Here is a 255,269-nt window from a genome sequence, read left to right as displayed (position 1 = left end):
TTTTTCTCTAATTTTTGAATTTTTTGTGAAATATTTTCAAAAGAAATGGATGCAAAAAGCCAAAAAAGTTTGGAACAACTGCTCTAGACGTCTTAAAAACTTTTCCTTTTCAATCAAACGTAGCGTAATTTTAATCTGGCATCTTTTAACTTCCATATAACCCAAATCAGCACTCACCTTGCTGCTGAAGACAGTGAAATTACTTTACAGTTTCTGCTCTGCAAATGACTCCTGACCTTAGACCTGTAGCAGTGGGTGTGGGAGAGAAGATAATAACTCTTGGGATCCGTAAATTACCTCACTGTTGCAAATAATTAGCGGTAGTACTGTTGGGATGTTGTCCAAACAACATTTTGTTAAGTGTCTTTGCAGGATGCACAACTCGTGACTCCAGCTGGTTGGTTAATTAAGTTGCAGGGGTTTAAATGGTTTTCATTTGCAGCATCCTGCAGAGTGAGCTCTTGCTCATATCTTAGCACTGTCATAATCCTCAACTTTTTACGAGATGACGAATAAACAAGCACCGGGTTGAAAGACCATAAGTCAGCTCGCACAGTGTGGGATCATGTCATATCAAATCATCTCAATAATTGAGGACATCTAAATCAAATGCAGCATTTTTTTTTTTTTTTTAAAGAAATAAACTCATCTGCTGATCATCATGAGCAGATTAATAGATGTAGCAAGTTCTAGACGACACAGATCTAATCAGCGCCGGGTTCCTGGTGACTCACCAATTTTCAGTTATCAGATCCAACAACAGTTTCACACCCAAAGGCAATTAACATACAACACAGTCATACATTTTAGAGTAGTCATATGATTTTGTTGGCTTGGCTCTGTACCGCTGTATATCCGTTTGAGACATTTTTATGAGGTTGAAGTGCAGATTTTTAGCTTTAAGGGTGTTGGATGGTGTTCATATCAATACTGGGTGAAATGTTTAGGACTTTTTTTTTTATGGTCAAGCTGTAAACTGGCCTCAATCCAAATGATCATGTGTTCTATCTTCTGAATCAGAGGCAAAAATCCCCTGAAACAAGGAAGCTGGCTGGCTGTAGTAGAAGCCTTTTAAAGCGTCACCAGGGTGAGTACCAAGTGTCTGCTGACGTCTGATGGCAGACTTGACAGTTAAAAAGGATTCGCAACCCAATAACAACTATGATGACTTTCTTTTTTGGGGGGTTTTGTATAAAAATAGTGGCATTTCCAACAGTGTTCAACTGATGTGGATGTAAACACTGTCAATTCAGCACTTCAACCTCGTTTTAACGAGTTCGTCCTCCCAAGAAAAACAACACAATAGGTCGTAACATCAGTCGCCCAAAAGCAGCGTTTCAGTGACAGATGCCCCAGCAGTTCAGATGACAATGATATATATTTTCCTCATTTGGAAGAGGAGGGGTGGACGGAGGCGTGAACCCAACAGTGGGCTTTAGCACAGATAAGTGTGCCAGATTAGAAAATGCTCCAATGTGTCGTTCTGGAGGACTTATTGCTTTTAATGCAAATCCAGTGAGCTGGTGTACAGAGCTAATGTCTCAAAAAAAAATGTGTACCTGTCATTTCTGACTACACTGCACTGTTTCCAAATTACATGGAAACTCGTACAAAAAAAAGAGAACAAAGATAAACTCCACACAGAAATTTCCCAGAAGGGTCGTGTTCAAATCCAGGACCTTTTTGTGGAGCTACTGAGCTGCTCAAAGAAAAACAAAAGAGTACACCAAGGTGATCAAATTAAGAAGAAAAACTACAGTAAAAAATGCATTTAAAATAAAACCAACTGTAGTTTTGTGCCCGTGTGTTACAGAGATTGCATGTACTGACATTTGAAACTATGAGTTAGCGGTCTGCTGTGAATCCAACATGAGGCTAATATCATCCATTACATTCTTGAAGAAGAAAACAACACAGCCAACAACACTGTGTAACTTGGCAGTGTGTATAATTGAATAACGCCGGTGTTTCATCTGTATGTTTGTCTTGTAAGTGGCTCTGTACAAAAATACACACACACACACACAAGTGGTTTTGGACAAAAGTGCCTTTTGAACTCCAGATCAGTTTCTTTTACAGTTTGTAGCAATACAGTAGAACTTGCCAGACCACAAGTTTGGACACATTGTCCATCATTTGCTCTTCGTTAGACCTGAAGAAAGATACTGGGCAGTTACCGTTAAGAGCTCTGAGATCTCGTACAAATCTGCTCTCGCAGTCGTTTCCACCTGTGCTCTGTTTTTATTCTCCTATCCAAGATTCATGCTGTGTTTATATTTTGAAAATACTGCGGCTTTCTGAACATAATTATATATTTCCAGGGAATATCAATAGCCTTGTTTTAGTTTGAAAGACCGATGTATCTTAAAACAAAAGTCTCTCTTGCCCAGGCTTTTTGTAGAGGATGGAAAATTACAACCAACCAGCAAATGTTAAGATGCTGTAAAAATGTAGCTGTAACAGAGAATTAGTGGTTTATCTACCATGGCTAAGAAGTTAATTTGTTGGAAGGCAGATTATAGTTTTAGTTTTAGGAGTCACATCTACATTGGGAGTTAAATCTTAATTATCCTATTTAGGTTAGTTAGTAAGCTGTCTCCTGAGCTTCTAACATCACAAATATCATCTTTATGAATGGATGAAAAGACTATAATTTCTGTTTATATTTTAAATTACAGTTCCTGCTGTTTCATTCCACTTTATCGTAAAATTTTTCTTTCAGTGTCTCCTGCAGGTGTAACCGAACCAATGAAATGATTTCTCCGTAGCATATCTAGCAAACATCTGTAGCTTATAAAATACTTGCTTTTTGGAAGTTGCTTTCACCCCTAAAAAAGTGAAATTTATGGTTTTTAAAAATGCAGGAAAATGGCTTAGTCGCCCCCCTGCATCTGTTCTCAGTGTAAATATGGCATGACATCATGTTGCTGGCATCGAAAACGGATCAACATATCGACTCATCGGGACCAGATTGCTGACATCCGCCGACTACAATGTGTTCCCGCTTGTATCTGAGCATGACACAATGAAAAAACATGTTTGTAGCGGTGTAATCATGCTTGGCAAACTCATCAAATGACTCGACTGAAAGAGGATAAATGCAGTCCAGACCTCCAGTCCCTCTAAAACGTTCAGAATAAACTATTACTAAACTTGCGGGGACCCTAACTATCCCTTTGAATTCAGGCTTCAACTATAAATATACCCCTAAAAGAAGTGAGGACAGGCTAATTGTCCACAATTTGCGCTTTGCATCTCGTTTAAACTGAAACACAATAAGTCATAAGTCAAAAACACAATGAGTGGGGACATTTATCGCAGATGCAGTTACAACGCACAGACACGCATACCGAGGCCTTTTTTTTTTTGTTGCTGCTGTTTTTCTTTTACGTTGACGTCATTACTGCAGTTTTCTACTTTTAGACACTTGTGTAAATAGAGCACCAGCGTCTTGCTCAAAGGCACATCATGTACTATTTAGTTCACCTTCGCCTGCCAACCTTTTTCCCAGCCGTCCCAGGGATTTGAACTAGCAACCTTCTGCTCACAATAAAAATTATAACTTAATTTATTTCCTCACCAACATTAGACGTTATGTTTTGACCTCGATGACACCGACTCTCAGTGTGTGTGTTTGTGAGAGTAGAGAAGAAAAGGAAAGAGAGAGAAAAGCGGCAGATATGTAAACACACCCCAACACTAAAAGCAATACAGCCGTTATATTATAGCCTGGATAACATTTTTTCCAGATCTTTGTACATTTTTCCATGTCTCTGTCTAAAACACACACACACACACACACCACTCCCTCAAAGCACTGCCTATGAATTTAGATATTGTTCAACACATATAGCATCTTTTCCTTCTCTTAAAACCTAATTTGATACCACTTGAGGAATGTATGTACATGTAAAAGTCTTCTGTTGATTGTCCGGTGCTTTTTAAAGTGAAATAATGCTCCTTTGTGTTATTTTGTGCTCCAATAAAATGTCTATTCTCAGACTGGGATGTCCGTGTCGAAGCATTTATTTCTTTCCAAATGAAATCTAAAAGGAGATACGTAGCTTGTATTGAATGGTTCACTTGTTTCAGATTAGGAAGACAGATAAACACATTAAGTTATCACTGAACCACATTTAAAGGGGGACATGCTTTTTGTGATTTCCTGTCATTTTTATACTGTTATGACGTCGGATGTCTATATTAAAGATGGTCAAAGATCCAAAACAAGAGGTGAAAGCTTTGTTTACAAAGCTTCCTCTACTTGTAGTGTCCTTGTGATAACGTCAGATCGTTGGCGCATGCCACAAATGGCCGTCCCTTCTGTAGCCTTTGTTGCTAATGTTGTTCCACAGGTTGTTCACGTCATTCACTCGCAATTCTCAGATTGGATTTCAGCTCAAATGTTGACATTTTAAGTAAAGACAAAGAAAAAGAAGCAAAATCTTACCATTACTGTTACAGTGGGCTCATCAGGAGGGGGGCCTTAAAGAGACAGGAGCTAAAACAGCCTGTTTCAGACAGAGGCTGAACTGAGGGGCTGCAAAAAGGGCAACTATAAGATAAATAAAGAGATTTTTAAATTGTAAATCATGCACAGATATTCCAGTAGAGCCCTAGAATATAAATACAGACCTGGAAATGTGCATGATACGTCTCCTTTAAACATAAAAAGTTTCATTAGCTTGGGGAGATGTTAGCTAAATGCTCTTTTTACACTACTTATACTATAAGAGGCTGTAAAATGATACATTTCAAAGTACATTTTTTATTGTTGACATGCAGGGAGATATATGTTTTTGTGAATTAAGATGGAACCATTCACTCTATGGCATCTTTCCAAAAATACCATGATTAATTGACTAATGCTGCTCCATAACAGCACTAAAAACATTCATTCACATGGGACCCAATTTCCCAAAACCATCCAGGTAGCAGCTGTGATTGACTACAGATACTGTCTCGACTTAAATTTTTGGCACCATAATCAAACACCAACACATGTACGTTATGTGTATAATTTTCCTGTAGCTACAACTACTCCCTCAAGCTTTTATAATAACAAATGTGCTTTTAATCAATTTCCCTGTTTAAAAAAGGTTAATCTAGAACTGAGGCTCACCTTTGCACTGTGCCACATCCACACTGGAATCACATCATCTGGGGACATTCAGTGATTTGTGATAATTGCAGAGACCGTCTGTAATTTTGACCCTGTGTGAATCTACCATGTCTGTAATTTGTCGAGTAAAAATTCCAGCGCAAATTGCCTGCTATAATTTCGTTAAGATGGAGGTCTCCTGATAATACCGATCCCATGCAAACTGAGCTCTCAGTAACTGCGGCCGTAATTTGGCTTTTGGCAGAGTATCTCTATCTACATCCAGTGTGATATGGATATACTGTAGTAGTGAAATCAACAAAGGGATGTTTTGTTTTACGTTAAAGTGCTCTGCAACTGTGTAACCTCAACATGGAGACCGATGTAGGTAGCAAGAACAAACTAATAAACTGAGTAAAAGGTGGATTAGCATGCAAGTAAAAGAAAGAAAGTATTTTATTCTTTGTTATTTACTTGTCCCCATTAGCATAAGTGGATTCTAGTCTTCCTGGGGTTCACACAGCATGAACAACAATAAAACAAACAGCAATTTAAGCTCAAATTGATCAATAAAAACAACAAAAAGCTAAACAAGCCACATATAAAGATCAGAGAAAGTACTAACCATTTGTTTTTACTGTTTTGTACCTTTGGAAGTAGCTTTATCCCGTTTGATCAAGCTGCCAAACGGTCAGTGGGTAATTCATCTTTCACATCGTAAATATCTCATGCAAATAGGTCTTAATCCTTTCAACCCTTGGTTTAGATAAAAACAAAATATAAAGAGTTTTGTGCAAACTGAAATTGTTGGGTTTTTACTCATTACTTTTCTACAGAAAACAGGCTGTAAATGGATAAATGAGTGTCAACCTTAGCATTGTTTTGACAACACTACCTACCGCTATGCTAGCAGCTCCGTGAGGCTAAATGCTAATGTCAGCCTGCCAACATGCTGATGTTTAGCAGATTTACCATCTTTTCCATCAGAGTTTAGCATGTTAGCATGTTAGCATGTTAGCAAGTTAGTGCTAAACACAAAGTGCAGCTGAGGTTGATGGGAATGTCATTAGTTTTGCAGATATTTGCTCAAAACACACAAAGTTTTGGACAAATTGAATCTCTGACCTGGTGGTGGTGCCAAATGAAAAGTTGAGGGATCATCTCAGTTGTCTCAATTCATCCAGAGGGAGACATGAACATCTGCACCAGATTTCTTGGCAAAACATCCAATAGCTGTCAAAACAATTCACCCCAAAATGATAAACTTTTCATTGAGAGTACGTGGTATTTTTCTCATTTGAAACTTAACTAAAATCACCCCTTCTCTGAAGATTTGTATCTTTATTTAAAGTTTAAAAGAAAATTGTTTGAAAGAAGAACAGCATGAAGCAGCAGAGGCAGAAATTATTGGTTTGGAGGCAATAACAGTTTAGATATCTTTCTGTCAAACTCAATACTCAAATATCCAGAAGATCTGATTCTTTATTGTCAGACAAAGTTCAAACCAGCAGCTGTGTTTCTTTGGTTCAACGCCACGAACACATGTCCAGTGATCTTAGTAACATCAGTGTGTTCTTAGATGTGTCAGTCCGGCTGTGTGTGTGTGTCTGCGTGGACGGAGCGACTTGGCAACACATCAAAAGCGGAAGCATCTGCAAGTGCTTTGCCACTAATCTCTCACCCTCAGTAAAGGTGCAAGCTCCTCACAATCTATGACTTATAAAAACTGAAAATCACCTCTTTTGGATTCAAGTTCAGAGCAGATGTTGTTATCAATTAACCCAAAGTTCAACCCTGTGACACCCGTTCTGCTAAATCCTCTCATTGGCTTTGAGTCGGAACAAACTGCCGAGTTAGTCGAGTCTTAAAATCAGGCATATTTTGACCACTAGATGATTTTTATTCGAAACCATGGATACGCCACAAAATCAAAACAAAACAGCTGAAAGCTGCATAAAGCCGCATAAGGGACTGTTGATTCTCAGTGGGAGCAGCAGGACTACTGTTATGACTTCTGCTGCTTCTGCTGCACGTTCATTGTTGTGCTTTTGAGCCATTTTCTCTTCTCTGCATGTTTTAAATATTGTTATATTACCTTTACATTTTAGAAATGTTTCCATTCAAATATAGAGTTACATTTATAACAATCAGCATAGTTTTTTTAACTCCAAGAATCAACTTGATAAAAGAAAGAAAACACAAGGAGGAGAAATAGAAGCTGTGAGGGTAAGACACACAAAAAATATGGAAGGTAACTTGAATACTTTGCAGCTTAAGAGGCAAAGAAAAAGAAGGACTTAAACTGAAAAACAGCAGGGGCTTTTTTCCCCTGTGTGAGATATGTTTTTCATTGGATGCAGACACTGTACGTTAAAGTGACAGTTGGAGATATAAATTAACAGGGGGGCCCTTTACCCGCCGTTACACCTGTTACCAATACATCATCAGCTTATATGACCCACCCAGGCACTGGTATTCAGACCTTTGATGGGTTCTCAAAAAAAGTCAAATGAGCCCATTAAAATGACAGATGGGAGGTCTGAGAGAAAACGCTGGCAGGCTGATGATGAAATTGTCCGTCAACTTCGATTACCTTTCCTGTCTATGCCTCTTATCTTCCTCGCTCGCTCCATAAATAAAGAAACCCGGTCCTGAATCCAAAATACACAGTCGGGGTCAAGCGAGGACTTTTATGCTGATATGGTTTATTTGAGGCAGTAACTGCAGCAACAGACGATGAGATTAACACTCAGTTTACACCAGCTTTGACTTAATTTAATGTCTCGCTGATGTTTGAACGGGTATTAAACACAAACCAGAAGCGTGACTTTAGCAGACCAAGAAACACTAAAAGGGAAAGCCACATGAAAAATAAAACAATTACAGTGACTTCTAACACTAAGAGAAACTTTTTTTTGTGTGTGTGTGTGTGTGTGTGTCTTGCTCAGCGGATACACAGCAATCAATACCAGGACGAAAATAAAATAAAGAAGCGTGGTTCGTAAAGATGCTGTGTAAGTCATGCTAATTCCCTCGTGACTCGGTCGACAAAGGGACAGTGTGTGTGTCTTGATAAGTATGGAGGAATGTTCGGTTTCCTTACCCTGTGCGCAGAGGAATGTGTGTAATTCAAGCACATGTGTGTCCCTCTCCGCTGCATGGACAGCGTGCAGATTGAACCACGATAACATCAGGCTTCCAGACTAATTAAACATGTGTGTGTGGTATTACCAGGATTAGGGAGTGTGAGACATGGATTACTCAGAATGTGTTTTACATAGCCATAAACACTTTTAACTATTACTACAATTCATAAATAAGATTTGCACTAGTTGAATAAGTGACTGCGGACATAAATTATGAATGTAGGGTGAATTACACTTTTCTCTTGTGGCGAGGGATTTGACTCGTCAACTGCCGTTACGTCACATCAACACTGCAGTAGCCAGTCTTTGTTATATACCTAATATCTATTATTAAATACCTACTTATGTAATCATGTCTATGTTATCTAAAAGTGATGGTCAAGTCAGTTTCATTGGTTTAGCCCAATATCACAAATCACAACTTTACCTCAGGGGGTTTTAGCAATACAACATCCTCCATCATTGGACCAGTGATCCCCCTAAAAAAAAAACTCCTTTACAGGGATAAAAATGGAGGAAAGCATCCCTCTCCAAGCAGATGTTGTGTGTACAGAGTGGAGCAAAAACCAAAATAATTGAGGTTTGCTCACAAAATCACGAAATGCAAATTTTGGGGTGGCCGGTCGCCAAGTGATTAAAGATGAATACCATGCAAAGGCAACATCTGTGGTTGGATTCCAGTAAACCTTTGTTACTAGTCATCTCTTTCTCTTTATCTCCCAGTGTTTCCCGCTAGAAACTGACATGGAGAAACTATCGGACGCACAGCGGCTGCTGTTGCAGTAGTTTAATTTGTGGTAAGTTAAATCCAAAGATTTAATTATATTTCTACAGAACTCAGTGGTGCAACAGCTAAAATTATAGCCATTTCAGATTCCCCAAGTTTTTTTTTCCCATTCCCTCAAAGATTAGTCGGCTGTCAATCAACATAAAAAAAGCTCCGTTCAAAGCGAATCAACAGATGAAAGCGATTCTGCTGAAAAAGAGAGATAACAGTCAGAGTTTCACTGAGCTCAAAAAGAAGCCTTTCTTTAACCGACTGGCACTGGGAGAACGAAGGAGAAAGCACAAAGCGGCTCAATCAAAGCTCTTGCGATGGTATTTTTCACCAACAAAAAAAAAACAAAAAAACAGCATTGTAAACGCATGCGACCGTCACCAAGATTAATACAAGCAACCTCAAGTCTTAAAAATAGTCTTAATATTAAAACACATCTGGTTCGATTTTGCAGGGAATCTCTTCTGCCATCAGTTGTCAATGACAGTAAGAAAGTAAACTGAGTTTGAAATGTTTTCCTTCGATCGCTCCGACTTTCATGCACAGATTTTGTCGCTTTATGTGTAAAACTGCACCTATAAAGACATTTAAAGGCTTAAAGAAAACCGTGTAAAAGCATCTGGAAGTACACCTCGGTCGTCTGGACGTATGCGTGCGTGCGTGCGAGCAGAAACCATCATGTTTATGCGGTAATTCTGACGAATGTTGAGTGAAGTTTTCTCTGGTTTCCCAGATAAACAAATCAAATCATTGAGGGTGACGTGCAAAGTGTGGATTCATTTGTCTTCTGTGTGAGACTAAATTAGCGTGGGCACGGCAAAAATGCACATATGCAAACACACACACACACACACACACATGCACATTATATAAAACTGTTTTACTGGCTTCAGCTGTCAAACACATTTGTTCAAACTTATAAACCAATGTCACATTGCACATGTATAAAAAAAAAACAAAAAAAAAACCAACAGAAAATGTGCTGATTTGTTTTTCAAACGCTAGAAATCTTTGACTGTGAGAACCCTCTGCTGAGGCCCGTCATCACTCTGGGACACGTCGCGCTGGCTTTTTAGTGTTATCTGTCAAAATGAGTATAAAGTGATGGGAACAATAAAAATCTGTTTTTGGCATGACACTCAATACGTCAGCGGTTACCAAACAGGGAGGATGGGGACCACCCAAAGGATTAATCTGATGGGAAAGAATTGCAAAGTTTATTTTTCAGACTTCTCTGTAATCAGTCTTATAAACACAGTGTGTGAAATACTGGATAGTTTTACCCATTTAGACATTTAAAAACTTATTCAAATTAATACAATGAGACAAATCGTAATAAACCAATATGACAAGGGGGTCACAAGAAGACGTCGCTTTGTTTATAAAAGAGCAAAAGTTGTGTTTTAACAACCGTTTTAGTTATTTTTGCCATCGTTCCAGTCAGTTTTTTTTTTTTTTTTTTGAGTGAAATCTGGTGATGAGCAACATAAACGAGCCACCGATTTAGCGAGATTATCTACACCGCTGTATCTGAGGGGGCGACACCAAAGTGTCGGTTATAATCCGCTTCACAGAGAGACACAGCTAAGGTAAGTAAGGAGGGTCAAACTTGGACCAAGATGTCAGTTTGCAAAATCCAGTTTACAGATACATCCTATGAACTTTATATCCAGACTTGAGTAAATGTGTGTTTACAAGCTATGTGATGGTCTGTCTGCTCTTGTTTGTTGTTGTGTTTGAATCTGTTGTAGGAATTATTGCAGGCATGGAAAAAAAACATGGTGCCGCACAGCCAAGATGGCTCTCTAATGATATTGGCTTTAACATGAGACAATATTTTACTCGTCACAACATCAGATATTCTCTCTGAATAGAAACAGTGTCACGTTGTGGGTTCTTTGTAGCCTATTACTTTTATTCTCTTGTTTTAACTCTTATTCCCATTTTAGCTTCTTTTTTTATTTCCAAATGTAACACTTTTTAATTGTTTTTATATGTCTTTTTACTTGTGTTGCTTTTATATTCTGTTTAAATGCCTTTCATGCTCTATTTAAAGCACTTTGAGTTGCCTTGTTGTTGAAATGTGCTATAAAAATAAACTTGCATCGCCGTATGGTTGCTAAGCTAGTGATTGAAAAGTGTTTTGGAAGTTCGGTTTAACCCACATGAGAGTCCGGCGGCTCGTGTATCACATTTTTTTCTGCCACAGAGGAAATAAACTCCACTGGTGAGTGATGAAGAGATGTCGACTGCAGAGACACATCAGGGACCGAAAGCCATCTGTCAGAGAAAATGATTTCGACTGCCTCCAACAGCCTGACAGGAGTCTGAGTGTTTGACTGATGGACAAACTTCACAAATGTGCAAGTATTTCATGGGACAATACAGTAGATTTCTTCTCTGTGCAACTACTTGACTCGTGATATAACAATATTTATTTTAAAAGCTGGGAAAAGGGAATGCAGGCCTGGGGAAGCCTGGGCAGGTAGCTGGGAAACTGGGGCTGAAAACTGGGGCTGATGTTTGGACTGGAAGCTGGAAAGAACAGAGGGGGGGGGGGGGGGGGGTCCAGGGCAGAGAAGCAGGGCTGATGAGATGAGACGAGAGGCTGGAGACAGAGCAGAGGAGACTGCGGGGAAACAGGAATTAGGGTTTGGCAAGGGGGGAAACAGGCAAGAAGAAGAAGAAGAAGAAGAAGAAGAAGGAAACTGGTGATGCGTAACAACGTCTTGAAGCATCGACTGATTGGTGCAGATGCTACGATCTAATAGATTGGAAGAGGCAGGGCTGAGTATTTGTAGAGGTCTTGATTATTCAGATGAGGTGCAGCTGGTGTGGCTTTGCTCTGCTCTGGATCCAGCACACCTGTCTCCACTCACACAATCAGAAACACACACACACACACACATACACACACACACGGGAAGAGACAGGAAGAGAGTGGCAGCAGGTCAGGGAGACACAGGATCAAGACAGGATGCAGCAGATATTTGGCATGACACAGAAATTGAAATAAAACTGAAACTAAACGAGTTTATTAGACATGACTACTGGATTTGTGTCAATATCCCTATTATGAGCATCTTTAAACGAGTAAAGCATGAAAAAACTAAATAAAAAAGCTACAATAGACCAACATAAATAGCAACTATAAGTGTATAAAAGTAGTCACAAAGGAATATAATGCAAAAATGTGACGTGAAACACCATCATTGTGCAGCTTTAACTCCAGCACCCAGGGGGACTTTTTGATTAATGACATCAGTGGTTAATATTTAACACTTTATCTACGTTTTCCTGACCCGCCGTGTTTTTATAAGAGTGTTAACAAAAGACCTTTTTTTTTTTTTTTAACCTGCTCCCTTAAAGCAGCACCACCCATCCTGACACACACGCCACCCAGTCACCTACACGGAGCAGTTATCTCCATATCAGCATTCTCCTCATACTGCACCCGCTTTTCCCTCCCGTCTCCCTTTCACACACACACACACACACACACACACACACACACACACACACATTAACGCAACACATCCATCACAGCGCTGCCACCCACCCTTCACATCAACAGTGCTGCCGTTCTCTCCGCGTCTCCTGTATTATTACCCAACATACTCTGTGTTTTCCTAACGGCCAGCCAGGAAATTAGTTTTATAAAAGCTGGAAAGTATACACACACACACACACTTATGCATGCACACACACACACACACACACACACACATACAGAAAACCCAAAACATCCTGAAGAGACTAAGTGGGGCCAGGCAAGCGCTCAACCTGACACACACACATACTTTTTTTTGGAGAACAATACTACTGTTTCAACCCTGCTGCCCCGACTACCGGCCATTGGGAATGGGAAATTCAGAATCAGTGGGAGCGGTGCGATCAGAATACCTTGCAGGGCACCTAAACAATGCAGTTATTCCTGCAATAAAGCAACAAACATTATTAAGCCTTTGATAAGGTCTTTAAAGCAGCTCTCCTTGGCACACAAAGGGTTTTTTCGCAGGAAGCTGAAGGAAACAGCCCGTGGAGAATGAGAAAATGGAGAGCCGTGTGGCTCAATGCCATTGCTTTTTCACACACACAGATGAGGAGGCATGTCGCCGAAATGAAATGTCACATGACCGACGTGAAAGCGGAGACACCCAACCTTATCGTATGAAAGATGAGAACCAATTACGGAGAGCAAAAACAGATCCTCTAATCGCAATTACTGGAAACAGAAACATTCGAAAAAAACAAATATTCCTAAGAAAAATGTTCGTCTCCATTAACAGGATGCTTTCTAGTCCAAGGACACCACTAAGAGTTGAAAATCTATTAATCAGGATGACTGGTTGTTTGGATAAAAGGAGGTAGAGAAAAAGCCAAGAACAACTAAAAGACTATCAAGACGAGTGTGAACAAGAAGCAGAGGAAGATAAAATAAGAGATATGAGATAAAGAACTTGACCACTTAATCCGGACAGTATCAGCTTACTGCAGATGGACGTGTCAGCAGATAAAGAAATACTGAGTATTGACATGCCAAAGATATATTAGAGGTAATTTAGAAAACAGTGTTGCAATTACACAGTTTGTCCATCAGAGAGCGACAATAAAGTTTACTTTTCTATTGTAAAATGTACTTCCCAGTATCATGGTCACTTCTTAAATGATAAAATGAATAATAAATGAGTAAATTAATCATTTATGAGATGTTTTTATGATATTTAACTATCCTTTGAAGCTGCACTAATCAGTATTTTTACATTAACAATGGATTAAATGACTGTATGTTATGTGAAAGTGGCAGTTCCCATCAGCTCTACAGAGCGTTTCAGCCTCAACCTCATTTCCACCAGCAGCATTTAGTAGTTCGGTTAAATCAAGAAGTAAATATTGATACAACTTACAAAATCTATAACTGAGAACCCTGTTTACAGCTTTGCCTTTGCCTTTAATGTACGTATTTGTCCGCAGGGAGGTTGTAGCGACGGGACGTTTAATGTTTTAAGGAGGATATTGCAGTGACTGACTGAAACTTTCTGCTAAAGGTGAAGATCCACTGAAAGCAGCACAAAGCGAAGTTGACCTCTATTCATTTTCTATGCGACACAAACAAATTGTTTCGCAAAGCATTGTGGGATTCTGGGCGATGCATGACTGACCAGCTGCGTGAAATTCCCATAACTATGGGGCGATGTCCGTGGAGGAGAAAACAATTGGAATTGGAGTTTCAGGATTTCCACTTTTATCCAACCCTTCCTGACCAGATTACAAGGAAAAGGATTAAGAAATGTGTCACAAAGTAGAGCAAACTGTGCAAGACAGCAGTGAGTTGTTTATTTACACAGTGCTTGCTAAGAAGCGTCCTTGTCAGCCGGTGTCGGCATAGCGATGACGAATGATGGAAGTGATGTTGCGCCATTTGTTCGCATCAAGAGAGTCTTCACCATAATGCGGCTCCACGTCTGTGAGATGTGTAAATAAGCAAAAGTTTGCTGACTGACATCTGCCGTAACAACGTCATAAGTTAATAATAATACAAGTTAAATGTTTCCAATGTTAATATTGGTGTCAGCCTCAAAAATCCAGTATCAGGTGGCCTTTAATGACCAGCAACGTCAATTGATAAAACTGTTAAAAAACAGACGTGCTTTGTGTTGGTACGTTGTAAAGATGGGAACCTTATTGCTGCCAACATGTAGCACAAGAATAAAAACAACTTTCTAATGTTAACAAAAGCCTAAAATACTCTACAATGCATCAGACGTGCCATACGAGGACAGAAACAGTGACGCGTTTTGCTGAAAATCAAACATCAAATGAGTGAAACGAAATAATGGAAACGGCTTGGAATGAAGATATGAGTCCATTGAACTCCGGTTAACCAGCCGTACTGTTCGACCTCCAATAAATCCATGACGAGTATAATAATCATCAAATATCAAACTCAAGTTACTAAAACACACATCTGCGGAGAGTTTTTGGAAAGGCAAAATATTGTCCAGGTGTGGAATGGAATCAATATATGGGGTGCATGTAGTATGGCGTCGGGTATGAAAATAAACTTGACTGGAGGTTGCGGTGATAGAAATCTGGGAGACGTTATGGAAAGTTTAAGAAAATTGAGTCAAAAAATACGTTAAATATGCAACAAGCAGAAAACGTCTACAGAGCAGACTTTCAGCTGCGTTGGAACAAATCAAGAATTATTACAGCTTTTGTCAATACTTTGATGGACAGTTATTATAACATGAATGGGTTCAAAACTGCTGTGGATGTGGAAAAACATGCTGAGAGCAGCGCCGTGCCACAGAGTATTCAAATGGATCGGTCACGGTGGCACAATTCATCCACTGAGTGACAGGCGTGACCGATTCTGCTACAAATAAAGTCCGCTTGTTGCTTTTGTAACCGAAATCCAGAGTAAATTCAAAACAGTTTAACAGTGTTTGAACTAAGATGCAAACAGGCGATACAGAAGGGAGTATTAAATTGAGTTGGAGTAGCGAGCCGGTCAGTATTAGTGGTAGAATACAATTATTTCTCGCCATAAATAAACTCTACTGATGGTTATTGTGACAAAGCTTTGAGATCTTGTTCAAGACGCTTACAAAGATGTTTTGATAGAAATATTGTATGTGTGATATTGGGAGGATTTTACAGTGAATAAAAACTTTCTTGCATTAGATAAAATTAAGTGCTGAAGATAATAACGTCTAATTGGTACATAATGGAAAACTACCACACAATAACTACGATTACATGTACAGCTAAGCAGTGGTGGAAACAGTATTCACTTAAGTAAAAGTACATAAGTATTATGTAGTTAAAGTATTGCAGTAAAAGTAGTGGTTTGGTCCCTCTGACATCATTAGATTATTAATACTGAAGCATCAGTGTTAGAGCAGCATGTTACTGTTGTAACTGCTGGAGGTGGAGCTAGTTTCAACTACTTTATATACAGTTAGCTAGTTTAGTCCAGTGGTTCCCAAGCTAGGGGTCGGGCCCCTCCAAAGGGTCACCAGATAAATCTGAGAGGTCATGAGATGATTAACGGGAGAGGAAAGAAGAAAAAACAAAGTTCTGATATACAAATCTGTTGATTTTTGGTGAAATATTGGATGTTTTGAACATTTATTGAAATGAAAGCATGTGAGAAGTTTAGAGGGGAAAAATCACTATTTGGTGGAGCTGTTAACAACTCATAGACATCTGAAATGTGACCCCGACTACACACTGCTTTTTGTAAGACGTCAAAAGCTTCAAAAAGGTTGGAAACCACTGGTTTCATCTTTAACAATGTGTTGTATTTTAAAAGCTTGTTATATTATCCATTGTGTCAAATCTTCATCTGGAAAGTAACTAAAGCTGTTAAATAAATGTAGTGGAGTAGAAAGTATAAAGTAGCATCACATGGAAATACTCAAGTAAAGTACATGTACCTCATAATTGTACTTAAGTACAGTACTTGAGTAAATGGACTTAGTTAGTTTCCATCACTGCAGCTAACTAATGTAAGTAGGAAAATTATGCAAAGAGCATAAACCTTCAACTTTAAATGTACGTGTGATTTATTGTGATTTTTTTAAGGGTCTTACAGTTAAACCCAAACAACCGGCTCCAATTACTTTTTATAGATCACCCCATAAAAACCGCAACCGTCCATAAAACAGTTCAGTTCAGTTTTCTGGGCTGAAAAAAGCAAATGAGAGATTTGTTTTAATTAGTAATATACAGTTCTCACATATGAACACAATTACCAAATACCAGACAGGCTCCCCAGTAAATACAGAGACCATTATTACTTTTGAGGACTTGTACACAGACACATTTTTAATACATTAACTTCTTAGTGCGTTGTGTCGTTTCACCTCATGCAGTGAAAATATCACCAACCAGTCAGCTAACATTAATGTGAGGTAAATTAACTGTATTCATGATGCATCATTATAAGCTAATACAAAAGTTACAGTAAAAGCTGAATCAGCACTTTTATGGCAGTCAATAAAAATTTGATGGTTTAAGTTTTGCAAAAAGTATGTGGAGCTCATTGCTGCATTGTTTTACTGGATCGCATTACACCAAGCATGTTTCTGTTTTTCAGTGTGTATAATATCTGGGGTTTATATTCGGCCAACATATGATCAAATCATGTTTGCATCATATCATCCTGGCAAAACTTACAGCAAAAACCTTTTTATTTTTATCATATAACAGGAATAAGATGTCCCCTTTATGTTTCAGTTGTGTTGCTGCTGTTTTTGCTTTGCAATAACAAAATGTAAAACACATCAGTGTAGGATGATCCGTGAGAATATCGTAGAGTCACGCAATACTCAGCAGCCATCAGTGTCATTTTTACCAGTGAAAAAAATGCCATCCAAAGTTTAATTCTCAAACTAGTAATCCTTCACAAAATATATCCCTGTAACAGTACGACTGGAAGAGTTACTGACATAGATAACAGTTGTACTTTTTGCAAGGAAGAAGAGTCATTAATACATTTATTCTATAACTGTGAATTTTTCCCTCAAGTTTTGGAAAGATTTGGAGAAATATTTCTATAGTTACAGTATACAACTAAAACATATAGATATTGTTGCTTACCATCCATCCATTTTCTTTACTGCTTATCCTCTAGAGGGTCGCCAGGGGAGCTGGAGCCAATCTCAGCTGACATTGGGTGAGAGTCGGGGTACACCCTGGACAGATCACCAGTCAATTAAAGGGCTAACATATAGTATATAGAGATGGGCATTTTAGAGTCACCAGTTAACCTAACCCCCCAGGGTTTTTGGTCTGTGGTGGGAAGCTGGAGTTCCCACAGAAAACCAATGCAGGCTTGGGGAGAACACGCAAACCCAACACAGAGAGACAACCGATAGGTTTGAACCCTCTTGCTGTCAGGCAACAGTGTTAGCCATCTCACCACCACTTTGATTGTAATTCCTTCTTCCAAAAGATATTATTATATTAGTTATATTATTGGCAAATTTCACATACATAAATCCAAATTTTCTAAATCTACCCAAACATTTACCCCCAAGTTGTTGTTGTTGTTCTAATTGTTCTTAATCATCTTTATTTATGATAGCCAATGTCTCCTTATTGTATTTATTTATTTTGATAAATTAAATACATTTGTCTGACGTTAAAAGTAACTGCTTAAAAATAGTTTTACTTAACACATAACATGTTTAATTAACCCAAGACGATACAAATATCTCCAAGATATATACCCTTTAAGCTAGTAGTTAGCTAGCAGCTAACAGTTTTGGATCTGCAGTTGCTTGTAGCTAACATTAAAATTGGCAAACAGAAGTTTGTGGCTGTTTATGCTATTTTCTATGTAAATAGTTGTTTTCTAAAGCTAACACAAGCTAACGTTTTTAAGCTAGTTAAAGTCACATACATTTTTTTAAGTCTGTCTTAAAACAATAGTCAGGTGCCCAAATGAACATTGAATGAACACACACAGTCCTCCGTCTGTGCAAAAAATGTATTTAAAAGTTTATCTGAAGCTAATATGCAGCTTCAGCTGTCCAAATGAGTCAAACAAGTAGATATCTTTCAACGTTACAGTCTTTTTAGAGCCAAAGTCCCTTTTTTTGTTACTATACTCCCACCGCAACTCAACAGGGAAACACTAAGAGGGAATGTGATGGCAGATATCCACTTGATATGACTAACAGACTGCTGAATCCTTCAGATAAACTCTTACACATATTTTTGCACTAAATGACTGTGTGGACACACTGTGGATTTTGGCCTCCATCACTTACATTGAAAGCACATTAGAGGAAGATCTTTTAATAGCCAACATGAACATGAGGAATGATTACAGCGAGGAAAACCTTCATTTGGGCACGAGACTGTTGTTTTAAGACAGACTTGAAAAACTGAATCTATCCTTTAAGTTAACATTTAATGACCAAGTCACAATTTGCTCACCAGATGTTGACATGTTGTGCGTTTGGCGTACACATGTTTTTCATGCAAGACATTAAACATATGACAGTAGGAAAAGCATAGTTGTAGTTAAATTAATTTAATGATTGCTCTGTTTCGGGGTCACAGTATTGTTCATGTTGGCTTAATGTCACGCTGTCATGGCTTACTAGGACACTTGAACACAACACAGCCATCGTTCATGTTATTAGTAACACCTGTGCTTTCCCTAAGTGAAAATATCTGCCGTGAAAAAGGATCATTGGTTTCCAGACTTGTCCAAGCTAGGGTCGTGGTACGCAAGATATTTGTCATGCTCCTCCACATCTATCCAAGATTGGCCAAATGGCATGCAAACACTGGAATTTAGGGATATCTCTGCGAAATAGAGACCTCTCATGCAATAAGTTCATGATGTGCTCATTTTTTTTATTTGTACAGCCAAGTTTTGAATCATGTTTTGTAGTTTGTAAATTCTCAGTGTCTTGACAGGACTGTATTTCATATGCTGATTACTGATTCTTAGACAATAATTGTAACTAATTTCTTCTTCTGGTTGCTTATTAGAGAAGGGCATTTGTTTATATGCTAACCAATATTCAATGTGGTGCAATTAGCTTCAAATGTAGGATTTTACTTACACTTTATGTCTTGGTTGACCTCATTATAACCCTCAGACATTTGGACGGCTGACAAATTCTACAGTGAGATTATCTGGTGGCTCTGTTATACTGTGGGGGGCGTTCTGCTGACAAGGTTTGGGTCCTTGTGTCCTGTTAGAGGGAAGGGTCACTGCAAATCAATACAAAGTTGTTCTGAGTCATCACCTTTATGTTATGATGACACATTTCTATCCTGATGGGAGTAGTCTCTTCCAGGATGACACGAGGGGTCACTGAATGGTTTGATGAGTATAAAAATGATGTGACTCATTTGCTATGACCTCCACAGTCACCAGATCTCGACCCAGTTAAACACTTATGGGAGATTTTGGGCTGACATGTTAGACAGCGCTCTCCACCACCATCATTAAAACACCAAATGAGGGAAAATCTTTTGGAAGAATGGTGTTCATCCCTCCAGAAGAGTTCAGTGACTTTTAGAATCGATGCACTGAAGCTGTTCTGGCAGAACATGGTGGACCAACACCTTCTAAGACACTTTATGTTGGTTTTTCCTTTAATTTGTCACCCGTCTGTATGCAACCTTTTGTTGGATTCATTCAAACTTTTGGGTTCAGATTACCTCAGATCAAAGTGAGGTTTGACTCATGGCCTTATGAGCACTGAAACACATATTTAGTACCTTTGAATTTGACTATTTTCATGCCACAAAAACTATTAGGGTTACCCAGTTCCCATCAAACAAGCTGCCCACTGAAGTCCAATCTGATGATGAGGTTGTTTTGCAGATCTTTACAGTGTGGTGACCAACCAACTGTACGAAATAAAACACTAAATAAAATTTACAAATAACCCATCATCATACTGGACATGGACAACATGATTAGCAACTATTCCGTGTTTTTAGAAAGGCCAATATTAGCTCTTTAAATGGGTTTGGCAAGTGTTAGAAAAACTCTTTAACAATATGAACCCCTGTGGGGGTAAGACAAAGGCTTTTTGTGAAAGAATGGATGCATTCAAGTGTGTTAAATATCTGGCATGTGTTCCACGAAGTTACAAAAAGTGCCGGTTCTGTTCAGAAACGGGGTTATATTGCAGCTTGGGGACATAAATGTAAACCGGCTCCGTCACACTTCATGACCTCAAACAAGTGTCCATAGAGGAAAATTACAACATGCTGTTCAGCAGTGGAACAACATGTTCGATGAAAACCAATCAGACTGCAACCATAGATTGGATTTTTTTTTACTTTGTAGTTGAGGTCAGTGACTGTTGTCATCGCTAGGAGATGGTCCGATCCCAGCATCCAACACTCAAGAACCCAATATCCCTTTAGGGCTAAACCAAAACCATCACAGAAAGTGTAAATTCATATGGCATTGGTATATTTTAGATTGCTTCCAGAGTGTGTTTTGGCCCTATATTAGTTTTCTTTCCATCTCCCACCTCTCTGGATTTAATCACACTTTTTCCACCTCTTTAAGCTGCGATTTTGATCAAGAGTTTGCGGTCTTTGTCCCCTGTGAACTCCTAAAAATGAAGCAATGCATGCTGGTGTCACCCCATCAGAGGCTGAATTTGCAGTCCAACCAAGTAATGACTCTTCATCTTCAGGTCGTTTCATTTGATTAATTACCAGCAGAGAGACCCGCAGGCTGAAAGACCTTCGATATATCACTAGAAGAAACTGTAATGCAACTTTATGGTAGCAATTCCATGAGTTGCCAGCACCACATGGGGTTAAAGGTACAAGTTGTGTTGTTGCTACATACCATGTGACCTGTTTAAAATATTAGCAGTTCGGCTCATAATTTTGGTGTTTCCCCTGTGTTTAGCAATCACTAAAGCTTCTGAAGAAGTTTCAGTTCCAGGAGGGCATAAATAGTCTGTCAGCTCTTCTTGACTCTCACCTAAAACACACTGACACACTGAGTTCAGGAAGGGTTCACACTATTTGATTACCATTTAGGTGTGGGCCAACTGGGAGAGATCAATTCCAGGAAAGTTCTCTGAAATTCCTTGTATGAAACGTAGACAGTCCAGTGTTTTGAGTCCTCAAGTGCTATTATTTTGTCAACAGATGTTAACGCTGCACTGATCAACATTTCTGTATCAACAAAGGATCAAATGACTGCGTGTAATGTGAAAGGGGTCACTCAAAGTGACAATCCCACACAGGATTATCACTCGACTCTGAGGTTCCCCCCTCAGCTTTGCGGAACATTTTCACATCTATGAGCTCAATGTTTTTGGTTATACAACCCACAACCTTCCTGTTTTGGTTCATTCTCATGAGCGTTGTTTCTAGCCGCAGCAAAGATGCCCTGATGAACCCACTGTACCGTGTTATAGCTGCCCAGCGCTAGAAAAAAAGACAAACATATAGCAAGTAGCTGGTGAACATAGTGGAGCATCTAACAACTATAGAGCCAGATATTTCAGGACCAAACACTGGTAAACACAGCTAAAAGGAGAGTGAATGTTGGACTTCATCAGGTGCAAAGAAACACTTCTTCAAATGAATGCTATGAATGTTGCTCACTGACTGCTGGATGTTGAAAACTTAAAGACCCTCTAAGTAGTTGGCTGGTCAATTTTTTCTGGTACGTACATTTTGTTTAGCATTAGCATTATCACAGTTCACCATAGACTGTAAATACATTGTGCTAACCAAGCTAGCAGCTAGCAGCTAGTGTTAGGGTCAGCTCCACTTTTCCGTCCAAATATGGTTACTTCTGGCTACAATAATCCAAGATGGCGACAGTCAAAATGCAAACTCAAGGCTTCAAACCGTTCCTCAATCCAGTGGGTGACGTCATGGAGGTTACATCCATTTTTTTTTAAAAGTCTGTGGTGATAATATGTCAGTATTGGGTGTACAGAGTTTTGTGCTGCCCCCAAGTGGCCAAAATATGAATTATTGCAAATATAATGTATTTTTAGTAATGCTTTGTTGCATGTTAATCTCATCTCAATCTGATGTTGGCTTTTCTGTAAAGGCTAATATTGCACCTACAGTCAAACATGCCTCTTAAGCTTCCTCATTAAAACAAAGCTAATTTTTTCACATTGTATGATAATCTAAATGTTTACGATGGCTAAATATCAAAGCTGTTGCTTTGTCGACAGAAATGTTTTGGCAGTAAATCAGACTTTTTGCTGCAGCACAGATCAGCTAACAAAGTTAAAAGTTGGCTGTTTATTCAGGGTCCCCGAGCCATGAAAACACAGTGTTTTGGAGTAGAGAAAGGGCTGAAAATACAGTAGTTTAAAGTGTCACAATATGCTAAATTAATTCAATCTAATCTCTTATTGGATATTACATGTGTAGAAGGGTCATTTTAAATCAAAAATCCTAATTTGTCTTGATTTCCCAGTTGAGAAAAAATCATCTTCAGCCTGTAACTGGCTTCATGTCGGTTCACATGTGTGGCAGTGAAAGGTCAGTGTGATCATTCTGTGTTACATGAGCAGCGGCAGCGACAGTGAGCTGCGACTGAAGCTGTGGGAACCTCCACCTTATAACCTCAGGTGACACCAAGAGGGCAGAGATGCAACACTGTAGAGCAGATTGGATTACATACCTCGAAACACACACACACACACACACACACTTGTGCTTGCTCCCAAATATTTGCTCGCTCTGTCCAGCCCTCGGGGAAACTCACATGAACGCACACGTCATCTTTTTTTTTTGCATGTTTTCTCGGTTGCTGTCCCCCACACATAAAGGTACGGCGAGAGAAGAGATTTGACACTCAGGGGTGTAGGATGACACCTTGAATTGGCTTATTACCACATCGAAATGTTTTCGCTGCTTTGTAATGTGCACCCAGACAATGGCAGGCCTGGGAACGGGATGACTGATATGAGAGAGAAAGCAAATGAGGTAAGGCAAGGAGGAAAATTGACAAGTAAGAGGTGCAACACCAGAAAGAAACAGAACATTGTTTAAAAAAAAAACAAAACAACAAGTTACAGAAAGGAATAAAAGAAAGCAAGCCAAATACAATATGTGGAAATGCAACCTGTGTGTGTGTGTATGTGTGTGTGTGTATGTTTGAGGTGTGAGAATGCAGAAGCCACGAGCAGGAAAGTAACTCGAGCCCCATGTGAAGTCTCAGCTACAGGAACTGAGCTCAAGAATACACTGAGTCATTACAAGCCGGCTACAATGCATTCCCTAACACACACACACACACACACACATACACACACACTTTACCCAAACTCGCACATCAAGTCTGAAAAATCCATATGCAAACACTACACGCACACACACACACATACACACTTCCTTCTCCATGTTCACCGCTCTGAATTCCTTCTCACAGAGATTATGTAGCCAGAAACAAGTTCTGACTAGACGACGGAAACGGTGAGTCAAGAATGGCCGCATGACACCTTTAACCCCGAGGGTCTACGATATGAACACACACACACACACACACAATCACTGATGGTTTATATAGGACCCCCCCCCAACATGGACAGATTATGAGACAATGGGCCCCTTGACACAGACATGTAAAAGGCTACTTCTTGTACCTAGTAGCAGCATATCTACGCTCTCCCATAAATATTCCCAAAGATACTACAGGGAGCCGTATAAAATCCTGTATAAAGAAATTGGTTTTGCAGGTTATATTCTCTAAAAAAAGATATTCTTCATGTAATAAATATAACATAGTGATGTGTTTTAACTTACTGTAAGCTACATGTGCAGCAAAAGTGTAGTAAAAATAAATATTAGACCAGACTTTAATACTTCTGAGTCGTATTCGAAGAAAATATGCGCTCAAGACATCTTAACTTTTGACCGAACCCTTTGACTTTGAAACAAGAAATGTTAAAACTGTAACACTCACTTCAAACATTTTCTTTATTCCCCGCATAGTTCCTAAATCTTTTTGACTTGCGAGTTGAAATCACTTCAGTCGAAGAGGGATTTTCGCTAAAGAACGATTTAATACGAGTCAGTTTTAGTTGCTTGAAGAGAGAAAACTAGCCAGTTACGACGAGAAAAGAGCAGTTTTAGTCTTCTTGCATCCTCTCAGATTCACCTGGAGACCCTGTGTGGATCACTGATCAACACTCACCTTCAACTCCGTCCTCAAAATTGACTGCAGCCCAACAGCTGATGATGCAAGAGAATCAACTGTGTTTGTAATAAATAAATAAATCAGTGTGAAAGCTGTAAAATGCCAAGATTTTCCTATAAATGTTTCCTTCTATCCATTTCCAGTTGAAGCCACACAAAGTTAAAAGTCTTGTGGAAAAAAAAAGCTTCTTGGATCCAGTCACTTATGTCCCTTAATGATTTTTGTATTAAATCAATTAGTTGTTTCTACTGAGTTTTACCTTGATGTGGTGATTATTATTCACTCTGGTTTGAAACAAACTGGATCTAACCATCAGTGACCGTCGAGGCAAACGATCTTTAATAAATCAATAAAACTTTAAAAGGATTATTCCTCTTGCAGTGACTTTATATTATAACTCACGATGAAAGCTGAAACTAATTCGGGGGTTTTGTCTCGCAGCACATGTCAACTGGAAACAGATGCGTCCATAAAGACATAAAGACAAAAACGCTGGCGAGCGCTGTACCAAAAAAACAAAGTCCACGACTCGGATAGGCGTCTGAGAGTGTTACATGCAATAAAATCGTATTAATCAGGGTTTTCTGAGTTTTACTGCTACATTTGGACTTGACTGTAATCATAAATTATGGATCAGAATGATTTGCTGCAATAGACAAGCAATAGAAAAATAAACCTCATCCCCTCATACGAGTTTACCTCTAGTATGGAAGTAAAACAGTGCCAAAATTTGATATACAGTTTGCTCTTTACTTACTGTTTTGTTTCTGCATAAAGATTTAATTTAATTTGGATTTATAGGGAGTTTTCCCTTGCTCCGTCCTTTTCTTTTTGTTTATTATGTGCTGCTGTAACACTTTTAATTTCCCTCCAGGGATCAATAAATTGTCTTATCTTTACACGTACAGTAAAATGGGAGGTGATACAAGTACATGATGATGACAAACTGAGGAAATAGTGTGAGTTATTTCATATTTTCATGCTACTGACTCAAAGCGCCGCACATTAAAATCCGCTAAAACACCTCAGCGCCGTCGCTCTGACCATCAGCGTCAGTTTTTAAGAGCTGATCGATCGCAGAAGAGCCGCCACATAAAAACAAAGACTACTTTCGGGGACTGTGTTTGCTGGACATTTAATCTTAAGTTTTAGTGGTATTCATGTAGCAGCACAGTGCTGGCTAATGCTAATGCTAACGCTAGGGTCATTTAATCCTGCAATAACAGATTTCTGATCACTAGAGGGCAGCAGAAATAAGCTGGCATATTATCACCTGATAAGCAGTATTGATAATGAATGAAAACCGTAAAGATATCGGCTGAAACATCAAAACAAAGAGCCAAAAACACTACAAGCAAGCGTACAATTACTATAAAAAGACTGATTATAGCAGCGGTAAGTCATCAACATACAGTATTTTCGTCAAGCGCTTCTTCCCAGGACACATGACCTTTCTGTGTCCGAACTGAGGGTCACTGAAAGCGTCTCTAAAATCAAATAAATTCTCCAATTTCAACATGTTTTTACTGGCTACACAGAGCAGCATCCAGATGTGATGAAGAGAGAGGAGAAAAAAAAAATCAATTCAGCGGATAAATAAAGAGAACGAGGTGAAACTTTATGAGTCCCAGGTTGAAAAAAATTTAAGAGCCTCCCTGGTGGCACACAAAGCCGAAGCAAGTCCACCCGCTGAACCTTCAAAGTGTTAAAAATAGTCCAGAATAATATTATTCAGCTCATGATAGAGGATCAGCGAAGGACCGGGAGGCGATATAATATCTGAAATACCATAAACTGGCTTTCTGTGTTCAGACGTTGAAGACACTGAATCTCTTGACAGCCTGACATTATATATAAAAAATGAGCCAAGGGAAACAACACTGACAGAATAAATTTTAGACATCATACGGTTGATAGCAGCTCTAAATCTTCTCGACTTAAATCTGCTCTATTTAGATCTAGCTTCTTAGCTAAATGTATCAATAACTTTAAGAGTGTTTAAGAAGAAAAAACTCAAAGTTTTAATGATAAAGTTACTTATTTTCTATGTATCTAATGCTAATTAATAAAAATAAAAGACTTGATAAGAGATTTGTTGGATTTAGAGCTTCATGAAAACAGGTATTTCACAAACTTGGAACCTAATCTATTATTTTGATCGTTGATAACTCTTTTTGAGTAATTTTCTAAAGGAAAAATGCCAAAAATCTTTGATTCCAGCTTCTTAAATGTGAATACTGTAACCAATATCTGTTTTCTTTAATCTTTTATGACAATAAACTAAATATCTTTGGGTTGTGGACTGTTTATCAGGACAAGATTTAGCTTTTTAGCTAAATGTATAAATAACTTTAAGAGTGTTTAAGAACAAAAAGCTCAAAGTTTTAATGATAAGGTTACTTATTTTCTATGTATCTAATGCTAATTAATAATAAAAAAAAGAGGAGATAAAAGATTTGATAAGAGATTTGTTGGATTTGGAGCTTCATGAAAACAGGTATTTCACAAACTTGGACCCTAATCCATTATTTTGATGATCAATCACTCATTTTGAGTAATTTTTTAAAGAAAAAATGCCAAAATTCTCTGATTCCAGCTTCTTAAATGTGAATATTTTCTGTTTCTTTAGTCTTTTATGACAGAAAACTAAATATCTTTGGGTTGTGAACTGTTTATCAGGACAAAACAAGATATTAAAAGTTGCATCTCAAGCTTCAGGAAACAGTGATCGACATTTTTCAGACACCTTCATCAAACCAAACAACTGATCTATCGACAGATCAATCAATCAATGAAAATAACTGTTAGCTGCAGCCTTAATGGAAACAAAACATTAATTCACAGAAAAACAGACACCAACACCAGTTTATCAGTGAAATAATTTAGTGGGACAAACAATTATACATTTACATAAATTATGTGTCATGATTCTCTCGTTGTTTTGTATTGTAGCCCTTCCACAGCAGCCCAGAAACACCTGAACTCTTTCATAAGGCATGACATGGTTTTTTGCAGCATCGTCTATGTGTGTATGATTTTTTTATACATATATATATTAGTCATACAGCCAATCGGAGGAGTCCGTACGGACCAGACGAGACAACATCTCTTAGTTTCCCAGGCTGGCTGGAGTCTCACACATCTCATGAGTCCATATGACAAAAAAAAAAAAAAAAAAAGACATTTATGGAGAGTTCACAGGCTGTCATGAAGTCTTAATGGAGTGTTAAGTGTGTGTGTGTGTTTAGTAGATCCTCTTCTCACACTTGCTTATCCTTTGCCCCCCCCCCCCAGGCTACAGGAAACCTCACAGAGGGAGGGGAAGAGGGGGGGGGGGAGTGGGTGACTGCGCATCCATCAGCCCGGCTCAGAGAGCTGTGTCTGGGCTTGTGCTCGCTCCGACAGCCGGAGGGGACAGGCACGGAGCTCCCCGGACTTTCTATTTATCTTTCCTGATGTCTTTAAATTCTCTTCCTCCTTGTATTAACAGCGGATTATCTGTTCCCGTCTTCTTTCTCTCTGCAGCGTAGTAGAGGAGCAAGACGGCGAAGCTTGCTCCTCTGAGTTACAGATTTCTCCTTTCTTCCAAACTCGTTAAAAAAAGAAAGAAAAGAGAGTGAAAAATGAGCAGATTTGATGTTTTTTTTTCCCCGTCGACTGTCCTACATCCTTCTGGGTTGAACATGAAATGAAGGGGGCAGCAGTGTCAGTAAAGATGAGTCACTGTTTCTGAGAGAAAAACCTTCATTCTACCAAAAAAACCCCCCACAAAAACAAAAAAAAAATCCACTGTCCTCGAGTCCTCTGTGCAAACGGAGCACGACTTAGTTGGCTTTGTTTTTTTTTAATCTTAGAAGAAGAGGTAAAGGTGCGTTTCATTTCAAAAAAGTGTACAAGCTGGTGTCTTCTTTAAGAGTCTCCCCCTGGTCTACAGAGGCGAGGGACGGAGTGATGATGATGATGATGATGATGATGATAAGGAGGAGGAGGAGGAGGAAGAGAGGACGGAGGGGTTTCAGTTGAAGAGGATCGAGTCGGGGTCTCTGTTGGCTATCTGCGCCATGTGTTTCAGTATGTCCTTTTTAGTGATGATTCCCAGCAGCCTCCTAATGACACAGCGAGAGAAAAGGAGAGAAGAAGAGAAGCAAAGTCAGAGGAAAAAGCAGATTACTTCACATCATACTTTGTTTGCTTCGTCATGGGAAGTCAAGAGGTGTGACAGAAAGCAGAATCACACAAGTTAAGCAGCGGTTCTGGTCTTGTATCTCGACACTGGAGGCTCAGCTAGGGGGGGGGTGGTTTGTTTTACGGTCCCAGAGGGGAGGAAACTGGCTCGTAGTGGGAGATCAGAGTGTGCAAACACTAAGGCCAAAACACGCTAACGGCTAATTACAGCTGACACTTGAGTGCTAAATATGTGAACTAAAGCAAAGAAACCATACAGATCTGGACGCTGGTGTGTTCATGAATGTCCGGAGAAACTGGCGTGAGCACGAGCAGCCATTAATTGTGCAACACTCCCTGAATGTTTCATCCCACTTGAGATTTAAGGGGCTCATTGTTCAACACGGGTCGACCCCCCCCCCCCCTCCCCTCCGCACCCCCGGGAGGAAACTATTGAGAAAAAAGGTTTGTACGCATGATGGTTAATTCCGAGAAATTCAGAAACGATTGTATTTATATTTCGAAACGCAAAAGATTTCGGGGTTTTTTGAGGGGAAGCGAACGGAGCGGCGGGACTCGTTTCGAACATGTGAGATTTGGACAGTAGATTTAAAAATAACTCCTGTTAAGACATTTCCAGGAAGTGATGTTGTGGGTTTTTTTTTTTTTTTTGTGGTCTCTTGCATCATTTTGTGTCATATTCCTCAACAGAGCTCTTGCGAACGCGCTCGGTTTGCCAAAAGAATGTATGAAGAGTAAAAAAAGAAGCTCACAGAAGAAGAGAAGAAACCTCAAGGGAGGTATTTTTTTAAAACGATGACTGTCAGCTAGATATTTATGACTCCAGCCTTCCTGTGATTAAAAGACCTTGAAGTAAAGATACCAACTCAACTAAAGATAGTCTGCGGTTATTCTGTGAGGTGTTCATTTCGGCGCTCTGACTAGCAACAATAGTATTTTCCCAGAGATCATACACAACACTTCAAGGTCTTGGTTTTCTGTGTGTCACTCCCAGACAGCGACTGATCTGTCGGCTCTCGTGAAAAAGACAAATCCTCCTCTGATGGAGCGGGACAGACAGCAGATTTCTTTTTACGGCCGTATTCAATCCCTTCTTTCCTTCTCGCCCCGGAGCCCCTTCTTTCCCTTTCATGTGCCGTAAAGAATGTGTAAATACATTTTTCATGTCACACGTGGATCCACTCTGGTTCAGATCGGTTCCCGTGTGTGTGCAGCAGCCGTCGTCGAGGCCGAAACAGTGAGCGAGCCCTTTTAAATGACTCCTTCCTAAAGACGTTTAGGTGGAGAGTAAACACAGTACGGTAGACTCGCTTCTGAGGGGTTTTCGTCAAGAGCAGCTGATGCTTCTCTAAGATTTGGTTTGAATTAACAGGCTTCACCTTCAGGCTAGACTCTTTAAAAGCTGCGCCGGGAGACGTTACGCTTCGGTTTCAACTGTGCAGCAGTTGAAGGGATCTTAAAAGGGGCCACTCCACTGATTTTAAACTTCAAAACTATGTTTATAGGATGTGTAAATTGTTGTATATTATATCTTCAAGGGCTCTGGAGGGAGAGGAGTTTGGATAAATAACCCTGATGATGAGGTAGAGATGCTATCAGGGGATCACGGTACCTCAGTTTGGATACTTAAGAGTTTAACAGGAAGCCTGCGTGTTACAAAAGAAATAAAAGATACTAACAAGTGTAGCCTCCAGAGTTTTTTGGGAACTTTTTTGGAACCATATTTCAGACTAAAAGTCGGGGCCTTTATGAAGAGGCTTTCATAAATTAACTGAAGACTCTTAATTGCACGCAGCATGTTCACCAACGTGACTGTTGTGTGATTATTGAACGCCGAAGGGACAAAAAAGGAAAAAAATCGGAGCCTTTATTATCTGTCAAGAGGCGATAAATCTTTGAAATGGCTTAAAGGAACACATACAGTAGAAAAAAAAACACAGATTGAGGAAGGATAAAAGGCTCTGACGCTGCTGTTTAGGAACTCAAACCCAATAAATTAACTTGAGTATAGAATTTGAATCGATAACATCTGAATTAGCGAGGAGGAGTCATGAGTTTTTACATCCTTCCTCTAACATTTCTTTTCTTTCTCTCACTGAAAACTCATTTAAATCAAAAGGTTTTCTTATAATAACTTATTTATGTTGGTTTTTCATGATACATACATGTGGGAATGAGCGTGTGCACGGGTATTTTATTCTCGTCTTTCCTTTTACATTGTTCTTTTATGTTTGCCTTGGAAAGCGATTGCTATATAAATCAACTTTATCATTATCATTATTATTACATCCTCTCTTATCTCTTGTCTTTCTACAACGCCGTCTACGTATCCACCCATGATGACCTCATCCTTAACGGCTGCTGAGACTAAAGACAAAAGCGATTTAGACAAAGACAGTGTGAGGAATGTGACGAGCTACATAGTTGCGTGTGTGTGTGTGTGTGTGTGTGAGCTACAAGCTACTACAGTGTTTGTTGACAGCGTTGGTAACATACATTAATATATAAGCTGTGTTTGAACGTGTCACATCACCTTAAACAACTTGTATCTGTGTGTGTGTGTGTGTGTGTGTGTGTGTGTGTGTGTGTGTGTGTATGAGACGCTGCAGGGGAACGAATCAAACAGTGATTTATTCGTGTTTATTCTCACTGGGGAGCATCTTCTGTTCTGATCTGTCTGAATGTGATTCATCACCCGGAGCAGAAATGTCCTTTTGTCATTACAAACACAGTTATTAACTCTGACAACTGCTTTATGTGTGATGGGGGCTTAATGGAGCTGGAGGGTTTTTTTTTTTTTTTTTTCGTGGATGGAAACGATTTCAAAGTCAAAAATACTTTTATTAAAGGGGAAACTTTGGTATTTTTTTTTTTTCAAATCTGGAGCCGATTTTCTCATCAGTTCGTGTCAAAGTGTCTGATGAGGACAACGGTTTTGAGTGAGAACGCCGCAGCCCCGAAAAAGAGGCTGAGAAGTAATCCGACGGGATGTACGTCCGGTAAACAGGCTCAGACTGTTATCAGGGCGAAGTCTCGTTCTGAGATCTCGTGAGAGTTGAGTTGTCATGGAATCAGCTAAATGTTCAGGTCATGACAGAGTTGGAGAGAAGAGTGCAGGAAGGAGGAAGATGTGTTGGAGTAAAGTAGTTTAGTGTTATATAAAAGATTTTCCAAGTCATGGCTGAATATTTAGCTGATTCAACGCCAACTCAACTCTCATGAGATTTCAGAACGAGACTTCTCCTTGAGCGAGATCTGGTTGGACACAATAAGAAAGGTAAAGAAAAACGTTAAATCTCTCTGTATGGATCCTTTTTATAATGTTGTCAGACACTTTTATTGCCCAATCAGATTACACTGCAGCCTGTTTAGCGGCTGCCGGCTGAAGCTCTCTCTCTCAATACTGGACCGGTTTCAAAACCTGTTGTCTCTATTAGTCACTTAGAAACAAAAAGATGGGAAAATCAGGTCCAGGTTGGAAAACACCGAAGTTTCCCTTTAAATGTTGAACCCTGTTTTCCATCCACGTGCTGATCTCTGTTCCGTCTGTAGGTATTTGTTTGTCTACTCATCCATCTGACACATTTATGGCCTACACAAAATAATAAAAAACATAGTTGGATACTGGTCTGACGCCAGAGTCTTCTTCCTCTTGCGACTGAATCTTAACATCTCCATCAGTTTTCCATTATGGAGACCTCAGTCAGATGAACCCAGCAATTTTATAGATACCTTGTATGAAAGGGGCTTTAAAATAATCCTCGTGGTTCACGGTAATGGGGTCAGTGCTAGTACGGATTTATGAGCAAATGCACCTTGAGAACTTCCTGTACCATGTCTCACAGTTCCTCCATACATTATTCCATACCGTCTTAAGTCTCCCTCCCTAACTTCTCTGCCTCTTTGGAATGACATGAGACTCTCCCACACATCCATCTGTCACTCCTGTCGTCCCCTCTGCGAGCGAAATCTACTAAAGATATATCACTTAAATGTGTGTAGGAGTGGAGAGAGTAGTCACTTTATGTATGCGTTCATTTCCTTCCTATTTATCAGTTCCTTCCTCCGTTTTTTTCTTGTCGAGGATTCTCTACTCTCGCTAGTTTAGGGATATTTTTGTTTGTTCTCACCCGTTATGTGTAACCAGACACTGGCGTAGCCCCAGCTTCCTGAAAATATCCACGGTGATGTCCATGGGTGTGTGGTCCGTGACCGTGAAGGGACTCAGATCCATGATGCCTCTGAGGCGGAGGGGAGGCGGGGCGTCTGCAGCCTGGGCCGGAGCGTGCTCGGTAAAAACCACCTGAGATGCGCTGACGACGCCCTCCTGACGCTTCCGGGCGTTGTCTGAAATGACAAGAAGGAAGGGGGGAGTGAGGGGACGAGCGCTCACGTACTATAAGCTTTTATATCTGATGCTCTTTCCCGTTATGATAAGACAGCAGGTGCGTGCGTGTACAGTTCTGACCTATTGATATGAGCAGATCTCTTCTGAGTACAAATCCCACGAGCCTCTGGGACTCCTGGGAGACGACCACGGGGAAGCCGCTGTAGTGAGTGCTCTCCACCAAGGCCTGGGGACACAAACAGATAAGACTCAATAATAACAAACAAAAGCTGCTTTTAGAGTCCATGTTTTATTTTGAAATCCATCCTGAGATAAGTTGTGGACACCCAGAGAGACGGTTACTGTCAAATTGTGACAGTTAATACATTTATCAGCCTATTTATACATGTTTACCTCTTTCTTATCACATGTACTTTCCATATTACTGTGTGTTTTCATGCTTTCTCTGCTCAGCGTTTTCAGTTTGTGTGTCCGTACCTCCACCTCCCCTACGGTCATGCCCTCCTGTGTGAGCACAGCCAGCGCAGGGTCCGACCTCCTGGGCCTCATCACGTCCACCGCCAGGCTGCTGTGCCCGAACTCCTCTTTAGGCTCCAGGAACGGGTAGCCGTTCAACCTGATGTGAGCCTGTAGATGTAAAATAACGTGCGTCGTATGAGTGTGTGTATGTTTTCAAAAGTGAGAGTGTATTTACTCAACATCAGGCTTAAATCAAACCTTCCGTCTTCATACGGCGAAACACGAAAATACCCAATTTTACAGTTTTGACAAGCACGCACACACCTCGTAGATTCCCTCTCTTCCGAAAGCATCTGCTACCCATTTGCTGGTCATGGTCGCGGCCATGAGGGGGACGATGTACTCCAGACCGCCAGTCAGTTCAAACATGATGACGACCAGCGAGACCGTCATACGAGTCACTCCACCTTGAGAGAGAGAGAGAGAAGAGGAGGTAAGAGGTTAGAATACTCGCAGGTGACTCGGCGTGTGATGCGTCTAAATTGAGAATAAAGCAGCGATTACGATGTGAAATCTAAGCGAGACTGAAACCGAACCCCGAACTCTTGACATTTCTTTACCTCAACGTTTAAGCTCTTTATTTTTTCCTTCATATTTATGTGGAGAACTCGTAGTTTATTTCAATGGTTTCGCTCTGAACCCAATTACAATCATCATCCTCAGTTGCGGCCAGAAACCGAGGCTACGCTTTCAACTCCACGCCGCAGCTCTTTACTGTGGCCTGCTTCCTCTAAACAACTGGCTTATGTCAGCTCAACGTGAAAGAGTTTCATTGTAAACACTATATATCCATTACAGAAGAGGAGGAGGGGGGGACAAAAAAAAAAAAAACCCAAAGTCTCTTTTGTTAGTCGTCCAGTATTTCAAAAATGCAAAAATGGAGATGATTATATGCTCTCAAGACTGTTCCCTGAAGCTCATTGTTGTAGAGTTTAGAAATATTTCTCATCATTACATCCACATGGGTTTTTCAGTAAGAGATTTAAGATTACTGGTAGATATTGTCTAAATACAGTAAGTCAAACAAGAGTTGTGTCTTCTTTTAGATTAGATGTTTGTCATGTAAAACAGCAACTAAAAGAAAAATGTACAGAAGAAGCAGTGAATTCAATTACAGCCTGTTTAAATGTTTTCCATTTATCTTTATTATGGCTAGAAACTGTTTCCCCCCCCCCCCCACATTTAAATGAAAAATCATCAGCAACTTTCACCACAATCTAATCTGTACTCCCATTAAAGGTTTAGAGGCTGATGCAGCATTCACACTGCCACAACTACAGTTTATATGTTTCTGGTTGGTGTTTGGTGGGATTTTCTCCAACAGTCCAGAGACATGAGAGCTCACACCAGTGATAGTGTTTAAAAAATAAAAAAAAAAGGCACTTAAGGAGGAATTTAAAAATAGAGGGACAAATTATAGCAGCAGGAATAAAAATCTTTGGCTTTAATCAGATGAGTTCTGCTCACTGCTGGAAGTGATTCTTGGCCACTCTTGTTATTCGCAAGAGCCAATTGAAAAGAAGTACTAAGAGAGTGTAATTAAATTGGTACGTATTTCAGAAACAAAGAAACCTCTCTCTAAACTTTGCCCCTCATCTACTGGCCAGACTAATCTGGCTTCTTACCCTCTGAATAGTAGGAACCGTCTCCTCATGGTTAGAATTAATACCCATCTGTTTTGATACAAAAACATTTCCTGAGTGTGAGCGAAGGCACCGGCTATCTGTTTACTCAAGGCTTTGACAAAAGGAATGAGGAGTTTAAAGCGAAACGCTTCATTCTGGTCATTCATTAACACTTTTGGTATTTACGGCCCGTAATAGGAAACAGTGACAGTTAATATGGGAAACGTGTATGTAAACATGTGGTACTTGGTTTGGCAATGTGGTAACAGTAAGTTAAAGCAATGCGTTCCTAATGATGTGCACACTTTTTCAAATGTAATGTCTAACCTGACTGGTTTCATTAGAGCCCGACTGATACTGGGATTTTTTGGTTGCCAATGCCGATACTGATATCAGGAAGTAAATAAATTCAATATCAATACATCAGCTGATATTCTTTATATACATTTTTACAGTTTAACAATAAATGTGTTGTCCAAAATGACATCAGTGCACTGAGACAGTTCACTTCACTGGGAATTTAATACTTATAAATAACTAGAAATAAAAAACACAAATAGAAAACTTGAATTAATAAAAAAGGATAAAATGTACTAAAGTATGATATAAAATGCTGCCTATATAACTTAAAAAAATCAAAAAAATCAGCACATATCAGACAACGTGTATATCAATATCGATATATATCTGTGAGAGGCCGATATTGGCTGATAATCGATTGGGCTCAAGATTTAATAAGTATTTATTTTCAATAACTGATGGATTCAGTAATAACCTAAATTTGAAGGAATGAGATATTTCACTTTGCTAAACCAGAAAAGACGTGTTAATCCACAAATATCATTTTTACACTGCAGGTCACCATCTATCAGGTAATATTTGACTATAATTAAGTGCTAATATCTTTATTTTCTTAAAATAATGAGAATATTTCAATAGAAATGAACTTGTTTCAATCATTTTCTAGAGTTGAGTCTCTGTATCTGGGAACAAGATGGAATAAAGAAGGTTTCTGACATAAATTACTTGAAAATTGTTAATTTGCAGGATCAAATATTCTGACAGCAACACATTTTTTCACTTGTATCCAGAAAATAAGACTTTAGGGACTCGAAACCACTTGAAGGTCTCCCTCCGTCCTTCAGTTAACTGGGTCTGGAGAGCAAATGTCCGTCTCCCCCGCCCACATCCACCTGCTCCCCAAGCATCCCAAGAAATTCCTAAGTCAGACTGAACATGAAATCTTTATCCCTCTGTTGTGTTCCCAGTTGTACGTGCTCGGAATACCATCGTAGGGAGGCATGCGGAAAACATCCTGATCAAATACCCCAACGACCGTCTGGTTCCTTTCATCTATTCCAAGCTGGCTCTGGATATCTGAGCTCCTCGTCCTGCCCCCCCCCCCCCCCCCTCCCGCCCCCCCATCGGTGAGGCCACACACCCCGTTTTGACTGTTTGTGTCTGAGATGTTTTCCGTTGCTACACGAACTTCCAGGACCCGAAAAACTTCAGCTCCAGGCTACGTACCGCATCGATCCGTCTGTCTATCTCCGTTTTACCTGAAAACGATCGACCATAACACACATCTCACCTAAACACGCGGCGGCTCCCACCATAGCGTAGAGCCCCGGGGTGATGCAGTCCGCTCCTGGCGAGCACCACCCTTTAAAGATCAACCAGTCGTGGTTATAATAGGCCAGCTGCTCCATGCAGACACCCAGCAGTCTGCCGGCGATGGCTCCGACCGCCATGCTGGGGATGAAGAGCCCTGAAGGAACCTGGATGGATGGATGGATGGATGGATGGAGGAAGAGGAGAAAACAAACAAACTTTAAATATCTTTGAGAGGGTTTGACTCATTACAAAGACGATGACACCCTCATCAAGTTGATTGATGATTGGTAACACAGCGATCATGACCTCATCTGGACAACAATCAACATTTACACCCTTAGACTTCTTTCCAAACAACTTGATCCTCCAAGGAAACCACATGATAATGAATCATGTCGCTCTGACTCAGTGTATAAAACATGCGAAAACCATCCAAAGGCTCAATTAGTCTTCATTTGAACTGTAACATGGGCAACATGAGTAATGTCGGTGGAAGAAAACTAGGACACCGATTCAAAAATTGGGTTCCAAACGTATTAAAGACAGCTGCCTGTGTGGGATTTTTCACACGCTATGTTACAAAGAGTTCACAGAGGATGACATTAGAAGAAAATCACCCCAAAAAATCCCCGTCAGCCTGCTCGGAAACACCTCAGAAGATGACGACAGGAAAAAAAAACTATCTGTATGTTTAAGTGTGTGTGTGTGTGTGTGTGTCTTCGCTAACCTTCATGCCGAAGGTAATCACAGTGATCATCATCTTGAAGACTAAAGCCAGAGACAGCTGCCACAGAGCCGTGTAGAGGCCTTCTCCTGCCGGCCGGTCCGCTAGGCTGTTACCCACACCTGTTTCTGATATGTTGGTTGGCTGGAAGGTGTGTGTGTGGGAGAAATCAACGGAGACGTTAAGAGACGACGGGAGGATAAAAGAGGAGAAGACAGACACAGAGATGGACAGAGACAGTCAGTAATTTCAGTAAAATAGATAATCTTCCATAATGTGATCAGTCTCTAACTCTAAGTTCAACATTTGGTTACATTTGTGGGACTGACGATGACAAACCACATAAACTTGTTGACTTATTCTCTCACACTACATAAATCTATCAACGCCTTTCCACCACACATTTCAATCTCTATAAACAAACACGCTCTGACTAAACCTCCTACTTTAAAACACACACACACACACACACACACGAAGCGGCACAGCTGACCTGCTTGTAGCCGCACAGCTGAGACGAGTCGAGCAGGGAGCAGTCGTTGAAAAGCTCGGAGATGAGCTCGGCTCCGCTCATCCTGGTGTAGCTGTTTGGGTAGGCGAGCAGGGCGGTTAACGCGGCGACCACCAGCACCTCGATGACGGGGTAGTGGCCGAGACGGGTGGATTTACCTGGAAGGGAGAGAGAGAGAGAGAAAAAATCAAACCATTTAAGAGTGATTGCATCCGTTTAACCGACACACATTCACCATTAAAACCAGTACTCACGTCTCCTGCACCAGGCGATGTTGGCCTTGATGAACAGCGCCCCCCAGAGGCCTCCGAATATCCCCAGCAGTATAAAGGGACCCAGCTCCACTAGGTGCCACGGAGCGTGAAACTCCACGTAAAACAGCACCAGGCGGCTGTTTCCGAACGGGTTGATGGAGCGAAGAGTGAAGGCTGCGACCAGGGCGGCGAAGAAGGAACGCCACAGGGTCTTCAGAGGGAAGTAGTAACTCACCTGGGAGGAGAGAGGAAGACGGCGTTAGACTGACGGAGAAGATACATCACATGAGATGATTGTTGTTGTTGTTAGTGAAGACAAACCTGATTTTATGGACATTTATATGAAAGATAAACATGAAATAACATCAAAAATCTGAATATTTACCTCATAAATAATAATAATTATTATATCATCATTATCTCAGAGCAATAAAAACAAAAATAATTGGATTAACTGTACAATATTATCACTTCGAACACAAATAAATCAACAAATTAGTGCTCAGTTTTCCCATTTTTTGAGCAGCACTCTGAAGGTTTCATCTCAAACTAACTGAAAAGCTCCTCGGGGGTTTTATTGCATTTAACGCTGCCAAGACACATTTACTTCCCCAAACTATCTACGCAAACACTTCTTCATGGTTTGTTATGTCCCGGATAGGTGCCAGGCGCTGTGTGGTGAGCGGCGCGGAAGATTTAAACAAGAACTGAAAAGAATTCAGCTGAGTTTTTTTTTTTTTTTTCTATTTTTAATCTGGTACTGATAGGATCACTGGCGCTTACAGTGTTGTTCTGATGCAGAAAACGCTAGATGATTGGGGTTTTATTTGATCCTGCTTTGCGTGTTTCACAGTCATAAAGTCGAGTGCGTGTCATTTAATTTCGTTCCAGTTTCATGTTACTTCAAATATCCTCAGATGTCGATGATCTGAGATTTCAACAACGGCCAAAATAAATGCAGATGTTGAATTACCTGACAAATGACTAAAAATTGCTTCTTTCTTTTTTTAATTTAAATCAGTAAAGAAGTGTACTCACCTCCTCCAGGCTGAACAGGACTCCTCCTATGGGAGCGCCGAACGCCACCGACACACCGACCGCTGCCGCTGCCGACAGCACCTACGCGCAAGACACAAAAAATAAAGTGTATTTGCATTACAGTACAATTGAGACCTTACACGAGGTCATACGGGAATGATTATATACAACAGGAGTTCTTTATTATATTTCACTGTCAGTCAAAAGCAAAAACTTTCATCTTTCTTCAAAGGAGTATTTACAGTCTCATACTATCCATTTAGAAAAGGGGAAATACTTATAAATGCATGTTGTCTTTATGGTTTTATCAGTCACATTTCATCTGTGTGGTTTGCTTATTTTGTTTGTGTTTGATCTTGTTTTAGGCTGCATCTTTGCATGAAAAGTGCTATAAAAATTAAGTTTTTATTACTATTATTATAATAATTGATTTATGAATATTTGGAGATTGTTTTTTTTGCAGCTAAAGCCTTGAGGGTTAGACTGAAAGCACACCTCTTTTTTGGTTCAATATATAATTAATATCTAACATTAAACCTTCCACAAAGGCTACAGAGTCTTTTGGATGTCTTTTAGCTGAAGGACTCTATTTCTCCGGTATCTGTCTTGCACAATTGTCCAAAAATAGAGCACTGAATCCACAATTAGCAAATACAATCCCTCATTATCTATCACTCCAGCCTCAATTCGCCTCGAAGCTTACCTCTCGCCTCTTGGCCTCGTTTTTACGGTATTTGGTGAAGAGATGACACAGTATGTTAGCGCAGCAGCAGGCTACGTGGACCAGAGGGCCTTCCTTCCCTAAACTGAGTCCAGAGGAGACGGCTAACACCAGGGTGATGGTCTTGATGATGAGGGTCCATTTCCCCAAGTAGCCGCGGATGATGAAGCCGCTCAGGATGGTTTTAATCTAGACATAGAGAGAAAGAGAGACGATGAGTATGTTTGTTCTTATATACGTCTGTTTACGTTGGGGAGGGGGGGATCCGTTTAGATATGCGTGTGTGAGCGGAGAGGAGGAGGGTGTTAACACCGATGGAGAGAAAGCGGAGTTTATGTTCTGGTTATTTGTCTTTTAAATAAGCGGTTAATCTCGTCTGTCGACCGGCGTCTCACCTTTTAGCGACGAGACCGTTCGGAGGAAACAATTTCGGTTCCAGAAAATTAAAGATGGACTTCATTAGAGGAGAGCGGGGGTGAGAAAGAAAGTGTTTGTATATGCAGGAAATGCTTGTGTTTGTGTGTTTTGGTCTGTATATATGAACAATGTAAATCAGCGTGGATGTGTTTGTACTGATTCAGGCTTTCCACTTGTATGTCCAGAGTGTAAGCAGCTTTTCACTTCCTCATAAAAAAAAAGAGAAAGTAAACAGTGACAGACGGATATTAGAGAAGAGGGAAAGCAGTCGGAGTTTCACATCAAGTTTTGCTCGGTTACAAATGTGAAGTATTGATCAAAATATACCATTAAATATTATTAATGTTTTAATGTGGATGTAAATATACTGTAAGGAAGAGTAAACAAGAATAAACAAGTAGCAGAATATAAATAAAACATATACATGTAGACTATATGAGAGAGGAGCAGCATTATTGTCCAAACACTTCACTAAAAGCAAACACGTCCAAATGCTTCCTATTTGTTTGTAGCTTCAATTTAAAGACGTAAACAGAACAAAATAAAAGCTGCATAAATAATTACATGTAATTCTGTACGTCCACAAATCCTGACTATGAATAAATATGAAATACCAAAGCAAACAATGTCGTCAGTGATTGAAAACATAAGAATGAATAAAATAAACAAAGAGATAGTCTATGGAAAGGCATCAGTTCTGACAGTATGTGATCATTTTGTCAGTGCAGTCTCACCTCTGGGATACCGGAGCCGCAAGCGTACGGAGCGAAGGCTCTGACCAGCGTGACGGCCAGGAAAGCGAAGAGCAGAGCCCAGACGATATACATCAGGTAGTTCACTATGTAGGCAAACACACCCTGCAGCAGAAACACAAACATGTAAATGAGAAGCAGATATGTATAATGTCTCTGTTTTTAATTGATGAATGAGGGGAAAAAGTATAGAAAATGTGCCCTATTTCTTTTATTTAGCATGCAGGCTCAGCAGAGCTGATTCTGTGTAATGACGGCTTACAGCCAGTAGATGGAACCAAAATACAACTACAACTCATGATTAATGGCATGAGGGAGGTGTTGTGAGGAGTGTGAGCATGAGTCAAACTCTCAAAAAAGACGCATCAGTTCATAGAGATGATGAGTTGTTTTTTTTTTTTTTTTACAGTGTAGGAAAGACTCTTCTTCTACCTCCGAGGTGCCTGTTATGAGCTCGGCCCAGCTCTGCCACTGCGGACACTGGTCCCTGTCCTGAAAGGTTGTCTCGTTGGACGTCCAGCAGCAGTGCTCGTGGTTGAACCAGAAGCCGGCGAGACACACCCCGCCCTTCATGTCCGTCAGCCAATGGGCTGCGATGTCGATGCCGCCGGCAAGAGCACCTGGAGGACAGAAAGGGAGAGAGAGAGAGAGAGAGAGAGAGAGAGAGAGAGAAGAGGTCAAGACAAAAAAGAACAAAGAGAAACATTTGTGATGAGCAGGTTTAACGTCTAAATTCCACACAAGCTGATCTCATGGGTCGTGCCTGGTTGTGGTTAAAGGTGTGTTAATGTGTACTGAGCAAACACGCCTCATCAAATATCAAGTGCATCCTTCTGTTCTGTGCCATTTTTTTACCTGCAAGGACACTACCCAAAATAATAGCTATTCATTTTCTATAGAACAATGTCACCCGGCCTATTTTCTGCACTATGTTGGTTCTATTTTGTGGCTTTACAGCTGCCGTCTGTCACCACATGGGAATTAACTTCCAGCTGACGCAGGCGGCACAGAAACAAGAGGAAAGGTATGAACAAGCACAAGCACTGACACTTTGTGTTTTTAGTGTGTGCATGTACGTTAACTTGATTTATAAAGATTATTTGTTTTAAATTCTGTAACTACATACTATACTCTTAACTGCATGCAGAATACTCTATAACACCTACATTCGGAGTAAGAAAGGTGCAGATGTGAAGTAACGTGAGTCTGAAAGTTACATCACAGTTCATCTAGAGGGAAGTTGTACCATTTCATGACATTATACAATGAATTATTGTCACATGAAGTGCACAGCGAGTATCAGTATACGTCATGGCGTCATTAAGACTCAAATTACTGACACAAAAACACAAGTAGTATTCAGCAATGCAAATACAGCAGTTTGCATTTTATTTGCGTAGGTTTTGAGATATCGGTTGCTGAAACATGCCACCACACTAGAAATGTAGTGAAATTATTCAAATATTTCCCTTAAAAAAAAAAAAACCTCAGCAGTGGTATGTTGCAGAAATAAACTGTCAGCTTTACACTCAAACATGATCAAACTACATGTGCGTGTTTGTCTCACACGTTCCAGTCAGCAAGGAAACAAATATTCACCCAGACTAGACGGTGTATATGTTTACAGGTGTGTGTGCGTACCTGACATGAGTCCCACCAGCAGCATGAGCAGCCATCCAGAGAACGCATCGCTGATGCTGAGCAGCAGAGCCACGGTCGACTGTTTGCTCTTATTGGTGATCTGGAAGGAGGGAGAGACGACGGGAAGTTATTACAACGCTTAGATGCTTTTTTTCTATATGCATCAGTTCACTTAAGTCACTGTTATTTTGCTCAAGCACATTATGGATTTACTTTTACATATATGTCCGTTAATCTCAGGTTTTCTGTCCACAACTTTTTAAAATCTTAGTTTTATTAGGTCGCTTTTTTCACTACTTTGATCTGCTTCTATTTCTTATAATTTCCAGCCGTGAGATCCATGAAGCGCTATCTAGTCTAACCTCATAACCTCAATTCTCCAGTTTCCATGTGAGAATCTCTGGAGCCACAAATATAAAAGCTGAGCAGTGTGTTAAGAGCAAGATGTCCCTCTCTGCATGAATAGACTTTATACTGCACACGGTGCTTATTTTTGTTATGATGACAACAAACTTGCCATATTTCTAACCACATCTGTATATAAAAGACTTTTATTGTGTTGATTATCGCTTTAATTGCCCGGAAGAGATTCTTTATCTTGATTCCAGGTATGTCAGCGAGGTCTACAGGTCTTTGCACTGAATATCTATGATCTAGATAAGGTCCCTCATAAAACCACAGGACGTCTCTCTCCGTACCTCTCTGTGTCTGTCCCGGTCCTTGCTTTTCTCCCTGACCCAGTCGATAGTGTTGAAGTCTTCGTAGGTGCCCACTCCAGGAAGTGGGTCCTCCAGGGGGTCCACCAGCTTACTGGGTCCGTCACCGTTCATACCGGCTGCTCTGGCGGCGCCACCGCTGCTGCTGTACTTCTCGTAACCTCCTGGGGAGGGAGGGACAGGGAGAGAGAGGGAAAGAGAGAGAGAGAGAGAAGTGTTTGTGTTGTTCTTCTTGTCATTTCATGTTTTTTGTTCTCTACCATTTTTGCTGTTTCTTAAATTCCATTATTCAAATCACTTACGGTGGACTTGTTTTGTTTGGTTTTTTTTATTTTCTTATGGTCAGAACAAAAGGTTAAAAGTGCAGATTGTTTTAGAGAAGCATAGCTGTGCATCTGAAGAACAATTGAGTAAGACGTGGATGTGATTTCTTCACTCACAGTGAGGTTTCACACTCCGACAGTGTTTCCCACACATACATTGTACTGGTCTTTACCCACAACAGTACCAGACAGGCCCAGTATAAACTAATGTCAGCATATTTCAACACACACTCCAAATATGTGAATATCTAGTCTAATATTTAGTATTGTTAGTTGAGCGATCAACAGGAAATTAATCAGCAACTGTTTTGATAATTTAATCATCATTTCAGTCGTTTTTTAAATTAAAAATCCTAAATATTTGCTGGTTTCAGCTGCTCAAATGTGATAATTTAATGCTTTTCTTTGTCATACATGACAGTAAACTGAATATCTTTGGGTTTGTGACAGTTGGACAGACAAAATAAGACATTTAAAGACGTCATCTTTGACGCTGGTAAATTTTAACAGGCGTTTCTCACTATTTTCTGACATTTTATGGACAAAACAATGAATCCAGAGAATAATCAGCAGATTAATTGACAATGAATATAATCATTAGTTGCAGCTGTAATTGTCACAATTGTAGGAAAGGTCATTATGAGCAAAAAAAAAAAATCACCATTTCTTCAAGACTAGAAGACTAAATCACATCTTAAAATCAGCTTCAGAGCTCACCAGCCTTTAGAAAGCAGCAACCCTCACTATTATTTCTAACTATTGTTGCAGCTATAATAGGCAGAAAAGAGAACAAAAGACACAACAGAAAACGTGCATTGTAACATACTGTTGTAATACTGATAAAACTATTCTAAACAATACGGTATTGATGAGCGTTCCTGGCAAAAAAGCACATAAAAGCTATGGGATCAAGTCCAGCCACATTCTCTCAAGTGGCCCAAAACAAAAGAGCTTGTGTACGTGGCAGAGTCTGAGCCGCAGTCTGCAACAATTACCGAAACAACAGCGACCAATCAAAAAACAGCTCCCGGCGGAAAGAGGAAACGACACAGGAAGTCATGCCTGTTTAGATTTAAGCTCGGCGCGAGGAACAAACAACAGAGCGTGGATAGAGAGGAGACCAGTTCATTACAAGGAGTCAGACGATCATCTGAGCCCAAATGAAATGTGTTTTCATTTGAGTATTAATGGAACGACATGATATGAATGGAAATAATGGTGAAGGCAGGGGGGGCGGGGGGGGGGGGGTGTTTCCTGTCTGTGAGGAGAGACACGGGTTTAATGACATTGCTCCCAGCAGTAACTGAGAGGAGAAATCAATCATTTTACCAAATATTTCATCTCATACTTCAGAGAGAAATATGATTATAGAGAGAAAGTTTGCAGCAGGACAATAACATTTACAAAACAGCCAGTATCCATATCTTTACAAAATGCATTTTTATCATCTTCACTTGCCGCATTTCCAACATGAGAGTGAGGGTGGAGAAAGTTGCTATGCATGAAAAACGAAAGGAGGATTAAGACACTTGAGCGGACAAGTTAGACAGGTTGAAATTACCTCCAAGAATTTCCTGGATGAACAAACAAGACGAGCTCTGCCTTTGTCACCGAGACACCGACGCACAAGAAAAAAAACACTCTTATAATAGAAGCATACGTGATACAAATGGATTAAAATGATGAAAAGAAGTATAAAAACAGCTACTGGGGATAAATGTGAACTTTTCATACTTAATCTTGGTGCTGTTTTTTGTTTTTAATCCTTCAGATGACTGGAAAAACAAACATGTGACGCAAATAAGATAGAAATCTGGCATAAATCATTAATGTTTTTTGTGCAAGTTAGGTTGATTTAAGGATTTTTGTGTGTGAATTCAGAGTAAGCAGTACATCAGCTCTCTGCACCGTCAGAGAAAGTTGGTACACTGACTCACTGAGAGCGTCTGGTGGGAGTCGAGGTGACAAAACATGTTTATTTCCTCTGCTAAGTCATTCAGGCTTTATGTTACAAAACTTCACTTACGCAACACGTCGTCCTGTGGAGGGTTACAACTTAAGAGTCAGCTGATAGTAATAAAGTCTATAATGTAATGAGAGCCAGGTCTTTGTGAAAACACACAGTGAAAAGCGTTGTGACACGAGGGTTTAAAGTTAAAAGGGGGAGCTGAACTATTTCCTGCCCCGCTGGCACATTAACGCTGTTATCTACCCGCACCTTCTTAATCGATTTAGACTTGTTATAAATGTAATGTGTGCTGGTGTTAAACTGCAGCGCACTACTTCCTCATGACTCTGTACAGGAATGAGTATGAAGAATAGATGGAAGGAATATGACTGATATCCTTAACATTTACCAGCCATACTTTAGATTTCTTAGATTATCTCTGTTTTCCAGCTTTGGGTAAGAGTAGTACAAGTAAGAATTAATAGAGTAAAACCACCAGATGATGTCTCCTGCTCCCAAACTGATTTCTGGTTCTCATGTAAAGCTGGTTCAAATATGCTTGCACAACCCCCTAGTTGTTTTTTTTCCTGAATTAGGAATGATAATGTGATATTTCATGCAGACCGTACTGAAAAAGACTGAAGTCGTTGCTCTCATGTGAGTCCTTGTGTGTCCTTTTTCTATATATGGAGGATTTTCCACATTTAAAAACACAACAAAGTGTGACTGACCGTCGCACCTCATTCACCGTAGCCAAAACACAAGACTCGGTCGGGCCTTGAGGAAATGCAATCACATAAAACCCAAACACACTTAAAGGCATCTTAAAAAGACAAAAATATACCCTTGCTCTGTATAAACTGAAATATAAAGCAAAGAAAACACAAGAAAAACAAGTAGTGAGGATCTGAATTTGACCTCAGTTGACCAAAAACGGCGTCTGTAACCTCAAACGTGCACGATGTAGGAAACACATGGACGCACACTCACAGATAAGATTGTTTGAGATTAGTCCTGAATCTGTTGCTGGAGACCAAACACACTTTAAGACATCTTATAAAGGCATAAATATAGCCTGCTCTGTATAAACCAAAATATTAAGCAAAGACAACACAAGAAAAACAAGTGGTACAGGTCTGAGTGTGACCTCAGTTGTAATGACAAGACCAACTACGGCGTTTGTACCCCCAAACACGCACGACTTAGGAAACACATTGACACACACTCACAGATAAGACTGTTTGGGATTCATCTTGAATCTATTGAAGGTGACCACACACTTAAAAACATCTTAAAAGACATAAATATACCCTGCTCTGTATAAACTGAAATATTAAGCAAAGACAACACAAGAAAAACAAGTGGTACAGGTCTGAGTGTGACCTCAGTTGTATTGACAAGACCAAATACGGCGTTTGTACCCCCAAAACACGCACGACTTAGGAAACACATCGACACACACTCACAGATAAGACTGTTTGGGATTCATCCTGAATCTGTTGCTAGTGACCTCTGTGTCGAATACATTGATTTACACAGCTGTATCCACAAAAATCACTGATGCAAGCTGCAGTAAAGAAACATCAACCACATGACTCAGTGCCTGATGGGTTGTAAACGGTCTTAATGATTAAACTGTGCCGTGTTAAAGTTTAAAGGTATCAGGGAAAAACATAATAAAGCCACATTCGATTGTAAAACTTGACCCATTTTTACTCAATTTAAACCCACATGAAAGAAGATAGAGGAACATGCGTGTCCACACAACAACAACAACAACACAAAGTTGAAGACATACTTGTTACTCAAGCATGATCCGTGTCAGCGTTCTAACAAGTGATGATGACAGCGGTCTGCGAGTCACAGCTGTATTTTAATCTCACCTATGACAACTCCTTTTTTATGGCCGCATGAGAGCAGAGTGCACATTTTTATCAGTCGAACCAACAAACAAAAACATACCAAAGACAATCGAAGCTCGCCTAAAAACTCTTTCCCCGGTCACAAACTCACCATCTTCTTCCACCAGTTCCTCCTCATCCAGCTGTTTACTCCAGAACTCCCAGCCCATCTCTAAGTAAGTATCCACAGTCAGTGTTCAAACTCAAACTGGAAATCTCTTCCCTCCTCTGAACTCTTCTAGGAAGTAAACTCCAACAGAGCACTCCCCCCATTGGCCTGAAAGCTCTGGAAAATGAGTAATGATTGGCTCATCTGTCTGGGAAGTAGATGATGATTTGCTGAGCTGGTGGGAACCGTTCCTTATAGGCCCCGAGGCGGGTCACTGCGTACAAATGAGGTCATGTGTGTTTATTAGGTCTTTGACCCTTTTTTTTGAATCCTTTGGGACTACGATGTCTGTCGGGACAAGAGTCTCTACTTTATATGTGACACGCTGCACTTTGTGACAGGGTCAGGGGTTGAGGGTATAAGTCCTTTACATATCAAAAACTGAAAAGCTGATAAAGACTGGCTTATGCAAAAGGGCAGAGGAGGAAATTTGAAAAGGTCGGAGTCAAAATGAGATATAATATTTCAGAATGACAAAGTTTTAACAAATTAAACTTCACTTTATGTGACATGAAGATCTGTAAACAGTCTGGGTCCTTGATGAAAACACACTTCACATTCTCAGACTGAACTTAAAATGACGCTAACCCCGCTGTGACCTCATATGAACTGTTACCTTACTGGCAGTCACACAAAAGACTAGACTCCTGTGAGATATACAGTACTCTGTATTTAAAGTAGATACAGCAAAGCCACAGTCATTAGATTCTTTTCTCTGTGGTGACTGTTCAAATTTAAAGGTTTGGTCTGGACTGTGGCAATTATTTTACTCCTTACTTTTTGTCTGATGGCTTTGATTTCTTGGATAATTAGAAAAGTTGTACAGTGCAAATGGCATTTCTGCAAATAAAGACGGATGTTGTTTGACTTGAAATATGAAAAACATGGTCAAATCTTCTATTCTTGGGTTCTTTGAGTTGATCTTAGATAGTAGACTGGGGCAGGTCTGGCACAACTTCACCTATTTGTAAATGAATCATTTCTCCTGTTTATTCCTGCCATCAAGAGATCTGTTCATAATGAACTTTCAATGTAAGTGATGGGGGATAAAATCCACAGTCCTCCTTCGGTGCAAAAATGTATTTAAAAGATTATTTGAAACTAATATGAGGCTTCAACCGTCCAAATTAGTCAAATTAAGTCAATATCTTTCAAAGTTACTGTCCTTTTTTGTGCCAAATTCCCTCTTTTTGTTACAATCCTTCCTACTGCACCTGATCAGGAAAACACTGTCCAACAAGACACAAAGATTTTAATACATTTTTGCTCAAAACGAAGAGATTCTGTGTCCCATCACTTACATTTGTAAGTGCATTTGGAGATCTTCTAACGGTCAGTATGAACAAGAGGAATGATTACAGCAAGCAAAATCTGTTTCAATGTTCATATGGTCACTATTGTTTTAAGACAGACTTGAACAATTGAACCCGTCCTTTAAACCTGACGTGTGGAACTTTTACATATAAATGAACGTCTGTTGTATGAATTCACACAATGCTGATTGAGCCTGTCACCACCAGATAAAAATCTCTGTATTTCACAGTATACATAGTGCACCCAGAGGCTAACCTCCGTCTAGCCCTATGCTAACTTGAACGTGCATAAAATAACTGAATCATCTTCTTGACTTTCCAAATGTTATCAGACGGAATGGATCAAATCCTGACAGTGAAACGAGCTATTTCTCAGGGGTTGCGTGACACTCAAAACAATTTATCCACAACAGTAGCAACGGAGTAGGCTACTGCGGAGTCTATGACGTTAGCATGTGTCAACAATGTTTTCGTAATTACTCTCACTGCCAGAAGGGGGAGACAACAAAAGTCCCGCAGTGCAGCTTTAAGAGCAACATGTTTTGGCAGGCGGCCTTGGATGACACCAGTGAAGCCCAGAGGCTATGAAGTTGTGCTTAATACTTAAAAATAGGAAGTGGTAAGCTGCTTGCACAACACAGAGTTAATCATCGATATAAAAAAAAAAAAATCCTTATTCCCTTTAATAAGCATCCATCCAACTTTCTATACACTCTCCAGTGCAGAGAGCTGAAGCTTATCCTTGCATCCAGATAGAGAGAGAGAGAGAGAGAGAGAGAGAGAGAGAGATAGATAGATAGAGAGAGAGAGAGAGAGAGAGAGAGAGAGAGGCAAGGTAAACCCTGGATATACACTGTGCAAACTGATCCGGTGCTAGCAATTCTGAGAAAGTGGGTCAGCAACACAGAGTCCCTGCAGCAACACTGCTTGTTTCCAGCAAAGGGATGTCATGCTGAGCTCAGCACTCGCTGAGTTGTGTGTGTGTGTGTGTGTGTGTGTGTGTGTGTGTGTGAGTGCATCCTGAGGGGACAGAACAGACTATAATCTTACATTTTCATAGAATATCAACACACTCTCCTCCTTAAATACTTACAGAAAAACTCCTGGAAAATTTAACACGCACTCCTTGTCATATGACCACGTCACCATCTGCCAAAACTTACACAGTATGTTTTCTATTACGGAATCATCTGCACGCACACACACACACACACACACACATACACACACACACACACACCACACACAGACACCCAAAAAAATGTCTGTCAGAAAGACAGTCACAGACACACACAGTCTCCAAAGAGGGTTTGAACCTTGAACTCTTGGTCTGGTTGCCATGGGAACCGTCAGCACATGTGACCCCTGTGACGCTTGGCGACCGCAGACAAGCATCTCTGGAACATGTTAACATCGTGTACCGTCATTACTTTGCTGAGGTCTTTAAAAAATTATTTATTTTTTTTTTTACTGGGTCAGAGGAAATTGAATAAAGACGGAATGTGCGTCTGCGAGTTGATTTGATTAATTTTCACGTCACAAGATAAAATCTCTACGAGCTGGAAAGAAAAAGCTTTAATATGAGGATATGATGCAACTGTCCGGCTGGAAAACTACACTGAGCGCCTTCACAGAAACCTGGAAGGAAGCACCGAGGAGGAATTTTAACAAGTCAGGATTTCTCGCCATTGATGTTTTGTTGAACGGAGACCACACCGCAGCCAGGAAAAAAGTTCAAAACAGCTTTAAGAACTGTTTTAGCAACATATTTTCACTATGACTCCTGGGCTGAGTAGTGAACCTCAGGACTCTGTGGGTACTGACTGAAATGTGAGCACAGGATTAAACATCTAAAAGCGTCAAGTACTGACAGACGTCATCAGATGATTGGTCAGATTCTGTCAGATGTGTGTTTTGATCAGATGTTTTATTTTACAGGTCCTTTAATTATATACTAATCAATGTGACGGTTCATTATAAAGACGTTTCACAAAGAAAAAACAGAAAAAAATACATATCAGCATATTCTTTTGTTTCTTAAAAACTCAGTCATGAGTCATGAGAACATTTCCTGTATACTACCATATTACATAACCTTTCAAAGTAATGTTCAAGAATTAACAGTTATACAACAGCTACTTTTAAGAAAATATTGACAAAACCTTATATGTTAATATATCGTTTGACACACAAAACTACACACTGAAAACCAAGTATTTTGTGTCAGACAATTGTTAAGAGTCTAAATTATTAAGAATTTGTGCAGATTAACAACTAAGTATGAATCATATGAATGGGTATTTACCAACTAAACCACCTTAACACTTTTTTCTTATAATTTGTACCAAGTTGCACCACCTTCTCTATAAAATATCCTAAAAATGAACCATTAAATGCCATCAAATGACTCTAAAAATGTCCAGGAAATGAGTATAAAATTAAGGGACCTGTAAAGTACAGCACTGGGTTAAAATGGCTTAAAACTTTTCAAATTAAAGCGTCCTTATTATCACCTGTATCTTAACTTTTCAAACTAAACCCAACTCTCCATGACTCAGTGAAAATATTAAAGTTTCTCCAGACTGGGATCAACTACGTCTCACCTCAACCTGACCATTAATACCAGTAAAAAAAGGCTCATGCGTTATATTTGATCTCAAACAAAAGCTCACAGGTATAAGACAGGATTAAAACGATCACCAGTGCTCGAGGCTTCTTTCCAGTGGTTGAGTCACACCTTTTTTAAAAAGGTCAGGTGAGCTGTTTACAGCGTGACCTCACGGCTGCAGCTCGCCTGTATGAGTCCTGGCGAGCTGTCGCTACGAATTAACGAGCACTTAACCTCTAGCACGCCTGTGGAGCATCTGGGGAGTTTACCAGTAAGACTGTGTTTGTACTGGGTAGCTCCCAGCTTCCATCTGTTTGAATATCCCTTATTCCTTACACGGATGAAATAGGAATTTTTTACAACTACAGAGGCAAATCCGTGACTTATTGACAGCTGTTATAAAATTCACGGCTTTCAAAACGTCCCTGGATGACCTTTAGTCTGCCCGCTTTTCCCCCTCGCAGACGCGTGTGTTGTAAGATTCTTCCTTTTACAGCTTGTTGGGCGTCTCTTTTAAAAGCTCCCAAAAAAAAAAATCTGTTGATCACACATTCATCAGAAACAGCTGCCCTTCCACTGGATTCACGCATCCTTTCTCTCTTCATCTTTCCTCCCCACGTTTTCCTGTTTCGCAGGGCGGACACATGCAACCTTGTCAAGTAAACATCATGATATTTAAAAAAAAAGAAGAAAGAAAAGAGCTCCACATATTCAGACTTGCCATTCCCCCCCCCCAAAAAAAAGCTGTGAGTCACTCCCTGGCAATCATTATAAAAGTGAGGGCGTTGACAGCCTGACGAAGAACAAACACCGCCAAGCACAGCAGCACCCAGAGGATGTAATGTCAATATAAGCGGCCGTAAAAACATTACTGCAGACGATAAGGTGAAACCAACAAATTACAACAGATTCAATACCTGGTAATAAAAAATAAAAAAAGAAGCAATGCAAGCAAATCAGAAGCACCTCGTAAAAGCAGGAAAAGTAAATAAACTGCGCCCTAAAAAGGAAATGTACTTCAAATCCCAGAGTGCATTTGGCTTCTGCCCCCTTCAAAGTATTATCTGCGGGTGTTTTTACATTAAACACGGTCGGTTTAAAACATACACTTGGAAGTTCTGGGTGGTCTTTGCTTTGCTTTTTTTTGCTTCATCATCTTGGTAGGGAATTCCCTTTCTGAATATCCTAAAAATGTTCTTCCTGATGTGGTAATTGTGGGACTCCTCTTCCTCCTCCTCCTCCTCCTCCTCATGATCGGAGGAGGCTGAGTTTAACTTCCTGATGCATGTTCTGAGAGTATAAAAGCTATAAAAATGAAAATAAATCTCTATCCTCCTCACATATTTGAGTACAGTTTTGATACGGAGGCTGCAGCTCTTCAGCCGTCTTCCTCTCTCTGCTTTCACTCCTTCATAATATATGACTTCAAAAGAGTCAAGTGGTGTCAAGCATCAACACTTGACCGCTTCAAACTGCTTTTTAAAGTGATGGAGGAACATTAACACTGGAGAAAACCAGCTAGGACGGCTGCAGCTAATGATTATTGTCATTATTGGTTATTTTCAAAATTAACTGATCGGTTGTTTGGTTTATAAAATGTCAGGAAATGGTGAAAAATGTTCATCAGTGTCTCTTAAAGCTGAGAAATATTCAATGTACTGTCATAGAAGACTAAAAAAAACAGAAAATATGCACATTTAAGAAGCTGAAACCACAGATTTTGGCTCCCCCCCCCCCTTAAAAACGATTAATCGAGTAATCCTTGCAGCTTTATAATAAATATCATTAACTAAAGTAAATAAAAGCTTGTTTTGCTGTGTTGGAATTCCAAGGTTAAGCCACTACCTGCACAATGTTAGCGCCAAGTCTCGTCTGAATGCATTTTTGCTGTTATCAAGCTCTGTTATCACCTTGTCTGCATGCTTTTGCCCCTTCAAAAACAAAAACAAACACAACACAGAGAGCAAAGAAAGAAAGACAGACAGACAGGCAGGAACATGTTCACTGCTTTTAAGGAGGAGGGGATTTCATGGAAGAGGTGGTCTCTCCCATAATAAACACAGACACGGTAAAATGGATGGATTGAATTACGAGTAATGAAAAGTGAAAACGTCAAAAGAGTGGTCATGTTGTGACTAGCAGGTGTCAGTCTTTATTCATGCAGATACACTGCTAGCGAGGCAGGTGGAGGTTAAAGTGCCTTGCTCGAGGGACACCTTCTTTGTTGACAGAAGGTTAATCACAAGCAGGTATTCGGACCAGCAACCTAAACTCTCCTCTCTAAACATGGCAGGCTAATGAGTCCCTGAGCAGCAACAGGTTACACGAGGCTAAACCATTACCACTGCACTAAGAACGGCTTCCAGTCCCTCTTGGCAACCAGTTCGAGTGCGCGCTAATGAGCAGTTTAGGGAACTCGACATCACTTTTCACTCCCTCGAGAGGGAAAAAAAAAAAAAGAGGAAGGAGTGTGAGTTAAAGTGCTAAAAAGGCAGGAAGTAAAATGCAAGCTGAGACTTTGTTACAGAAAGCTGTTTATACGACATTTTTTGGGTTATATTCAAGCTTTTAGCATGAACCAACATCTGCTGTCAGAGATAAAAACCCACTGCTTAGTTTCTCTGTCATCCCTGACTTTAATGAGGAGGACGAGGAGGAGGAGGAGGAGGAAGAGGGTGAAACGAAGACGGCCTCGCGACCAAAAAACTCCTGATTTCCCCAGAGCCCGACACACAATTATACAATCAGACCATGAAGCAAACTATTACAGTCGGATGGAAACCTTGTGACTGCAATTTTGCTGATTCTCCGTCTTCTACTCGAACTGAATCACTCGCGCACACACACACACACACACACACACACACACACACACACACATGCTCTCTGGCTTATGATCTCGCGCCGTCTCGCACTGTCATTTTAAAAATATGTAGCTGTCAGTGTGAAAACAGAGGAAACACGTGGTTCCAACCCCCAACGGCAGCAGCAGCTTTAACCATTCAGAGAAAATCTCTCAGTGTCTCCAGACTTCCTTCCTGTTGGCACAGTTTTGTCTCTACGTTTCGACCAGCGTGGAGGACATGACGTCTGTGATGTCACTGTGACATCAGTAGTAACCAGGCAGTGATATAACTGTCTGACAATGCTTTTTTTTTTCACCCCCCGAGGGAATCTAAATACTTTTTTTTCAGATTTTTAATGCACTGAATTGAAAAGTCAGAGGTGATGCTTTTATTTTGACAAACTTTGTTCTGCTTTAACTGACACTTTAATTACCTTTAATGTGGTGTAATAGGTTATAATGTCTTGTCGCTGTCAGCGGAGGGAATCAGGAAGAGTCTTCAAGTTACATTAGTGCAGAGAAAGCACTACTGTGTTTATTATCTTTACACTGTTACTGGTAACAGCTGAAGCCGTTGTGTACTTTAAGTACCTGTTTAGACGTTCAGGATGCTCAGAGAAACTATTAGAAGAACGCTCTGTTCCAGGGTTTGGTCACAGCGTATCTTTCTGTTTAAACCAGGGAAGGAAGAAACATCCAAATAAGGTGATGATATCAGTCAGCTCAGATCTCCAGCTGTAGGAATGAACTTTGTCACAATATTTATTGTTAGGTTAATATGCTCTTCCTCAATCTCGCCTGCAGGAAAAATTTCCCACCATGTAAAAAGAGTCTGAATCCCTCAGAGGGAAACTAAAGTATCCGCAGCACAGTTTGCTAATCAATACTTATGAGTCAGCAATAATCTTGCCAGCAGCTTCTGGCTTTAAAAAAAAAAAAAAAAAAAGGTTAAAAGCTCTTTTCTCCTGCCAAAATAGCAGATGAGTAAACAGCCTCTATCTCAGTAGTTGAGATGCTTACTCTTACTAGATGCTTCTGCAGGATCTCCACTCTAACGAGCTGACTCAAGAACTGCAGGGGTCTTCCAACCATGTAATGATGACATAAGCAGAGCAGTCATCATTTATAACTGGCGAGCAGTATCGCCGCGAGTTATATCCTGCTATTAGGACTTTGTCGTATTAGAGGAAAAGTCAGTGAGTGGTTGGATGACGTCATCAGTAACCGGGCAGCCCTGTCGCAGCAGACACAGCAGATTAGCAGGAGTCACTCTGTTGCTCCCACAGTCACCGTTAACACTATAACTCACTTTAATGCTTGTTTTTATGTGCTGATTATACACAGAGAACCAAAATATAGTAAATCAAGTTGATACAGCATGTTTCCATGTTTGGGAGACGGAGACAGAGAGAAAACTGAGTAACTGATTGCTCAGACGTAGGACCGTGACTTACTCAGAGCATGTGACACACACACACACACACACACACACACACACACACAAACACACAGTGCCCTGCGATTACAGATATATCTTATCAGCAGGCAATTACTTCAGCGCCCTTTTAGGACACACACACACTGGACTGTGGAAATGAGCTCTTCTCACATACTGTCACACACAACAACATTTCTGCCATGTCCGTCAATAAAAGAATCAATGAGTTAACTCTTCCTGTCCCACAGCTTCCAGTTACTTTTTTTCACTTGTTTTTAGTCTGTAAAACATTAAAAAAACTGTGAAAAATGATCAACATAATTTCCTAGAGCCCAAGTTGATGTCATCAACTGTCTTATAGTGTCCGACCACGTGTCAAAAACTCACAGATATTCAGTTTACTATATACAAGATGAGGAAAAGCAGCAAAATTTCAAATTAAAAGAGTCTGAAACCACTTTTGCTAAAAAAAAAAAGACAGATTCTTAACAGAGTGTCTGCAGGTTTTACAGGAAGTGGATTTCAGGATGTTTCAGGAAACCTCTAACACTACTTAGAATTGAATTTAATACCGATCCAGACATTACTGAATGACCGCTGTGGAATTTAAAATAGGCAACATAAGACAGGGGGACAAGTTACTGTTTACACATATCATATCTAATCCTGTTATGCAACAATTTATAAGAGGATATACTGCACTGCTGCAAACAAGTCTGTCACTGCAAGACTACCGAGATGAGACCTCTGGGATATGATGAAAACCCCTCCACAGGATGCTCCAGATTAGACCTTTAAATAGCTTAATTCATTTAATTTCATGACTGCTACACATCCAAACTAGGTTACAGGTTAGTTTCACACTGGTGCAAACATTTCTATAAGATCTAAAAGCCCATTTTTGTTCTCAACTTGTGAAAGAGCAAGAATATTTTTATTTCTACAGCTGCAAACACTCCAAAAGCTTCCTTTGACCCCATTATACGTTTCAGCTGTGAACGGACTTTGACTTTTAAACAGTTACCTGAGCTGAGAGGAGGGACGTCGTCCGTGCTGGAGAAGTCGAGTGTGGCTCCTGCAATGTCCACCATCTCGTCATCATCATCGTCGCTGGGGTGATGAAGGGCGTCAAAGCTCCCGGTACGGTATCCGGGGTTTTCCATCCCTTCAGATCCTGCACACAACACACAACAGAGAGGAAACGCTTTATGAGAAGAAGAAAAAAAACGCGTCTGGGTGGGTTTTAAAAAGCGGGAGATGGAAGATGGTTATCCGCTTTACCATCAAAGCTGCCGACTGCATATTTTCTGTACAAGCTCGCCCAAAACTTAGACATTTATGACACCCGAAAGAAAGCAAATGACTGCAATGGACAGTCTGCTTTTATCTCCCTCCCCTGACTGTATTTTATACAACTATTTCTGGGACGTGTTTGTGAAATATCCGACTGCTGCTGCTGCTGCTGGCTCATCACAGTCAGTAATGACAGCACATCTCCAGTTACAGAGAAGTTTTTTCGCAACCGTTTCCGCTCTTTTTTTTTTTTTTTTTTTTACACTTCTCTGTTTCCTATAACACTGTGGTTTAGAGCTGCAGCCAGCAAAGGAGGGAGAAAAAAAACAACAACTCAGTGGAAAACATATTGCGGCAGACGAAAAGCAGATTATTAGCCTAGCTCGAGCGTTTAGCTGGTAGCTTTTCTTGTGACGACGACTAAGCTGTCAAACCAACTGACGAATTCTGACCGTTGAACTAACTTCGTTAACCGTTACCGCGGCGGCGGCGCTTGAAGCGGCGGCGGTTACGTTTAGTTTTGTTGATAAAAAAACAGACAGAAAATGTTAACTAAAAGGCCTGATTGTTACCTGTAAGGAATGAGAGCAGCCGTCTGGCTCAGTGAAGAAGTCTTGTGACTCGGATTTGCCCCGCCGTCGTCTCCTCTACTGTAGGCTGCTTATGTCAACAGCAGCCAATGTAAACTTCAAGCTCCGCGGCGACCCGCTTCGAGAAAATCCTGCGTCATTCTCCGTCTTCCAAAAACGGCCTTTTTACAACGCAGGAGGTGTCCTAAAGGAAGCCATGACAGGCATTGTGTCTCTTTAGACACCCCAAAATAATGAATTGTTTGAAATTGTCTGCAGTACGGGTTGTTTTGCCACTTAAACTGCAAACGCCTAGCGTCAAGTTAGCTAACGTTAGATACGACTTCCGCCGCATTAAAGGCTGATTTATGGTAGGTCGCTCGACACTTTTGGTAAGTGTCGCTCGACAGAAATGACGTATTTTCGATAGAAATGTCGCGCATGTGGAGAATTTTGTTATGTCGCGGACACCGTCCTATTTTGTCGCGCAGTGTGATTGGGTAGTGTTACTAACGTCGCCATGGAGACCACTGTAGTTTTGACTGAACTTCCTTGTTGATATTTTGGTCTGTAAGTTTTAGATAACTTGTAACGTCGAGATGATATATAATGTAATTAAACAAGCTAACTGGAGGATATAGTTTACCACGGTTACCATGGAGACGACCGAAACCTTTCGCTGAAGCATGAATGAAGCATAATGACAACGTCGCGCGACTCTTTTCTGTTGAGCGACATTAAAAGTGTCGAGCGACCTGCCATAAATCAGCCTTATTAGACCGTTGGCAAAGCTAATCTGGGACAAAGTCCTGCTCCGATTGAGTAGATAAGGGATCACAAGGGGGACATTTCCTGTTTTGTACCAAACAAAAATCCAAAAACTCATCCCTTCGAAGAAATATAACGTTATTTATTTATTCCTGAAGAAAACCCAAGACACAAGTACAGTAGACATGATGTCAAGCAAGTTCAAAAATCAAAAATTTAAATGCTATCGATTGTCTGCAGTAATAAGCTTAATTCTTAGTGATTTAATTTCAATATTGATTTAAACACTGTGGCATTTCCTATTTATTGCTGCGTTATTATGGTGCGTCAATTTTGAAGAAATTTGTCGACTTCCGGTGTCACTCCTGCGCTCTTGACGGCAGCATATGTGCGGCAGGAAAAGCAGTCGAGCTAAAGGCTAACTGGGTCAGTGGAGCAGATCGACTAATCGGTCATCAATATTCTTACTATAAACATTTTCTACATTCTGCAGCAATATTTTCCACTTTTTCCTCACTTGTGCATATTATTCATAAAAGCTGCTCACTATTGCAGTGTTATTAGTATAATTAAGTGGGTTTTATTTTCCATCCTTTGTTACATTAATGTTTTTAACGTGTTTTTATGTTCATTTTATGTATTTTTTCATGTGAAACACTCAGTACTTGTAATTTATTTGTTTTGAAGCACTTTGAGCTGCATTTCTTGTATGAAAGGTGCTTTACAAATAAAGTTATTGTTACAGCTGATGTTGTTTAGCAGCAGAAGCATTTGCATGTCTCAGTGGCGCCACAGGAGCATCTGTTTGGGGGAAAAAACTGATTCAAAAAAGATGCTTTAAACATTTCTTTAATATTTTAGACAGAGTCACACAGTCTGAGTCTGAAATGTCTTTGTAAAGTGCTATATCAGTAGTTTAAGCATACTTGCTGCTATTTAAAAAAAAAAATTATATGTTTATGATTTCATGTATGTATTAGTTAATTTTAGTGCATTTAATACGCTGTTGCACATCTTTATATGTAAGCCTGCACCTTATCTACCTGCTGTATGTATTGTAACATTAGTATTTGTCCTGTTTAATGTAAACTGTTGCATTAAAGGAACACAACTCTGTTCCCCTGAATACTGAGAGCCTCACACAGGGATAATTATAATATTTAATAATTTTGCCATGACTTTAACTCAGCTTTACTATAATAGCTTTAGCTAAATTACTACTACAATGATCTATTATCTTCTCTGTGAGCTGTGAATACATTTTTCTAAAGTAAAGACTCAATATTTTGTCACTTCAGAACAATCCTTGCAGCTTTACAATGTGCAAAAATGCAGATCAACAATCAACTATATAAAAAAAGGATAAAAAATTAAATAAATTTGGTCAAGTTAATCAACAGGACTGACAAGTGCAGTGTCTTACTTGTGGAAACAGTAAAAATTTAAGTAATTTCTAGTCTCTTTTTTGTCAGTACAGAACATTTTTAAGGTTTTAAAACCAACTTTTGCAATGTGAATGTGAGTAGAACGAACAACTATAGTTAAAAATGAAAATATAATCAATTAATGCATAAATAAAAATGAATCAATAGGCAATCTGCTCAGTACAGTGTCCTTTTGTGGAAGAAATTAATATGAAAAAACAGGACACTGGATTTAATAATTAAATTACAAACAAAAAAATGAAGTGAGGACTTTATTTACTTGTTTGTGGTGTCAGAGAGACTGAAAACCATCTTTATATTTGTTCACTGACATTATAATAAGGTATCACAATTCATTAAAAAACTCTACAGGCCGTTTATGTTTACAAATTATGCATTTAACTCTCTTAAATGTTTACTGTCACTCTTAAAAAATACAAAATCCTCATGTTTGCACACCTTGGATAACATTGACACTACAAACAGCTGACAGGCGACACCTTGTGGTCACACGTGGAAATGAATGAAGGCTACCAGGTTTTCAGTGTGTGTGTGTGTGTGTGTGTGTGTGTGTGACAGCATGGTATTGTAAGATCTCGGTTAATGGCTGCAGGTTTGATTAATCACAGCAACCTCTTTCCCTCTTCGCCCCCCCCCCCCCCCCCCCTCTTCCTTCCCATGCTGCCTTTGCTGGACTCAGCACACCTCCCACTCATTCATCTTCCTCTTTTCTCTCTGTCTCTCGGCTTCTCGCAGCCCAACATAAACACGTCTCCACCCTGCCTCCCACGGTGATTCTTGTTTTAGTGGGCCTGTTTCTCCTCACTTCCTGTCTTTCCTGAATGTTAACGCGTTCACTTAAAGCCATTAAATCTTTCTGTTTCTTCTTCATTTCCTCCTAGATTTCCACTCATTCTTCTTCTTCCCCACTTAGTTTAACTTTATTTCTCATGTTCTTACATGTGGGTCACTTCGCCCCCTTGCAGTCATTCAGCCCCCCCATGTTTTGTGATTCCCATCAGTCCTCTTGTTCTTCAATCTGGGTCAGACAGAAGAATGCTCTCCCTCGCCCCCCCCCTCTCAAAAAAACCCCCCAAAAAACGCAGATTCTTCACTTTTACGACAGCTGTTTTCTTTATTATATCCACAGACCACCACTACAACCTCTCTCTGTCTCTGTGAGGCCAAACCCGAGCACCTTAAAACACTGTTGTCTCTTTTTATTAATGGCTCCAGCTCTAAAACGGCTCTATAAGTACCACTCGGTTATAAAAATCCACATAAATTATCATCTGAAATAACATAATGCAGCTCCTTCCCTCCCCTGGAGGAGGATGTGAAATGACTTCAGGATGAGATGTGATAAAACAAAAACACATTTCTCAAACAGGCTTATCATGTCTTTGATTCTGAGAAAGTCAGTTTCTTGTTAAGGCTTAAGTTCCTCCCAATAATTAATTAATCATATTTTCCTGGCTTCATATATTACGGAAGACAATTTACGCCCCAAAAAAGAAAAAAAACTAATGAAAAAGTAAGACTGATAAAAATAAAAATGCTCTATTCCAGCACATATATCTGCACTCTGCAACTGCAAAGAGGTCGCAGAGCAAAGCTGGGACGAGGCTGGAGATTTAAATATTAGTCTTATTGTCATTAAATCCAACCGAAAACAAATTGATCTACTTACAAGTATTTTGTGTGTATCTGATGTCTGATAAATCTTAGTTCTTTGTGTTGTTGACCTCTGTTGTTGTCCAAAAAACTATGAAAAACACGTCAATGAGTGTTGAATAAACAGAATACTTTCTGTCTTTATATTTGCTGCATGATAATATGATTAAACACAATCATTTATGCAACATACAAAGACAAAACTGAAATAATGAAGGTTTTAAAACTAGATTTAGACACAGTGAAGTCTTGTCAATATTAGGTCATGAAACAGGACTCACCTTAAAACGCTTACCGTGTCATTTATTGTGTGTTAATGGTGCGTATACCTGAACAAATTTACAGTTAAATTAGCACAAACTAAGTTACTCTAAGTGGTCATTTGGTGTTTTCAGTGAAGTAATGTGACTCCTGAGTTATAGGCAGATATAATATATCATTAGCTGGTTATAAGTCACAACTGGTCATTGTTTGCTTTAAGTAAAATGAAAAAAATATTATTAAATCTATGTAAGAACAACACAAAACATAAAATTAATTTATTGGTTAAACGGGTCATAACAGACTGTTATGAATAAAGCTGAATGATGGACATTTACGTTTCACTAATGTAAAGTTTCTCCAAAAAAACTCACTATAAACACTCAAATTATAGATAAAACCTGAAGCAATTTCTACTTTACCTGTAGTTGTATATTTAACTATTATGTAAACGTTTGATCCTCAAAAGTGACTTCTTAATAAAACAAGTGCAAACAATGCACTGGTGTTAAGTCTCAACCTTTAAAGGGACATTTCACTTTAGTAGAACTTCTCAAAAATCAGTAGTTTTCTCTCTGAAGTCGTCTACAAATAAACAAATAGCGACCGCTACTGTCCCCGTCACCCGCTGACATCATCACCAGTCCTCCCAGCTGACAGGCTCCTCATTCACTTCCAGTCATACATATGAGGACCAAGTCTAAACATAACACACTATGATCCTTGCTAAAAAATGCCAGTAAGTGACCAGCAATTATGAAATATTATGATCTTATAAGTCATAATAAAATTCTTTATGTGTTATGATTATTGTTATAAAGCATTACGAGTGCTTATATCTATAATTATAGTGCTATAAGCAGATTATAACACATTATAAGTATCTTAATTATAGACATGAGCGTCATAGAAAGTTAACAAATTTTCACTTACCAACTTTTTTATTTTCCGGGCAGGAATGAGCTTCCATACAAATGACAAACAGTGTTTTTTAGTCTACAGGACGGCAAGTTTCTGAACTAATTAAACTGGCTTGACTTTAGTTGTACTTGGCTTTGTGTATTTGTACTTTTAAATGAACCTAATGAAGTTTTTGCTGACATGGCGCACTTTGCTACATCTAAAATTACATCCATTAAAGAGAACAGATTAGTGTTGGCGCTCAATAAGCAGCAAAATGAAATATTTGTAGATCAGTTCAAGGTAAATTGTAGTTCAGCTAATATAAAAAATTTAAAAAGTGCTGTAATTTCCACTTTTTCCAATAAAAAGAGACATTTTTCCTGCTGTAGCACCTCCTCAAACATCCTCAATCAACCACTTCTGTTTTATTGATTTTCAGTTAATGGTTTGGGGTTTTTTAAATGACTCTCAGGCCTCCTGCAGCTCCGTCGCCGCACCGCAGGAACATCAATATGTTTTAATGAGCTCGACTAAAACATTTTGAAGAGAACTCCCACCCTGCACAGCGTCAGCGTTAATGACACCAGCTCTAACTTCACCTCCGTCTCCCGCAGAGCGTTGCCAAATGAGTCCAGTTTTAAGTCACTTCACTCGTCATCTGTCGGTCGTGTTTACTTTACCGTCCCGCCACATTCAAACAACAGTTTCCCGCCTCCCCCGCCCGCAGAAGGGAATAACTGCAGCAGCATAAAGAGACCGTTCACCCAGGAGAGCATAAATCACAACAGGAGACGTGAAGGTAGTTTAAAATACTATTATTATTATTTATGGTACTTTTTCCTCACATGAGTTTTTTCGCAGTTACAAAAAAAAAAAAAAAAAACTCCAACAAAAAACGCTTTTGTAATGAAATTCACAAAAGAAGGTTTGGTGATAAATCAAAATTACATAAGAAAACATGAACAGAAAGAATAAACTCTCTTACTGGTCCATCCTCCTCTCTCTTGTCAAGTCAGTAAGTTTCCAGTCAGTTGAGAAAATGGCTGTTATAGTACAAGATACACATAATATATACAAAACAAGTATATGTGGACATCTTGGTTTGAAGTTCGGGGATGTTTGGTATTAAAAATAAAAACATCTGAAGAGAACAAGTGTGAAACGTTTGTCGTAGAACAAGTTTATCAAGAGTTAACCAGTGAAACCAGTAAAGTATAAAGTGTGATAAAGTGATATATGTGTTTTTTTTTCCAGATAAACTGCTTTTTCACTTAACTTCAGCGACATTCAACAGCCAAAATATACACATTTCCTCGTCCAAATCTTTTGTTGAGCTGCAGTGTTTTTTAAGCTTGATTTATTCAGACAGGGAGCGCTGAGCTCCTACTCTGTCCTGTCAGAGGTTTAGGATGGCGGTTAAAGCTTGGGAGACTTTGTTGGCGAGATGGAAAAAATCACAGGACGTCAAGGCAGAGAAGAGCAGAGGGCAGATAGTGGCTGTTTAAAGGTTAATGGAAGGGATGATGGTGGATAATTAACCTGAATAACAGAAATCTGCTCCGCTGTTGCACTTCAGTGTCTTCTAACAGTTCATGTTTCAGGAACTGACGATAACAAATGTGAGTTTCCTGTGTTTATCTGTGTTTTTTGGGTGATTTAAACTACGAAAAACTAGTTTAATCAAGTTTTAAAGGAACAGTTTGATATTTTGTTGTATTTTTTGCTACAGCCAGCGACTGGTTAGCTTAGCTTAGCTTAGCATGGCATAAAGACTGGAAAAAGCAGAAACAGCTAGCCTGGCTCTGTCAAAAGGTAACAAAATCTGCACACTAGCACCTCTAAAGCTCACTAATTAGCACTTTATATCTTGTTTGTTTAGTCTACACAAACAATAAACTAGCTAACTGGCTAGCCTGTGTCGCTTCTTACACATTTTTGTTGGTTTTGCACGCATTAAAAAAACAGGATATAACGTGTTAATTACTGAGCTTTAGAGGTGGTGCTAGCTGGATTTTGTCACCTTCTGACTGTGCCATGCTAGCTGTTTCCCACTGTTTCCAGTATTTGTGCTAAGCTAAGCTAAGCTAAGCTAACCTAGCTGCACAAATGTCCAACTATTTCTTTTTAAACTATCCTTACATTGCGAGGCAGCTGGATTCACAAGATCACAGGCTTCAAGTTCCAAGTAGGTCTATCTGCGGACACCCACTTTACTACACGACACACCCACTTTACCAAACGACACACCCACTTTACTACATGACAATCCCACTTGGTTAGGGGTTTGGGGGGTGGCGTGTTGTCTACAAGACTGCAGATAGACCTTTTTCTCAAGTTATGTGCTTGTGTCCAAACCACCGATGGTTCAGACCAATCAGCGTCCTATGAGGATCTGACAAATCCAGCTGCCTCGCAAGGTAAGACAGTCATAGGCGATGATTGACAGATGGTTCGTCTAATCATCTAGCGAGTATTTTTTGAAAGTGCCTGCCCTTTTCCAAACAGTTCCCAAGGACGACTTAAAAAACAATTAAGGGCATACTGATTGAAAAGTATCAAATGGGACTAGCAGAAGACAGTCAGGAGCAGTCGACATTTTCTAACCACATTTTGAAAACTTCACTTGACACTTGAACAAGCTCACTGACAAAAACTGCAGCTCTGGTTTCGAGACGAACCAAACGCTCCTCCAAAATATACAGTAAACTCTTCCTGATCTTTTCTCTGAGCATCTTTTACAAACCATTCCAGTCATTCATTTTTTTTTTTTTTAAAATCACTATATACACACACATCGTATACATTATAAACACAAGTGTCTTCTGTACATAACGGTCATTTACGTGACAGTATAACGAGTCGGTGGAGTCTCAAACTCACACGCAGTAAAACATGTTACAGCTGCAGACGTTATAGTAACGGGAATACAAAGTGATATGACGATATTATGGTGGATAATAAACTATATGTATTGCTGAACGCAGGTGTCAGCCAGCAACAAAGAAGAGAAGTAATATGCTCAGCTAACATCCCAGTGGCAGTTAATAACGCTGCAAAACGGCATCTCACGATATCGACTTTAGTGATGTTAATGGAAACACAGTTTCATAAAGTGTAAAGCACCGAAAAACAAAACAAAAAAAGTCTCCTTCGATTCTCTGAACCAGGAGATTTAAATACGAAAAAGGAAAAAAAACGACAAGCAGCGTCTGTGTGACACATTCATGAAGCGATAATGTCTTTGGCAAACGTAGTGTGATACTGTTTAAAATAGAAGAAAAAGGGTAGTGTCATGTTTTACAGTACATGTTTCAGGCACATAATGTGTAAAAGTAGTCCTTACTGTCGCCACAGCGGCTGAAATGTAGTAACACGGCTTGAATTTTTAATATTTTTTTTAATTGTTAGCTCTCTGAAAAGTGAATCTTGAAGCTCCTGTTTCAGTCTTTTACTTGTAGTTCCCAAATCTTGGATGTTCACAGCCAAAAGTTTCAGTTATATCCGAATCCAATCACGTATTCTGTGGGTCCATGCTTCACTTTCTTCTTCTTCTTTATCCTTTTTTTTTTTTTACCAGTGCTGTAGTACTCAAGTCCAGGACTCGTGCTTCTTGTTTTGATCTGAGCCGTCAGTGCGTGTTTGGAGTCAAAATTTTCCTTCCTAACTTATAACTTTCAGTCTGTTTCAAGCTGTTTGTTTTCGTCCAGGAACTTTCAGATCTACAAATCTTTACAAATCCTTAAAAGAAATAATTTGACATTTTGGGGATGCAGAACATGAAGCTACGACCGGAAGACTGGAAACTCCCGGTGTCTCCGCTGGATTCATGTCAACCTCTGAAGATACTGAAGAACTGAGTCTTGCCAAGAAGTTGTCTGGCACGTAACGCCACGTAAAACCACAAATTATCACTGTTACACTTTAGTTTTTATACGTATCTTTAAAAAAAAGATATAAAAAGTTAATCAATGAGTTTTAGAGGTGATCTGAGCTGGTGGTTCTTCTTATCTAACTCTCGGTTAGAAAGAGAACAAGCGCATTTCCCAAAATGTCAAACTATTCCTTTACACACATGTACTCTGCATGTTCACAACCTCTCAACCCCCTTTGTTCCTCGTCTTGAATTTGACTTGGACTGAATACTGTAGGACTACTGCACAACCCTTCTTCTTCTTCTTCTTCTTCATCTCTTTAAAAGTTTTTCTTAATAGTGTCCGTATCCCATTGACATTCCCATTCCCATCCCCATCCCAAGTCCCAGGCTCTCCCTCAGCCCCCTCAGCTGCTCCTCTCCCAGCCGGATCTTGTCCTCCAGCTGCCTCTGCTCCACCAGCAGGGCGGCCTTCATCTTCACAAAGTGGCTGCGGAGAAGAAAAACAAAAGATAAACAATTTTAACATCTGTTAAAAAAAAAAAAATGTAGCAGCTTTAGGGTGTGTGAGGCTATTTGACTCTTCAATGATGAATCTTTTGTTTTCAGCATATCTTTTATATTTAAGGTATTTTATGAATTTAAATGCTGGTTTTATTAGTATCATTACTATGAGTTCACTGAGGAAACTCCTCATATCTTCTAAATTATGTGGTCTATAATACATTTGCTTCTTTGTTGATGTCTTAGTGGTGAAATGTCTCTATAACTGCGAACTTTTTCTATATCTATAAACACCAATTTCACATATTAGAGCTCAAAATGAACATAAAATGATGATTTATGGAATTATACATATAAATTTGTCTTAGAGGTGAACTCTGAGACAAATTTCCGCTATGATGGATAATAAAGTTTTACTGTTTTGTACCTGTAGTCTCTGTGGTGTTCGGGGGAGAGGCAGCGGGCCAGCACCCGGCTGACGGCCTGCTCTCTGCGGTCGACGTGGTCCTTCAGGTCCTGGGCCTCTGACAGCTGCCTCATGAGCTGACGCTTCTTCTCCAGCAGGGGGAGCTAGAGGGCAGAGAGAGAGAGAGTTTTATATACATGTGCACTTTACACCTTCCTCATCTCTTCTTTGCAGAGTTTTTAAATGTTTTTTTTTCCTTCTTTAAATAATCTTAACCCACCAATATGAATCCCATGAAGCAAATATATACAACTTTTAACTTTTTTTTTACTTCTTCACAATATGATTTTCTTTCAAAACAGAAACAAATGTACCAAAAAGTTACAATGATTATCTCACTCCTTAAAAACATCACGCTGCTCCACAGAAACTGAGCGTGAAGCAAATATTTTCATCCCCCATGTAACGTTTACACGACGTTTAAATACCCCTACGTTCAACCGATTACACCCTCCTTCTCTCTCCTCACCCTCTCGTGGTGCTCCGCCTCGGGGTCCAGTGTATCCAGCGTGGTCTCCACTCTCAGCAGCCTCCCCGACAGCGACAGCAGCAGGCTGACAACCTTGTCCAGATCGCCGATGAACATGCGGAACTTGTCCACCTCGTTGGGCTTACACACCGCCACCACCATGCTCTCCACCTGACGGCAAACACACACACAGAGAAGTTGAAGATGACTGATGTGTTCCTAAATGTAGTTACAGTTTGATTTGGAGCATAAAAAGGTAAAACTACAAGCGAATAAATAATTATAATGAATGTGGGTGAAACAAAATGCTGCAAAGGTTAAGATGAGCAGATTGGAAAAGCGTCTCTCCACCTCCTCTCCCAGCTGTGCGTTGGCTCTGATGTCGTCCTGCAGTCCCCTCTGAGCTTCTCTCAGCACTCCCAGCTTCTTACGGAGGCTCTCCATCAGCTGTTTCTGCACGACAGAGGGACAATTGTTTCAACATAACAGGCCACACACACGTCTGTCAGCCTCAAGACATAATATCAGACACTTTTACCGCAGATAAGATGTCTGGAAGGTGGAGCGAAAGTTCAAAAATGTTAACAAGACGGCAGCTGCGCGTGCTACCTTGTAGGTCAGCTCGTCGTCGTCCCTCTCTCTGTTATCGGTGAAGTCCTTCATCTGCGACAGGAGCTGCGCCTTGGCTGCTGACGTGCTATAATAGGACGAACAGCTGGAGCTCGCACCGGACCGCCTGAGGGGGTCGGAGGGGGGAGGGGGGGAGGAGAGGCACCGAGAGGAGAGAGAGAGAGAGAGCGAGTTTATTTTATTTACACAGAGATAAAACACAAGAGGCAGAGCGATAAAACAGACACACGGTCATAAAATACAGTGATTTAAAAAGTACATAAATAAGAAAGGCAATCAATTACGTGGGATAAGTGAGACAAAGGAAAAACAAAGAGGCATATGGAAAACATCTCAGCCTCCAAACAAGCAAATACAGCAGAAGCCAGGATGAAACCGAAGAAGCTGACAGAGCAGCTGGCACCAGAGACGACAGATTAAGATGACAGCGAACAGAAAACAAATCAATAAAATGACAAAAGATATGAGATAATTCAAATCTATCTGATAGAAAAAGGAAAAGGAAAGACGAGAAGTGACAAACATCAGTGATGAAGTATGATGGGATTCTTGTGTTGTTTTAAAGAAAAGCTTGACTGTTTTATTTATATTTATGCATTTTATCGTCTTCACACATATATTTTACATACTCTATTGAACATGTGTTGTTATGTTTGTATAATTCGCCTAATTTGTAACTATTGTTTTATGAAGGAGTGACAGGTTTCATGGTAAGATCACACGCTAACACAGATGATGATTTAGAGGACACTTTCTATCACTACGGCATCGACTGATTCAGTTTTTATCATTTAACTGACATTTCGACTTTAATTTGTGCTTTCAGAGCTTATATAATTCTATCATCCTATTTTTTCATGCTGTATTTCAGTAATTTTGCTATCTGGTCTGTTTTGTGCACACACAACATCTATCGCACATCTGTCCGTCTTGGAGGAAGGATCCCTCCCTCCTCTGTTGCTTTTCCTGAGGTTTCTTACATTTTTTCCCTGTTAAAGGGGTTTTTCTTTTTGGGAGGAGTTTTTCCTTCCTATCCGAGTCGAGGGGTCTAAAAATAGAGTTTTGTATTGCTGTACAGACTACAGATAAAGCCCCCTGAGGCAAATCTGTGACTTGTGATGTCGGGCTGTATAAATAAAGATCAACTGCCTCCGGGGTTTAAACTTTAAACTTTTCAGTGCTTCAACATCAACTGCAGCTCCCATGAAATTATTTAAATGCTAAAAAAAAAATATGTATATCAGAAAAACTTCTCTCGTATTGTGATATTAATTTCAATCATATCCCTTAGCCTTAGTAGAAAAAAAGAAGTGATATGGATATGGCTCTCTACACTTACATATCATCAGAAAAGTCGTCTAAATTAATTTTCCGATACATATTCTTGTGATCGTGTAAACTCTTTGTCTTTATTACCAGTCTGGCACCTGCAGCGGCAAAAACGAACCCTTTGTAAATGCAACGGATGGAGAAAAAAGAAAGTACGGTGTTCTGGAAAGGTTGTGGGAAAGAGGGAATGAGCTTAGTGACAAGAACAGTTAGGTCTTGTACAAATCAATTGATGTGTGTAATTAATGCGCGGCGCACACACACACACACATCGTCACATTCCTCTCGTCTTACCTATCCAAGCTGTCGGTGTTGTGCTCCGTGGTTTGGTAGGCTCCTCTCCAGTTCTCCGTGCCCGACTCTCCCTCGTTGCTTTGGGGGAAGAGCTCCTCCAGGCTGCTCTCCCCGACCTCCAGCTCCTCCTCCAGCGACCCGCTCTCCGCCCTCGTCCTACTCGACGGCGACGCCTCTGAATCCGCCAGGGTGTCGATGTCCGTCTCCAGGACCGTGACTGGCAGCGCGAAGCAGGGGAGCTCGCTGGTGATCGGCTCGTTTTCTACCAGGAGTCTCTCCTCTTCCTGGAAGTCATCGATGTCCGTTTCCATGGGGACGTCCAGCTCCGCCTCCAGGCTGTGCACGGGGCTCGGGCTGAGGGTCGTCTCCGATTCGGCTCCTGGTTCGGGGATCCTCTGCGGTTCGACACTCTGGAAACCTCGGTTCACACAGACCTGCTGCTGCTGCTGCTCGTAGTCCCAGACCCCACCGACGCCTCCATTCTCTAAAACAGGTGGACGCGCCGTGTCGCTATGAACTCTGGGAGACGGAGCTCGCTCCCACTCGGCTCCGGGTCTCACGCTGGGCTGTTGTTTGTGAGGTCTCGCTGCTGTTCTGTCCTGGTCTGGGCTGCGGCTGGTGTCCATCTCATATAAACTACAGAGACACAGATAATCAGAAAAGTTGAGAAAATAATAAAATAATAATAATAACAGCGCAAAAATGACCAGTGAAAACAAACATACTGTTGGAATTACTGGTTACTGGTTGGTTGGTTGTTCAGTGGCATTCAAACACTTGAAATTAGCACATTTTTCACTACAAAAACACATCAATTTTCCTTACTTGTCTTGGCTTACTTCTGAAGTTTAACCCACCAGTTCTGGACTACACTGTGAGCTGATTGGCTGCTTAAACTTCTGGCTAGACTACAGCGGTGTTGTTTAATTATAGGAGATTCAAACATTGTATTTGTTATATAAGCAAATGTATGTCAGTGAGAGATCCATAATGTTGACAGTTTGATAAATCTGGTTAATGTCCAGCCTCGGTAGGTTTAATGAGTCCCGGTGGAGTTTTATTGTAAGCAAACAAATGTTTACATTCACTGGTTCTCACGATTACTCACTGAGTGTGTCCCCGAGGGCTAAAAAAATGAGTCAAATCCGTTTCCTTCCTCGTAAAACATTTGCGAAGCCGAGTTTTCCTAAAGTATTTACATCCATGTGACTCATGTGCATGAGAAACAAAACGGGGAGCCACTCATAAAAAAAACCTCCTGCTCCATAGCGCTAGTAGAGTACAAAAAAAATACATAGGGTACCTTTAAGTTGTCACCTCGCTGCAGTGATGTAGAAGTGTACTCCAGGGTGTGGTCAGTACACTGTGACATCACTGCTGGGTGTGGTTACCGGAGGCGGTCAGTAAAACAAAAGCTTTTCAGCTCAGTTACTATTGATTTTCTGCAGTATTAAAGCTAAATATCGTCACAAAAAGTTCAAAAACTATCTGTGCATTATTACAGTTTACTGTAATAAAATGTATTATTATTATTATTTTAACTGACCACAAATGGTTTTTGAGCTCCATGTGAATCCTGTGTTTGCACAGATGAGATATATTTTATTCACTGTGAATTTGAAAATTGAACTTTCAGGTCTCTAGCGTGGTTTTGAAAGCAGGATTAAACCACTACAACCACTTTCGAAGGATGTAGTTATGATGGAGTAACCATATAAACATTATAGCCCGACTCACCTGTTCACACTGTTCGGTGCTGCAGGTGGAGGTCGAGCAGATAAAACATCCGCCCTCTCCTGCTGTCCGCCATGCATGTTCCTCAAGTTCCCATCCCTCTCTCTGTGGGGCGGAGCCACCGGCCTGAAGGCCCGTCTGGAGAACATAGGACTGGGCGGAGCGATTGAAAAGGGGCGTTCCTGATATTGAGCCTGATTCTGATTGGACGTAGCGTGGGGAAAGGGCTGTTCGTGTAACGGTGGTTGATTCTGATTGGATGGGGCTTGAGAATATGTGCGTTCTTGGGTTTGGTTGCAGCTGCAGTGCGAGCAGCTCTCCGTGACTTCCTGCCTCTGCGGAGGAAGACTGTAGGACCTCTGCCTGGACGTTTCAGGTGGAGGGACGTAAGGAAGGTTTCCCTCTGCGGGGTCGAGGGAGGGAGGGATGGAGTGATGATGCGGAGGAACAGCAGAGGAAGGAGAGGGGGGGAACATGGTGTGATGAGACGCACGCCTGCGGTGAAACTGCTCCCACTTCGGGGGCGGTGGTCTCGGGGGAGGTGGCGTCTTCTTCCTGTTTAGCCTAGCAGCGCTCGCCGCATCTCCTCCCCTGACACCGGCCGCTCCTTCCTCCACCTCGCTCAGGGTCTGGCTGGTCGCCGAGAAAATAGACGGCGACCAGCGGTGGCTGCTGTCAAAGCGGAGGTCGTTTTCGGACATGGCTCGTCCCCGGAGTGAGAGAGGGGCTGGCGGGGGAGCGTATGCGTATCCGTTGCGGTCATCGCTGCTCCCGTCGAGCTGTCTGGGGGCCCAACGACCCTGTTGGGGGTGCTGATAATGCTGATTGATGCCGTCTGGAGGTCTGGACTCCCGTCTCCAGCTTGGGTAGTCCCTGTGATGTGGAGAAAACAGAAGATGACTGATATTAATTGATATTTCTTTGTCAATAAACCAATATAGGATCAAAGAGGATGTAAGAGAAGGCATGAAATAACCTAAAAACTTTGTTCCGTTACTTTCATTACACTATTTTGGGAAATTTGTGAAGTGTGGAGCTTAAAGTACATTCGATACAGAGCTGGAGCCAGAACATGGTTAGCTTAGCTTAGGATAAAGCCCGGATGCTCTAAAACAACAATTTGTGGTTTAAGGGGAGTTTGTGTTGAAACTGGTTCTTGACAAACAGCAGACGAGCAGCTTTCTGGAGCCTTGTCATTACAGTGAGGTTGCCAGGTTTGGTACCAAAATGACTGGCAACCCACAGTATAACCAAGTATGGCCCAATTTAATGTTTGTACATTTCTGTTTGTCTATGGATTAAAAAGATAAAGCTTGTTGTTAAATAACACACTTTAGAGGTATTGGTGGGCGTACTCTTGAACTTTGTAGCATTTCCTCTTGCTTCTCGTCTTTATGCTACGCCAAGCTAACCACATCCTGAGTCCAACTCTACACTTGACCCACTTAACACAACATGAGAATGACATCAACCTTTTCATTTCACTATCAGTAAGAAAGAGAATAGTAACATTTTCCTAAAATGATGAACTATTCATTTAAACATTAATAACTGGATAAGGAACAATCAAAGATAAAGTTGAGAAAAAAAACATCTTGAAGTAATATTTATTAAGGGTTTTAGCTCTAAAAACTCAGCTAATCTGCTTTATCAGGACTGTGTGGGTGTAGTTTGATTAGATTTGATTGATAGTGGCAGCTCCTCCAAAGGTTTTTAACCCGACAACTGACTTTTTAAACTCACTTAAATCCAGTGAGAGGAGCACAAGAGGAAGGAAGACGGATATAGAGGACTGTCATGTAAAATAAACAAAACTGTTTCAACTTTGGCAGAAAACAGAGAGTTCATGTTGGACCGCGTCGCTCATTGTGAGAAGCTGATTGAGAAAACAGGATTTCAGGAAGGTAAAAGAGGTAAATTTTTTGGAGAGAAATTTTTCTTGAGAAATACACATTACAAAAAAACCCCAAAAAACAGACAGAGAAAGTGGTTAAATTACAGTAAACGTTTCCTTTTTGCATTCCAGACTTAATGAACTGTTTCTGTCTCAGGTCAAATATGAGTAGAGGCCCTTTTTACAAGCCATGCGTGTCCTACATGCCCCCCTTAACGTACAGGAATCATCGTCCCAACCACATATCATTATGGTCACATTTTAAGCATGGATGATTGCGCCGCACACTTAGAGCTCATTATAGTCAAATCACAGCCAGGCATGACTGAGTGGGATTTCCGTCTCTTGGCGCACAATGGGCCGACCCCACCTAAAGTCTCCCGAGACTCACTTATTTAAGGTGAATCAGAAGTTGAGCAAGTGTGTGTCTTGCGTTGCCATGTCAGAAAGGCAGAATCATAAATATAGAAGATAATTAAGCAAAAAAAAAAAGAGAAGAGAAATACTGCTTGTTCACATGTTTGTATGGTTGCTAAAGGAAGTGGCTCACCTCTCAGTCAGGCTGTACTTCCTGTTGAGCTTGGTCGTTTCCTGTTGCCGGGCGGGATACGTCTGTGGAAGACATTTAAAGCCGGTTAATAACACCGAAGGAATGACGGAAGGCTTCAATCTAGCGCTACAGTAAGTGTTGGTCAGCGGACATCCATGCTGAAAGGAAGTGGGTGTGTTAACTCCACCCGGTCATATACCTCAGTAGTCATAATGATGAAGGGGTAGAGGCTTAAATTTGACTATTTTTGGTCATAAAACTGTCTCTCTAACAGTAAAAATCTCTTTTAAAAACATAATTTTACTTTATTACATTATAAATTGTCTTCTTTTAAACTGTTTTATATGCCGTGCGTCTCTCTTTAAGGCTACAACAAACTATTTCATCGTTTTTATTTTATTTTCTCAATTAGTTTCTGTATTAATTGTTTTGTCTATCACATATCAGACACTTTTTAGCCCCAAATATTCAACTAACTATCATAGCGGACAAAGGAATTTGGCAAATATCAGTAACTTTTTGGCATTTTTGCTTAAAATAAATCTGTCAAAACTGTTGCAAACAAATTTTCTGTCGACTCATGGATGAATTGTTTCAGCTCTGTCTCTCTCTGTGCTGTTGTTGCATTCATAGTTTTAATTTTATTCATTATTTCATTGTCTGATTTGATTCTATTAATCAGTTATGAGGTATGTGTTTTTATGGTTTTGTCCTTTTGTGAAGCTCTTTGTAACTTGACTCAAAGTCCACTTGATAGCTTTTTTTTCTCCAGAGCTTTCTCACAGTCTTCACTGGTTGTAAATGAGTTAAGATTATTATGTCACACAACTATTTCCAAGATCAGAAAAATGAACTTTCACTCGAGTTTATATGCAACAAGCTCGGAGTTTGTTTTTGAAAAGAAATCAAAATAAGTCTGACAGAATCCCCCTTTCAGAGGCGTATATGTGTAAAGGTTGTGATAACGCTGTTTGTCGGCTCATTATGGCTTCAAGTACAGGATACGTCTGTAAAATGCATTCAACCTGAGCTATTACCCCAACGGTGGAATGCTGAATGAACTCATTGCACTCCTATTACTGGTCATAGAGATACAGCAGCCACTAGATACACACGGGGAGGTAGGGATAAGCTATACAAACACACCGGTGGGGTACGCACACACGGATTCCTGTGAGGAAATATTTTCTGACCGTCTGCGATGCAAATCTGAACATTCAGTTGGTATTTTTGTTGGACTGGTGGTGGTGAATTTAACATATTTGGCCGTCACTTGCTGTCAACAGCGCATAAAACAGCAACTGATAACTTTGTGATAATAAGGCCTATCACACGAGCACCTGGATGGCTCTTCTCCATTTGAATCTCTTGGGCTTTAAAGGGGCATTAAGTGATTTCTGACTTCTTTTGGCTTATGTTAACTGATGTTTTGGCAGGCAGCAGTGACTTTTTGGAGTCTTGTCTTTACTGTGAGGTAAACCAGTGGACCCTCCAGTGTTAATTAGTGAGCTTTGGCAGGTTTGTTACCTCTGGATAGAGCCAAGCTAGCTGTTTCCAATCTTTATGCTAAGCTAAATGATCCGACTGCTGGCTGTAGCTTCATATTAAGTATACAAACATGAAAAGTGGCAGAGCTACAACGATTAGATTAGAAAATTAATCTGCAACTATTGTGATATTTGGATAATCGTTTTAGTCATGCCAAAAATGTATTGGTTTCAGCTTCCCAGATGCGGTGATTGTATGTTTTTCTTTGTCAAACATGATAGTAAACTGAATATATTTGGATTTTGGGCTGTTAAACATGACATTTGAAGACATCGATTTGGGCTCTATGAAATGATAACAGGCATTTCTCATTATTTTCTTTTTTTTTCATTTTAAAGACAAATAGATCAATCAAGAAAATAATCACCAATGAAAATCAAATTAGTTGCAGCCCTAGAAAGTGGTATAAGCATATTTCCCAAAATGTCAAGCTGTTTCTTGAAGAATACATCCAAAAGAAACACCTAGTAAAGAGGTAAATACACTGTATCATCATGCAAAATACTGGAGTTTTTTTTCTGTTTTTTGTCATTTGGTTCTTGTCTGAAAACAAGGCCTATTAGCATCTGTAGTTGACATATTGCTATACTGGTTGTTTTTTCATTGCACAACCCTCCATTTGACCTCAACATTAAACAGATAACAGAGCGATGAAAGCCTGAAATTTCAGCATCTGGACAATTAAGTTATCAGTGTGAAGCAACAATCCTCTCAACCCTCCACAGAGAGTCTTACCCTATTTAAATGTTTATTCATTAAGTAATACGAACATTGTACTTTTGCTTATGGTGGGAATAAGTTTAAGCTAAATTCAAAGATTCTTCTCCAGTTTCAACAAAAAAACCTACTAAAATCTTAAAATAAATATCCAAACTGGCAAAACACACTGTATTTCATGTATGAATTGATTTAATAACAATGAGTGATTATTGTGAATGTGTTTCATTTTCTGCTTTCAATGTTTTCTACACTGACCTTTACAAAATTACTGAAGTTTGGCCAAAAGATGAACCGTATCAAAATGTAGATATAATATTAACATAACAGGATAGGATGTTAATGTTTCCTTTGAGGCTGATTTTAAAAATACTTTGGTTTAATTTTGCCAAAAACAATTCTCATATGATCACAGACAATAATAATACCAGACAGTGACATTTTTACATTTCCTTTGTACGTTTAACACACACACACAGGAACACAAAAGCACAAACCGTAACGAAATTTCCTTTTAAAACAGGAAACGTGATGCTTACATGTGAGCATGAAGAGATAGTGGACATATGTATGTGCATATTAACATGCATGTGTAGTGTTTTCCCCTTGCAAGTGTGTGTGTGTGTGTGTGTGTGTGTATGTGTGTGCCTCTGGAAAATATCTTATCACAGCCTTGTAGTCCATCCAGCACATCTGTTACCATTAAAGATATTGGAAGTTTTCAGCGGCAGATATAAAACAAGAATTTGATGCATGGGGTTATCGCTGTGGCATCAAACCAGCAACCTTTCATTTGAAAAGGATCCCAAACTACAGGGTTCAAGGCTCCCCCGAGGCCTAAGCACAGCGAAACCACACGAAAACAACAAAACTGTGTCAGCTTGATCCAAATATCTGCTGCACTGAAGATACATTTAGTCCAAAGTAAATGTCAGTTTGGCTTTGTTCAGTGTTAAATGATAAGGTTACTAATAGGCTGAAGTTCACAGGAGTTTCAAAAGTTCAGAAGAAGGGCTGCACCCCCTGCCAAGAGACTTGAATCAATTTGTGGTAGAGATGTAACCCAACGCTGCTATTATCGCTGACACAAGCGTCCACCATTGTTGCACAATCTCCCTCGGTTCCATGAACTATTTCAGTGATCCGCCGAATTTTCAATGAGAATTTCAGACTTTGACCACATGCAGGATGCGAGGTTCAACTTCAAACCAACCGTTCAACCACGAAGCACTTGGACCGAGTGGCCACTTAGCGCCAACATCCAAGTCTGGCCACTCGATCCCTTTTCTGGTGCTGGTTTTAAAGAACCAAGATAGTTTTTCGGTCTCCAGTGTTCACTTAAGTTCGGTCCAAAAACCGCAGTCTGATTTCAGTGAGCTGAAAAGTTTTTCTTTCGCTCTTAAAGACTTGGTTTCAGTGTTGGGACACTTGGGCTATTACTTAGCTTAGGAAGCCCACTCTGGGGAATCGGTATTGAGGTCAGCAGTGTTGTAAACATACTTGTTAATGGATGCAATAAGAACCACTACTGTGTTTATTTCTTAACGGGATTGATGCTTTGAAAAAACGTTGGCTGAATATAGAAGTTTATTCATCAATAAAGGGCCAGTTATCAGTTCTGACAATTGGTAGCAAAAGTTACATGTAAGATTAGAAATTTTAAAGAAGGGGGAGTCCTGGTGGCTTTGAGGTTTAGGTGCTGACATGAACCGCAACGTTCTGGAAATATTGGGAAGTAAAGTTTCAGAAAGTTTTAAAAGCTGTTCAACCATCTGACGAGCACTTCCCAACATCTATACACTGCTCCAATTATCAGCAGGATTGGCCATTTCTCTTAGAAACACAACGTTGTTCCATCCGAATAAATATGCTATAAACAAAAGCGGATTTAATAGAAATAAAGATGTTTTGATTTAGTCCATGTATCACATAGTGTGATGATAAGTATCTGGCGTGCTTCTCCTGCTCAGCCCTACATCTCCAAGAACATACTGTGCATCAAACTCAAATGGCACTGACCCATACCTCAACTTGCTCCAGATCACTAACACTCACTCTTTCAGCCCACATTTCACTCTTTGTCTCTTTTTGTCTATAAACCTGACAAAGTAAAAGTTTATAACACAGATCCAAGAACAACAGACTCCTACTGAAAGCTAACCTGGCAACCTCCTGGCTCCTTCGTGAACTTTATAAACGCAACATGTCTTTCATCAATCATGAAACCATAACGTGTGTGTTTAAAGTGCGTGTCCATGGATGTGTTTTGATGCATTTGAGTGCAGAGGCTCTTACTTCTGTAGGCGTGTAGCTCCTCGCTGTGTAGCCCTGGTGCAAAGGTTGCTGTTTCTCCAGAGGCTGCGAAGGGGTGTTGACTGGGTAAAAAGCAGATCGTGGGACTTGATTCTGGCCGTGGGAGAACGCCTGAGGCTTGGGATGGAAGTTGTGGAAGTTGTCCTTGTGTATGAAGTCTTGATGTGATGCGAGCTGGGCATTTTCCTCCATTTCCTTCTCTCTTTCTCTCTCGAGCTCTTTCTCTCTTTCTTTTTTGAGACGTTCCTTCTCCTTTGCCCTCTCCATCTCTTTTTCTCTCTCCAGCTCAAGCTCCCTCTCTCTTTCCCTTTCCCACTGTCTCGCCCTCTCTTCTCGTTCCCTCTCCCGCTGAATCTCCCTCAGCCTTGCCCTTTCCAGTTCTATTTCTCTCTCCTGTCTTTCCTTCTCCTGCTGCCTCTCCCTTTCCCTCAACCTTTCTTCCCTCTCTCGTTCCCTTGCCCTCTCCTCCATTTCTCTCGCTTGTTCCCTCTCCTTCTCTTTCTGCCTCTCTCTGCTGGTACTAACAGACTGCCTCCTGGCTTCCATAGCGTTTGGAAGCAGAGTACTTTCCTGCTGAAGTCCTCCCTGGTAGGAGTATCTCCTTTGGCTTGGGTACTGACCACGCTCCCCTCCTTGGTGCTCCAGATTGTGGGGCGGCTTCTTCTGCCTGCGACTTGACAGATTTGAGACATCTGGCCCAGACATACCCTCAAAAAACTTCATTCTATCTGCAAACGGAAGAATATCTGACTCCTCTATCCGAGAACAGGACGAGGAGCGACCGTAGGGGGAGGTGGTGGACGAGGAGGTGAAGGCACAAACTCCATGCCTTGACCTTGTGACACCTAACACCTTCTCACCCAAGACTCCACACCGTCTGTCTGGTTCGGGCTCTGGTTGGAGTTTATGCTCAGGAGTCCAACGCCAGCGACGGGCTTTGCCAGCTGGAGCTGGTTCCTCCACAACTCGGATGCCAACACCAAAATTGGGCACGCCTGGGTCCAGAATCTGAACAGACCTGGATATGTTGTTTTGACTGTAGCTTGTGGACTGGAGTTGAGTCTGTGAGACATCATGGTTTTGTTCATTTGATGTGTTAGATTTTTCAACTGGTGCTGTGGTCCGGGCATCTGGGGGACTAACAGGTGAGGCAAATGCAACTTTGGTACTTCTTTCCTGGGCTTGCAGGTCTGGTTCTTCCCCATCCTCATGGAGGTCTGGACCCTCCTCCTCCTGGACAGTCTCACCACTACAAAGCAACCCTCCTGGGCCCCGGCTCCTCTGAAGCTGGGCCTTCTTCCTCTGAATCTCATTGCGGAGGTTAGTAGCAAAACGCTCACTGCGACGACGGTTTCTTCTATGGTTCCTGGCCGCGTCTGACTTCTTCATCACTACCTCTCCTTCTACATTCTCCTCTTTTTTCCCTCCTCTCATCCCTCTGTCCACTGCTCTCTGCTCCTCCAGTAATGTGTCCATACTTGCAGCAGCACTAAGAGGCTCAAAATCTCTCTCCAGTATCTGGTCAGGGCCCAACCTTCCCTGGGTTGATGATCCAGTGGGGTCCCCTGGTACACTCACAGAGCGGCCCCAGGGGTGGTGATGCTGAATCGGGGAGAGGGAATTGCCATTCACACCCATCCCATCCACCCTGTCACTTGAATCTTCTTCACCGCCATCCCCTTCCAAGAATACAGATCCTGGGGTTGAGCATCGGCTGCCTCCCCACTTGCTTGATGGGGCCAGGTGATTGTGAGAAGCTTCTTGGTTCTCCGTTGTAGGCTGTAGTGGCGAATGGGACCACTGGCTGCTACAAGGAGACAAAGAGGGATCTGCGGGGTACGACGTATTGTAAGGCTCCAATGACGAGCTGTCACTGTTAAACTGCAATAACTGAAGTTGTGTAGCGAGGAGCTTGTCGGGGGCACTGTGCCGGTGAAGCCCCGTAGAGGAGTGCGTGGTGTCGGAGTGCATGGTATGAGAGTGCTCTTGAACCTCCATTGGGGATTCTGCAGGTAAGGAACCAGGACCAGGTGAGGAGTTGGCCCTCACTGTGTCAGAGAGGTGATCTGAGTTTGTCTCTGAATTGTAGTCTCTTTTACCACTAGTATCACATCTGATTGGTCCAAGTTCTTTAGTCTGAGTTTGGATATAGTAGGATTCTATGGTGTTTGCTTTGAAATTCACAGTTTTGTCACCTTCTGCTGGTACAGTGAAGCCATTATGAACTCCTGATTCAACATTTAGAGAGGTCTTGTTTTCATCATAGTAGACACTGGAAATTTCAATTGGAGCAGAGGCGCAACGTTTGTTGGCAGCATTAGGGCGACTCCGGGTTGCCTTGAAACTGTCCTTCCTGGTTGGAGGTTGAGGAGGGTTCATCTTTCTTCCTGTTCCCCTTTCTCCATTTCTTAAGATATCAAAGTCTCCTCCCCTCCTTTCTGCCTCATAGCAGCAGGAGGACGGCCTCTCTTTTAACTCGACAGGCCTCGGTCTCGGCCTAGTCAGCGACCTGGACTTGAGTACGATCAGGTGTGCCTCATCCTGGGCCTCGCCAGATGAACTCCCAAGGGTTGAGGCATCACCACCAGGGTAGCCTCGACAAGCTGGCCCAAGGCTTTGGAGGAGGTTATCCATGGAGCAGGCTTCACCAGGCCTCAGCGGCACCGTGGCGTAGTCGGATGTGTTTGAGCTGGCAGAGAAGGAGCTGTAGGCGGAATCTCTCTTGTTGTTGAAGAGGACTGGGTCGACAGGTGAATTGTGGGAGTCGGAGTATGGCTGTGTGGTGGGCGTGGGTGTGTCCAAGCTCTCCATGGAGCCCAGGGAACTGCTTCGGTCGGTGGACGAGTAAGGTCTGGACAGCTGACCCCACTGCATGGACAAGTCACTGCAGAGAGACGGAGATAGAGAAGATCAAGGTAAGTGTTTGAGATTTTATACTGTTCTTCAGACAATATAAGCAAAATAAAGATGTCACCTTGGTCTCCAGGAACCTGAAGTAGGCATTTGTCATTGTTTTTGGACATTTTATATTCTATAATCATATAAATGATAAATGATTTAATAGTGCATGCAAGTATTTAAATAAAGTCACGACTATGCTTACAATACAGTAGCAAAGAATGGAAATATGCTAATTCATATAAGTAAACTTCAATATCTCCCAAGGGAAGTTCAAGTGGTTCCTTTCTAAACATTATGATGTTACTCCATCATTGACGAAAACGCATTTGGAGACTACATCCATCTTTAATTTTCAAGTGGCAAGTCGTAATTTTCCCCTGAGACATATACAGTATATTCTTCTGGAATACAACTTTTGAACTCTACAGCTGGGCAATCTGTTTTCTATCAATGCTGAGCTGAAGATCCACGGCAGCCCCATGTGTTTTTAAAGACCCTCGGAGGAAGCCTCTTTAGGCGGAGAGGGATTTCCTCCTCATCAACTCCCACTGCCTGGAGTCAAAGTCTCTAAGCCATCCCCTGATTCTTCTCATCCTTTCTCCTACCCCTTTCGTTCCTTTCTTCCTCTTTGCGGATTCCTCCCGACCCATCTCCTTTACATCAAATGTAAATTCGTTCCAAGATGATAACCACATTTTGAAAGACATCTGAAACCTGCTCATTCAAGTTTGACCTCACAAAATGTCAACAGCTCTCTCATGTTTTCACTCGTTAATAAGCAATACTATCCAAAAAATATAGTAATTCTCAATCAAGTTCATCACAAATTTGGCTTTACAATCCGTTTAACATACCGCACCCTCTGTCCTTTGCCTCTTGATTCAGATAAGGGAAAATTCCACAAAAATAAACTTTAACAGGAAAAAAAGGGAGAAGCATCAGGAAGAGCAAGAGGGGAGGGATCCCTCTTCCAGAACGGATGATAAATGTCATAAATACATCAAATGTTGCGGCTGCTCACCAGGCTGAAGTGCACACCATGCAACCACAATGTTCTGGGTTTGAATCTGACCTGTGAACTCTGTTGAACATCATCCTTCTCTTTCTGCCCATTTCTACTTTCAGCTGTTTAATAACAGGCCAAAAATGCTTCAGAACTCATCATCAACAAATCAAAAACTAATTTACCTGTAATCCAAAATTCTTGAAAATGATAGGGAGTACATTTTGGCATATAGTACTGAAGGAATGAAGAAAGGAATATGTTTCACACACATTGGCTTTTGATATTAGCTCCAGGGGGCAGGGGCACCCCAATGTTTTTGTGCTTGGTTCAAATCCAACCCGTAAAGGCCCCAACAAAAATCTGCACACATTTTCATTTTATTGTGGTTTTTCTTTTTCCTATAAAAAGCGAGCGAGTGGTCACTCACCCTTTTGTATTTCTTTGCTGTCTTATTCTAACAATAGGGAAAGTTGCCAGGGAGACAGAGGAGTGGAGACATAAGAGAGAAATTTCGAAAGGGCTTTGATCTCAAACCAGTGAGGGAAATCAACCAGCAGACTATCCCCGGGCTGTTTCTGTGGTATTTATGGTTCATAATCCATGCAAAGATCTGAAAACTTACGGGTTTTTCCCCCTTGCAAAGTTTTATACCACTACTTACTCTTATCAAAATATGATTATGTGCTCATGTACTCAAATGTTTTGGTGGTCTGCAGAATTTGTCATTTCATGCTCTTTCCATTTGGCAGTATATAATTAGAATCCATGAAATTCCTTAAAGGATCATACCAGAGGTTTTGCATGTTTTAGCCCCATTTATAACAAATAACGTGTGCTTTATATCGCATCTGTTTTGCAAGAAACAAAACGTTTTAGACAATAATGGATTTGTTTGGAAGCCAGCCATCGGTTTCCTTTCATTTCTGTACAAAATGAGAATCAATTAGCTGATTTGCTTGAGTTGTGTAATACAGCACAAAGAACATGAAGTTGCATTTATTTTGTCAGTGTTGCATTATTGGAAAGAGGTAATGCAAGTTAAGGACTTTTCAAATCTATCTGAACTGCATTACCACCCAACAGTAATGTAACACTGACAGAAATTAATCAAGAAAGGGTGTTTATTGTCAAGGTCAGTTTACAACATGGGTGAGCGGGCAACTGCCCAAGGACCCCAGACCCTCAGGGGCCAGAAAAGTCTCAGGTTCTCTGTATGTCAGACTACATCTACATTAAACTGGCTAAATTCTTAAACACAGTTTTGTGCAAAAGCGACGTGTCCACACCAGGTGTTTCAACTCATTTCTGCAAATACTTCCATCCATATTAAAACGCCAAAATGTTCAGATGAGCAAGACAGCGACAGAAAACCAGCGAAGAAGAAACTGTGTGCTATTTCTGATTCTACTGCCGCTTCCTGACATTTTGAACACGTTGTTTATTGCGAGCAGATTACAATAATTCCAGCGAGGGAAAGGTTTAGCTTTAAACGAGCTATCAAAGTAGATAGTAAAGAGACCAACACTCAAATGAAACTTTCAGCTATCGGTGTTATTATCGTTGTGTTTCCTCTTCTTCCTCTTTTGGGTATAATTCAAGAAAACAATGAAATGCCTCACTACTGCCAATCTCTGTTTTGTCACTGATAGGATAGCCTTTTCTACAAAGCTCTGTTCCCCCGTACACACCTCAACGCCAAGTGGATTTACACACTCTAGAGGCCGTATGGAAAAGCTCAGTTTTCGAGTATTCGGCTGTTTCATTCTTGAGAGAGAGTTAAAATGTAGAGAAAAAGATGTGTTTACAAATTTAGCTGTCTTAGTGTGGACATGGGCTCAGCTGGTTTCTATAATTTGATTGATTTCAAATGTGTGAGGAAATTTGAACCACTAACATCACACAAACATCATCAACTAACTGTCCTGTCTTGTAGAGGGGCCATGTGTTAAAATCTAGTTTTTTTTGAAGCTGTATTATTTCAGTTTACATTGTGCACACATGGTGAACACATATTCCCAAATACTGTAAGGCTTTGTTTAGAGAAGAACTTGGGGCCAGACAGTAATATTCCAGAAATGTGCGGGACTACTGGGTGTATAATAAAGCTGCCATGTGATGGGAACTTGAACATGATAGATTACATACAGTATATAAAAAACTGCGCACACTCCTGGTCAATATCATAAAAATGACTACAAATCCTGTCCGTTTAATACAATTTTATTTGTTTTTAGACAATACGCAAGAAGAATTAAGCTAATTCACTTGAAAATCAGAATGTTTGACTAATTTAACTATAACCAGTCAGCACATCCTTCATTAGTGAGACTCCACTCTTTTATTTTTTAATATTTTGCATGCCTGCCTTTATTTTAAATGCAGATTGGATCCTCCTGGGCTTGGATGATACCAGTCGTGCACAAATCTGTGGAGAAATGTTCTGCCGTTGTTCACAGATGATTCTTTTCAGCTGCTCTTTGCTGCAGGGGTTTTGTTGCTCTACCTTCCTCTTTAAAATACCCTCTTGGATTCAGGTCAGGGGATGTACTTTGTCAGGTCATAGATTTCACTTCTTTCTTCTTTAAAAACTCTTGCGTGATTTTTGCAGTGTGTTTGGGATAATTGTCATGTTGGGAAATTCCTCTGCTGACAACCTTTTCATTTAGTATTTGGATATAGAAACTTGCAATCATTGTGCCATCTATATAAATGTCTTCTTCCCAACACCTTTTGCACTCATGCAGCCCCATATCAGCATCATGATTGGCACTATACAGACTCTGTGGTAGTCCTGGCCAGGTCCAAACCTAACATTCTTGACCCCATCTGATTCAAACAAATTTATTTTGGTTTCATCTCACCAAAGAATGTGCCGCCAATATTCATCAAGCCTTCTTTTCATGTTCTTTGGCAAAGTTTAACCTTGCAGTTTTGTGAGCAATGGTCCGTAGAGGTTGACTTCATGCAATGTCCTTCATACTGACTGAGCAGTCGCTGACACACCAATGTCCACTGATAATCCTTGTGCCAAATCAGAAGCACTCGCCCATCTATTCTTCAATGCTAGGTTGCGTGAATAGCAAATTGTGCGTGCCGTCATTTGGCGAGGACGGTCATTGCACCTTCTGTTTTTGCTAATATGGGTCGTCCTGTACCTCCTAACCACTGTGGTTCACCTTCACACATATCTATGAAGTCTCACAATCTGGTTTCTTGCTTGTTCAGGAAATTCCTCACCATGTGGAGCCATGATGCTTTAGACACAACCCAGGCCAACACTGTTGAAAGTTGTGGTGTTCACATGTTGTTTTATAACCTTGTTTGGGCAATTAGTCTTAATTGGAAGTCACAGGTGTAATCACTTTTGTTTCAGTGTTCACAGGTGTACTTGTTGCATTGAGGTTGTATTTTGAGGCCTTTTTTTCCCAGTTTAATCTGTCTAACCTGTTTGTTACAGGTTAATAAACAATACAGGTAAAATACTACAATTATTGTAAGGTAATATTGCACAGGGATGTGCTCAGATTTGTTATATACTGTATACAATGAATGGAAAACAACTGCTGTCTAGAAAAAAGACACATTAAAAAGTCTCATCATATGAGTCATGTAATCTTGTACATATGATCAGTAATTTAAGAGCTAAAACTTGTACCAGTCATTCATAACAAAGGAAAAATATACTCAGACTAGTTGGTGGGAAAAAAAAAGTTTCATAATCTGCATGAGAGAATCATCTTTGAGGGAAATGAGCTATGAATGAGAAAGGAGAGGCTGCTGCTGTATAGATTTGACCTGGGTGACAGAAAAGAGGAAGAGAGGAAATGAGACGGGAGCTGGACAGGAAATGACAGTCACTCCTGCCCAATCAGACCACAATGTGGAACATGTGAGTGGTGCGGGGTGGGTGACACAGATAAACCAGCACACACACACACACACGTTCACACATACAGACGACGGGGCATGTGTGAGATAGGCGTTCACGACTGATTTTTAGTGTCACCCACATATTTTATGAGCTGATAGCTGAGTGCAGATAAACCAAAAACAGGTTTCATTTTCCTCCTAAAACTCACATTTTTTTTTGCACCTACGGAAAAACAAACTTGTTTCCGTCACTTTGAAACACACAAACACACACACACACACACTCACACATGCAAACTGTACAAAATGTCCCTCTCCTTCAGAGTTTATTGAATGTCTTCCTCTCTTTGTCCACATGTTCTGGGAGTCACATGCCATTGTCCAGAGTTATGCCGGGAGCTGCCTCCTCATCAGATCTCATCAGATGGTTTGTGTGTGTGTGTGTGTGTGTGTGAGTGTGTGAATGTGTTTGATGAGATCAGGCAAGAGAAACTGTGGGAATAGAGACCCGTACACACACACATGCGCACACACACACAGCTATCTAACCCACATGGGACTATTAAATCTAATAGTGGTACATTATATCACCGATTCTTATCAAAAAGAGAACAGTACAAGGCACTAATGTACCATGAAGCTGACAAACAAAGACATAAAGGCTATTTTTATTGCGAGTCAACACACAGACGGTGGTAACTTCCTCTTTCCTTTGAGAGATTAGAGTTTAGCTTTGTGAGATCATAATACAAATTTCCCTGCGTCGGATTTCTTTTCATACTGGTGTGACAGCACACTGAAACTATGTCTTCGTTCAAGACACGGGTGTTTAGCAACAAAACTTGTGTAACATATAAAACAAACAAACAAGCGAGTAGCAAAAAAAAGCCAAAAGCTGCAGGAGATTATGTGCAAAAATACTAAAAAATCCAGCTGAACACACACCCTCAATGTTTTTTGTCAAATGCCGCTAAATTACACCTTTAACAGTTAAGTACTAAAATGTAATTGGGCCTAGTTGTGTAGTTAAACCTGATTTTAAGCCATGCTTGTGGTGTGGCTCTGGGTTTGTTGGTCAGTCAGTCCACCACTTTGGTCCAGACTGAAATATCTCAACAACTGTCGGGTAGATTGCCTTGAAATTTTGTATAGACATTCACGGTCCCAAGAGGTTAAATCCTAATGACCTCGGAAATCCCCTGACTTTTTCTCAAGCGCCATGACGAGGTTGACATTTGTGGTCTTGACTTTTTGGCATTTATGTAGCCTGCAGGATGAGTTGTAATCACTTTGGTAATCTAACTTTTTATCTAGTTTATATAGTTTCTCCTGCTAATTGCTTTCCCGACAGCCTCGACTGTACTGATGTTTAGTGCTAATTAGCAAATCTTAGCATGTGTTACACATTAAACTAAAGATGGTGACCATGGCGATCATTATATCTGCGAGACATCAGCGAGTTGGCAGTGATATTGAGTTATAGCTCAAAGCGCTGCGAGGCCTCGGCGCCGCCCCGCAGAGCTGCTGGCATGGCTGAAGGCTTTCAGTCCTGATACTTCTAGGGTGGTCTGGAGGGCACATGTGGAGGGTCTGTGGCTCTGCTGAAACTGATACGTACCTCCCCAAAAAATGTAACTACACACTGGGGCTCAGAGATACCACATGGAGCCCAATAAATAGCTTGATTCAACTGTATTCAAGATCTACTTTTTAGACCGTTTAGATGCTACGGTTGAAGACATTTATGGATGTGGAGCCACCTCACACTCATGAAATAAAACAAACACTTAAAGTTATGTTCATCTGAAATTAAGAAAACTGTATTTTCTTTTTCTTTCAAATAGGCTGTTCAAGCTTCCAGTCGGTCTCCATAAACAGACAGACAGACAGGCAGACAGAGAGCAGGTCACCAGGTGGATCTGATTGGTTATCACTTTGGAATGTTTGAAAAAGAAGGTCAAAAATAGACCAACGAGCTTCCTGCGTGGGCAGTGTTGACATTAAGACACGGTGATGTCACCTGTTTCCTGGCGATTGTTGGCTTTGAGGGTCTAGTCACAGAGACCAAAATCCCCAGAATGACGTAGAGTAGAATTTCAGTCTAGTGGCGTCACACACTCAGAAAGAGTGTGAGTCAAAGCTACAGTACAACACACTCACTGTCTGGTGAAAGATGTATATTAGTAGGGCTGCAACTAATGGTTCTTTTCATTATCGTGTTGTTTGATCCATAAAATGTCAGAAAAATGGTGAAAACTGTATCCAAAAGCCCAAGATGATGTCATCAAATGTCTTGAACCAACAGTCAATAAGACAAAGATATTCAGTTTATGTCATAGAAGACTAAATAAACCAGAAAATATATAAATATTTGAGAAGCTGGAACTTTTTAAAGACATTTTTTCCCTCAAAAAATGACTCCAAATGACTCATTGATTATCAAAATAGTTGGCAATTAATTTAATAGTTGGTGATTAATCCACTTATTGTTGCAGCTCTATTCCTCAGGACAGATTTTTAGGTAGAAATGTCAAACTTAATCTGCTGGAAGAAGACACTAACTCTCCTTATTTACTCAAATTCATTTCCAGTTAAAGGTACAATTACTTTTGTGAAGTCTTAACATACAAAAGTGACTAATTAAAGTAGATAAAAGTCTGGACGTCTTCACCGTCTTTCCTACTAACTAAAGACCACAAAGCAAACCTACATATCTGTGACGTTACTATCATCAATTTATGTTGATTTCAGTCATTTTGTCAGTTTAAAGCTCCACAAAGAAGAAGAGAAGAGTGTACTGGACATAATCTGAAACATACTGGTGACAAAAAGCTTCACTTGTTGGGTTAAATGTGTTAAACTGTTATGACGACTTGTTAGCGCTGAAACAATTACTTGATGAAATGGTTAATCGGTCTGCAACTAACGATCATTTGCATCCAAACTGATAATACTGACGAAACGATACAAAACTCATAAACAATGATAAAGATGTAACTGATCAGTAAACACGTTATTGATCTGTCGCCTCACCTGTTGTCAGTTGTGTGCCAGGGTAGTGTGTAGGGGCCGGGGTGGAGCTGCATGGCAGAGGGAGGGGGAGGAGGGGGGAGAGGAGGGGATTCGGCGGAGGGGAGGCAGGACGGTGGAGGAGGTGGAGGTGGAGGAGGAGGAGGAGGAGGAGGAGATGGAGGAGGGGGAGGGGGCGGGAGGGACAGCTCCGATAGCTTTGCCAGGTGCCAGGAGTGAGGCCTGATGAGAGGAACGCTGCGCCTGTTGAGACAAGAGAGAGAAAGAGAGACGCAGGTGAGGATCCAGAAGAAGAAACAATGGAATTTAATGTTTAGACTTCAGATTTATTTCCAGTTCTGAAAGTACCTCAATTTCCAGCAACGCTTTGGCACCTTTTACACCTGCTGTAACTGTAATATCCCCGCTTCAACTCTGCACTAGGGACTTTTTGATCTGTTGCACTTCACTATGTCTCAATATTTCCTGTCTGTCTCTTCTTTCAACTGTTGAATGAAGGCAATTCCCCCAAGTTCAACTTTAGAAAAGCACTTCTGCTGTACAGATTGTATTCAACGTTGTAATTTTTCCTTAAAATTCACAGTTAAGCCCCTATTTCCTAGTTCCTTTTTTGGACAAATAACGAAACTGTTAGTCGCTACTGTTTGTTTCATGTGGTCACTTTCTATTTTGGATCTGTGTGTGGAAACTTATCACTGCTTTTGGAGCTTGCAAACTGTCACTGACATGAATATCTTCATGAAAAGTACTTTTTTTGGAGATATATGATTGCACTAACAGCAGCTGAGGGTTGGTTTACAGCCTACATTAAAGTGAACCTTGAGAGTTTTCTCAAATATAAAGATGCTGCTGAAGTGTTGCAACTGTAGAAATATATAACATGCTGCAGATAAATGAAGTCATCATTTAGCTAATGCAATTTCCCTTTTGTACGCCAGTTTTTCCATTTTGTAACCGTCTCTTGAGTGATTACAGCATCTATTTAACCCCAATTCGAAGCAGCAGTAAATATTTTTGGTCTAAATATGATGATTTACCCAGGCACGACGGCCGAGATGACATGCTTATTTGTAACCGCAGTTGTAAGTGTCTTGGAACATCAGGGTTCACATAAAACGCAAGACCTACTGCAGCGGGACCTTGCCAATCCAAATTTTGTGGAAACAAGCTTCCTTACAAGTTGTTTGGACTTCCATTCAACTGCCATTAAAAACTCATCTAACGTGTACAGTAAGTTCTCCAGTCTGATCTGAAGCCAGGCATTCCAGCATATCCCTTGATATTCGCTAATTCCCATATACAGACTTCCGATCCCATATGCCGGCCAGATTCAACTCAGCCCCCCTGCGGAGTGTGTGTGTGCATGGGTGTGTGTGAGTCCGACAAGGGAAACAGAAGGAGTGTCGAAGAGAAAAAAAAGAGAGCTAGAAAACAAAGAAAGAGAGAAAAAATCCAGCAGGATATATAAATGTGACATCCTCAGAGTCTGAATGGAACTTTATGTTGGTAACAGTACAGTAACAATAACAGTCTGTCGGGAAAACTGCTGCTGGATGAAAATAACTTTGTACAGAGCGTAAAAACAACCACAGCTGTAGACTCGAGACTCGAGCCAGACAGAAAGTCACAAAAATGAAGACTTGACACTTGACTTGGACGTCGTGGACTGCTGTGACGGTTGACTTTAGGTTTGACGTCAAAATTCTCCTATTTAAGCAAAACTGCCCCGCACTCGACCCTGAAACAGGATGTGACGCCGGGGGTTAGGACATAGGTAATAAATAAATACTGAGCAGAGCGATCAAAAATTATAAACTTTAAACAACGAGAGCTATGCGGCTTGAATCTGGTGTGTATTATTTTACAAAACATCTGATAACTCATTTCCAAACACAGTGCACCAGTGTTTCTATTGGCTACGAATGTTCAAATGTGACGTCAATTTAATGGTCAGTAATCAAGAGTCTTGACAGACATGCAGCTGACAAACAATTGGAAATCTAATGACCTAAGACGGGACTTGGACTTGCCCTTTAAGGACTTGAGACTTGACTTAGACTCAATTGATTTGGGACTTGACTTGGACTTGTCTAGATTGACTTTAGACTTGACTTGGACCTGTCTTGACTGACTTGAGACTTCACGTGACTTAAACTTGAGTGGATTTGTCTTGATCGACTTGAGAGACTTGGCTTGGGCTTGTCCAAATTGACTTGAAACTTGATAAGACCTACTGCTTGATTTGGACATGTCAGAACTGATTTGAGACTTGACTTGGACTTGTCTAGATTGACTTTAGACTTGATAAGACCTATTTGACTTGAACATGTCACAACTGATTTGAGACTTGACTTGGACTTGTCTTGACTGACTTAAAAGACTTGACTTGGGTTTGTCCAAATTGACTTGAGACTTGCGCTTGACTTAGACAAGTCAAAACTGACTTAAATTGTCCTGATTGACTTGAAATTTAAATTTTTTTTTTAACTTAACTTCTATTTGTCTCAATGGACTTAAGATTTGTCAAGGCTAAAGCTTTACTTGGACTTGTCTCAATGGATCTGAGACTTGACTTGTACTTGCCCCCCGAAAACACTTGAGAACAGCAATGAAAACCGTCGGGGTTACAGCCAAATCAAAGAACAGTTTTAAAAAAATGTCCCAAGGTTTGATGTCCAACAACACCGCTAGTAACCTCCAAGTGTCCTTGACTGTACTGAAAGTACAAATATGTAAAATGAGACTGTTCCAAGTATTTCAGAAAAACATTTGGAGGTACAGTTTTAGGAGAAGAATGCGGATCCTGGCACCGTGAGGGAAAGGAAAGGACCATTTCTGAGTATTATTGTTTATGATAAAGCAGGAGCAGGGGAACCATTTCCAAAATAAACACTCTTGTTTCCTGGTCCTGGCTCCTTAAGACGGATTTCTATCTGAGCCCACTGATTGTTCGACTCCGTTGACAATGTCCTTAAATTATCCCCTGAGAAAGTTTATGTAGAGCTTGTGTATGTGCGTCTATGCCTGTATATGTGTGTGTGTATGAATATGTGTGGGAACTATCCAAACTCACCCAGTCAAAATACCATTATCGAACCCACCACAAACATGAGCAGACCCCCCCACCACCACTACCACTACCACCTCCTCTTTTTCTCCAATTTTAGCTTTCAGAGATTGATGACTGTGGAAATCAAAACAAACGATGTGACGCCAAAGTTAGATGGAGACGGAATGTACGATAAAAACAAAACAAAAAATAAAAAAAAACCTACAAAAATTATGATGAATGTGCAGTTTTGCAACCTAAGAATGTAATATAGAGAGCCACTGTACTGTTTGGTATCAACGCAGGGGAGTAGGGGAGTAGTTCTTCCAAACCGCATAACCAATCGCTGTTCTTCCAAAGTGTTCAGAGCAGCGCCTGAGAGCGAGTCAGTGAACATGTATCCCACAACTCCTGGGACTTACAGTAAGTAGAAGTGTTTCCTCTACATGAGGCCAAAGCTGTGATGATGGAAGCAGAGAAAAACAACATGTCTTCTAACAAATACCTTTTACTATTTTACAGACTATTCTGGTCATTGCAGTGGTTCATGAATTCATGTTTTATGAACTGGAAGAGTGAATATTTTTAGATTACCTGTGAAAGAGCTATGCATGGATTTGATGATTTGCTGGTCAATATACATTTATGTTAAATTGGGGTAAAGTTGGTTGAAAAGTGACTTCTTCACATTGCTTGTTTTGGCTGATTAACAGTCCAAAACATTAAGATATTTAATCTTATTTAATGTCAACTACAAAAAAGTAGCAATCATTCATACTTTTTCTTGCTAAAATGACAAAACAAAAATAGCTTATTAAAGGTTTTGGCAATAAGTTTTCTGTCGATTGACTAATAGATTAATTAACTAATCGTTTCAGCACTTGACAAAACATAAATGCATCAAAACCCAAAAACAGAGGGCAACAAAAGATCTGTGCATGTTAAATACACTGCATAAAGCAGAGTATAAAAGATCAAATAAGACAAATAAATATATATAGACACACTAAAACACATACTTGTAAAGTTATGAAACAAATGTATGTAAGGTGACTGGGTTCATGTGTGTGTTGACTTGAGACTGAGATCATCAACCTTTCCTGATGAAGTTCTGACTGAAACATTACACACAGTGTGCAGGATTTTTTGGTCCTTTAACCATAGAGATCTGAAAGAAAATGTAATATTGCAACCAAACCTTTTGAACTTAAAAAAGAGGAGAGAAGTTCTGGGTATTTTCATTTCAGATTTTAGCAATTTAAAGCGATTTGAATAGATTGTGTGAGTTTGGGGGTGAACTGCTCAGTACCAAGAACATTGTCTAAGAAGAAAAGGTGGTCCAGATGTTAGAGAGGCTGTTCCTCCTCTTGAAAGCGTTCAACCTCCTGTGTGGGCACCACCCCAAAAAGGTATATAGTTTTGTATCTGGTAGAAGGTGCAGGAAGACTTAAGTCAAAAAAATCTGAACACCCTTCCAACGTCCATGAAAAAGCGGAAGTCTTTCTTGGATAGCAACGTGTTAAAAAAGTCTTCCAAAGCTTTTGTCAAGGCTGCATTCAGCGACATCCATGGAGGCTCCATAAAGTCTGTGGCCCTTTCATTTACAAGACACAGGAAACACACCAAAGTACTGGCTAATACTCTCCTTTCAGCCACGGTAACTGAGGTAGCGCCTACCAAGGGCCACTATCGACTGTAACGAGTCTAAAATAACATAATCCAATGAACTCCCCCTTTCCTGTCTCTGACATTGTAACCCAGTTGGCTACCTGTCCCTGCTGGCAACAACACGCAAAGAGGAATCACATGAATCATGTTTTCTTTGAAAGGGGAGAGAATTCGCTGGCATATGGGAGATAACAGCGTGTCCTTTATGTAGAGACCGAGATAATGGGTTAACCCCGACTGCTGCTGTGGTGTCGCTGCAACCGCAAACAACCAGGAAATTCAATCAAGTTCGCAAGACACCGCAAGCTTCTATTTATAAGTATATACATGTGTTGCGCAGGTTTCTAGTAATATAATGTATTAAATGCAATTTTTGGTGTATCAAAATTGGTAATGCTCTTCAATGCATGAAAAAGAAGAGCAAACAAGAGAAAAGACACATTTTTTTAGAAGAATTAAATGACAAGAAAAAAAGTCAAAGTGAAAAACAGAAGAGTTGGCGAGTCCTGACAGCAGTCAAAGGCCGAGAAATTATGAATTCTCTGTCTGCAGCTCTGAATGAGCCTCTATGAAAAGATCTGCTGGAATGTCCCACTTAATGGTCAGAAACTGCAACAGCTGACTGATACCGCAAAGGTCAACGCGCATAATCTGAGTCACACACACACACACAGTCTCAATACAGTACAGAATGACTGCCAGACAGAAAAGTAGATTTGGACTCTACACAGATAAGGATAGAGACTGTTTTCATACATGACTTAGAGAAGAGGAGAAGAAGAAGAAGAAGTGATGATTAAAAGATTTAAAAAGAGGAAAAGGGTGTAATGGTGTTTGCGTTGTGGTTATCATGTGCTTAACAACCCCTCCCTGGAAAAGTAAAAGCATGGCTGCTGTTGACTCTACGTTGAGGCGGACGATGAAAGACGCAAACTCAAATGTGAGAAAACAAAGTTCCACAAACTGAACATTTAAAGATAAAATGAGAAATATGATATCAGGACTTTCAAACCTACCAGACTCAGAGGCTGAAGCATCCAACAGTCAAACTGATCCCAGCTCAGTTCCCAGCATCCCTGATACCCAAAAGGTCAAGTTCAAAGAGGCCACTCAGGACGTCTCTAAATCCCTCTTTCGCGAGTTTTTTCCGAACTGAATCACCACCTTGTAAAAATGTAAATGTCACAACTCTTTTCTTTTGTCCTCAAGCCAGTTGAGGTCCGGGTAAAGAGAACCAGGTTGTGTCCGTGAGGTGTGAGACTTGGCAGAAAGCGCGGTCTGACTCCACAAGAGCTGATGTTCATCTGAAGAGGTAAAGTAGCTGGCAGGTTCTGACCAAGAGGGAAAAACCAACCGACGATCCTCACATCCCCTCTCCCTCCTTTTCCTCTCTTCCTCCTCCCTCGCTCCTCTCGCTAGAAGACAAAACATGGCTATTTCTCCCTCCTGCACTCTGCATTTCTCTCACTCCCACCCCTCTCTCCGTGTCTCTCTCTCTCTCTCTCTCTCTCTCTCTCCACATCTCATTCTTTCCTTGCCTCTCTCGCCCCCTTCTCTGGCAGGATGTGTGAGTCAGTGAGAGAGGAAGTATTGTGGAGAGCAGATAAAGTAGTGGACGGCTGCTAAATAATACCCAGAGTTCCACACTGTTATTGTTTGACAGGAGGGAAAATGCAGAGGTACTTCCTTCTTGAGTGTGTGTGTTTGTGTGTGTGTGTGTGTGTGAGTGTGTGTGAGTGTGCACGGTGTGTTTGCAGAGCAAGAAAATGAGATCGAAAGAGCAAAGAAAGCAGAGACTGTTGGAAAGACAAGGGGGCTTTTTTTTTTTTCTCACACTGGCAGAAAGACGAGAAAAACAAAGTGTGGTGAAAGAAAGGGAATGTAAGAGAGGATGGGAGGTCTGCAGGATGAATACGAGAATAATTTTAGACAAAAACAATGAGTAGAGCTGACGGATGAAGAGCAGAGAATATCTTAACTTCTATCACTTTCCTTATCGCTCAGATATATTTCTTTTAACACACTTCAGTTAGAGAAATATTATCTGTGAGCTACGACTTTGACATTTGCACTCTCTGCTACTGTTTAGTAATTCTGCTTTTTTTTTTTTTTGCAATTAAAACTTTCTACTCTCCAAGGATGGGACAAACACAAAAACATCTTGCTGGGAATTGCACAAGAATAAAATGGGTTTACTCTGAAGTTTTATGCACTTCCAGGAAAAAATAATTGAAAATTAATTTACTGAAGAGCCAGAGGAGCTCCAGTACACAAGAATTTAGTCTAGTACAAAGCAGCTCTTCTACTCTTGTGATATTTTTTGTACACTGTCCCTTACAGACTATATACATATAATATAAAAATGTGTGTATATATGGGGTTTTCTGGTGGCGTAGGCTTTTAGGACCCTGACCACGTAATCTCAGCGTCTCTGGTTTGAGTCAAGCCGAAGACCGATGTTGCACGCTATCTCGCATCTCTGTCCAGTCATTTCCTGTCGGCTCTCTACTGTATGCTACTTAATAATAAAAAAAAAATCCCCGAATACTCATAAAAAACATGAGCAACAAAAGTAAATAAATAAAATTGTCACACCCGGTCTCTATTAAAAGAAAAAATAAAAATCAGAAGTAAAACACAGTTTGACTGATTTCACGACAGAGTTGAAACTGTAAAAACCGTATTCCTCATTCTTTACAATAAAGTTTAGTTTTGAATGAGGAAAAATGCAGAAATGAAGAGTGTACAGAGAGAGTGTGTAGAGAAGAGTCATTAAATCAGTGAATGGACTCAGTAATGTCATTTACCCGGCAATACTTTTTTAAGTTCGCTAACATTAGACGCCATAAACTGTCGTCGGTCGTAAAAGAGCGAACGAGTCTGCAGCTGCAAAACTCCCGAGTGTACTGAACTGAGAAAGGGTTCGTTTTATAGCTTATGATTTCGGTTTTTTTTCATTTGTAAGAGGAAGGATGTGGTCTTTCTTATTATATTGTCTCACATAAAAGGAGTTTAGTCAGTACATTTACAGGCATAAAATAAATCTGATTAATGTAAGTAACCAAATAAAATGAATGGTCTGATGGAGGCGATTTTCTTTTTTCTCCATTCGGTCACATAAGTGTCTGAAATGATTGTTATTTATGAAATGATTGTTTGTGATGTCTGACAACGTAATAGTTAATAATATTTGAGACTTAATAAATTAGCTATAGTCACGTTAGCTTCACAGATTTCACAATCCTGAAACCTGGAGGTCTCCAGTTCAGACGTGAAAGACTCAACTGGACGTTTTCAACAGCAAAAACAACATAGTTCACTTAATCTTTTCAAATACCACAATGCTACAAAGTGGTGTTTCTATCTCGAGAAAACTGGCTTCGGTGAACACGTTTAACAATCAATAATTCCTTTGTTTAAACAGCCAAGCATTTAGTTTTTTGTATGGCCAACTAAAGGATTTAACATTCATTAGCTACAGCTGATAAAATCTGCATGTGACATTCTCCCTTTCGGTCGGGAAAACAAATGATCGCTGGCTAACAGTAAAAGCATGTATCAATGTCACTGCTCCGTCGTTATTTTGACCAGATTTGAACCCCGTAGAGCAAACATCAAGAAGGTGTGAGTGTCCGACATTAGCGGTGTTGAAGTTTAATCAACCGCACAACGGCACAGACACTTAATAACATGAGAGCCTTAGAGGGCTTCAAAGGATTTCCTGGAGACCCATATCTCCTGCAGACTCTGAGAAGATGTGTGTGTGTGTGTGTGTGTGTGCCCCTGTGTGTGTGTTATGTACATGCATGTGAGCAGATTCCTTGCATTCCCTGTCTTCCCTTCAAAAGGGTGAAGGGTTAACTATGCTAGAAAGCCTAAACAACCTCATCTCCTCCTCCCCCCCCTCTGTCCCTTTGTGTTCGCCTGCAATCAGGACCTATTTGTTTGCTTTATGAGTCTCCTGGACTGTGTGTGTGCGCGTGAGTGCGTGTATGTGTGTGTGTGTGTGTGTGTGTGTGTGTGTGTGTGTGTGTGTCTGCATGCAATCAGACCCCCGTTTGTTTGCCTTGTGGGCCCTCATCACACTTGATTATGGATTTCTGAATGACACCCGCACATGCATTTACTGCTTAGATGCAGACATGTAGTAAATACATGTAGACTGCTTTGACACAGACACACACAAATACACGCACACACACACACACACACAGAGGTTTTGCATACCAGGTAATCAGTACAGTGAGACTAGGCTCATACCAGAGGTCGATGGCAGGAAGGGTGAAGTCCACTTTAGCCTCTGTAGCACAATGTGCTGTTTGTTACTGCTGGATCTCCTGGACTGTGTATATGTATGTGTGTATGTGTGTGTGTGTGTGTGTCCGTAATCAGCCCTCTATTGCTCTTTCTTCCATCCAACTGTCAAGCAAATGTTAAAAAAAAAGGTTTCAGAAACTGACATGTGAATTACACGATGGTCCATCAGCGAATTTCATTGAAGTCACGTCATATATTTATTCAAGTGTATCACGTTTCATCCACAGAGAAAGGTCAGTGTGCTTTACATAAACAAGATGGAAATATGTGTGTGTTCACTTTTAAATCAGCTTAAAATGTCTTAGATTGTTGATTCCAGGGAGTGATAATGAAATGCATTTGAATGGAAGCCGAAGGTGAGACACTTCAGAGATTAAAAATGTTCTTTTCCTACATGCTTTTGTAAATGTTTTACCAGAAGATGAACGTTTTGTAAAATAGCCGTGTTTTGGATGAGCCAGATGTCTGGTGTGACACACAAACAAAATTAAAACATAAAACTAAAACTGCAGTTTAAGTTGAAGTACTGAAAGCAGTTGAAGTGGTTGTTGAAATTGAGGCTTTGAAAGTAGGTACACTGGCAATTAAAATCCAAGCACAGAATGAACCTGAAAAACAGCTGTCACTTCAAGTGTTAAGTGCTGAAAGAAGTTGACTTGGTAGTTTAAGTTTAAGCAACGAAAGTAGTTGTAGTGTCACCTGAGGTGAAAATCCAGCTGAAACAGAAGTACTGAAAGAAAGTTGAAAGTGGGTAAATTGGAAGTTAAAATCCAAGCACAGAATGGACCTGAAGTGTCCACTGAAGTGAAAGGCATTGAAGCGTCACTGGAGGAAAAAATTTTTTCCTAAAAGGAGCTAAAGTGAAGCAGTGAAAGGAATTGAAGCGTCACCTGAAGTGAAAGTCCAGTTGAAACAGAAGCACTAAAAGAAAATGATGTGAAGCTTTGAAAGTAGGTAAAATGAAAGTTAAAATTAACCTGAAGTGTCTGTTGAGCACTGATAGGAGTTGAAGAGTCAGTGGAAGTGAAAGTGTTGAAAGGAACAAAAGTGTCAGCAGGAAAAGAGTTGTAGCCCTTAAAAATTGTTGAAATATCAGTTAATGTGTGACAGTAACAACAGCTGGAAGTACCAGTAAGTGCTGAAAGCAGTTGAAGTGTCAGTTAAACTGAAAAAGGAGCAGGAGCGTTTTAGTTTAAGCGTGTGTGCTGGAAGAAGTTACGCTTCCTTCGAATGTCGGTTGAAGTGGACACACTGAGAGAAGTCAGTGTCCGTTGATGTTAAAGCACTGAAAGGTGTTGAAGTGATAAATCGGTTGTATCAGTTCAAAGTGTTTCCCTCAGTTCAAGCAGTAGTTGAAATGTAGAAAAATGAAAATCAGCTGATGTATTGATTACAAGAGAAGAACAATGACTGGGAAGAAGGAAACAACCATGAGATGCATTTTTCCAGAACTGATTATCTTTGACGAGTTATTTAAGTTCTGCATCAACTAACGACCGCATGACCTCCTGTTCAAAGTAACTTGTGATGCGACAAAATGCATTTCCGTCACTATTGTTTTTTTCCTCAAAGACAATTAAAAACATGACAATGACGATGTCTAACTGAAATTTCCTGTTTCAATTCAGATTTTCTACAGTGGTCATAAAACTATCGACACGTCTGCGTGTTTGTGTGCATGTGTGAGCTTTGTGATTTTGTTTGTGGGTCGTTCTTTATCTCTTCCTGGATGCCAGAGGGTGACAAATAGATTTGTCAACTCTGACCTTTATGTCGCGACCTCTTTCCTCACTCCTGACCGAAGGTTTGTTTCTTCTCCACCAGCTGTCAACAAAAAGTATTTTCCTTTAACTTCTCTTAATGCTCCTTTTCTTCAGCTGTTTTCTTCCTCTCATTCCTTCATTTTCCTTGTTAAATCTCATTGTTTGTTAATTAATGCACTAATCAATCAGCTACCAATATTGATCAGACAACAAACCCTTTCAAATATAACCTTACATACAGTGAGACCTGTGGTGAAAACATCATGTTTAAATGGAAATAAGTATGATTTTTGTTAATTCTCCAATCCTACAACTTTCACTTTGGACTAAAGAAAATACATAAATGTTAATGTAACATCAAACGTTGTTGTTCCAGTGTGTTGATGATGATGATGAAGAACATGAGGAGCGTGTGAGGTTACGGGGTAAAAGAGAACTTCCTCTCTCTTTTTCTTTACACCGCTGATTTAGCATCCTGACACTTAACGTCCTGGTTTGTCTTCTATTATACAACACAGAAACATCTTTTTGACATGTGTGTGTGTGTGTGTGTCCGAGTTAGCCTCAAGGAATTTGTGTGTATCTGAGACGGCCGCTGTGTGTGTGTGTGTGTGTGTGTGAGAGGAGTCAGACCAGTGTCGTGTATCATGGAGTCGCAGTTTAATGGGCCAGTTAATAAAAACCAGGCCAGAGGAGACAGATAAACTGTAGCAGACCACACGCGTAGAGGACAGACACACACACACACACACACACACACACACACACACACACAGTGTCAGAGCTGCAACTAGTGATTATTTGCTATATTGGTTTATTTATTTATCTTTAAGTCTATAAAAATGTCAAAACATAGTGAAAAATGACCATCCAAGAGCACTAGTTGACATCTTAAAAGTCTTGTTTTGTCTGATCAACACCCGAAATGATTCAGTTAACTATCATACAAGACTGGAACCAGTAAATATTTGTGAATTTCTCAACTAGTGTAATTATCTTTTCAGCTCTGCACTGTATACATACACAAAAACAATTCACCAGGTGAAGTTAAAGTGATCTAAGTCTAATGTTTGAGCACAAAAATAAAAGAAAACCAGTGGATTAGCAGGAATCAAATCACTAGGGAAGTTTGGAAAGTTTTAAATCATAAATAATTTCAACTTTTTGGTGTGTTGGAGTGTTTTTACGTAACATTTTGAAAGGCTGTAGCTTCACGTTAATGCTGCAATAATCAATATTTCTATATTAACAATGGCTCAAATGACTACGTGTGATGTGAAAGGAGTCACTCGCAGTGATAAAACCAGAGAGAATCATCACAAAATCTGCAGCTACCTTTAGCTTTTTAGTGTCTTTCAGCACATTGTTTCGGTTTATGCTGCTAACATATTTAGCAGCAGAAAGCAGCTGTTTTCACCAAAAAACCCAAAAACATAAACTGACTGGACACTTCCTGCCCAGCACCAAACAACAAGACAAAACTAGTGACTAGCTGATGAACATAGAGAGCCAGATATTTAAAAGACCAAAAAGCTAAAAGGTGAGTGAATACTGGACTTCCTGGACTGGACTGCTTATTTTGTTCTGTTCCTGCTGGATGTGTAAACAGGAGACACGACGGCCATTAGGGCTGCAAATAACAATTATTTTCATTATTTCAGTAATCGTTTTGTCTATAAAAAGCCTCGAAACAGTGAAAACCGCTGACTCCAATTTTCTCTGCTTATTAGGTTACAGTTTCAGTCTGTCAGCGGCTTTGATCAACACCAACTTAACTGTCCGTTATGTTGCACGCTGTCTGAGTCACGTCAAACCAAAGACTTACCTTCATCACACTTGACGAAACACCGAGACTTTATTACTTTATTATATAGAGACCTTTATCATACAGGGATCCATTTCTAGATTTAGAGACTCGTTTTGCACACTTTTTCTCACCCCTCTGAACTGCCAACCTCACTTTTCTGTCCCTTCGGCTACCACCGCCTCCGTTTCTCTTCATCCTTTAAACATTTAACATGTTTCAACAGACGAGTAACCGACTCATTGAAACACAGAAGCACAAATTCTTTAATTCTGTCCACAACGTCAATATTTCAACCTAAACAGCGTCACAACCGAATCGGAGCTTTAATCAGACCCAGAACAGTGTATGCATATATGTGTGTGTGTGTGTGTGTGTTTGTGTGAGGAAGAGGTCTTGAGGAATGCTAAGAATGTCTATTGTTCGGTTTGGGAAGGAGTGATGGGGGGCAGACTATTGTATTTCATGGTTCTTGGCACCGCAGACCTCAGTCTTGCCCCGGTCTCCAGGGACCCTGTGTTACAAAAATCTAAACAACGGGATGTGTGTGTGTGCACATTTTGTCCATCCATCTGTCTGCAGTGAAATTATAAACAATCACATGAAAGCGTGTGTGTGTGTGTGTGTGTGTAGGCCCACAAATCTCTTTGTGACAGTCTGAAACGAGCGTCTACTAAAAAGAAAAACACAACAAAAAGAGCGAGTCAGCATGCGGACGGAGATGAGCTGGAGCGTCAGAAAGCTCAGCTCTTCCAGGAAAAGATGAAAACAAATGTTTCAAATGAACAAGAACAAACAAACTGTGCAATTGAGCGGCGCTGCTGAAGCAGCCGACACTCACCGGCCAACGCCGAGGCCTAAACCAGAGACAGATTACAGAAGAGGAGAGACTCAAACCCAGACATGACTGCATCTGACTGAGGTGGACCACTTATGTGACGACAGGGTTTCCCCCAGGAAACTGGTTAGTTTTGGTTTTTCACATATCAGCACCCGCTTATGACGGACTGAGCTGTTTGTCTTCGTTTTCCAACAAAGCTCAGATCCTGATATCAATGTAGTCATTAAATATCATCTAGATGACGCTTTACAGAGTCACTCGTTAAATATGTGGTCTTTGTTGCCTGGTGCACTGCAGGATCACTGCTAGTTTTCCCTGATTTTCTATTTCATATAAATATGATCAATTCTTCTGATGTTACAGAATGATGTACTTTATTTGGACGACCAGACATCCTGGACAAGGACTGGGCATCCATTTCTATATTTTCAATACTTGTGCTGATAAGATGCTCAAGTTTTGGCACTGATACCAAAACAATACTTTTTTCTAGGCATGCAACTAATAATTACTAACTAGTTATTTCCTGGATTAATCAATTAATCATTTAATCTATTAAATGTTAAAAAAACTAGTGAATAAATGGCATTTATGATTTCTCAGAGGCTATGGTGATGTCTTCAATTTGGGAAGCAGGAAAAACATCAAATGATGCGATTTTTGCTTGCAAAATGATTGAAACGATTAATTGATTTTCAAAATAGTCGCCGTTTTTTGTCTATCTAATCTAAAATAATAATCTTGTTGTTATACATGCACCTTTTTTCTTCATTCAGCAAAAGAAACCAAAGTTGAATGTTGTCTAAACACGAGCAGCTGCGCACAAATTGTTGAAATTTGGATTTAAATGAGGAGTTGGATGATCATAGAAAGAAGATAACAAATCTGATCCGAGATTCAATTCTAGTTTCTGATATTCCGATATATATTTTGCTTGGTATCAACAAAGTAAATTATTCTTTATCCTAGAAAAAGCAATCACAGAGAGATTAGATGATGACTTGCATTTGATTGCTCCAAAATCCTGAATTTTGTGAGTAATTGTGACAATAAATAAAGCGTGATTGTACAGTTCTACAGACGCACGGCCCGTTTCTTGGCTCAGATTTGGTGAGAAACCGATGCTGGTGGATGGTTTCACCATGTTTCCAAAACAGACGGCATCTTTTTCAAGCTGGACAACAGGAGGAAGAGCGACAGCCCTGCAGTTCGTCTAATCAGGTTTAATGGGAGTAAAAGTCCATTCCTGTTGCCTGTTTTTTTAATGTTGTTTGTACTCATGAGTCATTACATCTGATAAAGACCTCGTGTTACTGTCTGGAATATGTCAAAATATTTTACCTAAAACTCTCAACTTTTCTCTTTCACTTTCTCTGTTTTCAGTCTTTTATCTCCTCTCCGTCCATCCTTCCTCAAAAAAAAAAAAAACCTGTTTATTTTCATGTGTAGCAGATGAAAGAACAAGCTGGGATGAAAGAGCTTTGTCAAGAAGTCCTGTTTATCCTGTCAAACCCTCAAACACGATATCCAACCTCTCTTGTAATTATCATTGTTATTCACTCCTCCTGCCACGTACTGGAACTGCAGCCTGTTTCTGACTCTCTGCCATGTTTTCTGCTGTGTTGCTGTGTAATCTCATGTTTCTATTTTACTCTAAACATTCCTTTTCATCTGCTACTGAATATAAGTTAGATTTTCTTCCAAAGTGAGATTTCAACCGTCTGCAGAAAGTGACGTGAAAAGATTTATATCACAAAAACAAGTCACCAATCAAATGTTGGTAAAATATGCAAGTGGATGGTAGATTTATGCACAAAAAACCAATGGTAATCTACTGAGTGGCTGGTAAAATGTGAACAGTCACTAGCTATTTGGCAGGTGGACAAAAAAGTTAATTTTGCATCCTGCACAAAGATAAAACTGATCTTTATTAATGAGTAGGAGGTGAGCTGAGGCTCAGGTTGGCAATTTGAACCACTTAATATGCAACTAAATATGAAACAGACTCAGATCAGGTCTGACTGTCCTCAAGTCCCTCTGGATCAGTCCATCAAATATATATATATATATATATATATATATATATATATATATATATATATATATATATATATATATACCTACATACACATACTTTATATATAGGCATACCGACATGCTCGTACAGCCCCTTAAAAAACAAATAAATAAATAAAATGAAACAAAATTTTTTAAAAAACAACAAAAAATCTTTTTTTTAAAACAATAACTAATAAAAGAAGGAAAATAACAATAAAATATCAATAAAATAATAACAAAAATAATAATAATTTTCTAAAAAAGAAAGAAAAAAGGATATGGTCCCTTTAAAAAAAAAACAACAAAATTATGTGCATTGGTTTTTCGGGTTTGGTTTACAGCTGCAACGATTAGACGATTAATCGATTAGTCAATCGACAAAATATTAACAGGCAACTATTTTGATAATCAAATAGTGATTTTAGTTATTTTTAAGCAAAAAATGGCAAATATTTGCTCATTCAAGCTTCTCAAATGTCAGGATTTGATGCTTTTCTTTGTCATACATGATATAAACTGAGTATCTTTGGACTGTTGATCGGATGAAACAAGACATCTGGATACTCCAGCTTGGGCTTTGGGAAATTAAAAATGGGCATTTCTCACTATTTTCTGGCATTTTATAGACAAAACGATTATCATCTCATCTCTTTAGCTCATTTCAATCAGTATAAAGCACTAACAAAGTCTATTCTGTATATATAGACTACTGTATGTAGTTTACGAACGCCACCTTACAGGGTTCATGTCAGAAACGGCCCGTCTATACAGTATAAACACGCACATACATGCACACCTGCATTTAAAGAGCCATTTCCTATTCCATCAACAGCGGTAAATAAACTGCTGCTCTTTTGTTCGCTTCCCATAGAAGCTGCTTCTTTTCACACACATACACACCAGCGTTTTTCACCAACGCATTAAGCCGGACAGGAAGCAGAGATGGGAAACTTTGAGGAGAACAGGAAATGATGCAAAAGTCGAAGAATGTCCTTCTGGCTCGTCCATTGCTGCCCACCGAGAGAACCACAAACACACACACACACACACACACACACACACACACACACACACACACACACACACAGAGTACAGTTCACAAAAGGTTTGTGAAAACAGGAAGTACTATAGGAGAAACATTTCCGGGTCGAGGCAACACAACATCCCCGACATTCTTTCCCTTCCAGAAATATATCGGAAAAATCATCACTCACTTAAAAACACCCATCCAAAAAATGTAAAGAGACAGAAATACTCCTGCTGTTCAAGCCGCGGTGACAAAACTTTGAAAACGAGGGCGGAGGCCTAAGAGGTCAAGCGGAGCGGCAAACTTAAAAGGGGGGTCACTGTACTTATCAGAGCTAATCAAGGCTAAAAACTGCTTTTCCTTTCAGTGCTGTGGGAAAAGTATGCGTCAATGTGTGGATGTATTTCTCATTGAGTATCTGTGAATGATGGACGATGTGTAGAGCAAGTAAAAACACATTAATTAAGTCTTAAAGGTTGATTTGTAGGCAAAAAAACTCCTATTCACTGTGTTAAGAAGCTGCAGATATGTGTTTAAACTTGATGAGTCAATCAACATTTGAAGTGTGTCAGCGTTTCCACGCCAACAAGATACGACCACAGAGGATATTTTGGTTTGCTGATGTCATGTGACATGGTTCCCATACAGAACAAAACTATGACTCATTAGGACAGAGTGTGGTTAAATGTCAAACGTTATAATGAAACTGTTTTCTGTGGTAGTTCTGTGCTCCATATGTTTGTATATGACATATGAAATGACATCACATGCATCATATTAGTGAAATGATTAGTTGGTTATTTATCATCAAGGCTGGAAGATATTTGAAGAGTCTAAGATGCTTTTCTCTGTTTTATATCAGTGAGAATTGAACATCTTTGGTTTTCTGACTGTTGATTGGACGAAACAAGTTGTTACACAACAAGTTATTATTGGCATTTTTTCATTTCAAGACTTTAAGTTCATAAACTAAACAATTAACTGATCACAAATATGTTTCACAGATAAATCAATAACAGAAATAATCGAGATTGTTGTAGTATAACGTTGAATGATTCTGTATCCATTCGGGAAGGATAACATACAGAACACAGTGAATGGATGTTCATATAGTATAAAAGTGTGCAAGGGTTCATTTTAGAGCTGCAACGATTAATCGATTAACCGATTAGTCGATTGACAGAAAATGACTCAGCAACTATTTTGATAAATGATTAATCGTTTTAGTCATTCTTTAATCAAAAATGCTAAAAATTTGCTGCTGCAGCTTCTAGAAAATGAGACTTTGACTGTGTCATAAATGACAGTAAACTTAATATCTGTTGCTCAAATAAAACAAGACATTTGAAGACGTCAACATGAGCTCAAAGAAATTATAACCGGCTTCTGATATTTTATAGACAATAATAATTGAGCAATTAATTGATTAATCAGAGAAATTATCTGTAAATTAATTGATAATGAAAAAGTTAGTTGCAGCCCTGGTTCATTTTATGTGATTCTGATGATTTATGTGTGGAATTCTGGGAAATGAAGTCCTTAAACTTCCAGTGCTGCTTGCTGCCACTAAAGTGTGAGTTTATCAAGCTTTAAACATGAATCGATGTGGCACTTTCCTTTAACAAGCACCTCCTGTTTGTATTGTTCTCTGTAGTTTAGTTCAAGGAGCCTGCTTTAGTTGGTGGTTAACTGGTCTTAATTAAGAGACAAACACAACACTAGATAACAGCAGTGTGGCTCCTCTTCATCAACTGGTTTGCTTAAAAGCCTTTAGAGCATCAGTCCTGATATAAAAACCAAAATGGATCTAAACACATCGCTGGCTTCTCCCTGCACTGAACTGCTGGGCAGGACAGTAAATTCCTGTGGTTTTCCAAATTTAGCTTACAGGCTTCCCTTTAGGCTGCATGTCTTTCAGCAGTACAGACTCTGACTGGCGTAGGTTTATATCTAAAGCATCCGCACTGACTTAAGTGATGGAGGGAACCAGCTAAGTACATCTTACATCTTGTTATATCTTTCTATGAGTCAAGACACATGAGATTTAAGTGTTTTTCATTACCAGTGTAACACGACTCCTTGTACTAATATGATGGAAACCTTTCAGAGACAATCTACCCTTTTATAAATCCAATATAAGCCTCCACACCAAAGCTTCCCAACCAGAATTTAGTAGAAAACTCACACAAAAGAGTCATTTTCCAGCCTTGCTAAACTTGAACAAATCATCATCTCTGAGCGCCAATTCCACATTTCCTTCCTCTGCGTTTACATCATATAATTAAATCCACTGTGTACATTTTTCCTTAACTTCTCCCCAGCTTTAAAAAAAAAAAAAAAAAAAAGCCCATTTATTCAGAAATACAGTAAAATACTATACAGGAGGAACCCCGCTGAGTAATTTCCTGATGTTTCTGAGACAAGCGTATTGGGTATAAGAAATCCATGTAGCTACTCTCCATCTCAGTTAAGGTTAAGTGAGTTTTAATTGAGCTTAGAATAACAGAAAAAGGCACACACTCATATTTCTCACACTTGAAAAAAAAAATACATGTACACACACACACACACAAGCACGTACATAAAAAAAAAAGCATACGAGGTGGAGCTCCAGAAATGTTGAACACTGTTTGGCAGGCTGCCATCTTGGTCCCGCCAGGTAGCGGTGGTGAAGAAAGAAGGGAACCAAAGGGTGCGTGAGATATAGCTACACAAACATTCATTACAAGTAAAAATGAACGGACGGAGCCAAAGAAATACAGTTTTTTTTCACTTCAGGTGACATAAAACTAAAGCCAAGAAAGAAAAAAAAGGGCAAAAAAGTGGAAGACGTGGATGGTAACGGCTGTTTTTAAGGGTGAAAACTGTGTTTTTCACTAACTAATCCTAAAGCTAAGTATGAGAAAAACTATCTTAGTTTTAGCTTATCAAGGAAACAAGCAACAACTCCATGAAGATTGTTTTAACTCACTCATAAACCCACTAATTCATGTTTAAAAAGGTAGTAAATGCAAACGCCAACCTGCGCCATATGTAGGTAAGGAAACTGAGAGCAGATGTCGATGTTGTAAAGGCAACGAAGAGCAATAGTTTCTGATTTTTTTACACTGGAACCATCTGCTAAGTCATGAGTTTTACACCTGCAATTTATCTGTTTTTTACGCCCATTTTGAGATAGAAAAAAAGTCTAGGCGACGTCACACAACCAACAAACAAACACAATAAATACTTCTCTACGGTATTCAACAAAAAATGTGTCCTGGTTTACTTAAAAGTATTACATTTTCTTTTTAATTAAAATATAAATCCTAAAAAACTACTTTAAAAAAATGCACTTGTGTAACACTTAGCTTGATTTACGTTTGCTCAGAACTGGATCTTGTGACGTAAAATGTGTTTATAGTTGTTGGAAGACGGAGTGAAAAGCTGACGGTCGAGTAAAGACGTTCGTTGTGTTGAAGTTGGTTGATTAACTAAAAAGTGACAGAAATTGTGTCAATAATGAAAAAGAAAGTGCAAACCTTGGCTGCTTTCTCACCTCGGCACAGCTGGTCAATCATGAAGTAGGTGTGAATGTCGGCTCGTTGGTGTCGGAAAGTTACAGAAATATCCGGCCGTCTTACAGGTGTGGGGGGGGGGGGGGGGGGGAGGAGGTTTCTGAAGCTATCTGATCATCCCACAACGTCTGAGAGAGTATATCAGCTGCATGTGGTCTAAATGTCAGCAGATATTTCCAGTATTTGCTTGTCAGTGGTGACGTTAACGTGTCTACATCTGCATAGGCGGCTTTACCCGAATCAGCATTTCTCAAGTTGACTCTCCAGTTGAGTCACCAGTCGACTCGACATTATTAATGATGTTTATTCATCTCACATGATGAGAGACGCTTTTATCTTTCATGCAATTTCCCAAATCATAGAGTCACAAAGTATCCACTCAAGCTTTGTGCTTTTGAAACTAACTGTAATCTGGCCAAACGTGACTCCTGATCGTCCGAGCAGATGCTGCTTTTTTTTTTTTTTTTTTTGAATGAATGTCAGAAGAGGAAAGAAAAACAAAGAGGCTTTGTGTTGTGTCTGTTTTTATATCACATTGACATTCAAATCCACCAGTTAGCTAACCTGCTCCGGTTAATTCAGCCTCCAAGAAATGTTTATCACACAGACACACACGCACCATGCCGTGCTTTTACTCCGGTTTTTTATGTTTCTAACGACCTACTGAGTCAGAAAAAGAAACAAAGATACCCATCTATTCACATGCCATCTCTGTGCTCTGTACCAACACTCCCCTTGTGTTATTAAAAGAGGTGGGAACGACTTTTGGCTTTTGACTAAGGGCCTTTTCCACTGTTAAAACCATACAAGCAGAGCCAAGTGTGCAAATGTGAGCATTTCATCATCGCTGAGCATGCAAAGTGAGAGCGTGTGTGTGTGTGTGTGTCGTCTGGCGTCCGACTCCTACGGTACCTTCCAGCTAATGACTAAAACCAGACTGGAGGAGGCTGTGACGTGATTGGCAGGGAGTCAGGGTCAAAGTGCGACGGCTACTCTGCCCAATAAACGGAGCAGAGATCTGTGATTAGTGTCAGTGACTTGTCGATTAAAGTGTGTTTTTATTCGTGCGCGGGTGGCCGTGGTTAGGGAGCGCGCCTGCCAAAATATAAATAACAGCTCAATACAGGCATAGAGACACAAACCACAGAGAAATACACACATTCATTCATATAAACTCAACTCACAAGGCTTCATTTGCTGTTGTAGTCACTCCCGGTCTGGTGTTTTTCAAGTTTTTATCTTCATAGCAGGATTTATGAGTTTATAACATATTAGATAATGTAAAATATGATCTAATCAAGCTGAAAATGATAAGAAAACCATTAGCTGTTTAACAAGGTTTTTTTTTAAAGCAGAAACACCCAAAAAAAAATATCACACGTTCCAGCTTCTCAGTGTTAATATTTGCTGGTTTTCTTCCTCCGTGTTATTAAATATATGAAATATATGAAATATATGAAATATCGTTGGGATTCGGTCACAAGAAGAAACTTTAATAAGTCATGTTGGACTTGGAGAAACAGCGATGTGCGCTAGTTTCTGATATCTTATTGGCTAAACAGAATTTTTCTGCAAATGAATCAATAACAGAAATAACACTTAGTTGCACACCTGTAGCATCCCTGTAAAGTTGACATTGCTGATACTAACGAAAAGTAATTTTTATTAGTTTTTTACATCATTCACTAAGAAATTTTATGTAATAATTCTGCATGAGGAAAGGATACTTTGAAAGATGCTGTGTTTTTTTTTTTTTTTTTAAAAAACTGAAAATTATGAGTAAAAAGAGAGGAACAACTGTCATTCTTACATGTGTAGCACATACACAAACATGTCTGCACACACACACACACACACACACACACACACACACACACACACACATACACACAGCACTGGGAAAGCCCCGAACAGTCAGACATGCAGTACATACCAGACACTGACACACACACACACAGACGATTTAACTGGGTGGGATGCTCATAACTAGTAGCAATCCTATATCCATCCATGTCTGTTTTTCTGTCTGTAAATCTGTGTAAAAATGCATTTGTACTGTGTGTGTGTGTGTGTGTGTGTGTGTAAATGCTGGTTCGTGTGTGTCTAACAGCATTAGACAGGGGTCTGCCTGCCTGCTGCAGAAAACAGGAGCAGAAACCCGGCAACGTTCTGACTGCTGGACGGCCGATCTGGTTTCAAAGCCAGAACAAGACGCTCCGCTGCCAAACAGCTGTCTGGAGCTGTCCGAAAAAACACAAAGTATTAGTTGTAACACCACTAAAAATCTCCCAGTACAGTCTGAGTAAAGCTGAGTAAGCCTCTTTCACACATCGTTCCCAGTAAATTACTGGGATAATCTTTCAGGCGGCGCTGGTGATTTTCATTGTTCGCTACATTCAGGTACATTTATGTCTCGCGACCTTTTTTCCACACGTGCCGCGGCGATGTCGGTAATAGGTGGGGCGAGGGAAAGTCCAGCAAAACGCCATAAAACTCAAGAGAAGAAGAAGACGATTGGTCAAGGCCGGATGTACGTGTACACAGCGGAAGACGTTTCTTGTTATTTTCAGGAACATGGCGGACGAGGAGTTGTTTATTCAACAAGTTTGTGAGACAAATCACCCATGAAACTGTTAGCGAGGCAACCAAATTCAAATATGTCGTCAGCAGAGTCTTGTGATTGGCTCGCTCGCTCCACGTGAAAGTGTCAACACAGCCGTGCCAGCGTTTTCCCTGAAACGTTACGAGGTCTTGAGGTGGGAAATTGGCGGTACAGATTTCCCTGAATATCATGACTCCACGCAGGAAATGTTCCTGAACATTTCAGAGATAAACTGCAAGTTGCTTTACAGAAAAGTAGCAACGTCATGTTGGTAGAAAGGTTGAGAAAAATGACAACGCAGATGGAAAAGTGAAGGTTTTTATCTCTTCTACTGATGTAAAATATGATTTAAAACACTTGAATTTGCTGCACGTTCACCTACATCCACTGAGTGTCACCAGCACGAGGTAAACTGGAGCGTTAAATGATTAAAAATACTCAAATTAAACTGTAAACACGACTAAAAGTGATCTAAAAATATCCAAAAGCTCCAGGCTGATGAAGTTCTCCTCACAAAAGTTTTTATTGTTTAGTATTTTTTGCTTGTTTTGGTTGGCAGGTATATCAGGTAAACTGATGCACATGTACAGTACATAATGTGCTAAATAACCCAGAAAAAAAACAAAGTTTGTCATCTAGATTAGGTCATTTTGTTAGTTTTTAGTTCTCTAAATAAAGAAAGGGAAATAAACATCACATTTAAATGATAAGAAACTCTCTAAACTGAGAATATCAGTGCAAGATCAGCTTCTCTGCTCCCAAATAAATCCAGCTGATACGCTGCTAAAATCTGACCTCAGATCTGCGGGGGGAGTTTTCACACAACACCCTAAAAGTCCCTGCTTAGACGCCAACTGGACTTAAGTTCGCAGAGGAAATATTCCTGCCATTAGTTCTGCTTCCTGAGCCAAAATACCAACAACAGACAGGGGAGGTGCAGGGGTGGGAAATACTGTCGGAACAACTAACTAATTCTTCTCCTGTTGCCAACCGGTGTCGTGTTGCCCCCACAAGCGAGGTAATTAAGAGAATGTTAAGCTGCAATAAATTAAGATTAAAGCTGCTTTAATCAACATTTTGATATTAACGATGGATCAAATAACTGTGTGTGTGACGTGAAAAGGGAGTGGATCACCCACAGAGAGTTATCACCTCACTCTGCAGCTCCTCTCAACAGATTTTAACATGCTTTCAGTTTTAAAATGAGACAGATTTTACAACTTTTTTTTTTAGCTTTTCCATGGCTTCATATCTGACGGTACTGCTGTAGTATAATCCGAAGCAACTATAAATGTTATGACATGGGAAATCTGTTTTTGTTGGACGCTCACAGCGATTTTGCAGTTTTTATTTATATATTTTTTTTTACAACCGAACAGACACATCACGTTTCTCTCAATTAATCTTTCGGGAATCTTAAGATCACCGTCCGAAATTTCAGAAAGTTTCCAGTGAAAGACAAGTTTTCACACTTTCCTAACGTTAAAACAATGTCAGTCAGCTGGAAAGTTTCCCTCAGAGATAGATTCCTTAAAATCCAGAGGCCTAATTTGTGTGTTTACTATTAGTCAGACTTACAGACAAGTGTTTATATTCAAAGGTTTTTGTTCAGATTCTGAGTTTCCCCAAAATCTCTACGACTGACTCATAGTCACGGTATTCTTACAGTCATGAGATTAAGACGCAGGTTGCAAAATACTGCATTTTTCCTTCACTTATCACAGGAATTCAACACAGGAAATTAAAATCTATAATTCATCTTGTTATGACTTTTGAGATTCAAATGTTATTCTAAATGACTACAGACACACACACACACACACACAAGCACGTTCACAGATATCTATTCCTCCCTGCTCATCAGAGTTTATCGTGGTCTCTCTTGACACCCTGCAGGTCAAAGGTTACTTCCTGTGTTACATTCTGCATCTGAGAGCACTGACTTCACACGTGTGTGTGTGTGTGTGTGTGTGTTTGCATGTCTGGAATGACAGACCAGGAAAAGCGTAGTCACCTCGTTCACGTCTCCTCCCTCACCTTCCTTCCCTTACCGTCATAACATTAACACGAATGAAGCGTCAGGTTAAAGAGAAGAAGAAGAAGAAAACAACGGACTAACATCCGTTTCCGGAGAGCAAACGCTCAGATATTTTCTTTGAAGTCGTGAAACTATTTATGAGAAGCATCTGCATGCGTGCAGGCGATCGTGATGATGATGATGATGATGATCGTGTGTCGTGTGGTGCATCTATTTTACATTTACCTCCTGACTGCTAGCTTCAGTATCCTGTACGATCCCTTGATGAGGATGAGCGCTTCCTGTCTGCTGCCGTAGAGGGCGGATCCATTTATGTTAATGAGCTCGTCACCCACTTTTAGCTTCTTGCACTGGGCCGCCTTCCCTCCATCCTCGATCTGGACGTACAGAAGAGACAGAAGATGAATTGCTTGGAGAAAAGTTGGAAGGCAAACAGAAGCACATTCAGAAACAAGCGAATTGTAAAAAGTCATAAGACGCTGCCAAACCGACTCCTTTAAAACCCATTTTTGGAAGCCTTTTTTGTTAAACTGTCTCCGTCTCCATGGCAACGGCGCCCTAAAGTGCATCTCCAAAACAGCCTGTACCAAACAATCCCACAGAAACCCATCACATTCCTCTGTAATAGACTCTGTGTGTGTTTGGCACAGTGGTGACTGCCGGTCACACAGTGGTGAGGCCTTGTGTTGTTAATGCATCGCTGGGATGTTTCAGCACGTTTTTTTTTTTTTTTTTTTTTTTTTAAGGCTGCGAAGGGAGAGAAAAAAAAAACGTTGATGAGCTGTGTGTGTGTGTGTGTGTGCGCGGTGTGGTGTGAGGTTTTGAGTTCGGCCATAAATCACAACAACAGACATGGGAGAAAAAGAGAGAGAGAGAGAGAGAGGATGAAAGGGAAAAGAAAGACAGGAACACACAGATAGACATAGTAACTTAGTGACTGGACCACCGACAGGAAAAAACGCGGGCCAACTGTCATGATGTTACAAAAATTTGCGGTAGATGTGATTATTTTTAAAGATGTTTTGTACTTGCTACTTTGCAGTGGTTTTATCCCCACATATTATATGACGACAAAGTCATGTATTGTTCAAACCAACTGACAGTATTCATAAACTGGCTGCTTTTGCAAGTGGAAGTGAGCTAAAAACATGCAGCAGATATGTTATTATTTGCGTTTTTGCATGTTTGCAGGCTAGCTTTGCTCGTGTACTTAACGCTTCAGGGCAGAGGGTATAAATCAAATGTCCGACAGCGATAAATAACTGCCAAGTTCATCTTAAAATAACTTTCTTATAATAGATCTTATGCAGAAAGTTTTTGTGTCTGGCATGCTGGAATGGTTTGGCGTGGCACGAGTAGAAAAGAAGCACACAAGGGTTTATTTCATAGATGATTAATACCATTTGGGGTTGGCTGTATTAAACGGTTGCCATGGTGTTTCCACCAGCATTTTCCCCTCTGTTAACGATCAACAAATAACAGGTTAGATCATGTTTTTAACTCCTGTTCTCTCGGGTAATGAAGCAGGTTAAAAGCGGGGAAATTACACTCCTGTTTTTAGATATAAAATCCAGGTCAGATCCGCCGTTAACTCGGTGTTAATTCTGATTAAAGACACTTTGGGGGCATATAAGAAGGAACAAATTCCTGTTTACACAGTGTGAAAATGGAGAGCAGACTTGTCCGTTTCCTCCTAACTTCTCTTTCTCTCTCCATCACTCATTCATTCATCCATTCTCTCTCTCTCTGTCTTGCTGCTGCTGCTGCAAAAAAAAAAAAAAATCAAAGGAATGCATGTCATGGAAACACAGGTCCGATTTTACGGTTTCAGGACTTTACAGACACGCAGCGGGGAACTCGGCCTCGTGAGCCAACTCAAACATAAATAGAGATCTTTCATATATTAACTCGTGCTTTCTGCCGTTTTTTTCTGTCGGGGCCCCGATGCTGTCACGAATTCTGGCTTCAAAAGGTTAATATTTGAAAATTTGATCCTGCTATAACACCACACCAAACGTGGAAAAAAACCCTGAAGCATGCAGCCACATTTTGAAGCAGGCCGCTTCATCAGAACTTTTTTTTTTTGGTTTTTGATGTGGGTCGGGTTTTGTGTTTGTGGAAGTCTTAATTTGTCTCCCGTTGGTCGTCTTTTAATCCGGTTTAGGTGGACTGGGATCCGGTTCAAAGCAGATCGGCTCAGTTCGGTTTTATCGGTCATATGTAGGTTACGCAGGGTCAACGGTGCAACAACCTGGCTGATGATTTGACACTGCGGTCTGTCTGTTGAAATGTTCTTACTTGATCAGTTTTGATTTGCATTGGAGCTGCAATGATCAATTAATTGATAGATAGAATCTATTCTGATCATCAAATAATCATTTTAGTAATTTTTTTAAGCAAAAATGCCAAACATTTGCTGGTTTCAGCTTCTAAAATGTGTGGATCTGATGCTTTTCTTTGTCATACATGATAGTAAACTGAATATTTTTGGGTTCTGGACTGTTGATCAGACAAAACAAGACACCTGAATACACCATCATGGGCTGTGGGAAATTATAACGAGCATTTATCAGTGTTTTCTGGCATTTTAAAGACAAATCAGCAGATTAATTGATCAGGATGTGGGGAAAAAGATGTGAATTTGAAGCTAAATGTTTACAAGATTTCATACAGGATTTAAAATCCCAAATCAGCGTCAACATGCTTAAAACATTTCTGTTACACTTGAAACACGTCGCTGATGCCTTGTTTTTTTCCCACCTGCGTTCCACGAAGACCCGCCCTACTCTGCCTCTGATTGGCTGGTGCTCGTTGCCCTTGTTGGTGTGGTCGGTTAGGTTTAGGCAGGAGGAGGAGTGAGATGGTTTGGGTAAAAATATCAGGGTCAGAGCCAATCAGAGGCATCAGAGTCTTTGCAGAACGCGGGTAGGAAATAAATAACGCTTCGCTAATAACACGGGACGAGGCAGAGGTGGAGAATAAAATGATTAAGTGTGCTGACAGAAAGCGATGTGACATGACGTAAAGTGATGTGCGGAAAAGTGACATAATCACCCTGCTGCTAGAGTGCTATTCTGCACTCTTCTGACCTTTGACCTCCACATGAATGAAAACAAAGATTCTCCTCACACAGAGCAATGAAGTGTCATCATCTGAACTTGTGTCTCTGTCTAATCAGTCTCTCTCTTTGTCTAACGAAAACACACACACACACACTGAATCTCTGTTGTTCTTCTGTTTCCACCTATAAAAGGATTGTTGATTATGCCCTGTGAAAATTAAACTATTTCCACACACATTCCAAACCCGTGGAAAACGCACACACACACACACACACACACACCAGAAAGAGAGAGAGAGAGCCCGCAGGCTGAGCTGAATTCATTCGACACAGTGTTTATGTTCATTAGTTTCTAATGAGTTTTTTCATTATGAAAACAAACCAGAGGCAAAAAAATGGCTTCAGCGGTGGAATGTTTAACACTGCTGAGGATAAGGACGACTGTTAAAACACACACACACACACACACACACACAAAGAAATCCCAAACAGAACATGGATGGTTAAGAAAGTCAAATACACGGGAATAAATTGACCTCTCATTAAGCAGCGATGTGATAAAGTGGGACCCCACTGACATAAACAAGCACACATGTATGAAACAGTTACTGGTTTCACTATAAACCATGATAAAATTCCACAGAGTTGGTATTATTGTTTTCAAATTATGATTGTGATGAAAACCGTGTTTGGTTACACTTTGAAAAACTCAGAGTAAATACTGTCCGGCATCAAACAAAGTTAGCAAGATTGTCCAGATGCAGCGCATGGCATGCAACATGGCTTTGTTTAGCATCGATGAAAACATGGCGGAAGGCAGCGACGACGCTCTGGAGATTTTTCAGCCTTCTAAGAGGCCTAAATCTGAAGTGCGGTCGTATTTTGGTTTTTATAAGAGTGCTGAGGGAAACGTGATGGAAGATGCAGAAAGAAAATCGCTGTGAAAGGGGGCGACACTTCAAATCTTATGAGTCATCTTCGTGACCACCACCCACTACGTTATAGCGAATGCAAGGTAAGCTAACTTTTAGCTAAATGCATGATGTGAGGACTTCAAAATGTGGAGAAATACCACGGTTTGTCTAACTTGCTAATAGCTTGAAGCTGTCAGTGTTGCCTACTTTTTTAAAAACACTACATGTTGTCCTGTTGCCGTGTGTCCACAGACGCTAATAGTTTATTGCACACGATAACACGTTACGTACTTCTGTCATTCAATCAACATATTTTATTCATTTTAAGTCCAGCAGTCGTCAAATTGGTTGTAAAAGTGTTCCAACAGCAGAAAAACTATAGACTCCTTTACAAGACTCCTCTGTATTTATGTCAGTTGTTGGGCTCATTGTAATTAATATCACTGTCTTCTTTAGATTCAGACTGGGTGTCCAGCAGGCAAAACCAGTGATACTACTGGTCTCTTGTCCACATCTACAGTGACACAGACACTGGAGCAAGCATTTCAAAGACTGCCTGCTTATTCATCCAAGTCATAAAATGCTCTAGACCGCATTGCAGCGCTTTCTTATTACATCACAAAGGACATGATGCCGTTTCAAATCGTTGAGAGGCCTGGCTTCCTGAGGCTGATGAAGGTCGCCGTGCTAATCACGAACACTATTTTCCGAGAATGAAATCCCAAACCTGTACAACCAGGTTAAAGCTGATGGATTGGAAAATGTTTGTCTGAAGGCACACGGTTTGCTGTGACTACTGGCCTCTGGACCAGTGAAAGCTGGGCTGGTCAACTCTCTCCATCAGCTTCACTATCCATTACCTCACCCCAGACTGGCAACTGGAACGCAACCAAACTGGCAGCTGGAAACACAGTTCTTCCCAGAAGATCATTCGGCTCACAGCATCAGAGAGTTTTTTGAGAATATGCTGTAAGTGTGGGGGATCAACAAGAAAAGATCTGGTCTGCATGACCACAGACAAGGCAACAAACATGATCAATGCTTTTGAACAGTTCCCAGATCTGCGGTTTGGGTGCTTCGGCTATAATTTGAACCTGGCCGTCTCAAAAGCTTTGAAAATTCAGAGAGTTGACACACCAGTCAAAGGCCTGCCGTCGTCTGGTCTAAGGCTTCTCACGGAGCTGGAAGAGAAGGAGAGAACTAAGAGAAAAAGCAAGCTGCCCCCAACGTGCCACAGACGGCTCTGATCAATGATGTGGTGACCCGATGAGCTTCTACACAAAAGATGCTTCAGTGTTTCCTCAGCCGACGCCGGCTGGAGGAAGAAGAACATGGTTTCTGATGTCCAAGGAAGCCGACATACGTGTCATGGAGCAACTGTGCCAGCTGCTTGAACTTCTGAGCACATTTACAGATGTTCTTGCCTAAGAGACACATGTGACACAGTCAGCAATCAAGCCTTTCCTGGACCACATCACCCACGATGTTCTAGTGGAAAAGGATAATGAGCCATAATGAGTGAAGACCTTAACACCAGATACACAATGAAGGCAAAGAGAGTCATGAACATGGCTTGTTTCATGGCGTGACAGTTGACAGCTGTGTCCAGGAGGCCTTGAAGCTGGCACCTGCACAAGTCAGGGAGGAACCACAAAGCACCAGCAGCAACTCCACCACCAAGACCCCCACAACGGCATCAGAGGGGAAAGACCTGGCTGGGTTGATAAGAAAGACGAAGGTCAGATTCCAACCACCCCAGACAGAATGACGAAATCAAGGTCTAGCTGTCGCCGCCATCCATTCCAGCAGAAGAGGAGTGGTGGTGTGGTGGAGAGGGCCGTGCATCAGAGCTGCCTCACCTTTGCCAGTGTTACCAGGAAGCTTTAGTGCATCCCAGCAACAGGAGTGACATCAGAGAGATCGTTCAGTGCCAACGGGCACATTGTGTCCCCTCGCAGATCACCAGTGAAGTCAGACAAAGTCAACACGCTGACGTTTTTACATGTCAATACGAAGCGAACAAAGATTCATACGTACAGGATGTCAGACGAAACGAAGGAAAGGAGAGAACGGAAGGAAAGATGATGAAACCTGGAAGGGAAGGATGGGAGGGCAAAAAGGAAAGGAGATGGGCAGAGGAAGAAGGGAAGAAAGGCACAAAGGGAGGAGACGACCTCAGAAGAACAGGCTGTAATTTGTAGCGCGGACACACACACACACACACACACAAACACACACACACACCTGTGGGTTTTATATACTTAAACCCAGCAAGCAGGTATGTGGGACATAATTAGAGAGTGGTAATAAGAGAGTTTATTATGGGCAGAGTAGCCAGATGTATGTTTGGTGTGTGTGTGTGTGTGTTAGCCGTTGCAGGGTGACATCATACCTTTCCATTCTCAGCTTCCAAAGACTATTTTTACACCCTTTAATATTAACATTATTTGGTTGATATGAAACTGTAAGATCCCAACAATAAAGATGGCTGTAGAGTTGCAAGACATCCATCTACAGTTTAACTTATATTGTGCAAGAAAACACATCCCAGTTTAGCACTAAATGAGCACTAAACACAGAGTACAGATTTGGTTTAATTGAAAGTTTGACCCCATGCACCCAACAGTCTGAGTCTTTTTAACACACTCAGCAACTTGTGCCATCATTCAAAATATCAAAAGGCCATAAATAAAGTGACAAAATGAAGAAAACAACTGAGAAATGTATCCTGATGCTGGTGCCAGTTTATTAATAATGACTGATTGTTTGTCACACCCTCGCTCCGTGTGAATCTCCCAACTGTTGATCCGGGTTAGTGACTGTCTCTCTTTCTTCTATCTATTGAATAAAGCACTTTTCAGCTAACTTTAGTTCAGTTTCACTCCAGTCTGACCTATGTGCCTGTGCAGCGTGTGTGTATGTGTGTGTGTGTGTACGTGCCATGCTGCTGAAGGATGTCCAGACAGGGTGAGGTCACCCCAGGCGCTTGGGAGACGGAGAAGAATGCCCTCTCTGTGTGCTGAAAACACACACACAGGTCAGACACACCCTTTTATTTTTAGATTCAAGGGGTGACTTCATGGTGTGTGTGTGTGTGTGTTTGTATGTGTGTGTGTACAGTGGCAAAGCGCCCGCCATTGTACCCTGGAAAGAAAACGGGGAATCCCCGTGCTGGTCTCAGGCTGTCATCACTCAGCTATCACCTGACACACACACACATGGCAAACAATCAGCTCCTGTCTGAAGATCATTAATAGAGAGATAAAAACACAAGGATCTTGTAGCAGAATGTGTGTGTGTGTGTGTGTGTGTGTGTGTGTGTATTCATGTGTGTTAGGGTGTGTTATTTGTGCAGCTCTGACAGAGATGATTAACACAGCAAACATCTGCTTTTCAATATTAAACAGCAGGAGTTACCCTAAATTGGCTTATAGTGCACATGTGTGAGTGTGTGGGTGTGTGTGGGTCTATCATAGGCTACTTTCAAGGACAAATTTCAGATTAAAGACCAGTTAATTGGGGACTGCTTGTCCAATTGGTGTCCTCAATTAGGAAAAAGCTGATTTTTGGGTCAGTGGTTAAAGTTACGTCTCCAGGAAATGAATGTAAGTCTATGTAATGTCCCCAAAAGTGACCTAGGACAACATGTGTGTGTGTGTGTGTTTGTCTATCGGTGCGAGGCGGCGTCTGAAACATGTGTAAACTATGCATGTGAAACCATACATTACTGAAAGGTTGAGACAGAGAAAATGAGTAGCTCTCTGGATAACAAGGCTTTGAGAAAGTCAGTGTTTATATACACATGGGACACTATTACACACACACACACACACAAGATGCTTTACACTCAGGGATCGGAGTAAATGTGTCATATATTAAAGTGAAATTAGCTTAAAATAAGATGTAGCTGATCATCAAGGTATGTCATCACATCTCCACATGTTAAATCAGATCTCTGAGGTTTATAAACTCTTTAAAAAAGTATTTATTTAGTCATTTAAACATCTGTTAAAACCCCAAAGTCATGAGAAAATCCGGCTTGCCAACTGTCTTTTACCGAGAGTTGTTTTAATGTGGTGCCGTAAATCCGTTTGTGAGCTTATACGTCACCTTCAGAGTGTCAAAGTTTATACTCGACTCATATGTGTGTTTGTTTATGAGGTATTCTGCCGCATTTCTAGAGTAAATAATCATTATTACTGGATCAATCTGCGGTGGAAAAAACCTTTAAGAGAATCATTCGGTCAGATAGTTAAATGTTCATTTCATGCCACGTTGCTTCTTATTTGGGCAAGTTAAACGCTTTTTAAAGAGGTTATAAACACATGACATCTGATTCAAAATCCAAAGTTATAAACTGCTCGGTTCAGGAGAGAGTTTGAAATACTTTTTCCAACAACATGATTTCGCTGAGGTTTCTTGAATGATGGTGCAACGGAGCCCAATGCCTGCCTGTCAGCTCGGCCCTAAATAGAGCCGTCAACCCGACAGGTCAACACATGATCCGAGACCCCACGGGCACCCCCCCCCTCCCTACGAGCTCTGTGTGGCCCCCCCCAGGACAAAAGAGCCTGAGGGGAGGGAGGAGGAGAGGCTCCCGGGACCCCCTGCTGCACACACACCAGCTTCATCCTCTCTGTGTGCTATTGTCTGCTCCGCCACCGTTCAGCTCCCGAACATAATGCCTGTGTCTCGGCTGAGAAATAAATTTGGAAACAGCGGTCTGCAACATGGAAATATCACTGGAGGAGCTGGAGGTGGACGCTGCCAGTTCTTTCTGCAGGTCTGGAGGTAGAGCCCAGTTTCTCCCACATTTCCTGTTTTGATAGCATCTGAAATTACCTTAATTTCCACTGCTGGTTCGGGGCAGCTTACAGCCTCGAGACTGACTGAGTCACTCAGTGTTTGACCTACTCTCCGAAAAAAGAGGTCAAGGACTGCGTACGCAAGATTTATCACACACAAACTCCTCGGGTTTATCGCAAATAAGCTGCGTGGGCAGAGCGAGGTACCGCCAGCTCCAGGCGTAGAGGCGTCAGTGCTTGATATTTTGCGATGTTTCCTTATTTGAATCGAGGGTCATATGTTCGTTGTTTGAGACAGATGTGTGATTCTTGGCAACGGAAATAACATGGACTTGACTTGAAAGTTTGGTTCAATGTGTAAAAATTGGTCCAGCATCCTATTCATCGACTTCAGCTCAGCCTTCAATACAATAAACCCGATCAATCTCTTCAAGAAACTATCGGGACATGACCCCTGCATATGCCGCTGGATCCAGAGCTTCCTGTGGAGAAGGCGACAGATAGTTAAGATGAATGGCCTTTCATCTCGACCTCTGACCCTCAGAGCAGGCGCCCTCTCACCCTCTCACCTCAAACCGCTTCACATCCCACCACAGCTCAGTCACCATTCTCAAATACGCAGATGACACGACTATAACCGGACTCATAAGACCGATACCGATAAGCTCAACACGTCTAAAACACACAAGAACTCATATAGACTTCAGGCACAGTCGTCTCCCGCCCAAAAAAGCCCCGTCCACATCTCAGGAGAACTCATAACCGTCACTGACTCATTCAGATTTCTTGGCTCATTCATCAGCAACACACTCCAATGGAACATCGATACAGACCACATCCCAGCAAAGACAGTTTCTTTCCTAAAACAGCTGAGAAAAGTTCAAAGTCAAACGAAGCCTCCTCCTTCAGTTTTACACGCAGAGATCATTGAGAAAACACTCACCTCACCCGTGAAGGTTTAGCAAGGACGAGCACACGCGCGCGGATGAATCATCAAGATTATTGGCAGCCACATCCCATCAGTTGAATCACAAAATCACAAATGAACTTCTCACTAACTCTGACAGATGTACCTGCGTTTAAAAAAATCTGGTGTCAATCTTGTGAATATCGTCTGTTGTGCTGGTCTGATGTGATGTTGATATCTGTGCTGGTTTGATGCTAGTGACGCCCACAATGACCGATCGATTGATCGATTGATCAATGGTGTCCTTTGTGTATGCTTGTTTAAAAGCAGGGCTGCGGCTGAGACAATGAAATACGATCCAGGAAGTGGAGCTGGAGTTACAGATTAACACATTTAGCAGTTTGTAAAAACTCACAGACGGGATTTTTACAACTCTGGAAAGTTTCACGGCGGCAACTGTTTTATCTTTTTGTTGCGATCATCGCAAAGTAAACAGTAAAATACGGCGTTCACATTACAGAGTAATCCACCAGGAATGTGCACTTGCATGTATGTGATTGGCCACCGCAGCGTGAAGTCGGGTTGCGTTTTAGCAAAAGTTTAGTCAAGTTCTTGCCAGACAGCGGCGGCAATCTGAAAGCCACTTTAGAGACTCAAAAAACATTTTCAAATGTGAAAAAGAGGCAGTTAGAGACGACTGTTGAAGGTAAAACTTTGTGCACCAGGATGTCTTGTGTTTTTAAGTCTGGTTCAGGCGTTTTTAGCGGAGTAATATTTACTCGGTGACAACAAGGGCTACACTTTTTTAGTAAAATGTCCTTAATTTCTCATGAATTTTTCCTGGATGAATGATTATAAGAAGCTTGTGAGCTGGGTTTGAGCAACGTGAACCTTTTGCAATGACTAATAGCATAAATAAAACCAAAAATGGAACTAGAATCTGGTCATAAGGCACTTTTTTAAGTCACGAGTTGTGTAATGTGCTCTTGCTAAGTGCTGAAATATGAACTACATGATGACGGGTATGTACAATGACTCAGTTGTATTATATGCGAGCTGTACAGTAACATCTTGGTAACAGCATCTGTTTCCCCATCTAAAGTCGGCTTCATTCATCTAATACCCGAAGGTCCTTGTTGTTTTTTCAGTCTGATGCCCGGACTGGTCGGTATGCACATTGTTTTAAGCAGCTGTTCCCAAGATTTCTGGTTTGTGAGTCCTTAAAGTGAAGTAATTACCCCTCATTACTGGTTAGAGTCTCTGTGTGGACAGCAGTTCAACCAAAAACTGATTTTTCCTTCTCATATTGTTTCATTTAGAGGCCCGCAGATGTGAAAGTACTCAATATTTCACAAGGAAAAAAAAAAAAATAGAGAACAGTCCGAAAAAATAAACACAATTACATGTAACATAAATGTTTACTTTTTTCTGTCTTTATCCCTGAAATCATCTTTGATGCTGCTGAGTTATTCTGAGAGGCTCCCAGGTATCACTGATTTAAGGCAGTAGAGCATTTAAAGACCTTTTTCTTGTATCTATGGCTTTTCAAAGCCAAAGAAAACTTTCCACATAAAGTATCTTACAACCAAACTAATAATTACAACCATCTCTACCAGATTTAGTTGCTCAATGTGTCTCTGCAAGTAGAGAAACTCACCTTTTAATCTCTAACGTATTTCAACTTTAAGCTTGATTTTCGGGGGAGATGCACCCATGCATACATGACAAATAAGCTTTCTCTTTCTCAGACAACTGCACACACACACACACACACACACACACACAAATACACACCCTTCGTCAACCTCTGCCCTCCAGTCTGAGCCTTGTGAGGTTCTCCTCCCTTCCTCACACCCACGCTCACACACACAAGGCCTTCTTTATCAGGGCGGGAGGAGGGGAACTGCAGACATGGAAAAAGAGAAAAAAGCTCCCACGCTCACACCAAAAGCAGCTAGATGTGTGTGTGTGTGTGTGTGTGTGCGCATCTATATCGCCGTCTAGCTCCGCTGATCCCCGATGTTGCAACTAGGGTGTGTTGTCCTTAAACGCCCTTTCCAATGCAAGTGTTAAAAGGGAGCAAAGAGGACAATGATGCCCCAAATGGAGAGGACTTTCCTGGGTAAAGTTGCAGCGTTGTAGCCCCTTACAGGAGTGAAGACCCTCCAGGTGAGGAGAGGAGAGTAGAAGACAGGAGAGAGAGAAAAGGAGAGGAGAAAGAGGAGGTGAGGAAGGAAAAGAAACAAAGGAAAAAAAGAGAACAGGAAAGGCGAGGAGAGGGAAATGACAGAAGAGAGGAGAGGAAGGAGGTAAGAGGTGAGGTGGGGAGAGGAAAGGAAAGTAAAGGTAGGAAAAAAAGAGAGGAGAGGAGAGAGGACAGGAAAAGAAAAGAGGAGAGGAGAAGAGGAGGGGAGTTTAAAGGAAGGAAAAAAGAGAAGAGGAGAGTAGAAGAGAGGAGAGGAGTGGAGAGGAGAAAGAGGAGGTGAGGAAGGAGAAGAAACAGGGAAAAAAAGAAGAGGAAAGGGGAGGATATGAAGGAAAGAAGAGGTGAGGAAAGAAGAGGAGGTGAGGAGGGAAGGAAAGGAAAGGAGGGAAAAATGGGAAGAGAGGAGAGGAGAGGTGAAAGAGGAGGTGAGGAAGGAGAAGAAATGAAGGGAGAAAAAGAAGAGGAGGTGAGAGAAGAGGAAAAAAGAGAGGAAGTAAAAGGCCGGAAAGGAGAGGAGAGGAGAGGAGAGGAAAAGAGAGAGGAGGAAAAAAAGGAAATGAATCTTAATACTGAGCGATCATCGATTCATCTCTAACATCCCAAATTCAATCTCGAAACCGCAGAAACTTCCCGCGAGCTCGGTCACATGGACGAACGCGAACATGTGAGTAAACGCTCACTTGCTCGTGAACACAAGTCATCTCTACCTCTCTCTCTCTCCCTCTCTCTACCCTTCTTCCTCTCTCTCTCTCTCTCTCTCTCTCTCAGGTTAACAGTGCGTGTTTTGTTTTCGCGAGACGAGGAATGCGTCTCCGTGTTTTTACATTCCCCTCGATCTGTTTGCCTCTCGTGGCTCCGTCCGACCGCAACACACACACACACACACACACACACACACACACACACACACACACACACACACACACACACACACACACACACACACACACACACACACACACACACACACACACACAGTTTGGACAGACTCTCCTTCATAGTGATGGACCTCCGCCTGGTTGATCTCTCCTTGAGTCTCCAAAACACTCACACGTACATACTTTTCCCTCTTTTTCATCCACTAATCCGTCCATCTTTGCCTCTCTGTTCGGTGATGCTGCTTCACTCTCTCGCACTACTTTCAATCAACATCAACTTCCAGAAGGTCTTGTGTCTGTTATCGTCTCTTTTTTTTTTTTTGACTCTGATGTGTTTGCAAAGGCATTTTTTCACTGCAATTAGCAATGATATTAATTATCTCTATATCGTTTTGTGTACAAAAAGTCAGAATATAGTGAAAATGCCTGTTATCATTTCAAAGAGTCAAAGGTTAAATGTCTTTAAACGTCTCATTTTGTCCGAACAACAGTCCATAAAGCATTAAATCGTCACGTTTGAGAAGCTGAGTCTAACAAATTTGGGCATATTTGCTTAAAAAAAGGACCAAAGTGATTATGTGATTATCAAAACAGCTGCTGATTCATTTTCTGTCAATCGACTAATTGATGGATCGGCTAATCGTTGCAGCTCTACATTTTTTTGAATCATGTAAATGTGAACTAATAGGATAAGAGACTCTCTTACTGTCTCTCCTCAAATGTAATTATCTGTTCAGGAAATTACAAAAATTGTTGAACGCAGGCAGAAAGAAAGTTGCAGAAATGATCTGAAAAACGTTTCTTTTAAAGCGAGTCCACTTATTTTTCCCTGGCCTGCCTTCTTGTTCTCACAATTCAGTCTGGAAAGTAAAATGAGTCAGAAAGTGAACAAAAAAAAACAAAAAAAAAACACCAATACCACTCAGGATGGTTACGTCACTTCTCTCACAAAGCAGACTTTTTAACAGATGTAGTGAACATGTTTTGGACGGACCGTTAGCAGACAGGAAAGACGACTGAAGGACGACTGAAAAGGTGTAAAATCAGCATAAGTGACATTTATCCTCTGGTGCTGCCGTCTATGAAGGCGACACAAAGCGCGGCATCATGTAAAGTCTCAATAAGCTGCATTCACACCTGGATTTGGAGGTAGATCTGTTTGCAAGTGAAGCTGCAGGTACGTTAATGCTTCATAACATCCTACAACTCTTCTTAATGATTCATGACACGAAAATCAACACAAAAACATATTTAATGGACGTTGTTTAAGTCTCTAGTTTCAGTTATAAGGAGTAAATGTCGTCCTTTATTTCTGCATTACAAGTGATGTGTCAATTACAGACGTATTAAAGACAATTCAAGCATTCCTCCTCTTATATACAGACCTATATTCAAACACTCAGTCGACTTGGTGGTTTCCTTCTGTTTGTTTTTGATCCTGAATATTTTCAGTAATTATTTAAAATGTGCTGCGGCCACTTGCTGGTGGGTCCCGCCACTCGTATGTTTTTATTCGCCGCACTCCCATGGCGAGACTAAATATTTAACATTTTTTAAATTAAAAAAGGGTCTCCTCCTCTCGCCCGGAGGACTTGCCAAGAAAATGTAGCCATACTTGTTTTCGCTTGGCTCGATCACATACGAACAGAAAAAACACACACACACACACACACACACACACACACACAGAGACCCCGACTGAGGCGCCGTATAAATTTATGAGGACACTCCACAGTGACAATATGTTAGAAATAAACAGCTCGAAAAGCAACAAGCATGGATCCGTAATGTGTTAAAGTGTTATGATGGACTCCTGCTGCCTCTCTAAAAGTGTTTAAAAGGATTAATAAAAGCAGTCAGAAATCATTTTTAATGTCGCCGGCTTCTTCAAGAGACGTATTTCAAATCGAGACGAAAGCTAAAAAGTCAAAGAAAAGCAAGTAGGCTTCACCACGCCGCCCACAGAGTTTGATTGACAGGTGATCTCTGGGAAATCCAGCGCAGTAACCCCACTGCTTTACACCAAATATGTTCTTAGCATGTTAAGCTGCAGTAATACCATCGAAATCTCACTTAATCTGTGAAAACAAGCCCCTCATTACAGACTCTGAGCTGTCGGCCACATCAAAGCTACGCTACCCAGAATCCTTAGAGAAGGAGCAGAGGAGCGCCCCCCCCCCCCCCCCCCCCCCCCCCTTCCCCCGACCTTGTACAAACGCCAACCTGTCTTACTTTAACCCTCGGCCCCCATCGTGAAGCACACTCCAGCCTCCAGCTCCCATAATCCACCACAACAACTAATCCAACATCAGTCTGACACTTAACCCTCAGTCCGACACTTAAGTGACAGTCACACACACACACACACACACACACACATATCTGTTTGTATATATGCACACACTAAAAGAGGAAATAGCCCATTCTCAGGATGGATTGGTGCTCTTTGGTTGATATGGCAACGGCACAAATACACAAATGAAAACAGTTCAACTTTAAGAGGTTTTATAAAGATGTTTGGAAGTTGCAAGATAACAGAAATACAGAAAAAACACTTTTATTTATGCAAGCAGGTGTGTTTTGAATTAAAAAACAAAAGGCAGGTGGCATTTTCTGACATGTGATGGAAGAGACCACAACGAGTTAAAGAGTCAACATTCAGCTCTTTCCGTCCTTTCGAAATCCAGTTTCACAATCAAAAGGAATTTATTGAAATGTTCTCATAAAAAAAAAACAAAAAAAAAAACACACAACTTTCTATGAAGTAAATATAGACTGTGAGAAGTTCAGGCAGTGTTTGACCCAAACTTTCACCCTTCCTCTTTGGTTGTTTGTAACATGGAAGCAGTATAGTGAAAGCTTAATATAATAATAATAATAATAAAAAAAGATGATCTCTCCCAGCTGCTATATCCTAAAACCAAAAATAGTAATTCAGTTGTATTTTCTAGAAGAGGCTAAAAAAAACAAAAACAGTTACTGATCTTTAGTTGTTTTTGGCTTGACCACCAACACAACAAACACATAAACAAATCCCAATATTAGCTTTCGTGAGCGTAGAGCTAATGCTAAAGCTAACTAGAGCAGAGCTGGGTTTTAAAACAAATTCCTCTTCTTGAGCATTTAGCTCGATTTAACTTCAAATCATTGTGTAAAATAGTGAAAAATGTTTCGTCACAACTTTCCAAAGTCCAAGGTGTCATCTTCAAATTGTTTGTTTTGTCTGACCAACAGTCTGAAACCCAAAGATATTCAGTTTACTATCATATAAAACAGAGAACAGCAGACAAATATCTGATTGGAGAAGCTGCAATCTGAGAATATTTGGCGGTTTTGCTTGAAAAACGACTTAAATGATTAATCAGTTATCAAAAATAGTTTAATTAAATGACTTCCTGTTGATCGACCAATCAATCGACTTAGCACTGTAGCTCTATTCAAGTGCATATGTACTTTAGTATAGCTTAATTTGACATTATGAGAAGAGGGATGTTAAATCGGATGCAAGTCAGATGACACAATTAAAGTCTAAAACTCATCTCCACAGTGGTTTCATTGATATAAATAAAGTTTTTTGGGAGCTGCACACTTCTTCTACGGCTGAACAATAAACCAAACAAATCAAATTAGCAACATTATGGATCTCTTTGCTAATTTACTCATGTGCAGCTCCAGTAAACTGTTTGAATCCCACATAACTAATCCGAAAACAAAAGACAATTACATCTAACAGAAAGTTTAACAAACCAATCAGCTCAAAGTCTTGTCTAGAAGTCATGAACATCTTAGTGATACTGTCATTAATTTGGTCAAACATTAAAAGTAAAGAAAACAAAGGTATTCATGTATTCAAAAAGGCTACGACTGCATCTATCATGACAACGTATCATGATGTATCTTTGAGGTTGTGTAGTTCAGCTCTAACCGTCTTCTGTCTTCATTTATGGTTGTTAAAATCTTGGGATGGTGTGTGAGAGTTGAAATACTGCATCCACACACACACACACACACACACACAAATATATATACACCCACGCCCCTGGCTGTGTGTTTCTGGTGGAGTATGGAAGCCATTAGATCCGGCGACCAGCTCTAACAATAGCGAAGGTTAAAAGGTCGGCGGCCTGGCGGGAGCAGAGACGGACCGGATTGATCCATCAACGTCATAAAGAGGACTAACAAGTCAAACATTAACTTCTTAACGTGCACTAGATGACCTTGCCCTCTCCACCAAATCTCTTCCACCCACTTCCCCCCCTTCCTCCTCCGCCTCTGGTGCGGTTTCATGACTGGATGTGTGTTTACGAGCGAGACAGAGAGAGTACTTTGCGTATATTTTTACTTTTGTCAGATCAAAGCTGCTTTTGCCAGCGTTTAAACTCTTTCTTCATCATTTTTTTTTTCCTCTCTGGGCTTCCGTTCAAGTATTTTTATGAGAGTCATAACGTATCACACTGGGAAAGAAAAAAAAAAAAAAAAGTTTAGGCCAAATTTTATTAACAATTAGATCGAAATCACAAAAATGTTCCTTGAGGCAGGAAAAACGTCTTATGATCGCAGGCAACGACGGCGTCTGAGGTGAAATGTGTTGACTGGAAAATAAGCCTTTTTGAAGCCCATATAAAAAGTTTACCTGTTATTATAAAGGTTTTCATTTTCAGATTAAATAAATCCTCAGTCTACAATAACTTCATCAACACATTTTAAGATGTGTGCAGAACAAAACTGTCATCAGTGGTTATCCGGGAGCGTTTATATCGAGCACCAAGATGGTAATTGGCAGTTTCTTCTTCTACTGCAGTTAATTTGACGGTTGTAGACAGATTTGAACCGCCGATGAGCAGAGATATCAGATTTATAAGTGTACTAACAATTAACACTTGCCACTGAAAAACCAACAAAGACCTCCAATGGAAAATTACCTGGTAAAATACATTCAAGGAACCCTGATTATTTGATTTAAAGGCCTTGAAAACTTATTTTCTCTTTCAGTTTCTTAGAAAGAGCGAAGGATTCCCACATGAATGAACTTTTTTTTTTTGTTTTTTTTTGCCACATTCAGAACAGTTTTGGTGAATTCACATGAGAGGTTTTATGTGCTGTTTTGTTTGTGCTCTTCTCACTGGTTTTAACTCTGCATCAATCAAAAGATTTTGCAACATCTGTATCAAAATGTGATGACAGTTTTGTAGTTTCTTCGCTAATGTTGCCAGACCGCATCTTTATAATACTGATGAAGAAGATTAGCTAAATTTCTCAAACTCTAAAACACATGAGAATAAGGTTAAACTCATAAACAATAGTGAAGGATGTTTTTTTTAACTAAACTAGAAAAAGGTACCCTGTGGAGTTTCTGACCTCATTCTTTTATGACTTGTCCTTGATTTGGTTGTAACTCTGTTTCTATTCTACAATTCATTTTCCTGCTGCTGGTTTCATGTTATTCCACTGATATAAGGCTAAAACTAACAATTATTGTCATCCTCAATTAATCTGCAGATCACATTTTGTCTATTAAATGTCAGTTAACATCTTCAAATGTCTTGTTTTGACCGATCAACAGTCCAAAATATTCCAAGATTGCTATAATGTATGACTGATTCAGTACCAGTCAAAGGTTTGGAGACATTTCTCTACTGTAAATGTATCAATTCTTCACATTTGAGACGATAAAAACAGCAAAGGTTTGGCATTTTTGCTTAAAAAGTTACTAAAACGATTGTTTGATTATTAAAATAGTTTCTGATTCATATTCCGTCGATCTACTGATCACTGTAGCTCCACACCGATCAATAGTTGGTTGTATTAATGCACCAAGAAATGTAGTAATGTACATAATGTAGTAAGAAAATGCATTCAACACCTTTATCGGACTTGGAGGATGCAAAAAACTGCATTAAGGTAAGAAACACTTTATGTAAACATACGTTTGTTTGAGGGGCTTTAAGCTAATGTTATGACATGCACTGTAATTTAAACAGTATTTGTTCTGAGTCTAATGTGACAGAACTTTCCCAGGATTTCATTATATGTGTTGAGTATTTCAACTAGATGGTTTTTTTTTTCTCCGTTTTGTTGCAGGTGGTCCAAAATAAAGATTAAGAGATTGGGATTACATTTTGAGATAATCGTCTCAGTTTCAAACAACACGGCTAGCGATGTGTTCAAGGACAAACGTATCAATCTGACAGCTGAGTGTCCAGAAATCTGAAACCTTCAATTCTGTTATCTCTCCATCCATCTATTATCCATCTATCAGCCTACAGCTAATGGAGCCAAAGACAACCCCCGCTCCCCCCCCCCCTTTTTCTATTTTAATTAACTTCTCTTTCCCGCTTTCTTTTTCCCCTTATTTTTCATGCACCGAATATCCTTTCTTGGCCTCTATCTTATTTTCTCTTCATTTAACCTTTGTGTCCTCTTAATTCCACTATCTTCCTCTCTTACATTTCCCTCTCCGATCCGTCCCTATCACACCCTGATTAAACCTCCAACTTATCTCCACCTTTACAGGGAACAAAGATGCTTCGGTCTGAGCTTTTTGGATGTTTTAATGTCATGTGAAAAGACAGAAAATGGTGCTTTTATGGCAGAAACTTGCTCCTTTGATGCCCACTTAGTCGCTCAATCGAGTTTGTTTGATCTCCTTCAATTGGATCAACCCAATCTAGAGACATCAAATCTGAAATAAGGCATTTCTACATAGGTAATGAGTCTTTGATAAAGAATAACACATGAGGCGAGTCTGGGTGGCCTGATGGTTAAGACGCACGCCATATAACCGCATCCCCCCCTCCTCCCTCCATCACTCTCTTCCTTCATCTTTCCACTGTCCCCATAATAAAGAAGACACATGAGAATAAGATTAGATTGGTACATCTGGATGACGATTGACGGCTGTTGTGTTGTCCACTTCGGATATCTCCATGACAACAGCCTTCAGCCGACAGCAATGAAAAGTTACTGTCTTTGCACGTTTTAAGACAATTTAATGCGTTTTCTAATTTATTCAAGGCATCTCAGAGTCTCTAGCGGCTGTCCTACCATAAAAAGTATCCCATCATCTGGATTTCAGTACAGTTTTTTATGTCCCACATTGCTCTAAAAGCTGTTTTAAAGGCTTTTCTTGATTATGACATGAATAAAATTCAGGCAAAGATAATAAATCTTTTTTATTTTTGGGCAGAGACGCTGTATATTGATTATCAGCAGCTTTAATCCGCTTTCAGAAACCCAAAGTTAACCTAAAATCTCTCAAATTCTAGACATGAATAAACAAACTCCTCATAAATCCCAACCAAGAAATATGCAACCCACCCACTGTGCCCCCCCTCCTCCTCCTCCTCCTCCTCCTCCCCATCCTCCTCCTCCTCCAGCACCCACAAATGTTGGTTCATCACTCAGAAGTTCCACTTGTCGAACGAGAAGAAAACGTGAGGGAAGTTATGACTCGCAAAAAAAAAAAAACCCCAAGAGTCTTCTCGACGTCCCCAAGAGTAAACCCCTCCGTCGCCCGACGAGGAGGGAAGGAAAACACTGAAAGGATGTTTTCGTCAGACGCCACCGAAGGCAGACGGGAGGGGACGGAGACGAGAAAAGAAGATCCAGTAAACAAAGAAAGTTTTGTGTCATTTTAGACCTCAACCTCGAGTTGACTTGCCAGGGTAGCCACGAGAGCGGACCACATTGCATGGTGGAATGTGTGTGTGTGTGTGTGTGTGTGTGGATGCGAGTGTCTGTGTGTGGTACATTTTTTGGTTTGGGGCATGGTGAAGTTGCAATAAACTGTAAACATATAAAAACAGAAACGCACACAAATGATGCCTGTAACGGCCCTACTTAATCCGATATAATAGCTCGGAAACTACTTCTAATGTCAAAGCTTTAAAACATAACGGCTAAATGCGGCCGGTGGAAAATGTTATAAAGACGAACAGAAACCAAGAACACGGTGAGATTAAAGGAAGAGGATGAAAATATTCCTCAGATATTCTTCCAGCGTTCCCACTGGAACAACCTCCCCGGAAGATACTGTGAAATTAGACGAACACATGCAGGTTTTAACTCTCTCTCATTAATACTTAATCCTACATGACTCCAAAGTTAACACCGAGAGTTTGTATCATGATATAGACCCCAAATAACAGCGGTTTTAAATCAAAGAGGCTACCAAACAATATGTGACCGCGTCAGCATGCTGAGTTTAATACAAACTGCGAGAGTTTAATTCAAAAATGAGAAGTTAAGTTCCATCTAATGGTGCATATCCGTCCCCGCTGTTATTCAAAACTTGATCCAGATTTCCATCGCGCTCCTCTTGTCACTTTATTGAAAGCATTCGGTGCTGCAATCATAGACGTAATCAGCAGTGAGCACTAAAGCTTCATTTCTACGTCTAGCTGATGTGCACCTCCTCAAAAAAAAATTACAGCTCCAGCGGCTATGATGATACCTCGTGGAGACCGCAAGACCTGTGATCGGTCAGCGTTGGCTGCTTGTGTTTTCTCCTACAAGTGTCTGATGTCTGTAGAGATGAAGAGAAGAAACTCATCTTGACCCTCCGCTTTCAATCACAGTAAATGAAATAATGTAAATATTAATGAACAAGTTGTTCCTTCTAGACTGAACAGCACAGCAAAAGAGAGCGTTTCCTTCCTGTTACGAGCTACGTTTGAATTAAATTTGAAATTAAGGTACGTGGCATCAAAACCACAACAATCCACTTCTTCATTGTCTGTTCCTCTGATGTTTTGTTGGTGTTACTGCTTATTGAAGCGTTAGTCAAATGAAGATAAAGGCTACAACCTTTCAGACGTTTACACTGAGGATTATACTCCTGAAAAGTTGAAGACATTTGGTCTATAAAACTTCAGAAAATCACAAAAAATGTCTATAACTGTTTCCCAAAGCTCAAGATATAACCTCAAATGTTCAATTTGTCCTGAGCAACAGTCCACAACCCAAAGATATTCAGTTTACTGTCAAAGAAGACTAAAAAAACAGAAAATATTCACATTTAAGAAGCTTTTTTCTTTTAAAAAATGACTAAAAATGATTGATCGATTAGCAAAGTAGTAGTCAGTTGACTAATCGCTGCAACTCTAGACGACTTCAAGTCAAAACCGAGGCTGCTTAATTGTAACGGAGTATCAGATGGATTTCAAGAAGGAGATTTCTTCTGAAGTTTGCTTCCAGCTCCTGTTTTCAGTCTTGTTTTTATTCTGATGTTGAGGAGAATAAACGTATGTGAGCAGAGTTTCACTGCAGCTGAGTCCAAGATAAAGTTATAGGTCAAAACTGCACATCAGCAGAACTCAAAACCCCGGAGGACAAAAACCACTACAGACGCAATTTTAGTGGTGTAATCGGAGTTTTAAAAAAAACATGATTGAGGGGTGTGTGTGTGTGTGTGTGTGTGTGTGTTACCCCCCGGTGAGAGAGTAATGGGGGGATTTAAAATGCAGAAAGTCGGACAAAAACAATAACAATGGTAGCAGCCTCGGGTCACACACACACAGTTCAACATGTATCTTCTGGCTATTTTTAAATAAGTACTGCAAGTGTTACATGGTTGAAAGTAGAGTTGATATTTTTATATTCTAATAATGAATTGATGTGATTAATGAACATCAGATTATCTGTGTAGATTAACAGTAAACGTATAAACACCTTTTTCTTAGCATCCACTTTGTCTTTGTAAAATTTTTATGACTTTTAACATTATTTTGGCTTTTTGCATAATTGAAGGTTGTTGAAGGATAAAAAAGATACGTAAAGATATCAAGCCAACAACAAGGTGCAGTATTCAGTGGACTGAACTTAATTATGTAATTTTACTGAGTAGATTTAAAGTCGTTTGTTACTGATTATTAAAAGATATTAAATTACTTAAGTAGATCTAAATAAAATTTTGCCAGATACTTAGTGAATCTAAATCAGTGTTTGCCAGGAATGAAGTTAACATGTAACAAATTTCCTTGTAAAGTTAATTTGGGTTTATTAAATATTTAGCGTCACATTTAAAGGACCAGTGTGTAGGATTTAGTGGCACCTAGTGGTGAGGATGCAGATTGCAACCGACTGAATACCCCTCACCCTACGAGTGTGTAGGGGAACCTACGGTGACCACAAAACTCGTGAAAAACACAAAAAGCCCTCTCTAGAGCCAGTGTTTGGTTTGTCCGTTCTGGGCTACTGTAGAAACATGGCGGTGCAACATGGTGGACTCCGTGGAAGAGGACTTGCTCTCTATTTAGATATAAAAGGCTCGTTCTAAGGTAACAAAAACACAACAATTCTTATTTTCAGGTGATTATACACCATTGACTGTAAAAAATATGGAGGTCTTGGCAGTGCCTGACTCCACCTAACTCACAGCTAATCCAAAATGGGCAAAGAGGTGGAGCTGAGGTGGCCAAATGAAACCTGATTGCTGAAACAAGCCACCTAGCGGCTAGTGACCTGTCAATCAAAGCAGCTACGTCCTTAATTATGCATAACTTTACGGCTTAATAGCATTTAAACAGGTGAGTTATAATAAAATTCATAAACATGTTTATTTCTGCTGTAAAGTTGGACATTTTAACATGGGGTCTATGGGGATTGACTCGCTTTTGGAGCCTCAAGTGACCGTTTGAGGAACTGCAGTTTTTGGCACTTCAGCATTGGCTTCATTTTTCAGCCCTGGAGGTCACCGCATGATTAAAACATACTTATGAATATTATATTCCTTTTCTGCCAAGTCCGTTCTGCTAGATGCCACTAAATTCTACACACTGCACCTTTAAGTCATTAATTCAGTGTATTTTAATCAAATTTTCTTACTTTAATCTACTCAATAATATTACGTGTCACTTTATTGCCATAGTTTAATGAAGTAAAATGTATCTTTAATACCTTCTATTCTTTTTACATCACACACACACATAACAGACACAATGCAACAAAAACTCTGTTGTGAGTGTGTGAGGTTCACGACACTGATGAACTTACACAAAGAAGGACTTTTATTTAGTGTGTGTGTGTGTGTGTGTGCCTCCAGACGTAGCCTAAAAGAAACAGCTACAGGCTCCACAGATCAGAGATAGAGACATTCCAACCCCACCCACACTCACACACACACACACATACACACACACACACACACACACACACACACACAGCCTGTAACTTCACTTATTCACAATATGCTTAACACTCATGTAATGTCTCTGTTACATAACTTTGTTTCTAGTCTATGTTATAGTCGATTAATCAATCAATAATAAATTATTGAACTATTAACTATTTTGATCATTTGGAGTCTTAATTCTCTGATTCCAGCTACTTAAATGTGAATATTTCCTGGTTTCTTTAGTCCTCTATCATATTAACAAGCCTAAATATCTTTCAATATAAATAAACATGTTTCTTTTTCATCTAACAAGACATTTCAGGACGTCACCTGAGACAGTGATGAACATTTTTCACTATTTTTTGATAATTTTATGGACAAAATGACAGAATAATCTAATCTAGTCTAATCAGATGATAATAATGTGCCAATTGGTTGCATTTCCATCAATGTCTTGTGTGAAATCTCTCGTGGAAAAACACAAACTACTTTCAATGTATCTGCATGTTGGACAGCAAACACCTCATCAGAAGAAGAAGAAGAAGCAACATCTGGTTGCTTTTTGAATATTTACTGAATCCGTAAATCCAACTAGTGTTCAGCGATATGGCGATATATACACAGCGAGACAACATACTGTACATTTAAGTATTGCATCATTTCTTAAAAGTGATGATTTGCTGCTTTTCACTAATTTATACCACTGTGAATTCAATATATTTTGTTTTTGTACTAACAGGGACAAAACAAGCAACCTGAAGACACCGTTGTGGGAGTTTCTTACTGTTTTCTGACATTTTACAGACAAAACACTTACTGAAATGATTTAAAAAATAATGAACAGATGAACTGTAAATGAAAATAGTGATCAGTTGCAGATGTATGACAGCAGAAAGAGCTCATTGTTTAAGTCGACTGGTCCACACATGTCCATCGTCCGTCCAGCATTTAAACCCTTTAATGACAAAACAAAAAATACAAAAAAACACCCACTCACCTAAAACAAATGTTTTTACTTTAATAAGTACTTTTAACTGAATTTTTCCATTATTCTTAACTTGATATTGTGGAGAAATATAAACATGAAAGTGTCCTTTATCTGTCTCTCTCATCAATATGTTCTATTGTGTACCATGCTGCAGCACAACATGTGTTTTTAGTTAGTCAGGACAGTTAGCAAAGCAAGTCAGGGCAGAGGACATGGAAACACACACACACACACACACACACACACACACACACACACACACACACACACAGAGTACAGACAATAGCATCTCTATCTGATGGCATCCTCATCTACCCCCTGCAGAGCAGATTGCTACTGGAGGCTACCTTTACTGGAATGCAGGGAGTCTCACACACACACACACGTCTGTTTACCAGCCCAAGACATTTGGTCGCATACCTTCGACCACATGTCAAAACATTCTTTTTTTGTTAAAATCCCTGGATTTCTGTTACTGTCAACAGCGGGACGGAGGAGACAGATTATCGTCTTCCATCTTTGATGCCTCTTTCCGGGGGCCGAAGCAAAATTCCCGACTGCTCGCGGTGTTTTGAAACATGCGCGGCTGGAATGCTCGCCACAAGAAACGCTGCCCGGTTTCCGACAGAAGAACAAGGAAAACCCCCTTTCAGCCTCAAATAGAAAACAATAAAACTCTGCGGGAGACTCGTCCAAACAACACGCTTCATACCCACATGTAACCACTTCCAGTTTAACTGAGGTGAACTTGTGCACTAAAGACATTTCACACTCCTATAGAAACAGAGAGCATCATATTTAGTATTGAGTGAGTTAGTTCTGGTGAGAACAGGCCGTCACAGGGGATCAATCATTTTAAGTATCCATTTAGCAGTTATCTGTTAATAAAACCAATAAACTCATGATCCCGGTCACCTGTGGAGATTAAAAACTTGAGGTAAAATCAAAAAAATATGATGTTTTGCCAAGATTCAAGTCACAAATGTTCATCATAGGTTGGAACCATTAACAACCCAAAACATCATTGATTTTGATACGATTGTCAATATTTGTCTGTGATCCATATGTACAAGATGTTTGATATTGGTCCCTACAGTCGTACCAATGATATATTACATTTTCAGTCGTTTGTGATCCTTAGGAAGACTCTACAGTCTAACAACTACCAAATAAAAAAACTAAAATCCAAGAAATGATCTTCATACACCCCACAGTGTTTGTATCCTCACAGTTTATTCAACCAAATACTTTTACTCAGTTCTGAGTCCAGAGCTCAACACAAATTTCCTCTTTGGGATCCCAACTCAAAAAAAAAAGGAGTTCATCTCAGTCAAAGATGTGGATCGCCAGGAAGAGACGGGTTGATAGTTGGCAGGCTGGTTAAGGAAGAGGAGGATGAAGATGTGTGGAACGTGCGGAAAATTAATCGGCGACTATTTTCATTCATTTTTTTACAGCGAAAATACCAAACGTTAACTGGTTCCAGTTTTTCCAATGTGAGACTTTGATGCTTTGTTGGTGTTATACATGAAAGTAAACTGAATTTCCACAGATTCTGTTGAACAGACAAAACCTGAAGACGTCACTATGAGCTGTATTTTTACAGACAAATCGATGAATCAAGAAAATAATCTAAAACACCATTAAACAAACAAACTACAGGTTACAACAAAGTCTGCACATCCATATAATAAAGTGAATGCAGACTGCAGACCAGTGAGGTTCTGCTTCAGTCCACTCAGACTGACTCTTGTACAACATGTAGAGTCTGATGTTCATTTAGATAGCGGACATGTCTGGTCTGCAGAGCTCTGGTGGGAACAACACAGTACAGACAGTTCACATGAGCAACTGTGATCCATCAAACTAACTGTTGAAAACATAAGACACTGATTCTTAAGAGAACAGCGTTATTTGGCAACTGATTCATCTTCCTTAAAATTGGCATACGGGCGGAAATTTAACAAAACCTCCTCAAGATTTTTTGGATTAAGCGCCAAATTCAAGGATTGTAAGCAAAGATTGTTTCTATGAGAGTTGTTGAAATGCCAAACTGTCCCACGGGAGCGCCGTCTTACAGTCGGGGAACCGCCAGAAACATGTCCCAAACACAAAATCACCAGAGAGCTCATTGTCCATCATAAAAAACACAAATGAAAGCGAGCTGACAGCTCAGCAGCAGCTGCCCTGTCAAATACAACAATGGAAGGAACTCACTACTTATTCATGCCGACCGCAGTTGACAAAAGACACAAAGAGTATAAAAGATGTTTGTTTAATCTGAGATGTCACAAAATACATAGAAATGACAAGTAGTAGTCTTCAAAATGATGAATCACCCAAAAACATACTTGTGTCTGTGATTCTGTCCCATGTCAAGCCCATAAATGTTTGTTTTTTTTATTTTAACCCATGTTCTACTTTCCTTACTTATATTTTGTTGTTGTTCTTGGAGAGAGGGGTTTGGAAAAAGGGAGAGTTGGACAAAGATACAATACATAATGTCAAAAAACTGCTAACTGACTGTTCGTTCAACACCTCCGCCATATTGTGATTGTCAATCTTTGGGTTTTTCCACATGATTATGGGGTAGCAGTCAGAATATTACTAGATATGAAGAGTTTTGGAGGTGGTGTCTTTTTTTATCACCTTTACAAAACCAAAACACAAGAACAAGAAATGGATTAAACTGTGTGTTTGTCTGCTCTAATGCAAAGCATTAATGTTAGCTAGCCTGGCTATCTAGCTTATAACCTACCTAATATCAGCTAATTACACAATTTGTGTGGTTACAGGTGATTTCAGGTCATATGTTAGCAGCTTTGTCCTGAACTGTAATCAACTTGAGGAAGTTTACTCAAGATTACTTTGTCGAACTTATCGAAAACACTATCTCATGTTAATATGCAAACATCTGAAGGTCGTCATGTTAAAAAGAAATAAATGTCTTACACTACATTTTTCTTACATTGTGGTACTGTGTCAGCATTAAATCATGTATGTAGCCAAATGCATATTTAAGACCTTTAGCGAGGTTCTGAAAAAGTTTCCAACCAACCCAGGTACCTAATGTTAATTACCTAGCTAGCTATAGCTAACAAAATTTGAAACTAGTTTACTTTTGTCTGAATTCAAGGGCCCATTGTTTCAGGAATGAATACACATTTTTGGTGCCATCGTTACAATGTAAATGTGCAGTGCTATAAGGTGATACGTGCACTAGGGGGGAGCGTTGCAGCTATTAAACCAGAATGCAACGGAAATTAACACAAAAGCCAGGAATTAATCCAACTTTCAACTCCAGAAAACGACCCTCATACATGAAATTAGATAGTAATGTTTGCACTTTTGTCTCTCAGTCCTCTGATCAACTAATCAGCATTGGCTTGATGCTCAGATTATTGACTGGCTGTTCATAATAACCTGCAGACAGACTAACAGAGATAACCTAATGACTAACTGGCTAACTGGTTCAAGCAGATAAAACCTTAAAGTCCCAGTGAAAGCAAAGTTAGAGCGTCTTGAGCTTCTGTACTGTGATGTATTTCCCAGTAAAACAGAATATTTGAGAGGTGTACAGTTACAAGAGGGACTTAAACCAAATCCTTTGCATTTGATTGGCCCGCTAAAAGTGGGCGGAGCTTCACACACACCTCCCTCACCTGTTGTTAGATCTGGAGGAAGATGAGGGAGAGATGAATGAATTAAACCTCAGCAGCCACATCTCTTCCTATCTGTCTCCATGTTGCTCTGTTAGCTACTACGACCCACAAACAGTGGAGTGAACAGTGAACTTTGATTTAAAAACACTATGATACAGATTTTTGGATATATATTTAACATATAACAATAAATAAATGAACAATTAAGAGGGAAACAGGATTAAAACTGGGAGAATGTATTTTTCATTTCACTGGACTTTAATCTCATCGTGTCATCGCACAGCTGATCATCAGCTGCTGGGAAAACAAGTATTCGAGTTACAGAATTATATGCATGTGCACTACACACACACACACACACATACACACATATCTCCACACCCATCGGCACACACCCCACAGTAGTAATTTGTTATGCTCTTGGTGGAATGTTGACCAAATGGCTTATAGCCCGCTGCTGTCTCAGACTGTGGAAGCCACCCTTCCCCCTCCAGAAACACACTCAAAAGGGTCATGCACACACACTATTCAAAACGTGGACATGGTGAAAGGGCAACCGGCACATTTATGCACTTTCTGTCTCAACACACACTGTCTACAACCACCTTCAATACAGTGAATTCACTCTAAACTCACCCGATATTCACTTATCCATCTTTTCAATCCTGACATCTGATATCTATTCACTTCGCGTTCGATCTGTTGAAATTGGACGGATGAACGGATGGATGTCAAAAAAAAAAAATTTTTTTTAAAAATGTGAAAATGGTTCATCACAAGTTCCCAGAACCCAACCATTACCAAGATTATTTGTTTTGGAGCTGCGAATCCCTTTGTGAGACGAGTCATCAACTTCTGGGTTTCAAAGTTTGGACTAACGCTCCACTTGCTTCACATTTGGATCTATTGATGAGATATTTCTCAGCTGACGTGACAAATAAACATCGTTCCAGAGTAAATAAGCGTCATTCAAGTGTCTTATCTAGAGCTGCAACAATCAGTCGATCACTTTTTAAGAAAACATCACATTTCTTTTGTTCCAGCTTCTCAAATGTGAAAATTTGCTGGTTTCTTTAGTCTTCTTTCATAGTAAACTGAACATCTTTGAGTTGTTGGTCGGGACAAAGACATTTGAGGACGTCATCTTGGGGTTTGGGAAACATAAAAAACTGACATTTTATAGACCAGACGACAACTAGTAAGTTAATTGAGAAAACAATTGACAGATTAATAAATAATAACAACAATCATTAGTGGCAGCCCTAATCTTGTCTCATCTGAGGAGCAAACTTTTGGAAAATCATCTGATTGGGGCCAATTAATGATTATTTTCAACATTTTTTCAATATTAAGAGTCTTTGGTCCTTAAATCATCCAAATAACAGTCCAAAACCCTGAAAAAGTATTGATTTATGATGATAGGAAACAGAGAGAAGCAGAAAATCATCAGTTTGAGAATCTGGAACTGTTCAATCAATAATAAAAATTCTACAATTCGACCGATTGTTTCAGCACTAGCTCCAAAACCAACAGACTCACTGCTGCAAAGACACATTCACCAGTTGTTCATAAAATTATTCACCCACCTTTTTGACGTGACATAGTTCTGACACATATAAACATCAACACATGATGAGAACTAGTGTTAAACTGAAGTATGCCTGAGCTTTTAGTGGAAAAACAGAGTGCATGTGTGCGCACATGAGTTGATTTCCAAAAACTATTTAATACTTATCCCGCTCTCTATATCCGTCCCTTTCCTTCTTTCCCTCTCTCGTGTTCGTTCATCCCCCCCCCCCCCACAGTCACTCGCTCTCACAGTCACACACATGTTCATCCCCCTCTGTCGGAAGTGAGGGGATTACGACTGTATTCAGCTGTGGTCCATACAGACACAGTAAACCTGTGTGTGTGTGTGTGTGTGTGGAGGCTGATGGAAACTCTCTCTGGCCCTCGCTAAACCTAAAACACATTATGCACTCATGTCTTTGTCATGCACACACACACACACACACGCTAACACACACACACACACCTCGACAGTCTGAGCTTTACCTTTTCTGTGTGTTCCCGTCTTTCTCCTCTTTCCTTCAAGGACTTAACACTTAATCATTAAACATTTTAAAACACTTTTCTGCACCTCAGTTCCCTGTCCAGCGTTCACCGCCTGAGCTGCTTTATTGTGTGTGTGTGTGTGCGTGTGCATGTGTGTGTGTGTGAGTTTTAACTAGTAGCCACCGGCCACAAAACAGCCATAGAGCACAGTCTGATTTTTATCTCCTTTAGCAGTCCCAGTCACATTTTCCCAGGGGCTGTGTTACTGCGTGTGACTGTGTGTGTGTGTGTGTGTGTGTGTGTGTGTGTGTGTTTCCAGATGACTGAGCCAGGCTTTTCCATTCGCTGCTGCTGTGGTGAATATAGATGTGAACCGGCCAACGTTTACACCGCCGCCCCTGCCACCACCGCCACCGCCACCGCCACCACCGCTGCGACTTCTCAACAGGCGTGGGCGAAATATATAGAGAGAGCAGAGGTTGCACGTGAGCTGGCCTACTTATGCACTGGACTGGACACACACATACAGAGAGAGGGAAAGAGGGAAAGAGAGAGAGAGAGAGAGAGAGAGAGACCACCCCCAGCAGAACACACACACCAATAATTACTTGCAGTAATTCAAAGACACCCTCCTTATTTCCAGCAGCTCACCGCCCGCGGTGTGAAAACCGTGAGAAGAAGCCGGGGAGGAAATGTCGGCCCCCGCAACTTTATCGCACGAGACGACGAGGTCATGACAAAATCTGAAAGTGAGCACTAAATCTCTCACAAAGCCCTTCAACGTGCACACAAAGCACACCTGAAACCAAAACTCCCATCCCAGACAATAACAGTATGTGTCGTTCTGCACACTTATCAGCTGCAGTGCCTCATGGTTTCCTCCTCTCTGCAAAACAAGCTCATTTATTAATACGCTGTCAGTATAATAAAAGATTAGCGATGTTCCAAACAAGCACCCTATCATTTCAGTCGACTGCCAACACTTTAGGCATTTTTAACGTCCAGTCAATGAAGTCACAGGAAGATGGACAGGAAACCCTTTGACCCCAAGTTTGAGAACTTCACCATTAGATAATATAGGGCATGCTTTTTATTCATACACAGTGACAGCTGATAAACCTCAAACATCTCCGGATATTTGCTTCAGCTTTGGACAATAACTTTTTATTCTCTACAGAAGAGGAGGAAGAAGGAGGAGGAGGAGAGAGGAGGAGGAGGAGGAAGAGAGAGGATGGAGAGTGAAGCTTCAAATCTAGCAATGCAGAGGTTTATATACAGAAGAGGTTTTCAAGAAAAACAAGCGTTTTGCGTTGTTGTTTTGTTTTGTTTTGTTTTTTTTAGCATGGGTTGAAAAGTTTAAACCAAGTGACCAGCAGCCAAGCACACTGTGAATGAGAAAGCAGCCACTCAAGCCTGCAAAACTCAACCACAATTGCTGTTTTGGTTTAGCATGAGTGTTGCAACAACCACAACCTTACAACATACAATTCCTATAATACTTTGGCGTGTGATACAGTGTAAATATGAAACCAAAACTTTAAATATACACATAAACATGGAGTTTAATATTGGGGAGTATTAGGTCACTTTGAGTACTTCAGACGCATTTTAAAGTCATTTTAAACCGTATAACGGATATTTCTCATGCTTACATCATTATGTCAGTAATGTCAGTGTGTGTGGGTCAGCTTACTTTAGTGATGATGAGCGGCTCGCCGTGCTCGAGCCCTCCTTTCAGCGTGAACCCCCACGGCGCGCCCCCGGTCAACTGGACCTGAATGTGGTGGAAGGAGACGAGCTGCTCAACCGTCTCCATTCTCCTCCTTCCGGGCCGTTTATCCGTCGTTTCTTCCCCCTCTTTCGGTCGGTTCAGCTAGCTTAGCGGTGCCGGTAACAGTCCCTGCGCTTCTCCATCACCGCTCTAACAACAACAACGAATGGATGGATTGGAGGGACGGAGTCAGTGGGAGAGTGCAGGAGGGGGGAGGGAAAAAAGTTTTTAAGCTAGTGTCAAGCTCGGTGAAGGGATGCTGAAAATGGCGGTTGCAACTTCCGGTCAAGCGTTTAACCGTCGACGAAAAGTAGACATTAGCGTGTTTTACAGTTGTAAAATCACTCGGTACACTATCACATGATTCTACTAATTATTTAATGTCACATCTACAGCTATGCATCCGTTTATTTCTTAAAAAGAAGCAAGTTTAACGCTTCTATTATAAACTCTATATCAAGTGTTTCCGACCTTGCGTTGGCTGCCTTGACGCAGCTTCAAACTTCGAGAAAACTTTTCCCCAAGCGAGGGAGGTGGCCCCTCCCACTGTTTAAACGTATATGATTGATAGAAAAGTCGACCAATCGCAGAGAGGCTCTGGATGGATTTGTCCAATCAGAATCAGCAAGCGGGGCGGGGCTACCGCGGTAACAACCGCTGTATTGTAATAACATCAGGCAGAGTCACAGCCAAATAACAGTATCAATGGAGAGTGGCTGACCTTTTATTTGAAACATGAAACCCGCTATTTTACCGCCAACCTCTGCGAAAACTATCAGTTGATTTTAAGTACTGATGACCAATCCAAACATTACAGCTTGGCTTTCATCTTCACATTTAAATGCCTGTATTGACGTTTCCAGATAACGTTTTAATGATATTATTATAAGTCCCAAAGTAATATTAGGCTATTTTAGCTATAATTGTACTTGACATAAATACTTTTAAATTACTAAAGAGTAAATATAACTTTATTCCTGACTAAACTTTACTGAATACTAATTATTTAAAGGATAGGTTCACAGTTTTTTTTAACAGTCAGGTGCCCATATGAACAGTGAAAGAGGGTTTCCTCTCTGTAATCATTCCTCCTGTTTATACTGGCTATAAATAGATCCCCTTCAAATGTTCTTTCGATGTAAGTGATGGGGCCAAAATCCAGTGTTTCCACACAGTCATTTTGTGCAAAAATGCATTTAAAAGTTGATCTGAAGCTTATATGGGGTTTCAGCGGTCTGTGTTAGTCATATCAAGTGGATATCTGCCACATTTACAGTCTGTTTAGCATCAAATTCCCTCTTTGTGTTTCCCTGTTGAGCTGCGGTGGAAGTAGAGTAACAAAAAGAGGGACTTTGGCACTAATCCCAGCAAGAAAACAACATTGCAAAGTGAATATATAAATATATATTAATTACTAATAGCGAGTTAATCACTTTTTCCCAGAATCGAGTTCCAAGGAATATGTATTTAAGCACCCAGCTGACCTCAACCACACCAGCAGAGGAGCTTGCACAATTTCCTTTTAAGTCTGGAGGAGGCAATAAACTCTGTGTATCATATAACATTATCAATTGTATAACTCAAAATATTTATTTAGAGTGCATCCCACTCTGCATAGGTGAGTGAAATGGTGAAAACCCCTGTTGATATCGACAGAATCAACAACCTATACAGACATAAAAAAGTACTTATATCTGAAGTTGTCTGTCAGTCATTAACATACTTCAAAGATCCATCTCCTGTGATTTCATGAGAAGTAATTTTTCTTCCATACTCAGTATGCTAACTGCACATTACTTCCACAATGCTTCCTTACAAACAGCTCATGTCCATCTTGGCTTTAATCGCGATATATGAGAGGAATCTTCGAGCGCTTTTTCAGTCTCTTGACACCGAGTTATCCCTTATATTTCTGCTCATGTGGATGATGAATATGATCCAGTATGGTCAGGATATGCACATGTTTGATCGAGTCACCAAAGACTATTATCATTCTGCCCACAAACTGTTGTAGCCTGCATCTCATTTTTCTGGGTGAGAGCAAAGATTGTCAAAGCCTTCCTCCATCCATGTTGAGGCTCTGCAGACCTGCAGCGTGAGCACGTACAGTACATGGGCCTCCAGGCCAACAACAACATTTGATAATGTGTCCCACACATTTCTAAAGTCTTACCAATCTTACCAGTCTGCTTGTCTAACCACCATATTAAGGCACATTGAAACAAGCAGTTACAAGCTGTTAAAAACTTTACATAAGCCAAGTTTGCTGGCATTTTTAAAATTGTTTTCCTGTTTGTTTGAGCTTCTTGCAACAATATAATAACAGTATTATCCTTTATTATCTAAATTAACATAAGACTTTCTTTACATTTTAGTCATACAGTTGATACTGCTGTGAGAGATAGGAAACAAATAAGAGATAATGAAAGAGGTAGAAGAGATTTTTGAATAATTGACTCATATCTATATGTGAGTTTCACTCAAGCGCAATGCAAAACATGCATATGATGAACAGGATTAATTAAGTTTTCATCTATATCTTTATCTATTTATCAGTTATTTTTATGAATACCTTTTTGAGTACTTTCATGATTGCTAAAATTTGTAGTTTAACCTTTTACCACAGACTGTTTTGCCCAGGGGACACTAGCAATGTAGTACTTTCATGGACTGCTAATGCTATGAAAAGTTGACATGAAATGTGTATCGACAGATTGGACTCTTGTCGTTTCTAAAATGATGCCCTGTCCTAAAAATAGTAAATAATCCAGGTACAATACATGTCAGAGTATATAATTGAAACATTAAAGGAAATATCCTTTAAAATTTTGTTTCCAGGAGATGAAATGACCTATATTAAGTCCATTTCTTTGCGTTAAATATTTAGCTTAGCTAGCGGTTAGCTTAGCTTAGCATAAAGACTGGAAGCAGGTGAAAACAGCTAGCCAGGTTCTCTTTAAAGTTTAAAAAAAACACCCTCCAACACCGCTAAAGCTGACTAATTCATGAGATTTATTTTTGTTTAATCCATACACAAACTGTACTGCAAAAACAGCAATTAGTGGTTAAGCTAGGCTAAGCTAGGCTAACCACATCTCAACTCGAGCTCAGTACTTTAACGCACAGACATGAGATTGATTGATTGATTGTTCTTCTTATCTACTATACTTTGGAAAAGAAAGTGAGTGTGCATGTTTCCCTAAATGTATCTTTTAACATGTTGTGTATCCAGGTAGCGTTGGTGTTAAAGGCTTCATTTAGCAATTAGCAAATGGGCTACATCTTTTAAAATGTTTCTGTTTTGCAATCAAAGCTCCTTACAAGGCAATAAAAGTGTGTTATATTATATATAGTCGAAGTTAAAACAGTTTCCTGCTGCCTTTCGGAGTTAACAACACACAAAGTTACCAGTGATACTATCTTTCAGTGTAGAAATTGTGTTTTTTATCGTAAATTTCTTCATGGAATAAACTTGTGTGTTTCTGCCTCAGAAGCTTTTGTAGCCATTTGCTGTTTGTCCCCCATAGTTTTTTTTTGTTTTCCCACACTCTCTCTGCAGACTGCAATGATTGGGACTGTAGATAATCACTGTTGTGGAATGCCACCACACACTGCAGTGCCATTTAACTGAATGTGTGTGTGTGTGAACAAGCGACTATCTTGAAAGAACAAGTAAAAAGGGCTTGATAGAAAATCAAAGACAGAGAGAGAGAGATGTAAACATGCCCAGACATCTCACCTTTCCTCCAGACCACGAGGACTTTGTTTTGGTCAGATCAGTTGTTCTAAAGGCCATTTGTGTTCTCGGAAACTTTGGACTGTAATATTTGGTTTGGTGGGGAGTAATGCTTTCAAGTGAGATCAAATTTAAAAGCCAAAAAAAAAAAAAAAAAGGAAAGGAGACAGATTTTTTTACAGTATGTGTGTTTTCTTTTATATTTCTTTTCACTTTGGCAGGTTTTAAATTTCAAGTTTACAAGAGGCAGGATGTCGTCCATTCAACTCCTCCCTGCTGAAAACAATTATTTTACCAGAAGCCCGGGGATCCCAAAGCTCTCGGGCTTCAAATTATACAAGTGGAAACAAACAACATATCAAAAACTGCAATCAGAGTCGTCAAAAATAGTCTGGGAGTAGCCTGAATATAAAAAAACTAAACCACAATGCAAACCAAGATTCTTTTTATACCAAAGATCAAGTAGGGAGGGAGTAACAAATTACTCAATGTACTGTAACTAAGTGTAGCTTTAATTATAATTGTTGGAGTGTTTCGTAAAGTCAGCATTCTTAAAGCCACTACGTGTATTAATATTTTCAGATTATTCTGATCACATAACCTCTTTTGTTTGTAGAGAAAAGAAACAGTCCAGGTGTGTTGCAGTGTCTTTCTACCACCTGATGGCGCCAGTGTGATTCAAGTGAAGAACAACTTCAGCACTTTTTACTTTACTGAACACAGATTTTGTGTTGTGTCAGCAGAAACTAGCTGATCCTGTTGAATTGTGTTGACTGTTTTGCTTTTAATGTGGTCTTTATTTTGTTTTTATGGATAAGTTCAAACTCTGCCTTCTCAATTTTTGCACCGCACAGTAAAAATGGAAATTTTGGATCTCTAAAATGCTTGTCAATGCATGTGTTTTATTTATAAAGTCAGTTTTCATGTAATTAGAATTTTTTTTCATCCGATTCAGAGCCATGTGGTTGTTGAAATGAAACCAATGAGTAGAAATTCCCAAAATGTAAATTTGCACGTTGATAGCAACAGAGTTTTTACTCAGTACTACAGTTTATACACAGAGATTACTTTGACTGATATTCTGCCTTTTTTAAATAATATAACTTGATTTTGAACATTTTTTACTTAGCAAAAGAAATTACCATTGCTTCAAACATACAGAGACATACTGAAGACAAAATTTTAATGGCATAAAATATGCATTAAGAATTAAAACTTTGAGTATAAATGCACAATTTAGGCTTATTGTATGATTTGGGTGCACAGAAAGAGAAATGTGTTATCTTTTATTATTTATCTATTTATTTTGTTTACATTTTACAAGTCAATTCATTTTAATTTCTGGTATTTTGCCTGTATTGGTGTCCACATTTATCACCCTGTGTGTTTTAATCACTTGTAAAGCACACTCACTTGCATTCGACTTGCATGAAATGTGCTATATAAATAAAGTTTGATTGATTGATTGATTGATTGATTGATAGTGCAAGCATGGGTCCACTAAAGAATAAGTTCAGTACAAAACTGGTGAAAACAAAAATATCAAGATTATTTAAATTATTTTATGTAAATTGTTTAACAATCATAAAGGAGATGGTGAGATGTGGAAAAATATGTAAATTTTCAGAAAGTAATTAATACAGAGTACTCAATAAAGTAATCAGAGCGCGGGTGCAATTTTTACGCACGTTTACGCACCAGTCACGTGGCGTCCCTGCGCTCCTGTTGGCGGCTCACGCACATCCGAAGGGTTAATTGGGGTCACCGTCAATCTCAGGAAGTTGATTGTCGAGTCCAAAATGGCCCGTGACCAGGTGAGCCAGTAAATCACGCCCTCGGCCGTGCGGAGGATGGTTGCCAACTATAGCCTCGTTGGTGGAGCTCGCTAGCACCAGAGGTTTTATAACCAACATGAGGTCGACCCGCACCAAGCACAGTTTACAGCGGTTCTGGGTCCGGACCTGTTTTATCTTCCTGTTGTTTTCCACCTGCGCCGGAGAAATGGCCTCCCATCACACCACGCTGAAGCGCAGCCGCCAGAGTCACCAGAGCGCAAAGCACAAAGGCGCGCACCACCGGCCGCTGACGGACGAGCAGAAAGCGGACCAGAACCTGCAGTTCATGTTGAGTTTGTACCGCAGCGCAGCGGAGCCGGACGGCAGACCTAAACAGCACCGAAAGTTCGGCTCCAACACGGTCCGCCTGTTGAGACCATCGGCGTCGTCGGTGCATTACCTGCCCGCGTCAAGAGGTGAAGGAGACAAATTATTCTCCTCGAATCTGTAGCAATCACAAACCAGCCAATTAGAGTCAGTTTTGGGGGAGAAAGATCAGCGTTTTTGGGCTTTGTGATATCTTATTATGCAGACTTTTGATTTTCCTGTGTCCCCCCCCCCAAAACCAAGCACACCTACATAATATCTCAGGTTAAATTATGGAAGTTTTATACTTTCCAGAACAGCCTTTAAATAACAGGATTGCTGATTTTTAGTTTTCTGGTTGCTGGCATGACTGAAGGTGATTGTACATATGTGGTTATTGTTCATGATACATTTACTTTGAGCTTTGGAAAGGCTCAGATGATGTTCCCCATCTGGTCTTTTCATATATTCCTAAAGAAGATCCTCTAATCAGCAGCTCCATTAATCAGCATTTTATGACACAGATCAGATTACAGGTAAACAACATATTGAATTCAGAGATTCAACCTTTTAAAGACCGACTCTTCTACACTATTTGCTCCACATGAAAACTGAAAACAAGTAGAGCGAAGGCAATATTGTCTATAGACAGCAGTCAGTGTAATAATAAATACATAAAAGTACAGCAATGAATAAAAACAATAAATACAGGAATATTGATCTACCCAAACCACCTTGAGAAAGCAGTGAGAAGAAGCCAGAAACTAAAGAACCACTGTGGTAAATTTTGTATTGTTTAAAAAAAGCCAATAGCTGATGGATTAAAAGACTTCATATATGTAAATGCCACCTGTGGGGAGGAAAGCAGTTAATCTCAGACATGCTTCTGCAAAATACTATTGTTTTGGCTCTGAAGGTTGCAAATAGCTGAAATGTTTGCTTGTATTGTACCTTTCATCTCTTGCAAATTCAGTGCCTTGGTGTCTGTTTCATATGGGACACTAATCCAATGAAGCATTTTTGATTTTTACTGATTTTTAACTGAAAAATACAAAAGTTTTACACTGATTTTTCCGTGTTTATTTATACTGCAAATGCATACTTTTCTAAAATGATTCAAATTAGTTTTTAATTTTACACTTTTTTTTGGTATAAAGTATGAAAATGATGAACCCTAAGCATCATGGAAGAAAAGTCTTATGGAGATTGGTGCTAGATGGTCAATCTAACTGTTATGTTTTTACTTGTTCACTGTATATTGTATTTTTAAAATGTGAGAGACAGAAGTGAGGAGTGTTGGGTAGTGGGAGGGACTGTATATCAAAAGACAAATTCTAATAAACTCGAAGTTGCCAAAAAAAGAGTTTTTATGAGGAAGGTGTCAGTTTATAAGGCCAGAGAGGGATTGACTGGGTCTAATTTTTATGCTTTTTCTCTCCTTCAGACCACCACTACACATTCACAGTGCAGTACAACCTTGACACTCTTCCTTCGGAGCAGCTGATCAGAGCTTCGTTCATCCATCTCCGCTCTTCTTCTCCTCCCTCCACCACCTCCTCCTCAACCTCAAGCACTTCCCAGGCCCTCAAACTGCCCAGCTGCAGGGCTCAGATCACCTCACTGGGCAAAGACAGCCTGGTCACCATGGATCCTCACGAGCGGTGGACGGAGACGGACATCACCGCACACGTCAGTGGACACGTCCAGCAGGGGAAGGACCAAGGCTCTGTAGGACACTTGACCCTCACGGCCCAGTATTGGTGCACAGACCCTGGGCACGCTGAAGAGGACAGCGGCCTCTCGTGGTGGTGGACTCGTCTACGAGGAGGAAAAAGATGGGGAGGGGAACCTCACCTGGAAGTGCCATCACTTCTTCTGTATCTGGAAGAAGAGAGAGAAGTGAAGGACTGGATGGGGGAGTTGCTGGGGGTCGAAGAGGAAAACATTGGGCAGTGGCACCCATCGGTTCGCCGCCGCCGCCGGCGCTCCAAAGACTCCTCGTCTTCGGAGCCCAAAGATCCTTCGCTGGACGCTCTGAAAAACGCCCCCACTTCCTCTTCCTCCTCTTCTTTTTCCACCTCCCCCTCTGCCTCCATCATCTCCGATATCCCCAACTACAAGCGCAAAACGAGCACGCCCAAGAACCGCTGCAAGCTCCACTCGTTCCGCCTCTCCTTTGACGAGCTCGGCTGGGGTCACTACTTCATCGCTCCACCGGTGTACAACCCTCGGTTCTGTCAGGGCGACTGCCCAAGAGTTCTCCACTACGGCTACCATTCCCCCAACCACGCCATCATCCAGACGGTCATCAACGACCTGGGCGTCGGGGACGTTCCTCCTCCGTCCTGCGTGCCTTATAAGTACATGCCCATGAGCGTGCTGGTAGTGCACAAGAAGAAGGTGGAGTACAGGGAGCTGGAGGACATGGTGGCCGAGTCGTGCACGTGTCGCTAAAGACTTCAGAAGCTCATGAGAAGCACTGAAAAAACAGACTAAAGGGGGCAGATTTGATGGGTCATTTGTCTGATCTACAGCTTAGCGGCTAACCATAACGAGCCCGAGACTGGAGGCAGGAAGTTGTTGTGGTTTCAGATCTTCACCATCCCTGTTAAAGCACTTTAAAAGTTGGCTGCTAAGGCCTGGGAAGAACTATGGGCTGAAAAGATGGGAGAATGTGTCCGTTTTTTGATTTAATAATTGTGGAATAATTGCACTGTGAGCTGGTAGACGGCACTTTGCAGATTAATGAATGTGCTGGTTGTTAAATTTATTGTCGCTATAATGTAATTTTCCTACTAAGATCAAAGCTGGGAAGCATTTTAAGCCAGTTGAGGGAAACGTAACTAACTTAGTATAAGTGGTAATTTAACTAAGCTAAACCTAACTGTCAGGGTAACTTATTAATATAATTTTTTTTGTTTGTAATAAAAAACTAAGTGGTTTATTTGAAGACCAACGTATGTAGAATCCATCTTCAATATTCAATCTCAAACCACAGTCATCTAATGAATATTTTCTTTCTTGTGATTATCTGTGTATTCGCTAATATTTTTCTGTTTCATTGTTGTTGTTTTTTCATTTTTTAAAAACCTGATCTTTGCCTCTCATCAGGGCTACAAATCTTGCAACAAAGCCTGTGTCTGTGTGTGGAAACAAACATGTCTGGGTAATGTCTTCGCACTGTGTGAGATCCTCAACACATGTAAGAAATTAGAGACTGCCAAAAAATCATTTTAATGGACGAGGGGTCGACCCTTTCTGATGTCTGGCCAAACCGTGTTGGATGTAACTGTAAAGGTCTTGTGACATGTAGCATGTTCAACCTGAACTTTTTGTACATATTTATAACGGGAGGGTTCTCCAAAAACTTGTCTTACAAAAAAAAAAACACAAAATGAAGAATTAAGAAAAGTTGTAACAGTCTTGAAGGTTAAAGACACAGACAGGAAGTCTTGTCAAGGAAAAGAATGCAATTTTTATTACGAATGAAAATGAATAATAAAATAAAATGCATGTTTTCTAAAGCTTTTTTTAAATCGTTTTTGATGTCTTTGAAAAATGTATTCTATCATTTAAAACCAGAATAAATCAGAGCTTTAATCTCAAAGTTTAAAGCATGGGTGAGAAGTTAACAGAGCAAACTCCTGAACTGCTGAGGAAGATTGTGTAGTATGATTAAAAGCTACAGAACAGATGCTTAGTAGTTTTTGTGACAAGATTGTTTTGTCAACAGAATTATTGACACCAGCCAATAAAGTAAACGCACAGGAATTGGTCTTATTTGCAGTCTGACAGTTTTACAGTGTAAATTCCTGACATAATGGTGCAATTATGAAGAATTTAAGTACCTTAAATCTGCCCTAAATAATTAGTTTACTTTTTACATAGATTTACTTAATAATGTACATTGAAGTTATTTAGGTATTAATGACCTATTTACATTTTTACAACTTTACCATTATATCAGGAATTTACACTGTAAAACTTGTGCAAGATGCCAGTGTGCAAGATTTATTCGTGATTTTATTCTATACTTTATTCACTATAATGAAGTATAACTTAGTTTTTTACACAGGTAACAAAACACACATTAAAAGATTAAGAAAGGATTGTACTGGTGAGATTAAGAAACAACAACCAAAAAATAAAGAAATCAAGGTAAATACAGAGAAAATTAGTTTATCAAGAAAAGAACAAAATAATCATGACACACATTAGTGCAATCAGAAGGAAATATAAAAGAGAACATGATTATATGTGCCAACAATAAAATAAACATCAAAAACATGTATGTCAGTTGCTGCTAACAGGCATACAACTGCTGAAAAAGTTAGAACAAAGCTTGCAATATATAAAAATGTAAGCAGTTTGGCTCATTAAATAAGATTAGTTTAAAGTTTGTGGGATAAATAACGATTATCTTCATATTTTGACCATTAATACAACTCTTATAAAGCACAATCTTCAATAAATAATCTTTTAACATGCTTTTATTCTATGTAAGCAATCATTTTTAAGCAATAAGGTGCAGTAATGCAGAGAGTCCAACAGATGGCGCTCTTCACTAAGAACAAATGCTTATAAAGTTTAAACCAGCAGAAAAGAACCTAGTTTGTTTTATTGCTCACAGAAAAATGAAAGGAATATATTTGGACAACAACAAACCTCTCACATCTTTTAAAAAAAACCAGATAGGGTGTATTTATTGTGTGTCCAGTTTGCATGTAGTGATCTTTGTGGCCTCTGCGAAGGTTTCATGAACCTTCTTTTTCCTTGACCTTGCTATCAGAAGCCTTTGAGGAAGGTCATGTGAGATTTACATGAAGTAAACAGGTCAAACTGGGCACAAACAACTGAAGCGCGCCCTTTGTCATAAATATGTAGATAACTAATGTTTTCTCAAGTTATTGAGCCAGAAAGGAAAGGCTGAAAGAAAAACATCTCAACACATTTCCGTCCACGTCCTGATTTTGGGGTTTCTAATTTATCGCCAGTTGGCTTCTCTTCCTTTTTTGTTGTTTAGATTTCACAGGAATATTTTCTGGATCATTTGACTTTAGTTTTTGTTTCTTTGATGTGTCATGCCTGTAATCAAGCAGTTGAAGGGGTAGTTTAATGCAGAACCGGATAATTATTAAGTAGATGGTGATAAAACTGATAGGAATAAAGGAGTATAACAAAAACAACATGCAGAAATGATAAGAGGGAACAACGGGGCAAATGCAGAAAATCAGAAGAGATATATAGAAAAAAATCTATATATCGATTGTTTATATAAAAACAAAATGCCTTAAATACTGTCCTGTCCTTGTTGTTTCCTTTTATCTGCAAAAGCTTGTGAGTTTCTGAAAGGAATAATATTTTGTTGCATTAGTCACCTCACCCATGACCTGACCGACTTCTGTCTGACCATATTCATAAATAAATCCAAGCTTTTGTCCAAGTCCATTGAGGCTTCTGGTGAACAACAGCTGTGTTTGTAAGAGGAGATATATGGACAAGTATTTATGAAACCAGCCGCACATTTGAATAATTTTTGGGGATTTGAGGTGTAATGTTGAAGAATGACATATGTGCGAAGTCTGACATGTTCATCTGCTGAAGAGGGAAAGTTTCTCTGGGATCACCTTAAATCTCAGTTTTAAAAGTTTGCTTTTAAGAGCATTTTTGTGACAAGTTTGGAAACCAATCATGGTCCAGTCCAGTGAAGTAGGAGACATCTTGTGTCTGGAAGTTAAATTGGTCTTTAATGAGAGAGAAATATTCTAAGAATATGTACAAGGTAACTTGTTTTAAATAGAAAAACATATCAGGCACAAGTTATTATTCAAAGCAGACTATTTTAATATATTTTACAACATATCTGGAGGGAAGCTTGACTTGGAAAACCTGCACTATTCCTGCTTATGTTACTGAATGAGCTACAGTCGCACCGCAACAATCATATGGAAGTTATCTTCACTAGATCTCAAAGATGCCTGCAGATCTGGTTGCTGATAGATTTGTAACACGCCTGTCACCTACAGGTAATGGAAGAGAGTTTATATCAGTGTCAGAATTTTAATAATTCCTGCAAAGTATTTTTGCGCCCTGAAAACATAAATATCCCCTCAAATCAGTGCAATCGATCCTTATTTAGCAGATGAAGGACATGAGTCACCGTGTTATGAAACGCACTTTGCTCTGTATTGGACAGGTACTGTTAAGTGGGTCACAGAGAAGCCGTTCATTCATCGCTGTTTACCGACACTCACATGTCACATATCTATGTGGGTTGATTGACATACACACACACACACACACACACGTGTCTGTGCACGCATACACACACAGTCATGCAAATATACACACAAACAAGCACGGATGTTTTAAATATAGCCTTGATTTCTGTGTATTTCAATTTATGTGCTGCAATTTTGCATTAAAGTTGCCATAAACAGTAAATAAAGGTTGATTTGATAAGATTTCGTATATATATATCTGTATTCTACATTTACACATTTATAGTTTTTGGATAAAGAAGTCGTCCTCTGCTGTGCACTAAATGTTTCCAGGTGTAAGATGCAGTGAAATATGATGCTACAACACTTCTGCATCAGCAATATTTTCAGCTAACACAGCAGCAAATACGTTCATTCAAGTGTATTGCAGCAAGCAAAACAACAACAATTTAACGGGCAATAACCGAAATTGTAACGTCCCTGAGGCGCAATGTGACCTTGATAGGTTGTTTATCAATGCCTGTGACTCAGAATGAGTGCAGAGCTTTTTGGCTTTTAAAACTCACTTTCCAGTTAATATAAAATACACAAAAAAAGAGAAGTAAACAAACCCCTGGACTTTTTTGTTTATTTTTGAGCAAGATTGGGGTATTTTTTGTTATTTAAGGCAGGAAAATGGTTTGATTTCATTCCTTCTGACCTCTAAAATGATAAAAAGATATCTCCTTTTTTGTGATTTGGATCTGTCTAGGGGTATAGGAAAGTCTATCTACATTTTCTACCACTTAGATATATGTGCAAACATATCAGAGGTACAAATTTAATTTGAATTGCAACAACAACATGGCACAAATGGGGGTAAAATCAGGTTACAAAAAAGCAAAAGAAAGAAATTACATCAATGACACTTTAATAAGAGTTTAGTGAGTAAAGAAATGTTTAATTCAGGCACAGTCTGTTCTTATTCTGCTCCAGGCTCCACAGTGCTGCTCTGTTACCGTAACTCTGTTATTGAGTGACTGGAAACCTTCAGTTTTACGGGACCTCCGTGTGTCTATTTCCTGAAGGGTTTTTTGTGCGCGTGTCGTTTTGTCCTTCTTATCTTAATCTGCTGAGACAGATGTTACAGAAATCACACACTCAAAAGCACACGTTAGCGAGACTGATTCCCGTAAACGTCTCGCACACAGAGGGAAGAAGTGACCTGTTACTAATCACATTAGACAGAAGCCAGACACAGAGACAGAAAGGTCGGTTATTACAGGGAGAGGCGGCTGGAGTAAAAATGTGTGTGTATGTTGTAAGCGGTGAAGTGAGTCACACAGGGCGATGGATGTTTGCATTTACTGTATGCTGGGTGTCATTGTTTTTTTACACAATACCTGGAATTAGTAAAGCTTTTTATCTCCTATGTGAGCAACAGATCTAGATTACTGTTTATTTAAACAGGCATCATGAGAACCTGTATAGTGAATCACCACAAGTGTGGTTAACATATTATACTGTTACCTGTGCCCTTATCTATGGAAGTTTAGCATGTTAACATGCATGTATGGGCTGCAACTAACACTGTCAATTAATTTGTCAATTATATTATATAATTAATCATAATTAGTCAATTATATGTTAAGTCTATAAAATTTTCCAGTCCAAGGTGACATCTTCAAATATCTTAAAACAGTTTAAAACCCCAAAATATACGTTTAACAAAGATCCAAAACAGAGAAAATCAACAAATCTTCACATATGAGAAGCTGAAACAAGAATATTTGCCACAATTACTGTCATTTCCCATTTATCAGCTAATCAATGAATCCACTAATCGTTGCAGCACTACAGGCTTGGTCATTGGATGCTAACATACTGACATTTAAAACCAGTAACCACCACTAACTCAATAGAGACCATTAGCCGCATCCCACTGGGACCACATTTAGCCAGAGTCTTCAAGAACTCAGCATTTACCACAAACCATTAAACACCAACAGGAAGAGGAAAACTTTTGTGGTGTATGACATCATCATGACATCAGATCGCATGTGATGCATCGTTGAAACAACAAAGACCCTGGAAAAGACTGAACAAACACGGGAACCAGACAACATTGAAAGATCAAGGAGGACAGAGAGACAATCTTTGAGCAGAGACAGAATGAAGGTCATGAACTTTGTTTGACCTGTTTGTGGAGCTGGATGAAAAGTCAGACGATCACCTTGCCGCTGTAGTCTGGTTAGAAATATAATAATTAATGTGAATCCTTATTTATTAGTAAAAATCTAGATGTTACATCCTTGTGAGTACATTATAAAGTAAAGCATCACTGGTATCCATTCCCTTAAATGCAACCCCAAATTCAAATGTTTCTCTTCATCATGTGAGATGTTGCACGGTGGTTGGCCCAATTCCCATCCTGGACAATATAGACATAAAAAAAAAATGTAAATTACAGATATTTAGACTGTGTGCACAGACCAAAGTCGCCTTCCTTGCATCACGTACCAATGAACCTGGACTCACTTCTGTTACGGGTTGACAGGTTGCCAGATCAGACAAACATAGAACAGCAAACAGAGCTCCTGAATCTACAGAGTTTATGTAGCACATTACTGAGAAATAGATATAAATACGGAGCTGTAAAAAGAAAAGCTGGGAAAATGATACTTAATACTGAGGTTGATAAAAACAGAGCTGCTCAAGTGGCAGAAAACTCTTGGTTGGACAACTTGGTGGGGAAAGATGGAAAATATGTTTTTTGTTAGTTAACAAGCTGATCAGCCATAGGAAAAGAGATTTGACTGGTAATGATCCAAATTCATAATTTACAGACTAAGCAAAAAGGCTTATTATCATTTACTCCAGCAGGATCATTTGACAAGCCACAATACACCACAACACCAAAGCATCTGAGGCAATAAAATCCCAAAGGTTTTTTTGACTTAAGGCTGTCTTTTGGCTTTGTAAAATTCAACCGCCTTACATGAGAACAAATCTATGGATTCACCCGTGAGGCAGCCGTACCACCACAAATCTGCAGTTCAGTTGGGATAAAGCTACACGGGTTGTATGCAAACTAATGACATGTTAGCTTTCATACATTTGAAGTTGATTATTTTTAAGCCACATAAGCAGCATAAGCATAAGTGGGAATTCTTGCCTTTCAGTCATGCATCATGGCATCACTATTTTCAAAGAGAAATCAACTAATTTCAGTGTCACTGTAACTGCTGTAAATTTGTCAAATTTGAGGCCCAAATTTGCACCATTGACAAATAGCAAACCACAGTGCTAACCTTTAAATGAACAGAGAGCCAGAGACTCCAAAACAGGAAGTTATCGTAGTTTTTCAGCTTGTTGCACCGTCCACTTTTATATACCGAAATATAAAAACTGCTCTACAAACGAGGTATGTCAACAAGTTATGAAACAGGAGTCAATGGCACAATTATGTCTTGTGGATAAACTTTCTTTGCTTATTTTTCTGTTAGCAACCGAGCTAGCTAGTCTGCTAACTGACAGGCGAAGAAGTGCTAGCACGTTGTGGTCACCAAGTCTTTATTTGAACTTATTTGAACTTTTAAGTGGGCCCTAGTAATCAAATTTTTGCTTAACTTTGTCTAAGATTGATTATTTTGCTCCACTTTAATTCGTTAAATGAGATTAGGCTACTGGGTATTTTCTGGTGCAATTAGCCTGTGAAATACTTGTACAACTCCTATCCACAATCTAATACATGCTAATGATAGTTATAAATTTGTATAGCAAATACAGTGCAGCTTTAAGACTTAATAATGATCAGAATTACAATAATTACAGTTAAAATTGAAATATGCGTATTATGCAACCCTGCTGAAAAAACAGCATAGACTAGCTTAAGTTGGTTGCTGGTTTTAGCTGGTCTTAGCTGGTGTTAAGCTGGTTTAGTTGGTTTACCAGGCAGGACAAGCTGGTCAGGCTGGTCTATGCTGGTTTTCTCAACAGGGAACAGCTCATTAAATAATCTTTGGTTCCCTGATTGTAAAATCATAGGTTCTTTTGATCTAAGTTACTTCTGATTACTTTTTAAGAGAGATAAGATATAAGCACTGCCAGAGTCACCATATCCACTTATCAGGGAAGTATTGGCTTTGACTCAAGGCCTGTCCATATTTATAGAGCTTTCTGGGTAACAAACTTCTGTGAACGTCACCCTGCAGAGTCCACATGCGGACTAAAAACTGGTCAGGTGAGGTCATGCCTGCAACTTTCCTTCGATCCGTTTCATTCCCTCTTACTTCATGGCAATCAGAGTTTGAAGTTCAGACGTCACTGGATGGTCAGAGAGTTTTTTTGGGTTTTTTTTCTGACCAGAGGATGGTGGCGTGACCAAGAAAGGAAACAGGGCTCAGTCAGTCCATAAAGGCTCCAGTCTCTGCTGAAGTGCCCTTTAGCAACATAGTGAATTCCCTCCCATAAAATAAAATGTACATTAAAATGGAGAGTGTGCATCTTTAAGGTCTTTGTAGGAGAGATCTCAATGAAATAAAAGCAAAAAATTAATAGTTAGAACCTACGCAGTATCTTTAAATTTCTATTCATGCAATATTAACGTATTGTCTCTGATTTTGCAGCCGCTGGGCTTCATCTGATGATTAAAGCGTAAATCAGGAACTTTGTCCATGTTTTTGTCCTCTGCAGGAGCAACAGGTCAACGGCAGAGATGGTCTCCAAGTAGCAAATATTGCAAAGATTATGTGTAATTTTAACACCTAAAAACAATACAACATTGTTGTACAGGAGGCACCTGACAAGCCATGAAACTCATAATTTCTCACTAGAGACATTCTTCACGACACAGATTGATATAATTGTAAAGTTGGACACTGTTTTGCTCAATAGGTATTGAGCAAAATCAAAATGAAAGCTATCACAAGCTTTTAAAATCCTTGTGTTCAAGTTGACAAATGTACAAACTATAAAGAGTCAAGTAAAGGTCTGTGGCTAAGCTGGAAACCAGAGTAACAATGGTGGCAATGGTAAAAGTTCACTGTCGTCAAGTGATAATACACCCGCTCACTTTAAGGTAACTTCAAGGTAACCAAAGTTCAGCTGTCAGCACAGGTCATATTCAGTGTGATCTACAATATGTGTAGTCAGGACTTTGATAGAGTTGGAGTTAATATTTTAAATCCAGATTTTCTAAATGATTTTATTTAGCTTAATTTAAATCTTTTCACTATAAAGATGAATATAAATCAAGACCACATCACAGGAAAAAGGCATAAAGCAAATAGAAATGCATTGTGTCTATGACATCATGACATTGATAACTATCAACTGATAAGCATGAGAATCATTATATAACAATGAAAGTGCCCTATAAAATGTGATTATTTTATGATCACTGATGCCTGAAATAGATTGTGTGTGGAGTGCCAATATAACTCAACTGCGTATTTATCTGATTTAAATATTTAAACTAGTTGCGTAACACTTTGCATCTCTTTTTTTTTACTAACTCTATATTCTGAAACTTCTCTATATCTGCAGACTGACTCAGCCTGTCAAGTCCGATGAGTCATGCTTGGCGATAATATGTGATGCAGATGTTCTGAGTTTATGTAGAGCAGGATTCCTGTCAGTCTCGTGCACCTCTGGGGGGCCTTTCAGTGAACAACCTAACAGGAATCAGCAAAGGAATTTTCCATTGCATCCATCTGTGATCCTCTGTGCTCCTTTCATTAAATCGACTGTTCTTTTCCTCTCTTTTTCATTTCTCTGAGTGTTAAAACACACTTTTGTTGTGACTCCTTCGGGAAAAAACATCCCTGACTCTTCCAGGCTGACCTAGATTGCCGTTGCAATCTAGGTCGTTTGGATAAAACTTGTAATAGGAACATTATTGTTATTGTGATATTATACTATAATACTGTGATTTTTTCGTTCAGAGGCCAAATTCGATGACGTTTTGACCCACAAAACCAACTCAAAAGCCTTGATACTCTTTAAAAACAGTCCTGCTGGAAACTGAGTTCCTGAATTCTTGCAAAGACAACCTTCAGGTTTTCATTTTGTTGTGAACCATGAAATGCAAATGTCCTGCAAAAATGTTGGCGCGTTGACCTTTGTCTTACTAACCCAGTTGATGAGTTCCAGCCATGTGCACGCAGGCTCCCGTTTTTATTACCCAGTCCAGGTTCACTCAACACAATACGCCTGACACACTGCATTGTGGATGTTTAATGCAAGAAGCCTGCAGCAGAGTTCTGAGCATCTTTCAAGCCAGTTATCAAAGTCTAAAATTTGCAGACAGAAGTGCACAAGTGTGTACTTGGTGGGTCACGTGTATAATTAGGAAATGCCACAACCTATTGATCCCTTTGTAGTTAAGATTAGGACGACTCCTGTCACTGCCCTCGACCAAGGCCTGACCTTGGGACTGGACTTGGTCCCCATGCAAGCGCTGCTGTGTGCCTGCTTACCTCTCCTAAACAGCTAATATAGAGGAGTTAGTTACATGTATACTTCATTACTCTCAACATGGATTGATAAACACAACATAAACATAACTGATTGCAACTTTGAGAGTTTGACTTGCAAAAAATAATCGTCTTTTAGCCCAAATGGGAATGTGCCGAAGTGTATTATCCCCATTTTATCAAACATACACACAAATCCAGAATGTATTCATGTGGACTATCAGCTTTCACATCATCACTGTCCAATGAAATGTAAAAAAGGAAAAGCAGCCTTGTCTTCGATATTGCTGACAATGCATTATTCAAGATGATTCTGTGGGGTTTTAAGCCTAAAACTTTATCTTAGGCTTTACCATTTTATCTGAAAGTATAAAGTCAAACTGAAATTTGAATTCTCCTCACTTTTTGTGTATACAAACTGATACTGCAGCTATTGTGCATATTTTAAAAACAATATATCATTTGTGGATGTACTGTATTTGACCTCTGAGTGGAAATTTCCCATGGCAATGGCCGACAACTGAGAGCTGTAAAAGTCCAGGGTACACTACCATATAGCAGATAGCTGTTTTCCACATAGTTTCAGCTGTCTATCATTAGCGATTTAAACCATCTGTCCTGTTACAACATCAAGGAGGATTCATCATGCTGTCAAGTTTGTCTTCCACTTGACAAATGGAAGCTTGTTAGCCTAGCTTGCTAGCATTAGCTTTGATTCCCACTGGATGCTACTTTTAGTTCATGTTAAAGCTGCTGAGTCAGGACAAGGGTGTTTAGCTAACGGTAGCTGTCTGTCTTTAGCTGTGGTGGTGGGAAATGATGTAGTGTGGACATAAGCGCTGGCAGGCAAATATTTTGTCGTTCAGGACAGACCGCAACTATTTTTAGTACCTTCAAAGTGATATTGCACCAACATCGCCAGTTGGTACCAAAATTCATGCCAAATGGAGAACACCAACATAGAGGATGCTAACCCTGCAACCAAACACCAAGGTTACATGTTCTGATATTCTAATTTCTCAGCAGAAATTAATTTTACAAACATGGCTATGGATGGTTTTCTCTGGACTGCACACAGACATGAGTCCAGACTTGTCTTCAGGTTGAAGACAGACCAGTATTCAAATATATGAAACACACATTCTGTACGCATTAGTCACGTGCCGGGGTCGTATGTACTGTGTACGTGCTTATGTAAATCACTCCTGCTGTGTTCATCCATAGTATTCAGGCTGTGTATGTTGTATAAGTGGGACTGCCAGATTGCGTCAGGTCATGGGCATCGGTAGACAAAGCAGATTGATAAAGTCTTATCTTAGTGCAAGTTGATCTTAGTGGCCCTTTAAACCCTCTTCACCGAGCTGCGTCTCTCTGTTGCCGTTCCTTAATGTTACGACCACGTGTGCTGTTTCTGGCTCACGTTATCTGTCTTAAATCGTTGAATCGTTTGAATGTTAAAAAATAGTGAGGAAATTACGTTCACAATTTGTCAGAGGCCACAGTGACATCTTCAATTTGCTTGTTTTGTTTGACTAACAGTCTAAAGCATTAAGATTTTCATTTTACTGCCATATATGACAAAAAAGAACAGCAAATGATGGAAACAATTATAAAAATAGTTAATTGTCTGTGTAAAAGAAGATAAAGAGAAAAAGTGTGTTTGTGTTTGAGAAATTGAGACAGAGTGAGGAGGAGTGATAGTGTTGAATGGCCTAATTTAAGGAAATGACTATTTTTCCGCAAACACATGTCACATTTGAGCCAGAAAAGACAGATGAGAGAGAGAGAGAGAGAGAGAGAGAGAGAGAGAGAGAGAGAGAGAGGTTGACGACACATCGTGGACTGTGACTCTTTCTCTCTCCCTCCCTCTTGCTGTCTCTCTCCTGGGATCATGGCCTGTCTATATAAAGGACAACCCAGCCTTCTCGCCGGTGCCACAGCTGAGTTTGCTGAGCCAGGCTGACTTGAAGAGACCTCCAGCGACCCTCCGACTAATGAACACCTGACTGACACGACTTCCAGAGTCACTTACTAGGACTCGAGACTCTTCCAGAAAAGTTGGAGAAGGTTTGGAGATCAGGGAAGTCAGATTTCCTCAAGACTGAAGAGCAGCAGAACACTTGAGTCCCCAAAAGAGCGTAAAAAGATGCAGGAGAAAGTCTTCTTCACCCAAAGGAAAGCAGCAGTAGCACTTTGCCTTGTGCTGCTAATGCTGGCTCAGCAGGTGAGCAGTTGAACAGTCTTGACTTGAAGGAACAGTTGTGATCACTAAATCCAGATAAGAAATGTGTCTGGTGTTAAATCAAATGATGGATGAGATTATTAAAGGATGGATTTATGTTCAAAGGGGGATTTCTTGTCTCTTGTTAGTGCAAACCGCAATCCAGTTTTCTGTGTTTTGAGTATTTGAAACAGATGTTGCACACTGCAAAAAAAATAAGATTGATTAAAGGAATCCAGATGAATCTATAAGGAGAAATAGAGCTTGAAGGTTTTTTTTTAGAAAATGCAACACAAGTAAGACATATTTGTGGGGCAAGAAAAAAGATAAAACATGAAAGTGCAAATCTCAAGGGCAACTTACTAGCTGATGAAGACTCTGAGATGCGGAAAAAGCTACAAAGTGAACATTTAGTTAAGATTGTTTTTTCAGAAGTGAGATATTTGGAATATATATACTCAGATTTACATGTTTAAATGTGTATTAAATGCATTTTGTTTCTTTGTTTCCTGCTTGGTTCTTTGCTAATGCACTTTTTTGTGTCCATCAGGTGTGTGCAGGTCCGTTGGCGTCTCGGGTCCAGTCCAGTTCTGACCGCAGTGCGGATTCACGGGGCGAACACACCGTCGTCCACACTCTGAGGAGGATAGCTCGGATGACCCCGCTGTGGAGGATCATGAACAGTAAACCATTCGGAGCTTACTGCCGGAACAACTACGAATGCTCCACAGGACTCTGCAGGTAAATGTGCCTCTTTGTATAAATGACCCTTTGTGAAACATGTAATAACCCATCATGTCTGAAGTTAAAAATGTTATTAAGTCATTTATTAAGGGTTTAATTCATTAAGTCTGCAGCTGTAAGTGTTGATAAGTTGTTAATAAATAGATTTTGGTCCAGATCAAACAGTCCAACCCATCTAAGGGATTTTTCACAACCTGGCAACCCAAATGTTCTTATTAACAGCTTATAACTGTTTTATAAAGCATAAGTAAGCCATTAATTAACCGTTAATAAAGCCATTAGTAACAATAAACCCCTTATAAGGGGCTCTATATAAGAAAGTGATACCAAATTGGGTCATTAACAAGTAAATAAGTTGAGAAATGTTTAGTGGAAGCATTAGATGTCAGTTTTTTCATTGAGTATGTTTGCATAATCTCTATTTAAGATACATTTAAAACCACATCCACAAGGCTACATTTTGTTTTCTTGCATCTCCATGAGGATCTCTGCATCTAAAACTGAAAGACAATGAATCTGAGTGAAAGCAGGAAATGTAAAGTTTACTAACTGCTACAGTAACCAACTGAAATTGATCAGCAAATGCAGCTTAGACCTGGTTGCTGTTTAACTAATCTTGCCGGTTGTGCTAGTTTTTAGCTAACAACCTTCACATAATCAATGTCTTATAACTTATCAATAAAGCATATTAGCATATGTGAGGAAAAATAGCACCAAATGTATGACATTAATCTTTAATTTTATATCGCTGCACTTTGAGAGGACACATCTAACAAATCTTACTGTACTGTTATGCTGCTGAACTAAATACCTTGGAGATTTGTGAAATGAATCCCATCTCATTTATTTATTTATATATTTTTTTGTTTTTCCTCTTCAGGGCGGGACACTGCTCCACCAACCACCGCTCCCTCTCAGAGGCCGTCAACTACTAGCCCCCAGACGTCAGCGTGTTTACATGAGTGTACAGCCATAATCCTTATGATTACTGGGATATGAACTCATCCAGGCCTTTTTAAGAATGGGATTTTGCATTCATATGCTGTGCTATTGTGTTGCTGATGTTATCTACATATTCTTAAATAGCAGGTCCGAGAAAAGGCATGTGAGGGAGGGGGGGGGCAATCAATGCTCCACCTGATCACATTTCAAATGGCAAAACTGAGAAATATCGCTAGAATTAAGACAACAGGAGGTTGGCTGAGGCAATGGGTAAAGTGCAAAAGTGTAAAAGTGTAAGAAGGGAGTCATTATGTCTTTCATACTTGATATTTTCTATAATAGGATGTGATCATTAGTGGCTGAGAATTCACTAACAAGTCAGGTTTTAAACAAGGGTACAAACAACTGCAAATATTTAAAATTCCAGCACTGTTGACCAAAACTTTCCAGCTATTTTTAAGAGAGCTCAGAGTTTGTGATTCAAGGTTTTTAATCTTGCAGGCTGTGTCCTACCAAAGACTGTGGCCTTGAACTTAACTCCACACAAGATATTATTAAGTCTGATGTCTGCATTGCTTCGTAACAATGTTTTATAGCTGACATCCTGTTGTTTCACTAATATATCACATCTTTGACACGACACATTTCTAAAAATTTTGCAACTTTCTAGATATAAAACCAGAAGATTCTGGTAATTTCATGAAGGCAAAGCAAACTTTTTTTTTTTTTTTTAGCAATGAGACTCCTTATCTGTTGGTTATTTTTGTGACAGATAATGATGGAGACGGTGCAGCACACAGAGGGAAGACTCTGTGTCTTTTAGAGGCTCTTGACCTCTACATTTTTCTAGATTTCATCATTACTGTCTCGTGTCATACATGATAAGTTATCTCTTGACTGTGTGCTTGGAAAGTCTTATCATTCCACTGATAATGTGCTGCATGGAAACACATAGGCTTCCCTTTTCATCTGTATAATGTGTAGGGTAGGATAGATACAGTGGGGTTACTGCGTTTTTCCTGATTAGTTGTCTTTTTTTCCCAATTCTGGCAACAATTATCAATTATAGCACTAAATTTGTCATCTTAAACCCAAGAATTAAAAAAAACAAGACAAAATCGTGACTAAGAGTTTGAGAAATAGTGACAAAAGGGTTCAAAAATGAGAAAAATGTCAATCGGGTGTTGAAATTGAGAAATAGATGGGAAAAAATGAAAGAAAGGGAGCAAAGGTTACAAAATATTGATGCAATGCTCAAGTCCCCTCAACATTTTCATATCTTTATGTTGTTTATTTTATTTTTTATATATATATTTAAAGTGGGCAGAGCTTCTCGTTAAAAAAAAATCAATTTTAATTCAGACGCCACTTCGTCTGCTGAGCTCAGCGTTATTGAAATACAAATATTTTATGAATACAATAGAATAAATGAAAAATACAGTAAACATTATTTACAATTTCTATAATGCATGCATATTAAGTTTGTGTAATTTACATCCTGCAATGATTCTTAGATATTTTATTTATTCTATCCATTGTTTAAATGTCAGAAATGTATCCCTTTGCATCATTTTATTTCGTTTTTTTTTTTAACTGTTTATATTTTAATGGTTTGTTTTAGAATAATCAATCATCCAGACTGGATTTTTTTTCAACTTTTCCAGTGAGAACTTTTAGATATTTACTTGCTCAGACAATCTTACATTTGTAACCAATAACAGAAATGTAGTAATGTAGAAGATGTATCTTGGCTGAGTGTACAAATATTAGGAACAGATTCCTAACTTTCTTTCTTTTTTTTTGCACAACTATCTCTTGTAAACGGGATCACAGATTTCACCTGCAGAGTTTACTTCATGCACAGAGCAGGTGTTTGCTGATGTTTCGTACACTCAGCATGTTTGAGTAGGATTGCACTTTCAAACCCAAAATTATCTTTGTACTGTGTACTGTCTACTGTATGTACTGTGTTACCTACATGTAGAGGGCCGGAGAAAAAGTGGAATAAACCGAAAAGAAAAAAGACAAAGTCGATGCACCTGTGATATTTTTTTTCTCTTATTTTGGGGAATTATTTATCTAAAGCACATAATTGCTTTTAATAACAGTATATATCTAAAACTAAGTATCACCACTGTATGAGCACAAACATTTTACAGTTGTACGACTGTTAAACACCTGAGAGAAATCATAATCTTTCAATTGAAAGAAATAATTGTGCAGCAGAGAGATAAAGTTATTGTTGGTGATTAAATGTTTTATGTTAAACTGAAAGAAAACGTTCGTTCTCTGTGGCAGAGTTTAATGTCTATTATAATAGATAATATATATATTATCTATATATAAAGAAAGGCATATTCTCAAGTCAAATGACATGAGTTTAGAGTTTTTCTTGAAACTTGACGTTAACAGTCTTCTGACTTGGATTAAAGATGGAGTTATATAAGAGCGTGCAGTGAATCAGCTCTTCCTTCTCATGAGAATATACGGATATACAGCAGTTAATCAATGCTGCGCAAACATTCAGCAGCGCAGACAAGCAGACAGACAACAGATGATACTTCGGGTTATCACATCTGGGTGTGCTTGGGTCAACAAGAGTGGACGGCAACATATATGATATGAAAGTGAAACAGAAGCTTATACTCATATGTTTATTGTCTTTAGATTATGTTATATTGTTTTATGTTATGCTGTCTTACAACTAAGTGAACAATATAATATAATAGTCTGTCTTCTTCTGCGTCTCTCGTGGAAACATATTCCACTGCCGGTTCCCAGCAGGTGCGGATAAGTTAACAAAAACGAGCTGGAAGATTCGGCCTTCAACTTCTACTTCTCAGTAAACAGAAAGCAGAGAAGAAAACTCCCTGAGGAAACATAGATAAGGCTGTGAATGAATAGAAGGAACACTGTGCGTTAATTAAAAGACACCTGTTAGGATGACGGATATGGGATGTTCTGTGACGACACGCCTGCATGTACAAATACGATTTTAGAATTGTATACAGAATACTCTGGATATCACAATAAAACTCTGAAAGACAACTCGCTCTCTGTGAATTCATCTTAAATTTACACCACAGAAAGAAATCAACATACATTTTAAAAAGTATTCAATGTGCTCTCATAATTGTTACTCTATTTGAAAATTTGGTGAAAGGAGAATTTCAACAGGTTTAGGGCTCAAAAGTTTCATAAAGTTTAGTACTGGGCTTTAATTTAGGATTAGGATGATAAAGACTTTATTATTTTTACTGTATAGATGTATATTTTCATTCTCATTTCATGACTTTTGTCTGCCTCTAATGACCATTAGATTTCTACTCAGTATAGCTGTATCAAATTGAATCTCACTGCTCACGTCTGCAATGTTTTTCAGTGATTCTATGAGAGAATTGAAAGTGATTATCAGGCCATATTTGATGTATTATTTGTGATTAAAGCAGAAGAGGAACACAGTTATTTATGGTGATTCCAACATACAAAATAAGTAGTAATTTACCACCATTTTTCCCCTTGTTTACCCCACAGAGAAGAAGAGTAATTTAAAGAACAGAAACCCAGAAGAAAGGTAATTGATACAGCAGGATCAGGTTGGGATTTAGAGTTGTGTAAGTGTACTTTCATCTGAATTAATTGATTGACTTCTGTATGTTCCTGTGTGTGCTCTTGTACCATTATGACCCCACCAAAAGAAAGATGCTACCTTAGGTTTAGAGGTTATATATAGTGATTAAACTATTAAATAGATTAAACTACCACATAAAAAGTATTTCTTTTTTATGTTGCATGAGGTGCCTGAGTCGGGAACTTTAGCACAAAGGCTGCATGGGAGCAATGTTTGCATAAATATCTTGCTCAGCAGAAATCACCTGGATGTTCACATCTGTTTGAATGACATATTGATTCCTGTTTGGCAGCAGCAGCAGCACCAGCGCTAATCTGAGACTCCTGAGTTTATAACATCTGCAGCAGTGCAGGATAATGAGGGCAACGCTATTAATGCAGAACCTGAACAACATTCTGACTCATGAACTCTGATTCATCCGCTTTTTTTTTCATTTTTCATGCACTAACTCGAAGCCAAATTTGCTGTTAGTGTTCAAAAGTCAAACAGCTGTTGGCGTCAATGTTCATTCTTTCACAACAACACTCGGGGGTCGAGCCAAGTGTGTGAATGGAACAAACTGAGAGAGGGCTGGAAATCATGCGGATTCAAGAAAAATTATGTCTCCAGAGGGATTTTTTTCACTTCTTGAGAGAATGTGCAGAGTCACCAGAAATGTGTGTTTTGCATGTGTGTGTATAGTGAACATACATGTGAGTATTTGTGCACGTGCAAACATTTATAGACAAAAACTATGTGATGAGTTTTTTCGCGTCCCGTCACAGACCTGCTAAAAACTTTTACCTTTTTATTAACCGTCACCACAATCTTTTCTTAATTCTACAGCAGCTAAAATCAACATTTTTTAAAAAGATGTATGAAACGACGGTGTGTAATATGAGAGTGATGAACCTACAGAGAATTATCAGCGACTCTGCAGCTCTGCTCGGCTTTACAGAGCTTTATACTGAGCTTCAGCTCATTGTTTAGCTGTCCAGCTGCAACTTTACTGTTTTGCTTCACCCTTACCGCTCTCATAGTGTTGTTTTACACTGCAGCAGGCAGCTGTTAGCAACTAGCTGGTGAACATAGTGGAGCATTTAGCAGCTTAAAAGCCAGGTATTTTCCTCAGGAGTTGATAAGAGTCCAAAAACAGAGCTGAAGGAGCGTGAATGTTGGATACATTCATCTGATGGATAGAAACATGACTCCAAATGAATGATAATGTTGCTCTATAACTGCTGCTATCAGGTTCGCCATATCAACTAAAAAAAATTAAGCAAATGTTTTAGTTGCCTAACTGTAATTATACCTTAACCAGAGTTTATTTGCCAAAGCTGCAATCTTTCACTAACTTTAACCACACCACAGTTTCCACTCACAGATATTGTGGAAAGCGAGAATTTGAAATAAAAGCTTGAACTGGATGTAACAAATGTTGTCATTGAACATATTCTCGGGTTTTCAGTGTTCTTTTCTGCTGATTGGGATGGAAGAACTTGACTGACTTGCACAGACTCCTGACCTCCATTCCCCCCAACAGCTTTGGGATGAACTGTACCGTCATCCCACGTCTTCACTAATGCTCTTGTGGCTGAATGGGAGCAAATCCCTGCAGCCTGAATCCAACATCTTGTCTTCCCAGATGAGTGGAGGCTGTCATCACAGCAGATTAATGCTGATGAGATATACGTCCATATACTTTTGGTCATATATGTGGCATAACTCACTCCAGCCTGGGCACAAAGGGAAATTTGAGCAATAAAAGCCTCAAATTTTTTTTAGAAAAAGCAGGCAACGCACTCTGCAAGTGTGTTTACTGTTTACTGTCATATTGTGAAAAGTTTATGGCCCTTTGGCCTGATGATGAATTTGGCTGCTTCCTCCATATCGCCATAAATCAAATGTTGTCTAAGCAGGAGTCATCTGGTATTCTTGACTTGCACTCAGTGTTTTTCATGCGGGCTGTACTGACCAGCTCTCTGCCCATGTTTATGTGAAAGTGTCCATTTATAGATGTCAGGTGGTCAGACAGCAGCAGAGACTGTCGTTGATGTAATGTTAAATATCTAGAATACTGATCAGAGGTCAGTTTGTCATATAACATTTTCTAACGGGGTTCAGTAGGTGTCCAGGCATCCGTTCCATTATGAAATAGCACAGCCTTTAGTCTGCTTTCATGTCTGTTTGAGAGAACTGTGCTTCTTCTTTTATTTCATCAGTATAATTACAGGCTGTAATTGCCTTTTGTTTAAAAGCCCCATGAAATGGACTCTTTAACCTCCTGAAAAACAAGCTAGGTTTCAATCCAAATTTAGCACAAATTTCCAGAATATCAGCAAAAGAAATTCGAATTAATGCATGTTTCCATCCACTGCCGTTCTGCAAGAATTAATTTTTCCAGTCGAGGCCATTAAACCATTTCAGAAGAAGCAGCTGTAACGAGATCACGTAATTAAAAGAGCAGCAGTCAAACCTCAAACAGTGAATAATAATAATAAAAAAATAAATGATGGAAATCTGAAATTTTCTTGTTTGTATTAATTCGGGTGTTACAGTCTCCTCTGTCCACACAGATCTGATGTTTTTGCCACTGTACGTCATGATTTATTCACTCAGTCTTTGTGGCTTTTTATTTTTATTGATACATTAACTTTTCCCCCTCAGCCAATTGTAAAAACTTGATTTTTAAAGATTTTGTCAAATTTTTGGCGAACCACACGTTTTCTTAGTAGTAGTAAACTGAAAATGCGAATAAAAACAGGTGGATGGAAACACACCCAATCACCCCTTGAAAGAGAGGGAATTTTTAATGGTGAACTCATGTTTACCTTCTGTCTAAACATACAATTTAAAAAACTGACCATTTTCATTCATTCATTTCATTAATGTTATTAATTCTTCCTGTGTTTTTCCTGCTATGATATGCTTAAGGTATATTAAATAACTTCAAGTTCTTTTTGATAGCAAAAACAAACTGCCTCTCCTTCACAGTAATTATCTGTCAATAGTTTGCATTTTTAAATGATCAACATGAAATTACATTGCGTTAAGAAAGAAATATGCTGTTTCATGGAGTCTGTAAATACAGAGATCTGAGGCGTGGACATTTATCAAACCCTTTCGAGGTGATGGTTTACTGGTTTGAACTTTGTCCGTGTTTCATGGTTCCTCATGGGGTTAGGAGTTTCCGAATTACAGTGCTGCTTAAAGTTTATGAACCCTTTAGAATTTGCTCTATTTCTGCATAAATATGACCTAAAACGTGATCAGATTTCCATGTAAGTCCTAAAAGTAGATAAAGAGACATCAGTTAAACAAATGAGACAAAAGCATTATACTTGTTCATTTATTTATTGAGGACAATGATCCAATGTTACATATTTGTGTGTGGCTAAAGTATGTGAACCTTTTGGATTATCAGTTCATTTGAAGTGGAAATTAGAGTCAGACGTTTCAATCAATGGGATGACAATCAAGTGTGAGTCTGGGAGAACCTGTCTCATTTAAAGGCGAGAAATCTAGATCTTCACTTTCAAAGTCTGAGCTTCACAACACAGGTTTGTGGATGTGTCTTATGGCTCTAACAAAGGAGATTTCTGAGGACCTTAGAAGAGTTGTTGATACTCACCAGGCTAGAAAGGCTAGAAACCATTTCTAAAGAGTCTTTCTAAAGACTCCACCAGTCGACTGTCAGGCAGATTGTGTACAAATTGAAGACGTCCAACACCATTGTTACCCTCCCCAGGAGTGGTTGGACAACAGAGATCACACCAAGAGCAAGGTATGTAATAGTCACTAGGCCACAAGGGACACCAGGGTAACATCTAGGAAACTAAAGGCTACAGTGGCTACAGTCAATGTTCATGAGTCCGCCATCAAGAGAACATTGAACATCAATAGTGTTCATGGCAGAGTTGCAAGGATAAAGCCACTTCTCTCCAAAAAGAACATTGCTGCCGTTTCCAGTTTGCTCAAGACCACACAGATAAGCCAGAGGGTGATTGGAAAAATATTCTGTTGATGAATGAGACCAAACTCAAACTTTTTGGCTTGAATGAGAAGCGCTCTGTTTGGCGATGAGGAAACACTGCATTCCAGCATAAGGACCTTATCCCATCTGTGAAACATGATGGTGGTAGTATCATGGATTGGGCTGCTTTGCTGCCTCTGGACCAGGACGGCTTGCAATCACTGTTGGAGCTATGAATTCTGAGTTGTACCCGCAAATTCTACAGGAAAATGTCAAGGTATCCATCCGTGAACTGAAGCTCAACAGAAAGTGGGTCATGCAGCAAGACAACAACCTTAAACATACAAATCGTTCTACCAAAGAATGGTTAAAGCAGAAGAAAGTTAATGTTTTGGAACGGCCGAGTTAAAGTCCTGACCTTAATCCAATAGAAATGCTGTGGAAGGACCTGAAGCAGGCAGTTCATGCAAGGAAGCCCAAGAAACCTCTCTGAGTTGAGACTGTTCTGTAAGGAGGAACGGGCTAAAAGCCAATGTGCAGGGCTGAACAGTTACCGGAAACGTTTGGTTGAAGTTATTGCTGCAAAAGGGGGTCACACCAGAGATTCCCAAGATTCCCATGTTAACAACTTCACGTCATCAAGACAGTTGAATGATTACAGAGAATATAGGCTACTATGCATTGATAATATAACACCATATCCATTAAATGTGGGTTTACTTACATTGAAAAACTTGTGGTTGATGTGAGGCGTCCATATTTGTTTGGTTTTCAGGAACTTCCGTATTATTTAAGGTGACAAGTCAGACATACTGTATCAGAGCTTTCAGAAAAATCTGAGTTACTCAGCCGTTGTTATGACAAGTAAGAAACTCAAAGTCAAAACAACTCCGATATGACATGAACACAGCTTAGGGGGTTGGAAACAGACACAGATGCGTTCCCAGCTTGCCAGTAGCGACACCTGTTCCTCATCAGATTAATTGCTGGAAAGATTTTGAGAAGTTGTTCACACTGTTTGAAGTGTTCTGATTTTAAACGACAGCCAGCTAATCAGAAACAAGACTAATTTTTTTGTGTATAATGTGTATTTTAAAACATTTTTTATGTGTGTTTCTTGTATAATACAGTATTTTATAGTGTGACAGTGGTTTATGAATAAATAAACCATTGACAGAAATACTAAAGATACTACAATATAGTATTCTATAAAGCATTTATCAACTTATATATTGCTTATGTGAGGAGATTAAAAGGAAGTGTCACTGATTAATGTTTTTGTGATTTTCTGTTATTTATAAACTGTTATGATCTCAGATATTTATGTTGAACATGGTCAAAGGCTTGAGGTTAAAGTATGTAGAAATGCTCCTGCAAGTCAAAACCCAGGGCTTCAACCTGCTCTGAACGCTTCATTTGGGACGTTTTTTTCTACCTTGCCGACGAGATGACGTTGCACATGCCTGTAACCTTCGTTGCTAAGGTTTTTCCATGTGTTTGCCTTGTCAACTCTCGTATATCAGACCAGATTTCGGCTTGAACATGTACGGATGCATTTGCAAAGTTTCCATTTCAAATAAAGAACAAGAAAGAGAGGTGAAATCCTGCTGCTATGGATCGTTTCATAGTTTGTTGACGTAGCCTCCCGAGCGCCTGGAGGTCAGCCGTGATGCAGCTTCTGGAAGCTGGCCAATCAGAGCAGAGCGGGCTATTCGGGAGGGGGGTCTTAACGAGACAGGAGCTAAAACGGCCTGTTTCAGACAGAGGCTGAACTGAGGGGCTGCATAAAGAGCCAGTATAAGATAAATATGGAGTTTTTTGAACTGTAAATCATGCAAAGATATTCCAGTAGAGCCCCACAACAAAAATATAGACCAGGAAATGTGCATGGTATGTCCCCTTTAAGTGATTGTATTTATTGCTCTCAGTATGGCTGCTTAATGGTACACGGAGCCAACATACAGCTGGTCAGTGCCCTTCCCTCCACAGGCGTAACCTCAGTGACTGTCGGGCTATTAAAACACACAGACAGCACTACTACACATACGACAAATGAGCTGTTTTATATCAACACCATGTCTCTCATGTTTTCCTCCTCTTACATTATCATCAAGCTTTCCAGTCAGACTCAAAATAATTTGGTTCCATCTGGTTCAACTTGGTTCGATCAATTTTTGAATTTATTGTGCAAGGGTGCAATTGTATGAGAAAACAGCTGCTCTGATTTTCCTCTTACTGATATTTCACATGATTCTTGATTGGTAGATTTACGAGTGACTAACACTGTTATGTTCTGCTGACGGCTGCAAAAAAAGTCATATGTTTCACATTTGAATGCTTTCTTGCTCCAAAAACTTTTTTTTAAATTTCAGTTTGACTTCCTTGATTAAACAGGTGAAACAATGTCCGGGTTGTTTTAATAGAGAACGAGCACTGTAGAGTAGCAGCAGAAAGGTATGAGTGTGTCGGTGTGCACGTGTACATGTTCGGTGTCACAGGTCAATATTTTCAGGGCTAACGCATGGCCTGTGTCTATTTTTGTCTGTTTAACATTACTAAACTTTGAACTCTAAGCACCACACTTCAAAGTTTTACATGAGAGATTCACTTTTTCTGTTTCACTTTTTGTTAGTTGTACTTGCAGAAACATTGATGCTACTACATTATTTCTCAGGAAATTGTCACAAAATTCACAAGAAATGTATTAAATTAGTGCATGTTTTTATCATATTACTCAAATTCTGTGCTATATTTGTTTTTATATGTTGTATGTATGTATTTTTTAGTTTAGAAGTAAAAGCACCTCTAAGTGATTCAATAGAAACAATATATATGTTTAAAATGGCAACTTAAGAGCTTTAATAACCATTTTTATTACTATTCTAGGCTTTAAGTAACATTCTTCATCTATTTTCAACTTTGGTTTGGTTCAAGTTGAAAAGGACATGCTCTCCACAGCCAAACCATGCTTCAACTTGACAGTTTTCTCCAGAGAATAAAGAGGAGGAACGAGTTTCAGTCAGCCACAGGCTCTTTTCTGCTTCAAGATGCTATGTCAGTTCAAAACACAGCCACAGTGTCCAGCGGCTCTTTGTGCTAGAATGCACATTTAACCAGCTGGTTATTTTCAGTCTGTCATTCTGTTTTGTTGACATTTCACTGATTTTAAACAAAAAGAACAGTGAGGGTGACATTTTCTAGTTTTGTGGAAATTTTTACTTTTCCTCTGGACTTTTTTTTGACAGGCTGAAGGAAACTGTGATTATGTGGGATATTTAAAAATGTTTTGACATAAGTTGCTCACTTTAATTTGCTTTTTTTTGAGACATTAATATACTGTTGGGTTTTTTTTTTGCTTGTTTTCATATTCCTCCTTCTGTACAGTATGCTTGCTGTGAACTATTTCTGAAAAGATTTTTTTAAAAATCATACAGGAGTGGATTTACATTTTATAAATCTTGGTTAAAGATAGCTCACCTCAGTCTCTTCTCTTCCTTCCAAGCCTCCATCTGAAATGAAAACGACTGAAAAGTTAGATTTAAAAACAAAACCGGAGCAGTTGGACATTGCGAGAAATGTGCTTATTTGCTTTCTTACCGAGAGTTGTATAAGAAGTCAATACCTTTTACCGATCTCATGTCTGTAGGACTAAACAATGTCGCTATGGCTCCCGCCAACCGCCGGATTAGCTTTAACCGCTAGCACAAAGACTGGAAACTGTTGATAACAGCTAGCCTGGCTCTGTCCAAACAAACGTAACAAAGTCCACCAAGCAGCACCTCTAAAGCTCACTAATTAACACGTTATCCTTTGTTTGTTTAACCTGTACCAAAAAAACAGAGGAGTAAAAATGGCCAGTTGTTGTTTTAACCGACACTTTCTTAGTCGTGCGCAGTTACTTCCTGGAGTCGTTGCTGGTTGCCTGGCAACCTAACAGCCGCGACAAGACAACTGTAGAAATGATATCAATCCTCTCAACTATTTACATTAGCTCTCTGTGAAAAGAAAAATGAGTATATTTATCTGAATGTTAAACTATATACTTAAAAATAGATTTTTGTTAAAGATCTCATTTTATAAAACCGGTACTTAAAATCTGGTATAATGTGATATAATCCAGTACGGCCAGTCGTTAAATATTGCTTAATTAAACCTTTATTGGTGTATATGACTTTTCTTTTTGTCTCTTACTCTGGGTCAGGTTGTAGGCCCAATGAACAGATGGAAAATTTTGGACAAATTTATATTTATTAGAGTGTTATAGAAATCAGGTTGTACTGTATTTATTGAGGAAAAGAAAACCTGTGACACTAATCTTTGCAAACTTTTTTTTTTTACAGCTGACCAACCATAACCTTGTTTTTCTTTCTTTTTTAAAATCTGACTCACAAAAATACAAACAGAAAGACAGAAAATACAGAATTCTGACAATAAATTAACAAACAAGCAAGTCCTAACCAACCCTTTACCCACCCCTCAATCAATTATCAGTCATAAATGTTATTTTTATCCTTTAATTCTCACCTTACAGCACAGGCAACATGCAATGTCCATACTGTCGAGCAGCACTGACAGAAAAAGAAGAAAGTTATGCACTTAGATCAATAACGAGAAGGGGGAAAAGAAAAAAAAGTGGTCTTGGATTGATTTTCAGTGACATTAAGTACTTTTCCACTGGCACCCATGGACCCTGTGTATTCTGTTTCATTTTACAGTCTAACAGCTCCCTTTTCTAACTTTATTTGATTTCTATTGCTTCAGTGATCCTTTCACAACCTTTTAATGACTGCAACACAAAGCAGAGGTCAGACAAATGTGTCTTATTCCTAGGCCTATCACTAATTGATCAATTGTATTTATTGTTTTCACACCCATCCATGTGTCTATACACAGCACTAATGACCCTGGAACAAATCTTTAAACACACAGCACCATCTGCTGGACGTTTTATCTCATCGGCAAACTGTTAGTCTGAACTTTTTATTTAAAGACTAATAGCCAAGCAAAAGCTCCAATATCGATTGAGATTAAGACCTTTAAATAGTATTTTGAGTTGTGACGAGAAGTTAACAAACATTCAAACCACTTACTCTCTACAGTTGAAACAAAATGTGTTGTTAAGGTGATTTTGTCAACTTTTTAATTGACTTTCCAAAGTGAAAAGAGCAAATTATCTTCATTCTTGACCTTGTAGATCATACTTTGACAAAGCAGTCCCAACTCAAGGTCCACTTACAAGCTGTTTCTAGAGCTTTCAACCAAATCACATGGTCTTCAGTCCTCTCTCTGTCAACAAAGGAGTCCTAAGAGTGCTATGGATGAAATCACAAGAGGTCCATGACGACTGAGCAAGACTGTTTGATGTGACTGAATAGAGCTGCGACGATTAGTCGATAGACAGAAAATGAATCAGCAACGATTTTGATAATCAATCATTTTAAGTCATTTTTAAAGAAAAAATGCCAAATATTCAGTGGTTACAGCTTCTTAAATGTGAGATTTTGAAGCTTTTCTGTACAATACATGACAGTAAACTGAATATCTTTGGATTCTGGATAGTTGATTGGACATTTGAAGACATCTCTTTGATCTTTTTTCTCTATTTTATGACATTTTATAGACAAAACCATTAATCATTTTCAATAAAATGATTGGCAGATTAATTAATAATGAAAATAATTGTTAGTAGCAGCCCTATGACTGAACACTCCGGAAAAAAGCCCGTAAATGGATCTAAAGTTCATATTTTGTTAAAAACAACCATCGAGTAGACCCAGATTAAACCACTAACATCGGTTTGATAAATTACGAAAGCACATATTGTAAAAGAACTTCAACCTAGAAAACAAAATGCTCAAAAACAACAAGATTTTTTCAGTTTTATTACACAATTAGTTTCAAAAGCAACAAAAAAAAAACAAAACAGTCAACAACCAGTTTGCTCAGATCATACTGTTCTGATCTAACATAGAAATCACTGCTTTCTTTCTTTTCCAGCTTGAATATCATGTCAAGTGGTGACTCAGTCTCATTCTGCCATGATTGCTTGTAGTTGGGAGTGTGGCGCTCACGTCTTCAGATATCACAAAATAACCAATCTATCAGTTAGATTATTGTAAATCTAATTAAGATGCATTATTCACACCAATTCCACAACCTAAAACAGACAGATAATATTGTACATCCTCAAAATACCTTATTCCCTCAACAGTACAATCTTTTTGTTCTTACAGTATACTAAACAGGTAAACATTAACACACTTGTACAGGGGGAAAAAAGCTAAATGCGTCCAAAATAATGTAAAACAACTGATTGTAAGTAAATGGTTGAGTTTTACTGTAATTATACTGAAATAAACAACAAACTAAATGACAGTTTATTGCATGTAACCAGTAAATTAAGGCATTTCCCTTCTGAAATTGCACTTATCAAGCCGACTCACAAATCATTGTAACACATTCACACATAACTATGTAATTTATTTAAGTGCACTACATGCTGAAAACTCTCCAACAAATTAACACATTCTTTATGTGTTAAAAAATGTTTGTTTTTTTAATTTTTTTTTTTTATTACTACACAAATTTTCAGACTGCTATTTTTTTTTTTGCATAGTTAAAAACAAAACCGCATTCCTGTAATTTCACTCACACACACATAAATTGATAGTTTTACAAGTGCAACAATGTTAAGGCATTCATGAAATCTCCTAAACAGGCTTAGCTTTTTTTTTTTTTTTTTTAAAGTGTCATCTTTAAGTGATAACTATAAAATAAATAGATTATGTTATTATTATTTTATACATCATACAGCACTTAGGATCGGAGGTATAGTGACACGAGCTACAATCTTAGCATATCTGTGGTTGTTAATTAGGATCAGAACTATTTTGATTTCTTAAATCTTTAAAGTAACAGATGAAGTTATATCAGTCAGTGGTTATTTAGCTGTGAAGTATTTTATGTGACTCCCAGGATTAAATAACATTAATTCCCACTAATTAAATCAATACATTCTTCAAAATTTTAAAAACTGAAACTCTTTTCACATTTAAAAAGTTGTTACATCAGTCATATGAGGGGAGAACAAAACTGAAAACTCAGTTTTTGTCACTTTAAAAGTATAAGTTTGGTGATATTCAGTGTTTTTCTTATTATTAACAAATCCCATGAAAGACAAAAACAACGTTAAGTGTTTTCTGTGTAATAAAAGCCCGATATATCATATTCCAGCTCCATTATTGTCCAAAAACTGTTATAATGAGTGACACAGTTGTACTGGGTGATATGTTCCTTGTTCCTTCTGCTTCCTGATGCCAGAAACGCTCACTAGAGCATCAAATGTGTATTAATCCGCAGCTGAAAATAGTCCCCAACAAATGCACTTTGTTTACTGCTGTTTGAGCAACATTTGCTAAAAACTAAAGTGTCCAGCTGTTTAAGGAAACTACTGAGCCTTTTTTTTAAATCTTAAACTATGTATTTGTGACCTGTTTTTAAAGATTTACATGTTCAGTACAAACACATTGTCGGTTTTTGTCTTATCATGGGGTTTATTTACAGTAAGAAACACACCAAATAACACCAGCTTCATACTGACGCTGAGGTAATTGCTGCTACAGTTTGTGTGGTAGTTCGAGGAGGATGTTGCCATGGAGACAGACAGTGAACCTGTGTTAATGCTCAATTAAAACACAAACTCAGAGCGATATCTTAAAAGAAACTTAAGTTATTTAGATTTATTTGTGTCAAAAATTGATATGAGTGTGCTGTTAGAGTTGATGTTTGATCAGACGACTTTTTACGATTTTTCCACACATAACTTATAAATGAAATATTCTGTAACACGTGTCTCATTTAAGTGACCAACAGTTTCTAAAACACAGTGACGATATGCAACAGATCCTATTTAAGTAGTTATTTTTACGTGAAAAATGTTGTATAAGGTGGTTTCACCCCCTACTCTGCTCTGTGGCGTCTTCTCACTGCACAGCGCACGACTCGCTGGGCAGGAAGTCCTGCACGTACGCCGCCACAGCTTTGGTGAGGTAGGTCATGCTGCCAAAGCGGCCGCTGGGGGCGCTGTCGTACAGCAGCCTGCACACTCCGGTGGACGGGTCCTTCTCCAGGATGTGCTGCTCTGCTCCTAGGTCCTTCTGCAGGGGGGGGAATGTAAAGAGGAGAAAGGAGTGAGTTTTAAATCCGCAACCAACTGACAAACAAACATCATCATCGACGTCCGCTGCCGACCTGATCCTTGAAGAACATGTCGTTGGCGAGGTGGACGATCTTCTCCACGTGGATGACGGAGCCGATGCTCTCGATCTCTACGTCGGCCAGCATGGTGAGGACGAGGATGGCCTCCACCAGCAGCTGTCTGTACTCAGGCTGGGGGACGCGGTTCAAAACCGTCTCCACGTGGACGGAGAACTTGATCTCGCCGGGGGTCATCTGGAGAAAGAGTCCAGAGAACACAGACGGATGTAGTCAGTCAGACGTGGTTCACTGGTGTGTTTTCACTGGTAACTATTCAATCTGGGATACCTTTAATGGATTTTATGGTCTTATACCATAACAACAAAATATACTCATTTCTAATTGGCAGGTGTCTGATAAGGTTGTAAAAACTTCACTTAAATCCCCCTATTTAGCTTTCATAAGAAGTATATAAACAGTTAATAAATAGTTTATAACATTATATGGTAGCTGTAAGCAGATATAAGTGTTTATTAATGTATCAGGCAACTGCATGCAGGTGTGTAACTAGATAATGAATGACAACACAGTAAAACAGTTATAACATAAAATATAAAGCTAAAACTGTAGAAAATTAAATAAATAAACTTATAACGACATTAGTTAAAGATACTCATATTCTTCAGTCATTTATCTGATAAGCAAAATATGTTGTGTATCCGGCAAAACTTCAGTTTTAATTCTTTGAATGACAAAATGAGATTTTTTGCTTGTTAATATTAAATCACTCTAAAACTGTAATTTAAAATTGCCTTCTCATTCAGAAAAATGCCATTAAACCCCAAACCTAGTGCTGGTTTAAAGGTTCAGGGTAAGAAAAATACACACACACACACTAAAACCTGAGGAGGAAGCAAAAAAACAGCAGAAGAGCCATAAAAATTTAGTCTCGAAAAAACCTTATTCCGATGTTTGTGTGAAGTCTGTAAGTGAGCGTTAATCAAGTGGATCTCTTACCTCTCTGGTGGTTGAAGCAGGAAGGACAAAGCCCTCTATGGACAGGCCGTGACACTGGAACACAGAATTATTATTATTTTATTATAGTCATTAGTTTAAGTCATAAATGTGTATTATTTAAAACTGTAATTCAGAAACCATTTTTAATGCAAATTTAGTGCCACTTTTATTTGATTCCTGGTATTTGCAGATGCTGTGTAAGATAAATGTGTGTGTCTTTCTATGTTGGGACTGACCTTCTGCAGGATCTTCCAGACTTTCTGGTAGAAACCGACGGGGACTCGGTTCAACGCTCCGTCCAGACGTCTCCTGCGCAGCCATTGTCCGTGTCTGGTATCCTTGGCATGGTGAGTACTCTCCGGAACATCCAGAGCTTCAATTGACGGAATTCTGTACCCCTGAAGAGTCCGGACCACAAAACAACAACAACAACAACAACAACAACAACAAAAAATCAGACGGGTTTTTTTTTCTGGAGGAACAGCAAAGTCTTCCTGCTTCGAGCAATTTCCTTCTAAATCTGACCAAGTGGCTCCTCATTTTAAAAGCAGTTTATTTATAAACCCGCGACTAAGTGTTATACGCTAAAAATAGAAGCTCATACACAACGGACGATTTTTTTTTTACCACAGATTCAGGGCTTTCGGCGCACAGAGATGCCTGAGAGTCAGAGAGGCAACAGAAAGGAGAGGAGAGAAAACAGAAACAGAAACAGATGTATAAAAAAAAAACCACAAAGTCTGGCAGAAGATGATAAAAGAGAGCGAAATGTCGGATCCAAACGGTAACGACAGCAAAAACAAAAAGCAAGCTGATCCTGGCAATTCTGAAAAACTATAAAGCCTCTACACGTCATGATTAAAACGCGTGGATTAATTAGCTGTTGTGCAGCTTTTCAGTATACAGCATGTTTTTAGCATTAGATGAACTCTGCACACACTTCTCATCATGTAACAGCAAGTTAACAGTTGCCGTTAGTGCTCTGTTATTGAAAAACTATGTGACGCATTAATCACTTGTTGTTTTATTATTATAATTCCTTGTGCAGCCTGGTTGGACTGATCTGACAAATTGCTGAATTATCTGACGAATTCATCAATAGAGCTGAATTTAAACGTTGGTATTATTGTCATCTCGAGAGGGGAGGTCACAGACTTCTCAAGCTTCCAAACTTCCACTCTTAAACTTCCCGAAATACACGTTTATACCCAAATCCAAGAACAGCAGCATCATTCATCACTATTATCATTATTTATTGGAGCTTCCTAAAGACTTTAGTACGTCCAGTAAATATAATAATCAATCAATGCCTCTGAAACAATCACCTCAATCAGTTAAATGGATAAAAACTAATCAATAACACCGACACCATCATCATCATCATCACCACTCTGATCAGCTCTGTCAAAGACAACCTGTAAACCATCAGCATCAGAATATAAACAGTTTTATTACTCTGGTTCAACTCAATTAATCTCCTTTAATTTCTTTTTTAAACATAATTAAATCTCAGCTCCTTCACTTCTTACTCATTTATTAATTATGAATATCATCATCATCATCATCATCATCACCTGAACTATGGCTGGCAGAGAGACCCTGCGATCCATCTGCAACAAAGGAAACAGGATCAATAGAAGACATCAAACACTAAAACCTGCTAATCGGTAACAAACATAGAAGTCGTGTCACAAAGGAAGTACATCTCAGACCCAACAGATTCTCTTAATGTAAACAAGAATAATGTAAACAATAACAATAACAACAATACAGCAAAACACATGAGAAACCAATCATCTTTCTCAACTTTTAACTTTTCTTCCACTAAAAATTAAGCAAATAATTTACAAATCACAGCTCCTTTTTTTCCCAGATAACCAGATAAGATGAACATCATCATCATCATCATCACCATCACCATCATCATCATCATCACCTCATTAACTGGATCTGTTACAGACAGCCTGGGTTCCTGGATCAAAACAGAAGCAAAGCACATGACGTTACTGACCCGTAACCAATCACATTCAATCTGTTACTGATCACAACCAGGTTTTTAAGAAGAAAGTGTCTAATTCTGATTGATCTGATCGGTGATGTCGACATGGAAGGTTAATTAACACCTATAATTAATATAGATCGTTAATATTCCTTCATGTGATCATCACCTTAGAAGGATCCATCAGTGACAACCTGCGCTCCGCCTGCAACACAAAAAGACAATTTATAAATAAATCACAGTTAACAAGAAACTGCTGCAGTGATTTATTTAAAACTGAAGATTTTTTTTAAATCAACCTCAAAAATTAATCAATTTCCACAATTGATAATTTTTCAGGAGCAAAAAAAATCTTAATCCAAATCCCGTCATCTTCGCAGATTTTCTTAATTTTCACCCCAAACATTCTCCTCTGATGCTTTTCCGTTTCCTCCACAGCCGGGTGAATTAACACCTCATCTGATTCAATCATTACATCATCATCATCATCATCATCATCATCATCATCATCATCATCATCACCTTACTCAGATCCGTCAAAGACAACATGTGTTCCAGCTGCAAAAACGACAAGAGTCAGTTTCCTTCCTCCTCCAACTCGTCATCATCATCAACAGTTTTTACTTTAAAGGACCAGTGTGTGAGATTTAGTGGCATCTAGTGGTGAAGCTGCAGATTGCAATAAACTGATTATATCTCTCCTCTTCCAAGTGTGTAGCATGAGGGACCCTCTCTAGAGCCAGTGTTTGGTTTGTCCATTCTGGGCTACCGTAGAAACATGGCGGCCTCCGTGGAAGAAGACCTGCTCCCTGTGTAGATATAAAGACTCATTCTAAGGTAACAAAAACATGATGCTTCTTATTTTCAGGTGATTAAACACCAATTAAAACATACTTAAATTAATATTTAAGTATGTTTCTGCCAAGTACGCTCCGCTAGACGCCACTAAATTTTGCACACTGCTCCTTTAAGTGACAATCTCGTTGTTTGGGTGATAAACAATTTGTTTGTCTTCTTCACTCCAGTTTTATAGTAACTTTTAAGTGTCTGTTTCTTGTAGTTTCTTTGCTTTGAATGAAAATGATTTTCTTTTTTTTAGGATCTCCTTTAGCTGAAATGGACAACTCTTAAGAGTTTAAAACAATGAATTAAATGCTAAAACATATTATAATAAAATAAATATAAAGGTTTATACACATACCATGTTGCTAGAGTGGAGCGTGTGAGAAATAGAACACTGTATTATTATTATCATCAGTACTGTAGATGTATGTGTTTTAATCTCTCTCATACACACACACACACACACACACACACACACACACACACACACACACACACAAGCGCGCACACACACACAAGCGCACACACGCACACACGCTCGCTCGCACACACACACACACACGCAAGCACACACACACATAAGCACAAGCGCGCACACACACATACACACTCCTACCATCTTCATGTCGCTCTTCAGTTTGCTGATGCCGGCTCTCTCGCTCTTGGTGGCGCCCACGTTACCAAGGTGATGGATGGAGATGGCAGCGCTGCCAAGTTCCTTCTCTCGCACTGCGGAGGAAGACAAAATCTGATTATCTGTGGCGGAGATACAGGACGCAGGATCGGTTGTTATTTGTAAATAACGGGGAGACATTTGAGGATTTGACTGATGAACTGACCGCTGCGCTGCACTCCGAACTCTTTCCCGCTGAGGATGTGGTGAAGAAGGTTCTTCAGCTCGGACGGACTCAGACTCATCAGACTCTCTGTAGCCTCGTCTCCTACACACACACACACACACACAAATACATACATGATACATGACTACATCCTATATCAGCTTTGTCTCACCAAACTCTTGAATGTTTTTTAGTCATTTGAATAATAATAATTATAATAAAACTATATTTATAAAGCACATTTTATAGAAAAAAATGTAATACAATGTGCTTCACGAAATATAAAAAAAGCATAAAAAGACAGATGAGAGAAATAGGAACATTAAAAACATAAAGAGATTTAAAAAGGAAACAAATTAATATAAAAAAAGACAATTTATACTGTAGTTGAGGTTAAGTTTTGAGGTAAAATTTTGATACATTATTGACCCACATCTCTTATTTCTGTACTTCCTGTCTTCATTTCTTTGCTTCTTTCAGTCATGTCATGAATTAATGTAAGAAAATCTTAGAGAAGCAAGTGCAACCACCTGAAACACTTTGAATATGCTGCATGAGTTTAAAGATGTAAAAATATACTGTAGATGTGATATTTTGAATAGTTTGACAAAAGGCCAGGTGCTGTATGTTTGATAGTCTGAGCTTCAACAGAGTTTCAGCTGACATAAAGGTTTAATTTTTGGGTGAACTATCCCTTTAACTTTGCCATCAACCTCCTAAACATACGATACATTTAAACTGTGTGTTACATCTTATAAATAAAGTTGGGAATCCACAGGTTTTTCCTCACATTCAGTCTTGAATGTATCTAACTTTAAAATATCAAAAATAGTAAAACCACAGAAGAAGAGTTTCATTTTTTCCTCACCTGAGCAGTTGAGCGAATGCGCCAGTTCAGTAGCCATGACCTGGATGATGAGACCGATGCGGAGCCTGAACATCTCGCTGAACAGTTTGGGTTGAGTCCTGATGCTCATAGCCAGGTACACCATGATCTCCTGATGAAGAGAGGAGACGAAGATGAAGGAGGAGAAGAAGAAGACAAGACGCGGGAGGACAAATTGACAGACGACAGCGGCGGAGGACGTGACTCACCTGAGTGAGGATGGCGACGCTGATGTTGTTGTCGCTGGCCTCGTCGATGAGAGCCGCCAGCTGGTCTGGAGGTATGGGGGCTGTGATGGTTTTCTCTCTGGGTTCGGGAGGAAGACCCACTGTCAGGTGCTTCTGGTGCGCCAGCAAATCAGAGCACGCCTACGGACAGATTATAGCCAATCAGAAATGAGCGCTAGGAAATGTAAATGTTTGGGATAAGATGAAGATGAGGGAGAAGAGATTTAGGTGTTAATTGTTTATGAGAACACAGACAAGAGACACAAACAGGTTTATTGCCAAGTAGGTTTTCATATATAAGGAATTTGCTGCATAATGGTCAAAAGTGCTGCAAAAGTCAAGTAATCTACATATAAAATAGACAGTTTACAATAAAATATGTACAGTAAAATATGTAGGGCTGCAACTAACTAGCTTCATGTATAAAAAGCCAAGAAGATTAATTAATCAATGTATTCTACTGACAATTATGTCCATTATCGATTAATCTGACGATTATTTTCGCGATAAATTGATCAGTTGTTTGGTTGATAAAATGTCTTGTTTTGTTTTGTCCACAATCCAAAAATATTCAATTTACCGTCATAGAAGACTTGAGAAAATATTCACATCTGAGAAGCTTTTTTTTAATGACTCAATTAATCGATTATCAGAATAGTAAGAGATAAATTTAATAATTTAATGGCAACTAATCGATAAATCGACTTGTTGTTGCAGCTCTGAAAATATATTTGATAAACACACAGGTCTGTTAAGAAATAACCCCCCCCAACATATCTTTAAAGGAAAAAAAAGAGAAAAACATTGTAAGATAAACTTTGAACTTATTCCCTTAAATCTTAAATTGATTTAATTTCCTTTTACTATCTAACAGCAGAAATCCGACCATTAACTGGATCTCGACCAAACTCTGATCAACTGCCCAAATCAATTCATGTTTTTAAGTAATTTGGTTTTTGAACGCCTCTTTTTGCTATGTTTCTATCTGTGCATGTGTGTGTGTGTGTGTGTCGTACCGAGTCCAGCTCCTCAACCTTCTTCTTCAGAATGCCGGACATCATCCTGACGAGTCCCCAGTGTTTGAGTTCGCCCGCCTTCTCGTAAAGGTCAGTCAGCAGAGATTGAACCGTGGAGCCTTTACCGTGAAGTTGTGTGTCCCAGTCTTTACCCCTGAAGACGAAGACAGTGTAGATTTGTGAGGGTCACGGTAGGCAGGTAAAAAGATTCGAATTTTGTGCGGATTTGATTCTTTCACCGAGATATTGACGTCTTTATTCAGATGTGAGTCCTTAAAATGATCAAACATGTTCTCACTGGCGGTTTTGTAGCAATAACATTTTGATGCATTCAGGTGCTATAAGATCCTTTTTTTATGCCATTTTACATTCCCTCTTTATATAATATACACACAGGAACACACAGGAAATAATCAAAGCTTGTTAGCTGCCAGAATGGGGCTTTATGTTTCTGTAAAAGTCTTTTAAGTGTCCTTTTAAAACCTACTTTTATCTGAGAGACTTTCTTTTTCTTTTGTCTTTTATTTCTTTTAAATTTTCTCTTGTTTTATCTTGTGCTGAAAACGTTTTAGCTGCTTTTTAAAATCAAATAATTTGTCTGTCTTAGTTTGCTGCCACCCTTGTCCAACAATTTTCTAACATGACTTTTGAAAGTGCTCCATAATTATTATTATCATTAAAAGACTGATGCTTCTTGTGGTGGTTGGAGGTGTGTAGCTGGGCTGCGTCATGGCAACGGTGGGTTTATTATATTTTCAATTAAACCTGAGAAAGCTGGTGTTTTCTTGGCCGATATTGTACGTATTTTACATTTTACAACGCCATCCACAGTTATAACGCCGCTCTTCCAAACGACGTGATCTCACTTGTCTTTGAAGAGGATGTAGAGAATATCAGCCTGGTCCTGGAGACTGTGTGTGTCTTTCAGCAGATTGACCAAAGCCTCGTGGTCGACGTTTCCGCTGGCGTCTCTGGGGATGCCGCACTCTGAGACCGCCACTTCTGGAGCCTGGACGAAGAAGGATGATGAGGATGATGGACAGAGAATCTAGTGAAGGACTGTAGGGTTGTGTCTAGTCTGTAGGGAATGAATGAAAACAAAGAAAACCTACCTGATGCTGTTCAGAGTTTTCTGGGAGGTGCAGCGACGGCTGAGTAGAGCGGAACAACTTGTTCGGCAGGTACATTTGGACATCTGGACGTAAAAAATAAACAAAAACAAAAAGCACTCTGGTGTTAGTGAGTATCTTCAGAGAGTCATCCTCTGTATCGACGTGTTTCGATGATGGATCCACTCACTCTGAATGTCGAGGTCGTGAGCAGTTTTCATCAGAGACACCATCTCCTTAGTTTTGTTGGCCAGAGCCTTGAACTTCCCCAACGCCCCCAACTTCCGTTTGGGCTTCTTGGGAGCAGACTGGGCCAACAGGTGGTCCAGGTACTGGGCCAGGTCGTCAGCCTCTGGAGAGGAGGGCAGAATGACAGGCAGTGGACACAAACGATGGGGAAAAAAAAGAGGAAAGACGACAGCAGATGGAGAAAAAAAGGCTTGTTGAGTTTAAAAATTTTTCACAAGGTTGTACTCACCTTTATTTTGTGAACACATATCCTTAAAAATTCAGAAAACGCTAGCATTGAATTCAAAAATGTAAATTTCATGAAAAGTGTTAAAATTTCTACAAGTAATTACAGTTTTTGCAGTTTTTAAAGGGTTGTTTAACCCAAAAAAAGCACATTTTTTACTAAATAATATTGAGACATGCAAATAGTTTTAGATTTATTTGGCAAAGTTTTGATTTGTTGAATTGTTGCCTTTACATTTTTCAAATAAACACTTTTACATTTGGAAAAACATGCACTTCTTATTTTTATTTTGTGTGAACAGACCCTTTAAGCTTAATTTCAGTGAAGCTGTGAACGTTACGTCAATGCTTGATCAATCACAATCAAAACTCTTGCAGAATATTGATTTAAGGATCTATTTTAAGGATCTGTGGACACTGATGTTAACATCACACATTCAGTAAATGTCACACAAGCAATTTTAAAACATGCAAATAAGTTAAATTCAACCAAACATGCATTGAAAGCGAGCAAACTACTGCAATGCCATTCAGGTAAAGATACAACTCACTACAAACCTGTAAATCTGTAAATGCAGCTCAAGCAAAGCAGCGTTTCTCAACCTTTGCGAACCATGACCCCATTTTTGATCCCTTAAACTAAAGCTGTCATGTGAATTTGATGTTTTGTGTTTTATTTTTAACAGCAAAGGAGCTGAAAGTTCATTAACAATTATATATTTTATACCAATTTATCTGTAATTGAAATTTTACTTAAAGAAAAAAAAAATGCTGTCTTAAGACTTCAACTGGTACCAACCGTGTCATGATAGCTTGTCACGACTGCCATTTCAAAGGGGTCCCTTGAGCTCTCACCTCAACGTATCTGAATGAAAACTGGTTTCTATGGGTACCAATGAGTCTCCCCTTTACAGACAAGCCCACTTTATGCTAATCCCATGTAGTTTTGGGTGAAAACCATGCAGACCCTAAACAGTCTTGGAATTGGATAAATTGGGTTTGACTGGAAAGCTGAGACTCTTGTGGATTCAAGAAGTCCAACTGTATTCATGTGTGATGATGTTGGTCCCCATAGTAGCCATTTCATTGAGAAAGACCATTGTTTGAAACTTGACCTCACTGTATAAAATGACCTATTGTGACCTCTAGGAACATCACAGCCTCATGAAACTTTACAACCACAAACTAGAGACCAAGGGCATTTGGAGGATGTTTGGCTTTCCTAGGTATACTGACAATATAGGGGTTTCTGAGCAAATACCAGAAAAGAAGTGCTCGCCATCCAATCACCAAAAAAATGCATTTCTTACAGAAATCTGCGGCATGAATTTTTCTATGGTGTTCCTCCAGGTCTTGGTGTCTTAATGTGGTATTTTTGACCATTTTTATCAATTCTCAAGTGGTCAAAAATGGTCAAATTTTGCACTAAATCTGTGTAACAAATGGTATCAACTTAACAACTTATGATATACATAATTGAGCATAGGAATGGTCATCATATACTTCCATCATAATGTTTTAAGCTCTTATACACTCTAAACTTTAAAAATTTGAAAAGGCGTCTAACCAAAACACAATGTTTATTACAGGTTTATGACTAGAGAATTAATCTTCAGGTTCCCAGCTTTCAGATGATGTAAACCACTTCTATGTGGCCTCTACTGTTGACCTGCTATCCCCCCCTAAAGATCCCCCGTCCCCCCTTAAATAAAAAGACAAAAATGGGTCTATGGTAGTAGGGTGGGGGGGGGGATGGAAGAGGTTAACGTCTGGAGACCGAGAGCGTTAAAGAGCAGTACAGAGTGGATGGAAATGAAAGAAAGGTCAGTGATCATGTGACAGGAGTATTAGTTTTATATTATATTTCTGGTGACGTCACTGACAGGTGAGAAATATTACATGATTTATTAATTTTATGGATTTTTTAAAAAGGGTGCCAGGTGAAATAGATCATTCTCAGTGATAATGAAGAAATATGACTACCAAGCAAAAGTGAGGCCTGTTAAATTAATAGTAAGAATGGGAAATGTTAAATGTTAAAATGAAGATTTTCAACAAAATCCACAGACTTTTTTTTTTTTGGCTCAATCACGTCTGTTTTTTTTCTTTTGAGACATATTTTAACACACAGTATACTACAGATGAAACAAAAGATTTCTGTGTAATTTTGAGTCAATCAGTCGGTTAAATATGGTACTAACAGTATATACAAGTAAAACATAACTACTTTTCCTGTGTATACTTGTATTTACTACTACAGTCTATGGTTATATATGTATTCTGGGAATACATTAACCACTACGGATGTGGAAAACAAACAAGCGCTAATTGGTAGCGTAGCCTCAACATTTAAATTCTTACTTTAATCCGTTTTTTTCCATAGTTGGTGTCACCATTCCTCATCCATTCATCCATCCCTCTGCCTTTTTCTTACCATCGTCACAACGTAACTCATGCACGTATCCATCGCCGTCACTCCCATCATCATCATCATCATCATCACCATCATCATACTCTGCGTCGTGCCGGACCATGCTGCCAGTACCCTTACCGTCCAGGAAGCTGAGGTGAGCCAAACAGGAAGTGGTCAAGAACTCCGACAGCTTTCCCGTCTGGATCCTGGAGAGGAGGAGGAGGAGGAAGATGTACATAGAGGAAAAAAGAGAGCAGAAACCCTGAGTGTGAGGTTTTTACATTTTATACTTTCTGAAGTGGTTTTATGTTGTGCATACTAATGATTGTATTCATCTGATTTCAGTTTAGTTGTTTATTTTCACTGTGACAAACAAACTTGTAATCAATAGCAACAGAAAAGTCTTTTAACTGCAACAAAATCAAATTCAAAAAATGTCTAAATGTTGATTTCTTGGCATTATTTTATCCCGTGGAAAAAGAAGAAAGATGAAATACAGCAAATGTCAGTCACACAACACAAAGTCACAAAGTCATTTTAAGTCCACAACATTCAGTTGAGTTGCTATGACAACAAGTCTGTGATATTTTATTATTTCTTTTTTTTCTAATTTCATAAAAATGTAGAGTTTTCTTGTAAACAAACATTTGCAAAGTCATTTTTTCTTAAAAGTTTGAATCATCTGCATTGTGTAAATCCATGTTTACTGTCTGTGCATTTATTGCCATTTATATTTTATTTTACTACCTATTGCTCTCTTTATTCTACTTTATATTTACAGTATTATTATTATGACTAAAAGATGCTGGTGTTGTCTCATCTTTTTCCATTGTGTAGTTGACCGCTTTGTTATTCTGTGTTTACGACAATAAAAATCTTGAACCTGGTAGCTAACAGTCTTCTTCTGCCACCAGTTTATAAGAGGAATAGCATGAAATTATCACATCATCTACATGCGCATGCAACGGACAACAAAACAAAAAACACCCACCCAAAAAACTTTTCCACACTGTTACCAGAAGTAAAAAACTGTTCAATGATATTTTCTGTACATTTTTTATTTCCCTACATGTCGAAACTGTCGAACCTGCCTTCCAAATCCTCTATGTATAATTTGTGTGTGAACATAGAAAGGGCATCCTGAAGGGTAGCTACGCTAAGCTAAGCTCACCTTGCTCCTCCATAGTATCCATCCTGTAACTTCTTCAGTGTAGCCAAGACTGCAGGGTCCACCTCTGAGTGGTCCGCAGCTGAAACACACACACATACATAAAAATGACTAATACATACTCTGCTAAGACCAAGCACAAGAGTGTATTTAATTGTCTTTTTGTGTCAGCAGACTCAACTGGAACCCTCTATCAGAGTGAACATGCATGTGTGAACTCACTCAGCATATTCTGTGAAATGGGTAAAGTGACGGTGGGTCGTCCTGTCATCCTCCACCTAGATGCCAGGTAGGCGATTTCTGTCCTCAGCATCTCCACAATCATTTTGTTGTCCAACGCCAGATAGAACTGCTGGTGGTCAATGAACTGGAGGGTTTTTAGGGAGTGAGATTGGAGGAATGACGATGAGAAAACACGTCTTTGTACTATATTTCATCAAGAACAAATGGACACGTTTTCATGACTTGTGAACTTAAAACAACAGCTTTATCTAGTCAGAGGGAACATGAACAACAGATTTTTTTTGATGTTTTCACGTTGTCAACCGATTTTTGAGAGAAAAATCACATCAAACATCATTCAAAAATATGACTAGTTGTCACAGAATATAACTCAAGACCTTAATAAATTCATAATATGCTATGTTAAGAGGATCAAGTGCTTTCCCCCTCCTTTGTTTCTGTTTTCTAACCAACCTGAGGTGTGAATGCGAACACGCTGTTTCTGATGATGTAGAACTTGGAGGTTCCCAGCACTCCTATTCTCCTGTAGGGTCGTCCCGTCAGACCGAGCCTCGGGTTACGACCTGGGACAGAGGATTCGTTTAGATATTAACCTTTTGACCTCACAGTCACAGCTGGATGTGTCTCAATTCTACCTTTTGTCCTCTCATGTGACCTGTAATCTGACATTTTCTTAATAGTCTGGAGAGCAAAAGGCTGCATTTTCTCTTATCTGACCCAATTTGGATACGTGAAAAACAACAACAAAACAAAAAACAAAAAAACAAATTGAATTCTGAGTCACTGAAAAACAAATTCAGAAAATTACAGTCATGACATAAGCAAATTTCCTGTCATTCAGCAGGGACAGCTACCATAAATTTAGCTTCGACACCTTCTAGACCAAGTAGTATTACCCTTCACTGGTATTCAAAGCAAGTAACAGTACAACGGGGGTGTATTCAAAACACCCCCGTTGTTTTCACAACTTTGAACTCGCCCAACCCAATGGAGACCGCTGAGTCTAACTGTACTCAACGTTTACTGAACGTGCTGAACGTTTACTGAATCTGTGTTTCTCCATAATGACACAACGAGGCCAAAAAAATATTTTTTAATATTTGATATCCGATTGAATATCCATTCATTCGGAAATCGATAGCGTTTGAGAGTCTCTGTGCAGCGCTGTTCCGGTACGTGAGCCAACGTCTGTGTCGTTGCCGGGGAAACCACTGGTCGCGTGGCTCCCTTAAGCAGTATATTTGAGTAGCGAGTGGGAAAGAGCGGTAGAGAAGTGACGGTGGATGCGAGCGGGGCAGAGGAAAAGGTCAGTAGTAAGTTGTCAGTCTGGCAGTAAATGTACAGTACAGACTCCAGCGTGTTAGTTAATAAATGCTAAAAAGTCACGTCTGTTGTTTCCCAAAATGCTGGAAAAGTGAAGGGGGTTAGCTCCAAAGTTAGCACAATGGGCTAGCATAACCTGAAGACACAAAACAGAGAAATACAGAACAGAGAAATGTGTGGCTGCTGCTTTTACAGTGTATTCTGTCCCGTTACAGCCATTTGGTTGACTACAGCTCTAATTGACAGACATTAGAAAACGGGCAGCAGAGTTCTCTATTTAAATGATGAGAAAATTAAGTTAACCGTCCCTAACGCTCATGTTGGTCATTAATTAAGACTTCAACAGCAAAGTAAGTTTAAAAGTCTGTCAGTGATGCATCCTGATGGAGAAAACTGCCAAATCTCTTCTTCCTTGATCACATAACTTCAACTGATCGCTGCTCTATGTCTGACTGAAAAAAAGCCATCAGTTTAATAACAGCTGGATGAACCCGGCAATGTTACTTATGTCATATCTGAAAGGTGTTTATGCCCATGATATTGTGGGTGAACTTTTGGTGGTGTTTATCTTCTAGAAATAAACTCCATGCTGTCATTTTTCCTTTTGAAAAAAATAAAAATCCCTCAAACAAATTTAAAAAAACAAGCAATTCCTTTTATCCAAAGCTTTTCACACTGGAGCAGCAATAAAAAAAAAAACAACATCTCCCTCTGAGTTTGTACCGAGTCTGGCGTAGATGTGGCTGAGGACTCTGGAGGGCTGGAGGTGGATGGGATGGATGTCAGCCACAGCCTCCACCTCGATACCGTTCCTCATCAGCAGTCGTTTAATCTCCTCACTCTCTGCCAGAATGGACACTACAAGAAAACCGATGAAAAACTATTCAGTGAATTTGGACTTCAAACCTCTTGTGGTTGGTGACTGAGAGACACATTTCACCAGGAGTTAATCCAGAATTTTCAACACTAATCAGGGACTGAAACAACATCTCGATCCCTAATCAAACGTCCTGAGAACTCACCTTGTACAACTACATCAGGCTTGGGGATGGTGGAGAAACGTCTGTTAAGAGGGTCGATCTCTCCAGGGGCAAGAAAACCCTGAAAGATGGGACAGAACTTTATAAGTCAGAGCCTCAAAGTCTACAAGAATTGGGTTTGGTGGATCTTAAAGTTAGATTTGTTCTACTTGAACATTTTGAAGCAACATTATGAAACTGATCATATCGTAAGACAACTGACTATCAGCATTTTTAAAGTAACTTTCAGTATTCTATAACCATAAAATGCACGTTGCATGTAAGATTATTTAATTATTGAGTCACACATTAAATCATACTCAATTAATAAAAAATACATTTGTTTAAAGGGTCTTTACCAAACTGAAACTAAGAAAAAACAGACAGTGGAGTAGTGAAAGCAGTTAATACAAGGGTCCAAAATAAAAAAAGGAATTTAAAGCCATAAAAAAATGCAAATAATGACTAAAAACTATGACTGATATGGTTGCTTTTAGGGCTGTGCGATATGATGATATAACTATCGTTTCATATTGGGCTCTATCCTGTATTTTGTTGTGTTGCAATTCACACTCTACAGCAATATTTTTTGTCCATCTTTTGTGTGGATTACATCAATAAATAACTCTTACTGGCTTTTTACTTGCGAAACTTTTATTGCACTTACAATAACGTAACAAGTGAAGTTGTCGTCAACTTGAGTACTTCACGCTGAACCACAGAGAGCAGAGGAGAGTAGTGTGACCATAAATGACACTATGTTTATTTATGCCATTTACCTAATTTATGTGCCCTTGTTTCATTTCAGCTCAGTGTGAAAGTCTCTACTGCGTTTTGCTGTCATTTATGGTCGCGCTACTCTCCTCCGCTCTCTGTGGTTCAGCGTGCGCGGGGCTGAGTCCTCCGTGTGTGTGCCGCGCACACACAGCGCAGCAGAGGAGAGACAGTGAACCAGGTGAAGTACTCGAGTTATCAACAACTACACTTGTTACATTTCATTAAGTGCCATAAAAGCTTTACGCGTAAAAAGGCAATAATTTATCAATGTAATCTGCGCAAAAGATGGACAGACAACAGGGTTTGGGGGGAACAAAAACAGAACAGAAACTACTTATTCATTGAATTTACAGAAAATGTGCTATATCGTGATATGTATCGTTATCTGGATATGAAATTACATATATCAGGATGCAACATTTACAACACTTATTGGGAACTGAATATCTCTATTACTACTCTTATTTTGAAGTGTATTATTAATGTATTAAAATGTGATACATTTTGATTAAAGTGCTCTGAGAATGAGATTATAATATTCTTGGCTCACGTCACTCAGAAGGTTTCCGAGGACGTACAGAGACTGTCCCCATTTCAGAGGTAATTTTCCCATAGGAACCCTCTCCACAGAGTGAGGGTTTTCATACTCCTCCTCCACCTGTTTGTTAACACACAAACAAAAAAAAACAATGTTAAGGATAAAAATGAGAGTCACAAAACACAGTAGAAACATGTCAATACAACAGAAGATCTCAATGCACCTTATAAAGTAGCGTTAGTAGCATGTTGATTTTATAAAACTTAACCCAAAGCTGTTACCTTCTCTGGAGGGACACTGTAGAGCTCTGGGAACAGTCGTATCCCGTCTTTCTGCTTGATCAGGATGCCTTCCAGAGCCTCCTGGTACTCTTGCACCTGGATGAGTTTGAAAAGGCAAACAGTGATGTTGTGGTCCGATCTTGTTGTGTGTTCGGTCAGTGATTTCTGTTCTCTCATAGTATGTGAATGAACAGGCTCAACTTTAGACGAGGTCCAGTAGGTATGTTCAGTAGGTTCACAGAGACATTTAAGTGCCTCTTCGAAGAGACATAATTCCACTGTTAAACTGGACATCGGAAAACACGTTCAGGGGGAAAGTACCTGCTCAGGGCTGTTGGTAAAAATGCCATCCAGTATGAGGTAGGTCCAGAACAGTGGCCACTCACACTCGATGTTCTCAAACAGCTTCAGCTCAGCAGACTCGTAATACAGACGGTTTGGATCCTGGAGAAACAAAGAAGAGAATACAGAGCCAGAATTAAAACACAGAGCTATATTCCCCTGGGCCCTTTCCTTAAATTACTTTAATCTGTGCAGGAGCGTAATATAATAACCTAAATGTGATACTCTATTGATCCCTGCGGGGAACATTCTCTTTTAACCTCTATATGAAGTCTAAAGAGGTCAAAACTCCAGCAACACTTGTAGTACATAGAACAACATTATTGTTTGACCAACGTGGCTTTTTTTAGCTTGTGGTCTTCATCAGGGACCATGACCCTCAAAATTAGAGGCTTGCTTGGCTGCTGGGAAAAATTCACTAAATTTCCTGTTTCTAAATTCGGATAAAACTGAGATGCTGGTCATTGGCCCTGCTAGACACAGACACCAGTTTGATCAAGTAACAGTAATGCTTGACAAAAGTGCGGCAGCCAAGAATCTTGGTGTTACGTTTGATCCCAGCCTCTTTTTTGATAAGCACATTAAAGTTACTGCACAGTGGGTTGGTTTCTGTCTCAATGAATCTGCTACACCTCTCTAACCTTCTGTTTATTTGTTCCTCAAGCACATGAGTGTCTGAGCTGTGTGCCCCTATCTCTTCTCTCTACCTATTTTCTCCTCCTGTCCTCTCTTGTCTCTCTGGCATCTCTTGCTGGACCAGCACCCATCCTGGAGCCGCTCTGCTTCCCTTGCTGTCGGTGCCTCACCTCATGTCTCTCTCTCTCTCTGCATGATGTCTTTATCCTTCTCTCTCCTCTGTGAATAATGTCTTTTCTGGTCTCTTTCTAGTCTTGTCTTGTATATGAATGGTGTGATGTGAGTCTCCCCCTGTGTGCATGTGCAGTTTGTCCTCCTGCCAGGTCTCCATGGCGATGGAAGTCGTGTGGTTCAGGTCCTATTCTGCTCTAGTGACACCTGAAAGCTGCTTGGTGTACTCTTCATCACATTCTTCATATATATTCTAAATCCATTATAATCCTGTTATTCTGTTCAATGCTGTAATCTGTACACACAACATCTATTACACACCTGTCTGTCTGGCTCAGAGGTTCAAACAAAAAAGGAGGAAAAAGAGTCACAGATTTCATTTTGGATTTCCTTGAACAGTCCATGATATTGCAGTTGTAGGATAAAGATATACGTGATCACCAATCTGCACAGCCTCTACTGCTTTTGATGATGAAAACATAAATCAAAGCAACATATAGGCACCATATAATAATGTTTTTGTCCACTACTTATAAGAAAAAAATGGGTTAAAATGCTTATCTGACAGGAAACATAAGACAGAGACAGATAGAGGTGACATCCACCTTTACACAGGTCGCTTACCTCTAATGGTGTTTTATGTCCGTCTCTGAGAAACCTGCAGCAGCCGTATCGACCCTGAACAGACATAGAGAGGAAGTCAGCAGGGACAAAAATACCTTTAACTGGAAAAGATATCTGCACATTATCTGGTACAGTGCTTAGTTGGTTCAGATGATATCTCTAAAAAGGTGCTATGTTGTTGCGATTGGTAATCAAAAACCTGAACGTTGTGAAGTCCCCCAGGGTTCAATTCTGGGGCCTCTATCATTTAATCTGTGTCTGGAAAGATTCACCTGATTTTGGGCCTGAGGTAAAAAATTGCTGTTGCACTTGTTTCCTACAGTTCCCACAGCACACCAGACATGGTATAGAAACCAACCAGTGCTCCTATACTGGAATACTTTCTCATCCTTTTCAGTCACTTAGTTTGTGGGAATTTAATGGAATACTACGTTATATACTTAAGTTGTAGCATGTGAGCACAATAAAGTAATATTAAAGGTGTTATAACCACATTTTGACACAGGGTCTCAAGACTACTTAATAATTTATATCCTCTGACAAATTTGCAAGTAATCAAATCACTGAAAAGCAACTAACAAACCGTCAACCTGGGGGTTTACAGGGCCCTAATGGTCTGAGACAGTTCCCTGCTATTTGTGATTGCTTGTCCAGCCTTGCGTTGAGGCCAAATCTTGAAAGACAGTAAAATTTCTTGTCATGGATATGCAGACGACAGCCACATTTACTTAACTCTCTCACTATTTGACTATGATCCCTTAAAATCACTGTACCAGTGACCGAAATCTTGAGAAAATAGTCAAGAAGTTGTGCAATAAAGTAAATGATCCTCTTTTCTTTATTGTTGCTGTCGACAATAAAGTACATGTTTTCCTGCGTTACTGTACATCACTGCACCTGCAGTTTAGAGATGATCTCCTCCTTGGTCATGTTGACTATGTCGATGTCGTCAACAGCGAAGGCGGGGTAGGTGAGGATGGCCAGGACGCCGGCATCCACCTCTTTGGAGATGGATGCTCTGGGTAACATGGAGGTCAGGATGGACTGATGAGGAAGAGGATGAATTAGAATCATATTATGCTATCAGGACGCTATGCTTTTCAATATCATATATACTGTATGTGTATACCTGGCAGTGCTGTATGTCATCAGCCAGGGCGTGGACCACAGATCCAGGTCCTCCTTTTGCTCCAAACAGGTTGAGTTCATCCAACGCCTCCAGAGCTGCCTGGAGGAAACACAGCATCAGTATACCAAGGTGTGAGGTACATATTATACAATTAATAAAGTCTATCTTTTTCACAGATTTCCACCAAGACACACACTGATTGATTTGAGCTCAATTTTGCCCTGGTTACATTCAATTATTTCAAATGAATGAATAAATGAATGAATGAATGAATAAAAAAATACATTCCAGCTTGTTCAAGTGCTCTAGAGCCAAACCAAGACACGTTTTTTTAAAAACCAGCGCTGATATTAATAACTGACTCATTTGCAGGAACACTCTGATCACATTCACACCTGGAAGCTGCCCAGTACAACCACAGTCTGATCTGCCGCCCACTGATCAGATCCGCTGGGACAGTTAGGGTTAAGAGCTTTGCTCAAGGGCACCTCAGTGGTGGTAATGAGGGAAGGGTGAGTGCTGCTTTTTCACTATTCCCTACCCAGATTTATCCTGCCAGTCCGGGGATTGAACAGATGATCTTCCAGTCACAAGCCCGCTTGTCTGACCTTTACACCACCACTTTGCATTTTATGTTTGAACAATACATTTTACTATCAAATCTGTATGTGTGTGTGTATATATATACATATACATACAGACACACACACAAAATGGGGTCCGAAAGTCCGACACCACTTGTCTTTTTGCCTTTGTTTTGAATGAATTACTATTTTTTTCATTACAAATGATAATATCAGTTTAACAATTTGAGTGAAAAGTTTAAACCTTGAAAAACGTACAAGGATTTCAGAATATCTTTCATATTCGGTATGTTCCCCTTTTTGCTTTAATGACATCATGCACTCAAGCTGGCATGGAGTCCAGTTCAGGTTTTGCAGAAGTTTGTACAAAACCCGATGACCCATGTTATCCCAGCACAATTTGACACTGTTCCAAAGAGCTTCTTGTAATGTCACAGAAAGCTTGGCTTTCTCAGTCTTCAAGTGCCCCATAAATGTTCAATGGGGTTGAGCTGAGGTGACTGTGGAGGAAAGTCCATATATTATTAATATATATATATACATATATATATATAAATATAAATATATATATAAACAACTAAATAAGACAGACTTATTTAAACAAACTTAAATAAGAAAGAAATTAAATACTTAAAAATCAAAGATATCAGACTGTGAGTAAATTACCTGTAAAACGTACATTAAAATGTTTTTTGCATATCTGTCCATAAAAAAATATCTGTGATAAGCCAATATTGGCCTATAATATTGGTCTTGTGATATATCGATAAGTCTTTGGTATCAGGTTTTTGTGTGCATCTTTTCCTTAAGAATAGTGTGGTCTAATATTGTACAGCAAAGTATGAAAAGTGTGAAAAGTGTAGAGTAAAGTGTGGTGCAGTATGGCAGAATGTGGTATTGTAGTACAATACATATAACGCAGCACATTTAAATGCACATTAAAACTATTTCATCCAGTGCTGCTGTTATATATACTGATAACTTCATGTAATAATAAAGCAGAGAACGTTCTGTAGTGGTGCCCATTTCCAAAGTCTTAAATTAACCTGTGTGTGTGTGTGTGTGTGTGTGTGTGTGTGTGTGTGTGTGTGTGTGTGTGTGTGTGTGTGTGTTTGTGCGTACTGAGTCGAGTACTGCGAGTACTGTGTTATTTCTGAGTGAGAAGCCATACTTGGAAGACCACAGAGAACCTGATACCTCCTGTACTCTGCCGGCCAAGGACAGCGCTCAGTCAGCCGCAGTGAGTGTTATGTGAAAACTTCATAACTTCAATTTTCCACCAGGGATTTTGTTTGACGTTTCCTTTCAAATAAAAGGATCATATCTTTTTATAGACTGAGACAAAACCCTGCCAAAAAAACCCTACTCAATAACATTAAAATATTCTCATTTTGCTTTTAAAAAAACAAAGAAAAAAACACGCTTTTTTACTTCATTCACAGATTTAAAAGGATTTTATCAGACTAAAGGATTATATTTATCTATAACGACAAAAGGAAGCTCTGATGCTACTGTGTACACCTTCAACAGCGAAATGAAGTCCTCCCATCTGATCCCGAGTCAGTTTGGACAGTCTGGGTCGTCTAAATGTCAGTGTAAAGGCCGTCGGAGTGACTAGACACCTTCGACCGTGCCAGCGATATTTACTGGAGCACCTGTTCTGCCTCTGCGTAGGGAGTCAGGCTGGTTTCTCCTTCCTGTTCACCCTCTGCTATCCTCACTCCAATAGGACGAGGAAGGACCAGCGAGACCTGTTGATATACATTGTATGCTTGCATGTGTATATGTGTGTGTATTAACCTTGGCTGTGCCTATAGAGCTGGCGTTAATCTCAGTGATGCCCTGATTGGTTTTGTCCCCTCTTTCCCACATCCCATAATCCTGTGAGAAACCAGAAAAGAAGAAGACAACGTTAATAGAATATCAAAGCTTCCCCAAATACTTCAGAAAAGGGCTTCACAAACAATAACATACAAGTTGTAACAATGTAGGTGTTGATAATGAATGCATACTTACAGCCACTTTGTAAGCTGCCTCAATGTAGAACATGAGATTCTGAACGACGTCCACTTCATCTTGGGTGTAGACAATATGAAGACCTGCACACACACACAGTTAAGACAAAAAAAAGGTTTATTATTTATGGAATGAATGTCATAAAAACAAACTTAAAGACAAGGGTTGAGCTGAATACTTGGATGAAACAAGTATTCAGTAGGGATAATGTACTTTTTATGAACATCATCTGAGAAAAATGTGTCAGTATCCGTACTCGTGATAGGCTGGGCAGCCACACACACACACACACAGAGCTCCTCCTTTACACAGAGTCCATACAAGGTTCTCTGCTGCTGCTCCACACAACACAATCTTCCCATTGTCACAGCCGCTCTGTCCGCAGGGATTAACAGCTCTCGACTCTCACTGCTTCTTCTACGCCGGTTATTCATGCATTTTATTTCATACTTCTGTAGCGAACAGCCGTCAGAATTACATCACCCTCCACCTGTCATGACTTCATTCATGTTTCCTCACAGTTAACACCTACAATCTCCCAATAATCCAATCACAATCCCCCCTCGTAAAAAAACAGCGCAGTGTGAAACCGAGCTCTGGAAAATCTATTAGTGTGTCTCAGAGCCGCCGGTGTTTTTGGTCAGAGGAGGAGAGATACGCCGGCTTAACCCTCGGCATCGGATGGCGTTGTAAAGTCAGAGTGATTGTAGCCGACTCGTGGAGAATCATAAGCCTTGTCTTTGAAGGAATAATCTGGTGGATGTGTGTATTTCCCAGTTGGAGATTCTCCAGGAGGTGCTGGTCTTGGCAGAGCTAAGACGGACTCTGCAAACCTGACTGACTGATCAACCGTACCATGAGTACCTGGTGTATATATATTGTAAATAATCACTATCACTGAATAAATACAAACATTGCTATTTAATTTTGATTTCCTGGTTTGTTTTGTGGGGATCTGCAGTAAAACCCGAAACGGATTTTTGGTTTGTCTTTCTTTTATGTTGGTGAAACTGGAGTGAATTGAACTGACTGTGGGACGAGTTACACATTCACACTCACACTCACCAATATTGCTTTGCTTTCTTGATTTAATACACCTATTGACAACTGAATTGAGTTGTGGTCTATTTGTTTTTGCAGTGCTGGTTTTTGGTGATGTATATTTCCATTTCAGGCTTAAAATACCAACTTCCAGTTTAAGCCCCGCCCATTCAGAGTACAGATACAGACACAGATAATTTAGTTGGTTAAACAGATACAGATACAGATAGTAGTGCACTCACTGTGACACAATAACGCACTTCTTGTCCTCTGCTTTCAACTGAAAACATTAAATGTGTCTCCGACCATCCTGAACAGGCCAAAAGTCATAGTCTAGTTGACTGGACACTGTTTTTCTGTGTGTTTTTATTGACACACTGTTGATATTTGGTTTTTAATGTTATTTGTGTTTTTATATTGTCTTAAGATCTTGTTGCCCTTGTATTTTCTCATGCATATGAGAGCCACACTGTTAGAATGATATTGGTTTGGGGTTTTTTCTGATAAATAATACAGTATTTGTGGGTTTCATCTTGAAATAAATACTTACATTATGTGACAAACCACTGATTTTTTTGAAAAAGCAGCCAGTTTTCAGAACCAGTTCTTTCAGACTTAATTCAGAAAAGTGGATTCTAGTTAAAAGATGTTTGAGGACAATGCTCATACTTGAGGGTTTGTCAACTAATTTGTTCTTTGACTAAGAAAAGACAGAAATGTTCAGAGTTTTCATTAATTAAAACTGACGACAAATACTTTTGTATTATGACTAATATGACTAAAACTGTTGAGGACATCGACATAGTCAACATGACTAATATGACTAAAACTCTTGACTTTTGATCTCAGGACTAAGATTGAGACTAAATTTAACAACTGCTGACAAAATGAACACTAGCCAAAACACATTTATTATGTAGCTGAATGTAAATCAATCAATCTGTAACCAATTTATCTTTCACATTACTGGAAATCTCCTTTATCATTTCAAAAATTCTACATGAAGCAAGACACTCAAAGGACTCACATAAAATTGACTAAAATGATCCTCCTACCCATCTAAAACACCTGCAGTTTCCCAGTAAATAACCAATGAGCAGGTTTTGTTCCCCTTGATTCTTTAAAAAGCGCCTCAAGATTTAAAATGCATCTTTGTTGCATATTTAAAATTTCCGTCATACCAGATGCAGTCATCTGAGCGAGGAAGAGCAGGAACAGTGAGGTGGCGTCGACCTGTAGGTGACCCCACTGGTCGTCTCCGACAATGGGTGCGCAGGTCTTGGTGTTGTACTTGGCGTGGAGCGAGTCCGAGGTGCTTTTGCTGTATTTAAACTTCTCCACTTTATCCAGCTGTGGGTGGAGAGAACAGAGAGACTTTTCAAAAGGACTTTAAAACAATGAACCTAACAAGATCTAACCAAACAATAAAGTATTCAACAAAGGAAATCACAAGAAAACAAACACAACTTAGCATTTTATATGAAGATAACACAAGCATAACAATATAAAAAATACATATTAAATATGTCTTGTACCTCATTTTATACACATTTTGCCTGAATTATTTGGCATCTTCGGAAAATTTGAGATCTTCACTAGAATTTAAAATAAAGTTTTGTGGGTTTGAACAATGTTTGGCTGAACAGCATGAGTTTATAATGACGGATGTGAGATTAATGCAACACAAAGATTATAATATGACATTTAAAAGGTAACCAAGCTTGAACCAGACCAAAACTAAAAGCCTGGCAGGTTAGCAGAACTCTCCAAGTAAGAGCTGATATCAGTAAGATTTATCTGAGGCTTAAACAACCCATCAGCTGGGCTTAACCTCTACTTTATTCACTCCTGGGACTTAATCCAACTCCTGTGTTTACTTCTCATCCTGCCCTTTGTGTGTTTATGTGAGTGTAAGAGAAAGAAAGAGGGTGGAAAGAGGACAGATGGTGAGAGACTTACAGCTCAAAGAGAGAAAGGATGGTAAGTGTAGCAGGAGGGGACCAGGAAATAATTTTGAGACAACGTACCTGCCTCATGATACACTGAAGGATTCCTCTCATTAGCTTTACCACACTCTAAAAAGAGAGAGAGAGAGAGATGGTTGAATGTCAACATTTCCAACACACGGCTCCTAGTAGTCCAGGGGGAGAAACATGAGTCTGAACCAAATGGGGCATTTCATCAGCACACACACACACACAAACACATACCTGCTCCAGCTCGTAGGCCTTGGCCTTGTCTTCATCCCTGTCTGCGTTCTTCCTGTAGGCCAGGCTCAGGGCCCACACAGACACGATGGCGTAAACATTGTCTCTGACCCAGGCATCTGGCTGATCGCCGCTGGCTGGCAGAAGACCCGTTACTGGATCCTGATCAAAGGTCACAGGTCAGTCATTAGCAGAATCCAATGGGACACATTAGACAGTGTAAATTAGAGGTAAACTTCAGTGCATAATAATTTTTTGTTGGCTGTGCAGCTCAGAGGATAACGGAAATTAGGGCTGATTATTTAAGATTTTTAAGCACCAATCAAAATCAAATTTGGGGTAAAAGAACATTTCAGTCATTATTTATTAATAGTTTAGTACGCAACAGCTCCATCAGGACTGTGTGGATGCAGTTTGAGTCAGTGGACGGTCATAACAAAAGCAAACATCGAACATCTGTCATCACATTTTGCTTCAAGTGTTGCTCAGCTCTGATTGGTGCATGTACGTATGTGACATCATCTTTTTCCAGCTGGGGCTTGCCAACTTCAAACAACAGAGAAGAGGTCAGACAGACATCTCTCAAGTGAATAACCAAACTACTCAAACTTTGGCAGAAAATGTGTTCATGTAAGAAAAAAGAAAAAAGCTTATTGAGAATCAAGTTTTCAGGGCCTTTTATTTCAAATCTAAATAAAATCTGATTAAATGGACACATTTCGCAGTGCAAACACTTATTTGTTCTTATTTGCATTTTCTCCCCATTTTTCTATTGATTTTGTGTTACATGAAGCATATTTCGACCAACAGAGGACCAACATATGCCATATGTGCCAACATCTGTGATGACACCGCATACTGAAACTGAAAATGATGAGCTTTAAGTACAATAAGTTGAATGCTAGGCTAACTCTGCTAGGATTTGTAAATGCATTGTCCTTTGATCCACTGATAGTGAAGCTGCACTAGCAGCTGCTATCTATCTTCTCATTTCACATCAGGTCAGTGAAGACTCATTTGCTGGGTATCAAGCTGGCTCATTGCTGCTGCAAAGAACAGGGTCCTTATCTAATTTAGTTAAATTTTCTAGAAAAAAAAACATTGCCCATAATAAACCCTGTTTCTTCCTGTTGTAAAGAGGATGTTGCTGTGATACCAGCAATATTCAGTGCTAAAGCAATGCAGTTAGAGCTGGGGAACCAGAACAATGATTCATCATTATATACAATTACAGATATATCCTGGCTATACCTGTGCCTAAAAAGCCATTAAATATTCATTTTTTTCTGATGTTTATAAGTTATAAATGAATTGACAGCTAACAGACACCATAGCAGTCAGCTCTTTCGACATCAAGTTAGGTTTCATCACTGATAGAAATAGAAATGCCACACAAAGTGGTTCCTGGTGAAGTTGCACAAGCAAGGGAGTTGACATGTAAGACCATGTCAAGGCTCCAGTCTTTAACTCTTTCTGTAAGAGTAAGAAGTCGATTCTTAGTTAGTAGTAACCTGTGCTGAAGGTCTACAGATTGCAGCAGCTCTCTGCCTCAGACATATTTTACCGTCAAACCAAACAGATTTACCGCTAGTACATTTATCATTCTCAATCAAATGTATTATTGATGACACTCGGGCTGCAGCTGCAGCAAGTGGCTGCTTTCAGTGAGAAGACTTGCTGATTAGTGCAGTGATCCATCTGAGCAGTGAGCTGTATTCAACTGCCGGCTGGCCAGCAGCCATTTGAGGCTGATTCATAGCTGAACACTCAGTTTGTCAATCAATCAATCAATAATGTTTCATATAATGTACAATCACAGTGAAATGTAATCCCACCAGTTCCTTCAATTTGTGCATTAAAAAGAGTTGAATAGAGTAGGGGAGGGGGGTATCCTCAATGATTCTCCTAGCTTTATTCTTTACATTCAGCCAAACGAACCACACTTTGCAGGTCCTTGCGGTCCTGTTCGGTGCTGTTTCCATACCAGGCAGTGATGTTCTCCATCAGGACACTCTTGATGATGCAGGAGTAGAAATTCCTTCAATTTCTTCAAGCTTCTGAGGTGAAACAGTCTCTGCTTTGCCTTTCTCACCACTGAGTCAGCATGTAGCACCCAGGTCAGGCCCTCGGTGATGTGGACACCAAGGTACTTGAAGCTGGCCATCCTCTCCACCAAGGACTCATTGATATTAAGGGGTACGTAGTTCCATCCCTGTTTCTTCCCAAAGTCCACTCTCAGGAGTAGTTTGTTGTCCTAACACCAGTGGGTCAGGTCCTATACTAGGCCTTTTCATTGTTATCTGTCATCAGGCCCACCACAGCTGTATCATCAGCAAACTTGATGATGATGTTGGAGTTGAAAGTGGCTACACAGTCATGTGCGTACAGGGAGTATAGCAGGGGGCTCAAAACGCAGCCCTGGGGTGCTCCAGTGTTTACGATTAGGGTAGAAGAGGTGTGTCAACCTACCCTCACCACCTGGGGTCTGAAGGAAGTTAAGGATCCACATGCACAGTGAGGTGTTTAATCCCAGGTCCTTGAGCTTTGTGATGAACCTGGAGGGAACTATGGTGTTAAATGCTGAATTATAGTCAATGAACAGTAATCTCACATAGCTCCCTTTCTTGTCCAGGTGAGATATGGTGGTGTGGAGGATGTATGCTGTGGCATCTTCCATTCATCTGTTGGAATGGTAGGCAAACAGCAGTGGGTCCAGTGTGCTGGGTAGTGAGGAGCAGATGTAATCCTTGACCAGCTGTTCAAAGCACTTCATCACGACAGAGGTGAGTTCCACTAGGCGGTAATCATTCAGGCAGGCTGGTCTTGTTTTCATGGGCACAGGAATGATAGTGGACTTCTTGAAGCACGAGGGTATGACAGACTGAGCCAAGGAGAGGTTGAATAACACCGGCGCTAGTTGGTCAGCAGATAGTTGGAGGACCCTCACACTGATACCATTTGGTCCTGTCTTGGTGTTCACACACTTGAAAGCTGTCCTGACCTCATGCTCAGAAAGGGTGATAGCTGTCATAATTCTTAGACCATGCCATATGCTTCTGGGATTGCCCTTCTGGAATTGTAGTTCCACTTTCTTCCCGTAGTCCCTTCTTGCCTCCTTGCTCTTCTTACGTTGTAGGCTGCTGTTTTATAATTGTCCATGTTTCCAGACTGCAGCCCTGATTTGTAGGCCTGGATGGTTCTGGTAATCCATGGTTTCTGGTTGTGGAATGATTTAACTGTAGTTTTGGGTAGAGTTGCTTCTGTAGATCCACCACAGACTCACTGAATCCATTAATGTCATCGGTGACATTGAAGGTTGTGTCCTGGAACGTGCTCCAGACTGGGTCATGTAGTACAGACTGTAGGGTGGCCTCTGATTGGCGGCCACTGGGGTCATGCATCATAGTTTGTTTACATACTTTAACCTCAGCAAGATGGCCATATGATTGCTCTTCCTGAACGCGGGTAGTGATTCTGCTCTGTAGCCATTTTTCAACAGCGTGTATCAGTGATCCAGAGTTTATTCCCCTTGCGGCGCAGTCAATATGTTGATGGAAGTCAGGCATAACCTTCTTAAGGTTAGCCTGATTGAAGTCCCCAGCAACAACGAGCACAGCATCAGGATTACCGGTCTGTGAGCAGTTCAAGTCTTTGCAAAGATCCAACATGGCAGCCTCTGTACTCCCCTGTGGTGGGATGTAGACCACTGTGATAATAACTGATGTAAATTTCTTCGGTAGAAAGTGTGGTCTGTATATTATTGACATTAACTCCAGATCAGGTGAGCAGAAATGGGAGAGCACTTTAATATTCCAACTGTCACGCCAATCTTTCTTGCCAGAGTCCTCTGTTCTGTCTGATCGGTATACAGAAAAAGAATCGCCTGGTTGAATGGTTCTGTCCGGTTTTCCAGGATTTAGCCAAGTTTCGGTGAAACAAAGGACATTACAGTTCCTGATATCCAGTTAGAAACTGATGCGGGCACAGAGGTCATCCAGTTTATTATCCATTGGCTAGCAGGATGTTTGGCAGAGAAGATCCATGTGACCGGGATCGGAGCCAGTGTTTAATCCCTCCAAGTTTACCTCAGTGTTTCCTCCGATGCTGAGATGGATGCAGAGGTGGTCTTACATGTCTATGTGGTCACGATCGTAGCTAGTGTTTATCCCCTCCATCTTTTCCTAGGTGTTTACTCCAATGTTTACATTTGAAAACCTGGACTGTCCAGGTAGTATAGTCAACAAGTGGAGAGGTTACAAAGTGGTGAGTTGACCATTTCCCCTATCCCAATGGGTGACTTGTAGTCATATGTTATCATTGTCTTATATTATTCACAAAAAGTACAACTAATATTGTAAAAATACACGTAAGGAGCATAAATGTGCATGAATTTAGCAGAGTTAATGGAGAAGCGACTGGATAGGTCTGCACTTTCTAGAACATGTCTGCTTCCATAATTCATCTGCAGTGTTTTGTAGTTTCTATAAAACTGCAGAGGAAGAAGTGAGATCCCAAACCTTTGGTCTGTCAGTGTCAGTTATACGCTGGAGAGTGTGTGTGTCTGTGTGAGTGTGTGTGTCCATGTCACAAGTGTCAGTTATATGCAGAGGGATGCCAACGTGAAACTGTAGTGGGGCAAATTAAACTGTGGCAAAGTTTAATGGGAAACCCTGTGTGACTTGAATTTGGATTTTATCTACCTAGGTGGGCCACCCAAGTAGAGCCTGTGTATGAGAAACGCTAACTATTATCGATGTCTGTGGAGCTGCTACTATTTTGACAATTGATTAATCCTTAAAGTCATTTTATTTAGCAAAAATGCTGACATATGATGGTTTCAGGTTCTCAGATCTGATACTTTTCCACATCTTATTGTATATGTTTGAGTTTTGATATGACAAATAAGACATTTGATGATTCTAGGAAATTGTGACAGGCGTTTTTCAAAGTTTTTTGACATTTTATAGACCACAACAATGAATCAAAAAAATAATCGGAAGGTTAATCGTTGATGAAAATGATTGTTAGTTGCTTGCAGCTCTAGATGTCTGCATTTTCTGACTACTGTTACAACCTGCAGTGGATCAAAAACTGGAAAGAAGAAACTCCTCAGCTTCCATCTGAATCCAGTTTAGTCTTTTAAACTGGTCATCATGCAGAAATCTATGTCAGGTCACGTGGGAAAAAGTTTTTAGAAGGGCTTGGGAAATTGGCATTTTGACAGTAAAGCATATGTACTTCGACCAAAATCTGAATTTTCACAATACATATGGAACACTAATGTGAAGCTACAGAATGATATAAAAACCTCAAAAACTTACTTTAAGTAAAAGTACAAATACAGCAATGTAAAAAATACTCAGTTACAAGTAAAAATCCTGTACTTTAGTAAACGTATGCAAGTATTAGCATGAAAATGTGCTTAAAGTATTAAAATAATAGTACTCATTTTGTCCCTCAGACTGACATTATATATACTGTTATATATGTTGTAGCTGCTGGAGGTGGAGCTAGTTTGAACTACTTCATGTACAGTTAGCTAACTTAGTTTAGTCTAGTGGTCCCCAACCTAGGGGTTGGGCCCCTCCAAAGGGTCACCAGATAAATCTGAGGGGTTGTGAGATGATTAATGAGAGAGGAAAGAAGAAAAAACAAAGTTCTGATACACAAATCTGTTTTCAGTTTTTAGACTTTCTCTAATCTTTTGATTTTTAGTGAAATATTGGATCATTTGAACATTTATTGAAATGAAAGCATGTGAGAAGTTTAGAGGGAAAAATCACTATTTGGTGGAGCTGTTAACAACTCATAGACATCTGAAATGTGACCCTGACTACACACTGCTTTTTGTAAGATGTCAAAAGCCAAAAAGGTTGGAAACCACTGGTTTAATTTTTAACAAAATGTTGTATTTTAAAAGCTTTTACTATTATCCATTGTGTCAAATCTTCATCTAGAAAGTAACTAAAGCTGTCAGATAAATGTAGTGGAGTAGAAAATACAATATTTCCCTCTGAAATGTAGTGGAGTGGAAGAAGAAAGTAGGAAATACAAAAAAAGGAAATACTCAAAGTACCTCAAAATCGTACTTAAGTACAGTTCTTGAGTTAATGTACTTAGTCACTTTCCATCACTGGGATTCATTGCATTAAATGAAGACACACACTTACACACACACACGCAATGAGAGTCTGTAATTACATGTGTATGCGTGTTATTTGAAAGAGAGCTGATGCCTTGTGCAACAACAATATTCTTCACCTCATTTACTGCTGCATGCATGACACATTTTGGTTTTCCCACTGGACTAATGTTAGCAAACCTGCCTGCAGACATGCAAACAGCGACTGTTTCCGTTGACAAACTGCCTTTTTTAAACTGTTAAGTTAATTAAACAGGTGTGAAGATACCAAAAGGTCACATTTAAACACTCACTTGGTGCCGCAGGATAGTTTGCTGCACTATCCGGGCATAGTTGTCCAATTTAACGCCGGAGTTGCTCCTGCTTCTCATGGTGACGAGTCAACGGTTCAATTCAAGTATTCAAGGACACAAACTAACTAAATCCTCGACTGTAATGTCATTTTTCGGTGTTCTTTTTCGAAAGTCCGGCAGGCCGAAAGAAGAAACACAGCTTTCACAGAGAACCAGGAAAGCTGCTGCCTAGCTGTCAACAGCGGCAAGCAACGAAAGTCCAGCAAGTGTAACTTGAAGCTGCGGTACGCGATAATTTTTTTCCTAGGATGGCGAAGTCGTGGCCCGCCCCCTTCTACTTGTGATTGGCTTACCTGCCCTAACTCTAACCAATCTCATTCGTCATGCCTAAACCTAACCAATCCAACCAACGAAGGCGATGAGTACTAGCCAATCATAGGCAGAGGTGGGTGGGGCATGAGTTCGCCATCCTAGGAAAAATATCGGCGGTAAGATAGTTACAGGAGGCCGGCTCAAACCGGATATTAGGAGAGCTTGCCTTCAAATTAAAAGAACATCAGACAAGAAGCATAAGTCTCCTGGTAATTTACTTTTCTAGGAATACAGAAACTAGAGTGTAGTTTACTCATTTATTTACTGGTTTATTAGGGCCTGAGCCCCAAAGGGATGAAGACCCTATTGTATTTCATGTGTTAGTTTCTTTCTTTCTTCTTTATTATTCCGCCACTTCAACCCTTAATTTGACCCCCTAAACATGCTCAAAAACTCACCAAATATTTGTCTCATCAAGATCTACAAATCATATGCAGACACCCCTGACCTAAATCCAACAGGAGGTCCACAATATGCCCATCAAAGTACGACTTTGCGCCAATTTTGGACCCCCAAGAAACACTATCTCCTCCTAGGGCGTTAATGGTATCAACTTCAAACTTGAATACATGGGGGTTTAATGGAGCTCATTGAGTGAGGGTGACAGTTTAGTGATAAAGTGCTACAGAAAAATAAAAATCAAATCAAATCAAAACTAAAATTTGTAGCTTTGTACTGAAGTTTTTCCTTTATTAAAGCCTGAGCACTTAGCGGTTCGCTCACACTCTCCCTTCAAATATATGAGTATTTTTCTGTGTCCAGCTGCAGTTACTTATTGTCTCTACACACCTGACAGTACGCATTTCAAACAAACTTTGACCAGGTCATGTGCATTAAAAGTCTTTCCTTTTCTAAAAATAGACGATGGAAATTAGGAAGTGAATTTCTTTTACACACAAACTCATCAAAAGTTTTCAATTTATTTATTGAAATCAAAGTGAAAGGGCCCAAAACTTGCATAATTTTGATGACACAAGGGTGAGCAAGACAGACATGTCTCACCCTGCAGAAAATTGTCATCCTCACACCGTTGAGATTTGATGTTTCACCATGACAGAGGAAATTGCTATAACTTTATTGTACATGCTCCAGTCTGCACTAAACTTCACATGTTTGTAAAGTCAGATCTGTCAGCCCAGGTCTGGAGATATCTACGTGCCCGTGACAGAAGCCCTTGGACTGCACCGCGCCCCGACATGCGCAAGGGTGCGAGGGCCCGTTCAATGCTGCTTGCAGCTTTAATTTATAACTTAAATTACACATCATGAGTTTTTAAAGGTGCAATATACGACATTCAGCCCCGCCAGATGTCAGTGAACAGCTATTTGCCATGTAAAGATATTGTGGAGTAATGACGAACTGAGCAGAGAATGAAGTCACACTCCTTCTGTCTGTATTGTTTTCTGAGCTTTTCTGTTCTTATTTTGGAAGCCGGTCCAGCTGTATGTGCATGTTAGAGCATGTGTAGTCCCTCACTGTCCTCCCCATGTGCGTTTTCAACATGGCAGCCGGGTCACAAACATTCCCACATTACAGCTTAACAGTCTGCAGCGGCTCAGTGCGTCTCCATAATACACGCTGCGTTTACTTTGAAAATCTCTGGGTTAGTTCCACTGCCTTTGTTTCTTTCTTTTTTTTAACATAGTTTTATCTCCAAAGTGTGTAAAAGAAGTTATGAATTATGTTCATTATTTAGGCTTTTTGTTTATTTATTTAGTATAGCTCTCCTTAAATTGAGCTGTGGCCAACACGCTTCAAAACGCGTAATTTTTACTTTGAATGCGAGCTGTCTCTGTTTCTTGACTTCCTATTTCAATTTTCTTTGTACAAGTTGGATAATGGAACAAGTGGACACTTAAGCGTGCTCAATTGAACTGAATTGAAATCTGGAAATACCCCGAAAAATTGTGTTTTTCATTATACAACGTGAATAACTGCAAATTAATTATACTTCATTGACCATACAACTATATAACACATTTTACCCAAAACATTTTACCCAAAACAATTTATACCCAGCAGAGTAGGCCGAGAAATTTAAGAAATCAGCTGTAGGACCAACATGTAGAAATATATCCATTTACTGCATGTAATTTCTATAAACATATTTTTAAACTTTACTCTCACTGAAGTATTTGATTCATCTAGAGTGCCTACTGTGGCAATAAATATTTTACTTTGAAATTTATAACCGGACATGCTATTCTTTGTTATTAATAACTTGATAGTAGTTTAACCTACTGTATGAAGTTTGCACAGTATAGCAGAATCATCAGTTAAGGATGAAAGTAATACATCTAAATTGCATTGTTAATACATATATAAAAAATAGCGAAAGGCTTTTAAAATGGCATGAAACGATCAGAAATACTTCAACAAATGCTGTTAAATACAACCAGGAAGCAAACTTAGGCAAAAAAAAAACCCATTAAAAATCATCCGGACACCATCATTTAAAGCGTATTTGCTGTTTTATCACAACAACATCAAGTGTTGTGGTTAAGTATTCAAGGTGGGTAGTGACTGAAAACATTCTAATAGTATTTTATACTATTTCTATATTGTGTCTCTTTCTGTGGTGAGCAGAAAGTAAGATGTTTTCGGCGCCCTCTAGCGAAATCAGGTTTCCCCTAAAATCTAAAAGTAAAAATACTGTTGTCTAAAAATACTCCATTACAAGTAAAAGCCCTGAATTCAAAAGGTTATTTAAGTACAGAAATCAGAAAAATGTACTTCAAGTATCAAAAGTAAAAGTACTCATTATGCAGACTTGCTTCTTATAGAGTGTTATATTATTATAGTATATTATATTGCTAACAAATACATTTAAGAGCTTTTTAATGCTGTAGTTCATCAATGTGGAGCCAATTTAGATACTTTGGGTAGATTAATAGTAATACTACTGTATTATAATATAAGTGTGTGATGTTTTATATAACAATAATAATAATAATAATAATAATAAGGAGGAGGAGGAGGAGACAAAGAACGAGGAGGAGAGGAAGAATACCCTTAATTTATATAGTACATTTCACAGAAAGTGCATGACAAATAAAAAAGAAAGAGAAGAAAAGAGCGGACAATTTAAACAACAGTTAGAATATTAAAGTAATATTTTACATAAAATCTTAATCTGAAAAATAAGTAAAAAGTACAATATTTATAATATAAGTACAAAGTAGCATAAAATGGAAATACTCAAGTAAAGTACAAGTACCTTAAATTTGTACTTAGGCTGAGTACAGTACTTGAGTAAATGTACTTAGTAACATTTCATCACTGCCCTTGTTTAGGTGTTTCAGGAGTCCTTGTTCATCATGTGTGCTCTTGACAAAATCTAAAGTTTTGGGGGCAATTTCCGTCTTAGTTCATTTTAATTTTGAAAATAAATTAGCTCATATTAAGCAGGTAAAAAATTCAGTAAAAGAAATAACCACACATATAAATAAATAACATACAAATAAAAGAAATAAGCTCATGTAAGGCATATAGAATGCCAGTGAAAGAACAAACCATGGACATAAAACAGATAAAAGTGTAAAATATATAAGTGCATATAAAAATGATGACACTAAATAAAATCACAATTAAAGTCATAATGACAATAAAATTAAATAAAAAAACATGCACCATAAAATAACAACATAAAAAAGGGAATCACGAAAGAAAAGCTTATTGGGCTTTATTAAAGAGAAAGAAGAAAAGACTACAAGAAATCCCAGAATGCTTCCTGCGTCGAACGTGTCCCTCTTTTAAAAATGTCCGCGTGAGGAACGTTGCGTGACCGTTATATAGCTGCATTTTGCCTTAACTGTTGTCAAAATCATCGATGTTCCCTCGTGTTAAACCAGATTAAATACAACAAAAGCAAGTTTTTAAAATATTTTTATCAAGTTTTCCTCTTAACTTAGGTGTAAAAAAACAAACAAACAAACAAACAGCCGTTGGTCGTTTAAAAAAAAAAAACAGCCGTTGGCCGACTTCACCGGAGGGACTGTTGACGGTGTAACACCAGACTTGAGAAGAAGAAGGAGCCGATCATCTTTTCTCTTCAGTGTAAATTTGTTTTTTAGCTACAGTCTCCGTTAAATCATCTACATTTTATCCAACGTAAATGAGTTGCAGAGGAGACAGTGATGATGACAGCTGCAGTAAACGGAGAGTCGCGTACGTTTTTAGCCCGGAGTACATCGACACCTGCGACTCTTTATCCAAAGTACCAAATCGGGTGAGTTGGATTGAATGAGGAGCATTTATTTACCGGCTTTGTTTGCTGTAACATACTTCATTGTTTAGACTACATTTCAATCAGTGATTTTGTATTTTTACTACATTTCCAGGCGAGTATGGTCCACTCACTGATAGAGGCGTATGGACTGCTCAAACATATGAGGTAAGTTTAGTGTTATTAAGCTAATGTTAGTTTCTTCCATTAAAGAATAGGCTCACAGTTTTTCAAGTATGTTTTGAAACAACAGTCAGGCGACCAAAAGAACAGTGAAAGAGCTTTTCCTCGCTGTAAACATTCCTCCTCTTCATACTGGCTATTAAAAGATCCCCTTTAAATGTGCTTTCAATGTAAGTGATGGAGGCTAAAATCCACATTTTGTGCAAAAATGCATTTAAAAGTTGATGTGAAGCTTATATGAGGCTTCAGCAGTCTGAGTTAGTCGTATCAAGTGGATATCTGCCACATTTATGGTCTTTTTAGCATCAAATTCCCTCTTTGTGTTTCCCTGTTGAGCTACGGTGGAAGAATAGTAACAAAATGAGGGACTTTGGCACTAAATAGACTAACATTGAAAGATATCTACTTGGTTTGACTCATTTGGACGACTGAAGCTTCATATTAGCTTCAAACAAACTTTTAAATACATTTTTGCACAGAAGGAGGAGTGTAGATTTTGTCCCCCATTGTTTACATTGTAAGTGCATTATGAAGGGATCTTCTAATGGTCAGTATGAACAGGAGGAATGATTATGGCAAGAAAAACCTATTTCAATGTTCAATTGTGCACCTGACTGTTGTTTTAGGGCAGGCTTGAAAAATTGTGAACCTGTCCTTTAAAATATATTTTATGGAACAGTAGTTTACCTCCTACTTTTTCAAATAAGAATGTATGCAGACATAAATCACTTTCAGTCACATATAACCACATACTGTGCATGTATTCCACTGGACAAAGCTAAACTTAGCTTCACTATATTGAACTGTACAGTATACAAGTTGTCGAGAAAATGATTAATTGTTATTTATCTAAATTTAAGACCAGAAAGGGTATTAATTACAGATTCCCTCTGACTCTTGAATATGGTTTTATATTCAGATTATTTAAATATGTTGTCTAGTTTGTTTTATTGAGGAAATGTATTATATCAGGATAAAAACCCTTGAGATGCATCATCGTTTTTTTTTTTCAAGGGGGCATCACAAACAAACACTCACAAAACAAATGGAAAACAGAACAATACAAAACACAATAATACATAACTCAACATTAAAAAGACAAACAAACAAACGATAAAAGAAACAAAAAAAGAACAAACAAAACCAAAGAAGAGTTACAACCTTAGGCTAGACACTCAATCAAAAGAAAAATGATCAATCTATGAAGTAACTGTCAGTAAGAGTATTACTGAAAACAGGACATTTGTTTTAAGATAGAAAACACATTTTAAATAATCCAAATGATGACAGAAAGCGGACATTTACAGATAAATTATTCCAAGCAGAAGGAGCCCGAAACATCAAAGACTTTTATTTTTGCCAACTTCATGAGAGTAATTTGAAGTAAAAGGAACAGAAAATTGTTTTAATCAATACAAATAGTGAAAATAGATAGTTGGCATATTGAATAGTGTCTTGAAATCTACAGTATTTTGTATATTGCACAGCATTTGTTATATCTAGCGTATTGTATAAGAAGAATATAGAGGTTTTTACTTTTTACTCTGCAGTGTTATATAGGCCTGTGTTTTGATATCCAGTTGGTTGTATTTTATATGTTCCTACTCTGCAGGTTTTTAAAGCCACTTGAGGACAAATAAAGTTAGTTTGAAGTGACTGAATTGGCTTTGAAGGAAGAATTTTATTTGTTCTACATCTTTTACTTACAGTGTAAAATATTCATCTTTTTTTCTGCCTCAATCCAAGTGTCATTTTTGTCTTGATTTAATTCAGTGTTCAGGTAAAGCATTTGCTTTTGATATTGTTAAACAGACATTTATGTTTATTTAAAACGCCTGCCAGTTTTCCATCCCTGATATTGCAACGCAGCATTTGGTTCGGATTATTTATTTTATATGAGCACAGCAGTTTGTGGTAGGTTGCTGTTTACTGCTGGCTTTGTGTGCACTTAGTTGTCTCTGATTTTTTTAAAAAGAGGTGTCCCATTAACCAGCTGCAGATGTTACATTCACATATTTATTTGGCAGCACAGTGAAAAAAACAGTGATGTTACTCTGCTACTGCCTATGCAGCAGTACTTGTGTAAGCAGCTTGTCTTGTACCATTACTGACAAATACACTGATAAAAGAGATCAGAGTAGCAGAGAGGAGCTACACTGAAAAGCTGAAAAACAGGTTTTCAGCTAATCCTGCATCAGCGTGGAGAAGCTCTGCAGGACATCACCAACTACAGGAAACCCCCCTCCTACACTGCAGAGAACCTCCAACTAGCCAAAGACCTGAATGTGTTTTACTGCAAGTTTCACGCCCCTCACCTGTTCCAACTACCTCCTGGCTGCCCACCAGCACTGGCGGCTTGTGAAAAGGATGTGTGGCAGCTCTTTAACAGACAGATCAGGACGACACCAGGCCCAAACGGCAGGTCACCCACCTGTCTGAAAGTCCCGGTCCCCAAGAAAACCCTCCATCACCGATCTGAACAACTACAGCCCTGACGTCTGTAGTCATGAAGTCCTTGGAGAGGTCAGAGGATGATGCAGTCATCATGGGACTGCGCTCAAAAAGGCTCTGCAGAGGACACGTACTATGTCTGCGCCAGCTCAGGAAATACAACCTGCCTCAGGAGCTGCTGATCCACTTTTACACCGCAGTCGCTCAGTCTGTTCTCCGCACATCCATCACAGTCTGGTCTGGATCGGCTACCAAACAGAGACAGGAACAAACTACAATGGACAGTCTGCAGAAAAGATTATCTATGCATACCTGCACACCTCCAGGCGCCACAGAACACTGTGCACCAAAAACACCAGACACAGGAACACTTTCTTCCCCCTTAAATCACTGTGTGACACTATAATACCCACAAAACCTACAAATTATATTTATTTATTTTAGTCTAAAATACAAAAATGTGCATAATATTTATCTCAGCACTCTTTACTTCTTTGCACTATTTGTATCCCGTTTACAGTTAACAGAAACCATTTCACCTGTATAAAGTCATTCATTGTGTTTGTTTCTGAAGTACATTATGAACCACTAAACCGGAGTCAAATTCCTTATACGTGTAAACATACTTGGCCAATAAAGATGATTCTGATTGTTTTTTTTTCTCCAGCATGGTGAAACCTCGTGCTGCTACCATAGAGGAAATGGCCAAGTTCCACACAGACTCTTACCTGGAGCATCTTCACAAGATCAGCCAGGACGGAGACAACGACGACCCTCAGTCAGTCGACTACGGCCTGGGTGAGAAACACCGGGAATCACAACCCCCCCCCCCCCCCCGGCCAAAATAAGTGAATTCTACCTCTCTGTGATGCTATTTCATGTGCCTGAATATCATATAATGGATCAGGTTTGCATGTTTTTTACTTTCAGTTTCACAGTTGTGAGAACAAACAAGTGGCTCATTCAGATTTTATAGTTTCTAAACCTTCTTATTTAATATAGAGGGATTTAAATAGACAATAAGGCAGGGAAGACTTTAGGAATCACATGCAGTACGTATTTATTGACACCAGGTGGAGGTATAACACCAAATACAAACGTTACACAGACTGAACAGTGTATCTTTAAGGTTTTTAATCCACCTAAATGTAATTTTACCCCTTTTTAAGAGGAGGCAGATTGCTTTCTCATTGCTCTGAGTTTAAAAATAATGTCAACACAATGACTTTGCCATCACATCATCAGTTTAGTTTGGCCAAGATAGCAACACAATCCGAACTTGACCCCATGAGGGAGGGATGCTGTTAGAAAGATCCCTCCATGGTTTGTTGTTTCTGGATGTCCAGTCGGCTCTTAGCTCAAACTTTCTCCATACTTTGAATTTTCTAACTTTAGACTCATCCGCAAGTTCGCCCCCTTTTTTCTTGTTTTTATTTCCTATCTGTCTCCCCTCGCCTTTCTTTCCCCCGCCCTCCTCCGCCCGTTTCGCTCTTCTTTATGTCCTCAACTCATCCCTCTGTCGCTTCCTCCTTTTGTCTTCTCCACACCTCTCTCTCTGTCTCTCTGGTCCATCCTTCCTTTCTTGTTGCAAAAGCAAAGTGCTCCACCTTTTTCCTGGATACAGACCTTTTTTTTCTCTCTGTCACTTCTGTCCTTTGTCTCTTTAATTTATCTTTTGCCACATTCTATTGTTTGCCATCTATCACTCATTTCTGTCCACCCTTCCTTCTCTCTCATGTCGTGTCTTTTGTTTCAGTTCTCTGACTCTCCTTTTTTTTTTTCCAGTTTTTTTGTTTCCCTTTTTCATTCTTCCATTTCTGCTTTTTCCATTTCATCCCTTTTATTGTATTTTCTGCTTATCTCTCCCCACAGCCCATCAGGGATTTTGTCCCTTTTTTTTTGCAAGGGCATTGAGGTCAAAGAAGTGAAGCCAGCATGAAAAAATATCAAGTTTTCAGACTGTTGCAGTGCAGTTTTTTGGCAGTTGAACACTAAAATGTAGAAATAACCACTCACAGATACTACCATTGAGTGTATTTATTGGATTATTATACATCTCAGTGCTGAACTTTTCACTTTTTAGACAAAATAAGCTATTTTAAGGCAGCGTTGTGGGCTTTGGCCTTTTTATAAGGTTTTTTTTTTTTTAAATGATTATTTTTCCATGTCTTCTTCCAGGTTATGACTGTCCGGTGGTGGAGGGGATATTTGACTACGCAGCAGCAGTAGGAGGCGCTACACTGACAGGAGCCCAGTGCCTGCTTGACAAGACGTGTGAAGTGGCCATCAACTGGGCAGGAGGGTGGCACCACGCCAAGAAGTAAGTCAACGTTTCACACAGATGAAAGCAGCATAGTCAAACACGTATAACAACTAAGTTCCTAGTGATGTTATCCATTCTGCTTTAATACTAATATTGTATTTTAATATATGAAAGTAGACAAGATGCTGGAATACAGTTTGAGTTTAGTTGTGATGAGCTGAAACACTCTTGTTGTACTTGTGTCGTCATACTTTTAAGTTAAATCCACCACTGTCTCCATTGTATTTCATCACCAAGTCCAGTTTATGCAACTATAACTTGATAAATGGAGGTTCTGGGGTGTAAAGTTAATCATTTTTAAGTTATCTATAATCATGAGGAGCTACATAAACTCTTTAAGGTAATCTGTCAGTTGCACCGAGTCACCTGATGAGGGCGCTGTTGGTAAAGAATCATTTTTATTTCTCTCTCTCTCTCTCCTCTAGGGACGAGGCGTCAGGTTTCTGTTACGTGAACGACGCTGTGTTGGGAATCCTCAAACTGAGGGAGAAATATGAGAGAGTCCTGTACGTGGACGTCGACCTGCATCACGGAGACGGTACACAAATAAACAATAAAAGTATCAAAATTGTAGTGAGTTCAGAGGGCAGTCTGGCTCGTAGACAGAGAATATTTGAAATAAGCTTCTGTTTTGATGAAGATATCTCTTAAACTAGTGTGAAATTTAGTGTTTGCTTTCTTCTGTAGTGATCCATTATGATTTTCCTGCAGGTGTTGAAGACGCCTTCAGCTTCACCTCCAAAGTCATGACAGTCTCTCTCCACAAGTTTTCTCCTGGATTCTTCCCAGGTCGGTCCCTGCAGATGTTTAAGACAAAATATGTTGTGATATGATCACATATATTACATATATTACGGTAGAGTTTAAGATAAGTGTGTGTGTGTGTATAGGTACGGGTGACCTGACAGACACTGGGCTGGGTAAAGGTCGCTGGTACGCCATCAACGTACCGCTGGAGGATGGAATCAAGGATGACAGATACTACCAAGTTTTTACCAGGTAAACACACACACACACACAGAAGTATTAGGAAACCCCTGTACAACTCAGAGGCAAGTCTTTTAAAAAATTTTTTCCTCACCGATCCCTGAGGAGAAATCCAATTTTCCCTTCCCCTCTCCCGACCACATCCCCTCCGCAGAGGTCAAAGGTCAGGTTCAGCTACAGAGCAGCAGCCTTGGAGCTAGTGGAGTTTCAGCATCTTTCTCAAGGATTCTTCGACAGGGGGATTCCTTCAAACAATGGAGTCTTGAACTTTAACTTCTGTAGCTGAAGGATTTTTCTCCCAGACTGAAAAATGCACACGTGTTGCTTCAACAAGTGCAAATCACAACAGCTCGAAATCTCAGTGTCAGTGTCTGTCAGAAAACCCCCCAAAATACACACCGCAGGTTTATCAGGTTTTCTGAAATTAAGTTATAATTTATGATGATTTTGAAGGTGAATATCTTTGCTGCCATCTTATTAGTTACTGAAGCCAGAAAATCTACATATGAGAAAAGGATAATAAGCATGTGTAGAGCATGAAAACAGTCAATCAATCACCTCAGCGGAGTGTAATTGGTTGAGACACCTGTCAATCAAGCACTTAAACCAATAACCTCCTGTTTCATACTAAACAACAATTTCCTAAATCAGCACTAAGAAAAACCTTAGGAAAAGTGAAATAGACTGTAGAAAAACAAATAAACAAATAATTGATGTAATTTTAAAAGTAAGTTGTGAGTTTTCTCAACTAGCGGCTATTACAGGTTGATTTATTGATCCAAAATCAAACAATATCCCATAATTTACTTCTAGCTGGACTGATACAAGAAACACTTTTGAGTTGTGATTTAAAGTTGTGATTGGTGGAACTCATGACAGACTAGTGTTCCGTCACTTGTGATTGGCTGAGCCGACTACAGCCAGTGTTCCGTGACTTCTGATTGGTGGAACTGACTATAGACCAGTCTATGTAGAACAGAAAGCACAGCTGGTCAGATTTTATAAAACATGCAATTAGAGCTAAATTGACTAATTAGTGCAACTATTTGATAATCATTTAATTATTTTAGCAAATAAAAAGGCCAAACATCTGGATTTAATGTAAGGATTTGATGCTTTTATGTGTCATATATGATAGTAAATTAAATATCTTTTGTTTCTGGGCTGTTGGTCCCTGAGAAATTCTGATTCACTACTTCCAGACATGTTCTAGTCAGTTAATGATAAATAACTGATAGCGGCATAAGCGAACGTAAATGCAAAGCAAACATTCTGACGTCATCGGGGGGGGATGACATGCTTCCTGCTCTCTCTGGTTTTGCAGTGTGATGCAGGAAGTACGGGCACAGTTCAACCCGGAGGCGGTGGTGATGCAGCTGGGTGCCGACACCATGGCGGGCGACCCCATGTGCTCCTTTAACATGACCCCGGTGGGGGTCGGCAAGTGTCTGCAGTATGTCCTGCAGTGGCAGCTACCTACGCTGCTGCTGGGAGGAGGTGTGTATGCTCTGTTTGTGTGTGTGTGTGTGTGTGTTTATTATTCTGTGCTGATGCTGTGTGCCTACATACATGTGTGTTCATGTGTTAGTGTGTGTGTGTGTGCTTTAAATACATCCAATGAGAGGTAGATAATGTAGCATATGCTTTGTGTGTGTGTTTGCTTTAAATCTCAGTGATTCACTCACTTGTGCACAATTTCACACACACACACACAGATCCATCATCCACACACACTCACACACACTCACATCGTGCTCTGTTCCAGACCCCTCAGCCCTTGGCCAGATGATAGCTACTAATTATACGACACAATGAAGCCATTTTACTCAACTACAATCCCACCTCTCTTCCTTTCTCTCCCTCCCTCTCTGTCCTACATACTTTCTCTCCGTTATATCCCCCCCCCTTTTTTTTTTTATGTCATTCTCTTGATTCTACTCAAGTCCATCCTCTTCACCCTTCACTCGATCTCTTTTCTATTAGTCTTTTTTTTTTTATGAGAGAACATTGGTAACTTTTCTGGCTTTATATTTTGTTTTCTTCCAGTTGGTTGTGATGAGTCATTGAGTTTTACTACGTCTACACCTTTTTTCATGTTTTCTCCCCTTGTTTACTGCCCGTCTCTGTACTATCGACTGTCTAATAAACAAAAAAATACCAAAAAACCTTTAAAAAAAAACACAGCTGAGCCCAATAAACTGTATTTATTTTTTATTATATCATACTTTGTGATCATAAAATTGTGATTTGATTGATTTACTGATTGGCTCGGTTAACAAGGCCATCAATCAAATCACTTTTTTTATACTTTTTCCGTTGACTGACAACGGAAATAGGAAAACGAAAAGTCAATAGGAGCAAATAAATTGTAACTTAGCTGTATTAAGTTATTAAGGAGAGCCGGAGAGGATAGAACGGAGGATTATCCAGCTGAGTTTGGCAGTGTAACCATGTTTTTTTATTGTGTTTTTGGAGTTGTAATTATGGGAGATTGTCATGAAAAACAACTGAAAATGCGAGTGAGTTTTTAGACATACAGTAAACAGTGTTTTCAGATTCAGCCAGCCTTCTTTGAACGTTTTCTCAATCCCTTATTTCAGCTGTTTAACCTTTCTTTTCAGCTCTCACATCTGTGACTATCACTCATTAAATTGAAATAAAACATTATCAGACAGATTTAAAACTTTTTAGTGAAGGACTTCATAACATTCGGGGTAGTTGGCTTTGCTCAGATACACTTCAGCAGGTTTGGATTTCAGGAACCATTAACATCTTGACATATACGTAGGATGTAACCACAAAATAATGGACCGTGTCTCCCCTTCTCTCTCACCAGGAGGTTATAACCTGGCGAATACGGCTCGTTGCTGGACCTACCTGACGGCAGCAGTGCTGGGAAAGACTCTTTCCTCTGAGATACCAGACCACGAGGTATGACAACACACATATAGCCACAGTCACACACTTTTTACATATTCCCACATGAACACAAACGCGCTCATTCATTGTGCTGGCACACAGAATCACAGACACACACACACACACACACACACACACATAAAAAACACAAACACACCCCCTTGTGTTCGCTGCCTGCTGAGTCACTCCATCTAATCAAAGATGGCTGCCCGCTTCTCAATAAAGGGGTTTGTCTCCAGGTGAGTGTGTGTGTGTGTGTGTGTGTGTGTGTGAGAGAGAGAGAGGTAGTAGTGTTGACAATTCCCTTCTGTCTGCCTCATTAACACAGGCTCAGGAATAAGCTGAATTTTTATACACCATACAGGAGTAATTAATTATCAAAGAAGAGAGAAAATTGGTTCCATACTGACTCCACTCTAAAGAAGCAATCCTTGAGTCATTTATTACTCCACATTTTTCGGTGTCAAGTTAATTTTGTTGCTGTTACTAATCAGTGAAATAATTGGGTTTTTAGCGTTTGTTTGGAATTAACTTTCTGTTGCATGAGAGCGTTTCTGCTCTCAGCCACCGAGTTCAAATCTGATCTTAAAGCTTTCATGAACTCAGCGTCGGTCGAGTCACCGCTTTGTTATATCAGTCAGAGTGTTAGTGTCGGACAGTATGGACTAAATTAATACTGATGTAATTATAATTAAAAATTGGCCAGCTTATTTTGTGAGCTTTGGACTGTATATCACTTATTCTTAAGCTAACTGAACATGCTCATCACGTCACCTGAATACGTAACTTTGGTCACATGATAACAGGTGGTCGTATATGACCAACTGAGCAGCAATATGTTTATCACAGATTAAGTTTTCAAATCTAAATTGGTAAAAATTTGAAGGAATTTATCCATTCCACTAAATCAAATGACTTTTTGAAAGATACATAAGCAGAGCAAAATCTTACAGTTTTTAAAAACTTGTGTAATATTCTTTAGAGCTGTAACAATTAGCTGATCAACATAAAATTAATCGCCAACTATTTTGATGATCGATTAATTGTTTTCTCGTTCCAGCTTCTCAAATGTGAATATTTTCTGGTTTCTTAAGTCTTCTATGATAGTAAAGTGATTATCTTTATGTTATGGACTGTTGGTTGGGACTAAATGAGAGATTTGAGGTTGCACTTTGGGCTTTTGGAAGCAATGATCGACAGTTTATAAACCAAACAAATAATTGATAAGTTGAGAAAATAATTGACAGATTGTTAGTTGCAGCCTTAATATTCTCGTGTTTAAGATCTCACATTATGGCAGTTTTTTGATAGAAAGAAACTTATCATCCATTTTGACATGAGAGCTGAGAACCTTGTTTCTCAGTATGAGAACTATGTTATACATTTATATAGAGAGACGCAAAGCAATAATAAGTAATTATTGCCAAGTCCAAGATAAAGATTAACACAGACATTAATCTGTGGCACTGATTTGGTACTTATACATCCATTGTTTTATTATGAGACTAAGAGAAAACTCATTATTGTAGACATCATACTGTATAAACACCGTAAAATCACTCACCTGGCTGAGATAAGGCCGCACACGAGCTGCAGCACAACTTGATTAAAAGATCTGGATTAATCATCACATCTGAATTACTGTCACATGTCTACAGTGTAGTCTGGTTACTGTCAGCGTTTTGTGTATGAACTATGAAATCCAAATTTATGATACAGCTAAATATCATCATCATGAAAGAGTCGCTCCATTTTCTTTCTATGGTTTTATGATGTAAGACATTTCCTTTAGGTCACCACACACACACACACACACTTCTGGACATTAACCTGATTATCAAACACAACATGTAATCCTCCGGTTATTGTAAAAATCAGGTCACCGTGAACCATGTAAACACTTAACTGGAACATAATCTGGTTATTCCCAGTAATCAGATAAACATACCTATGTGGAGTTGTGAGAGATTTCAGATTTAACTTGGCGAGGAAAGAAAAAGTCCCCCCGTAATTTATGTTTGTAAAAGCAAAGACGTGTGACTACTCATGCTCATCTTCTCATTATACTAACTGATAAATCAAATAGACCCGACCGCTTTCCAAATAGAAATCAGTCGACCCATCTGCTTTTATACACACACACACACACACACACACACACACACACACACACAATGAGTCTCTTTCTCCAGCAACTGATTTTTGGACCTTGTCTTGGTCAAATGTAATGAATAGCTGTGAGTGCCCGAGTGTGTGTGTGTGTGTGTGTGTGTGTGTGTGTGTGTGTGTGTGTGTGTGTGTGTGTGTGTGTGTGTGTGTGTGTGTGTGTGTGTGTGTGTGTGTGTTCTGACTGTGATGAAGGTACCTCTTGTTTCTCCTTGCCAGTGTCCTATGGCCCTAAATAGCCTTTGACCTCATTAAGAAGCACTCACTGAAAACAAAGCAACTATCAGTGCGGGCAGCTGCCACTGATGATGAAGACGAGGAGACATACACACACACACACAGACACACACACACACACACACACACGCTTTTTGTCCAACTTCAGAAATTAAAAATGCAAGAAAACATCTAACTGGCTTTTCCTGACTCCAATATTGGCTTCCAATTTAGTAAGTACTGTAATTTTATTTTAAAAGTATCTGCTTCTAAAGTGGGAGCACTATACAACTCCATAGCAGTGTGTGTGTGTGTGTGTGTGTGTGTGTGTGTGTGTGTGTGTGTGTGTGTGTGTAGGACTCTGTCTGTGCCCGTTGTGCTCGATAAGAGGGGCATTTATCCATGATGACCAAGCAAAGCTGAAGTTCCAGCGACAGAGGGAACAAAAACTACCTTTGTGCCCCTCTTAGTGTGTGTGTGTGTGTGTGTGTGTGTGTGTCCACCCCTCTGCTGTACTGTAGACAAAACCACATGAATACACACATTTATTACAGACAGATAACGCCTGTTTTATAACATTATTGTATTTCAATGGTATGAAAAATCACCATTAAAATGGGTGGAACAGCTTGTAAATTATCAGTATAGGAAGTCGCACCAAGTTAAGTGTTTTGATTTATAGGAAAAGACTCGAGTAGAGCTAAAATAAATTTATTTTCACGATTCAAATGTGTCCTCAACTGACGAATGTCTGTCAAAATGAGATAATAAACAGTCATCATCATCTTTCAACTATTGCTAGAGACTTAAAACAATCTTAGTTTGTTTTATCAGCTCAAATCGTGGTAATATCAATCCAAACAAATTTGTGTTGGTTTGATTTTGTTTGAAATATTTTCTTAAAAGTGTTTATTTATCATGAAATCAATCTTATCTGGGATTTTTTTTCAGAACTCAAGAGGGTGAATGTTCAGTTTTTGGCATGTACAAACCCTGGACTAACTGATTAAAAACACAAACATCAGTCAGAGTTGGCCAGTCACATCAACAATAGTGCTGTAACATTCACTGATTACCAGACAAAATATTACACTGCAGATAACCCACACAATGGCCCTGCTTCTGTCACACTTATTATACTCCAATATCTTATAAAAACACAAGTAAAAGTGTCTTTTGTAGTTCAAACCAGGAATCAAGCCGCCAGGTCAAAAGTCATTAACCCTCTCCATTGACTTGTATTGTCTGTTAGCGGTTAGCTTATCCTGATTGACCCCTCATTGTGTGATGGCGGCGGAGCAAAATCTGCGTGTGACTCGCAGGGCAACAATATGGGGCCTGCTAAGAATAGCCACAGAGGTCAAAGGTCAGTTAGTGACTTTGATTAGACTGGCATGGGGATTGTCCTTATAACCTACTTTGTGTTTTAAAGAAAATACCATTCGTCTAACTTTTCCAACGACATTTATTTGTATGATTTTTTATAACTTTGACCCTGGAATCTTGGAAATTAAACTTTTTGTGTTGACTCTCTCAAATGTCCAAAACACTTTTGAGGAGACTGTCGTCCTACCTGAAGTGTAATTGTATGACATCGATAAACAAGAGATCTGTTCGATACCGCGACACTACTTAAAATACTATTTGCATCTGAAACTTTTCTGTGAGTGAACCATGCAGTGGCATAACTTAACTTTTTCCGATGTTGTAAACCTTAATCTCTGGTGATTGTGAAAGCATTAAAAATAATAACTATTTGTGGCCATGACTGCTGTCTACAACATCTTAGACCATTGTTCATTAAGATTTTACAGAGACTAGAAGCTTTACTTGATTAACACCTCCTGTCAGCCAGATGGCCCATTTAAATATATTATGCCAACTTAAACAACAAACAAACATTTGTTTTACTTTTCTAACAGATTTAAAGGTCTAATTCCACATGCTAGATAAATACAAATAAACTTGATAATGTAATGAACTTTTCATAAATGTATTCACCCAATGGCATCTGTTAATCCAGTGAAACATAAAAATGTAATATTTCAAATATCTCTGATCTTCAAGCTATCACTAGAACCTATCTACCCACTTTGCTCTTTTTAAGTAGAGAAACTTACATAAATAGGAATTTAACTCTAATAAAGATTCAGAATATTAGCCACAGTTAGCATGCTAATAAGCTGAGATGATAAACATTACATGCTGAATGTTGGCGTATTCGTATGTCAACTGGTCATTTGTTAATTAGCTCATTTATAAATGTAACATTCTAAATTTCAGCATGTTGAAATGTGATCTACACTCATGTTAACAAGCTAACATTGTAAAAATCGTACTCTAAACATCAGCATGTTAAAATGCTAACTGTTCACATGTCAATGAGCTAATCGTTACATTCTAAATGTTAGCATGTTAAAATGTGAACCATACCCATGTTAACAAGCTAACTGATCACATGTTAACAAGCTAACATTGTAAAATTCATACTCTAAACATTAGCATGTTAAAATGCTAACTGTTCACGTCAATGAGCTAAATGTTACATTCTTAATGTTAGCATGTTAAAATGTGAACCATACCCATGTTAACAAGCTAACTGATCACATATTAACAAGCTAACATTGTAAAATTCATATTCTAAACATTAGCATGTTAAAATGCTAACTGTTCACGTCAATGAGCTAAATGTTACATTCTTAATGTTAGCATGTTAAAATGTGAACCATACCCATGTTAACAAGCTAACTGATCACATGTTAACAAGCTAACATTGTAAAATTCATATTCTAAACATTAGCATGTTAAAATAACAAGCTAACTGATCACATGCTTTCCCAGATTCTGATCATTGTTATTTTTGATGATTTGCAGAGATTCATCATTTTCCTTCCTTTTTTGCATCTTGTCATTGTCTACTTAGAATTGGTGAATATTTCTGTACTCTACACTTCAATGGAAGGAACTGAAACCAGTGTAGATGATAGACAGTTGTTTTCCATGCAGCTGTGATGTTTATAGAGAAGTAATTGGTAAACAGTTTGAGCGGTCCATCTGCCCTTCTTCAATAATTCAACCTGCACCACCCCAAACCCCTCCTCTCCTCTAATTCTGTTTTCGGCTGTTTCCCAGCAGCTGAGTTCCTCCCAGCCGTGCTGCTCCGATTAAAAACAAACTACATATCCAAACTTCCTGCGGCTGCCCTGCTGCCTCAGCGGGCCAACACACACACCATGTACTCACAATGTTGCTGGTGTGAATCCAGCTCATATCCTTTGTCACACACTGTACCTTCCCCTCACTCTGTCGCTCTTCTTTTTCCTGTCTCCACTACGTGCCCTTAATGCACATATATGCTAAAAATACTCTCAAGCGGAAACTGGCACCTGGATTTGCTTGTTCGCATTTTAGCCGTTTAGCTGACGGTCACATCCAACGAGATGTCAGGGTTACACTTTGAATCTGCTTCCAAGTTGGGAAAATAACCTGGATTTGTTTGGCAAAGCTCAAAATTGTTGAAAGCTTAACCGAAATAGATCTTGTAAAGGATTTTAAAGGGGTGGGGGTGGGTTGGACACTGGATTTGGATTTGATTAGATGCTATTTACCTCGAAGAACAATCCATTTCAACATGCTAAAAGACTTAAATTCTTAAAATATGCCTCTGTGAAGATGTGTGTCATTGTCTTTGTAGCGAAGAACAGCTTTGTAGGTAACCACAGCTCGCCAACGATAACATCCCCTCCATCATATCTCATCTACGGTTAAAAAAACAATGAGGAGCAGTGAAGGATATCTGCTAGCATCGATGCTAACTAAGACTTAGCAAAAGCATTATTTAATTTCTATATGATGGATGGAAAAAAAACACTTAAACCAGAGAAAGCAACTGTAAAGCCTCTACATTTATGACCCCAGAATGGCCATTTAAGAGAAGTTAATTTAGATTTTTGTTTACTTTTTAACATTTAAGCGTTTTCTTATTTATTGGACAACACATAGCAGAAAGGGACACGGTTTTGACATGTGACTGAGGCCAATTTTAAGGTTTCAAAAGGCCTTAAGTCCCTGGTAATGTCTACTTCCTTACATGTTGTGTATTTTCATTAGTTAGTTGCATAGCTACCACCAGAACTTCAACGTAATGAGATAATCTTGCCAACGCTTGTCATAAACATGGAGCTAGTTTGGGACCTCCGTCACCTCTGAGGTTATACAAACGGTGGTGATTAAAGAACTGCTCGTTGATAGTCTGACTGATTGCATACTTCAGTGTCTGCTAGTGCAAACAATTATCTGCCTCGTTCAATAGCTGGCTTTAATTTGCAACAGAAGTTTAAAAAAAAAAAACCCAATGTGTGTCTGTCACAGACTCGCACAGGAAGGGAGGACATTTCTGGTCCCAGATTGGCAGCAGGGAAGCGTCCCGCCTCTTTACTTCCTACTTCCTCTTTTCCTGTCTGCAGCCACTTCCTGTCCTGCCCCTCGCTGCCGTCAGCGATGTGTCGGCTCCCAGAGTCACAGGCTCAATCACCGGAAACGTCACCGGGGAAGAGTGTGTATGTGTTACGACGTAGGGAAATTTGTCTGTTTACAAAAAAAAATGACATACAAAAATGTGCAGTACAGAAGCTTTTTTTTTTTTTTATTCATACATTACGCTGATTCACTTCCTTGTATTTCTTATTGAGCTTTGTGAATTGAATTTATACAGCTGTTGATAATATGATGGGGAAAGTGGTCGGTGGATGTTGGGATTCACCAGCTATGAGCTGAAAGAGTTAGTTTCCTGTCCTGTTTCCCTTTAGAAAGTCACGTCTCTGTTGCCGTCGTCTTTTAAACGTCTGTTTGTGTTTCAGGTTCAAGGGCAGACTTCATCCTAGAAGAATGCATCATTATTTTTTTGTTATCTTCATTTTTTATTATCCTATAAGGCGAGGTGTTTTCATAAACCCACTTGAACTTTTTTTTTTTAAAACCAATTCAATCATTTCACTTCTTTCCTCTTTCTCCATTAACAGCTATAACAGAGTTCACCTACAGAAGTAAACGTTCATAGCAGACGGATTGAATAGAAACTAATTTTAACTTTTCTAGCAGCGTTTCACACAAATGCTTTCACAACATGAAGTTTATGTTTACTATACAATTACTTTGACACACTTTTTTTTGTAAATATGTATATTTTTGGGGGGAATTTAAAGCTTTTATGAGATAATGATAGTTGAGAGATGACAGGCAACAATATGCTGTCGATATCAAACCATGGACGGTGCGGTTATGTAGCATTCTCCTTTACCAGTTGGCTACCAAGTTCACACATTTTAATGCATTTTAAATTACAAGGTGGATTACATCACTTCCTATTGTTTAAAAAAATATCAAATTAATGTTTCCTGAGGGTTGGGTGTTGATAACCTGAACTGGAACAAGTTCCAAATTTAAAAAAAAACAGAGAATTTGTTAAGAACTGTGCTGTTTGATTTTAAAATCCTTTAAAAGCAACTTTTAAATGATGATATTTGAACATATGTGTTATGTTAACACTTGTTTGGTTTTTATAGTATGGCAGATGGGAGTGAGCCTTCAAAAGTGTAGCAGAGCTTCACACACAAGCTGTAACACTCCAGCAAAACCTTCAAATATTATCTTGTATATAACACTTACTTTTTTTAAGTGTGCTTCAGTTCCAGTTTGACGGTAGACTCTTTTAGATCGAGCAGACGTTTTCTTTGCATGAGATGCAGCAGGATTGTACCCTTTTCTGTTTTCAGCGTTGCGTTCTTACAAATCAGTTTATGGCAGAAAATTGGCTCAAGACACATGAAAGTCTCCATGTTTTATGATACAAATACCAACATGGCACAACAGCACATGTGCACCTGCTCATTTGGGCTTGAATCTAAAACGAAACTCCTAGGTTTCCTTTTCAGGTTTATGTTCTAAAAACATATAAATACTGATTCTTGGGCACCATGCCTTAAAGTGAAATTTGAAAAGAAGAATATAATAAATGGATTGATGGAGAGGGAGGGAGGGTGAGAGTCCAGATGCAGTCCAGAGAGGAGACGTGTACGTGCGTGATGTGACTGTGATTCGGGCATCGGCACCGTATTTCTTTCCTGGTTGAAAACATTTATTAGATAGCAGCTTGATAGCAGACAGAGTCATTTGTTTTCCCCGAGACGTTTTCCCCCTCCGCTGTGCTGCTCGGCATCCTTCATAGGTGGAGATCCTGCTGATGGCTGTAAAAACAAACACGCTCAGGCACACACACACACACATACACACACACACACACACACTCTGCAGCTGATACGTGCACGCAAACACACACTCAAAGCTTCTTACAGTAACATATTCTAGCCTTTAACTCAAATACAAGCTAACGAGCACCTGTCAAGTATGAATGGACATACAATATATTATAAATACTATTCCAACTACTGTTATTACTCCACAAATACTGCAGCTACTACAGTTATGACTGTATTACTGCTATTACAATTACTATTTGTCACTACTTCTATTAATATTGCTATTACTACTGCTGCTACAACGTCTGTCATTACTACAGTATCACTACAACTATTACAACCATTTCTACCTTTGCTACAACTATTACTGTATTATAATACTTACTGATATATACTAATAATATAAAACTACCACTACAGCTACTATAACAACATCTATTACTACAACTACTCTTAAGTATTACCATACAACTACTATTGCAGCTCAACTACTGCTTTAACTAGTACTGATGCAACTTCTGCTGTTACTTTATGGAAAGAGTAAAGCACAATAGAGTTGCATTAAAAAAACAACAAAGCTTTATTGTCAAGGAGCTAGAAAAACACAGTAACTAAACTAAGGCTGCAAGTAATGATTATTTATTACTGATTAATCTGCAGATTTATTGTTTCGAGTAATGGTTTAGTCAATGAAATGCTAAAAAATAGTGAAAAAACAGCATTCACAGTTTCTCAGAGCCCAAATTAATGTCTTCAGTTTGCTTGTTTTGATTGACTGAACAGTCCAAAGATATTAAGACATTTGATTTATTGTCATATAATGAAGAAAAACAGACAATCCTCACATTTTTGCTTAAAAAAACGGCTGAAACGATTAACCAATTATCAAAACATTCGCAGATTAATTTCCTTTTGATCGACTAATCAACTAACCACCGCAGCTCTAAACTAACCATCATGTTTAATACATCTACTGCACACACACAGGGCGTCTTTGATTATTATCTATCATCCATAATTATTTATACTGTTAACAGTGATAAAATGTTCCTTCTGCTGTTTCGAAACATAAACCACAGAACAAGACGTCTGACGCACACAAGCACTAAGACCAGTGTTTCTCATACCAACAGTGATTGATGGGCAGAGGGTCCATGTTAAGGTCTGTGGTAAATAATCAGAGACCTTCGACTATTTATCTCTCTGTACGTCTCTGCTAGAGACACTGGAGCCAGTCAGCTGTTTTTTTTTTCTTTTTTTCTGTCTCTTGACCTTGTGCAGGTGACGTAGATTCGCTGCGTCACCGTGATCACGCACTAAAGTCTCTTTTTATTTATCATTAATCGTTTTTTTTTCTCTATCTGGCGTGCTCGCGTCACGGCATCTTTTCTCCGTTTTTTTTTTATTTCTTACGTGCTTCTTTTCTCACTCAGACAGATCGATATATAGTCTAAAAAGGTAATCGGAACATCATAAGAATATTATAGAAATATTATAGGGAGATGTGTGTTTCTTTTAGCTGTGTGTGTGTGTGTGTGTGTGTGTGTCTCTTCCCCACGGTCATCCAAGCCAAACAAGCAGGCAGCAGGAGACGTGTGTGTATGATTGGTGTGTGTTTTTTTGTGTGTTGCTGGACAGCAGGAGACAGAGCACTGGGTTCATGGGAATACATTGAGGGTGTGTGTGTGTTTGTGTGTGTGTGTGTGTGTGTGTGTGTGTGTCTGCTGGTGTGTTAAGTAACTACTCTCATGTTGAGCTCAGTTGAGACCGGAGGTAAGACACAGAAACTCATCGGAGCTAATTGGAAACAGACGCGCACACACACGCACACACACACACACACACACACACACAGTAGACGAGGGGCCTTTTACCTACGAAATATCCACGGACATTCACACAAACACATAAATACGCACTTTTACCTTCATCTGTATTCACGACACACACACTAGCATTCTCTATCGCTGACACACACACACACACACACAGCTATTAAACAAAGACAGAGTACTCTCTGTCTTTCAAGTAAACAAAAGTACACCCCTACTGCACATTGGCTCAGCTTCGCGTGTGTGCACATCTGCTCCGGCCCGTGTTAGTGTTAGTGTGTGTGTGTGTGTGTGTGAATGTCCATCTTTGCTTTGGCAACAGACCTTCTGAAGTCTTCTCTAATGACATCCATCTAATCCTCTAAAGAGCTCCAACCAAAAACAAGATATCCCTGTCTTTTTAAAATGACCGTGGCATTAAGTTAAATTCATTACGGGGATGTTTACCGACTCCTTCGCCAACTGAAAGGAGCAGTCTGACATTGTGGGGTAAACTGGCGTGTGGTGTCCGGTCTTTATTTATCATTAGATTATTTGAACAACAGAGAATTAAGCTGCAGCCTTTGTAATAATAAATTAATCATTGAAAAGCAAAACATTCACAAGTTTGAGCCTCTGAAATGTGAGCATTTGCTGATTTTTCTCTGCTTAAAGGGGACATATCATACACATTTCCAAGTCTATATTTATATTCTGGGGCTCTTCTGGGATATGTTTGCATGATTTACTGCTCAAAAAAAACTCCTTATTTATCTTCTACTGGCCCTTTACGCAGCCCCTCAGTTCAGCCTCTGTCTGAAACAGGCCGTTTTAGCTCCCGTCCCCCACTCTGTTCTGATTGGTTGGTTCCCAGAAGCTCTGAAGGCTACATAAACAAACAATAGTAGTTCTTTTGCTTCCTTTTCCCATTCTTTAATACATCCGCACATGTTTGAGCCTGACTTCGATCTGAAATATGCGACAATGCAAACAATCTGACGTCATCACACGGAGGAAGTAGAGGCGAATGAGGCTTTTAAAGCAGGCTGAAGCCCTGGGTTTTGACTTGAAGGTGGCATTTTTACATATGTTCACCTCAAGTTTTGGAACTTTGACCATGTTTAACATAGAAATCCAACATAATAATAGTATATAAATGACAGGAAATCACTAAAAGCATTATATATCCCCTTCAACATCATTGTAAATTGATTATCTGACTGTTTTGAAGAAGCTTTTTTTGGGCTCTGGGATCATGCTTTCTTTACATTTTATAGACTAAACAGTTTTTCTATATGTAGCTCTGTGCGGAAGGAGGATTATGCATCTTTTGTTTAAGGCCTCAGTCACCTTGGCGTGCTCGGTGTGTTCTGCTGAGTCTTCATAGTCCAAGCCTTTCACAACAGTCGCTGTGAACGGACTGACGCACTTGTGGTCAGACCTGGCCTCTGAGTTTGTTTTGCTCTCATGGCACTGAGTCACGGCCCGACTATGCATTTTTTTCAACCGACGTGCTCTGGTTTTAACTTCTCGTTGAACCCGCTCCCTGGATTTCCACCTGTTTTTTTATGTTGGCTGGTTTTGTTTCATGGAATTGGTCGGACAGCTCGTGAAATGCCAGGAGCCTTTGGTATTTGCTGAAATCATCATCAGACCTTTTTTTGGTCATGTTGGTGAGGCCCTAGCTGTCTAGTGGAAGTTTGACTGATTTGTGGTTCCTTTCTTCTTTATTCTGCATCAAATTTTCTATCTGCAGACCGTCTCATACATGCTATTGTATTAATGCAACTCCTAGACAACACATTGAGTTAAAAAATATAAGGAACATGTGTCCGTCTGAAGGTTTTTACTCAGTCAAATTACAGTCAAGAAGGGGAGAAACCTATGAGTACTTCCACTCAGAATATTAGCACCACTGCTAAAAAGTACGACTTTAAATAAATTTAAATAATGCACAAAAGGGGGGAAAAAAAAGAGACGTGTTGGTTGAGGAGTCAAGACAGGTTTCTGACTCGAGACAGAAAAGTCTTTGATGTTTTCCACTGTTTTGCATTTCTTTCTTTCTTTCTCTTTTTTTTTTTTTTTTAAAGAAGTGATCCCTGAAATCCTGTGTAAATATTCATCACCAGTCAGTTTCACAATCCAATTCTTTAAAGTCCAAACGAAGCCTGAAATTTTCCAGGAAAGCAGCTGCATTCTTTAAAAAAGAGACAACGAGGAGAAAGTGTACTTTGGCGCTCTGCTGCAGAGTCTGTGTGCAGATGTGAAGGATGAAAGTATGCCTGTGAATAAGAAAGAAAAAAAAAAAAGAAAAAGAAAAGAAGAAGAAACGTCTTTTTTTTTTTTTTTTTTTTTTTTTTTTTTTTTAAATCCACACATCCAGAAGCTGTAATAATAAATTGTTGTGACATGATCTTTGCGTTTGTTAGTTTTTCACAGAGTACGGACCCGACTACTCGCTGGAGATCAGCCCGAGCTGTCGACCTGACCGCAACGACACCAAACACCTGGACCAGGTCATCAGCACCATCAAAGGTGTGTGTGTTTGTGTCTGTGTTTGGGTGGATACACAGGTGCATCTGTTTGTGTGGAACGATGGAGGAGGAGGAGGAGGAGGAGGAGGAGGAGGAGGTGGTGGGGTAAACAGGTGTGTGTGTGTGTGTGTGCGTGTCTCCTTGAACCCTCGCTCACCTACAGCCCTTTTGTCTCTGCACGGCTCTTTTCATGTGCGGTTTCATGTGTCTGTTCTTGTTTCTATACGTCTCTGTGTGGGATGGAAGTATGACTTTTCCTCCCCCCTCCACCTCCTCTCTCCTTGTGGCTTTTCACATCCTTTTGTTTGTGTGTGAATACACTGTCGACCTCACTGCGTTACCCACAACCTCTCATTCAGAGTCTGGGTCTTGATACATGTGGGATTTTTCATTTTGCATCTCTTCCTCTATATGTTCCTTTATATGTGTGTGTGTGTTTGTGTATTTATCCGTGTCTCTGCAGCCATGTGGTTAAGTCTTAACACCGGGCCTTTTTGGTCTCGGCGCTGACAGCCCGCAGCACACAGGAGAGATCCTCCAGCAGGGGTGAAACTTAGGCGAAGAGTTGAGCAGCGGGAGAGTTATTGTAAGGAGGGGAGGTCAGGAACTCGTTGAAACAGAAACGGCCGAGGAGCGTATCTAGGAGTCGAGTTCATTTTCCGAACGTTGAGCTTCATAAGGCTGAGATTCTGAGAGGAAAAAAAAAAAAAAAAAAATCTGATTCTGATCATTCGCTGTCTCGTAAATGTCGACGATCCAGTGTGCAGAACAGGATAACATCCTTTCCTTCCATCCGTCAGTAAAACGCTATATTTGACACAGCGGTTAGTGATTGAACGAAACGTGCTAAAAACAGTGTGGTTTGCAGAGCGGCTAGGAGGAATGAAATAAAGCCCAAAATCTGGTCGTGTCACCATGTTTTATGTTGACATGTCATGTTAAAAAAGATCATAATTCCTTACAGTTCTATATTTGAGCACCACTGAAAGCTGCAGATGGATTCTGTTTCCTCCAAGCCACAAATGTCAAAACTGTCCTTGTCTTGAGAAACATCAAACGCACAAAAGTTGTTTTCAGCTTTGTTTATCCTAAATTTAAGGGATTATTTTAGGTTGTTTTAGGTATCCAGGGAGTTATTGTTCATCCAATAAATTTTGACTCAGCACTTTCTTTCTCTCTCTGTTTTCTTGTGTAACTTTGAATGAAATGACTTGCTCAAGGGCACCGCAGTGTTTTGGGGATGAAAGATCGTTCTTTGACTTTAACTTTACTTGCTCGGATTCAAGCCGGCAACTTTTCTTAAACGGCTTTCTAAAGCAAAGAGCTCCATGACTAATATGAGAGGCGTTTGGACAAGAGCATAGTTCTATTATAGCCTCCAGTAGGTGATTTTACACTGTCAGCTGCAACAGAAAATGATACTGAGAGACCCTGAGACAGCTGTCGGAGCGAGAGAAGTTTCCTAGCAACTACCGCGCCAAAATACGGCAATAAAAATCAAATCTAAAAACCCTCTCAGTGACTTGGCAGCCATGATGATGATGATGATGATGATGATAATGTGGTAAGTAGGATATTAACTCTGTTTGAAGTTTGTCTTAGTGAAATATTTCATTCTAGTCGATGTCGGTGTCATATTTTAAACTCCAAAAGTCATCCAGATTACATTATAACTCTATTTCACTAAGTGTTTCTATCCTTTTTGAAGAAAGAAGAAAGCGACTATCTGGTCATGACTCAACAGGTCTGGACCACTCGTAAATTTTGTTCGCACCCAAGAGGAAATTGACGAATGCCACAAATTCTCCTAAATCTTGTAAAATCGTTAAATCACTCGTATATGTGTCTCTTAAGAACGAATCTGTACAAGCGGTTCCAGCGTGAGGCCAATTCTGTTGAACTTGGTGCACTTATGACTGTGCCTGTGTACCTATAAAAGATTATGATTGTCAGCGGTAACAGAAAAAAAAAAAACCCTCCTGTGTTAATATTTGCGTGTATGCTTTTGAAAGGCTTGTATCTATCTTTGTAGCTCAACCTGTACTTATCTGAGCAGGTGGGAATTTCCAATTAGGTGAGGCTGAGACGGTAAAATACCATTAATTGTATTTATATAGTCTTGGGGAGGGAAGAGTAGGTGGCAGCTTGCTGTGAGGCTGCAGATTTAAGTCATTTTTATTGAATTTCCCAGGGATTTGTGCCACTTTTGGCTGTGTTTCATCAATATATTTGCTGATAAACTTCAACCTTTCTTTGCATATACCCCTGCCTGCCGACCTGCTTCCTTAACATCCCCCCCCTTTTTTTAAAAAGTTTTTTTCCAGTGCCAAACAACATCTGCTTTTTATATGGTGGTGGCGGCACTACACTCAGCCATGGAAGACATTTTGACATGTCACAGTGGGGAAAAGCGCACGTGTAAATAATAAAATGAATGATGAGTGAATTCCATTTAGCTGCTTTGGTTTGTGCTGTTGTTGATGCTGGCTCAATACGCCATTATCATGGCATACTGGGACACTTAAATAGAACAGAGCCGTCATTAATGTTATTGCTAACACCTGTTCTTTTCCTACACTGACACGTCAATGTCTGCTGTGAAAAAGGCCTATACAGTAGCAACTTGCGCTCTAATTCCGTCACGTCAAAACTGATGAAGACACGCAACATGTGGCACTATTCGATATTGCTGCAACACATTACAACCTCTGACTAACACACAAACAGACACTAATTGCACACATAGTCATTCTTGGGCGAGTAAACATGGACTGTAAAACCGCGCCAACTGTTAGATTCGTGAAAAATTTTCTTGGACACACTTAAGCCTGTCAAAGCAAATATTCAACCATAGACTGTATAAAAATAATGGATGAAGCCACCGTTACATCACCCAATGGTTTGTGGACTCTTTTCGAAGCCTCAAGTTAGGCATTTTGGCTGTCACCATCTTGGATTTTTGGAGCCAGAAATGAGGAGAAGTGACCATTTTTGGACGAGAGGGTAGAGCTGACCCTTACGCTAGCTGCTAGCTTGGTTAGCACTGGGCATTTACAGTCTATGGTTGATTGTGAGAATGCTAATGCTAACTTTCACTAGCCAAAGACAGGCTTGAAACCAATAAAACAAAATGTACATACTGTAAATACTGAACATCTGACTCCTTAAAGGGTCTTTTAATACAACCAAATGCTGAACAAGACACTTTTAGCGACCAAAATGTTACAATTAACTTTCATGAACTGAAAACATACTGATTTAGCGACGGCTACGCCTATACTCTGTGAATCTGGGGTTACGCCGTTACCTAACCAACGTTGTCGCCATGTCAATCACAATGAAGCCACGCCCTAAAGCATACCCTGCTTTATTGTCAAAAATAAATTAAATGGGACCATAATTTACAAAATGAACATCATGATGCATTGAAGAAGACTTTATACTAGTGATAAACTAATCAGGAAAGTGTTTACTGAGGTAATAAATCAAGTGAGAAGTAGGGTTATAGACTTCTATACCATCAAACTTCTTTTTGGAGCCAGTGGAGTCGCCCCCTGCTGGCCATTAGAGACAATACAGGTTTAAGGCAAATTAGCATTGGCTCCACTTTTTAGACCTGGAGCTACCTGCTTGTATTCAACACACGGAAAGAAGCTGAACAGTATACACACAGTTTTCATGAAACTCAGCTTTTACTGTCCAAACTACAAGGTGGGACCAGTGTTTTTAAATGTGTTGACTGTGGAAGATGTTTGAAAATGTTACGTGTGAATGGAAAGCAAAACGGGAGGGAGGGGGGGAAAAAAAAATGTGTTCACAAACTTCATTTTACTGTTGCAAATGACAAAAGACCCCTGTTGGGTGTATGAGCGGTTTATCCAAACAGCATTAAGTTCAGCTTTGAAAAACTCCAGGTCACATCAAATCAGGGGAACAGGAGTTTATTTGCCGAAATTCAGTTGGTCTGTTGGCTCGCATTAAATCATCACAACCGGAGGGGTTGAAAGTATCGCTGGTTTCCAGTCATACGGCTTTTATTAGGGGCAACAGAGGGAACGGGTGGATGAACGGATGGATGGAGAGAATAAAAGGGAGGAGAAATGAATTACAGACAAGCCAAAGATGGAGAGAAACTGGGAAAATGTGCGTTTGGCTGCTGCATCCCATCTGCCTCTCCTCTCTTTTATCAGATCCCTTGTTCTCTTTCCTTTGTTCAGATACTTCAATTTCAGATGCTTTTTAAAGAGCAAAAATTGAAAAAATCCAATGTTTTTAAGCAAGTAGATTTATTGAAGGTTTAGTTATTGCTAGGATACATTTGATTTTAAGGGTTTCAATCCTCCGAATATATTAAAAATCCCGTAGAGGATGTTTTTGCAGATGGACAGAGATGATCCCATGCGGCTCTCCTGACTCATTTGTTACATTTTTAATTTTTCATCATCTTAAAAATGAATCATGGGGATTTTTTTTTTTTTCCTCCCCACTTCTCTTTTTCTTTGCATCCGCTTCTTTCTTCTTTTTCTTCCTCCTAGTTTCAACCTGTCACATCTGTTTTATGTCCTCACCCTCTCTTTCTTTTTTCGCTTTTCTTTTTCTTTTTTTTTTTTCTCAGGCTTTCTGTCTCTTCTGTATACCAACTTCTGCACTATGTCAAGTCTCATTTAGTCAGAAACAAGTTTTGTCACCAAGCGCTTTTACCACACAACAAGCAGACACCAAAACCTCAACAAGAAGTGAGAGTATTACAATTTTCTGGAGCAAAAGTGCGTGAGTGTGTGTTTTTTTTTAATGTCTCTGTCTCTGATTATAAAAAAGACCTACCTACATGTTTGCTAACTTAACTAATGCACACACACGAACGCAGAATAGGGACAAGCTATAACAGACACACACACACACCTCCAGGCAAACATGTCCACATGACATCATATTGGGGTGGATAACTGTTTCTCTGGTTTGGAAACAAAGTTCTGCTTATAAACATTGGTTTCCCTGAGAAACTGGGCGAGTGAGTGTGTGTGTTTGCGTGTTTGCGTGTGTGTGCCCACATCTGCTTTGTCTGCTGGCTTGAATGAACCGTAAAGATTTGAATCTTAAAGTGATAATCCCACCAAAATCCTTTTATTTTTCATTTTTGTTCAGCATATGTTGTGTCCCGATCCCATATGTTAAGCTAACACGATACACACACTTACACAACATGTACTCGTGTTGATTGTGCACTATTGTGACAGTTATTGCACAAAAAAAAAATAATTTTATCTTATTGTACCAGCAGGAAATGATGCAAGACATGCACAAAATATTTAACTCAGTCAAAAATGGAGAGGACATTTTTGCTGTTCTTACTTTATTACCAGTGTTGCAAAAGTTTGGCCTGAGGGCAGCACCAGAGGAGTCAAAAATCCTGAATTATTCTTGGTTCTCGGTAGGTGAAAGTACATGTTGCATCATCCCTAGTTGTATTTTTCACTCAGTGCTAACACTGCTACGTTAGCATGCTAATGTTGACGTTCGTTGTATGTCTAGCCTTATTTTAGTGCTACTACAGTATCAGTCAAACGTTTCGACACATCTGCTCACTCTAGGCTTTTTCTTTTTTTTTTTTTTACTATTTTCTACATCGTAGAACAACACTGAAGATGTCAAAACTATGAAATCACAAATATGGAATTATGTAGTAAAACAAAAAAAAGTGTTAGACAAATGTTTTAGATTTTAGTTTTCTCAAAGTAGCCACTGTTTGCCTCGATGACAGTTTTACACACTATTGGCAATTTCTTAACTAGCTTCATGAGGTAGTCAGCTGGAATGGTTTTCAACCATCTCAAACAGATGTGTCTTGTCAAAAGTTAATTGGTGGAATTTCTTGCGTAATGCGTTTAAGGCAGTAGTGTTGTGCTGAGGTAGTGTTTGTATACAACAAATAGTCTTATTCAGCTATAGTAGTAATCTATATTATGGCCAGAACGAAGTAATCTAAAATTTTAAACATATTTTACTTTGTTTACACTTTTTTTTTGCTTACCACATAATTCCGTATGTGTTATTTGTGTGTTATACAATGTAGGAAATAAAGAAAAACCATTGAATGAGTTGGTGTGTCCAAACGTTTCACTGGTACTGTGTATGTTTTTAGTATCTGTTGTCTGATTTTGTATTATTTTGTATTTATTTTTGTCAACTTTTTATGCTGTCGCCTTGGCCAGGTCTCCCTTGCAAAAGAACCTCAGTTGGGCTCACCTGGTTAAATAAAGGTTAAATAAATAAAAATAAATAAAAGTTCATGTCATATTGGAGTTAATAATTACCTGTTTCCAAGCTGTAATTAGCTCTACTGCACTGCCTGAAAACCAAATAGATGCTATCTAAAGTTTGCTTGTTTGCTTGCTATCAGTAGCATGCTATCATACCTACAGTTTACATACAGGTTACAAAACGTTTTTATTTTAATATGCCAACATCTGGCATGTAACAGTTATTATGTTTTAGTGCTGCTGTTAGCATGTTTCGCTTGCTAATCGTTAGCATGCTACTTTTGTAGTAACTTTTAGTGTGTTCACGTACCGTAGTTGTTGTATTAGCATGCTAATGTTAGCATGTTACCTATTAGTTGAAATGAAGTGAAATTTTTGACCTCCTGGTGGCGCTTAAAGCCCAGATGAAACAGCATTTCGACAGTATCTAACTAGTCAGACCATATCGCAACGTATTTCCGCGTGAAACAGGACAAACAAGCAGGACATAACGTTGGGAGGAATTTGATTTAAATGTTGAATAGTGAGCGTGTCATAATGAATCTTAGCTTTGTGCTGCTAAAAACTGAAGACCGATTGATGGGTGGATGTCATGATATCATTGATTGGTTCACGCCTACATAAGCACACGTCATATTTTGTTTTACAGGAAGAAAACATGATTGGATTCGGATATATTAATATTGTTAAATAGGTGCACAATATGACTGGGGATGTGATCTAAAAGTGTTAAAAAGGCATTTTTCAGGGATCACCATAGTCATCAGGATTCGTCCTCTGGAGTCTGTCTGCTGCAACATTTCATGGCCACAGTTGTAAAGAGGTTTCAATCTGGACCAAAGTGTCTGACAGACATTATGGTCTCTATAGCCACACTGCTAACAGGGATAAAAAGTCATTAAAGAGCCTCTGTTAACCCGTCAGTTCATGTTAGAGTAATAATAAAAACCAACATGTTTGTTTCACAGGCATCAGAAATATCTCAGCTTTTATAATTGTTTTAACATCAACTGGTCAGTCAGTAGATTCTCGGTAAATATACGTGACAGGATGAACAAAAGATACACACTGGGTCGTGCAAACATAAGGCAGGTCAAAACTATAATAACTGTGTCTTTACTAATTTCCTCTTTAGGGAATTACTCAGTCTTTCCTATTGTTTCTCTCTCAGACACGCACACGCAGGCTTGTTAAGCTGCTGTAATTAATTGAAATGTGATTTTTATTAGGTGATATCAGAGGCAGCAGCAGCTGTCCAACTGTTTGTGTATTCACAACTCCGTGTTTACGAGGCTCTGGTAGCGTGATTTCCATGGGGACTTTTTATGTGTGTGTGTGTGTGTGTGTTCAGCTTCATCAGTGTGTATAAACTGCCAGCCTTTCTGTGCAACTGTATTTTATCTTTGTGTGTGTGTGTGTGTGTGTGTGTGTGTGTGTGTGTCAGGCTGGAAATATCGCAGCATCTTTACATCCTGCTACTCTTGCTCGTTAATCCTCCTCTGCACTGACAAGGTACTTGTCTTGTCACACACACACACACACACACACACACACACACACACAAACACTCACTTGCAAAATAAAACAATACATATTCACACAAAAGATATACGCTCGGGACTCGCTAGAACAAGAGAATTGGGGGGGAAAAAAATACCACCTAAGAAATATACATGCACAATATAAAACCCACCCACAGATGCTGTGATAGATTAACTATTGCAGGTAGTAAATATCTGAGCCCCCCGTGGACGCTCGTCACTTTACCAGAATTTACTGTCTCCATCTGGAAAGCAGAGCAAGAAGCAGAAGGATGGAGAGAGTTAGAGAAAGGAGAGGGGAAAGAGAGGCAGCCTGCAACTTTTCTCATCATCGATATTGTTCAGTTAATTTTTAAATCTGTGAAATATGATCACAATCTCCTAGGGTCAAAGTTCACACCTTCAAATTGCTTGTTTTTGTCCGACTAACTGTCCAAAACTCAAAGATATAGTGAAATAAAACAAAAAAAAGCAGCAAATCCTCATATTTGCGAAGCCGAAACCACCGACGGGCATTCGTTTATTGATAAATCACTTAACAATTAGCTGATTTAATTATCCTTTCTATCAATTAATCATCTGTTTCAGCACTTAAAAAAAAAAGAGACGAGAGAATGTGAGGCAAATTTCCCATTAGCCGTCTTTCAGTGAGTGCTGCTGCGAGTCTGTTTTCCAGTACAGTTTTCCAGTTTTCTGCACACATCATGATTTTTATAGAGTTCTACCCTTGTCACAGTAGAGAAAATTTTGCAGTGTTTGCAGCCGTTGCCCCAGAGACTCAGTCAGCAACTATCTCGTTCTTCGGTTGCCTTTGGTGGTCTTTTTTAAAAGTTCACGTATGAAACGACAGCGAATGTCAGAACCCCTACTGACGCCGGCATATTCAGCCCTGATATGACTCAGTAAAACGTCTTTGTGATTGTGATTTATAATAATAATAATAATAATAATGATATCCGCTTCTGGTGCACATACAGTCAAAATTCTGCAGAATGATGTGGCAACGAGAAGAATAAAAAAATTTATGATGAGCGCAGATGTATGTGTGCTCCAAGGGTTACCAGAAAACATTGTGGTTGTAGTTAAGCTTGCTACAAAAAAAAAAAAAAACAAGATAAATTAGGATTTGATTAAATAAAATTAATCCACATGTTTGTGGTTAGGAGGAAAGTAAAGACGCAAAACGGGAAAACAAATTGGTGTGATGCTGATTTTTAGAGAAATTAGTGTCAGAAAAACTTCGATTCCCTTCGTTTTTCCACCAACCTGAGTCGGTTCACTTTTCATACACAGTGGCACGGATGAGAGTGTATGAAATAGTTTGCAAGAAGCCAACAAAACGCTAAAAGTTAGAAGATACATGGTTTGATTCACCTTCTCTAGGATACGGATATAGAGAGCGAGAGGCAGAGTGACCCTGAAAACACATGGAAGAGTTAAATCGGTTTGTTTTTTTCCAGTGCGATAAAGCTGCTGTTGTTGTTGTTGTCGCTGCAGGCAGAACATGACAGGACTCCACTGACAGCTCCACAATAGCCAACAAACAGGACATCCTCCCTCACTGCGTCAGGGCAATTACTCATCCACCGTGCGTGTGTGTGTGCAAGTGTGTGCGTGTGTGAGTGTGTGTGTGTCTGTGTGCAACATGTTTATTTTTCTCAATCAGGCAATTTAACATAACAATAGACAAACAAAGCAGCATTGTTTGCAGCGTAACATATAAAGTAAACGGATGACTGGACTTTATAATGCAGCTATTGTGTCAAAACCCGAGTGTGCGTGCGTGCGTGCGTGTGTGTGTGTGTGTGTGTGTGTGTGGCAGACATGGAAACCAATCCATGTCTTCATGCAAATGAACCTGCTGTGTTGCTTAACGTTGTCATTTCCATATCAATTCCCTTTTTGCATGCTTGTATTTCCTCGGGATCGACGGGGCTTACCTCGGCCAGATGTTATTTTGCATTTTCATTGGCACAAAATGTGTGTGTTCGTGTGTGTGTGTGTGTGTGTGTGTGTGTGTGTGTGTGTGAGTGTGTTTCTCCTGCATACTGCTTCCATCTTTGGTTCGGTTTCTCTTGGTGTCTCTCATGTGTGTTTAGCCTCCTTTTGTATCCCCACTTGATGTGATGAATTTCACCCTTTCCCTCATCCGTCCTCCCTGTTTGTGTATAAATGTGTGTGTCTGGATGTTATGTGTGTGTTCACCCATGTTACCCCCACCACCACCACCAGCACCACCAGCAGCAGCACCACCACCACCACCACCACCCCTCTCATTTCTCTCTTTCTCTTGTTTACAGGGAATTTAAAGAATGTGGTTTAGGAGCCGGCAGCCTCAGCCTCCTCCACACTCACACATACCCGCACATACACCATGTTTCCAAACCTGGTCGACGGCTCGGCTGCTTTAATGAAGACAATATGGAGCGGACCCCTTCGGCCCCGAGGCACGGAGCGAACGAGTGTGGGATGAAGGGAGGAAAAAGAGAGCGAGAGAGGGTTTTGGAAAACATTAGCCGAGTGTTTCCAGGGGAAAAGAGTTTAATAAGCGGAGGGGGGTGATGTGGTTGCTGTACAATGTTCACTGTTTTTAATTCTTTGTTTTTTCGAGAAGGTATGTGTGTGAATGAGAGAGTCTACGGTGTGTTCAGTGAGGGTATGTAAAACTGAATTGCAGCAGGTTTTTACAGTAATCGTCTCCGGTATTTTATCAAAGGATGTGTTTGTGATCATCCTATCAGTCGGACATTTTAAACTAAAACAGAAAAACACACTTTTTCTGGTGTCGGGTTTCACTTTCACCGCGGCGCTCCTGTGATTTTACCCCCCCTCAAGAGAAGATAAGCACTAAAATAGACAAAAAATAATGAAACTGAAACTGCCCCTCAGCAAGGTTCCCAAAATGTCTCGTTATAGTGGTCTGGAAAAATCTAGAAAAGTATGTGAAACGAGTTGCCCAAGTCTTGAGAATACTTGAAAAGTTTACAAATAAATGGTCTGGAAAAGTTTGGAAAATAGCTGGTCACAGATTTTAGAAGTTTATTTTCTCCGCCACATTGTTGTGACCCCTGGGCAGAAATCTGCAAATTAAACATCTGGACAGAGTTTGGTATTTTAACTGAAAAAAATGCAGGGAAAGTTGAATTGTTTTTTTTCCCCCCTTTCCATAGACACACAATAAGATTACAAGAACATTAAGAAGGTTTTACGTAGAAACAGCAGTCCCACACTGGTCTGGCATTTTATTTCAGGTCAATGAACAAATATGGCTACTGCTTGAAGATGAACTTCCACTTCCACTACAGTTTATCACTTTAAACATTGACTGAATTATTGAGAGTCTGTGGGAAAAGCGGAACTCTAAAATGGAAAATGTCTGCAGTATATATGGTTCTTCTGTTAAAAAAATAAACAAGCATGATCTCTGCTCTAGTTGCCAGATACTCTGCAGTCTGTAAAGGTATGGGAAATGCATAAATTGTAAGTCCTAATGGTCAAAGTTTCTTTTTGTAGGTTGTAAACGATTCTGAAAATAGATGCAAAGTGTATCTGATTATTTCCATCATCTGGACAAGTTTGGAAAAAAACAGAAAAATCTTGTTTAATCCCCAGCTGTAGTGTTTGTGATGTGGCAGCATTAACAGCTGCAAATCAAACTGAACAGTGACCAAACATCTTCAAATCCTCTCTAAATGCAGTGGTTCTCAAAGTAGGGTCCGGGGACCCCCTGGGCGTCCTTGAGGAGGTTCCAGGTGGTCTCCAGCAAAAAGGGGGAATAATTTATTTTCACTATAATTCCATCCATAAGTAACACAATGACAGAATGTATGATTGTTTTGGTCTTGGGTTTCATACACTTTCTGTAATAAAACATCTAAAAGCAAAAATCTTATCATACGGGGGTCTGTGGTCTAATTTGTGTCAGTTTAGGGGTTCTTGACATGAAAAAGTTTTTGAACCACTGCTGTAATGAAGCTTCAAGCTGATGTACATGTGGGATTTTGACATTAGGAAA

The 255,269-nt window shown here is 39.6% G+C and overlaps 6 protein-coding genes and 1 long non-coding RNA gene across 17 annotated transcripts; 3 read left to right on the top strand and 4 right to left on the bottom strand.

Annotated features, from left to right (window-relative positions):
- Positions 1-27,566: 27,566 nt before the first annotated feature.
- On the bottom strand, positions 27,567-59,471 carry clcn5b (chloride channel, voltage-sensitive 5b). Of its 3 annotated transcripts, none has more exons than XM_044342403.1 (17): positions 58,177-59,471; positions 57,336-57,485; positions 43,749-43,930; positions 43,051-43,150; positions 41,842-42,029; positions 41,392-41,514; positions 40,223-40,429; positions 39,520-39,600; positions 38,482-38,716; positions 38,210-38,385; positions 37,720-37,860; positions 36,970-37,156; positions 34,018-34,160; positions 33,712-33,861; positions 33,355-33,460; positions 33,017-33,233; positions 27,567-28,807 (listed from the first exon to the last, which is right to left on the bottom strand). In XM_044342403.1, the coding sequence occupies exons 2-17, from the start codon at positions 57,472-57,474 to the stop codon at positions 28,717-28,719; spliced, it is 2,466 nt and encodes an 821-aa protein (XP_044198338.1). In that variant the 5' UTR covers positions 57,475-57,485; positions 58,177-59,471; the 3' UTR covers positions 27,567-28,716. The 3 variants fall into 3 exon arrangements, with proteins under 3 accessions (XP_044198338.1, XP_044198337.1, XP_044198339.1); XM_044342402.1 differs by lacking the exon at positions 58,177-59,471 and adding an exon at positions 57,593-57,740; XM_044342404.1 differs by lacking the exons at positions 57,336-57,485; positions 58,177-59,471 and adding an exon at positions 48,051-48,157.
- A 4,987-nt stretch (positions 59,472-64,458) lies between these two features.
- Positions 64,459-64,965, bottom strand: LOC122974397. Its single transcript, XR_006400374.1, has 2 exons — positions 64,819-64,965; positions 64,459-64,785 (listed from the first exon to the last, which is right to left on the bottom strand). It is a non-coding gene; the product is annotated as an uncharacterized LOC122974397 (long non-coding RNA).
- A 1,018-nt stretch (positions 64,966-65,983) lies between these two features.
- shroom4 (shroom family member 4) lies at positions 65,984-181,374 on the bottom strand. Of its 4 annotated transcripts, XM_044342399.1 has the most exons (14): positions 181,054-181,374; positions 180,934-180,965; positions 147,336-147,563; positions 115,279-115,430; positions 90,333-90,572; positions 79,505-82,406; positions 74,945-75,006; positions 72,504-73,373; positions 70,767-71,402; positions 69,123-69,249; positions 68,865-68,966; positions 68,514-68,684; positions 68,006-68,148; positions 65,984-67,564 (listed from the first exon to the last, which is right to left on the bottom strand). In XM_044342399.1, exons 3-14 carry the CDS (start codon positions 147,456-147,458, stop codon positions 67,408-67,410), a joined length of 5,685 nt encoding a protein of 1,894 aa, XP_044198334.1. In that variant the 5' UTR covers positions 147,459-147,563; positions 180,934-180,965; positions 181,054-181,374; the 3' UTR covers positions 65,984-67,407. The 4 variants fall into 4 exon arrangements, with proteins under 4 accessions (XP_044198334.1, XP_044198336.1, XP_044198335.1 ...); XM_044342401.1 differs by lacking the exons at positions 180,934-180,965; positions 181,054-181,374 and adding an exon at positions 152,848-152,926; XM_044342400.1 differs by lacking the exons at positions 180,934-180,965; positions 181,054-181,374 and adding an exon at positions 147,885-147,951.
- bmp15 (bone morphogenetic protein 15) lies at positions 152,941-155,959 on the top strand. Its single transcript, XM_044342417.1, has 2 exons — positions 152,941-153,400; positions 154,735-155,959. The coding sequence occupies exons 1-2, from the start codon at positions 153,061-153,063 to the stop codon at positions 155,742-155,744; spliced, it is 1,350 nt and encodes a 449-aa protein (XP_044198352.1). The 5' UTR covers positions 152,941-153,060; the 3' UTR covers positions 155,745-155,959.
- On the top strand, positions 167,579-170,605 carry leap2 (liver-expressed antimicrobial peptide 2). The gene is made up of 3 exons (XM_044342423.1): positions 167,579-168,190; positions 168,738-168,928; positions 169,812-170,605. The coding sequence occupies exons 1-3, from the start codon at positions 168,113-168,115 to the stop codon at positions 169,864-169,866; spliced, it is 324 nt and encodes a 107-aa protein (XP_044198358.1). The 5' UTR covers positions 167,579-168,112; the 3' UTR covers positions 169,867-170,605.
- Positions 181,375-183,321: 1,947 nt separating the features above from the next.
- Positions 183,322-217,269, bottom strand: phka1a (phosphorylase kinase, alpha 1a (muscle)). 6 transcript variants are annotated; one of them, XM_044340607.1, is made up of 33 exons: positions 217,010-217,269; positions 210,578-210,736; positions 210,395-210,442; positions 209,549-209,717; positions 207,327-207,409; positions 207,111-207,191; positions 204,727-204,825; positions 204,495-204,641; positions 203,598-203,651; positions 202,146-202,268; positions 201,825-201,920; positions 201,556-201,663; positions 200,232-200,310; positions 199,933-200,067; positions 198,340-198,449; positions 197,866-198,010; positions 197,647-197,725; positions 196,497-196,681; positions 193,779-193,940; positions 193,592-193,674; positions 193,346-193,488; positions 192,480-192,633; positions 191,446-191,604; positions 191,219-191,348; positions 190,351-190,452; positions 190,128-190,240; positions 188,838-188,873; positions 188,606-188,641; positions 188,244-188,279; positions 186,906-187,067; positions 186,670-186,723; positions 185,707-185,907; positions 183,322-185,612 (listed from the first exon to the last, which is right to left on the bottom strand). In XM_044340607.1, the coding sequence occupies exons 1-33, from the start codon at positions 217,085-217,087 to the stop codon at positions 185,439-185,441; spliced, it is 3,723 nt and encodes a 1,240-aa protein (XP_044196542.1). In that variant the 5' UTR covers positions 217,088-217,269; the 3' UTR covers positions 183,322-185,438. The 6 variants fall into 6 exon arrangements, with proteins under 6 accessions (XP_044196542.1, XP_044196548.1, XP_044196543.1 ...); XM_044340613.1 differs by having other exon boundaries at positions 196,614-196,681; positions 217,010-217,268; XM_044340608.1 differs by lacking the exons at positions 188,244-188,279; positions 188,606-188,641 and adding an exon at positions 187,297-187,329 and having other exon boundaries at positions 188,832-188,873; positions 217,010-217,268.
- A 3,887-nt stretch (positions 217,270-221,156) lies between these two features.
- hdac8 (histone deacetylase 8) lies at positions 221,157-255,008 on the top strand. Its single transcript, XM_044341503.1, has 11 exons — positions 221,157-221,609; positions 221,722-221,774; positions 224,908-225,038; positions 226,419-226,560; positions 226,989-227,101; positions 227,275-227,352; positions 227,454-227,562; positions 228,875-229,047; positions 230,387-230,481; positions 243,349-243,454; positions 253,555-255,008. Exons 1-11 carry the CDS (start codon positions 221,496-221,498, stop codon positions 253,575-253,577), a joined length of 1,137 nt encoding a protein of 378 aa, XP_044197438.1. The 5' UTR covers positions 221,157-221,495; the 3' UTR covers positions 253,578-255,008.
- The last annotated feature ends 261 nt before the right edge of the window (positions 255,009-255,269 follow it).

Source organism: Thunnus albacares, chromosome 22, assembly GCF_914725855.1.
Source record: "Thunnus albacares chromosome 22, fThuAlb1.1, whole genome shotgun sequence".
In the NCBI taxonomy this organism is placed as follows: Eukaryota; Metazoa; Chordata; class Actinopteri; order Scombriformes; family Scombridae; genus Thunnus; species Thunnus albacares.
Note: the sequence above shows the minus strand (reverse complement) of the source record. Positions and strands in the feature narration are given on the sequence as shown.

Bases quoted from the DNA above. Each gene is read 5' to 3' on its own strand.
- bmp15 (XM_044342417.1), top strand. From the start codon at position 153,061: ATGAGGTCGACCCGCACCAAGCACAGTTTACAGCGGTTCTGGGTCCGG. The intron at 153,401-154,734 runs GTGAAGGAGACA...TCTCTCCTTCAG, and splicing joins TTACCTGCCCGCGTCAAGAG to ACCACCACTACACATTCACA.
- leap2 (XM_044342423.1), top strand. From the start codon at position 168,113: ATGCAGGAGAAAGTCTTCTTCACCCAAAGGAAAGCAGCAGTAGCACTT. The intron at 168,191-168,737 runs GTGAGCAGTTGA...TGTGTCCATCAG, and splicing joins TGCTAATGCTGGCTCAGCAG to GTGTGTGCAGGTCCGTTGGC. The intron at 168,929-169,811 runs GTAAATGTGCCT...TTTCCTCTTCAG, and splicing joins TGCTCCACAGGACTCTGCAG to GGCGGGACACTGCTCCACCA.
- phka1a (XM_044340607.1), bottom strand. From the start codon at position 217,087: ATGAGAAGCAGGAGCAACTCCGGCGTTAAATTGGACAACTATGCCCGG. The intron at 187,068-188,243 runs GTGATGATGATG...CGGACTCTTCAG, and splicing joins CTCTGCCAGCCATAGTTCAG to GGGTACAGAATTCCGTCAAT. The intron at 186,724-186,905 runs GTCAGTCCCAAC...TCTGTGTTCCAG, and splicing joins TCTGGAAGATCCTGCAGAAG to TGTCACGGCCTGTCCATAGA.
- hdac8 (XM_044341503.1), top strand. From the start codon at position 221,496: ATGAGTTGCAGAGGAGACAGTGATGATGACAGCTGCAGTAAACGGAGA. The intron at 221,610-221,721 runs GTGAGTTGGATT...CTACATTTCCAG, and splicing joins TATCCAAAGTACCAAATCGG to GCGAGTATGGTCCACTCACT. The intron at 229,048-230,386 runs GTGTGTATGCTC...CTCTCTCACCAG, and splicing joins TACGCTGCTGCTGGGAGGAG to GAGGTTATAACCTGGCGAAT.
- clcn5b (XM_044342402.1), bottom strand. From the start codon at position 57,647: ATGTCTAAGTTTTGGGCGAGCTTGTACAGAAAATATGCAGTCGGCAGC. The intron at 39,601-40,222 runs GTAAGCTTCGAG...TCTTGCGCGTAG, and splicing joins ACGAGGCCAAGAGGCGAGAG to GTGCTGTCGGCAGCGGCAGC. The intron at 28,808-33,016 runs GTGAGAACAAAC...CTGTGTCATTAG, and splicing joins TGTCTGGTTACACATAACGG to GAGGCTGCTGGGAATCATCA.
- shroom4 (XM_044342399.1), bottom strand. From the start codon at position 147,458: ATGGAGACGGTTGAGCAGCTCGTCTCCTTCCACCACATTCAGGTCCAG. The intron at 75,007-79,504 runs GTAAGAGCCTCT...TGTCTTCCACAG, and splicing joins GGAGCTACACGCCTACAGAA to ACGTATCCCGCCCGGCAACA. The intron at 68,967-69,122 runs GTAGCACGCGCA...TCTGTCGTGCAG, and splicing joins ACGACGAGCTGACCTACAAG to AAACAGCTGATGGAGAGCCT.